Here is a 288,358-nt window from a genome sequence, read left to right as displayed (position 1 = left end):
CCGACAGGAACAACATGCTATTACACTCCAGCTTTCATGAACCCAACTTGATACGAAATTTACCATACTCCCAGATGGCAAGAGTCAAAAGAATCACCTCAGATAAAACCACTCTTAATCAATGACTCAATGAGATGTCCAACATATTTTTGAACAGAGGTTACCCAAAAGCTCTAGTGGAAGAAACCAAAACGAGGTTTGAGAACGTGGATAGACCTAAACTTTTAACACCCACCATAAAGTCTGTGCAATCACGGACAGTAGTGGTCTCGAAATATTCTACTAACAGCAAAAAATTCAAACAAATAATCATGAAACACTGGACAATCCTCAACTTAGAACCCGACTTCAGAAATGCATTCAGCCAACCACCGCTATTTGCATACACTAGGGCGAAGAATCTGGGAGAAATCCTACAAGATAAACCCAATGAAACCATCACATATACTGGAACCAAACCTTGTCTAAATTGCGGTAATTGCAATAACATTATCAGGGGAAATATTGTGAATCATCCAAGCCAAGGCAATCCCATCAAACTTAGAGTGAATGCAACCTGTGACACCAGTAACCTGATATACGGGATAAAATGCCCTTGTGGGAAGATGTATGTCGGTAAAACCGAGCGACGTATCAAGGTGCGCCTCACCGAACATAAGTCCAACATCAGACTCAAAAACTTGAAGTCAGCACTTTCTGCACACTTTGTAGAAAAGCAACACAACGTCTCTCAAATAAAGTTTATCATCCTTGAGACTGTACTTAAACAAGAAGGGAGAGACAACAACAAATTCCTCTTAAGACGAGAGAACTATTGGATTCATAAACTATCAACCCAAAAACCGATGGGTTTAAATGAGAGAATTGAATTTTCTTGTTATCTGTGAATTATTTGCTCTGTACACGGACCTTGTTGTCACTGTGTATGTTCCTATTACTGTTGACACCTCACACCCTATTTTACCACATGTTTTAGTTCCATTCTACAATAGCTACATGATTAGCTCACTGTGCACATCATACCACCATATACCCTAGTTCCATCCCAGGGTTCACGTTTCATTTTTTTTTTTTCCCACACTCAGTTTTTCCTACTCATATTTTCACATCCTCTAAACGGGCTGTTGAATCCCACAAAACCCCAACTGAAAACTCGCTCATAGCCCGCAATTTATAGGACCTTGATCCGCTAACATTATTTTGCCGAGGATACCCATAGTCTTTCTATTATTTTCATTACACGTGACAAATCACGTGATACCCTATTTTTGAACTAAACAAACGCGGGAAGCCACCGCTTCCACCGGCGTTTCACGGAGATCAGTACCGGACAGTTTCCTTTTACTCGTAACCTTTCAGGTCAGTTTCCACCGTTTACTGAATTCAAACCGGAGTGCACTACGGAGCACTTTTGCCAACAGGCATTGGCGGATCTTTTGCGTTTATCTGCTTTTTTGTAGATTTCATAAGAACTACCCAACGAAAAGGCATGTAAGTGAGCTACTGACCCCTTTTTCACCCCGGCACGCATAACGCACGGTGTTAATCTCTCCACACTTTGGTTAATCATTCTTCACAATTCATTTCGAAAGTAACGCTTGACTTTGCATTATATTTCGCATCATATGTTGTCATGTTATTATGTTGCTTTGTATTGTTATGTTACAAAAGTCATTATTTACATTAATGTTTGCCCATATCATTGTTCCTAGTGTCAATTCCCTGATGAAGGGCATGCCATCAATGCCCGAAATGCATTGGACACGTTAAAAAGACAGTGCCTGATTTTCATGTTGACAATGATTATGAAGAAACTTGAAATGATTCTTTAAAAAAAATCATCACCAAACTATGAAATAAACAAAATGAATAACAATGAACATTGAGGAGGAGCCTAGCTCGCAACCGCGATGGCCGCCTGATTCCTCGGCTCCGCTGACCCTGTTGCCATCCTCCCGGTTTCCGCGCTATCCTGCCTTCTACTGGAGCACTGAGCTACGACAGCGGAACCGGGAGGCTGCTGGGACGCTGATGGACTGCCGGGGATTTGAATATTGGTATTGTACTGGTCTTGGGGTCGGGGTCAGGGCGGCCAGGGAACCTTATGCTAATCGAATTGGATAAACTTAATTGGCCCTCCTCCGGTCTTATGTGAATTGTATTTCTTTTTCTCTTCCTTTCTCTTTTCTTTCTTCTTCTCATTTTCTCTTCTCTTACTACATTTCGGGTTTTTTGGGGAGACGAAACACTCTGCTAGGGGGGGGGTAGGCCGTAGCCTCTGCATGTGTGTAGGGTGGGGGGGTACATTTTAGTTTGTGTTTTTTTCTATGGTGCCTTTTGTTATTATATACTTTCTCTTTTCTAGGCCGTGTTAGGCAGACTGGGGGATGGGTGGTAGCGCGGTGTTAGTTGGGATGCTGCGTCCTCTCTTGGGGTTTGCATGCTGTGTGGCCATCCTCTGGCTGGAACTTGCATGTTGCGAGCCGCACTGATTGATAAGGGTGTCTGTTGTTGAGTCCCACCTACATGGACCTAGCTTCTTTTTCTAACTTGTATACGTGCGGAGTAGTACGACCTGATCTTAATTGTTGCGATGAAAACCTTAAAATTAACCTTTACTGATTCTGTGACATGGTGATACGGTAATTACAGTGTAACCCCTTTAATGCTTGCCTATAACGAGAGATATCACTGTGTCGCCGTAAAGTTGCATTGATGCTCAACTGTTATCGTGGCCGGCCGGAAGGTTGTAGGCCGTATTTGTTCTGATTTGATGCACAATAAAGGTTTTCAAAAAAAAAAAAAAAACAATGAACATTGAATGGAAGTTGTTTTCTTGAACCAAGGAAACACAAACAAGTGTGTGCCAATTAAGGGATGAGACTAGAGTCCCTCTAGCCTCACATCAGTAAGTGTTTTAGGTGATCACAGGCCCTGGCCTTTTTATTCTATAAGCCATTTCTAGCTGAGTGCCATTGGAGACCGGTTTAAAAACCTGGCCTGCAAACTTATGGCTCTGTTCCTTTCCCCAGCTCCCCTGAGTTAATTGTATCAGGCACAGACTTTGAGAAGATGCGATGGAGGAAAGAGAGAGAAACAGAGAGAGAGATGAGAGAGTGAGAAAGAAGAAGTAGAGAGAGCAAAGACATAATGCGTGGATGGAAAGAGAGATGGAGAAGAGTAAGGTGGCTGGGCTAGTTAAACAGTTTAGTTAAATCTGCTTGTCGTTCCCAGTCCTTGGTTCCTTCAAAATCCCTGCATTGGTTTTTTGTTAAAATCATGCACTGAATTGTGGTCTTGCCTTATATGCATCAGCAATCTCTGCTCCATCATCTACTCCTGGACAGTTTACTACTTGGGGCAAAATCAGGTCAGTTCAGTGCAGTATTTTGCTAAATGTTTGTCTCTGGCAGGTACCACTACATTTTTTTCCAGTTTATTTGTTTGTAGTTGCTGGACATCCCTGAATTGGGAGTGAGAGTGCAGACAGGCACTCGGAGAATTAAGGAATAAGAAAACAATGTAAGAGCAATGGACAATCTGGGATGGTGGAGACCTGCGATTATATTTATATCCACCTTCCCTGTATGGTTATAAATTTTACTCGGGTTTGTCATTATGCTATGGCGCTTACTGTGTGGGGCTTACCATCCTGTAGGAGGTACAAGCATTTTTTAATGTATTTTTCACGTTCTGACTGCTAGAGATGTTTTTATTTTTATAAAGGCGTGTTGATAGCTTTGAATTCATGCTCAATTTAAGTTCTTTTTTTTGTTTGAAATGTTATACGTTATGTTATTGTTTCTTATCAAGCACAACAGGTGACTCTAAAAGATCGCTAAGCACTGCTCCCTTCAAGAGGTTAAAAACAGCAGAATATGGACAAATAAAAATGTAAAGCTAGAACAACCATGTTTCAAGATCTTTTTTGAAATGTCTAAAATTAATTCTTCTACTTAAGTGTAGTGGTTGACTCCAGAGCAAAGGAGTCAAACATGAAAATGATCTGCCCCCTTATCTGGCAGTACGGATGGTGCAAGGATGTAGCTAACCTTTCCAACCACACTAAAGACTCCTATTAGGGCATACCATTTTAGTTTTTTTTGTAGATATTGTGGTGCGTTGCCATGAAGAGATTTATGTACTAAACAAAGAACTTTGAACAATGATCACTTTCTAATGAGCAGCCAGTGCAGACCTCTAAAAGTGGGTTCAGATGGAAATCGAGGTGGAAGATGACAAACTAACCGTGCAACAGTATTGTGAACCGCCAGAAGTTTAGCAAACAATCCTTCATTCATTGAAGCCATTAGTACATTCCCATTGTCAAGGTGACTAATTATCAGAGCTTGGACGAGGGGTTTTCTTGATTGGAGTGGTAGCCACGAAAATAATTTTCTGAGCAGATGCAAAATTCTAAAGCATGAACAAGTGATGACATTAACATGCTCTTTCATGGAAAGATCCTCACCCACAATGATGACCAGGTTTCTGGCCAGAACTTTTGGAATTGTGACTACATCCAACAGTGATCAGATCATACCGAGTGGGCCTTACCAAACAGAACAAACTCTGTCTTGCTTGTATTAAGCTGCAGACAGTTTGGAAGCATCCATGTGGCAATGTTACTCATACAGTTTTTGAAATCTTACCTGATAGTGGTAAGGGTTTGGGGTGGCTCCAGAATTTCAAGCGTATGCAGCCTGATACTTTTTTTTGTTCTCAGCAACCTTCTTCCCCATGTGCTTGCCCTCCATTTTCTGTGATTGAGATGGTTGATTAATGTACATTCTATTCAACATTTAACAGTCTTTGGCTGGGGTAACTTGTGCCTAGCGTTATTTGTGTTTGGGGCATTTTTAAAGTATGTTTAAATATTTTTGGGCTGTTTCAATGTCGCTGTGCTAGTAATGTATTTATTACATTTATTTTAAATTATCTTTCCTGCAGTACATATGGTGAGCAAAGACTCAAACATGGGCCTATTTATATTTTGATTACATATATTTGTGTAATCCTATCCATGCAATGCTGCAATTTTATTAGGGCTGGAAAGGTTTCTTGCTATGATTGGGCAGCCATGTTCACCTTGGTCTACATGCCTTCTTCTTTGCTTACCAGGTGGTCAACCACAATTTTGTAGAGCAAATCTGTATGTCTCTTGTGGCCATTTTTTCTTTGATCTCAATGTCTCCTTATTTGTGTTCCATGCAGGAAACCACTGTTTTGTGGAGGGAGTGTCTTGGAAGGATACCAGGCATTTTTGATCAATTTAACAGATTTATAAAATATTATTTTGGATATGATGGTTGCTGATGACTTGTATAACATTGACTGCTATTGCCAAGTCTTATTTTTAGAACATGAAATGAAAGGCAACAACACTCCTCAGTGTAACAGGCATCAATTAAGCACAGTAATATAGGAAGTAAGATGAGCCAATCACTGCTTGTGATTTCTCTTTTTTATGTCATTTCTTTTCCACAAGCTAAATCACCGAGTTTTGCCTAAACAAAGGCTTCCTCAGGGCTACCAACATGTAGAAAACATATAACAAACCTAAATATATATATAAACCAATCATATAAAAACATAATAAGCATAAAACACAAATAAATATCACATTATATCTCAAATATTAACATCGATGCAAAACTTTAGGCACATTAAATAAAACAAACAAACATTTATGAAAAACAACTAGGGACTTAAAGGCACATAATCACAAATACCTGGTCATGACAACCATGTTATTGAAGAATCCATCTAAAATCTTTTTCATCAAAAGAGCAGTTAAAAGATTTACTTGACACTTAATCCAAAAGAATAAAAAGTCAACATACATATCCACACACCCTCACTTGGGATTACATCCTGAGCCAAAGCTCGTGGCCCTGTGCTCAAGCCCCAAGCAGCCAGACTACTGCACACCACACACAGCCTTTGCCACATGCAGAATAAGGGTGGCTTTGGGCCCCAGGGACAGCATCACCTGGGACCAAAACATATATATATCAAGGGGAGGGGGACCTGCAGCCCCATACCGTTCTTTAGTTGGGTCCAGGCATCTAATCCCCTGGGTCAAATGCAATTAAACAGGGGAGGAGGGCATTCAGCCTCCCTTCCCAAACCTGAAGAGGCCCTGGGGAACCCATCTCCCTGGGCCAAATATAATAGGATAATAAAGAGGGCCACTCAGCCTCTGTCACTGGGCCTTTTTATTAGGCCCCCAGACTGAGCCATATTAGGCCCTGGGGACCCCATGCCCTAGGGCCTTATGTATTCCAAATGAGAGGGGTCATGTGCCCCCTTCCCTGAGCCTCAATAGGCCCTGGCGACCCTATGCCAAGGGCCTTAAGTATTTTAAATGGGGGGGGCGCGGAGCTAGCCGCGAAAAGCAATGGCCGCACTTTGAGTGAGCTCCTCCGTTGGCACACCAACAACATCCTGATCCTGCACTGACGGAGTGAACACCGCACCATTGATAGCATGAACTCGGAAGCCTGACAAGATATCAGCACTCGGTGGAGAGTTGCAGCGAAACCTGAAGGTGCGCAACGAGAGGATTTCAAGGGCGCAATCGTGAAGGAACCAGAGAAGGTGGCCAACCTGACACAGTAGCGACACTCGACAGGCAACGCAGTGGTGGGAAGCAGAGGCACCTAAAGAGGCGAGACAGCAGGGTGCCACGATGGGCAAACCGGACAAAACCAACCAAAAATAAACTTTGAACACTCAAAAAACATACAAGAACAAAATGGCGACGGTCTACAGCCAACCTCACAATCTGCACAGGCAGCAGGAGACCTCGCGACAGATAACATACAATCAATGTTCCATACGATCCAAACAACACTGTCAAACATCGATGGCAAAATCGACAACCTTAGGCACAGAGTCGACCGAATGTCTGAAAGATTGGACAGACATACTGAGAGGATCGGCATGGCCGAGCGCAGGATATCGGACGTGGAAGACGCAAATACCCAAATCACTGCGAAACAATCGGGGGTGGATAAACAGCTGGCAGCACTGACAGCCAAAGCAGAAGATTTGGAGGCCAGGTCTAGAAGAAGTAATATCCGGGTTATGGGAATTGCGGAAACCACCAACACAGGCCCAATGGAGAAGTATGTGGAGCAACTATTGATAACTCTACTGGGTAGAGAGACATTCTCGGAAGTCTTCCTGATCGAATGGGCTCATAGATCCTTAGCCCCGAAGCCACCAGTGGGCACTAGACCGCGGCCCATCATCGCGAAGGTACTGAATTATCATGACTGTGATGCAGCACTGCGCAAAGCGCGCAAACTGGGGACTCTTAAACATGAGGGAATGGACATAGCACTCTACCCCGACTTTATCCAATCTGTCCAGGAAGAGCGAAAGAGGTACATACAAGTAAAACAAAAACTTAGAGGTCTGCAGATCCCATATGCCATGTTGTACCCGGCCAGACTGAAGATTACGGACAACGGCACTATAAAGATATTCAATGACCCTAAAGATGTCTCAAAATACCTGCAACAGAGGAAACCAAAAGGAGAACGCAGAAGATCGCCAAGAGACAGACAGCAAGAACAGGCACATGTCAGACGTGGAATAAAATAGCCAGCTATATGGGAAAATCTACAAAGAGGATTGCAACCGCCTTTGCCTAATATGACCCCGCTAAGGGGTACTGGCGCATGTATATATTGCTAGTATCTGGTGAACGTGTCCACAGTAGGCGGGGAAGGATTGCGAATCCTGATGCATCGAGCTCTACACATCCCGAGTACTCCGAGATGAAGACGGAAGGCTCAGATAAGTTGAATGCAAGACACATTGAACTATATGAGGCAGTTAAATGTTGGTTTTTGAATGTTTGTTTGGTACAATACACCTAGAGTTAGGCATTACTAAGCTAAGTTGAGTTAAAATGAGGAGCGGGGTCCACAGACGCAGTGCACTCCCATGATGATAGAAGGGCCCCCCACCCTAGCACTTCCAGTGGTGGGGGGGTTACGGCCAGGCAGTTTCCGCCCACTCGTGTGCACCACTACTGTTCGTTTTCTGGGGGAAAAGGAGACCGAGGGGAATTTATGGGAGATGTCTTTGTCAAGGGCTTCGCAACAAAGTGGGTGGGTGAAGGACTGGGCTATTCTAAGGCCCAGCGGTGCCAGGGGACAACACCTGAAACCTTCGTGGGTTACCTGTTCCGGCGTACAAATCACAGAGACACGGGACACTTCCTTCGGCGTCAAAGATCAAGGTTTATTTACTGCAGGGAATACAGAGATCGCAAGAAGTACACCATGTGTAGGTTCTAGGAGACTGCTTCAAATTGCAACAGTGGATCGCTCCTTTTATACATATTTTAGTCATAGCACAACATGGCGAACAAAAGGTTACAACTCAGTTCCCACAGTAAACTTCAGAAGGGTTGCTTTCATGTATTCAGGAGCCCGGAACATAATTACAGTAGCATCGCCGGTTCCCAACTGTAAAAGTACGTTATCCCACCATTAAGTACATTCCATTCCGGCTGTAAACGAGTTTAAGAAAAGAGGCAGAAACAGGTGCAAGGAAGACAAAGATAGACAACAGATTGAAAAAGAGTGTAGGGGGCAATATCGGAAGCATGGTTGCAGGATCAAAGGATTCGTGCCTAATGCATGCACGGCTGAAACAATAGACCGGCACGGCAAGATGAGCCTCGAGCGGAGCCATCTGCCTTTGCAGTGTCATTCCCCTCGTCATAAAGACACCCACAAAGGAACACGTGTCTTCCGTAAGAGCTTGGGAATCCCAGGGTCACGAAGCGGACAGTGTCTGTTCGCTGGCTACTTGAGGGCAAGAGACAAAATGGATGCCGTATCTAAAATGGAACCCGTGGGTTCAGATGGAGAAACCCACGAATAAGACGAACGGTTCAAGCCAGCGTAGCGAAAACGCGTACACCCACTAAACTCGTCATTTGCGGTTCATAGATACTAAGCATGGACGGAAAATCCGTTCTGCTCGCGGATTTTGTGGATTTTCGGTAAATTCGCAATCCGCGAGATTCGCAAATTTCCCGCAAAATCCGCAAATTCGCACGCAGCGGATTTTTTTTTCTTGGTGATACAATTTTGCGGCGTGCGGCGTAAGTTCGCAATTGCGAACATGTAGGTGCGGCGGGCAGCAACAATCTCGCACTAGCGAAATTACAAAATTTGCAATTCTGCACAAGAAATCCACTAGCAAGCAGCATAGACCTTCTGAAAATGATGATTTTTATCAGAATAACTCCTCAGGTTGACATTTGCCTGCACTTTTTTGGATTTGAGGCCTTTTGACTTTCTTTGGATCACTTTTGGATTAGAAATCAACGTTAACAAGTAAGTTTGTTTGGGGCATTACAGTTGCTGTAATGCTGTTCTGCAGAAAAACGAGTTTTGCAAAAGTGAAAGCATTCAGCAGGTGCAAAAGTTCAAACTAATCATTAGTAACCATTCCCTGTAGTGCTTCCTGACTGGGGCCCCTCCAGAGTTCAGTTGCTAGTTGCAACAATTGTATGACCCTGCTCTGACCCTCACAGCAGGCTCATAGAATAGCTACAAGTAGGCCACAAAGGTCCTGGAAAAAAAAATTGCACTGCAACAGAAAGCAAATTACAGATAAGGAAGCAGGTGCCAGACTGGAATTTTAAAACAGTGACACATTAATAAATCAACCCCAAATTAATTCATGTCAGTTGAAGCAGGGCAGGTGTGCTTGCTTTTTTTCCCCATAATCTACAGTGATGATGAACCAGAGGGTGGCATTGATGTACCAGAGGGTGGCATGGGTGAAACAGAGGGTGGCAGTGGTGAAACAGAGGGTGCTGGGAACCTGTGATGATGAACCAGACGTAGAAACAACATAATCACGACCGTTGCGAGCCGACATGTAAGTTCGCAATTGCGAACTGGTACAAAACCCTCGAGAACTGGCAGAAATCCTTGCGAACATAAAAAAAAAATCCGCAAATTCACGAGAATTCGCGGATTTTGCGGATTACGAGTTCGCAAATTCGCAAAATTCGCGAACGCCAGATTCGCAAAATTCGCCCATGCTTAATAGATACCAAACTCGTCCATATTTGGACGAGTCAAAAACACCATTATGATTGTCACGGAACCTCAGACGCTCCTTTTGCCCTCATGTAGGCAAGCACTAGTCGATATCAGAATCGATCTCGATATTCATCAGATCATTCAGATGTTCCTGCAACATTATTCTATCCATCAATGCTTCCTTGGTAACAGATGGCCGTCTTATACACGTCGTAGAACAAAGGCCACATAAGGCAGGACCACACTGCACACAAAGACAACACGTGAGCAGAAATGCTACAACAACTCCGATGATCATCAGAATCTTCCAACCCCACGTCGACATTAGGCCCCAAAACCATCCTAATAGCGTCCAATCACCTACGTCCACGTGTATGGACTCGGAGATCTTATGCAACTTTGAGATGGCTTGATAGACAGTTGGAGCGTTATCAGGGATGAAAATGCAGCAACTCGAATGGATCACCTTGCACACATCACCTCTATCTGCAAGAACAACGTCTAAAACCATACGGTTCTGCAACGTCATAAGCCTATCCGCCTGAAGCTCTGCTGTCAGATTACCAAGAGCACTTGCAGTTATATTAGCAGTTGATTCGACCACACGAGTCAACTGTCTCAGATTCCTACTATTGATCATAGGTCCCCAAAACGGCAGGAAACCCTTAAAGAAGTATCCTGCTTCTTGACCGGCAGTGTCCTCTTTGCTAATAACGCCTCTCACAACACTAGTCTTGTGATAGTCCGAGGCAACTGTGAAGGTCGGTGGCAACAGATTCGCAATACAACAGGTGCCCGAGAAGTCACGGGGCAACCATGTATATGCGCGATCGTAACAAACAAAGTATGTACCCTTGGCAGTCAGGAAAACAGGGGAAGAGAGCATTGGTAAAACATACGTTTCAGTGCAAGCACTCCTCCCAAGTTGAGCTCGCGAACTTCGGCCAAGGCCTTGCAAGCAGAAATTACCGAGATGGGGTACGATCCAGATCGGAGACGAGCTTTTAAGCTGTCTATCACCCACTGATATACTATACTCAGCCTCACTCAGATCCTTGTATGCTCGCACCTCTTCCTCTGGGATAAGCGATGCATCAAAAATATCTCTATCTAAGTCAGCAATCGCTCTTGCCAAAGGCTTGTGGTACGGGCCGGGACCAGAATCTGAAGAGCGTGGCTCTCGATGGGGGTAGGAATCTAGTGCGCTACGAAACATAGTTTGGAATGCCCGAGCTGACCCCTGGGAGCTGTAAGGAAGAACCAAATACGGAATACCCCTATCCATGGTATGTGGCATTAACCCACACACCCAACAGTTAGTAGTATTCATCACCAACTGATGCTGATGAAGAAGCTGGACAAAGGAGTTGTTCATGAATTCCGCACGTCTAACCTGTTCGTGTTGGGGCAGAGGATGAAAGGAATGTGGAGAAACAGTGGTAATAGATTTCGGTTCAGAAGAAGAAGTAGGTGAAACAGAAGGCAATAATGACTGTATTCCGAAATACACTCCACCCGCCAATAACATGGAAACAGTCAGAAACAGCAGGCATACCTGAAACAGAAAGCATTTTGTTCGCACAACCCTATGCAATTTCGATCTTTGAGCTGACATCTTCTCTACTTCCGACAACTTAGAGAAATCCATCCTCTAAAAACCGTCCGTAACGTTCTTGACGCACTTCGTTCTGAGTAGCGATTATCAATTCCCAGGAGTTCCCAGGAATCGACAAAAGTAACCGACCTAGTGTCAGGAACCTGCTAAACAGAAGGAAGTACCCGCACGGCCCTACGGTCAACCCGGATGTAAGGTTTTCTTTAATCAAACATTCAATTTTAATGCAAATCTCCTAGCTGTGGAAAAACATACGTAGAAAAAGGCTCAAGAATTAATAGAGGATGCAATTGTTCATAATGTTCATGGCAACAGATAGGGGTAATATGAATTCAAAAAGGGGAAAAAAAAAGGGATTTCCTTTATTAGTCTTTGTTATGAGTACGAAGAAAATATCTGCTTCTTCCAGGACGAGTCTGTTCTTCAAATAATTGTTCAGATTGTGAAACAACGTCCAATCGATCAGATGACAGTTCAAACCTCGAATTCTCCAATGCTGATGGTTCAACAAATGTATCTGGCTGCAATGAAGTGTCTCCTACAGGTTGAGCATCACTAAACGGCACAAAACTTGCTGGGGTCTCTGTTTCCGTTGCGGCAATCCCGGTCCTCACCCAAGAATCTGTTGGCAGAGGGATCGGAACTTTTTTGGTGTGGGTGGCATGCACCCAATTCTTTCTGCCTTCCAACCAAACTGCAGTCCTTGTAGCCAGCAGGACTTGGAATGGACCCACAAATCTCGGCTCCAAGTTGCGCTTTCTGCCAAAGTTATAGGTGACGACCCAGTCACCCGGTTGGAGCCGATGTCCAGGACCCTCAGTCTGTGCCGGTAGAGCTTCAAAGACCTGTTGATGAATTAACCTCAGTTTAGCAGTCAGATCATGAAGATAATCAATTAACATTGGATACTCAAGACTATCAAAGGCCTTAGGCCTCGGGACTCCCCAAATGTTCGCAGGACGGCCGAACACAATCTCATATGGGCTAAGCCCTACTCGAGAGTGTACAGTCGCCCTGGTCGACAAGAGAGCCAGAGGCAAGGCATCAGGTCATGACAGACCAGTCGTAGCTTGAATCTTAGCAAGTTTCAGTTTCAGAGTGCCATTGTACCCTTCAACTAAACCCGCTGACTGGGGATGATTGGCGCTATGGAATTTTTGTCGAATTCCAAGGCCCTTACACACACTCTTCATCACACTCCTCACAAACCCACTTCCGTTATCTGACCATACAATCCGTGGCATTCCATACCGAGGAAAGTATTCCTTCAGTAGGACTTTCGCTGTTGACAGTGCAGTATTATCTTTAAGAGGATAGGCCTCAATCCATCTGGAGAACGCGCAAACCACAACTAAAACGTACTTCAGGTTATTGCATCTCTCCATATGGATGAAGTCCAGTTGGATAACCTCAAAGGGACATGTAGGAGGAGCAAAATGGCCAGGTGGAGTGGGAGTGCCCTTGCCAGGATTGTACATCATACATACCATACAATTCTTAACCACTCTCTCAGCACACTTAGCAATACCATCATTCTTCCATACAGGGGACAACAACTTACATATACCTTTCGCGCTAATATGTGACAAGCCGTGAGCCATAGTCACAACGGCTAGCACATATGCATCCGGTAACATCCACCTCTGACATTCCGACAAATCAATCCAACATCCATGGGCTTCTAACTTTCCCGTGCTTTCTTTCCACTTAGTCTTTTCAGTTTCAGTGGCCTCATTCTGAATTGCTTTCACGCTCTCAACAGTGTCCTCACACATACCAGTCTCCGGCCACCTTACTGAACTCGTAACGTACATTCGGGTTGCAAGATTCTTAGCTGTCTCTTTAGCAATCTCATCCGCAAACGCGTTACCACGACCAACATCATCCGTAACCTTTCGGTGCGCGCTGCATTTAATGATTGCCACCTGCTTAGGCAATGTAAGTGCGTCCAAAAGATCGTTCACGAGCTGTCCGTGTTGGATCTTCGTGCCATGCGATGTCATAAATCCTCTTTCTCTCCACAGACGACCAAAGCTATGTGCAACGCCAAATGCATATTGACTATCTGTAAACACATTCACTCGCTTTCCCTTAGACAAAACACACGCTCTCGTCAACGCAATCAACTCTGCCGCCTGCGCGGAATTCTGGCTCAATCTCGCAGTTTCCACAACCGTACTCAATGTCACCACAGCATACGCAGTCGTCACATCACCATTCGGCAACTTAAAACATGAACCATCAACATACAAGGTACCATCGGGATCTGCCAATGGAGTGTTTTTTAGGTCAACACGACCCTTCGTTTCTTCCTCAGTTCGTAAATAGCAATCATGTGGTGGTACATCATCTGATTCCATATTAGTCGGCAACAACGTCGCCGGGTTCAGTACATTACAGCGCTTTATTTGTATATGACTTGCCAAGAGCATCAACTCATAACCGGACAACCTTGCGCTCGTCAAGTGTTGAGTTTTTGTACGATTTAAGAGAGTGTCAACTGCATGCGGAACCATCACCGTAAGCATATTATCCATGACCAATCCTGCAGATTGCCGGATGGACACCGCAGCTGCCGCTGTCGCTCTTAGACAACTCGGCAATGCTCTAGCTACTGGGTCCAAGGTCGAGGAAAAATATGCACATGGATGCTGCTTACCACCAAATTGTTGCGTCAAGACACTCAACGCACAACCCTCTCTCTCGTGAACGTATAGTGTAAACGGCTTACTGTAGTCGGGAGTACCTAACACAGGGGCCGAACACAACGCATCATGCAATTCAGAAAAACTTTTCTAACACTCTTCAGTCCATGGCAAAGGAGTCGGAACATCCTTGCACGTGAGGGCTACCAATGGCTTCACTAACAATGAAAAATTTGGAATCCATTGCCTGCAGTATGACGTGATACCTAGAAAGGCACGCACATCTCTCTGAGTTGTTGGCACAGTCATTCGAGCGATCGCTGCAATTCTCTCTGGGGTCAACCTTCTTCCCTCCTTTGACAATAAGTGACCTAGATAGGTTACTTCTTGACAACAATATTGCAGTTTAGAAGGCGACACCTTGTGATGTAAGTCACAGAGATGCTGTAACAGCGATACTGTAGCAGTTTTGCAGATCTCTTTAGTGTCAGCCGCCACTAACAAGTCATCAACGTACTGAATCAAGGCTGCACCAGCCGGTAACACAAACGCATCAAGTTGACTCTTTAGGGCTTGGCTGTAGATCGATGGACTCTCACAGTAGCCCTGAGGAGCGCGTTTAAACCTGAAGCTGCGACCACCTAATGAGAAGCCGAATAGATCTCTGCTTTCCTCAGCAATCGGAATGCTAAAGAAAGTATTCTTCAGATCGATCACTGAGAACCAAGAGGCAGAGGCTGGAATCAGAGTCAGTAAAGCCGTAATGTCAGGCACCACAGGAAATTGTGGAATCACAATTTTATTTACCTCCCTTAAATCAATGACAAAACGGTACACAGGAGGCTTGGATGGATCAGTTTGTTTCAAAATAGGTAACACAGGACTATTAAACACATTTCCCCAAATCTCCTCGATGACATCCTTCTTGATCAAGTCATAGATGATCGCTAACAGCGCTCGTTCACCATCAAGAGAGATACGATACTGGGGAATACGTGGTAATCGCACATTCGATTTCAATTGGACAACATAAGGTGAGATATCCAGCAGGCCCACATCATTGGGACCTGTTGCCCACAAAGACTTAGGAAGAGAACTCAATTCCGGTGGGAGCTTATCAGTTGACAAGTACATAGGAGAGATCACTCTCTGACCCAATGTAAGCTCCACTCCCGCAGGAGAACAGTACAGGGTCGCATATAACCGTTTCAGCAAATCCAGACCCAAAAGATTCTCACCACAACCAGTGGTCAAAATCAAAGGAGCTTCCAGCTCACAAGGCCCAATTGTAAGGGGCAAAGGGCTAGAAACCGGATTGCTAACGGGGGCGCCAGAGAATCCAACGGAAACATTTGTTAAGCCAGACAAAGGTGCGCCAGGGAGTTTCGAATGCATGATGGAACTTTTCGCTGCACCAGTGTCCAACAGAAAAGGCTCAACTACGCCCGATGTGGCAACTGCGACGTAAGGCCCTCTCTGATCAACCGGAACTGATACTACTCCCTCTCTTTGTCTGTGGCTGTCCTAGTAATTACCGTCAGCATCGATATCATGCTCGACGTAACAGTCGTCCACATGATACTGTGCGGATCTACCTGACGATGAACCGCGCTGATCAAAGCAATTATTCGAAGTGGTAGAACGCTCATTCTGATCTTGAGTGACACCACGTCCTCTACCACGTGAAGCCTGTTGAGGACCACTACGACCTCCTCGAGCCGAAACACCATTGTTTCGATCACGCAAAACTGGACAATTAAACTTCAAATGGCCCTCACCCCTACAATATGCGCATTGATTGTACCCAAGCATAGATCTCGGTGTAGAGGAGTCAGTACGCGACTGCGACCTAGAAGACTGTGATTGCGATCTATTTTGCTGCTGTGCATCGTTTTGATTCGAGCGCGGAGGATACGCTTGCTGCAACAGAACTTTAGTTTTAAGATCCTTTGTTTTCTTATCCGCACGATCATTTTCCTCCTTCTCCCTATTTTCGTAATATTGAGCCGTGGCTAATATTTGAGCAGAAGTAGAAACAGCCCACGAACTTTCGGAATTTTTCAATTTGTTGCTGAGGTCAGGCAACAAATTCGATACAAATTTATCTACAAATAATCGCTGACCTCCCTCAGTGCTCATGTCCTGACCACTGTGATCAATGAATGACTCCTCAAATCTCGTAAAGAAATCGGAGACACTCTCGTCCTTCTTTTGCTTGCGCGCTGACAGTTTATCCCAATTAACTCTCATTGCTGGCATAAGCGTCTTCATAAGTGTAATTATCCTCTGGGGCAGATTCTCAATGATCTGTTCAGGCTTAGCCCCACCAACTTGTCGTCCGTCGGCCGCCGCAAGAGCAGCCCAATCACCGCCTAACTCGGCTACGTGATTCTCTTGACGGATTTTTGCCCAAATTGGTTGAGGTACTACGTTACCACACAGCATGTCGATATTGGCAAGGTTCATAACAGTAGCATCCACTAATTGGGATAACTCCTTATAATAACCTGCTGGATTTTTGCGGGGGTCAGGCAAAGTTTGCTTCACCTGCAAAACTTCCGACCGCTTCCATGGGAGGTGTATCAAACTCTCTGGAAGTGTGGTGGAATAGCAGGATTAGTATTCGCATCACCTGGCATCCACACTGGGGGGACTTCTCGCATGGGATACTGACCAGGTGTTGCCATCCACTCCTTAGTTTCATCCTTAAACAATGCTCGAGGTAGTACTGTAGAACGAAAGGATAGGAGACGCTCTAAAGCACGTCGAACATTACTACCCACAATCATACCGTTCGAAAACTGATTCTGGAGTTCAGTCATTTCTGGCGGCACATTGTCTACCTCATCAGTATCCCATACCTCTCGTAAGGATTTACACATTTCCTCAAACACAAATCTCTGCGTGGGCTCATTAAATTGAGAGAACGTCTCAAAAACCATGCGCGGGGTGTATTTAATGGGATACCTCATCCATTTGCGTGTCATTTTTATTAACATATCACTCTCCCTACCACCAGGAATTTGGCTTCGTCTTTGAGGGACATCAGAAACATCGGACCCAAGGATCGGTCCAAATGGAGAGTAAAGATTAGCAACAGCATTAGGTATGCGACTACGGACAGACGGAGAAGAGGAGAGAAGTACAGGGGCAACAACATGAGGGCTGAACGTAGGAACAGTAGGAGCAGTAGGAGTAGCCAAGAGAGCAGAAGTAGCGGAAACAGCAGACTGAGAAGGTATAGGCAGTGGAGCAGTAGGAAGAGGGGCAGGTAAGGGAACAGGGACAACTTGAGGAACAAGTGGATTCGGAAGAACAGGACCAGCGACAGGCTGACCAGCAGCTGCCGGAACAACAGGTTGAGGAACAGGAGGAACAACAGGGGCAGTAGTATCCTGTGCGTATGGAGGTGGCGATTTCAGTAGATAGGACAACAAAGGGTCCTCTACCGCTTCCTCTCCCTTCTTATCAGAACTCGACGGTAAAACAGGATAACACTTATCCACCGCCATATGTTGCAATCTAGCAAAAACTTCCTTTTCCTTCTCTTCTTTGTCTCGCTGGAACTGCTCTGCATTTTTCATCACCGTAACGATACCTTCCCTCTTATTTTTCTTAAGCTGTTTAATTTCTTTCTGCTTGGCCTCTTTTCGCCATAACCGATAGGAATCAAACATGGCCGGCCTAGATTTCTTTTTAAACAATTTTGCTTCAAGATTATCCAAAATTGCAGTTTCGAAACTACCATGAGGTGGCCAACTAAGGACATCATCGTCTTTAGTGTAGCGGATCCAATAATCATTATATACGATAGGACCCACTCCATGGCGACTATAGAGCTCATAGATCGGAGTTCCAACTGGAGGTATCGGGCATGAGTCCTCCAATCGGGAATCCGCACCGCAACTTTTAAAGCAACTAAACAAAGTACTGCGGCCAGGCATCGCGCACACTAACCGAGTTTACAAACTTCAAGGGTTATCGAATTACGATGTCCTCGCAAAAATGCAAGACCCTCGGTTTTTGGCAATTGCAATCGTCAAATAAAACCCAACAACTAAGAACCAATAACTAAGAACCACAAATGTAATGGAACCATGCAAACAACCAAGTTTCAATAACAACCAAGGACTCTGGGAGCGACCTACAAATACTTAACTGAAAGAGCAATGGCGTCACCAGGAAGGCCCGTCGATCGTCTCGCTGTACAAAGGACTACGCCAGGCGCCAAAACAGGTCGACAGTCAGGGCATCAGTCCGTCGCAGCCGTCAGGAGGCGGGGATCTTCGTGGGAAAAGTCTTCGGACAGCAGCCTAATGCATGCACGGCTGAAACAATAGACCGGCACGGCAAGATGAGCCTCGAGCGGAGCCATCTGCCTTTGCAGTGTCATCCCCCTCGTCATAAACACACCCTCAAAGGAACACGTGTCTTCCGTAAGAGCTTGGGAATCCCAGGGTCACGAAGCGGACAGTGTCCGTTCGCTGGCTACTTGAGGGCAAGAGACAAAATGGATGCCGTATCTAAAATGGAACCCGTGGGTTCAGATGGAGAAACCCACGAATAAGACGAACGGTTCAAGCCAGCGTAGCGAAAACGCGTACACCCACTAAACTCGTCATTTGCGGTTCATAGATACCAAACTCGTCCATATTTGAACGAGTCAAAAACACCATTCTGATTGTCACTGAACCTCATGGGGGAGGGATAGGGGGGGGGAAATGTTGAAAATCACCAAGCGGTATCTGACACCACCACTACCAGTTCACATGACAACATTGACTCACGACCAGACTCTAATAAACGATCAGCTCAATACGAATGCAGAACAAGAGATGGCCAGGACACACCAGGTTAGGACACTGACTCTCATGTCCTGGAACGTGAGAGGTCTACAAGACCCACGCAAAATTAGGAAAGTATTTGCGTACTTAGACAGACACAAGGTAAATGTTGCATGCATTCAGGAGACACACACTGCTCCCCATAGGGAAAGCAGGATAGGGTTTAGATGGGCTCAATACCGGGTGGCATCATCGTACTCAAACTATGCCAGGGGAGTACTAATCTTGGTTAAACGCAACATCCCGTTTACACTCATTAACATGACCACGGACGATCAGAGGAGATACATAATACTTAGGGGAGATTTTGGAGGTACTAATCATACAATAGTCATGTCTTACGGCCCCAACACGGACAACCCATTGTTTTCTGATAATGTCTGGTCCAAGCTCCGTGAGACATACCCGAAAGCTTATATGGGGTGGAGACTTTAACACATGCTTAGAGCCACTGGAGCCGGCAGACATGGGAGAAGGGCGGCGCGATCTATCCTTGAGGGAATGCAAGAATGGTCTATGGTAGACGTGTGGCGACTGAGACACCAGGGGAGGAAGGAGGGTACATGTACATCACTGACTCACAATACCTGGTCAAGGCTAGACTACTGGCTGACCACACAAGAGGTTGGCACGTGGATCATGGAAGTAGAACACCTGCCTAAGACCATGTCAGATCACTCACCCGTGAAGATGGTGTTGGAGATGCCCACCCATACCCCAAGACAGTTCACGTGGCGACTCTGAAGGATCAGGTATTCTGTGAGGAATTGAAACAGGCCATTGAGGTATTTTTCCAGACTAACACAGGTACAGTTGACAGCTATAGGACATTGTGGGAGGCCTTTAAGGTGACCATAAGGGGACATTGCATAAGTAAACATGCCGGAATACTCAGGCATATCAGGCAACAGCTGCAGATGGTAGAAAAGGACATCCAGACACTAGAGTTGGAATATGCTGACACTTTGCAAGACTCCATCCTAGCGGATATACGAAATAAGATGAACACATATCATGATTACGTGGACACTGAGATAAAATATCTATCCAAACAGCACAGAGCTAGAGCATATGGGGAGGGAGGGCGACCAGGCAGGGCACTGGCGCAAAAAGTCAAGCCGTCAGGCACTTCCATGATAACACAAATTGCTGACGAGCAAAATGAATGGATATATGATACCCCCTCTATACTGGAACAGTTCCGCACATATTATTCAGCATTATACACCACTCAAACAATGCATACACCACCAGACATACACGAATACCTAGATGATGTGGGGCTAGCCTGGCTGTCGGACACTCACAGGGAGTATCTGGGAGATCACATTACAGAAGAGGAATTTAAAGAAGCGATCAACTCACTGCCAAATAACAAATCCCCGGGGCTGGATGGGTTGCCGGGGGAATTTTACAAGGAATTTAAGGACCTGCTGATACCAAAGCTGGCTCAGATGTTAGAGGAAGCTTATGAGGAAGGAGCCCTCCCACCAATGCTACGAGAGGCGCTATTGATAGCCCTTCCAAAGCCGGGTAAGGATCCCACGCTCTGTGAATCTTACCGCCATCTATCCCTTATAACATTGACGTCAAAATACTTGCCAAATTACTAGCTACCAGATTACAACCGCTATTGAAGAAGCTGATACTCCCAGACCAGGCGGGATTTATACCCACGCGATCCACAACCCAAAACATACGAACTATATTTACAATGTACCATAGTCTGAATCCTGAGCTGCCAGCAGTGGCCGCACTGCTTGATGCGGCAAAAGCCTTTGATTCAGTGGAATGGGACTCCATGATGACTGTACTGACCAGGATGGGTTTTCCACAAGCCTTTCTAAAATGGATCGCGCTCCTTTATGTAGAACCTAGAGCCAGAGTACACATTAACGGGCATACCTCACAGCAATTCACGATAAGCCGTGGAACTAGGCAAGGATGCCCACTGTCACTGGTCCTATTTGCGCTCATACTAGAGCCACTGGCCTGTAAAATCAGGCAGAACCATCCAGAAACGGCACTCCAGTTTGGCCTTCGCCCTGTGAGCATATCGCTTTATGCGGATGACATGGTCCTATATGTCAGACACCCAGACACAAACCTGAACCCGCTGATTAGGGAATATATTATTTTCGAACAATATTCAGGTCTCAGCATCAATTGGGATAAATCTGTAGTGATCCCCCTGACGCCGGAGACATCGGAACCGCATATGGACTATCCACTGAAATGGAGCTCGGAACCGGTGAAGTACCTGGGAGTCTGGGTACACCGAGACCCGGAGACAGTCATCAATGCAAATTACGGAGTGGCAGTGAGCAAACTGGAGGACCAAATTGAAAGGTGGATTAAACTGCCATTGTCAATGGCGGATCGCATAGCACTTCAGAAAATGGTGGTCTTACCCCGATTCCTGTACCTGTTTTGGAACATTCCGATATGGCTCACACTAAGCATGGGCGAATTTTGCGAAGCTCGCGTTCGCAAATTTTGCGGACTTGCGAACTCGCAGTCCGCAAAATCCGCGAATTCCCGCGAATTTGCAGATTTTTTTTTTATGTTCGCACAGGTTTCTGCAAGTTCGCAAGGGTTTTGTACAATTTCGCAAATTGCGAAATTGTACAAAACGCGTGCGAACTTGCAGAAACCCGTGCAAACACAATGTGCCCAGTAAGGTATGTGCCTCGTCTTGTGTGAATAGAAGGTCAGAGAAAGATCAGTTCAGCAGATGAAGAGAAAGAAGCTCCTGGTCACAGGAACAGCACGGGTATTGCGCTCGTGAAAGTCAAGGATGCAAAGCCTATCCAGCATCACAGCTGATTTTCCACAGTAGATTTGGGAAGAAGGCACACCTGTCCAGCCTCGACGACGCACACGATTGTTTTTGGGCTAATGAATGAGTCACTGAATTTGAGCATCAACTAGTTCGAGCGTCCATGTGTGTGTCACTATGCAATCGTCCCGAAGGGCGCAGGGGTCCCTTGAGTGAGCTGTGAGCTGTAACTATTTTACAATGGCGCCAGCAAGCTGCCAGCGCCGTTGTAAAATAGTTACAAAGTTAGCTTGCCCAGGAAGCACTTAGATAAAATAAAGCAGCCCCTGCTTCGTTTTATCTAGTGGTTCCTGTGCAAGCTAACTTTGTAACTATTTTACAACGGCGCTGGCAGCTTGCTGGCGCCATTGTAAAATAGTTGCATGAGTGGGGGTTCAACTTTTGAACCCGTTACACTCGCGGATTTTTTTTTGCGGATTTTGCGGGAAATCCGCAAAATTCATGGATTGCGGATTTCCCAAAAATCCGCAAAATCCGCGAGCGTAACGGATTTCCCGCTCACACTTAGCATTCTTCACAAGACTGCGCACAGCGCTGCAGTGACTTACATGGGCTGGGAAACAGCCAAGGGTGAGCTGGAAGACCCTCACTAAACCTTATCGTCAAGTGGGCTTTGCCGCCCCCGACCTCCAGCTGTACTATTATTGTGCACAAGCACATCATGAGCACTACTGGACGCAACCGCACTCTCACATTCCGCACATAGCGGTGGAAACGGACAGCGTTCACCCAAACAAATTGATACAATACATACCAGACCCGGTAGGGAACTATGATGCCGACACAATACACCCTGTCAAGTGCAGCGCTAAGGCGTGGCATACACTGGCATCACGAGCGCAGAAATTACCAATTTACGAACCGGCACTACCACTGGCAGATCCTCCTAAACTAACAGTCACACTAGAACAGAACATGAGGGGGATTCTGGGCTAGATGGGACTAACAACACTAGGCATGATATTCCCGCACAAAACTTTCATCTCCCTCCGGGACCCGTCCATGTGTTCACATCAAACACCACTAAAAACGTTTGCATACTTCAGATTGAGGGCGGCGGTGAGAGATCTATACGACGAATTTCCGGCCGAACCCATGCAATTGCAAGCTCTCCAAAGACTACTCACTGCACCAACACAAGTAGCGCTGGTAACTAAACTATACAATGCATCCCAGAATGAGCAAAAAAAAGTCCAGGACCGGGCACGGGTAAGGTGGGAGGAGACGACGGGTCCGCTATATCTGAGGAAGAGTGGCAATATAGTTGCGCACAGCTACACCTACCGAATTGCAATCTACGCATTATTCATTTCAGATATCTCTACCAGACATATTATACGCCGGCGAAACTATACAGATATGGACTTCGAACAGATGATAAGTGTAAAAAATGCTCCGCCCCGGGAGCTGACTTCCTCCATACAGCATGGGCGTGCCCTGCACTAGAGGGATATTGGCGGGAGGTGACGGACGCGCTAACTCAAATGCTGGCTGAGCCAATCCCAAGCACACCCACAAACTGTCTATTAGGAACCTATAAGCTTAAGCAGAATAGGCGGCGTAAACTTTTGGCAGTGGCGCTACTGATGGCGAAAAGACGCATAGCCATGAAGTGGGGTAGCAAGCGACCGCCCCGGTTCAAGGACTGGCTATCTGATTTAGCATATTGCAGAGAGACACTGAATACATATGAGGAAGAATTGCCACAGGCATCTAGGCCAAAAGACTTCTGGCAGCCCTTTTATGGACTATTTGCTGCGTCAATCGGACGCCCCCTCAATGGAACATGGCGGGGAAACGGGTGACACCACCTCGGGTATTGAACTGGGGGAGTGGAGTACAACCCACGGACACATATAACTGGCCCGAATGTAATGTTGCCCTAGGTTGTTAGCATATATCTGTGGGGACGGGAATGGCAGGGATGTCTGTGAACAGGATGGATTACTCAACTGACGACATGGACGAGATGATGTACTGTTATCATACGATGTTGCATTGTATACAGATAAAATGTGTTGTGAGCTGTGCACATATCCCAACATGATACTAAATGGTGTAACTGTATTACTGCCTGGTGAACCAAAAATAAAATAACATTTTTTTTTTAAGTATTTCAAATGGGATTGGCGCATGTGCCCTTCTTCACTGACTCTCTTTATAGGCCCTGGGGACTTCACCCCCAGTGCCTGTATTTTCTTAAAGGGGAGGGGGCCTCGTGCCCCCTTGGACAACCTTCATGCACAATGTCAGGGGCCCATGGGCCCAGCCAGCTCCACGCATGCTATGGCAGCTGACAGTGCTCCTGTTCAGAGAGAGCCACTATTTATGCTGCTCTCTGCGGGCAGGAGCAATATCTTGATCTATTTCCCTGCCCACCAACTGAGGTAGTCCATTGGGATTTCCAGCACTGGCCACTACAATTAGTCTCTGGATGAAAGTGAAACAGATGTGTCTACACCCTGATGTAAATTAGATCAGCTGTCAAAAATGTTCCATATATCTATTACCTGATCACAGATGGCTCACTCTAATTCTGGAAGGCAAGGCGATATGGGTTAATGGCATCCTGTGGTCTTAATTTAAAGACATGCTACCTGAAAACTACAATAACCTTATAATGAATAGAGCTGAACTCAGAGATTAAGAGCTGGCCTTCTAGACCACTAGTGCATAAGATGTAATAAAGTTCAAAGACATTCATTTGAATCATTCAACTGCCTTCCAACAGCATGCATTCCAAGAACTTTTACTTCTTTCTTCTGTGAAATACTTTATTTGCTCCTCAATAAAAAAAAAACAGGAGCTTCAACACCTCTCCATCTGGCCTCTTCAGTTTGGAAAACACCTCCTGACCATCTTGAAGTAGCCTCATAAATTAGGAGATACGCCAACTACCTTAATTATTGCCACCTAATCCACGCACCCATTTGCAACTGTCATCCCTGTAGATTACAAAACTCTGGAACCAGCAGAGAGTGACCAACAAACAATAACAGAAGGCTGAACATATTACATATAATGCCCTACCCAATACCTTACCCAATTACCTACACTCACACACACATTACCAACAGCATACCTTCTATCAAAATATTCTTTCTTCTCACTCTTTTAATTATTTCTCATTTTCTCCAATTGTCCTCTAACCAGTGCTTAATTTGTGCCGGCACTTATTTTACCGGGCCGGGTCTTTCCGATTTTTCTCCTCCAGCAGATCGATGGCAGGCCCGTTAATTATTAAAATATTTCATCTTCTGTTGCTGATGCCTTGTATGCTTCAGAGGAAGTCCCACCCTTGTCCAGGCATACTTGAAGAGCGTCGTCAATCATCACTTTAGTGATGTCAAGTCGTGAGCGGATCATGCCTACTTTCACAGAATAAATTTTCATTTAAGAATGGCTGAGGGCGGGCTTTTGGCTGAGCTGGGGCCCGTCAGGCTGGAAGTATGCAGGACGGCCAAAGTGCCAATAAATGTTTTAGAAATGCTGAATATGAGCATCGGCACCCGCATTCAATACAGGTATGATTTTCGTATACTAAATGTACTTACTTCATAAAAGCAACAAAAGCTGCCCGCTCGACCCGCTCGATCTAGCCAGGCCCCACAGTCTGTTGCCAATGCCGTACACACCCAGGACTGCTTCTTGGTTTAAACATCTACATACCATACTCACAAATACCAACCCTAGTCTTGTGTGTGTGCAGATTATGGAGAAGCATCAGACCCAAGACCTGGGCTAGTGTGTTCTGGTTGTGGAGGTAACGTACCAGGGTTGGTAGAGTTTCAGAGGCACTGCGATGGTGGGATAGTTAGATGGCTCTCACTGTGCTCATTCATTGGCTCAGGCTGAGGTACTCCCCATTTCCGACAAAGTAGGCTGCACCTGCACCCACCAAAAATAAATAACTTTACGGCATTTAGGCTGTTTGTTTTAATCTCTTGTCTCCTGTGCTGTTTTAGTATTCAGGACTTGGGTTGTTGCCCAGGGAACTGGCGAACAGAGAAATAGTAACTTGTCGAAGAAGGCACCGTGGGGCATATTACCAACGTTAAGCGATATTTAACGCTAACGATGCTTAGCAACGATTTTTTATACGCTAAGCATCGCCGGAAATTATCGCAGAGATAACTTGCTATTAGCAAGGTTTATCTCAGAAGTGATAAAAATCCTCACGCTAACTGCCAATTGAGAGATTATCGCTGGAAAACCAACGATAATCTCTCAAAGTTTGGCGTTAGATTGATGATAGGGGCTCACAAACTTAGCCATGATATCCACCTTCCATAGGATATCATGGCTAAGTCAGGAAAATACCAGGTGTAAAAAAAGCAGTGCTAACCGCGGTTAGCGCTGCTTTTTTATCACTAACAGGGTTAGCGAAATCCTTGATAATAGGAGAAATGTCGCTTAACAACATTTCTCCTATTATTTTTCTCTGGAACGCCCCCTTTGCATCTCATAGAGATGCAAGGGGAAGCGTAGAGAAAAAGGGTGCTAGCATGCGAATTTGCGTGTTAGCACCCTGTTGCTGATAGGGAGATAATTTTATCTCCCCTTTCTTGGCTTTTAAAGCCAAAAAAGCGGAGATAAATCCCTTGATAATATGCCCCCATGTTTTAGAGGGAAAATGGGCTTATAACTGGTTTCTTTGTTTCATAGTCTGCAGTTTACTGAGTCAGTCACTGGGCCATATTTCTTTTCTATGAAGCTAATCTTGATATTCTTCTTTGACCACAACCCAACTTTTTGCGCCTATTTCAACAGGTCTTTTTATTGCTTAATTCAGTGGTGCTCGTTAATATTCCAGAAAGGTGCATACATGGGGTCATTCTAGCCAGGATTTGCATTAATCTGCAGTTGTTACTCAGATATCTGAAGTTTGCGCACAGCCCACCGAGCTGTCCTCACAGAATGTTCTTACTATCAAATTCTAAAGGTGAAGGAGTCCCTTTTAATGATTTACATTGTTGTGGAACGTTCTTATCAGTGAACAATGAAGATTCCCTGCTCACTACGAGACAACTTCTTCAAAAGAATATATTAAATGTAGCGCGTCTATGTGGCTGGTGTGAGTAACACTAGAGCTTTGCTATCATCACAATGTGTGTAAACAACTTGCAGGCTTTGAGTTCCACTTCCTGTTATCTCATAGTCCTCATGGAAGCATCTGCTGAGGCCAGTGGGTAAATACAGCTTGGTTAAAACGTCTACATACCATATTCACAAACACCAACCCTAGTCTTGTTGTGGAAAGTGAGCCCATAATTCTAACGATGCCCAGGCTGCTGGCGCAAACCGCCTCTCAGTTCCCATTCTGAATAATTATCAAATAAAGAGACGGGTGCTGGGAGCAGGAATCAAGAACAGAGTTTATTTCTCATGAGGAGAGCATGTCATTTCGGACACGAAACACAGTGTCTTTCGGGAGGTGCTCTAACAAGTGAGCTTGAGACTCGTACTTTTATACCTCTACAAAAACAGTTGATGATACAATCAGGACGGTATGACGCACGAGAAGGTCATCCCTATAATCCTCGTGGTGATCCTACTCCACATATGCTCACAATGGGGACCTTTGACCTGCTGATAAGTGGGGAGGGCAATCACGCAGCTGAGTGCTTTGGTAGGATGTACGCCTGATCATGGCCCAGGGGGTGGGGTGGCCAGGCATACAATAAGGGCAGTAAATGGTATCTCCTGGCTTGGGCGATGGCCTCGGACATGTGTGGTCAGCCGGACTCGGGGGAAGGGGGTTTATCAAAGGAGGGGTATTCATGTCTGCGTGGACAATCGAGCGCAGAGGGAAGGCTTGTCAACAGAGGGACATTCATGGAGGGGAAGGAGGTGCTGGTCAGGCGCGGCCGTGACCCTCAAAGACAGGGCTTTGCGTAAGAAGAGGGTTTATGACTTGTTCATGTGAGGAGAAGGAGGGGGGACGGGGTGCGTGCAGGACCAGAGCCGCGCTGAGAGGGAGAGAGAGAGTGAGATCTTACGACCTGTACATGGGGGAACAGGGGCAGCCAGATACAACTGGGGGGGGGGGGCCATGTCAGCTGAGGCGAAGGATGCTTCTTCGAGAGGGAAATGGAGAAGGCCTGGGTCAAGCAGGAGGGTTACTTTTCACATCAGGGTCGCGCAAAGGGAAAGGGTGTGGTGGTCTATACATGAGAGAGGGGGTGCAAGATACGCACAGGAGGGAGGCTAGGGATTCTAATGGGTAAAAAGGTCATGGTGCCTAGAATGGCTGTACATATGCATAGGGGTACGGGTTCTTACTGGCAGGGTGATATAGTCAATAATCTACAGTATCCATGGTGCTCACAAGGAGAGGAGTGGGAGAAGAAGGGGAATGAATGCTGTCTATGTACATCGAATTTGTCAGATTTCACAGTCGCCCCTTTTTACATAGCAGCAATCATTTTTACAGCTGATGACATTACAGGCAGGCAAGCATCGATGACGAATTAGCACTTTGTCGATACTAACATGTGGCGTACAATCATAGACAGTTAAGGTGAAGGGAAGAATGCAGTACATACGAAATTACATTTTCGGTGTGTTCCTGACAGTTAAACGTGAAAACGTAAAAAAAAAAAAATGTGACCAATGGACAGTTTGACCAGGTAGTTGAGAGCGGAATTCAGCTCAATACACAAGATCTCTTCGTCCCAGTGTCTTTTTATCAGCGAGCCATCACTGGTAGGCTCTAATCCGAGTATTTTCGTTGGCGCTGTTGAGCACCGGCGGTGGAGCTATAGGTCCAGCTCAGTTCCATCCTTACGCGTCGCAGGGTGCGGTCAGTCCTCTGCTGTTAGACCACAGTCCTGTTCCCTAAACAGTCCGTTTGGTGGCGCCTTATGCTCGGCACCTATAGTTCTGTTGCAACACCCTCTTCCCACATAATTGCAGCTCTTTCCTTTGGCAAAAAGTCACGTGGGAAGGTGGGTGGATGTCGTTCAAACAGTCAATGGGAGAAAGAGTGAGCGGAGTTGGGTCAGAGTTCCTGGGACACACAAAAGGGACCAAGGGAGCAAAGGATAACAAGCAGGCAGGCCCATCAATCAGGCCCAGAGAAGGGGGACGGAGACTCCAGGCACACGTGGGTTAGCAGACGGAGGGCTTCAGGTCGGCCCGTCATTTTTCATTTTCCACGTTGAAAGTGCTGTCTCGTCCGTATCTTGTTGCTCTGCAGCTCCACCTTTGGTCGAGGTCACACGTGTCCCAGGATCTGTAGCCAGGCTGTACGTCACATCCGACCCATCTCCTTCGGTGATCGTGCATCTTTGAATGAGTACAAGACAGTGTTTTAGAGAAATGGCAGAAGAAGATATCTACGCATGTGAATTCCTCCCTCAATTTTTCGCATTTGAGTCCTTATGGTCATTGGTCACAGTCAGAGGTCTATTACCAAGCAGTGCATGTGTCAGCATTCCTACTGAGTTTATGGCAGGTATATTCATTGGCCCATTTATGATTCAAGTAAGGACAAGATAATATTTCCATCAACTGTGCATTACATCATTTTCAACATTAGCGCAGCATTTCCCTTCAGAACCGGCTAACATTTTCAGACAGGGCGGGGGTGCTATCGTCGAGTGTCGGGCAAAACAAGATATCCTCAAGGGTCAGCAGCTACCCATGGTCATTATGTTTATACCGGGGACAACGGAAGCGGTTCTATCAAAAATGGGGCGGGGATGCTTCAGGCGCTTGCGCTTGGGTGCAAAGGGGTGGGGCAATCTGGGTATTGGGTGTCAATCTAGACGTTGGCGTTCGTCTCTGAAGAACAGACATAGGATGCCATTGACATACAGTTCCCCTAGAAATGGCCTGATTTGGGGGACTTTAGTCGTCTTACCTGTCCTTTCCTTCTTAGCCAATTCAAGTTCATTCATTTTGCAGAAAGGAGAGGCAGTAACATGGCAAGATACAGTCATTTTAGTTTTGGTCAATTTCGCTGAACACCTTCGTGTTCAAATACGTATCAAATCGGAGTGGTGCCGGTGGGGCACAATTTTACCAAAAAGATGGACAGAAAATAGGGAGGCTCTCAAAGAGAGTGAGAGTCGTCCGCAGTCTAAACGAGCCATTCGGTACACGTATGACATGTAAGGAGAGAGAGAGGAAGAAGGGTGGAGAGAGAGACGTGTACGAAAATAGGTCATTTAGTGCGTTCACAACACGGAACAGCAAAGGTCAGGTAACATGCAGATATAGACAAAGGGGAGACATATATTCGTACGTTACACACACACAAACTCAGACAGGGAAGACGGCACATGTATTACACATAGACAAGACATTCACAACAAGACGGGAAACAATTGTTAGTCTACAACATCTGTTTTTTATATATATATCCTACATATCTTTACTATCCTATTTATCTACGTGCTTAGCTCTTTCTGCCTTTCCCCCCTTTTTCTTCTCGTTTGTCACGCCTGTGAGCGTTCCCAATTACCAATACTCACACCTCCGTTGGCTGATCGGAAATTAACCTGGTCATGCTAGTTACCCATGGTTGGATCTTAAACCATTTTTCTGTTCCCTCCTGTGGTGGGAAGTTCTCCAGGCTGAGGCAACGGCAAGTATTGATCGGGAAAACAGTCGGACAGCTTGGCTATATCTGCAAGAGTGTGAGAAAGGGAGTAGTGCATTTTGAACATCGGCGACATTTCTAACTTCCTAGGCGGATGGTGCCGTGGCAACCCTTACCCGTACAATTTTTCTTTTTGTCCTTTCCCTACCTAGTCAAAACGTCCAGTCATTTCATCTAACGCATCTTTTCTAGTCGATTTTATTTTTGTCACTCAGTACCTGTCCAGTCTCTATGTCAGTCCATCCTCCCATTGCTATGCTCTAAGGAGGAACAGTCATGTTTAAGTCTACGTCCTTTAAAAAAAAAAAAAACTTTTATTTGTCCTAAGGACCATGCTCACATTCCCCTTCTCCCCCTCTCGTCGGCGGTTCGGTCGTCGTCCATCCATACATCAGCCAGTGTTCCGACGTGACCTGCAGAAGGGAGGAAAAAGAAGGGGTGGGGGCAACATTCAAAACCTCATCAACGTGCAGTAATCCGGAAACGCTTTACCTACCACATACTCGACCTATTTTCACGTAGTGCATTTCCCTACCATCACGGCGTTTAAGCCCAGATGGACCAGAAAGGTCAGACAGATAATCATTGACGATCTGTGCGACATGAGCTACTTGGTCGTAACCTCTTTTCATCGGGTACAAGGGTGGCGGTCAGGTGGCATTTCTGTGATGTCGTTTTTAGGGCTTCTAGAGCACCTTTCCGGCTGCCTGTCACACATAGTGTGGTTGCCAAATATCGGGTCCTTTTTAACCTTTAGCCTTCATCATACTTTCTCGTTGCTCATAGTAGTAATTCATTCAAAACTCATTAATGCAATCCGCTACAATGATGCTTTCGTTTCCAAAATACCTTTAATAAAGAGGGTTGACACATAAATACAGGCCTACAACCCGGTGGGCTAGCCACGGAGCAGATTGGGACTGTGCATGGGAAGAACGAAGCTGGTGGCAGTTCATTGTATAAAGTGCGGCAGTGCAATAAAATCATATTAAACTCTCCTACAGAGCAAGTATGATGCATGTCAGTAATTCATCTTAAATACGTTCATAAATACATTGTCCAATGATCATTCATTTATACCAATTCATTTCCCAACTCATAAACAGTACCCACCCTTAAGTCAATTCATCGTTCAAGCACATACTCAATACCCTTCATATTTACTTTCATTATCCAAACGTTATATATATCTCGGTGCAAAAAGCTTGCGCGATCAGGGTGCAACAAAGTTCATAAAAAACGTCACATTTTGCGTCGGCGCCATTTTGGGTGGGGTCAGGCGAGTTCTAGCACAGTCAGAGTGTCTCTAGTCTCGCAAGGTTGGCCCAGAACTTTCCATTGGCAGTTCAGAAAGTCTCGTGCAGTGTGGTTAACAGTCTAACAATATGGACCATGAGTCAAAGAGTGGGAAGGGCGGCAACAATTTTCCTACCGGGTCATTCTGGTGTTCCTCCGGAACTGAACAAGCCTGTGCCGTGGCGGCATCTTAGCCATTTCCGATCCAAGTCTGGTGCCGGCAGGAGCAGCACCGCTGTCGTGGTTCCCGGCGAAGGGGACGGGGGCACCCATGTAGAGGGTCGGGGGTCCCCCGGCTCTTATAGAATCTTCAAGGTCGAGGAGAGGCGATATGGAGCGTGTGCCCGTCCTGGGCAGAGGACCTCTTTTTGATGTTGACCCTTAAGCGAAGAGTGTTGGGGTGTCGCTGGAAGCCTCCACCTGGAGGGAGGTGGGGGAGGGTCGTTCGCGGCACCTCCCCCTTCCAGCGACCCCGCGCCGTTCCCCGGCTCCATAGTTTTCGACATCGGCCGTGCCAGCCATTGATGATGGGGGGGGGGGTGGTCGGCGGCTGAGGCAAGACAGCCCCCCCCCTTCCCTCGGCGACATGTGGCGGGACTACCTTCGACTCTCCAGGGAGCGTGGAATGTGGCAGGACTGCCTATACCTATGAAGGCAGGCGGTGAATTTGGCATGTGGCGGGACTATCCGATTTGCCGCCGTTCTTGCCTTGGCTTCGGCTCTGGACCAGCAGATGATGGCATGCGGCGAATTTGAAATGTGGCGGGACTACTTGATTCGCCGCCGTTGTCGCCTTGGCGTTGGCCTTTGGCAAAGGCCGGATCGGGTGAGAGAGAGAGGTGGTCGGTGGCCGAGGCAAGACAGCCCCCTCTTTCCCCGCGGCCTGCAGGGCGGCAGAAGGGAGAAGACGGAGAGGTCCTTGTCATCCTTTTTGGACCGCCTGCCCAACATCGTCTCCCTCTGAACGTGGGCAGGCGAGTCCCTCGTGCCTCCAGGCCTCGCCTTCCGGATGGGCGTAACCGCGGGCCTGTTGCACTTCGGGAGCTTCCGGAGTGGGGGTAGGTACCTATTGAGTTGTTTCTATTTCATGTGACCGTTATTTGGGCGGGGCGGGCAATGAGGCAGACATGTTGGGAACAGGAACAGGCAGTGAAGCCTAGCTACCTCGTGGCTATGTTCTGATATCGAATCTTTTCGCCATTTTACATTTCTTATTACGAACTACTTCTAATGTTTCTTATTTTTGGTGAAGTCAAAAGCTCATCAGGGGGTTACTGACTTAGCCTGATTTCCTTTTATTTTTCTTTCTCTTCCTTAGCGTGTTTCGAGCTAAAGCTTTTTGTTAGTAGGGAACGGTGATCACTTCATATTTTTATGTGTCCTTTTCACTAGGGGGGTACATCTGGACGGACCAGACGAGTCCCCTCCAATAAATGGTCCGGGGTGGAACGAGATTATCGATCAAAAGGGGAACATATATTCCTTCATTAGGGTATCATCCTGGACAGACCGAGCGATGTACTTCCACTTACTAGGGTAGCCTCCTGGACGGACCAGTCGGTCTATTTCTATTAAATGGCCCATGAGTAGAGAGCATATGTCCTCCATAAGAGTAGTCTCCTGGGCGGACCATGCGAGCTACCCCACAATAACCAACCAGTGGGGAGTGGGTAGGACTGACGAATTCACAAAGGGGCATAACCTACCCTTTTCTACTTGCAAAGACTAGATAGAATGTCCCTATTCCACGTTGTTTGCAGGCAGAAAATACCTCAAACGAAACAATGCCTGGAACAACAATGTCCAGGTTTTCAATCAATCAGTGGGGAGAAAAACAGGCATGACGGATTACAACGGGGACAAATGTCTAAATTACCTGCCCTTCGCTATCCAGAAAGGAAGACAGAATATTTCTACTCGTCTCAGTTTGTAGACAGGGAAGATCTCAAAGAGCAACCATCGACTATCAACCGACTTCAACAATTCTTAAAGAATAACATCGGTTATCAATCGACTTCAAACAGTGGGGAGAAAAGTAGGCATGACGGATCAATACCGGGGACAAAAGTCTGTATTACCTACCCTTCTCTATCTGCAAAGAGGGGCGACGTTCCTTTTCGCCGCTGTTTGAAAACAGAGAATGTCTCGTTCTCAGAAGAGAACCAATATGTCAAGTAGCCCTCAAAGCTAAATGAACCAATACCAACAATGCCAGTATACAAATACCGGTTTTCAATACAAACAATCAATCAATCAGGTGGACAGAGCCACCCTACCAATCAGGCGTAAAAACACCCTACCAATCAGGCGTAAAAACACCCTACTTAATCTTACCCGGACCGGACCATACGGACAGTTCTTGGACTCCTTCCTCCAGCGCCCGATCGTTCTCTTACTCCATGTGGCATTCCTGTGGGTTTCCAGTCAGGACAATAGGTCACTCAAGAGAGGTCCGTTCAGAATTGGTGAAGTTCTGTCGATCGGCAGCCGGGCTAGGGCCCTCTCAAGGCAGGCATACCCCGATCATTTTAGACGTTCACTTTTTCGTCTGGGTCTCTCTTACCGAACCCCATGTCACTGATGGGCGCCGCGTTGGGACGCCAATTGTGGAAAGTGAGCCCATAATTCTAACGATGCCCAGGCTGCTGGCGCAAACCGCCTCTCAGTTCCCATTCTGAATAATTATCAAATAAAGAGACGGGTGCTGGGAGCAGGAATCAAGAACAGAGTTTATTTCTCATGAGGAGAGCATGTCATTTCGGACACGAAACACAGTGTCTTTCGGGAGGTGCTCTAACAAGTGAGCTTGAGACTCGTACTTTTATACCTCTACAAAAACAGTTGATGATACAATCAGGACGGTATGACGCACGAGAAGGTCATCCCTATAATCCTCGTGGTGATCCTACTCCACATATGCTCACAATGGGGACCTTTGACCTGCTGATAAGTGGGGAGGGCAATCACGCAGCTGAGTGCTTTGGTAGGATGTACGCCTGATCATGGCCCAGGGGGTGGGGTGGCCAGGCATACAATAAGGGCAGTAAATGGTATCTCCTGGCTTGGGCGATGGCCTCGGACATGTGTGGTCAGCCGGACTCGGGGGAAGGGGGTTTATCAAAGGAGGGGTATTCATGTCTGCGTGGACAATCGAGCGCAGAGGGAAGGCTTGTCAACAGAGGGACATTCATGGAGGGGAAGGAGGTGCTGGTCAGGCCGTGACCCTCAAAGACAGGGCTTTGCGTAAGAAGAGGGTTTATGACTTGTTCATGTGAGGAGAAGGAGGGGGGACGGGGTGCGTGCAGGACCAGAGCCGCGCTGAGAGGGAGAGAGAGAGTGAGATCTTACGACCTGTACATGGGGGAACAGGGGCAGCCAGATACAACTGGGGGGGGGGGGCCATGTCAGCTGAGGCGAAGGATGCTTCTTCGAGAGGGAAATGGAGAAGGCCTGGGTCAAGCAGGAGGGTTACTTTTCACATCAGGGTCGCGCAAAGGGAAAGGGTGTGGTGGTCTATACATGAGAGAGGGGGTGCAAGATACGCACAGGAGGGAGGCTAGGGATTCTAATGGGTAAAAAGGTCATGGTGCCTAGAATGGCTGTACATATGCATAGGGGTACGGGTTCTTACTGGCAGGGTGATATAGTCAATAATCTACAGTATCCATGGTGCTCACAAGGAGAGGAGTGGGAGAAGAAGGGGAATGAATGCTGTCTATGTACATCGAATTTGTCAGATTTCACATTGTGTGTGTGTAGATCACGGAGAAGCATCAGACTCAAGACCTGGCAAGTGTGTTCTGGTTGTGGGGGTGACGTACCCGGGTTGGAAGAGTTTCAGAGGCACTGCGATGGTGGGATAGTTAGATGGCTCTCACCGTGCTCATTCATTGGCTCAGGGTGATGGACTCCCCGTTTCCCACAAAGTAGGCTGCACCTGCACGCACCAAAAAAAAATAACTTTCCGGAATTTAGGCACATTTGTTTTATTCTCCTGTCTCCTGTGCTGAGGGCCCAGCCTGCGCTTCAGATTTATTGCCTTGTAAAATCGGACGATGGTTGCCAGAGGGCAGGTTGCGCTTGACTTGAGTCTAATAGTGCACGTGCTGCTCTACACTCAGTCTAGGTCAGTTTGTTTTTTTAGTGAAATAACATGTTAAAGCAGATTGCATCCTGCTCTCACTAAGCCTGCCAAAATCTTTGACCACACAAAATGATAATTCTGTCTGGCATGGTTCTGTAATAGTGTAGTGACAAACTGAAGAGTTTGGAGGAGGTAGGAGCAAAAAACTAGAATTCTCACCTAAATACACTGCAGGTTTTCCCATTTGCTTTTTTTTTTACTTTAGCATCTTTGCGAATTTCTGGCTCCACTTGCATAGGTAGAGTGTGCAGGAGTATTGCTTTACTTGTACGGAATAAATTGTATGACCCTTGGAAACTAAAAGACATCATAAGTAGATAATCTTTCATTTGAGATAAGGGGGAAACATCAATGCAAAACCTGCATAGAAACAATGTGATTAGGAAATATCACAAACATTAAATTACTACTAAGAACCTGGTAAGATATATATAGCGAAACTCTAACAAAGGGATTTTTCTGTGTAAAGATTTAGAAAACCAAGCAAGCAAGAAACCATTTTTAGAAAAGTCACCCGTACTGACCGCATATACTTATCACTGCTGGAATATTGTACTAAGCGTTGTTCCTGGTCAGAGACTGATGTTGGACTCAGCCCAGTCACTTGGGTACTAAATCCCCATAAAAATGGTGGCTGCAAAACGTTGGATTACAGAATCATTTTTCAACATACTTATTTACAGAAGCTTCATTTTAGGATTTTCACACCCTAATCCTACGAATGACCAGGAAAAAATCCACCACATGGGTGGATTTTCCCCTGTTGCTTTGCATTGGAGTGCAAATAAGAGTGTTTTCACAAAAATGGGCTGTCATTTTGGAATGGGGTAAATAAAGGCTAAGCTAAAATGTTTTCAATTTCTGTGATCATTTCTAATTTATGTATTTACTGATATAAAAAGAATGCTGACATAGTTTGCAAATTGGGTTTGTAAACTAATCAATCCCTTTCCTATTTTCAGAATGTATCGAAGAAGCCTTTAATCTACATGGGAGAATATTTTGCAAACAAAGAAAAAGCAGAAACAAGTGAAATTTGCAAAAGATGCAGACTTCTGCCAGACTTTGGCTTTTATTGCCTTGTTACTCTTGTTTTTTTTTTCTTTCACTTTTAAAAACTTTTTATTTGAATAACCAGCTCCATAACATTGCACATCAGTTAGCAACGGAAGTTCATTGACAATCACTAATTAAATCAACCACAGCTTCACTAAAAATGATTAAACCCACCTATCACGACAGACCCTCCCAACAAACATTGACATAGCCCCAGTGGACCCCCAATTTTGACCCATCAATGCAAACATATTGTAATCACCACCCCAACCCACCCCCCCTCTCCCCGTCAGTACTACACAGCGCCCTTCCTTAGTACAGTCACAACCCAAGGAATCCAATGCAGGACAGGTGCCACAGGACCGCATTGTGAAGTGCACCGACATAGAGTAAAAAATTCCACACTGATCCCCCCTCAGGTCGTCGCTTCATTCGTCTATGAATTCATCCACTCTCCTGGATACCGCCTCCAAGCCGCCCATATTTTCTCCCATTTCTTAGGGCAGCCTCGACTTTTGTAAATAACCTTTTCAGCCCGCTGGCACCAATCCAAATCTCGCTCCCACTCCTTCACCGTAGGCAAAAGATCACTTCCCCACAACCTCGCGATATTTCTCTTGGCCACCATACTCGCCAGAACTAACCACACTTTGTCCCATTTCGGCCAGTTGATGTCACTGGTGACCCCTAAGACATGCCATCTGGCCTCCAGCCGAACGTCCGCTCCCACGACCTCCGACATGATGCCCACCAATCTGGACCAATATGCCCTGATTCTGGCACTATCCCACAATATTTGGAAGAAGGTCCCTTCCTCACCAAACCCCTGTAAGTAAAAGCGTGAGTCTACATAACCTATCAGGTATTGCGTAATTCGTGGGGTATATGGCCTTTGCAGGATGCGTAGTTGGACAAGCCTGAACCTGGCACAAATCGCCACTTCTCTGGGACATTGCAAGGCCTCCCCCCAATCATCATCCTCCAACAGCCCCAGATCTGACTTCCACTTTTCCCGCAGGGGCCCCAACGTGTCTGCGATGGTATTAATAAGCTTCCTGTATGTGAGGGAGATAGCTTTGTCAATCATAGGGTCCAGTAGTAGTCTATCCTCCAGCGGAGCATACTCAGGCAGCTCCTCCCCTTGAGTCAGGTGTCGGTGTAGGGAATACCTAAGTTGTTGGTAATGTAGGAATTCCCCATTCCTCATCTGGAATTCAGCCTGCAAGTCTGCAAATCCCACCATCACCCCCCATTTCCAAATGTCCCCCAGCACATCAATACCAATTAGACTCCACTGACGCAGATCCTGCAATTTCGCCACTGCCGGTAAGAAGGTTACAGCCCATAGAGGCGTCTGTTCCGTAAGCTTTGCCTCCCATCCTAGCAATTTTGTCGCCCGTTTCCACACTCCAACCACCGCTGCTGTTTGGGGAGGTAGAGGTTGGCCGCGCCTACCCCTAGTATATAGGCCTTCTAAGTACGTACCACTGCCAAAGGCTAATCTATCGACCCTGTAGGCTGGCTCCTCCAACAGGGCAAAGACCCATCTATTCACATTAATTAACTGCGTCGCCCAGTAATATAGGCGGACATCCGGCACAGCCAATCCTCCCTCATATGGCCCCTTCTGCAGCTTTTTAAGAGCTATTCTTGGACACCCTCCACTCCAAAGCAGGGAGCGTTGTTAAGATTCAATTGTCCTAAAAATCTGGTCCAGGATCGGGAAGGGTGTACTCTGTAGAGCATAGAGCAGGCGCGAGAGGGCCATCATTTTAAATAAAATGGCACGCCCCATCTAGGAGAGCGGGAGGGACCTCCAATGCTCTACATCTCAGTGAAGTCGATCGAGTTGCGCTGACACTTTCAGGCGCAAGAACTCCGAGTCTGACTGCGTGATCCAGATTCCTAAGTATTTGAAGACTTCCTTCCAGGTCAGTCCACAACAGTCTGCCGACAGCTGTGGCTGCGGCCCCACTAGGACATGTCCCAGGGACTTATCCCAATTTATATCCGGAGTAGGTACAAAGCTCGTGTAGAATTTCCATTAGTCTCTGAATGGAAGCAGCCGGCGTCTAAACATACAGGAGGATGTTGTCAGCGTATAAGGAGATACGTTCCTCCTAGTCCCCTCCCAGGTCTATGCCCCATACCAAGGGGTCTGCCCGAACCCAGTGCGCCAGCCGCTCCAGTGCTAATGTGAACAAGGTGGCGAAAGGGGGTAACCTTGGCTCGTGCTCCGGCTCAGGTGGAACTCCCTCAACAGCACTCCATTGACCGGAACTCTTGCGAGTGGTTCAGTATATAGCAGCCGTACCCATGCTTGAAAATGTTCTCCGAAGCCCATTTTTTCCAAGACTGCATAGATATAGTGCCATTCTATGCTGTCAAAAGCCATATGGGCATCAAGGGACAATAGTGCCGCCGGCACCTCGGGCGGCACAGACACCTCCTGTAAAACCCCGAACAAACGCCTTAGATTTAAGCGTGTTCTCCTGTGTGGCATGAAGCCTGACTAGTCCGGATGGATCAATGACTGGATAACTGCCCCCAGTCTTGTGGCCAGGATCTTACCAGGTACCTTTGTTTCAAAATTAAGTAGGGATATGGGTCTGTAGGAACTGCACAGCTTTTGCGGTTTGCCCGCTTTATGGATTACAACGATCGTTGCCGATCGTAGATCCTTGGGGAGTTTCCCTATCTGTTTGGCTTTGTTAAACATACTCAGCATATGGGGCGCGAGTCGACTCAATACGCACCCGAACGCTTCCGCAGGAAACCCGTTGGGCCCTGGCGCCTTCCCTGCCTGCATGTCTCCCATGGCGTCTTCCACTTCATTAACCGTTATCTGTGACTCTAGGATGTCTCTATCTGCTTGTTCCAGAGCAGGTAGTTGCAAGGGGGACAGAAAATCTGGGCACTCCTGCTCTCGCCTGGTAGTGTGCGACCTATAAACTGTCTCATAATACCGTGAAAATTCCACCGCCAGCTCCTTGCCCGTGGCTTGCACAGACCCGTCCGACCGTTTAATCCCCGGTACCCAGTTATGCTCCTGATCTCGTTTCTCCAAACAGGCTATCATTTTGTTGGCCTTATCCCCCAAGTCATACACACGTCTCTGGATTGCCAGGGCGCGAGATCGCGCCTGGTCAGTAAGCACATCTCGTATCTCTTTTTCCAGGAGCTGCTGCCTATGCTGCCTGTCCTCATCCTGCTCAGGAGACCCATCTCCCACGTTCTCCAGGACCTGTAGGTCCCGTTCCAGTATGTGAAATTGCACGAGATTGTCCTTACGATGTTTTCCCACCTCCGCCTGCAAAAAATCTCTGGCCACGGTCTTGTACGCCTCCCACACTATACCATGCGAGCTGACAGAGCCTACGTTATCAGTCTACTCGCTCCCTGAACCCTTCCTGGAATTCCTGATCCTTAAATAAAAACTTATCTAGTCGGGAGGTTAGTCAGTTCCCGTTCTGGACCCCGGAGAAGTACTCCAACTGGGGAATGGTCAGATATCCCTCTGGCCCTATGACACCCACCCTGGAACAGACCCATTCACCGCACCTGTGTGAATAAATAATCAATCCTATACCCTGAGCAGTGAGCTGCCCATATGTGTGTGTATTGCCGAAACAGGGGATTGTGTGCCCTCCAAAGATAAACCAGGCCCATAGTATGGACAAAGTCCCAAAAGTGACAAGTCCCTCCCTTGGCAGGCGGCGCCTGTGAACTATCCACGTCCCTCTCCATTATTGCATTCATGTCTCCCCCTAGGATCAGGATCCCTGATGTCATTTCCAGTAGTAATTTCCCAATGTTGAGGAGAGAGGTGCTGTGTAGCTTAGGCGTGATGTAGAGCGAGCAGAGATTAATAGTCTTACCCTCCCCCTGAGCCGTCAGTGCCGCGTAGCGCCCTAAGGGGTCCAACCATTGTCTCCCTATTATCAGTGGCATGGAGTTCTTAATGAATATCCCAACCCCCCCTCGAGCCTGTGGTAAAACCGGCATGTGCCTGCAGCGTATTGCCAAATCTATTAAGGGTCTTACAATGGTTTACAAGTAGGTACGTTTTCTGGAGTAGGACAATGTCTGGTGCGTGTCTATGTAAGTATTGGAGCACCATGGTACGCTTTACCTTGTTCTGTTGGCCGTTAACATTCCATAATAAAATACTAATGTGGCGGGCGAGTGGTATGTGCATTATAGATAACTAACACGAACATACGAGGAGACGAGTGCCTCCCCTCCCCTCTCCCCACTTCCCGCTTGCCCACCAATAGTGCCTTTGGAGCCAAAATGAATACATCACAGAAGAAGAAAAAGGAGAAAAACACATATACAACATCCTCCCCCAAACCCCTAGAACTATCCCCCCTCCCTGCTACCCTGATACGTCGGCCAACATGGCCAGACAACCCCCAACAAGCAGAACGCCTGTAGCCCTTCAAACAAAAACCTAGGGGGTAAGTACTGCTACCCAATCCCGCAACTTGAGGGCTCCCGTTGGCCCCATACTTCAGCCTGTTAACCGCGACATCCTGTCCAATTACCTCTGAATAGTGCAATTACTAAAAAATATATATATATTTTTTCCCAGGGCTCCAATCCACAGACTTTGAGCCTCCTCCCCTCCTCCCAAACAGTACCAGTTGGCCCATTATTCACTTCCCCACCTCGTAAGGACCCTCCTCCAGTGGTCCAACCTCCTAGACAGTGTCCAACGCCACCTCTGGCGCACAGTCAATGCCTACATAGAAGAGTCAATATACATCACATGCACTCCAGCCATCTTCTGCACTTCGAATTTGCCTTGGCCACCTCACCCCATGTCTGGCAAGGCCGAAAGACTCCGAGGTTCTCTTCCCGGTGAGCCAACCGAAGAAGTCGGAGATTGCCGCGCCGTGTTCCTCCAGCCGCCCCCCGATCTGGGGCCCCCCGATGCGTCCATGTGTTCCTCCAGCCAAGAATGTACATCCTCCGGGGAGGTGAAGAAAAAGGATTTTCCATCTATTAATAGCTTGAGTTTTCCCGGAAAAAAGATCATGTGTTTATGCCCTTCTCTCAAAGCACTTTTTTCACTCCATCAAAGGATCGGCGCTCCTGTTGCACCTTCAGCGTGAAATCCGGAAAGAGCCTGATGGTGGCATTGTCCAGTCGCTGATCTCCATGTTGGCGGGCTTCCTGCAGGATGGCATCACGATCTCTATAAATAAGGATCCATGCAATAATTGTCTGCGGTGGGGCCCAGGGAGCGGCGGGGGGACCGGTGCCCTATGAGCTCGCTCATTAGTGAAAAATTGAGAGGCATTTGGGTTGTAAGTGCTTGAGGATGAGGTCGTTGAGAGACAGGTCCACGCTCGGCCCCTCCATCTTCTCCGGCACACCCACCACACGTATATTATTTCTGCGGGCCCTTCCTTCCTGGTCCTCCAAGCGGGCCGTCACCACCTTCTGCTGATGCGAGAGGCACTGAACCTGCTGCTGCAATTGTTTGGTGGTACTTTGGAGTTCTGCAATATCTGCTGCATTTTAAGTGACTTTCTCCGATGTTTTATTTAAGTCCGCCCTCTGCAGCGCCATTTTGATGGATACCTTGTCTATCTTTGATTCCAGCGTGGTTCCCAGCGTTTGTATGGCCTGCATGATCGATGTTAAGGATGGCTTTTGTGCTTCTGCCAGGGCAATTGCCTGCGCCTTACCCCCCAGTAGTTGCCGTGTAGTTATCCATGGTGTTGGTCTGGGTCATCGTGCATTTCTTGGGCCTCATGACCGTGCCTGTAAGCGCTGGATCCACAAACGGGGAGGGGAGGGGTACTCACGAGGTCACGTTGGTACCACTCTGTCTGAACTCCAAACGGTAGCTCTGCGCTCTCTTAGGGTCTCACATGGGTCCAAAGACCTATTCCACGGTCAGGCCTCTGGTCAATGCCACCCCTACTCACGACGACTGCTCCTCCAGGCTATACTCCACGAGGGTGCACCTTGCTGGGCCCTTCCGTCCGAAAGTCTCTCACCGACACTCAGTGGACATGAGGCACTGCTTCCGAGCCCATCACCCTTGGTGTTACACCATGTCTATGACTCTCTCCCGTCTACCATGCGCCTCCTGTGTAGCCGGGGCTCCTTCCACACCCTTCCGAGCATCCTCTCGCCCTCAGTCTTGCTCTCTGCCTCCCGGCCTCCGCACCCGTCGCCCGCTGGACTTCACCACGTCTAAGGGCCCTCTCTCTGCCCTGGTCCAATGCCCATTCAAAGCGCCAACTGCCACATCCGCGCAGCAAGGATCCAAGAGGTCTGTTGATATGGCCCTACCTCCTTCAGCATTCAGGGGGCATCACCGCTATGCCCGAGTGCACAACAGTCTTTGGCCCGAGTTTCAATACCCCCGGCTATTTTGGGTGCTCCACTATTGTGTCCGCCAGTGCCCCCGGGTCTCCGCTTCCTTCCCCTTCCCAGAGGGGGCACCCCCACACCGGCACAACCCGCGCTATCTTGGGCGTCCGCAGTTCGCCGCAGGACCAGCTGCTCACCTGGCGCCCGCCGCCGGCACAACTCCTTCGCTGCCGGCCTCAGGATCACGCGAGGCCGGTGCCTGGAGTGCTCCCTCCCACAATGTAGGCCTCAGGAGGCCCCAGCCTCCAGGCAGTCGCCGAGGCACTTCCGTGTGGCCAGGAGGGAAAGATCTTTCGGCACCGGGGCCTTTCAAGCATACACATTGGGCCTCTAGGACAGTGAGGCTGCAGGAGAAATAACGGATATTTGGGGGATTCGGGAGTTCCTCACTGGAGCTGCGTTAGAGTGCGACCATCTTAGGTCCCGCTAGGCCACGCCCCCTATGGCTACTCTTGTTAATGATAATGAGTAAACTTGCCAGAAAGGTTTGTCTGTAATTTTGTAACTCTAAAAATATGGAATTGTAGATAAATTGTATGTGCAAAGCTAGAATTCATACATTTATGTGACTCTAGTGGCAGGGGAAGCAGAGGTTTGCAAAGACAGATAAGTATTGTGGATATTAGGAGTTCTGCAAATGCAATGTATTAGTAAAAATGTGCACTACTAGAAATTGAGGGACTTACTGCCCTAATCAGTAACCACAACCAATTGCCAGGCTAATTCCTTATTTTTCAGCAGCTTCCCAATTGAACATTTCACCAGATTTAAACCGGTGAGATACCAGAGTAGAAGGCATTGGGAATTCAGGACCAGGGTTCAATTCCCGACGCGGCAGGGTCGTGGACCAGGGTCAACGGATTTGATAATTCTCGCCTCAGTGCCTACTCTAACCAGGGATAACACTCGGCAACTCTGGGCATTAAGCATGCCTCATCTCTACAACGGCCCCCCACAGACGCCGGGGATGCCTGGTTTCACCTTGGAGATGCCCAGAAGGGACCATCTCACAGGGAAACCCAGGACGGGTTCCCCAGCGGTCTTCAGCGCCAGGACGCTCACGGGCAACAGTGCGCTTTACAAGTCCCACACATTTACATTTACATTTACTTGTCATCCCCTATTCGACTGCTATATTTGTTATCAGCAAAAATGGATATCACCTAGCCCCCAGAACGAGGGCCATTGGGTTTTGAAATTTTTAAAAGAGCAATTTGGCAGGTATTAAAGAGATGTAGTGAATTATTGAGGCCATATGCAAACATGAATATGGTTCTTTATCACTATATATTCTGATAACAAAATGGTAACTAGCCTTCAGTGTTAACCAGAAGTCCAGATCACACACCGAAAGGAACAATGTATAACTGTGCCAATGATTCCCCCATGCTTGCAGACCATAACGTTCTGGCCCATTTCTTTGCTTGTGATACATTTCTGCTAGCTAAAATCAGGGCTGGCTTACAAAAACTTGTTTACAGATTTGAATCTGTTTTGTACGTTATATGGTCTTAAAATTAATGCATCAAAAGCCAAGCATATAACTTCTTTCAGGGGGTCGAGGGGTACCGTAAGCTTGGGAAGGGATGGTTTGGAAAGGGTCAAGGAATTAACTATTTAGGGATTTATCTGTCTGTTTCCTGATCATGGGCCCCACAGATTTCTGAAAGCTCACTTTTGTTATCCAATAGAGCAGGGGATGTTCGTAGATTTGCTAAAAAGGCACCCTGGTATCGGATTCTTCCAGCAGTGTAGATAGAGAAGGCCTAACCAAGAGGTGCTGTATTATATGGCACAGAACTATGGTCCACTGTCCCGAAGGTCAACTGGGAACTAGTGAGAACAACTTCATAAGAGCTCTAACAGTAATGGAGAGAGGCACCCCCTTAGTTCCCTTTACATTTGACCTTGAACTTAAGCCTATATCTGCGTATATATACCACCCTCACGTCTAGTACTTTATTGGGTTCCTTTAAAGAGGGCTTTTGTTGATATTCTCAGTATAAACAGCTCCAAGAAGATCAAGTGGTTGATCTATGTAAAAAAAATATTGAACAACGTGGGCCTAGGTAATTTTTGGAAAGAGCCCTCCTCTTTCACACCTACTGTGGTTACTGTTGTCAAATCAAAATACTGGGAGAGGGTTGCTGCTCAGAATGAATTGCCCAGTTCCATCAGCAGCTGAGCAAGGCTTTTCGTATTGCAGAAGACTGGGCCTAAGGCAGAGAAATTCCTAAATTGTATCCAACTGGTGTGTACACACTCACCTTTTTTGCAGAGGTACAGGACTTTGCAAATTGTTGTGTTTATATCAACATGGGATCCTGCACAGTGAGGGTCTACATTGTGTCTGTCATGTATGTTGTTCTATAAGACCGAGGAACAGTTGCTACTCTTTTGCCCAAAATATTCTAGCACTAGCTGGAATGTGCCCTTGTGTCATCTTTTGGGAATGACAAATCACACAAATGCTTTCAGAATTCTTAAAATTTATTCTACAAGTATGAAAGTGCCTTCCTATATGTTACATTATGGTATGATAAATTGATTTATGTATCACAATAATCACCCGAGGGGGTATCCAGGCACTTAAGCAGCTGTGTAGGAGTGAGGTCGCGGAGGTGCTTATGTGAAGAGCCAGCATTCGGCTTCTTGCGGATCTCAGGATGTGAGGAGGTGGCTATGATGTATTGAGGCATGTGGATGTAGGTGGGACCAGTAAAAGAAGTGGGCAGAGCCAGGGAACATGGTGAGGCCTTTGAAAAAAATTTGAGCACCTGCACCTAATATTTTTCAAATTAAGCACTGCCTCTAACAACACATGCCTTCAAAAACAGTGCTGCAAGACATCCAACCAGGAACCAATTTAGACATAGACTTCCTCCCCATGAAAAACTCAAATGGAAACTGACCTATGTCGAATGTGGAGGCAATCTATAAGCAACCATACAAAATGGTGTCTTTTTCTTCTAATCCAAAGCATAGAATCTGGCCAATTGGTTGCCTTCTTTAAAGTTCTCTTAAATCTATTCATCATTTCATTAATGGGTGATATAACTGAGGTTTTTTTTATGAACAATTTTATAGACTTAAGGAAAATCTCGGTGATCAAAAATTAACTCAATTATCTGTCAATATAGACTTAAGTAAATGTTTACTTTCAAACACATTTTCTGACAACCACACAGAAGCTCCTGAAGATGTGTCAGCAATGCAGAAAATCTCAGGCCATCTTGAAAACAAATCAACTACCACAAACATATATGAGGTAGTATTGTCACCTCTTAACGGACCAAATGTATCCATTGCTATATCCTGCCATGATCCTTCAGCCATATTCCTACACTAAATGGGAACTGTCCTTACTTTCAAAATGTTGTAATTTTTTTTTGGACACTTAAAAGAGTCACAAATTTTCATCAATCTCCAAGTCAAAATCCAGCCGCCCAACATTTCCACAAATCCTCGCCTTAGTTTTCCTGTCTGAAAATGTTCCTCATGAGCAATATCAAACACCCTTTTACCCAAACTCTTGGGTGTGACCAGTCTATCTCCTCTACATAATTGACCTTCATAAAGTGATAATTCATCTTTTTTCAACTGATAAGGTTTGCCCCATTCCATGGCTTCAATTTTCACCTGCCAAACTTCCCTCAAGAATTTATAGTACTGCACAAGAATCACATCCTGCTCCAACTCCATTTGCCATTCTTCCTGCACCATAATACCACCCAATATGACACAAAGACTCTCATAATTGCAAACATCATCCTTTAGACTTCCTTCATCACTTTCAACAATTTTCACTTACCTGGATAAATAATCAGCCACACAATTATCCAGTTCTGGCTGTTTGCGGGGTTGCGGGCCAGCTACCGTGTCGGGAAGACTCATAAAACAGTACCTGTCAGAGATGCAGGATGATGGGGCCCTTAAAGTCACTCACATTTGCAGGTCGAGCTCCTCTCTGGTGGAATCAGGAGCGCTGGCACTGTCAGGTGTCGGGTGCTGCGGTGCGCAGCAGTGCAGCATGCGGTGCACCCAGGTTGCGGTGCGAGCAGTGGCTCAGTGGTGGTGTAGGAGGACATTGTCAGTGAGACCAGGATCATTGCGGTGCGAGATGGAGGCGGTTCTCGTCACGGTGCTAGAAGGTCACGGTGCAAGCAGCGGCATTGTCATTGCTGAAGCCCTGTCGTCGGCTGACAAAATGGAGTCGATGGCGCCGGCATCAGTAAGCCAAGGCTGCGGTGTAGGATGAGGGAGGTGCATCTTGTAACTTACGAGTGGTGCCCTCGAACCACGGTGCAAGCAGTGGTATTGATTTTGGCAGGAGGTGGTGGTGCCAGGCCATTGAAGGCGTCCTCATGAAGCCAGGCGGCGCGGAATGTGGTGCCCACAGGTCGCGGGGCGAGCAGCGGCTCGGTGGTGACATCAACAGGCATCGAGGGTGAGAGTCTGGACCAGGGCTGCGGTGCGGAGTTGCGGGCGGTGCGGGATTCCGGCGGTGCTCTCTGCGGGGCAAAAGCTTCGGCGTGAAGCGAGGGGGTGTGGGGTGTGGTGCCCACAGGTCGCGGTGCAAGCAGCGACTCAGTGGCAGCGTCAACAGGCATCATCAGGGAGACCAGGGTTATGGGGCGGGATTGCGGCAGTGCTGTCTGCATTGCCAAGCTTCTGCGTGAAGCAAGTTGGTGCGGAGTGCAGTGCCTACAGGTCGCGGTGCAAGCAGCAGCTCAGTGGCAACTTCAACAGGCGTCGTCAGTGAGAGCAGGGCTGCGGTGAGGAGTTGCGGCGGTGCCCTCTGCGGTGCCAAAGATTCAGCATGAAGCGAGGCGGTGCAGAGTGAGGTACATACAGGTCACGGTGCAAGCAGCGGCTCGGTGGCGGCATCATCAGGAGTTGTCAGTGAGATCAGGGTTGCGTTGTGGCGTTGTAGACGTCATTGAGTTGGTGTTCTTCGAGTTGCAGCACAAAACACACAGGGGCATATTATCAAGGGGGTTTATCTCCGCTTTTTTGGCTTTTAAAGCCAAGAAAGCGGAGATAAAATTATCTCCCTATTACCTAGCTGTCGCTAACACCAGTTAGCGACAGCTAGTAGGAGATAGCGACCATCTTGGACCCCACTTTGCATGTCAGTGATATTTATCACTAATGACATGCAAAGTGGGCGTGCCAAGATGTTAGCGACTGGAAACAATCGCTAACATCGCTATCTCCTAGTACCAACTTTTGGAGATATTCGCGCTAAGCGCAAATATCTCCAAAAGCTAACACCTGCCCTGAGCAGTTCTTAGCCATGTTATCCAATGGGAGGTGGATAACATGGCTAAGAGCATTAGCTCGGTAATGCATGAATATCGATGACTTTTCAGCGATATTCATGCATTGCGGGCGATTTTTATCGCATTTGCGATAAACCTTGGTAACACCAAGGTTTATTTGCGATAAAAATTGCCGCAACTCATCGGTAAATTTTTGTCTCTAACCAAGCAATAGCGATAATTATCGCTATTGCTGGTAATATGCCCCACAGTCCCCAGTGCTGCAGGTTGAAGAACTTGAAGTCTTTGCTGTTCCTGAGACTCTGTGAACAGGGGGTAAGCTCTACCTCAAGCCCTTGGAGAGACTCACAAATTAGGTTGCAGAAAGTCCAGGCCTTTCACTGCTCATGACAGAAGCAGCCACTGCAGGTCAGCACAGCAAAGCACCCAGCAAAGCAGTCCTTTCTTTAGCAGCTTCTCCGGCGCTACTTCTTTGCAGTCTTCTTGTTCCAGATGAGTTCTAAAGTTCAGGGGTCTGGGACCCAGCATTTGTATCCAAAAATCCTTTGATAGTTTAGGCAAAGGGTGTCTGTGACCAGCCAGAACCAGTTGGATCGTCTCTGGCGTGAATTCCTGGCAGGAGGTGGAGACGGCTTTGTCAGAGGCAGACCAGGCCCTTTCAGGTGCAAGGAGATCCCCTCCCTCTTCCCCCATTGTAATCCAAGTCTGTTGATCCCTTTCCTGACCTACCTAGACTATCAGGAGCCACCCCGCTCCCCAGTTATCTGTCATCCCAAAAACCAGACAGGCAATCCACATTCCAGCAGAAGCACACAGGATGACCGAGCAAAATAATACCCACTTTCTAAAAGTGGCCTTTTCAAACACAGAATGTAAAAAGCACCTTCACTAAAAGATGCATCTTTAGATTCTGAGTTTAGGCATACTAAATTCTATTTTCTTACGGAATTCCTGGGGCCCGTTATGTTAATAAGATGTTATATAAAAACCTCACATTCTACCATATGGGGAACCGGTAGCCTTGCAATAGTGAAAAACGAAATTGGCTGTAATTCACTATTAGGACATGCCACACACACGCATGTCCTATCTTTCACATATACTGCACATGGGCCCACAGGGGTACCTTAGGCCTACCCGAGGGATGTCTGACATGTAAGAAAAGGGAAGGGTAGGGACCAGCCAGTGTGTTCACTGGCCTAGTCGACATGGCAGTTACATACTGCGAGCAGACTCTACAATGGCAGGTCTGGGTTACCGTTTTCAGGGCTACTCATGTGGGTGACACAACCAGTGCTGCAGGCCCCTGGGTAGCATTTAATTTACCGGACCTGGCACATGCAGTGCACTGTACTAGGTGCTAACAGGTAAATTAAATATCCAATCATGGAAACACCAATCCATAACACAATTTACACAGAGAGCATATGCACTTTAGCACTGATTAGAAGTGGTAAAGTTCCCAGAGTCCTAAAACCAACACACACAGGTTAGGAAAAATAGTAGGAAACAGCAAAAAGTTTGGGGATAACCTTGCAAAAAGGGCCATTTCCAACAGTACCACTGGATAATGTTTGCATAAAATGGGCGTAAAAATCAACCATACCCACAAATGTTTGAACTTCATATTAGATGGAGCAAAAAGATTGCAAACAGAATCAACCAACTCTTACTTTAGGTATATCTAGGCTGTCCTGTTTTCAGTTTCTATTTTTGGTAAATTCTGGTGGGGTTTTTTCAGTGTTTTCAATATCTTAAAAAACAGTTGTTATCAGTGGTTACACATTTTCACGCCACTAAAAACAACAGAAAAAGTGTTTTTCCGGTTTTTATGGAACGTTTTGCTTTTATCATTTCTTGCTTTCTGCACTGAAACAACATGTTATATAGACAGTGTACGTATAGTGTATATGAGGTCCAAAGAGATTTTTGCAAATTAATCTTATTGTAGTACACCATACAATACTTCTTCAGTGAGTCTTTGGTCATGTGCGCTTGCACTTTCCTACCCATGTAAACTTCTGTGAAAAGGCCCTCTCAGCATTCATAGCCCCTTGGGCTGAGAACCATCAGCTAAGGAGCACAGTTTGGATGACTCTTTCTTTGATGCCACATAAAGCACAAAATTATAAATATTTGCGTTTTAGTTCCTGGGCATCAGAAAACAGTGCACCAGAATGGACTAAAAAGTTAATAGCATCCCTCATTAACTCTGAAGTTTGTAAAGATGCTTCCAGCATACCATGTTACAAGTGGCAAGGATCTCCTACAGGGAATCACTACATCTCGGGTATCAATTTTCACAGGTCATCACACAATTTTTTTATATACGTAGCTGAATCATTAAAATACAAACAATATCACTCCAATCTTTGTTGAACTTGGAAATAACCTTTTTTGCAGAGCATAACAAGTGACACTGCGTTCCATATTTTTTCAAAAGTCTGGTGTCACGTTTTCACCACTATTCCAGATGCTTGGTGATATTTATACTTGTCACTATAGCTTAGATTTAATGTTTAAAGCTTGAGGTGTTGGCAATTCACCTACTATCAATACAGACCCACTAGAAACTATGGTGTGATGTATTAAGGGTTTTTACCCATTCTCTGTGTGATGACACATATTATGAAAGATTTTTATGAAACTAGCCATTTTACCTATCAGTGCAAGAATCAAATGCTGCCAAAATATCAAATGTTAGTTTGATATGTCCTGATTCTCTACAGTTTATAAAATAATTAAACTAAACCTAAAATGTGAAACTAAACCCTGCATCTTTAGACCAAACACCATAAAACTGAAAAAGTAAAAGGAAGAAGAAACAATATTTTTGTGGCATCCCTAAAGAACAAAACTCAAGCAGAATAATGTTAGCCAGTCTTTCTTACTGCTAGCTTGTATAACAAAGATACATTTTATTGACCCCTTCAGTAAGAACAAAATGGCTTTCACTTTTTTTTTCCTTTCTTTGAATGGCATTTCATTTGTGGTTGTGCAGGTGTTTTTTCAGTGTTTATATGTTTTCACTGATGAGGGCTATTTTTCTTTCAGTGGGGTTTTATCAGTTATTATAGGTTTAAACCTAAAACCCCACAGCCTAGGTATATCACATACTTTGTAATACAATGACCAGAAATGTTATCTCAGTTTTTTCCAAAAGCACATTTTTTAGCATTCAAAATGAAACTAGCTTCCTTAAATTTGTTTAACACTGCACAGACTTTTTTATTGTGATGATTACAATCCGAGCCATAGATTAGAACATCATCTTGAAACAATAGACCAGATTGCATCACCCTTTGAAATACTGATTAAACTAAACCTAAACCAAAGAGCATTCCCAGAAATGTAAAAGAACTCATGGGTGTAACAAAACTAGTGAGTTCTTGAGAATCTGGATGTAACTCAATATTGGTGGTGCGATGGCCGTAGGTATAATGTGGTGAAAATTGCATTAAATATAGTAGGCTGCATTTTTGTGATTTTAGGAAGATGAAACCTATCTAGCACAGTTTCTTTATTAAGCACTCTTAAATCAGTCTGATGAACCCATGAGCTTTCCTAGCTATCACAATGAGAGACAAACACTTAGTTACCCCCCCAGGAGCAATGCTGCCTAATTATTTCGACTAATCTAGTTCATCTCGCACAGCATCTTGAAGATGAAAGGTATTCTCCTACCTTTAGTTACAACCAGAATGGCTCTCAGTTTCAACTTAGTATTATGGGAACACAGTTTAACACACCTAAAGTTCTTGCTAAACACTTCTGTAAATAACCTTTCGAAATCCAAACATTGTTCAGAAACCTGATTTATGCACACCTGTGGTTCTTCATTGAATCTCAATAAACCCACGGCTCTTTTTGATGACACCACCCCAGAATATTGTCCCCTTTTATAGTGACATACATTTTTCCTGGAATGAGACATACTTTGAATTCTATGGGACTTTCAAAGTATCCTTTCATTTTATTTTCCTGACACCATACACCCCAGTCTTGATATCCATTTTGTACAGTTTAACATTGTTTTTAAGTTTGAATTTAATACCTCCTGAGAAATAATGCTCAGTCCGAAACATGAATCAAACATCTTGGAAATCACTGAGTCATTGACCATTGCCTTCTCTGTGGGGTTCCAGAATTTCATTTCCACATATGTAACACAACTTTATCATTAGTTTCTTTCACATCAACAATCTCCTAAGCTTTAGTCGAACATTTGCAACATTTCATAAAATTACCTTTATGATCACACTTCCTGCGTGTGGCTCACAATGCTAGCTATTCTTTATCATTGAACCAACAGGAGAGGTAGCTTCCAAGACCAATGAGAAGGAGAAAGTTTGGGGAGAAACCCTGTTCTTTTTTACTAAACTCTCAGCCACTTAATTATATGTAGCATGCTTCTTCATCAAGTCCACGCACTGTAGTTTAGCTGTGTAGTGTGTGGGCTCAACCCAACTTTTAGAGAAAGCACATTGAGTTTCTGAGGGGAATTGTTTCTGTGACCCAAAGAGAAGTGATAGAATTAAAAGGCCTCTGAGTGTCCCATTTATCAAGCAATATTATTAATGGGCACCCAGGGGTAGATTAAAAATACAAAACATTGGATGTGTGGGGAGAGTTAATGATTTCCACATCTATAGGTCAACAAGTTTCAACTGATAGTTAATGACTAAACAGATAAATCATCTTTCATCAGGACCTTCTAGGTCCCCAATACTATGCTCAAATTTCCATGTGAGCCTCACAACAATCATTTCATACACTCACTCATGCATCTACAGCACCAGGTATTTGTGTTATTGTTAGGTATTTTCTTTATTAATTGTTAATAGAAAAGGAATAAATAGACAGAGAAAACCTTATATTAGTTATGACAGTTGGATTATCCCGTATCCGTATAGCACACATGATTCGCTTCACATTGCATGATTCCACCATGGTTCATTATCAGTGTTGTGTAACAGTGATAATTTTTCACATTCAAAGTATGCATGATCATGCAAAGGCACACCCACTCAAATGGCACCTGAACCAGCATACACCAACATTCGGGAATTGTGGGGGTCTAAACAGGTGGACTGCCACACTGGATCCTTAACGATGTGAGTAGAACTTGTGTCCATAGAGACTATAGTTAGACATTTTGACATATTGTATGTGAGAAGCCTTTCCTATTTCTAACGTATCAGCGCTGATTATTTTTCAGTGTGTGACATGCGAAGTAAGTACTATTAGGACTCTAAGGACCCACTAAGGTAATTTTTTAAGTCCGACATATGCTACACAATTGCCTGCGTCTAGCACTGGTATTGGTGCAGTTGCGAGCAGAAAAAGGACTATTGCAGCACGCACATATAATTTGAGATGATAATGATGTGAAGATCAAAGTTTGTGTATCTTCACATCATTATGCATGTTTAAGGGAATCCTGACCTTTTTAGGCTTGGTTGGAAAGGGGAAGAAAGCAAAAGAGAAAAGATCCCAAAATACTGTGGGAAGATCATGAATCCAGAATGAACAGAAAGGAGCATGACTCTTTGTCCAGAATGAACACAAGGAAAGAGACATGGGACTAATAGCCAGGGATGAGAATGTTAACGTATTCATAAATCTTCCGGACAAAAAACTCGGAGAAGACCAAGTATTAGTACTGACCAAAAGACTGAGATTTGTCCCCACTACGTCAGAGGCCAATTTTAATTTGTGGTGTGAGCTGGAAGATATTTTTGAAAAATTAAATGGAGGGCATTGTTTCTCAAAAAACAGGAGCAGAAGACTCAAGCCTGAAGATTGACTCTCACACCTAGTGTTTGGTAGCAATTGAGATCCTAATATTTGAACATGCTGTCATAAAGGATTTTATATCCATTGGTACTTCCAAGATGCTTATCTTACAGAATATATCAAACTCTGAAAAGACGCATTGGTCTCTCTAAAAACTGATAATGATGATAAAACCAGCTGACAAAGTTGGTGCTTTATTTACACAAAACAGATACGACTACACAGACGAATGTCTCAGCCTCATAACTGACCAAAGAAACTATGGAAAAGCCAGGAAACAACAAAAGGGTTTGACTAAAGCGCAGTAAGGCTGCACCAGATATCAGTTTAAACAGAACAAAATGCCAGTACTGCTATGTGAGTCAACAAATTTCAGATGCGCAATGACTTCAAACTATTGCCGCATACACAAAACAAACATATGTTGGTCTTAATCTTTTTTCTTTTTTGACAAGATTTATCAAATTGATCAGGGCAAAGGGAGAGGGGCATATATTAAAATCTATTCTCAAAAAAGGTGCTTTGTAAGAATTAGAAAATAAACCCAAAATGTCAGAAAGAGATATATATCAAGCAAAGAGAGAGAGAGAAAGAATGGACATCAATCATCCGAACTCATTTGTCATCCAGCATTCATTCCGTGAAAAAAGTCATACGCAAACTTCTTTCTCACCAAATCAGACATAGAAATAGAATAAGAGGAATAGAGATGCGAGGTCTATTGTTGGACGTTCGGAGGAAGTCCAGTAAATAGGTTGACCTTCATGTAGGTCAGTCACATTAATATTGTTTGTTGTTTTGGCCAGAAAACGTTTTCTAAGATTGTTCATTAGACATGTATGGAACTAAGGATTGACACATAAAAGCTAATAGCGGAGGGATTTTGATACAACAACTCAAACACGTTTTGGACTCTCCCACAAAATTATGACGGAAAAGGACACTCTTGCTTATTCTGAGGAACACATAAAAAAACTCCTGAGCAACCCTCCTTTATTCAGATCGGCATCACTTAGTAATTCAGCTAAAGTTAATAACGAATCAGAGAAGCTTACTCGACTGAGAAAGAAACAACTTTGCACTAACCTCCATGGACACTTTCTACTGCAACATCTGAGAGCGGGTACTATCCCTGGAGGACTGATCATTAGGAACATTCCAGTAGTGTTCACTGAGGACCCTATCTATAAAAAAGGATACAGCCTGATAGAGACTAAATGTAGCAGAGACTTCATGGTATTAACCGTCGAAACAGCACAACGAAAGTACAACTGGAAGAGATAGAGGCTTTGGAAATGGAAATAACAAACAATCAACTAATTACTGATTCAAAAACTCTGTTAGACAAGGTAGAAAAAGATATCATTGAGTTCAAAGACTACACAATTACTCAAAAAGAAAGCAATTTTGAAAGAGATAAAAGGATTTTTTCTTTGGAGAAAGCATATCCATATCTACAGCAAGATTTTTACACCAGACCAGAACCAAGACGGTATCTCTCTGACAGCCAAGGGAGATCCCGTAATAACTTTGTAACGTTTTCAGATACATCCTCTTCGGTTAGCAGTGAAGGGGATAATTCAAACTATAGACCTGGGTACGCGAGAAGAGGTTAATTTCAACTGAACTTCCAACAACAGAATTACCAACAAGGGGGACAACAACCTTTTTTAGGATGTTGCCAACAAAAACCACGCGCGAAAACCAGATTTGTCCAACCATGGGAAATGTCCACAAGGAGGCAGAATTACAGCAACTACAAGAATTGAAATCTCCAATTTACAATCTTTCTAACAAAACTTTGACAAGAGTTGAGATAAGCCTATTGGAAAAAGGACTATCACTCGTTCCCATTAGGAGTACAGATTTCATCAGACAAGTCGGAATTCATTGAATTCTGCCGAAAAATAAGGTTGATGACATTCTTTACAGACCAGATACAACCATTCAATTCTGAAACCACAGGTCTCAAGAAAAAATCAAAATTCTGCCCGCCAACTAGTAAGATACCTAAGGAGGTCCTTACTTTTGAGAAAGCAATGCTGTCTGCTATTTCATCAGAAGAAAAGAAAAATCAGGTTTTATCAAACAAAATATTTCAAAAGGACAAAAAGATGCTCTACAAACTCTTGCAAACAATAGAGATATAATAATCAAGCAAGCCAATAAGGCCGGCTCCATTGTCATCTGGGGAGTCAATGCCTACACATTTGAGATCAATAAACAATTATCGGACAAAGGCTGTTACAGAAAATTAGAGAAGGACCCTACTCAGGAACTACAGAGAGAACTATTCGCTATTGTAGATCAAGCGTCTGAACAAGGATTCCTTGGTAAAAAGGAAACAGAGTACTTAAAAAATAAACATCCGAGCGTACCTCTATTCTACGCATTACCCAAGATACACAGAGACGAAAAACAACCGCCTGGGAGACCTATTGTCTCCGGATGTGATTCACTCTTTGAGCCTGTTTCCAAATTTATTTATTTTTTCCTAAAGCCATTTATGACGGAAGTTAAATCTTTCTTACAAGACACCACCGACTTTATCAATAAGCTGACTGATTTACCCTTTGAAGAAAACAAAGATTACTTAGTAAGTATGGACATTACATCTCTATACACCCAGATCCCCCAGGAAGAGGGACTGGAAGCATAAGGCTTTTCGTAAACATGAGAGAAAGACCGATGAAGGTGCCAACTGAATTCATCCTTGACTTGGCCAAACTTGCCCTTAAAAAGAATTTCTTTACATTTTCAGGACGGTTTCTACTTCCAGACCCGTGGAGTGGCGATGGGCTGTCCCTTCGCCCAGAACTGGCAGTGCTATTTATGAGCAAATTTGAGGACAAATTCATCTATGAAAATAACCCTTTTATGCAATGGATCAGAGGTTGGCTCCGATAGATAGATGATATTTTTTTCACTTGGTCACCTGGCGTTCCATCAATGGCTCAATAATCGGACGGAAAACATAAAATTTAGTGTCCAGCATTCCAAATACCGATTACCTTTTTTGGACATGGAAGTATATTGCACAGATGGGGTTCTGGTTACAACTTTGTACAAAAAAGAAACGGACCGTAACAAAGCGTTACACTTCTCAAGCTACCATCCGAGAAGTCTCAAAGAAAACCTACCACTGGGGCAATTGCTGCGTATACGCAGAAATTGCACGTTCAAAGATGAATACATGTTTCACGCCAATGCTCTAAGAGAAAGACTATTACTCCAAGGGTATCCAGCAAAATTACTGAAACGCTCGCTCAAAAGAGCGTGGTGGACTCTAGAGAGACCCTTCTGACAAAAAAAGCTAAAAATGAGCAGAACAGAATAGTATGCGTGTCTACATTTTGCCCAACATCTAACTGGCTAAAAAAAAGAAATCTGCAAAAACTGGCACCTAATCAAGGATTTGGATGGACAATTAGCAGAAACACCGCTCTTTGCTTTCAAAAAGGATAAAAGTGTGGCAAACCACGTAGTTAGAGCAGCATTGCCAAAACATAAGCCCCAATCACTCAGAGAATACATGAATCATCCACTCATTACAGGCCACCATCAATGTGGAACATGTGTATCCTGTTCTCTGACGATAGAAGGGGATCTGTTCCATCATAATGGCATTAGTTGGAGACATTCTAGATTTACGAATTGTAAAACAAAGTACGTCATTCATGGCATCCTATGCCCATGCAATTGGCTCTATATAGGAAAAACAAGCCAAGAAGTCAGACAGCGAATAAACCAACATAGATCGCAAATCAAAAAAACCATCCTCACTGCACCACTTGTGCAACACTGGATTGACCATTCACATACTGAAAATGATCTGAAATGGACAGTCATTTCCAAGGTGGAACCCGACCCAAGAGGAGGTGACCTAGAGGCAAGATTATCTTCTCGAGAAGCGACCCTGATTCTGAAATATAACTCTGCAGTCACAGGACTGAATGAGATGTCTGAATTATACCATATTTAAAGTTTCACTACCTTATGCCATATTAAAATGTCATTAATGACATACCCCCGACATATGGTCTTCTTTGAAGTTACCACGACTTCCGGGACTACATCGTCCAGCATGCTCCTTAACGTGCACTAAATTACGAAGTGTTGCCATTGAAATACACATATCCTGTTAAATGACTTTCCAATACGAATTTTTCAAAATAAGGTTCAGCGCAAGCAAGAGATTTTGCCTGCTTATGTAGTTGTTTTCGTTCAAACTCACAAAGGAACTACAATTCCCGAAACACCGAGGGTATGGAAATACGTCATATGCTATGTGCCGGCACGACAAATCTCGAAGGGTGACAGCCGATTGACAGACGCCGCGCTTTGGAGAGGAGACCCGCTTCTTGATCAAGGTACGTTTTCACCTACGCCGAGACATTGCGCAAGGAAAATGATTCTTGTACAAAAATGGCATGATCCATCCCGCTTTCCAACTATGGTTTTTTGGTCATAAGGGACTATGTCGAAAACACGCAATGTGTGCAAACTGAATGCAATCCGCCTGTGCTTAAATGACGGTAGTTAGTGATCCGTTTTTCCTTTTCATCATACAGGAACCGGGTTCTAAAAATTTACCAGCAAGCCGAGTCAGGCACAACGGAAAAAGATTTTCGGAACAAGGTAATCGCCCGATTATATCATATCTAGTGCCCAAAGAGTATTTTTTGTGCTTAACACCATCCTGCACTTTCTAACAATAAATTCCAACATAGCTTTTCTCTTACCAACAGCACATGATCGTTGCCACAGTCCACAGGATATTGCTAATTTCGATTTGTCGAACTTTGGAAATAGGAGCTCTTCTTCTTTTGAATGTAAAGAAGACAAGGTAACTATTTTAGGTTGTGCCTCTCTGTTCGAAGTTGAAGGTTTACCCCAGGAGTTAGGATAGTAAGGACTGTTGTTTTTTATCTTTTACAGGAGTGAACCCCCCTAGGTCCTGAGGAGAATTCCCGCTACTAAGGGGTTTCGAAACGCGTCGACCCTTTCTTTCCTTTCAAGGCCAATCAAATGAGAATGTCATTTGTGAATTTCATGGATTGTTAAAAAATTCTAATGGCCTGCCTTTTTTGATTTATGTGTTGTCTTTTATAAAAATGTTGTGAAACAATTCCACTAATACCCCACCACCCATAATAATAATAGATGCCTTTGAATCTAGGTGAGGGTATTCACGTTTTTCTTCTTCCAATTTTGCATTCATCTCTATTCCTCTTATTCTATTTGTATGTCTGATTTGGTGAGAAAGAAGTTTGCGTGTGAATTTTTTCACGGAGTGAATGCTGGATGACAAATGAGTTCGGATGATTGATATCCATTCTTTCTCTCTCTCTTTGCTTAATATATATCTCTTTCTGACATTTTGGGTTTATTTTCTAATTCTTACACACCACCTTTTTTGAGAATAGATTTTAATATATGTCCCTCTCCCTTTGCCCTGATCAATTTGATAAATCTTGTCTAAAAAGAAAAACTATTTGTGATTTTCAAAAAAATAAAAAAAGATTAAGACCGACTTATGTTTGTCTTGTGTATGCGGTAATAGTTTGAAGTCATTGCGCATCTGAAATTTGTTGACTCACTTAGCAGTACTGGCATTTTGTTTTGTTTAAATTGTAAAAGCAGCATCATGGACTCCTTGCAGAGAGAAATAAGATCCCTTGTTGAAGAAGGTAAAGCCAGTAGGTGGATATCAAGCGTAACACTAACCCTTGAGGGTTTTAAGGCATGGGGAGAGGCGAATCAGCAGTTCTGACCAGTCAAAGAGCAAAGTCTTGAGAGCCTTCCTGAAGGTGTTCAGGAAGGGAGTGCATCTGATGTTCATTGGGAGCTCGTTCCAGGTCTTTGCTGCGATGTAAGAGAAGGCTCTTCCTCCTGTTCTGGCCCTTCGGATGCACGGGGTACGTGGAAGGTGATTCTCTTGTTGAGGTATTGGGGTCCTATATTGTGGAGGCATTTTTATGTCTGGGTGAGTAGCTTGAAAGTGACTCTTTTGTCAATGGGAGCCAGTGGATGTTCCGTAGGTGTTGGCTGGTGTTCTCGTGGCGGGGATGCCAAGGACGAGTCTGGCTGCAATGTTCGGTATCGTCTGGAGCTTGTGGAGTAGAGACTTGTTGATGTCGGCATAGAGGACGTTTCCGTAGTCCAGTTTGCGGATTATGAGTGGTGGGTGACTGTCTTTCTTGACTCGGGGGGAATCCATTTGAAGTTTTTTCGAAGGATGCGGATTGGGGTTGAAGTAGCTGGACGCGAAAGCGTTTACCTGCTTCTTCATGGAGAGGGCGGAGTTGAGTACGATGCGGAGGTTTCTTGCATTGTCCGTGGGGGTTGGGGGACTTCCAAGGGCAGAGGGCCACCAGGTGTTGTTCCATGCTGATGGGGTGGTTCCGAGTACGAGGACTTTTGTTTTCTCCATATAGAGGTTCAGGCAGCTGCTGCTCATCCAAGATGCCACGTCCTGCATTCCTTCCTGAAAGTTGAGTCTGGTGGTGGTGGGGTCCTTGGTGAGGGAGAGGATGAGCTGAGTGTCATCGGCGTAGGATACTATGATGAGGCCGTGTGTCTGACGGTGGCAGCGAGGGGGACCATGTAGATGTTGAAGAAGGTTGGACTGAGCAATAATCCCTGGGGTACTCCGCAGTTAATTTCCGTGGGTTCAGAGAGAAAAGGTGGCAGTTTGATTCTTTGGCTTCTGCCTGTGAGGAACGAGTGGGTCCATTCGAGGGTAGTACCTTGTATGCTAGTGTTGCGTAGTCTAGTGGCGAGTGCGCAAGGGGCGACAGTGTTAAATGCTGTTGACAGGCCGAGCAGGACCAGGGCTGCAGTGTGGCCGGGGTCGAGGAGGGTGCGGATGTCGTCTGTGGTGGCGAGTAGGGCGGTCTCTGTGCTGTAGTTGCTACGGAATTCAGATTGGGAGATGTCGAGGATGGAGTGATCTTCGATGAACCTTGTTAGCTGTGTGTTGACAGTCTTCTCAGCGACTTTTGCCGTGTAATCTGCTTGGTCTGGCATGAACCCTGGAGCTTTTCCTGGTACCATCCCCTCCTGAAACATTTTTGTCAATCTCCACATTTTTAGGAAAAAAACAAGGATCCTTAGCCACACGTGAGGTGCTCCACAAATTACCATTCGCCAATTTCACAGCATTCTTGCGAATCTCTACAACCTGCTGAGAATTAAAAAATTTAGAAAGGCCTTTTCTAACTGAGAAGGTTATTTTTTCTCTAACCCAGTCTCCAATTTGAATATTGTGAATTTATTTCTCAACAGCAGGGTCAATGTTTTTAAATCAAATTTCAGACCATTTTTTATTGGCTGATTTCCACATGTCCCTCATGTCTCCACCATGGTGAAAATACTTCACCATCCAAAATGGAGGAAGCTTTTCTCCCTCTCATAAGTTCGAAAGGACTGAAATTGATGGCAACATGAGGTGATGTGCGGTATTAACAAACCAGTTCTTTCACAACTTGAAAACTACAGGACTTAGATCTGGAAGCTGCCTGGACACACTCTACAACCACTCTGTTAAATCTCCCAGCATTGCCATTGCTTTGTGGATGATAAAGAGGGGTTCTGATGTGTTCAATGCCACAAGATCGCAAGAAGGAATTCATCTCTTGCAAGACAAATTGGACACCATTGTCTGTAAGAATTTGCTCAGGATAACATTCCCTGTGAAAAATGGTGTTCAAACAGTTAATGACAGTCTTAGAATTAGAGACATTGATGGGTTCAACCTCAACCCACCTGGATAGATGATCAATAAGAACCAACAAATATCTTGAATTGGTAGGAAGAACATGGAAAGGTCCTATAAAGTCCATGCCTAACTTCTTTCAGGCTCTACCGGGAGGGGGTACAGGAGATTCAACACTACCCTCTAAGACAAGAACATTCTCAGTAGCATTACATTGTGTACATTTTTTAACTAACTCATCAACCTGAGTGTCCATCCTAGGCCACCAAAAATCAGACCTGACTTTCCTATTAGTAATAGTAGCACCAAGGTGACCTGAATAAGCGGCTACAACTATATTCTCTCAGTAGCACATGGGAGGCACAAGTTTCTTACCTCTGACTACTTTTCCACCCTCAACCGAAAGCTCATTACTGACTTTCCAGAACATTTGAAGATCAGAGGAAAGACACTTCTCTTTCGGCCAACCTTTCTTGATCAGTAAAGCAACTTCTTTGAGCACAACAACCTTCTCAACTTCAGTTACCCAGTCATCTTCTACAAAAGACAAACAGTCTTGATTAACATTTGCCACAAAAATACTCTTCAATTTCATTCTCTCAATCTTGCCCATCGATATCAGAAATGGGAAGCCTGGATAGGCAATCTGCCCTGCTATTACTTCTTCCAGGAATGTATTCTACACTGAAAGAATACTCAAGTAATTTGGTAGACAACCTTTCGTTCAACAGGGCGAAGAGTCCCAGAGGCAAATCTCACTGTGTGCTCCTTTCCCTCATCATATTGCGATAGCACAGCTCCTAGACGATACTCATAGGCATCAACTGTGACCACAGTTTTCCTACCTTCAATAAAGGCTTGTAGAGCTGGAGCTTCGACAATATAGTTTTTGATGGATTGAAAACCTTACTGACACTCCTCTGACCATTTGTAATCAGTGCCCTTCTTACGTAGCGTTCGGAAACATTCGGTTGTTTTGGCAAAATCCTTCATAAACTTTGCATAAAATTCACAAAGGCCAAGAAAGGACATGAGCTGTTCTTTGTTTTGAGGAGCAGGTGCCTCAACAATACTTGTGACTGCCAATCCCAAAAGTCTCTGCATCCCACCCTTGTCGCCACTGAAGAGAAGTATGTGAGGACGCAATTGTAGGTTTCCAGTCTATGTATTTATTATGGAGGTACAGAGAGCTGTCCCAGCTGACACAGCCCAGGCATAAGAAATAACTGCCACTCCAAGAACATTCAGGGCAGAATACTCACACACGCTCCAAATGACATCACAGAGTCCATGCTGATCGCTGTCAGCAACACATCACCACAAATACTTGCTGGGCATTCTGTAGGTCTAGCTTAGCTTTATCTGGAGCCCACTGGCTGTTTCTTGTGCATGGCCAAATGCTCTGTTCTCTGTTCCCTCTATACAGCGCTTGCTGGGCGCCATTGAAGTAAGTATGTACTGTGGCAGCCTTCTGGGGGCACGGGCTACTCCAGGTAGTGCCCTGTGCAATTTTTCCACTGAACATAGCCATAGTCTGTGGAGTCAAGAACCAGGAGGAAGACGCACAGTGTGATCAAATGTTTTGCGCAGAACCCGTAAGATGGCCAATGGGGCCTTTAGTGCAGGAGGGTCTCTTTAAAAGGCATACCAAGCATCACACTGAAAGACCGCCAGCAGAACACCATGCTCAGCTGTCTCTGAAGTCATGTGGGCTTGCATATGCACTTGCTGGGAGTTCCGTGCAATGGTACTGACAAATTATAAGCACTTGATCACGTATATTATAACAAAATAGCACAGGATAAACTGGCAGCAGTGAACATTTTGGCTAAGTACTAATTTCAGTAACTTAATAGAATGTCAAACTAAAGCATTCTCACATGAAAACTTTCATTAAAGAGATCATATTATTACAATCCAAATGCAATACTAAATAGCTCTGGGGTCCAATGTGAGGTTTTGTTAGCTATGATCCATTTTGTATACATACAAAGCAAATAAATTGTTTTTTGGAGTTTAGTGTGACAAACTTAGTGGTTGATCATTAATTGATGAATTTCATTTTCAGGTTGACACTGCCAAGCCAAATCACCCAGTTTACCATTTGGACCGGATTTGTAATTAATTGCACAATTGCTATTAAAAAACAACAAGGCACGGCTAAGCTGCTTTGCTGTAAAGGTTCAAGTGGGTTTTAAAAACTAAAAATTCCTATAAATTCCTTGATCAGTACATTTATCTTCAGTGTGTTTAACTCATAATATGTAATGTTTCCCTGCCTCAAAGGATATTTTTTTATTGAGAAATGTTCTTTGCCATTGTTGATATCAAATAAATAGCTGTGCTGGAGAACCCCTTTGAGAACCAGTCCAGCATCTGAATTTCTCTTCTTTAACCAAGGCTATTTGAAGCCTTGGTAGGGGAAGGAAAGAACTTTCCAGGCCCAGATGTGAGGGTAGCCAGTATTTCACCCCCACTTCAAAGGCTGGCACCAGGTATATATATATTGGACCTCCAGAGCCACTCCTCTGTACTATCCTAGATCTATGAACACTACAAAGGAAGGACTGCCTTGTTCCCCAGAGGACTGCCCTGCTGCTTGAGACTTGCCTTCTTACCCAGAGGACTGCCCTGATCCTACCAAAGGACTGCCCTTCTTCTTGAGGTTTACCCTGTTTCTTGAGAAGGAGAACTGGACCCACCACAGCCCTGTTGGCCTCTGCTACATTGAGTCCCTAAACCCCAAAACACACCTCACAAGGTCCTGGAATCTTGGCTGGCATCAGAGTGCACTCTCTGTGAAGAAAGGAGAAATGCTTATGTTTTGGGCTCTTCGTCAACATGAACGAGCCCATTCGCACAGAGATTCTGTTGCCCACGATGACCACCAACGCAAAGTTAAAGTGAACCTGACTTTTTGTGCTACAGCCACAGTGAGACACCACCAGGGATGACTGGCAGTGGGAGATCTGCACTTTGTACTTCAGCAACTACAGCCTGCTGTGACCTCCAACACAGAGTTCCAGCAATGACCGTTCATGATGCCAGGCCTGCTCCTGAGTCTACAGTGATAACCATCTGCGATGCTCTGACTGCTCCTCAAGGCCTCCTATGCTTTGTGCTTCCATACTCTATATTTATCTAAAACTTTGAAATTCAATATCTATGGTTCTACTGTCACTAAATACTAAACTAACCTGTACTTGACCTTCTGATAATCTGCCACAAAGTTGTCAGGCTTAACTGAAGAGCAATGTGTACAATATTTATATAGTATTCAAACAGTAATAAAATAAAAATACTGCATAAGAAAAATTCCAAACCAAGGAGGAGGAGGTTGTTGGAGGGAAGAGCAGGTCGAGCGTTGCTGTTGCACGAAAAGCCAGTTGTCATTGAGGCTTGGCGGATAGTCAACCTGGTTCAGGTCAGTTCTTCCCCTGGGTTTGGCACCAAACTGTCTAGGATGACAAAGGCAAGGTCAGGCCTGGTGTCAGGTTCCTTTGTGAGCTGCCTGCAGAGGCCTCTGAAGTGTATTCAGGGCAGGGTATAGCTCCTTCCCAGGCACCCAGTCAGGAAGACTCTCTCCTCCAAACCAAGACCTCTATGATACTGTGTCATGAATCAATACCCAAAACACTATAGTATGGATATTCACAGTCATGTGACCCATGTCACTAGCAGAAAAATGCCACCTTTCTAAAAGTAAAATGTTTAAAAACTTTAAATCTAACTTTACTATTAAAGAGGATCTAATATTTCAATTAATTTAAGTTCTATTCACAAACTCTGATTTAATAATAAGTTTACAGTTGTGGAGACTCTGCAGTCAGGGTGGCAAACTCCCCAAATAAAAAGATAGGCCTTTCCTATCTTTTTATGCATGGAGTTCTCAGCTCCCTACTGCGAAGTCTCGGCAGGCGTAATGTTAGTGTTAACTCAAAGTTTGTGAAAAGCATAAAGTAGTAAATGTACACAAAAGTGTGAATCAGGCTCTTTGTCTCTATCTGGTCCCAAACTGATATTAGCACATATTAAGTGTAATAAGGTAAGTCAGCATTAGTCTATGGGAAAGATAGGCCTTACAATAGCGAAAAGCGACATTATGTGTTTATCACGGTCAGAACATGTCAAACTTAAATATACATCCTACATTTTAAATACCATCGACCCTGCTCAATGAGCTTTTAGGGTGTATCTTAGGGGTGACTTATAGGTATTAAAAAGGAAGGTTTAGGCCTTGAACAAAATAAAGTTTGCCAGGTCAAAATGGTAGTCTAATACTGCATTGCAGGCCGCAAAGGCATGTCTGAGGTATGTTTTATATGGGAACTTTATGTTATGTTATGTTACACTGCATTTCTAAAGCACACAGCTACTCAGAGTATCCCGGCGCTGCTACCCTGAGCCCCCACCACCAGCTGAACAGGAAGAGCCTCTAAAAGAATGGGCTCAGAACAGAAGTGTTTTAGGTTCTTTTTGAAGATAACCGGATCCGAAATCCTCCTGAGGGCAAGAGGAAGCTCATTCCAGGCTATGCCAGCCTTACGGGTGAAAGAGCAGCCACCTAGCCTATGGCGTGAAAAGCGCGGGTTCTGGATAAGGAGTTTGTCCGAGGACCGCAAAGTCCTGGAAGGAATATAGAAAGAAAAGCGCTTCTGCAGTTAGAGTGGGCCCAATCCATACAAGGCCCGATGGACAATGGCCAGCATTTTGAATTTCAAGCGGGCCTCAACTGGGAGCCAGTGAAGGTGGCGGAGATGGACTTGCACACTCTGCCTGGAAGAAAGACCCAGAAGGAGGCGAGCAGCTGCATTTTGGACTACCTGTAATTTTTTTATCAGATAGCCTGGACATCCCACTAAGAGCGTGTTGGAGTAATCCAGCCGAGAAAGAATCAATGCCCGGACTACTGTTTCTTTAACCTCCACAGGCAGAAGGGGGAGGAATTTACACAGGGTTTTAAGTATGCCAAAAAAGGTCCTTGTAAGTTTTTTGACATGTGTCACAAAATTCAAATTTTCCTCAAACCAGACCCCCAAGATTTTTGCAAGGCCCTTGTCTGATTGGGGGGTGGAAAGTCCAGGGGCCACAGTCGGGTTCTGAAGCCCGCAGGAAACGCTCCAAACACGAGCACCTCCGACTTCTCGTCATTGCACTTGCGTTGTGCATTGGCCAACCAGCGAAACACCGCGGAAAGACAGCGCTGAGCCGTGTTGACCGAGTCCTCACCCCTTCTCCAGGTAAACAATAACTGCGTGTCATCCGCATAGGCCATCACCCTAGCCCCCAGTGACTTCGCCAGGTAAACCAGGGGAGTCACAAAGATGTTAAACAAAAGGGGGCTAAGGGAAGAGCCCTGCGGGACACCAGTGGAGAGAGGGGAGGGGGACGAGGCAAAAGGGGGGAGCAAGACTTGTTGTGACCTATCCTCCAAAAAAGATTGCAGCCAGCTCCACGCCGTACCTGCAATGCCGATGTCAGTAAGTCGATCAAGGAGGAGAGAGTGGGGAACCGTGTTGAATGCCACCGAGAGATCCAGCATCACCAGAACTGCTCTCCCGCCGGCATCCAAACAGTCCCTAATAGCCTCAGCCCCCTCCAGCAGTGCCGACTCTGTGCTATGGGCGGCCCAGAACCCCGATTGCACAGGATGTAGCGTGCCCGACATCGTCACATAGTTGGTTAACTGCAAAGTGACCACCTTTTCGCAAACCTTGGCCAAACTAGGCAAAAGAGAGATGGGTCTGTAATTACCGGGAAGCGAGGGGTCAAGGGTGGGTTTCTTAAGTAATGGAAGTAAGAGGGCCTGCTTCCAAGCGAGCGGAACATGTGCCTCGCGAAGCGACTGGTTGATCAGAATATTGACTTCCGAATTAACCGTGTCGGCTAGATCAGCCAGCAGCCGAGCCACGCAAGGATCGTTGAGAGAACCAGATTTCAACGCCCCAAGGATTTTGCGAAAGGCCAAGAGGTCAATGGGGCAGAAGGCCGAGAAGGAGTAATCTGGGTCCTTCGCCACACTAAGCCCCCGCTGGGGCCTGGGAGGCGTCAGGTTTTTTGGAAAAGAGTCTTGGATATCCCTGATTTTCTCCCTAAATTGATTGGACAGAGTGTTTGCCCAGATGACTGAGGGCGTAGCGACTATCTCCTGTGCTCGGGGCGCCACAAAACTCTGCACAATGGCAAAGATTTCCTTCGCATTATTGTTAGCCCTATCAATGCGCGCGGCAAAATGGGTGCTTTTTGCCAAGGAGATGGCTGAATAGTACAATTTCTGTTTGTCCCAAAGAGCCTGTTTGGCCATAGGACAATAGCCACTGGCCCTCCATGTTCTCTCCAAGACCTTACAAGAGTGTTTGAGATCCCTCAAATCTACAGTGAACCAAGACTTGGAGGGGGTTTCTCTCCCCAACTTACGGGGGCCAGAGGCCACAGCATCACTAATCCAATTCGAAAACATAGTAACATTCTCCGATAGGGTGCTCCCAAGGGGCGGGCGCGAAGCCACCAACTTAGCACTCAATAGCACAGTATCAGTCTTTCTGGCCTTCGGGGCGCGGTAGCGGGGTGGTGGTTGGCGTTCTTGCAAGGCCGTCCACGAAAAGAATACTGGGAAGTGGTCTGACCATGTAACCGGGAGGGGTTTTTGGACCAAAACCGGAAATTTGGAGCAAATAAGATCCAGAGTATGGCCCCCCTTATGGGTAGGAGCACTCAAACACTGGGAGAGCATGGCTAAGTGGATGGCACAATGAGTGCTGCTGCCCACTAGTTGCATTTAATTGACAGGCCCTGGGTATATGAAGAACCTTATACTGGGGACTTACAAGTTAATTAAATGTACCAATCAGATGTAGCCCAATTTTACCATGTTTTCAAGGGAGAGGACAAGGGCTTTACCAATGGCTAACAGGGAAAACGGCACAGAGTTCTAACAGCCAATATAAATGAGTTCAGCAAGGGGGTGACCTTGTAGAATGTGCCAGGTCCAACACCTACTTTCAGGTTTGGTCAGATTCCCCTTTTAAAGAACTCAATGTGACAAAAGCAAGGTCAGGCCTGGTGTCAATCCTGAATTTGGTGACACATTTGGATTTATTTTCGTGTTTATCCCACAGCACCAAATACAATTTGTTTAGTGCCTAGTAATCAAGATGTACTAGACGGACAATACCAAGTTTGCGGGAAATGGGATGGTTAAAGTTAGACATTTCAACTTCACAAATATCTTGGTTGCATGTTGCCCTAAGATCAAACATATTCATATGAGTTGAGTCAGTCCAACATATTTTGCATTATTGAATACATCTGTGCTTTATTTCTATGGAGGTGGAGATCTTCACATATTTCTATGTATGGAGCATCTTCACTTATTTTACTTGTACTAATCCTAATCTGTCTTTCAAGGGTCATCTTCATCTGTTCATCTGTTTATTCAATTGAACTCTGTAAGGCAGGAATTCTGTGATGTCCTATTCCCCCTGGTAATTTTGAGGCCTGCACCTATTTTTATTCTTTCTCATTCTGGGTGTTGTTTACCACAACATTCTTCCATTCAGGGGAAAAAGACACCAAAGGGCTTTCTTGAGATCACACTAAGTCTGTAAGAGATGAGTGTACTCACTGTCGTGGATGCACCATCAAGAGCATAACATATCTGAGTAGAATTATTCCAAGGTAACTCATGCAGATGGTTGGGCTAACCGTAGTGACTGAAAACTCAAGAGCATGGACACACAAGTTTCAAGTTAACTCATGTTCCGATCAGCGCACTGACGGTAGAGACTGCAACATGAAGTAGTCTACTAATCCCAGGCAGAGGCATATTCCTCTATCCATGTGTGCTGCATTCTGCAGCAAATAGAGAAACAGGAAGCAACGAGGAGAAATAAAGCAATTTCTCCTTGTTACATCTCTACTGGGAAGGTGTATCTTTATGTAGCATTCTCGGGTTTACCAGTTCTGGTGAATCTGGGAATTAGTCAAAAATCGTGGGAGTTGCATGGGAACACCCACGCGATGACCATAGAATGCCTCCCTCATGAAGAGTAAGGCAATGCAGCGATTTGCACTGTGTTGCTTTGCTCAAGAATCAAGAAGCCATTCAGGGCCACACAAAGGGGCATATTATCAAGGGGGTTTATCTCCGCTTTTTTGGCTTTAAAAGCCAAGAAAGCTGAGATAAAATTATCTCCCTATTACCAAGCTGTCGCTAACACCAGTTAGTGACAGCTAATAGGAGATAGCGACCATCTTGGGCCCCGCTTTGCATGTCAGTGATATTTATCACTAATGACATGCAAAGTGGGCGTGCCAAGATGTTATCGACTGGAAACAGTCCCTAACATCGCTATCTCCTATTACCAACTTTTGGAGATATTCGCGCTAAGCGCGAATATCTCCAAAAGCTAACACCTGCCCTGAGCAGTTCTTAGCCATGTTATCCAATGGGAGGTGGATAACATGGCTAAGAGCATTTGCTCGATAATGCATGAATATCGCTGACTTTTCAGGGATATTCATGCATTGCGGCCGTTTTTTATCGCATTTGCGATAAACCTTGCTAATAGCAAGGTTTATCTGCGATAAAAATCGCCAATGTGCGGCGATAATTTTTGTCTCTAAACAAGTTAGAGACAAAAATTATCGCTAGTTGTTGGTAATATGCCCCAAAGTGCCTTGCGTGGCTTCATAAATCCCAGACTTCAGATGCATCGCCCATGTACCACGTTGTGTGGTGCAAGCACGATGCAACTGGGGTCATAAATGCGGCACTTGTTTTTTATGCGTGTTACGATTGTGAGATATGTGTAGTGCAATTCACACAGTTGCATGATGGGAGGACAGTACATGGAATTGTTTAGATTAGGGTGTATGCTTCACAACCATTTCGAAACGAAAAGGAGGAATATAATGCAATACAAAGGGGAGGTTAAAGAGGACAAAGCCAGTAAAAAAACAAGCCACCAGTATGCGAGATCTCAAAGGTTTTAACGCCTCAAATGTATATCAATGGTAACCACGATCTTGCTTTGAAGGTGAGATGGTTCAACACTAAGGGCCGACATTTGACTCAGATAGCAAATAACAAACATGTATAATAAGCCACGAAGCATCAGTTTTATTTGTTGTTTCTTCCTTTAGCATGGGTGACCTCCGTGTACTAAAAGCACTGAAATAATTACCAACTTGATATAGCCCTTCGATCTGGACACCCCTTTCTCCCAACCTCGTTCTTTGTTCCGTATATGTCTCTCAGCTTTTTATTCTTTTCAGAATTTTGAGAAATCCCCTCATGAGAATTCCAACTTGTGCCTAACCCATGAGGCTGTTAAATGTGTTAGTCTCTCATAAAATACTTCCATTCATGAGAACTCATCTCCAGAACATTGAATATTTTGAAAAACCTTGGGAGAGACCTCGAATGCCGAGAAGCATGGCTCGTGGGGGGCTGGTGCCCCTTAGCGCGAGGAGTCCTTTCAGGCTAGATGCTGACTGGAAGCCACCATTGGTCCATTCAAGGAAGAACATCCTTTGCTTCAACCATCTTGAGGTAAGCTTTGATTGGTACGGGCTTGTGTGCTTCACAATGACATCTAGAATTATCGTGCAACAGCACAAAGCATGATTCATTTTTGGTCATTCTTGCAATCACTGACAATTGTTGTCCATAGGATTTGGCATCATGCCTTTTAAGCAATGCATCCCCTTTCCTGACACGAGGCAGGCAGACGTCTGTTGTTTTATCATCCACTTGCAAGTGTCTTGATACAAACATATAACAAACTGCACAGCAAGGCTATTTCACCATGTGAGGAATTCCAAGATGACACAGAGCATTACAACACTCGCTGAATGGATCTTCGATATACGGATACTGCTATGGTGTTCTGACATAGAATACTTAGGACTGATAATCTGGTACATAGGGTAAACCCAATCTGCAGGTTCGAATCCTGGAAAGTTCAAATCCCTGTTCCAAGCTTAAGAAATGTATTTCCATGGGGGGCGTGGCTTGCGCGCCGCTGTGATATGGCGTGTTGCGCTTGAGCTCCGGGGGGAGTTGTTCCCGTTGAGCGTTTTTCTCCGTTTCTTCGTGCCCTTTCCAGCGGAAAAACCACACACCTACGGCGGAATATGCGCTGATCTCCACGACGCTGTTTTTCCGCGATTTCAACTACCGGAATTATGCGTTCTGCTTCCATCCTCGCAGGCGCTCGCATTCCTGAGGAGCGGCCGCCATTTTGCCGTGTATGACGTTCCTGTCATCTGCTCTCTGAGGCGCCGCCGCGGATACATTCTAACAGTATTTCGTGTCTATCTAAGGATTTCTTCACACGATGGCTACATTGGTAACATTTATGCTTTCTTTCTACTGTTACTTTTTGCTGCTTGGCTGGGTTTGAAAGTGCTCGCAGTTTTTTTCTTTCTACATGATTCATTGAGGTGCTCATGTCGATATCCTGAGGTGTTTTCCTGTTTATTTTTGCTCCTTTTTCAACCGCTAGATTAGCATAGCGTGTTTGGAGCGTGAATTGCCTCGTTTCTCACTGTTTCTGGATATTCTGCGCAACTCTGGTGCTATACTTTATCCCTGTGACATTTTTGCTAGTCTCCTGCTACAACACTGTCATTATGAGTCGCTCCTTGAACGGCAAAGACTCTAAAGATCCAGGCACTTCTTTGAAGCGACTTAAGTCAGTCTCTCCGACTCCTGAATCACCTCAGGCGGACAATACTTCCACATTGGACACCATTTTGGCGCGTCTGAATGAGGTTCATGATATTGCGCAGTCAACTAAAACTAACACTGACTTATTACAAGTGGAAGTATCTGCCATCAGGAATGATTTTAAAGCCCTATCTCTACGTGTATCAGCAACAGAAACACGGATAAGTTCCGCAGAGGATGGTATGCAAAAGCAATCCAGGTCGCTTTCTCAGATGGAGCGGTCTATGGCGGCGATGCGCAGAGACCTCACGGAGCAGGAGGACCGTAATAGGAGATCTAATCTGCGTATTTTTGGCCTGCCGGAGGACTCAGAGAAATCTTCCTCCTCCATGATTGAATTCTTATCTCATTGGATTCCTGATACACTTCAACTATCTTTTCACAGAGACTTTGAGATTGAAAGAGCACACCGTGTTCCAACGTTCCGTTCTAAGGCAGCCACCCAGCCAAGAGCAATCATTTTTAAGCCCTTACGACATCAACACACTGAGCTGATTTTGTCACATATGCGCAAGATTAGACAACTCAACTGGGAGGGTCATCGCATATCCATTTCCCAAGATTTTGCCAGAGACACGGTCATAAGACGGAAAGGTTTCTTGAATCTTCGAAAACGTCTCACAGACTTGGGCATCTCTTTTTCCTTTTCTGGCCCATCCAAGTTTCGCATTACTTATAAAGGGCGTTCCAGAATCTTCGATGAACCGGCAGACTTGACAACGTTCTTGGACAACCAGGAGGAGATAGAGATGGAGATTCAACGTGCAACGACGCAGACTCCTGGGGCCTCCGGGACCTGATTTATTGTTCTCTTTACTTCTGGTTATGTCTTTTTCTGCATGGTTACCTTCTCTTTTTTCTCCAGCCAGGTTTTCTTGTTGATCTTCTCCTCTGCTATCGTATGTCCTATCTCTGTTCTTCTTTCTATACTACTCTGATAGTTCTCCTTTCTTTCTAGTATCCGTCTTCTCCTTCTTTTTTCTCTTCATTATTTTTCGAGAAACTTCTTGTAGATCCTTTCAATTTTTTCTTCTTCTTTCTTTCACCCGTCTTCTCTGATTTCGTGTGTACCTCTGTTTCAACTCCTTTTTCTTTTTCTTGCTCCTCTCTATTTTTATTACGGAGTGTTTCACTTATATTGTTGCTGTTTATACTTACTAGTTACCTGCACTTTTTAGAGTTCTTAGTTGCAGATTTATTATCTTTTAATTAAGTGCTATTACTCCTTTCGATAGCATTGTTTATTATATTTGCATTATACTATGTAGCATTGTAGTATCGTGGGGTAGACTTCTCCTTTTTCTTTATGCTCGTTTTCATCTTCCCTCTCGGTTTCTTCCTAGTATCTCCATGCTGTTCTCATACACCTTCTATCTTTCCTCTTATGTCACTCCATTTTATAGTATAGTTAGAATTAGGTGTTTTGTTTTGATTCATATGCGATTTCAGCACTTCTTTGTTCCTCTATTCACAAAATGATATATGCTATTTACGATGTTTCATACATAATACAGCTTTTCCTACATTTTATGATATTGTTATTTATGCCATGCTCTTGCGCTTGATGGGGTAATATTAATCTATTCTGAGTGGTATTTTTCTTCTAATAGCAATGTAATATCTCATTATAAAATGTATTTCTATGTGTATGAATTTTCTATTGCTTTTTTAGTTCACTATCAGTCGTTTTTTGCATAATGGGCTATTCTTCTTTACCAACTTTTGCTCCTATAACGGGTCTTCGACTCGCCTTTTCCACGTTCTCCCTTGCATGTTATGGGTCTCTTTTAGACCTCCCCCTCTGCCTCGTTTCTCTATCCTTTCTAATCTTTCTTCTCTCCTTCTGGCTTTTCTTTTTTCATGGTTTTCCCACATGATTGCTCCCGTAACATCTATTTTGTTTTGTGGTTGGTCTACCATATTCCTCTACTTCGTCTTTTCTCTGTTATCATTGTTGTCTTCGAGTGTATCCCCTTCAGGTAGATGCCAGGTTTAAATGTTTTATCCCTTAATGTTAAGGGCTTAAACCATCCGGTCAAACGATCTAAAATCTTAGATTATTGTAAATCTCTCTCAGCGGACTTAGTCCTATTTCAAGAATCTAAGATCACTAGTAGAGAAGCGCTATTTTTGAAGAAAGAATGGGTATCGGATGTGTCTTGTTCGGATGCTTCTGGTAAACGCAATGGTGTGGTTACGTTGGTTTCGAGAAATTCGGGTTTATCGATTATCTCTTCTGAGCATGACTCTGATGGTCGATGGCTCCTTTCTAAATTATCAGATGGACAGCATGATTTGTTTGTTATGAATATATATGCTCCGAATATTGATGACCCTGCTTTTTGGAAATCCATTTCTAAAAAACTGCATGATACCCCACATGCGGGTAATCTTATTGTGGGTGGGGATTTTAACTTACCTATGGACCCTTTATTGGACAGGAATTCCGCTTTTCAGTTTCGTCCGCCTAAAGCACACAAACAGATGCTTAACATGTGCTCCATTGCTAATTTGCATGATATTTGGCGTCTCCATAATCCCACTGGTAGTGACTTTTCTTTCTTTTCCTCCCCTCATTCCTCATTTTCTCGCATTGACTATCTCCTAGTTCACTCTTCTCTTGTCGCAGCCTCTTCCTCCCCGCTTATACATCCCATTGTCATCTCCGACCATGCTGCGGTTACTTTTACGCTTTCGTCCTTTGCTCCGAAACCACGTGGTCGTTCCTGGAGACTTAATACGGAGGTGTTATATGACTCTACCCAAGTGGAAGAATTTTCCAAGGATATCAACACTTTTTTCCGTGAAAATGAGGTGTCTGTATCTTCTCCAATAATTCTTTGGGACTCTTTTAAATGTACTTTCCGTGGCCAAGTTATTGCATGCATGTCCAAACGCAATCTAGCGATTAAAAAAGAACTTACTGATTTATCATCTGAAATCAAGACTTTGGAGGCTTCCTTTAGACATACTAAAGATCCGACTATCCTACAACAAATTAAGCTTCTAAAATACAAATATAATACAATTGTCACTAAAAGAGCTCATATTGGTTTCCAAGCACAAAAGTCCAAAAAATTACTCTTAAAGAATCGGGCTGGCAAACTTTTGGCTGCTACATTAAAATTCCAAGACTCCTCCTCTAGATCCTCTCAGATCTCTTCTATTAAGGACCATAATGGCTCTAAAAAATTCCAAACTGAGGAAATTCTTGAAGTTTTTCGTGATTTTTATAACAAATTGTATACCCCCTCTAACCAAGCCTCTTTTGACAAATGTCAAGATTTTTTAAAATCAATTCCGATTCAATCAGTATCAGAGGAAGATCGATCCACTCTAAATGAACCTATCTCACCTGAGGAAATAGTTTCTGCTATCAAGGCCACCCGTTCGGGGAAAGCTCCAGGCCCTGATGGTTATCCGATCTTATTTTATAAAACCTTTCTCCCGTTGCTTGTTCCTAAGTTGCAGGCTGTCTTTGACGCTTTTGTTCGTAATGGATCTGTCTCTGGTACGGCTGCCGAAGCCACCATAGTTGTGATCCCAAAAGAAGGGAAGGACCATTCGGACCCTAAGAATTTCCGCCCTATTTCGCTTCTCAATATGGAAGCGAAGATTTTTGCTAAAATCCTGGCGAAACGTCTAGAATCCTTTATTCCCCATTTAGTCCATCCCTCCCAAACTGGTTTTGTTAAAGGTAGGTTAGCAAGAGATAATATTCGCACTTTCTGCCATATTATTGGGGCGGCCAAGCGATCCCAATTACCGGCCGCGGCCTTGGCCCTCGATGCGGAGAAGGCCTTCGATAAGGTTTCTTGGCCTTTTCTTCGAGCTGTTTTACATGCACATAACCTCGGGGACTCCTTTATTAACATGGTAATGTCTTTGTATTCCCAACCTAAAGCTAATATTAGAATTAATGGCTCCACATCCTCTTTTTTTAATCTCTGCCAAGGAACGAGACAAGGTTGTCCTTTATCCCCTCTCTTGTTTTTGTTATCTATCGATCCTCTCCTTCGGCTGATTGATTTACACCCCGATATCAAAGGGTTCTCTTTTGGCCCTCATTGTCTAAAAACTGCAGCCTACGCAGACGATGTTCTTATTTTCTCGGACGATATCGCATTAGCCATTCCTGCTATCTCTGACACCATTTCTTTATTTTCTAAAGTTTCGGGATATACCCTAAATAAAGACAAGACAGAAATGTTCCCTTTAAATGCCTACTGCTTTCCTGCGCATATGGGCTCGGCTGGCTTTAAATGGCAAGCTACCCATCTGAAATATCTAGGCATTTATTTTTGTTCGACACTACATACCACGGTTACGTATAATGAGTCTCAAACTCTGGCTAAAGTTCGTCGTCTTCTGGATACTTGGTCTCCAAAACATATTTCATGGTGGGGGCGCTTACAAACCCTTAAAATGATGATCACGCCGATCATCAATTTTGTTTCTTCCATGATTCCGATTAAATTATCTGACTCTTTCTTTCGGGAAATCGATGGTATCACCTCCAAATTTTTATGGAGCGGAAAACGTGCTCGGTTGGCATACAAATATTTACGTAGATCCTGCGATATGGGTGGTTGTAACTTCCCAGATTGGGAAAAATACCAGACTGCTTTTTTGGCCTCTCAAGGTGCCCTTTGGTTTTCTCCCCCAACCCGTCATATCCCTCTATGGATACTCATAGAGCAGGATTTAGCTGCTCCCTTACCACTTGCCTCTTTGTGTACTACTTCCACTCTACATATTCTATTCTCCCGATCTATCATAATTGATACAATCATCGCAATTAAGAAAGTGGACAAGAAAATGGCATTTCCTCTGCACAAGACTAGATGGTCTTCCATTTGGCGTAATTCCAAAATTAAAATCAATATCACTCCCGCACTCATGGCGTATTGGGCAATGAAGGGTGTCTCTCTTGTACAACATCTGTATAATGAGTCTGGTGAGCCCTTACCTTTCTCTACTTTAGCGCTCAAACACTCTCTAACAAATCTAGACTTCTATACTTTTCTTAAAATCAAGGTTGCAATCTCGAAAACTCGTCTTCACCCCTCCTCGTCCACCATCTCTCTGTTTTCTATCTGGCTCAAAGCGGGTCATGTTGCTTCCCACATTTATAGGTTTCTATCCTCTTCTTCGCTTCCAGATCAGACGGTTGCACAGCAAAAATGGTCGCGTCATTTTGATCACAATATTACGGACCATATCTCCTCCGAAGCTTGGCAATCCATTGGCAAATTAGCGTTACGTAACAAAATTGCTCCTTCCTTAATACAGTCCAAGTTTTTCTCGATCAATCTACTCCACTGGACTCCGGTGCGTCTTCATTCTCTCAACCTTAAAGAGGATGACCTCTGTTGGAGTTGTGGCGTTGAGACAGGTGATTTTCCTCATATGTTCTATAACTGTCCCTTACTTAAATCTTTCTGGGACCTTATTCAGCGACATTTGTCTCTTATCTTTGAAATTGAGCTCCAGCTCTCTTTTCCTTTAGTTATTTTGGGCCCCTGGGCGGCTCCTACGCCTCTTCCCCTTGAGCCATTACAATTACAACTGTTAGACCTTCTTTTATCTGTAGCGATCAAAGTTATTCTTATGGAGTGGAAGTCTTTCTCGTCTGTCTCCTATCACACTTGGTGGGCATGGGTTTCCTTCTTACGCAGTGCTCACACTTCAGTAGATCTAGCACATCTGTCACCTTCCATCTCTAGTGGGGTCTGGGCAACTCTGGATGAATATATGGAACTCTCTGCGAATGGTGTTGTCCCTCAATTTCCTGCTGTTATGTCTACCTAATTTTTTGTTTGGTAAGTTGCATTACATTGGGTTGTTCCTGTGGGATTCCTTCTTTCTTTCTTCCTCTTTCCTGTCCTCTCTTCCCGTTCCTTCTTTCTGCTGCTTTTTTCCTTGCTCTCCTTCCTTCTTCCTGTTGTTCCTCTTACATCCCCCTGCCCCTGTCCTCATCTTACGGACTGATACGTTCTACGTTCTGAACAATGTATTCCTATTTTGGCTCAATTCATTACCCTCATTTTAGGTGCCTGTTCTCCAATTTTATTTACATTGAGCTTGTTATTGTTCAAATATTGCCCATGTTTTCACATTTCTGCTCATATTGGAATGTATCGCATCTTTGTATTTTGATTTGGATATTATTTGGATCATTATTTCTCTCAATAAAATCCTCTTGAAATGAAAAAAGAAATGTATTTCCATGAATCTGGGTAACAGTGAGACTCAATAATTAACAGGATTTAAATTGGTAGTTATCCTGGCTTCACGTACCCTATTACTTCTATTACCTACAATTAATACATTCTCTTAACCCTATGCCATTCTTATGAAAACTGTGAACCACTAGTGCAGACTGTGGCACATGCCCTTCATGTGGACTGTGGCACCTTCTCTTGAGAAGACTGTGCAACCTACCAGAAATAAAGATACTGTGCCACCTTTACCTGATAATACTGTGCCACCTTTCCCCGTTAAAGATGCAGTGCCATATATGCATAGTGGAGTAGTTATCCCATCTGCCTGCCTTTGCTTTCCCTCTGCTCTGCTGTTCTCGTTCCTCCTGCACACCACACACAGGCTCTGCATACCTCTGCATCCTTATCCTGACCCCATGGCCCATGCTTCCATGCTACTTTTCTATGTGTCCCTCCTCCCCCTGAAGGGGGGCTACTCTCAGGCTCATAGAGGTGTCTTGATTAATGCCTTGTAGCCTGGTTACAGCCTTCCTGCTCTCTGCACTCACCACCGTGGCAATCATGCAGCAAATGTTAAGCCTTTCTTATTAAAATATGACTCTGAATCGATTTTATAATACGTGACGCTGACCCTCATTCGGCCCAAGGCCTATATGTACCTAAGTGATGTATTCATGCACAGATTGATCTGGCTGTTAGACATATTGTTCATTCATTCTGTACCCCACAACGTTTTTAGTTATATAACTGTGACCTCTTGTACTACTCGGTGTTTCTTCCAATTAACGTATTCGTTATTTTATTTGCCCCTGCGCGGTTTTCTTAGGTAGTTAGGCATGTTTATATATTTTGTAACACATTTTGTGATATCCAATTTCGACACTGCTTGATGTTCATTTTTCACACACCTTAGAATGGGGCATGGAGGTTGGAGTTTGCTAATCTTCCACCCTGGCTGCACCTGTCCGGACTGCCATGATGCAGAGTGGACTGCCGTACCAGGTTATACTTCTTGGTGATTGCTCAGCGCAGGGCTGTGAGTTTTGGTGTTTTTTTTGTTATTGTACACGTTTCTGGGGCACAGGTCGGATAAGATTGATGAGTGAGTCACTATCCAATAACGGGCCACCTCACTGCCAAAATGACCTTCATGCTTTGTGCTCCTAGGCTTAAACCCTCTATTTGAGAGTATAACTAAAATATCTGTGCATCACAACAACCTACCAGGTGTTGATCTCATAATTTCTAAGACTCCTTCGGTTGCACCTTAATCAGTTCTTCTTCGCCCCCACCCCACAGATCCACTGCTGCAGTGCCTGTGTCACTCCTGAGTGGACAATCTATGATATTTACTGGTAGCCGAGCAGTACTTCCAAGGTCGGTGCTTCTGTCCTCAGGGTGACTTAATTCTCGCTGAAGGGAGTGGGTTTGTGCAGCCCCTGGGTGGTCTCTATACAGTGTCACCTGGTACATTAACAGCGCCCCCACTGGATGTGCTTCTGCTGTTCCTGACGGCACCGCTGTCAACCCGGCATTGGTGGGAGATCCTTCTTGTCAAGAATCTTCACTTCCTGTACAAAATATGGTCAGGATTTCAAAGTATACACCCAGTAGGCAGACTCACTGCCCAGAGTGGGACAATATAAACAATGCTATGCTGTGGAGCGGCTCTTATTTATGACAAAAATGAGGAATGTAGACCCAATTTCGTGTGGGCCAGAAATGGAGTAGAGTTTATACGGCAACACTAAATACAAACATCCATTGCTATTTATCCCATATTGAATATTCCCTCCTAAAAAAAAAGTCTTTACAGGCATAATTCGAATGTTTCACACCAAATTTCGCCTACATCAGAATTTCCCAGGCATTTTTGCAAACGTAAACTTTGCACCGCAGGGTAATCGTGCGAATCGCACGATTACCCTGCTGATGTTTACGTTGGTAAAAATATGGGGATGCGGTGTTTGCCGCATCATAATTACCAATCCTGGAGAAACAGAGATTTGTGCGGTGAGTTATAGGCCCACTCCTAATTAGAGCCCAAAAATAAAAATAGCATGTTTCTGTCAGGAGTTAGTGCACAGCAGTTATTGTTTCTTTGGACTTCAGCTCCTAAACGTTTGTGTTCTAGTGCATTCCAGCGCAGTGACGACAACCCGACCCCGTCACACGCGAAGTGTAATGGATTGTTCCTGCACTACAGTTGCTGCCTGTTATTTGAACTTGCATCTCCAGGAAACTTTGTATTCTCACGCCCTGAACATTTCCTCTCAGGAAAGGGAACATAATCTATTCTCTGCAAAAAGATCCCTAACACTCCTTGTTCAGTGCAAAGGGAAACTGTGTCACCTCTTTGTTTTGAAAACTATGTACTAAGTTCAAAGCTTAATTGACAAAGCTGGCAAACATAAATCTTCATCTTTTTTGGTTGTCACTTTACAGCAATATTAACAAATGGGACGACAGTGTTATCAACATGTGAGGGCTCCAGGGGTGCTCTCATCTGTTTAATTTATGTAAAATATTTGTACAAGACAAACTGTAGGTAAGGGCAACGCTTATGATATAATTTTTGCAAAAGCATCCATGGAGTTCAAGCTATAATAACTTGTATTCAGATGAACATAAACCAGAGTCAATTTCTGTTGTAAATTTTTTTTTTCCCCTAGCACATGAAGAAGTCCTAATGAGTATAAATATATTGGAATTGAGGACATGCAGAATGACGAAACTGTATATGAGATAAAGCTTTGCCCTGATAAAATCTCTTCATTGGGACAAAACGCGTTGGCTGGGTCTATCCTAAATTGAAAATCTGGTTTGAAAAAAAGTTCTACAATTTGATTAGTCTTGTGTGCGGTCAAAAGACCATGGGAGTGCGCACAAAGGTATGAACATTGTGAATACAGATCAGTGCAGTTTTTTGAGAATCACTACTACTATTGGTTTGTGTGCAATGTAAAATATGTGTTTCATGACATAAATGTCGACGAGAGCACCGAAGAGTGGAGCTGTTAGCAATCGAGATACAAACTGCAATAGAATGTAATATTTTTCTTAGAAAACTATTTCACAAGGTCTGACTTCTGAGGGGCTTTCAAACGATATACTTTCTCATTCAGCTTGATGTGCAGGATAACTGAATTTGGATACCAAGTTTAGACTTTTAGAAATAACAGAAACATCAAAAGTGGCGCTCCACCCTTTACATATGTCCTTGTTAAAGATTGGCATTTTCTGTGTAGATGAAAACTGTAATTCTCTGTGGTTTAGTACAAACAAAAGCAATATAACAGACAAAAATGTTACCTGAAACCCGAGGATATCATGAAAAGCGAGACAACTGACAATGAAAAGTTGAAAGACGAAGCCCATAACTGTTTTCATTAGGATATGTTTGATGAGAAATAAGTTCTTCCGATTGTTTTTAAAAAAACACTAATTTTCCCAGATTGATTTATCCAATTGTTAGTCTTGTCTTTTTTACAGGCTTTAAAAGAGGTGGGAGAAAATGAATGTGATTAGTTGAGCGCCCAAGATGGCAGCAAAGGCAAGAAGAGCATGGAAAGGGAGGTTTAGCACTCCAAAATGCCCTTCAGCTAGAGACAGCATCAGCCACCTGCTACTCACAGAGTGTCTACGGAGCCCACACTGGTCTACGGGTTACAAAACAGGACCTTCTGTACCTCCTGAGGGGCGGTCATTCATTGGGGCAGACTCTGTAGCCCGTTGGGAGTCTCAGTACTAACAACCCAGAGCTTCCTTCTTCCCAGCCAGGCTCCTCGCACTGAGATCTTGAGGGCCGACAGCCATGGTCATGCCATGTGGGTTTCGGTTTCAAGAGGGGGTGGGGTGAGTCTTTCTCATCTGGTCGACTGTTTGTGAAGTTCACCATTCAAGAAGTGAAGGCCAGGCGCGGCATTCCTCTCTGGGCCCAGCCCAAAGCATTTTACAAGCGTAGTTCCTCTGCTCCCTTGAGGTAACTCTCTGGGGCTACAAAGCCAGGCTTCCTTTACCACTGTGGTGTCTCTCTCCGGCTAGAGAGGCAGCACTGAGGGGACAGGAATGTGTGAGAATGACTCATGGGTCCCTGCAGTACAAAGTGCTCCACTTGAACTTCTCCACAAAAAGCGCTCTGGACACACTGTTACAGAAAACAAAGCACTCAGTGTTAAGTTGCACCTCAGAGTCAAGCAGAACCAAAAGCGCTCAACACGTGCTAAGGAAACCACAGGGAGCAGTACACAGCTCTCCCCGTGCGCTGTTTCCTTGCAGAACAATTGAGGGGCACACGGGGGGGCAGGCAACAGGTCAGCACATAACTTTAATTGCAGAGTGGCAGTCCCTCCAGCAGCCCAGTAGACAGCAAGTTCCACATGGCAGCACAGAAGTCCTCTGGTCCAGCATGTAGAGCCAGCAGCATCTGGTTACAAGTCCCACACAGTCTCTAAAATCATAGGGTCAGAGCCTATGCACTTATACTCAAAATTGTCTTTGTTCAAGGGGAAACTTCAAAGGGAATCTTTAGAACAGTGCAACAGTCCCTTTCAACCCAATCCTGGGGTTGGTTTCTTCTCTGTGCCATAGCTACCAGGTGATTGAACACTTTAATTTAGTGACGGGGTTATATGATTGTGGTTATAATTTGAGGTGACTACTCACCACCCTCAACTAATACCCTAATTTCTTACACAGCCCTACCCCTCCCCCATTTTATTCTCATTCTCATTTTCTCTTTCTTTATCTCTCTCGAGCTATATCTTTCTCTCGCATTATCTCTCTCTCGCTTAAACACACACACACACACACAAAATGGTCTCCAATGGGCCCACCCCACCTGGAGAAATTACCACGCCTCTACTTGAAAATCTCTTCCGTTTCAGACAGCTAGCACCTCAGACACTGCCTGTACATCATTCAGATGTGGATGTCCAGTGCCTATCTGAAGCTCAACCCAGCCCAAGAGAAAGTCCTGCTATTTGCCAAGAGCAAAAAACAAGATACAGTACAAACATGGCTCATGATCATAAACCTTGATGGCTTTGAACCACAACTTTCAGTGAATGACAGTTCACCTGGATTCACCCTGCACACAAACCACAACCTCAAGGAACATATTGCCAAAAAAATTCAACACAGCCCAGTACCAGCTCTCTTCTCTAACAAAACGTTATGCTCCTTCCAGAAAGCATCTTCACAACTGCTGACAAAGCCCTCCAATTGCCTCATCTGCGTAGTGTAAATGCCCTACGCAATAGCTTCCCACAATCTACTCTGACACCAGTTTGAGCATCCTACACACCACAGCCCATCTTATCCAGGCCCTGAATAAATATGATCACATCACCCCCAATGTGATGGAACTCCATTAGCTCCCCTTGCTAGCCTGCACCATTTCCAAAACCAGTGGAATCATTTACAAAGCTATCATGACCATACAGACCTGCTCATCATCTGTTGTGGTTCTTGGCTCACAGGCAGCCAGAACACCATCAGGCTGCAGACTAAGTAGTGTACAAAAAAACAAGACAGCTGCCCTTTCCATCTGAGCACACAGGATATAGAATTACATCCTTGTATCCATCAGGACTATCCCAACGCTGCTCCAATTTAGGAAAGAGGTAAAGACTCACCTCTTTAAAGATTACTACACCACAGTGCTTTAGATGTCCACAACCCAGCTTTCTCTCCTATTACTTGTTAACTTGTCTATGACTGTGTACAGTGCTTCACTGCTAATTGGCTAGGTGTGCGCTATAGAAATAACGTTTGCACGCATACATGGAAATCCCATATAGATATAATGGATCTGAAAGGCTCATTTGAAATCCTGATTAAATGCAGAACCAAAAAGTGATGAATTTTTCCTGCAACTCCTATATATGGCAAAATCGAGACCTAGGGGAGTCCAGAGTTCAAGATACAGCAAAGTTTTAAAAATCGTAAAAGCAGACATCCTAAATTGAAGCCAAAAGATCTGCTTTAATGTGCTAGCACATGCATGCACACATGCTATTGTGGTGTGTTAGCACATTAAAGGTATTACATAGAGCACAAAGAGAGTTCTTTGGTGCTGTGCCCCAGAATGAAGATTCCAGGTTATTTTAATTCCATGGCATACAGATCTACGAATGGCTTTGTGTTTTAGAAGGTGTGCTACTATCTTGAGCTCCTGATCATTACTTCAATATTGCCATGGCCTTTAAGACATCATAGATTGGCCTTCCAGTGGCAATCCCCTCAGACGTTTGTGCTGCAACATTATGATGGAACATCCACCTTAGATATGGACATTACCTTTCATCCTAATGAACTTTTCCAGCCAGAAAAGCACACATGGCAAAGTAGATCATTATGTTAGGGTGGTAATTGTGCTGAACTCACAGCAACAAGATACAGAAAATCTTGGGTTGAGGGATCGCTTGCCGCTATTCAGCAAGTAATTAAGCTGCATCAGTACTTGTAGGTTAAAAAGAGAAGAGAATGTGCAGTACTTGACAAAACTAAGTATTGATGAATTTCCTATAGGTGCATACACAGTGCTCGTCCCTCAAATGCTGTATACAGTTATTATCAAACCATAACCTACATCAGAAAAGTTTAACATCCACAAATTGCCATAGTTGAACCAATATGTGAAAGACACAACAGAAAACGAATAGAAGATGGCCCACCCAAATAACCAAATGGCTGGAGGAGATGACTCAATCTTCACTCAGTATATTGTTGTTGTTATTCTATTGTTGTAAATTGAGCTCCGGCATTCAGGTAAAATAGCCAGTTGTAAGATCTAAAAAGAACCCCATGTAATGCACACAGACGTTGAGGGCAAGAGATGTGGGAAAACGCCATGCTACAAACCTAAAATTGAGAACACTTATGCAATTGTGAAAAATGTCCTTTCTACAAAATAGAAAGAAATCTTACAATAATGTGCTAAACAGTTTTGCATTATGAAAAACTAAGTAAAGTTCCGAAATCATGGTAAAAAATGATGCCTCTGAGCGCAACTTTTCTATTTCTGGATCTCAAGTCACTCATCCATCGTGAGCCTCCATCCATCTTTTACCCACAACATCTATTACTTGCCACCTTCTTTCATCTTTTTCATCTGAGCCACAGCTCCCTGTCACTTCTTATTTTTCCCCATGCTTTTCAATGGTGAAATCACTGCATGATTTCAGGTGTCACTATGTGTTGGATTGCCACTCGGAATTTCTCCATCCACCTTCTCAGTGCCTACCCCACTTTACCAGCCGACTTGTAATGGGACACCTAATGTCCTCTCGTTCAAGCCCAATTTGTTTGATTTACTGATATTATTCTATATATATAAATCGCAAAATGAAATAATGGTCTACCTTACTCACAATCAGCACATAAATATTCATAAAAGAGTGGAGTACTATGGCAGATCAAATCTACTGCATATATAAATAAAGAGGCCGGTAGACAAATGCTTGAACACTATCTGAAAGGTGGAAACCAAGGAGCCCCCCTCTCTCAACAACTTTCTCCCCCTCCCCCTTCTTCCTCCTCCGGCATAGCACTATTGAAATCTTCCATACAGGTCAAGTGAATAGTCTATAAGGGAAGGTGTCATATGTCCCTGTCCCATGTCAACGTAGTGAGGCTAAGTTGTACACACGACCTGGCGGACTGTGGTAAGCGATTGTGTGGGTCATAGCACCCATAGACTTAGGGCAAGGTTCCCTAAACACCTGTGATGCTAAAGTAATGAACGGCCCCAGCTCCTCTACAATTGCACTTCTCTTGCCTCCAAGGTAATGGACATCCTCTCCATTTCTAAGGTTTCGCAGTCTGGGCTGCGTCCTTTTCCGAAAGTGCTGTAATAGTCTATTTGGCTGCACACAGGGCAAGCATAATGGCGTTCCCTTGTGGAGAGTGTAGCTGTTATGTGACTGCGATGGGGAGGCACATAAGGATATCATTTCGAAATAGAGGTATGTCAGTGACAAATATCTCATTCATGCTGTAGGGGGAGCATCTGTCCAGTATCTTTGTAGCTTAGGACAGTACCACAAAAGATGTATAAGCGACCTGTCAGTCCACATCTCCTGCAGCATGCAGAGTATTTATTAGGGGACCATGAGTGAATACGAACTGTGGTGTAGTACCAATATACTCTGTAATTTGACCATTGCCTTCTTGCCCGCTACGCTGGTCGCGGATGAACGGGATGTATTCACTCTTGTCTGAAAATGTGTGTTCCAATTCCACCTCCCACCTCTTTTGTGCTGCAGTCGATGGTAAGGGAGTGGCTTCCTGGAGAATTTTATAGAGATCTAGCGAATTGCTCCTTTCTGGAGACCAACAATTGACTACACAGCAAAGTACAGCAACATCCTGGTTTATACACCGCCTCACCAAACCGCCTAAGTAGCTCTTCCAGTGCCAGGGCCTTTCAGCCGGTACCCCAACACAGGAGGACAGTTCCCGGGGGGAAGCTGGGACTGTTATAACTATATCCTTCTTTAGCATTAGAGATGAGGTGCAAGAAGACATTTCATCAGGCCCATGCCACCAATCCCCTGCACACGTTCCATCTAGCCACCGTATTCCCATTCAAAATGATGTACATGGCCTTATAAACCACCAACAGCTGAGGATAGTGGATGGGTTAAGCAGTAAAATGTCATCCCCCCTCTGGAACGAACAAATCGAGGGTGTTGACATCTGCATGTTTCAGGAGACTTGGAGCCTGGTCTCCCTACACAAATCAGGTTATGTCTGGTTTTGCTCAACAGCGACAACCATAGGAAGAGGGCGCCTGTCGGAGGGATTGAGCATCGCTTTGTGCTGTCAAACTACCAGTCTCACTAGTTCCACATCCAATATTTTGGGGATTAGCATCAGAGGCATCAGGGGGGGAGACACAGTCAATCTGTTCCATGTCTATGTGTGGGGAACCAAAGGGGGTAGACTCTCACCCATCATCCCAACACTGAAAGAGAGTTTATCTACCTGCCCTCCCCATGCCAGAGTAGTTGTAGTTGGAGATTTTAACTGCACCTTCGAACCCCTGGACAAACTTGATTTGCTAGCAATCAAGGAGGATGATACCAAATGGGCAGTTCCTCCATTAAATCTTCCACCAGTCAAAAGATGGAGGCAGTTGGTGCTCCAACCCAATGCTCTCTCTATTGAGTGTGTTCTGAGGGCTGCCAACGGTAGAACACCATCAGATAGGCAGGGTGCGAACATATATAACAGAGTCAGTAGCCCATCCCTTATTGATTATATCTTCCTTGATGTGCGGCTCTGGAGAGAGATAGCGAACATGAGCGTGGGCACCACCACAGAAAGTGACCACAATCCCCTCTGCTTAACTATAAAAACCTCTGTGGGGAGCCCCCCACCATTTAGTGAGTACCCTACCACCAATCACCATCAGAGAGATCATCCCCTTGAACTGTCACAGATTCTTAAAATGCGGGACGTTAACCCTTCAGGAATCTAAGATTGTGGGCATATGAAATGATCTGGCTTTAGGCACACTCTAGCTTCAAGCTGCCGCTTTTAGCCCAAGTGGACTGGTCAGCACACCTGTTGTCCACTCTCGTATGATTGATAGGCTTAACGTACTCTTCTTAGCTCCTAATTTGGGCATCAAACCTTGTACGCCGGCAAAAAGGCCGCACTCGTGGTACACTAAAGACTGCAGATGCAAACAACTACTCTTAGCCACAGCAATCAAGGATAAGAATTGTCCCTTGATTAAAACTGCAAGGAAGTCCTATAGAGCTACTCTGCAGCAGGCGAAGATAGCTTGGGAGGAATCCCGATGGCAGCAACCTAAAGAAGCAAGCTCGTCCAAGGATGTTAAGTCATTCTGGACTCTAGCGACTTGGGGCAGTAAGTCAGGTGCATGACCGCACCCAAATTATATCACAGGGCAGTAATGGTATGATCACTTTTAGTGCCTTTACTCAACACCAGATGCCATGCCCCCATGGAGCTTGCTGCTCCTTATGGACTCTATAGCGATGACAAGCTTTTTGACCAGGCTGAGATAGAGGAAGCAAAAGACAGAGTAGTGCTTTCCAAAGCAGCAGGACCAGATGGCCTGCTGGGTAATTTATTTCTTGCAGATACCCCAAACTAGGCACTTTAAATCCTCCTTTTGGCAAGTGCCATAGCCAGGGGGGCTCCTGTACCTGGGTCCTTGAAGGGCGCAGAGGTGGTTCCAATCTATAAAAAGGCCCTAGAGAGGACCCCTCAAACTACAAGCCCATTAGTCTGATTGATGCTCTGCAGAAGGTCTTTTGCAGAGTCCTCCTGTAGAGGATCCAGCTACGGACAAATGATAATGCCATGCTTTCACTGTACCAGGTTGGCTTTAAGCCAAGGACAGCAACTATCGACCAGGTGCTCTGTTTTTACTTATCTATTGGAAAGTAGTAGTGATCGGCAAGGGCAGTCTCTACCTGGCATTCATCGATCTAAAGACTGCCTTTGACCTGGTCCCCAGAAGTAAACTGTGGCTGACACTCAAAGACATGGGCATCCCCTATTTATTCTCAATCTGCTGGTACAGCTACATGAAGGAAATTATCCCCAGGTTAGATGGGGCGCAGGGACATCTGACAGAGCACATCCCAGTCAACAGAGGAGTCCAGCGGGTGTGTTTGGCCCCCACCCTAGTCTCTCTTTATATAAATGGTTGGTAAGCTTCCTGCAAGCAGCTCCAGCAGATGCTACATCTTTGGAGGGCGATAAGGTACAGACGCTCCTATTAGCTGACAACGCCTTGCTGGTGTCTAAGATACCACCAAGGCTGCAGTGACTACTCAATAGGTTCCATCTTTACTGTGATGAGCGGGGGTTGGTAATTACTATTCTAAAAACCGAATTTATGGCCTTTAACCCCCCTAAGTCCCACAGAAGCAGCCCTTTGCTAGGTGGGATATCTTTGGAAAGGGTGTACACCTTTGACTATCTTGGTGTCTGTCTCTCTGACAAACTGTCATTGTGGCCCCACCTAGCAAAGATGTTGCTGGGGCACAAAAGAGTATTGGGAGCTCTTTGGATGGAGCATTGCCTCTCACACAGCAGACCAGTAGCCCCAGCCATCCAGGTCTATGATGCTAAAGCGGTTGGTTCAACATTGTATGGAGCAGAGTTATGGGGACTTGAAAAGGCCCATGATCTCTGTAGGTTTGAGCACAAGTTTCTCAGAGATCTGGTTATGCTGCCCCAATCCATCCTCCTCACCTCATGAATGCTTGACATGGGCAGGTGTACTTTTGGTGAAATAGCAAGGCTGCCCCCACTCCTCTTTTGGGCCCGCATCAGGCGAATCCAGGAGCTTCTTCCCTACACCGAGGCCCTTGGCAAGGTGATATGACTATATACTGGTTGTAAAATAAGCTGGATCTCTTATGTCAAGAAAATGATGACAGCTTTTGGGCTGCAAGCACACTGTCATAGGCAAGAGCCACCTATAAAAATAGAGAGGTAACATATCGTTATTGGTAATGGGCGGACCACCAAGAAACCTGCAACCCAAATTTAGGCAGGTTAACAGCTGAATTCCATCTCCACAATTAGAATAAATACCTTGAGCTATTTTTAGATATTATCACGGCCCCACACGATTGGATGTTTTACATCCACTTCAGGTTCAGCACACTTCCTGTCTGTGAGACCTCAGCAAATTGGCACTCGAGCAATCAAATGTTAAAGGTCTGTCCTTGCTGCAGGGCCCCGCTAGAAAGTGTTGCCCATGTTCTTATAAGCTATATCAAAGCTGCACCACTTCACAAATGTATAGAATCAAAACATATGTTGACCAGTCCGTTTTGAGAAAATATAAGGTTCCTGCTTTATTCTTAAAAGAGCCACAGCCAATGCGTTGTGTTCTGCAAACAGAACTTCTTCAGGGCGTTCCTCTATTTCACAAAACCATTAGGTAATTGATACCTGAGGTAGTAGACTCCTACTTCAAAATTTCCTTTGGAGATTATACTCTTATATTTCGAAGTCGCTTCTAAGTAGGACATTACGTGATGACCTTTTTAGTATTCTCACAAAGACCAAATCAGAACCGGGTGAGGTGTTGTGATATGATAGTCACTCTGATTTCTCAAATGAGTATGTGCATTGAGCACAGCACACACCGTACCTTACAAAGGGGCCGATGCGCCCAACTTGACTTCTAGGCATTCCAATTCCCGCCCATGTTCTGTTTGCTTGCACGGCTTATAACATCCCTATGGCCAAGTGGCTAAAACTTCCGTGCTAGCAACTGGGAACGCTGAACTATCGGGTCACCCTGCATATTCTTAGGACTGTTCCCAGACCCTTTTTCGCATGTTGTGTGGCAACGTTTTTAAGTCAGGCGTGGCTCATTAGACAGACGCTTTGGACAGGAACAGTTCAGCACTTTGCAGAAACCGCTGACACTTAATTATTGTAGGGCTCTGTGGCTGACCTTCTATTCTCTTAAATCATGTTACGCACATGCACTTTCTTTTTTCTCTTCTTAATTTCAGGGCAGCTACCCCAAAGAGGGTTGGATCATTTTTTATAAGGTCTATGGGGAGTCGTATCCTGTCACCCGAATTCACCTAAAATGAAATGTCACGTTGTTTTCCCCTCCCTAATTTTGGGTCGAGAATTCCTGGCCTCTTGTAAATAATTTATTATATAATTTATATACTTATATGTGTATGTACTTTGTGGGCTCTGGAGATCTTCCCTAGGACGTGTCTGCTTCAGCTGAAGGACTTTTTTTCTGTTCAACTGTCTCTATTTAGCTGTCTTAATAGAAAACGACCAGCAGAGGTCAAAAAAATGCCAGAATTGCTTTCTGCTTATGGATTTTCTTTTTTTTCTTTTTCTGGCAACTGCCTCTATTTAACTTTCTTGATAGAAAACGACTAGCAGAGGTCCAGAATCACTTTAGCATTATCTAGATTCCAGTCCATAGAAATGTTCTTCCATGACAATAATATTTTTTTCAAATCTTGTATTTTCAGTGATATGACCACCGAAGGCCCTGATTATATATCAAAAACAGAGCTTTGGACTATATCATTTCCCACTGAAAGGCAATATTTCTCTCCATGTTTTCCCATACCAGGCGTGTCATGTAGTTTGGTGCTTATTTTCCCTGCATGTTAAAGAACAGTAGATGTTTCAGCACCCAGGCTAATGTGCTGCATAGCTAAATACATATAAGGTCTCAAAGCCGAAATCAATTGCATTGCAAATGCTGGTTATTGTAGTAATTGCATGTATTTATTAATATGATGCATACTAACTTTTTAAAGGTGGAACCTGGTAATTGAATTTTATACCGAGGGCGCAGCAGAGCACTTGGGGATGGACTACAGATTACATTACCTTTTAGTGTAGTGTTGCATGACAAGTTTATTTTGTATCTGTTTTTAAAAATGGGTTTTATTGCTTTTATAACAATAAAGCTTCATGATGATAGAGATCTGATCATCCAATTGTTAAGGAGCATAAAAGTAATACAATGGGTATACAATAACTTCAATTCACATTAACAATTCTGCAAAAAACGTCTTCTGTATTGTTCCAATGTTCTTTTATTCTTATTGGCTCAAAAATTCTCAAGAAAAGTCACAGTACAATTCAACAGCCAACGCGTTTCATGCCTCGTTGGGACGTCCTCAGGGCTTGAATGACTTTAGTTCCACTCAATATGTAAACTTGACAGAGTATCCTATCTCTGCGTGGCATTCAGAAGGCGACTCAAAATATGAGTTATGTTTAGAATTTAAAAAAAATTTCTCTTGGCTCTTCTTATTTTCTAATCATTGTCACAAACTGAATCGGGTTTGTGCACGGTATGATGGGAGAGGCGACGGTCGAGTAAATGAGAGTGCTTATTAAAGAAGAAGAAACATGGGACATATGATGTTATGAGAGAAACTAGAAAGCAGTGCGTTATTTATGACAGAGATTTTGGAAGAAGGGAACAGTGTTATGTTCAAGAAGTAACAAACGGATGGTTTTGATGCAATGATTAGAAAATAGGAAGAGAAACACCAAGAGAAAAATAAAAATTTAATTCGAAACTTAACTCAGAATTTGAGTCGTCCTGCTCATTAAATGATGCAGGGACATTTACATGTTGACATCAGTTCTGCTGCCTTACTACTGCAAGTGAAAAGTGTATTCATAATTAATGTTTGTGAGTCCAACTGGAGCCACATTATTATCAATGCAGATATAGCAGCAATAGCTATTATCAATAATGATACTGTCCCCTTTAAAATGTTTCGCAGTAAGGATGAGTAGGGTCCCAAGCATACTTTGCCTCGGCCCAGGCGACAGTGGGACGAGTTGGTATTCTTTTATCTTCGGATTTGGATTGGGAGGTGGGTAAGGTGATTCAGGACGAGGGAGCAAGGTGGTTGTGGACAGAAGTCGTAGTTAATGGAATACAAGATCTACGTTTTGATACCTTCAACAAGGGAAAAAGCAATTAAAACCTAAAACAGAAAGGCTCTTAAAAAGTATGAAAGAGGATCTCGCTTTATTGGACCCATGTAGGGTAGACCATCCAGGTGCCACTGAAGTTACATGCTACTCAGCGAGATTTAAAACAGCATCCCGTTTGGATTTCTTTTTGATTAGTAATCTATTCACAAGGGGGGAATCCTTGATTCTCTCTATTCAATTTTCAGATAACTCTTTAGTATCCTTAATATTACACATGTCTCCCCATAGGAGAAAGGGTAATGGTGGCGTTTTGACAAAGCACTGTTATCAGATCAAAAATGGATAGATGAAACCTGTGATTTTATAAGGTGGTTTTTCAAAGAGAAGGTGAATTCGGAACCAGGTTTTATGCTATGGGAGGCTTTTAAGGCCACGTTTAGGGGATGGGTGGTGGCATACAGAGCTAATCTTTATATGTTAAGGGAACCTAAGATTGCTGGACTCCAAGATGCGGTGGAGCGGGTTAAGAGAGAACTTTCAGGAAGGTCAACAGTGAAACTGGAGGAAGAGGCACTTCAGCAGCAACTATTAAGTGCTAAGGAGGAGCTGAAAAGTTTTTTCTGCTTGCGGAAATTGCAGGGAAGTAAAGCTGCTTGGCAAAAGGTGTACGAGAAAAGCCAGCATATCAGGATTTTTTTTGCTTGGTCCACAAAATCGCAACAGAGAAAACAGTCCATTCCACAAATTAGAAGTACTAGGTGCCTGGTAAATTATAAGGATGGAATTGCCGACATTTTTATATCACATTTCTGCAAGATATATGCGGAAGTCCAGACGGTTGACCCTCAAGCTCTTGCAGATTATTTTATGACAGTCCACCTGCCTAAAGTCAGCGAGGACGACTGTATGTTTTTTGAGTGAACCAATTACAATCACAGAATTAAGTGACATTGTTAAAAAAAATGGCAAATGGGAAGGCGAGTGGTAATGATGGGATCCCTATTAAAGTATATAAACTGTTTTTAAATGTATGTACTCACCCCTTTCTTAGTATCACTATACAACCAAGTTTTGGCTGGAATGGGAGTTTCAGACAGATTCAAGGAATTAGTGATGATCTCAAATCTAAAGAAGGATAAGGGCCCTAAAGATCCAAGGTTCCTATTGCCCAATAAGTCTACTAAATGTAGACTATAAGCTTCTTATGAAAATCTGAGCATATAGAATTGCGGGCTGTGCGCATTATTTGGTGCATGCAGATCAAACTGGGTTTTTGCCTGGGAGATCTATGGCTGCAAATACTTTTTGTCTGATTCAAGCTAGGGTGAGGCCATTTTAATGATGGACGCAGAAAAAGCATTTGACCTGGTGGACTGGCAGGCCCTCTTCTTTATTTTGGGGGAGTTTGGCTTTCCAAGCCATCTGATTGAGATGCTGGAGTGAATCTATAAGTGAGCCAGCGCACAAATTATTATAAATTCAGAGGAGGTGGGAGAGGTAATAATATGGCGGGGTACTAGGCAGGGATGCCCCCTCTTCCCCTTCTGTTCTCACTTTTTATTGAGCCATTAGCAATAAAAATCTATTCTAACATAATAATCCTAGACCCCCTATTAGAAATTGCCAAAATAAAGCTGTTCGCTGATGATCTGATCCTGTACCTAAATCCAGAGTAATCAAACATTCAAAGAGCATTTTGGAGAAATCCAGGCATTTACAGAATTAGGGGGTTCCAGGGTCAACCAATCCAAAATGGAGCTTATTTATTTAATGCACCAGCAATAGAGTTGCCGGAAGGACTGAAATTCTAACCTCTCAAACCCATTAGATATCTGGCCCTGTATGTAACAGTGGACTTCCTTCAACTTTTTCACCTACATTATGGTAAAACACTTGACAAAATAAAAGTCTGCTAGAAAGATGGGCATTATTGCCCTTGTCAATAACAGGTTGAGTCTCTCTGATAAAAATGTTGATTCTTCCTTTGTTGTTATTCTTATTTTTAAATCTTCCTTTAACGATTCCAGTCTTGTACTTTTATGAAATCGATAAGGTGTTTTGGGAGTTTATTTGGGCTAAGAAAAAATCTCGCATTAATTTATCTATTTCACAATTGGATGTAGTTCAGGGAGGTCTTGCAGTACCTTATTTAGCTACTTATTACCAAGTTGCATTACTTAGCTTAACAACTCAGCTTCTGTCCCCTTCTATGAAGTTTGATAATTGTTTATTTAATCATATGCTTAGGGAGAGTGCTATTAAGTTACCAGCATTCTTGCGCACTGCAAAGTTACCAAAAAAAACAAGATATAATGTGGTGAATATAATATTAAACCGCATTCAGCAATTCAACAAAAATTATAATATTCCATCATGCCATGCATAGTCCTCTCTTTATGACTGTGAGATATGGGGCCTCAAACTCTTACAAAAGAGGGGTTACAGCCTTCTATTCTGTTTTTTTTTATATTGGGCGACTTTTATAATGGAACTAATCAGATGACGTGGGAGGCTTTTGTGACACAATTTGAAATACAGAGCCGGGACCTCTGGCTAATCTTTAGGCAGATTTCATGTTTCCTCTGGACTAACTTCAGAGGAATCAGTGAGAGTACTAGAGTAATTTTAGAAGCTGCCTTTGAGTCAAACTTATCGGGTATTGGCAACTGGTACAAGTTATTACGCCAGGAGAAGAACAAGAACCTCATTGAAGTAATGCTCCCAAAAATAGCTCAGGAAACGAACTGCAGGTTTGGTAGACATGAATGGCTACGAGTCTGTGAGCTTGGCCACAGGGCATTGAGAGTGGCCAATTTTCAAAGAATGTCATTCCTCTCTAGATGGGTGGCCTACTACACTCCCTCCAGGCTCCATAAATGGTTCCCCATGCTACTGAACTATTGTTTCAGATGCAATCTGCCAAAGGCAGGGGACTGGACACATATTTTTTTCCCTTGTCTGTTTAGGTTTATCAGTAAATGTATTTCATTAGATATATTTCCATGTGCATCGCTGGCGCTATTTGGCTTCTCCTATGTAATTGATCAGCTCTCATTATATAACAAATTTTTCATTTCCCTAGCCATAGCAATAGCCAGATCTTTATTTCTACAAAATTGGAGATCTCAGAAATTACCTACAATAGCCCGGTGGCTACACAAAATGGAGAGGACCTACAAATTTGAGGAGGCCTAAGCAAAGAGGATAGGGATGGTGCAGAGATTTGGGATGACATGGAAGGGCTATGCTGCAATCACACACATAAATGATACTATGTGACTTATCTACTGGGAATTTTCAGGCGAAGAGTGTAATCATATAGATTAATAAGCTAGAGGTCATATGTTATCACAGATTTGATTTTTAGAAATTTAGAATGCTGATTTTGTACATCATGTCAAATGGAGCACAAATCTATGTCTTCTTTTACTGTATATGTTAAATGTGAGACTTAATATGCAATAAGTTTTATCTTCTTTGCCTATTAGTATATTTTGTGTATCATATTTATCATATACTAATGGATTCTGAAATTTGTTAAAATTATTGTCAATTTATTATATGTGATTGGAGAGTCTGAAAATGTGCCTGTTCTACGTTTTGTCTTCTACTCTCAATATAAAAAAATGATGAGTAAGGTGTGCAGCTACAAGCGTCTTTCATGTGCATATGCCTAATCTGAAGACATCAAGACGTTCACAATGGTATTGCAGTCATTCACTGCTTTTAAAATCTGTAAACGTATTGATATGTTGCAAGTGCAACTGCATCAGCCTTCCTCCTCTGTACAGCTCACAAACAAGGTCACTTGGATGATGAACGTGGTATTGCAGCCTTGTAACTGGCTTTAACATCTGTTAAGATATACATTGTCAAACCTGTTGTGGGAGAGGCAGGGCAAAGGGGTCCATTTACTTGAGCATGCTAGGCGGCACATGGGATGTCTGTTGTGTGGCATATGCTTACCATGAACAAAGAAGGACTTAGAGCCCATCCATTGCTTACCTTTGGTTGGCTTTCTATAGCACTCCCATGGAGCATTGCCTCTTTACCATTTGTGTGTTTACCTGATGTCTGTGTTTGATATATAGGAACTACTTTTTTCTTTTTGTGTAAGCTCTGTCAGAGAGTGCATGTGTTTTTCAGACCATTTCCCTTGTGTACTCTTCTCCCCCATGTTCTGCTGCCTATTCCAGGGTGCTTCTCCCAGCCCCCTTCCCATTGCACTTGTAAATGTGCTTTTCTCTGTTGGATTCTCTGGCATTCCCTCCACAGTGTTCCTTCTGTGCCTCTTGCTGTCCCCTGTACTGCTTGCTTTTCAACACCCTCCACCATGTTGCTTCCATATTACCCCGACTTCTCTGTGTTCACAAACCCCTCTTGAAAAAGCCTACCCTAGACCCGGAGGTTCTCAAAAACGTTCGCCCCATTCGTTGCTCCCAGCTCCAGCAAAGATGCTGGAAACCCACCTTTACCAGCATCTTGCATCCTTTCTGGAAACCTCTGGTCTATTGGATCATTCGCAGCACAGATTTCGGAAGGGCCACAGCACGGAATCGGCCCTTACTGTGGTGCTTGATAACATCCGCACCACAGTTGATAAGGGCACGAGCACTCTGCTGATCCTGTTAGATCTCACGGCTGCGTTTGATACCCTGTCTCCCTTCGTTTTTAACATCTCGACTGAGGGAGATAGGGGTGGAGGGGCCTGCCCTTAGTCTTTTGGCCTCCTTCCTGGACCAGAGGGAACAGAGAGTGAAGCTGGGGGAGTTTCTATCTCCATCCCTGCCGGTGAAGTGTGGGGTTCCACAGGGGTCGGCGTTAAGTCTGACCCTGTTCAACATCTATGTGACCCCACTGGCCAGGCTTATTAGATCGTTCGGGATGGAGGTAGTCTCCTACGCCGATGACACCCAGATCTTGTTGTCTCTCGCCCAGTCTGTCAGCTCTTCTGCCTCCAATTTTAGACACTGTATGGAGGCAGTTGCTCAATGGATGATTGACAATTCATTGAGGCTGAATGGCGAGAAGACGGAGATCCTCGTGTTCGGCGGAAAGGATGACATCTGGTCGACGGAATGGTGGCCCTTATCTCTGGCGACTTGCCCTGTACCTACCCTCTTAACACAAAACTTGGGGGTCATGATCGATCAGGCCCTTGCGATGGGTCATCAAGTCAATAGGACAATCTCCACTTGCTGGGGCATTATTAAGATCCTGCGGAAGATCAAGCACTATCTGTCCGTACAAGCCCGGAAGCAAATTGTGGTTGCATTAATAGCCTCTCGGCTTGATTATTGCAATGCCCTATATGCTGGAATAAATAAGTGCTTGCTACAGCGACTACAAACTGTGCAGAACGCCGCGGCTAAGTTTGTACTGGACTTGCCTAGGAGGTCATCAGCTACTGTCGCTAGGAAATCCTTGCACTGGCTTCCAATTGAAGCCAGGATCTCTTTTAAGGTTCTCTGTTTGGTTTATAGGGCTTTGACCAGAAAAGAGATAGGAGGAATAAAAGATCTGTTGATTCCCTATGCTCCTTCCAGAAACCTCCGTTCTTCAAAGAAGCGTCTTCTATCAGTTCCCCGAGTTCGAAGAGCCAAGTGGGGTGGCAGAGCCTTTTCCAGCCTTGCTCCTAGATGGTGAAATACTGTACCCTGCGAAATGACTCTGAAGACATGGCTTTTTGCCAAAGCTAACCCTTAGTCTCCTGGATTTGCCTTTTATGATTCTTTTATAGGCGCCTTGATGCCTCCGGGCAAAGTCGCGTGATACAAGTTCTTATTGAATTGAATTCAATTCAATTCAATTGCTTTCAATTCCCACATCGCTTCACCCCAATTCCTTTTGTCCCCATTGCTCCCACTCACGCCAGCCTGCTTTAGAAAAGTTTTTAAAAAATACACTTTTGCCTGTTGTTTTGTTTTTAGTGACCGATCCAACCTCAATCAGTAGCTAACAACGACAACAAAAGTGGTTGCGTTACTTTATTGGCACGTGCATGTGCGGTCAGCTGTGTAAAAACTTTTTTTTTCTACTTTAGCCATGCTGCACAGCATCAAGAATGCTGTGCAACATTTTATTTAGCGCGAACTAGGCCCGAGAAATCTGGTATCAGAGCGCTTTACATGAGCACCAGTTTCGTTTGCCTTTCGTTTGACTGGTTGAGGAAAACCCATTTCCAGTGAGTCTGCAGTCAAGTTTGGAAACAGTTGTTTGCAGTGTAATGGTTTTTAGCTTCAGAGACTTCTTGCAGTGATGTGACATATCATCTTGCATGCCAACCGTGATCGACAATTCAATATATAGCTAATAGCATTGAAAACATGTACCAAATGTCAATGTTCGCATCACTATTACAACAAATGTAAGCAAATCATCAATGAGAACTGCTTGAAATCAACAACATCTTGCCAGAGGATATTTCAAGCTGTGATCCAGTCAAATTTAAATGAAAAATAAATATTTACCAACTAAAGCATTTATACATTTTATGAATAATTGATGATTAGACAGCTAACATGGATAATCTCCCTGCAGAGCACCAGATTTTATATGTGCTATGTTTTTTTCTTTCCCTACAGGCAGGGCCACTGGAATGTTGCAAATCTGCAGTTGTGATTTTTTCCCCATAGTTATGGATTTGCTGCATTTTTTACACAATCCATCATTTGCTGCATAATCTGCAGATTTTAGCTAAAATTCGTTCCTGGATCAAACAGTTGAAGGTTACTAAATTGCAACAAGCTGTGTTGCCGTGCAATGGAAGACCCAATGCAAATGTTAACTGGTCATCTTTCAGTTGCTTATTACTGTATTTGATTGTTAAGTTGGGACTGATGAGGTAAAACTTTTACTCAAGCAATGTAAACGTGGGAAAATGGAAAATTATGAAATAAGGCTACCACAAAATGTGCCACATTAGGTCGCATAATTTTCTTTTTCATGCTGCATAATTTAGTGAACCCCTGTCACATAATTTGGTCCTACCCTGCCGCATAATTCCAGTGGCCCTGCCTACAAGACCTTTTTTTATAAAATTCTGAAACAGGTCCTCCTCCTTCAAGGAAGCTTCATTGGGTCGACCAGGACCCCACAACAACTTCTAAAATGCTAGTTTATTCCTTCTGAGAGAAATGACTGCTTAATTTCATATCCAGGCAATGTCAAGTCAAGTCAAGTCAAGAAATTGATATAGCGCGCTACATACCCATAGGGTCTCAAGGCGCTTGAGGAAGGGTGGGGAATTACTTGTCGAATATCCAAGTTTATGTAAAATGTTTCTACTAAATCAGTGATGTCAGAGGTCGTGTCATTTGTGATTTCCTCTGTAATGCTGCGTGTGCTGAATGAGTCAATTAATCAATTAGGTGTCTTATAAAGCGCGACTACTAACCTGTGAGAGTCTCAAGGCGCTAAGTAGTGCAGCAGTGAATATTATGGTTACTGTTCATCATGCTATCAGAGGTCTTGTGTTTTTACCCTGAGTGTGGCAAATGGACTACCAAGAATTTTCATATAAGCACGAGGCCTGCTTGTATCTGTGTAAGGTGTACTGCACAACAAAGGAAACTACAACGCAAACTGACATCCCTATGTAGGTGAAAGGGAGATGCCTGGACTCGCTACACCCCTCACAAAGCATCAAGCAAGAACACACAATGCGTGCTGACTTCACCATGAATAATAGTATTCGTGGTTTAAACATGATATTATTGAGATAACGCTTTACATAAAAGCAGCCAGGGATTTATGCGCCAACCGCTGTGTTTCTGTAATAGACCGTGATTTCCATAACACATGCTGGCATGACTGATTGCTGTGAAATTGGAACCCATTGTTCTCCTACACATCTGCGACAGAGTGAAGCTGAAACACATCACGCATCTGCAGAGAAGTCAAAAGACTACAATGCTTTCTTCTGGAAATAAACATCAGCAGGGGGAGCGTGCGTGTGCTGCCATTGAAGGGATGCAGCAAGGGGAAAGGTTTACTCTACGCAGCCAAAAGCCACCCTGGCGCCTGCCCAACCTGAGGGTGTTTTGTTTCCCCCTGGCCGGAGTGAAGTCATGATGGAAACACGGCATGCCAAAAGAGACATAACCTTCGCAGGACCCTTGGAGGGAGGATGCAGGAGTGGTCGCGCTGCACTTTCCACGGGTGGGTGAGGTTTGTGACCTGGGAGTTCTCTTCACCCTACTCCCCCCGGTGGGTGGGGCGTGAGCACAAGGCCGCGTGCAGAGGCGCTCTGGAGCGTCCCTCCGCCCGCCCACCAGAAAGTGGGCGGCTGCTCGGCGTCAAAGCCGGGGCGTGGTTTTTATCGTGTGCGAAGCAAAGTTTGAGAGTCACTACAGAGCGGAGCCGGGACCGCTGACAGCCAGCAGAGGGTGGCTTCGATTTCCTCGAAAACCCCAAAGTCGTTGGACGCGCAACAAACTATTGGGTGGAAAAACTGGACAGGCGCTGGGGGAGATTCTTTCTAAAGTTTCGATTAGAAAAAAGTGCAGTAAGACGCATCAGAAGGTGCAGGAAGAGAGAGGCATCAGAGGGCGCAGTGAAAGGTCCTAGAGGGCGCAGTGAAAGGCTTCGGAGGGCGCAGTGAAAGGCTTCAGAGGGCACAGTGAAAGGCTTCAGAGGGCACAGTGAAAGGCTTCGGAGGGAGCAGTGAAAGGCTTCGGAGAACGCAGTGAAAGGCTTCAGAGGGCACAGTGAAAGTCTTCAGAGGGCGCAGTGAAAGGCTTCGGAGAGCGCAGTGAAAGGCTTCAGAGGGCACAGTGAAAGGATTCAGAGGGCGCAGTGAAAGGCTTCAGAGGGCGCAGTGAAAGGCTGCGGAGGGCGCAGTGAAAGGCTTCAGAGGGCGCAGTGAAAGGCTTCAGAGGGCGCAGTGAAAGGCTTCAGAGGGAGCAGTGAAAGGCTTCGGAGGGCGCAGTGAAAGGCTTCAGAGGGCGCAGTGAAAGGCTTCAGAGGGGACAGTAAAAGGCTTCAGAGGGAGCAGTGAAAGGCTTCAGAGGGTACAGTGAAAGGCTTCAGAGGGCTCAGTGACACCAGGAGCTGTTGTGAGAGACCCCTGTGAAGGTGCAGTGACAAGTATTAGAAAGTCTGCGGTGCCAGCCTTCAGCAGGTGCTGGTGAAGGTAGTTATGGGGGAAGGGGCCATGCAGGCAGAGAGGGTGAGTAGTGGAAATCTGCAACACCCCAGCTCGGAGCCTGAGAGCCAGGAGCTGCAGGTCCCCAGCCCGGCTGAGTCTCCCCGGTCCAGCCCCAGCCCAGGGGCAGCAGACACCATCCAGGATGGGACACACGTGAACGCCATCACTGTGCTCACCCTGCTTGATAAGCTGCTGGTCATGCTGGACTCTGTGCAGGAGAACCAGCTCAAGATGGAGAAGCGGCAGATAGAGCTGGAAGGCTCTGTGAAGGGGATTCAGGGTGATCTGACCAAACTGACCAAGAGCCACACCTCAACCAGCAACGCGGTCAGCAAGCTGCTTGACAAGTCGCGCAAAGTGAGTGCCAACATGCGCGATGTGCGCGAACGCATGGACCGGCAATACAGCCAGGTGAAGAAGCTGGAGAGCAACCACAGTATGCTGCTGAGGAGGAACAACTTCAAGGTGCTCATCTTCCAGGTCAGTGCTAAGCTCATGGTCCCTAATGCATTCGCCCATCCTGCCCAGGAGGGACACGTTCATGGTCTTATCTTCATAAATAGAGCCAAACGCCTGGGGCCAGGTTCATCAATCTTACATGCAACGCAGCAAGTCAACTTGCTTTGTGAGAGGGAGAGGGTAGGAATGTGCTATATTTACCAATAAATGGCACATTCCTGCTCTATGCTTGTGCTGGGGCACAATCTGCTGTCTAGCATCAACACAGGCAGCCTGCCTGGCCCCACGGTGCAAAGGTGCCTGCATTGAAGGCAGGATTGTTATTGTGCAAGGCACACCTTCCTGCACAAAACCAATCCTCCAATGCTTTTTCTTCTTTCTATAGTGTGCTGCATTCTACAGCAAACCTAGAGAGAGGATGCAATGAGGAGAAATAAAGATATTTCTCCTAGATCTACCTCCCCTGGAAAGGCGTAGCATTTTAGTGCATTCCTAGGTTTCAGTCTTGGTAACTCTGGGACTGAGCCAAAATCCTTGGAACAATGTGTGTGAACACCCACGCTCCACCGATCAAATATGTTCCCAGGGGAGAGTAACGTTAGGCAGTGACTTGGTCTGCCTTGCTTACTGCAGATCTACCGTGCAACACAGGGCAATGCGAGGTGGCCTGGCATTGTTTGGTAAATCTGACTCTAATGTTTTGTTGTCCTTGGGACACGAGATGTGATGCTGCGGCAGCTCAATACTATGATAAATCTGCCCCCCCCTGGTGCTTAATATATACACTCAACCTTCATACAATCCCCCGTTCTACGCAGGAGGACCGACTTAATGGTCTGTTCTTCATGGAGCAAAGCTCCTGGTGCTTAATACAAACACCCAACATGTTCAGTAAAAGTAACCTCAGCGAGCTCATCTTCCAAAAGAACACTCGGCCCATGGTCCTCCACCCTCCTGAAAGGTGCTCATTTTCCTAGTAACACTCATTCCATGTAGCAGCCCTACCTGCTGAGGAGGAACAACTTCAGTGTGCAATGCCGGAAGTTCAGCTCATTCTTTTAACAGTGACATGCCCCTTGTCCAGGTGGGGCAAAGCCAGTCCTGAACCCCTACTGCATGGATTCCCCGTTGTATGTACTGTCCATTAGGATAATCTTGAGCGGGTTTTGGTAGCGCCCTGCCGAACCCCTGTTTCAGTGCTCGATGCAAATCCTCCATGTTGTTCGCCCACAAGCGATAAGTACACAGGAGCAGGTTTAAAAGCCCCGTTCGCCACGTTTGCGCTGCCGTTGTGTCACTTTTGTGACGCAGCGGCGCCGCAAAGCCAGCGCCATGCTGCGGGGTATTTACAACGTGACACATCTAGAGAGATGCGTCACGTTGTAAAGCCCTGCGCCACATGTGGCCGTTCCGGCACCAGGGGGGTCGTTCTAAAAGTGGCTGAGTGAAATCTGCAAGATTTCACTCAGTCACTTTTATGGCCATGCTGCGTCAAAACTGTAAGGATTGACACTGCATGTTAGGCATAGGGGCTCCCCGAGCCTTGCTGGAGCTGCGTCGCGCTTGCAACGCAACTCCAGCAATGCGTCACCTTTATGGCATCAGATGCGTCATGCATCTGTCTATTCTTGCCTCATGGTGCCCCGCATTGTAAATGCGGCTCATCCATGTTGGTGCAAGAGATGTCTGCCGTGATGCAGGGATGCGCCAGTTGTTGTAAATCTGCCTCGCAGTGCTCATTTGTCATGTCAGTGCTGGTCCCTCCCTACTGCTCACCTAGAGTAAAACTCTCTCCCCAACCTCAAGAGAAAAAGATTAAAGATTTACATCCCAGCTAAAAAGAAAGATATTCTTTTCAAGTACCCTCCTGCTACTGAGACCTTGATCCATAAAGATTTGGGGCATATTATCAAGGGGGTTTATCTCCGCTTTAAAAGCCAAGAAAGCGGAGATAAAATTATCTCCCTATTACCTAGCTGTTGCTAACACCAGTTAGCGACAGCTAGTAGGAGATAGCTACTATCTTGGGCCCCACTTTGCATGTCAGTGATATTTATCACTAATGATATGCAAAGTGGGCGTGCCAAGATGTTAGCGACTGAAAACAGTCACTAACATTGCTATCTCCTATTACTAACTTTTGGAGATATTTGCACTAAGCGCGAATATCTCCAAAACCTAACACCTGCCCTGAGCAGTTCTTAGCCATGTTATCCAATGGGAGGTGGATAACATGGCTAAGAGCATTAGCTCGGTAATGCATGAATATCGCTGACTTTTCAGCGATATTCATGCATTGCGGCGATTTTTATCGCATTTGCGATAAACCTTGGTAATACCAAGGTTTATTTGCGGTAAAAATCGCCGCAGCGCAGCGGTAAATTTTTGTCTCTAACCAAGCAATAGCGATAATTATCGCTATTGATTGGTAATATGCCCCTTTGTTTTTGCTCTACCTCTTTGCTGCGCGTTTATTTCTTCGTTGGTGTGTTTTTTAAGGTCTCGGGCATATCCTGTCGTTGCCACTTCTGTTACGCACACCTCCCACCTCAAAGTGAGGACATGCCCACATACCCCGTTGTACTAAGATATCGCCACCAAGGGAGCTGCTGACCCCTTCACAGTAACTTAAAATGAAATAGTTTAATTCGACAAATTGTTAGCCACAATCATTCTTGATAGCTCTCGCGCTGGGTGTGCGATGCCGGCCACCCAGCCAGGTTGAAAGGCTGCCAGCTCTGAGAGGCAGCAGCAGGGGCGCTAGGGGTCCAAATAAGGCCTGCGCTCCGGCTCGCACTGGAAGCAGAGGAGACAAAAGAAAGGACACACGTAAACATGTGTTCTCAAAGAAGAACTGTTCCCCTGAAAAAAAGTAACGCCTAATCTCCCTCATACAATTATTATCTCCAGCAATTGGAGGTCTTCTCCTCTTTCCTCAGACAGCTCCCCAGAGCCTCCCATAACATCTTCATTTCGTGTGTTAAACCGAAACCACTTAGGCACCTCGCATGTGGGTATGAATTGTCTTTAAAGTTTCAAAGTCAGTGTGCATTCTAATGTCGGTGAACTCCCACTGCCTCCCCCAAACTCCTGCTGTGCTGCATTATTCTAAATGTCGCGTCGCAATCTTTGATACGTTGTAAATGAAAATACACAATTAACGTAACTCTGTTCCTTGCTATTTTGATGCATGTTTCCAGGGCCGGCTCTAGGCTCATGGTGGCCCTGGGCAGGGAGCATAGGTAGGGGGCCTGGATGAGGGGGTCCGGGTGGGGCGGAGCGCGCAGGCCAGTAAAGAGGGGAGGGGGTCAGGGAGTTTAGAAGTGGAACAGAGCCAGAGGCCGCCAAATCCCTGCCAGGGGCCACCACGCAAATATGTATCCATCCTCAGAGGATTAATATATTAAGGATATATATTGGCGTGGTGGCCCCTGGGGTTTGGTGGCCCTGTGCAGGTGCACAGCTTGCACATGCCTAGAGCCGGCCCTGCATGTTTCATATAAAGTTCATAGCATATCCATTGAAAGTGCTTCAAATGATCATTTTTGCCTTGAAGAGTCGTTGTACACATTCCTCGCATTCCACGTGAAATGTATCTGGAGTTGAACAGGGTTAAAGCTAGAGACAATAAAATCGTTTATGTTTGTGCTTGCCATACCACGTGCTCCCCACCTAGGTTCCTCGCCATTTCTTGTTCTGCCCCCATGGCTTCTGCACACAACCCCCTCCCCTTCACCCCCATGCCCCCCAGGTGATCTTTGTCTGGAAGGTTTCCTATTTATTCTGCCTCGTGTACACAGGATAAACCAAGCTCCATGGCAGTCTTCTCAACTTTGGAATTTCTTACTTATTCTACCTCAGATTCACAGCATAAACCATGTATTATGACCCCTTTCCAGGCTTGGAATTTCCTCTTTTTTCTTCCTCACATACACAGGATTAACCAAGTATCATGACAACTCTCCCAGGTATGGAAAATAGTTGGCTATTACTATGATACAAATTCTAATAGGATTACCCAGCACCCAACATACACCATACAAGCACCCAATCAGTGCGCAATAGAAGGACCTTACCATACACGCTTAGCAGACCTCTGAAATGTTGTAATCAGATCAGCTTTTATTAGATACCTAATTGTACTATATGTCCAGCAACATCCACTGATGTACACCTTTCCAATTGCATCCATACATTTGATTTCCAAATAGAACATGATAGACAGATCTTTGTCATTCATGTGCAGAACATGGGGCCAAAGCCATATTGGGCCCCATTTAGAGGTTTGTGAAAAAGCTTGGTTTCCAGCTGTGGAGCTACAAGTGGCTTCGCCATCAAACATTTTTATTCGCCTGTCCACCACAGGTAGGCTGGCCAAGGCCCTAAAATCGACTTGGCCACCATTGTAGCTACATTTCAGGGTAGGAGGGGCATTTAAGGTATGAATTCACACAGTCTAACACCTCTCAGAGACAACCTGTGTGTATGTGATTAGGGCACGGATTGGGTTAGATTACCCTCCCCCCACACAGCATCATGTTGGGAACACCCTTCACCCTCCAAACCACTTTAGCAACTCCCACATGGGCTAAAGGATAACTTTATGAACTTTCCTCACTGACTGCCACTCTATGCTGCAAAAAATAACAACTGCAGACGTAATACAGACTTTCTAAAGTGCTAAGAGACCAAGTACTAGGCTCTGAGGAATATAAAAGCATGTCATATCAAAAAGAAAAAGGCCAGCTAAAAATCTCGAGCCTGCAGTAGAGCAATTTGAGAGCTCTTTGCAAGCTGGAGTTGCATCTGAACGGGGTTTATACCTTATACATGTTTTAAAAGTTTTTAAAGTGCAACGTACCTAATATAAGCCAAAGGCCAACCTCCTTTTCGCCTCCGAAGTTGCCATACTTTTTTGGGTGTGGAAAGTAAAAGAAAAGTAACCGAAACGTGTAATTGAAACAGGACATATCTCTCTTCCAAACTCCTATTTTGTATGCTAAGACATATATTTAACTCGCTTTGCAGCTAATTATAAAATCGTCATTGTCTGACAGTTGTCTGTGTGGGTGGTTAATGAGTTCTAACCCCACCATGCTAGAAGATTATGTTGTACTCTCAGACAGGACTATACAAAGTTGTCTGGGGCTCATTAGCTGTAGTATTTGCCCCTAAAACATCCCATTGTTTCACCTGAGACTGTCTCAAAATCTGCATTGCCAGTGTTCTTCCCCCACCCACTCAGGGACCTTGGTTCATTTTGCTCTTTGAGCAGTTTGCCATAGATCTGTTGGTGATACCTCAGCATTTAACAGGTAGGTGGTACCTGAGAGCTATACATGAACATTTCTTTTTCATCTATTATCACCTTCGTCAAATACAAAAAAAAAACACAATCTGACAAGTTCATTTGCATGGATAGTTGACTTATTCTCATCTTTTTTTAAATACAAAGCTATTCTATATATTTTTTTAATGACGGTAAGAATGGAAACATATTGGTAAATGTTGAAGAAAAATATTATCGCAGGTCGTACTGACTACAGTTGTCATTTAAAGTAAATTAAATAAAACAGACCCACTTTTTCGTTGTCACCTCTCAAAATACATCACCGGGGCTGCCTATGTGATGTCTGAAGTTTGAAGGGGAAAATACCCGGCCAATTCCAGACACTATTTCCCCACCAAACTCCAGGTGTAGCGGCTTAAATCCCTGGAGCTGGGAATGCTACACATTTGGCTTTGCTGAAGCAGACAGATTCACTTCTTCAGTTTGCTGAAAGCAAAGATCCTTTTGAAATTCTTTTCTGTCAGAGCACAGGCAGTCTGTGGAAACTCCGAGAACAAGTCTCATAAACCAGGTCATTAACTCTTAAATGGAAGGTAGCTCGGGAAATGTTTCCATGACAGGATTTAGCTGGTGCCCTTATCAGAGCTTGTGGATCAGCAGAGAGGAGACATAAAACACTGCCTTTAGAACAACAGGGAAGACATCTTTATGCATCTGAATACTCAACTTGCCAAGAAGTTTAGTTGTGTATTCTCAGTAAACTAAGGGTTCAAATTGAAATGTTTTGACTTGCAAAAGATGTGTTTGTCTTTTAGGTGTAGACGCTCTGACGATCTTAAACAAACACAATGAAAAGTATGTTAATATAAACGAATAGTAATAGGGAGTTTTACTGAAATATTAATACATTATGATAGTTGAGGATATCCCTGTTTCTGTTCAGATCTGAACTCTGTGAGAGTACTAACTAAAGTTGCCCTCCCAAGTGGCCTACTGTCTTTAACATACAGCTTTTATTTAAGGAGGCATACATGTTATCCATGCCATAATGTGCATTTTTCACTTCGAGGGGCATATTTATAAAGAAATGACGCTGCGCAGGGCTGGAAGCAATTAAGCTGCGCCGCGTTATTTAAAAAAATGCAGGGATGCACAGTATTCACAAGAATACGGCACACCTCTGTGTTTTCCCTTGTGCCGGAGTCAAAAAAGCTGCCTAGCGCCAACGAAGACACGCTTGCGCCATGGTGCCTACATTGCAGAGATGATTATTTATGTGCAGGAAGGGACATCTTCCTGCAAACAATCAATCATTAAAGGCGAGTTGCTCCTTCAATGTGTGCTGCAGAATGCAGCACACATAGAAAGAGCAAAAAAAAAGAAATAAAAGTATTTTTCCTTGTTGTGCCACTCTAACGCCTGCTTTTCAAAGGCGTTAGTTTTTGCAGCTACCTCAGATTTACAGATTCTTGCCAGTCTGGGGCAGTGTCAAAAAGCAGGGAGTTTTGCGGTGGAACGCCCACAGCAACACTGAGTGCACTCCCCAATGACACAGAAAACTGCACCAAGGGGTTTGATATTTACAATGCGGTGTTAAGCCTCACAAAGTGGCTGAGGCCTGCATTGTAAATATGGAGTGGGGCTTTGCACCACCGAAGTGACTCAGGGGGCGCAATGCCCTTGTAAATATGCCCCTTTGCATCTAAAACATAAGTTTAGGTAATGGAAAAGTTACCACATTTTTTATCAACTTTTGGAGCCCTTTTCATATTTCATTTCAATATAGGGGGTATAGTTACAAAAAAAATACGCAGCGCGGCACTGCAAGCAAATTATCAGTACTGTGCTGTGTCATCGGGCTGTACCATATTCACAAGGATACTGTGCACCCCTGTGTTTTTGCTTGTGCCAGCATTAGAAAAACTGCGTAGCGCCAAAACAGACATCCTTGCGCATGGTGCAAGGGTGCCTGCGTTGAAGGGATGATTGTTTATGTGCAGTAAGGGACTTTCCTGAACATAAACAATCATTAAAGGCAATTTGCTCCTCCTATGTATGCTGCAGAGTGCAGCACGCGTAGAAAGAGCAAAAAAACGAGGAGGAATACAAGTATTTCTCCCCGTTGGGCCACTCTAATGCCTGCTTTTCAATGGCATTAGTTTTTGGCGCTGCCTCAGACTTACAGATCCTTGCACATCTGGGGCAGTATCACAAAGCAATGGGTTTTGCAGTGGAACACCACAGCAACACTCATTGCACGCCCCTTTGATACTAAAAGCTACATGAAGGGGTACGGTGTTTACCATCCGGTGTTAAGCCACAAAAAATGACTTAGAGTCGCACTGTAAATATGGAGCAGGGCATTTCGCCACCGGAGCGTCATAAAAAGTGGTGCTCTAGTGGTGCAATCCCCTTGTACATATACCCCTATATTTCTCTAACATTTCCTATCTTCCGCAACCTCTCTTGGAAAACAGGGGTGCTCCTGCGCAAGAGGTACATTTGGACTTTTCGTTTGTAATTTAACTGTGCACAGAAGTGTGTGAATTGAATTTACAAACGTCCCCAAACACCCACAATGTTAGATTGATCAAAAGGTGTAAAAAGTCGCATATCTGGAAAGCAGAATTGTAACTCAGTTCTTATATCTTTTCAGAAGTGTGTGACCACCTTATTTCTACTTGTGAACTACATCACTTGGTGAACCTGTTTCCGCAAATGTGGGTGAAAGATTTTGATGAACTACGTTTTTCGCTGAAAAAAACTATTTTTTTTGTGAGAAAAATCATTGTAGAAAAAATGGCTCCAGTCCTGTGACAAAGCTGGGTAAAGTAGACAAACTTCGCAACTTCACGTTCAAAAGTTGTTTTTGTTTGTATAATATATAATTGTGTGCTCCCAGGCAGTAGCCTAAACTTATTCTGCCAACAAACTACTCTCTGGGCATATGTCCAGCCACAGGATGACCCAGTTACTAAGACTGGGACACTCTGTGTCGGGAAACCATCACCTGAAGTGCCAACAGGAACAGTGCAGGGTGGAGGTGCAGCTCAAAAATGAAAGTTCTATTGCCGTGGTAGGACAAAGTCTCACCGAGCAGGGGCTGTGTAAAGAAAAGGGATGCAGCAGGGGATGATGGTGGTGACGGAGGCCATGCCGGGGGACAGGTGCCAAGCTGCTACATTCCGCTGGCTGCCACTTGCCGCCTTAGATGCAGCAGGAACAGCTTCCCGATGCTGCAAGTGGCTGCTGAAGATGGCCTTATTTCAATGCTTCACAAGCATCACATTTTGCGAAGCTTGTGCATTTTAAAGCAGACGCGTTGCCCAACTTGGGAACTTCGCGCACCTCTGATCTTAATTCAGTAAACATGTTTCCTAACATTAAGTAAGGAAAGGGCATGCAGTTCAAAGCTCAGTGTGTGTGGTGGCATTGAAAGGTTTACTTTAATGTGTATGTACAGACGGTATATTTAAGGAAAATGTGCGAAAACCCACACTCAGTGAGAAATCTTGTACAACACAACTCCATGACTTCGGCTTTACCTGGGCTGACAAGTAAAATGGTGCCCCCCAAGCACTTCCATTGATGGCAACTTAGAGAGCAATGCCATGTTTAGTAGCTGAAAATTCAATTCCATTCTTAGGTGTGCTGGAATAAAAAAAAGGGGGGGGGGGAAGGGCATTGCTCTCTAGGAATGGAATTGAATTTTCAGCTACTAAAGATGATCTCTGAGTCAGAGAGAAGAAATACATATAAATGCCAACAAAGATGGGTTCAGTAGAAAGCCCAGCGGTTTACCAGAGAGTCATCGTGCGCGGGCTCCTGCCACACTACCACCTCGAACTCCGCTGCCATGCTGCGGTTAGATGACGGACAACAAGGCCCGGGGAGGCGGCCCTCTCTCCCTAGGGTAGGCTGGCTGACGCCTTTTGCATTAGCATGCCTGCTTCCGTGATCCGGTTCTGAGTGTGCCCTGCCCATGGGCTGTGTTCACCTCAGAACAGGAGTGTTATTGTAACATGGCGAGCAATCGGATACACTGGCATCTTAATGTTCAATAACAACCCGATACCCGAGTCCCCTCCCTGACAATAGGGGAGAGCTGGAGGCCCTTTTCCGTTTCTGAGACTCAATCCTGCTGCCGCTCGTCTTTGAACCTCATTGTGTTGTGTCAATGCCGGACAATAACCTTGTAAAAAAGTGACAGAAAGGAGCTCTTTCTATCACCACAGCGGCGCTCCTTCACACAAGGCCTGCCATTATTTGAAACATTTCCTAGATTACTGGAGTCAGATGTACCAACAATCGCATAGCAACATACGAATCAATTTGCATTACCTTCTCTTTTAGCATTTGAATGAAGTTTGCTTTTCAGAAGTTGTAGCAAGAAGGGTGTGGTTGAACATCACAAAACCCTGCATTTGGCGCCTGTGTAATCCCATACTCAACACTTGATATCTCCCAGACAATTTCAAATTACACATTTTTGTTTAGAAAAAAGTCTCAAAAACAACCCTAGAGCAAGCTTAAGTCGAACAATTCAGTGTTTTTCTTCACTCCCTCAACATCCATGTGTTTACATATACACGTATGCATTAAAATGAGCAGCTACATGCACAAACCACACACCATGTTCAATGTGTCACACTTCACGCAGACACATGCAAGCATGGATGTTCAAACTACACATAACTGGACAGAAAAATAGCATATAGACATGCATACATAAAAATAAACACAAAACACAGCGAAAAACAGAAAAAACAAAAGCTGCCCCGACCAAAATGCTCAAACCAGCCCTGCTACACTCCTCACCTTGCACTTACTGTCTTTTCTTTCTTTCTTTCTTTCTTTCTTTCTTTCTTTCTTTCTTTCTTTCTTTCTTTCTTTCTTTCTTTCTTCCTCCCCTCTGTCTCCTCCGCCTCTCTAGTAGCTTTCTTTCTACGTTCCCCTCCCTAGCTCTCTTTCTCTCTCCCTGAAGGCCTCCCCATGCCTGCTGCAATTAACACCAGACCTGGAGAAAGTGACAGAAGCACCAGGAGCACGCGGGGCTTTCAAAACTGGGCCCAAGGACTGGAGCCCACTAAGGAATTGCCTGGTGGATGAAAGGCCGGGCTGACCCTAACAACCATCATACATAACATACACATTACGACCAACATGTGCAGCCTAAATCACAAGCACTCTACTCGATAGACTCTGATCACCGTCCACATGATACACAAATATGCACCATAAAAACCACAAATTCACACCACTCCTACATATACGTGCACCGCGTTCGCTGTCACCCACACATAATTTTTGAGTTTCCAAGAACCTGGTTTAATTTGTGTTCAAGAATTTTAGTAAACTATCATATATAAAGAAGGTCCTTTGGCAGCATTGCTTTGTATGACCTGGGCTCGCACAGCCAGGCCTGCTGATGTAATCGACAGGATGGTGTGAAATTGCACACACAATAGTTTGAATGCCAGGATGAGCAGGATCCCTGAGTCAGAGCTTTGCACTGGGCTCTGTTGTGCCAGCTTGCATTGCCTTTCATGGCAGCACTCTGTCTCCCTGCTTCATAGTGTGACTCGCGCTACAGTTCAGTGTGGGGAATGAATATACACAGCGAAGCAAGGCTGAAGTAGGGTGTACTGTGTTTTTACTTAAAGCATGATTTTTGTCTGAGAGTCATAATGTATGTGGACTCCACAGTAATATGTCGGATCCGAGTTCCACAGTTGTCTTCCATGAGTAGGTAGGTGTGATGCTTCCTTCTGGGAATTCAGGTGTAAGTAAACAATCTTTGAGAGCCAGGTCATATTATTTAGATGTAACACTGACTTACAGTCTAGGTAAAACAAAGGTTTTACTAATGCTACTTGGTATTGTAAACATATCACAGATGAGTGAGATAAGGAACTATTCCATTGTGTAAGAACTTTGTTCCTATTTCAAGCACTCTACTGAAGAAACAGCATAACAGAAGAACAGGAGACATTGCAAGTTACCACCTCTTTAGTATAGCACTCTTTCCAATGGGAACAGCGGTAGGTATTCAAACAGTGGTCTGGAGGTAGACGCGCATGTACTGCTCAATCAGAATGCAGTGGGAAGTGAAAGCTGTAAAGATGTTCTAAATTAAGTGGGTTGTTATACGTAAAGCACCCCTCTGCCCCTATCAATAAAATTGTATCTATAAATCCCATAAATAACTGATAAATAAATAGGCCACATGGGGCATGCTATTTGTACAGTATGGCTTTTTCCACCCAGAGATCCTTCAAGACTTTACTGGATACAGCACGAGAAGTGTGAATTACCTGGAAATATTGAATTCATAGCTCGTTTTATTGGTTGTTGTAATGTTTCTAAGCTCTCTTGGGGCCCTGCTGAATCCTGACTAATCTTTTCGAAGTTACTTAATCAGGTTAATTCAGGATTCTGTGATGCTCCCATGAGGTGAGTGTGTCCCACCTGCTCGTACTTTATGTATGTGTTGCAGGGGCGGCGAGTGACATTTGAAAGTTGTGGGCGTAAATACTGCACTGTGGTGAGCGAGCAAGGCCCAACCACCTATGGGGGGTTCGGGGGGTTCTCCCACGAGAAGATTTTGAAAAAAGAGTGGGCAAATGGTGCATTCTCAAGCACATTTGAGAAAGAGGTGGCTTGGCCAATACATCTCTGGGAGTAGCCAGACAAGTCTCTTTGCACTTGCACAGATACATCTCTCTCCCTGCATTCACATATGCACAGTCACCCTGCACTCATAGACTCATTACTCACCCTTCCCTGACACATCACTAAGCCAGCATTCACCCACCCACATCACTCACTCTGGACTCACACAGCCACACTGCTCACCCTGCACTGACACAGACATCACTCACCCAGGACTCACACAGACATCACTCACCCTGGACTCACACAGTCACACTGCTCACCCTGCACTCACACAGACATCACTCACCCTGGACTCACACAGACATCGCCCACCCTGCACTCACACAGGCACACTGCTCACCCTGCACTCACACAAACATCACTCACCTGGACTCACACAGGCACACTGCTCACCCTACACTCACACATACATCACTCACCCTTCACTGCACTGCACTCAATAGGTTTCATTTGTTACAGCCTGTCTAGGCCTGACATTGCCTCGTGACAGACTACAGTTCATAGCACCACGTCTGCTGGGGCCGAAATTGGGCCGAGCTTCAAGTCCATACTCTCATACAGCATGCCTGCAGAGCAGCGCATCCCCAGCCCAAGCTTGACCTAAAATTCCTAAATAAACAGGTCCACTGACCACTAAATGACACATACGTGCCAAAAGGAGGGCCATCTCTAGATTTTGGTGCGTCTCCTATTACTACCGCTTTTAAAATGTATACAAAACCTGATTCTGTGATATGTAATTTACATTCACATATTACATTTTCTTCTGCACACCTAAACTGAACTTGGGCGCGTCAAACGTGAGTTGTATAAGGTCCTTAGACCAAAAAACCTTCCACAAAAGAATAATAAAAATCATGTTGATAGTGTCGATAGTAGTTTCATGGTCCCTGGGGGAGCACCGAATCACCACGGCCCCATCCTATAACTATCTGGGTACATGGGTATCAGAGAGGGCCACTGCAGTCAAACACCTGAAGGAGCTTAGACCAAAAATTGACAAAATAATTTCGTCTTTAAGACGTTTAAGCCACGGCTTGGCCAGTCCCTCTGCAGATCCGATGCTGCCAGTACTCAGGACTAAATTGATCCCCGCCATCACGTACGGCCATATAGCCTACCCAGGGGCTTTTGAGAAAGTGGTCCAAGCGGCCCAGGTGAAAGCATATAAGATGGTGCTACGGGCCCCTAGACAGGCACGGAACAACAGGCTCAGACTAGAAATAGGCCTGAAACGTCCTGAGTTGGCACTACTGGGGGACTTGCTAAAATATTACATTAGAGTCCTGAAAGCGCCCGAAAACACCTTAAAGCACTCGCTAAAATCCATCTTTGGCGAAGCAGGCTCCCCATGGCACTCCAAGGTGGAATTAGCCATTGAAGTTCTGAAGATCGAGGGAAGGAGCCTGCATCTTCATGAAATTCCATATTCTGCTTGGGCCCAAGCCATTAAGCGCCAAGTCCAGTCCATTTCCTTTGAGTTTGACCTTTCCTCGCTCCGACATAATCCACTAACGCTGGCCCTGGACAAGTCCTACATCCCCGGTAAACCTCAACCATATCTACAAGATTCACTAACAATTAAAGCAAGACAGAAAATTCTGTTTATGCGCCTTTTGGCCCTCAGGATTGCAGACTTCAACCCAAGTTGGGCACGCACGGACGGAGCCACTGCCGGCCGGCTTTGCAACTATCGCAGAGAATCCTGGCTACATCTGCTATGTTGCTGCACAAAGTTGGCCAGTGACCGACAGCGATTGCTGCGTCCGGCACTACGGATTCTGGGCCATAGAACATGCAGAGAGGCCTCGGACTGGTCTTTCGCTGAATCCACGACCTGCTTGTTAGCCAGGGTAGGCAAGTTCATCCATCAAGTTAAAATGGCACTAGACCCCAAACTAAAGGCTACTACTCCGATGGGCCACGATTGTGGGCTTAGCGCTTTCCCCGTCGCCCCAAAGTTGGCAGCCCATAGGTAACTCAGGAAGATGCCGTAAAGAAACTGGTACCATCGGACTGAGGTATTCAACCCGGGTCGACTAAGGGTCTGACGAAGATCGCAGTGCGACTGATGCTGTCGAACTTTTATACGTCTCTCAGACTCTAGTAAGCGTGGTCTCATGGTGAATTCAAAACCCTTACTCTTTTAATAATGTATAATAGTAGTGAACACAGTTAGTCTTGGGACAATATAGCTGTGCCAATGGTTTTACCTGGTTTTGGCCGAGAAGGGGGCGAGGGGTACTTTTACTGTATTTTATTGAAGTTCATTGTATTTTATACTGTAATGATTTTAGGTAATCGCACAGTTTACTAATAAAACAGACTGAAGATAATGCGGACCTTTCTCCACCTTGAGAATCATCTTTAGCTCTCCTGGCCTGTGACGCACTCGACAGCTCCACTGAAAAATTGAGAAATAACAGTATGCATTGGGTGTTCTTTCTCTTCTCATGCCCACAGCCTAATACGAGTAAGCTGATATTTCCTCCCCTTCTCACACCGCCCAGTTGATTGTACATGCTGTGATCTTACATAAGGGCAGCCAGCATACAGTTTGCTCAAATACAAACATCTCATAAAGTGTAATTCGTCTGTGGTGGTAATTCACTCTTTGTCTCTGGAGTGCTGTTTATACAGAAGGGCCCAGTTTCAAGTCATTGCTAGCAATTGTTTTATGAGCACTTCATCTGAGGAATACCGGGATCGGAGACTGCCTGTTTTGATCTGTGAGAACGTTTCTTTCTTCCTGGCCTCTAAAAGCGTTTATCTTTATTGGAACACTCTCAGAGAGTGCTCCAGATAGCAGGGATCACGGGGCCCGCTCACGCTCCCTCCATAAAAGAGAGGGCTGAGAGTCGGTATAGGGAAACATTAACAATATAGGTGAGCGTGTTGTGACAAGCAGTCACAGCTCGCAGTACTCGCCCGGGGTGGGGCTTGCAGATTGGGTTGCGGGAGGTCGGGGGGGTCGGTCGCGGACGTAGGTGTCGAGGGAGAATAAAATTTAGGAAACTTACCTGACCTCCCCTGCTCCTGGTCCGCGTTGGCGCCTCGTCTTAAAACAGAAACAGGAACAGCAGCACTGGAGTGGCAACCCCATAGTCAATCCTGGTGCTGCAGGAGTGGTTTAGGGCATGCTTACTTCTCGCACGCTGCCTGCCCATTAGGAGACCAAGGGACTCCTAATGGGCATGCGCTAACAAGTAAAAACACAAGTGCGCATGAGTGAGCACGGTGCGAAAATTCGCCCTCCGTCCCCACTCATGCGCACTTGTGTTGTGCTGCTGCCTGCTGCCCCATGTCATGTCAGTCAACATGACGCCAGACTGCCCACCCCTTCAGACTCTGAAGGGGGTGGGCGGTCTGACGTCATGCTGACTGGCATGCATTGTCAGTTCTCCCTCGGTGTCTCCTGTGGGCGGCTGCGGGCGGGGGGGGTTACGCCCCCACGCCCCAATGGACGCACCGCACCTGATGTGTTGTAGCTAATTAACCAGAATGGCCGCACCTTGAGTGGGCTGAGCCGGCCAAGCCTAACATCCATCACTAACCTGCAGGCATGCCTCCCATCACTGCATGGAACTTGCACCATCGCCATTCACCTGCTCCTGTGGCGTGTTTTGAGCCCTTTCCTGTCTTCCTGGGTCGCCGCTGGGCCGCGTTTTGCCGCTATGCGGGCCCCGGGCCTGGGCCCTGCGGCGTGTGCTGCCTTCCCAGCCCTACTGGAGCCGAACGTGAGATTCTGACCTGGGACTGGACTTCTTCCCAATGCAGCACTTCCGCTCCACGACCATCGGAGCCAGTAGTTGCCACTGCTGCGAGGGCGCACTGTGGTGGGGCTGGGGGCATGCTTGTTGTACCGCCCGGCCCGGTCTATGCACTCCTGGGCGGCATTTTCCTCCCTCAGGCACCCGCGGCTCAGGCTTTTTCCATCGGGCCTGGCGAGGCGGGCGGTGCCCTCACCTTGATTCCTCCGCTGTATGCAGCCCTCTCCCGCTGTGGCCTCCGGCTCCCCCATGTCGGCGATCAGCGGCTACTTTATAGGCCCTTTTGGCATCTGGGCCCCCCTGCTGCGGCGGTCTCTGCCAGGGCCGGACTGGGAACAAAAACAGGCCCTGGCAAAGTGCTCGGCTCCCCCCCCCACCCGCCCCAGCGGGGGGTTGTGGGTACCGCCGAGCTCTTTGCCAGGGCCGGTTTTCTGCCATTTTCGTTACAGGGACGATTTTGCAGCTATGCTGCAAAAACGGCCCTGTAACAAAATTGGCCCCTGAAGGCCAAAACCGGCCCCCACCCGTGTGGCGCACCGGGGTATTGCCCGGTGCCCGCTACGGCCAGTCCAGGCCTGGTCTCTGCTCGCCAGATGAGGTGTTTCCCCGGAGGCGGCCGAGCTTTGTGCTCCCGCTCGCCACCTCCCAGCTACATGCTGGCCCCTCCTCCAGAGCCTTCGCTGGTCAGAACGCAATTCCTTCTACATCGGGCCGCCCTACCTCTGTACCTGGCCGAGGCACGGCCTGCTGCATTGCTTTTGTTGGTTGCCCCTGCTAGCTGCATCTTTACGCTACCTGCGGATTCTGAACACTGCTGTCCCTTGATTTGTCTTCGGTACAGTGCCTGACTCACCTGGCTTATTCTCCTCCCGTGGGCCCTGCCGCCTATGCTCCGCCTGCTGCCTTCTTCTTCCACTGTACTCTGGTTCTCACTGGCCTGTGTTCCTTTGTCCACACTTACGCTCGAGCTGGCGCTGTCTTTACTTCATATTCTTGCTGCAGGGCCCTGCTACTTCTCCCTTAATTGGGATGATCGGCTGGCTGCCTGTAGCAGCCACCTGGTGCCAGACTGATCACCTCCAGGAGTTCTGCCTCTCCCACAACCAGCCCACCTGTGTTCTAGCTCCAGGTGTCGCCGCAGCTGTCCCCTGGACCTGTCCCTACTACTCTCCTCTGTTGGCCGGCCGCACTTTGAGTACATTGGTCTCCTCCTCCTACCTGTGACCTCTCCCCTGCTGCCCAGCGGCTCCACTCACCTGCGACCTCCGGCCATGGGAAGAACCGACCCCAAGCATCTCAAGATCACCTTTGATCAGCGCCGCCAGACACGCCAAGAGGGTGCCGGTGCAGATGGAAGTGACTCCTTGGTTCCATCTGAAATGGCGCAATCACACAAGGATGATCTGAAGGCCATCATGCTGGATGTTAAATCAACGGTCACCAACATAGCGGCGCAGCTGGATCAGCTTTCGGCATGCCTGGACACAGTGAAACCCCGGGTTGATTTCCCACGATGCCCGTCTCCTTCATGTTGAGACCAGGATGTCTGACGCAGAGGACGCCGCTACCCAACACTGCCAGAAATTCCTAAAGATGGACAAGATATTAGCTATTATCCGGCATAAGAACAAAGATTTGGAAGCACGCTCCCTTAGGAGCAACCTTCGTATCACTGGAGTGCCCGAGTCCACCAATATCGCTCGCCTGGAGGACTATGTGGAGCAACTGGCTCTGGAGCTTTTTGGCGACGTCCTGACATCGGTTTTTATTGTTGCAAGGGCCCAGCGCTTCCTTGGCCCCCGTCCGGGCCCTGGCCTGCTGGCCCGCTCCATCCGCTTCAGGGACCACCGAGTCATCCTCCGGGTGGCCAGGGAAAAAGGGGACATTTGCCACAGGATAACTCTCTCTCGTACTACCCGGACTGCACCACTGCAGTTCAGGCGGCACGCTGCGAGTTCCTTCCGGTCAAACGGATACTCCAGAAGCACGAGATCTCCTACTCACTGGCGTACCAGGCCAAACTGTGTGTTAAACAAGACACTAAGACCCTCACCATCCCAGATCCAAGAGAGGCACTGGCGTTTGCTAAAATACTTGACAAGTCCCACCGTTCTTCGCATGCCAACTCCCAAGCCGCTGCTGAAGATAATCTCAGTGGCAATGACTGACCTGTTCTTCGAGTCATGATTTTGTTTCCTTCGCACAGTATGTTCTCCAGGCCTGTAATTCTTATTGAGTCCTTTGGGTTCTTGTTGCCCCCTGAGGCATCTTCGCTAGCCTCTTTGTTTTTGACGTGAAGTTCCTTCACTCCTTGATGTTTATTCCTGTTGTTTGCTGATGCTAACGGCCTGGCAAACCTGTCTCTCTGGCAGGGGTGTATGCTGGGCGTTGCCATGCCCCACAGCATAATTCCCATCACGGACACAGATTCTTCCCTTCCAAGTTGTGAGTCCCTAGGGTGGGTTTGGATGGTACCTCAGGCTGATTGGGGGGTTGGTGTGGGTGCGGGGTTGGGGGTCTCCTAGGGTTTTTTGTTTTGGGGAGGGCTCTGGGGGATGGTTGTTTGGGGTTTGGGGTCTGCAGCCTCCTTCTGAGGCCTTGCTGTTTGTTCTTGCACAGTCTTTTGTCCATGGCCTCTCTGTGAGTAGGTCTCTTCCCCATGCTAGTCATATTCCAGTCAAGGGGTTTGCTTTGCTTGTCCTGTTGGCCTATTCTGGAGATTTTGTGGTATGCCTGATTGTATTATGCCAAGATGTTCCCTTGATTATTGCACTGTTCATTGTTCCCACATTCCATTACACCGCTTATTACAGATGCATGCAGCTCCTGCCCTCTATGCCACTGCTTCCGGATGTCCCTTCCCTGATTGTAGCACCATGACTGACACTACACTTTGGACTTGGAATGTCAGTGGGCTTAATGACTGCTGCAAGTCACTTTTGGTTCACGCCCATCTCATTCGCCACAAGGTGGATAACTATTTTCTACAAGAGACCCATCTTATGCAATCCACTGCTTCTAGACTCATTTCCAAACATTTGTGCAAAATCCATTCTTCTGTTTATTCCAAAAACTCTCGGGGGTGTCCATACTGCTGCACAGGGGGATCCCATGGCAGACTTCTCAAGTGTTCACTGACCCTGACGGGTGATTCGTAATACTCCACGGCACCCTGCGGGGCCCAGCCTCTGACACTTTCTGCGGTACATAGTCCTAATTGCGACAACCCGGACTTCTGCGCTCAAGTTTGGCACCGCATCTCATCCTTTGGCCCTGCTGCTCTCCTCTGAGGGGGGGGGGGGGGTGGATTTTAATGTGACCCTGTCCGCCGCCTTGGACCAGTCTGGTTCCCATGCCTCCCACCCGTGTGCGGCCTCACTCCTTAACTCCATCATCCTGGACAACTCACTGTATGATGCTTGGCGTCATGCTCACCTTGTTGCACATGACGGCACGTGTGCCACTGGTTCTCGTGGCTGTTGGTCCAGACTGGACTTATGGATCACCACTCCCAATGCACTAGTCTGGCTAACCTCCATTGACCATATGGCGTGCACTCTTTCTTACCACGCTCCCCCGTCTTCCTCAGTCTCCATGCCACGCCTTCTCATGGCGGCTCCCCCAGAATGCACTATGTGACTCTGTCTTCTGCACCGAGATACAGACTGAAATCATAAATTATTTTGAGCTCATAGAGGGATCTGTGTACTCCCCATCCACGCTTTGGGAGGTTTTCAAGACTGTAACCGTGGGGAATGCATCTCCAAGCAATCCGGTGTCCTGTGCTCCTTCCATGACACTTTAGATAAGATTGAAAGGGAGATCAAATTGCTGGATGCTTCTCATGCCCAGCACTCGAATGCTGACACACTCGATAAGATTCGCGAGAAACTGACCGAATTTTCCGACGAGGCGAATCGCCCCTCTTTTGATTCCACACTTAGCTGCTATGTATAACGAGTCCTTTGAATCGGGCCAGTTCCACCTGTCGCTGCGTGAGGCACTCTTAACCCTACTTCTCAAGCCGGTCAAGCCCCCCGAGCAGAGAGATTCCTCCCGCCCCCTTTCCCTTATCAATACAGACAACAAAATATTTGCCAAGCTGCTTGCCTCCCATCCATTCCGCTCATGCCACTCATTGCCCTCCCAGAGCAGTCCGGTTATATCCCAGGTTGCGCCACCTCTCACAACCTCCGGACCATTTTCTCCATCCTTCATCAAATCAACCTGTCACTTCCAGCAGTGGCAGCTTTACACAATGCCACCAAAGCCTTCAACACCTAGGAATGGCCCTTCTTGTTTTATCTCCTCCCCCACCTGGGCTTCAGTCAGGTCTTCATACGCAAGGTGTTACTTCTGTATACTCGTCCCAATGCTTGTCTCTGTATCAAAGGACAGATTTCCGAACTCATTCCTATCGGGCGTGGTATTCGACAGGGCTGCCTGCTCTCTCCCATGCTCTTACCTGTCGCTATGGAACCTCTAGCAGCTAGTCTCCAGCAGCATCATACTCAGAGAGGCATTGGTTTCGCGGCTCGGGCTATGCTGGTTTTCATGTACGTGGACGACATTACTCTTTATGTTCATCACCCCCAGGAGAATCTCAGTCCTTTAGTCCGTGAGGTGATACGTTTCTGTGGCTATTCTGTCATTCAAGTTATTTGGAGCAAATCTGTATTATTTCCTCTCACGGACGCCACAAATCCCTTTGATTCTGATTACCCTTTCCTGTGGGCTTCAGAGCCTACTAGGTATCTGGGTGTTTGGTTAAGCAAAGATGTGAATGAACTCTGGAGAGCTACCTTTGGCCGCGCAGTAGATTGGTTAGAGTCCAAGATCCGTCTTTGGAACCGGCTGGCGCTCTCTTTGGCCGGGCTCATAGTGATTGCCAAAATGGTGGTGCTCCCAAAGTTCTTATATCTCTTCGTTAACATCCCCATTCCTCTCACTGCTCATTTGTTTTGCAAGGTTCGCTCATTGAATATTATCCTGGTTTGGGCCGGATGGCATCCCAGGATCGCTTACAACACCCTCACTCTTCAGATGTCTCGGGCGGGCTGGGAGCCCCGGACTTTAAGCTTTATGCTCCTAGCGCTCAGGCCAGCTTTTTCCATTTCTGGCTCCACCCTACTACGTTCCAACCCCATGTGGTGGTGGAGGCCCATCTGGCCGCTCCATGGCTGCTCATAACTGCACTGTTCGCCCCAGCAAAACTCCAACGCATTGAAATTGACAGTCGAGACCTTGCGCTGGGCGTGGGACGGAATTTGCAAGGTCTCCGGCTTTGATATACTATCTGCAAACACTATGCCCATTGCTCATCACCGTGCCTTCCCTCCACCCCAGTCGTCTAGGCCTCTCCACAATATCTGATCTGTATCCCGGGGATACTTTTTTTTCGCTCGCCGCCGGCTCTCGCCCCATGGACACCCTGGTATTTTATCAACTCCGAGCTGTCTACAGGAAGCTCCACTCCACCTTTCCCCAACCTCCTCCCACGTTGGCTACTCTTGATCTGCTCTATGCCTCTTCCTCTCCCAAGAAATTGGTTACTAAAATTTACACTTACACGCTTGCCGCGTCCTCCATTTCTACCGACCAGGCGCCTTGCATGGAGCGAGGACCTGGGAATTGAGATTTCTCAAGTGGATTGGTTGTATTGTTGTACCCAGATCAAACGCCTCTCTCCCAACTATGGTTTGCGCCTTATACACTGCAAATACATACACAGGCTGTATCGTACCCCCGCCCAACTTCATAGATTAGGTCTTGTAGCAAGTGACAGATGCTTGCGCTGCCCCATGCTCGTCGCTGATTTCGGTCATCTTGCCTGGCTGTGTCCCCGGGTCTCGGCATGCTGGCGGGAGGTTTGTGCAATTATCTCCGAAATCACCTCATCTCCACTTCAACCTGACCCCGTCATCTGCCCGAATGCCTCTCGTCGTTTGACTGCCATGCTGTTGCTCCTCGCATGGCGTAGGGTCTCGATGTGTTGGGGTCGCAGGCCTGCGCCTAAGGCGGCCCCTGGCTCGAAGATGCGTCCTGCTGCCAAACCCTCCTGTCTGAGTTCTGGGACCTCTTGCCAGCCAAGTCTCATCCACTGGACATATGGGGCCTACTTGTCACTTACCTTTCAAGCCTTGACCCCCAGCAACCTGCGACTTCTCCCGCACTCACCGCCGGCACCCCACCCGCGGCGGCAGCCGATGTTGGTCCATGAGCTGCTCCCTTTACGTTCCTGGCCCCTTCACTCTCCCAGCCTTTCTACTCTAAGCTTGGTGCCTTCTCTGGTCATCTGCTTTCACCTTACACAGGAATTTAAGACAGCTATCCATAGCATTGTCTCCAATGTGACACAAGTTTGTGACTATCTCTGCTGTGCTGCAATGTATTGATTTACTTAATCTTCTGCTATTATGGAACTATGCAATTATGCTGTGCTATTTTTTCCGAAAAAAGGTTTTTGAAAAATACATTTAAAAAAAAACTAAAACTATCAGCCACCTCACTGTACCAATTATATTTGTAAATAAATCTAGTTTAGCATCCACAATACATCGTTTCCATTAGGAATCTCAAGAAGCCTGTCTTTCAGTACTCCTTAAACTGGCTTTTTTCATTTTTATCATTATAGATAGATGTACTTGTAAGAAACTGATGTTAAGGTTTTAATCTCCTTGTAAGAAACTGCTGTTCAGGTTTTAACGGAAGGAAAGATCTTATCACCATACCTAACTATAACATCACTTTGTTCATTGTTTTTTCAGTAACCACAGCGTAGTTACGGGTTAGACAAGCCTTCCATTGGAAAAACTAGTTTTGATTTGATTTGAGAATTTTCATAGCACACAGATGCACTAGGGCGTCTAGGCGCTGAGCGGTAAGATGCCAAAAGAAGTGGAGTGGAGATTTAGTTATCCAAGAGGCAATTTTTTATTGCCATTCTGAAGGAGCGCAGTGTTGGACTATTTTTTATGTCAGTAGGGAGTGAATCCCAAGAATTCAATGTCCCCAGGATAAAACATCTTCCAGCCAAATGAGCTTTGATGAATTTGGGGGTTTGTAGGAGTTTGCTCTGTAATGATCTTAGCATTCTGACAGGTAAATACCAGGTTAGATGTAGTTTCAGGTCCTCCTTGCAATGCTTTGAATGCTAGGCACAAGGATTTACATTTTATCTTTTTTTCCACTGGGAGTCAGTGCAGCTTTCTCAGTCCATGGGAGATTTATTGAAATTTAGGAATATTCAGCAGCAATCTGGCTGCTGCATTTTGCAGACATTGCAGCTTGAGTAAACGCTGCTTTTGCAAGCCCATATAAAGTGCATTTCCATAATTGAGTCTGGACAGGGCTAATACTGTCAAAAGTGTTTTCACAGAATTTGGCTGTACGAAAGTGCAAACTTTCCTAATCATCTTTAGAATAAAGAAGATAGTAGAGGAAAGATTGCTGATCTGGTGTTTAAAGGTTAGATTGTCCTCAATATGATGACCTGATTTTTCACCTTCTTTACTGGGACCGGAAGTTCTCCCAAACCAGCTGGCCACCACCACCCGTGGAACCAAAAGGAAGTGTCTGAACCCAGCAGAAGTGCCTAACAGCTTTTGGCAGTTTGAGCTCATCCACTGGTTCACCTGGGCCATACAGCAGTAGAACCACTCTTCTGTTTCCTCCATATTGCTAGAGATTGGCAACACTAACTTGGTGTCATCAGTGTAGGATATAACTGAGAAGCCAAACTGCCTAATTATTCCAATCAAGGGGGTCACATAAGGGTGATCTGCCTATATCTTTTATCCCAGTGGATAAAAGACAAAAGTGGTAAAGAGGGGGTGTCAGACAATGGGAAAGAGCCAAAGGCGAGGGGGTTCTACGCAGCAGTGGTTGGACTCCAGGGGAGGTTGGGTGCAGGTCTCAGCAGAGGGTCAGGTAACTCTGCCAAATTCTGCAGTGCAAAGCTGAAGGCCATAAGCAACCACTGCTGTGGGTTGGTAGCAGTCCCTGTAAGGTAATTTTGCAACAGCTAAACACGTTGGGGATCTGAGTGTAGGACTATACCCAGAAACCACATATTATTTTGATTTGATTTAAATTCCTTAAATAGGTTTTGAGATACATGCATTTCAAAAAGGTGCTATGTGGGTTTGAAAGAGCAACACTTTTGTATAGCTTGTAAATTGAAAAGCCATTTATTAATTTGCCTTAAACCTATGTTATCGGGATTTTTATAGTGCCCTATCACCCGTGAGGGTAAGCAGATGCTTTGCTAGTATGTGGAACTTTCCTTGAGGAACCTTACTTGAAGAGCCAGGTCTTCAGCTTCATGCTGAAGACCTGGGCATACCTGGCCCACTTAGGAAGAGAAAGCAAAAGACACACAATTGATGGACAGAATGCAGAACAAATCTAAACATTCAACCCCAGTCAAGAGAACTGGGGTGGCATGGTGAGCAAAAGAATGATGGATTTAACCTGATCTCTTGACTGGGGGTGAATGTTTTGATTTGTTCTGCATTCCGTCCATCAATTGTGTGTCTTTTCTTTCTCACCCTAAGTGTGCCAGGTATGCCCGACGTGTGTCCAGGGCTCACTGTGCCACTGGAATCAAGCTATCCTGGCCGAAGAGGGATGAAACGCCAAAACCGGTCCTTTGATGCTTGCTTCCGGTCCAGGGAGGACCTGGCTTGGCAGTTCGGGCTGGACTGTTCCCATGAGGCACAGGGTCAATCTTGATTTGCATATGGCCAGGTCTAAATTGGGATGGCATGATGATCAAAAGAATGATGGATTTCACCCAGATCTCTTGACTGGCGGTGAATGTTTTGATTTGTTCCTCATCGATTGTGTGTCTTTTGTGGTATGTTTGAGGCAGTTGGACTTCATTCAGTTGTGTACAAGTTGATTTTGTTTCTGGTGTTGTATGTTTTGTCCAAAAGAGACAGTAGGAGTTGTGTGTCATTCGTGCAGGTCAGTAAGTAGATGTTGTGTGCTCGGATGATGGCAGCCAGCAGCATCATGTTGATATTGAAAAGGAATGGGCTGAATGAGGAACCCTCCAGGACTCTGCAAATGAGTTTCTGGGCTTTTAAGGAGTAAGCTGACATGTTGACTGTTTATTTTTTTGCGGGTAAGAAAGGAGCATATCCATTAAAGGGGGGGCCTTGAGTGCCAGCTGCATGAAGTCATCTGATCATGATGGGATGGAAGACTGTTGAAAGCTACAGAGAGGTCAAGTAGGATTAGGGCTGCGGTTTCTCCTTTGTCAAGGATCATTCCGTTGTCTTTTGATGCTGCATAAGGGCCATCTCTGTACTTTGTTATTGTTTGATGCATAAGCTTGAAATTTGGCAGGCACCTAGTATATTCAGATTGCTATTGATACTTTTTAATTTTGTTCATATCCAAATTGGGAAAGTGGTCCGGGTAAATAAGGGAGCAAAAAAGTATTCCAATGCTAATACGTTTCACACTGTGTGATTAATCTGGCCAACATTTGGCAGAAGCTAGGAAGGATTAGGTTTCTTTTGTAATGTCACGTTTTCAGTTAAACTATAAATAGGGGCATAATTAGAGGGAGAAATCAGAAAACTTTGTATTAGCTTATAATGTTTTCACTGCTCGATCAATCTGTGTCAGTTCGGGTAAGTAGATGTCAAGTGATATCCAGTGCAAGTATATTAAGTTTCACGAAGAACCAATGCATGACTTTGATAGGAACTTAGCACATTTAACCTTTTTTTAGTATATACCGATACAGGGCAAGTTAAATGAGTGGGAGCAAAGCATTTAATTTGCTAATTACATAGCATAGGCAGTGTGTGATTAATTTGCATGTCATGTGGCAGAAGCTTGAAAGGTCTGTTTTTTGTTTAGTATGTCAAGTTGTGTGCCAATTCAATTTTGGGGGGGGAAAGCAAAGAAAAATGGGGGCAATAACATTTTCAATTGTTTATAACTTTAGCAATGTTTGAATAATCTGCATAAAATGTGGCAAGCAGTTAGCAAGTTTCATCAAGTGCAGGTATTTCAGGTTTTGAGCAGATTGAATTGGGGGTGAGTTAAAGGAGAGGGGAGTCAAACCATTTTTTGTTCAACTAATAACTTTGGTACAGTCAGATGAATATGCACAATATTTGGCTGACACTTATCCTACTCATGGACTTCTTTATATCATACATGTTCCACAAAGAGGATTTAATGTGGAGGGTTGTGAGAGAAGTGTTCATCTGCTAATTAATGTGTGACTGTTTGATGAATCCACACAAAATGAGCAGGTTTAGCTTACTGTTAGACCTGACATCCTTAGAGTGTGTTTTCCCCAATATTTTGCCTCTCATTTTTGCTGATCTTATTTTGGGCTTAGGACTCTGGGCACTTTATCACTGCTACCCAGTGCTAAAGTGCATGTGCTTCTCCCCTAAACACGATGACACTGGTGTTCACCTGATTGGCATATTTGTTATACTGGTATGTCCCTTGTAAAGTGGTATTTGTTATACTGGTATGTCCCTTGTAAAGTGGTATACCATATACCCAGGGGATGTATTTCAACTGCTGCTAGTGGCCTGCATCACCGGTTGTGCCACCCACAGAATAAGCATTTCAAACCTGCCTCAGGTTTGCCACTGCAGGACCTGTGTGTGTAGTTTACTGCCACTTCAACTTGGCTTTTAAAACTGCTTGCCAAGCCTTAAACTCCCCTTATATTACTTAAAAGTCACCCCTAAGGTAGTCCCTAAGCAACCTTAAGGGCAGGGTGTCATGTAAGTAAAAGTTAAGACATGTACCTTTATGTTTTGCATGTCCTGGTAGTTACAAACAGACTATTTTATTTTTTACTACTTCGAGGCCTACCACACTCATGAGCCAGCACTAGGAAATCCTTAATTCACTTTTAAGCTGTAATTCCTGATGAGAGAGGAGTAGCTTTTTATGTTTGATATGTTTGGAATGATAAAAATGTTTGATATGTTTGGAATGGTAAATATAAATCCTCCTTACTGGTCAAGTTGGATTTAATATTACTGTTTTAGAAATATATCTTTTAGAAAGTGAATATTTCTTTATACTTACTGCGCTTGGAGCCTGACAGCATATCTCCAATTCACGTCTGGTTTGGGTGACAGCTACACTTTTTGCATTCCATATAGATAGCTACAAACACAGCGAGATGAGGCTCATCTGCATTCTGAGCACTCATCTGCATTTTTCTGCATTCTGATGGGTCTTCCTGGGCAGGTAGGAATCGGAGGGGCTGACACTTACACTTCAGTAGGTAGTGTCCTGTCCACACACAAAGTAGTGATTACCCACCAAAGGTAGCCTGGCAGACAGGACTGGGTTGAAAGCGATCCTTGTACATTTTAGAGAGTTACTTCAAACTCACCCACTACATCAAAGGCATTTTTGGGTATAAATACAGGGTTTTTGACCCCTACAAATCAGAGAATTCTGGATCTTGAACTGAACCTCTGTCAGATAGACTGCTGTGCTGCTTAAAGGACTCAGTTGGACTGCTTTTCTGGAAGGACTGGTTTCCTGTGTGTTGACCTGCTGCCCGCTGCTCCCTGACTCTGCTGGAAGAACTCTTCCTTCCCTCCAAGTGATCTCCAAGAGCTTGCTGGATTGCCTCCTGTTTTCTGTTGTCTCGGGGACACAAACGACTTCCTACAATTCTGCTGGTGCTCCTGGACTCCGCTTTCTGAGAGTCCAACCTTTGCCTGAGGTGCCCCCTCCAAGCTCTGGCTTTTAAAGTGGGTTCTGCAGTTATTTCATAAAAAAACGATGCATTTCATCAACTGTGTGAGAAATTTTGTTGCATCGCTGTCCAATGCCAATGCAGAGGCTGACCACTGACAGCAGTTCCACAGGCTTAGCAGCTCAATGACGACGCATTGCATTCCCTTCAATGGAGCTTGATGATGATGCGGGAGCCCCTTTGTGTGGCTTGACGACGACGCAGTAGAAACTCAATGCCCCTCGGGATCTGGTTCCCGCTATATAAAACTTTATAAAATAAAAATAAACAAAAGCTTCATCCAATGTATTTCTTCATTAGGACCTGTCTTTGTCCTGTAGCCAGTCTGCCATTGATTGCTGTCAGCCTGAACTTCAGATTTGTGTCAGCTCCTCACAACCTCAGGTGACCTTACAACCACTAGTGACTTCTAAGTACTATTTGTGCATTTAATCTTTAAAAATTCATATCTCAACTTCTACTGATTTCCTTTATTTGTTTGGTCTTATTTTCCTCAGAGAAGTATTCTCAAGTTTTCTAAAACTATGTGGAGTGTTTTTGTGGTGTATTAATTGTGTTAGTGTGTGTGTGTGTGTGTGTGTGTGTGTGTTACACAAATACTTTACACATTGCCTCTTTAGATGAGCCTGGCTGCTCTGTTCCAAGCTATCAGAGGGTGAGCACAGGTTATCTTTTAGTGTGTCAAAAAATTGATAAGCTAACCAACTCTTTTTAACAAATAATATCTTCAGCTGTGTTGCCAGGTTTCACATTAAATCTTTTTTCAGACTTAAGGCACTGACTCCATATAATTTTTCTTGAAAACATTCTTTTTATTCATTCTTCTTTTTCTTCTTGTGATAAAAACGTTTCTTCTGAAGTAGTCAAAAATAGCCAACGCTTTTCATCTCCTACATGAGATGCTACAGAAATACAGACAATATATGTACATTAAAACATTTATGACACAAGATATTTTTCTTCCTGCGTATTATGTCATAAATCCATTGATCCTACTAAATAACATGTTACAATAAGACCTTTCTAATATATATCCTCTGTGCACTATATATCTGATATTTCTTATAAAAAACAACTCATTACAGATCGGGATAGACTATATTGTGACTGTTCGATTCAATCTTATATCACATCATCCATAAGCAGTTAATACGCAGTTCAATAATCCATACCATAATATATTCATACCATTTTTATCTCTATACAAATATCTTTCACACAGCAACATTAGTATGTACCTTATTGATTAGACTCCTCCTATGGATTTACACACCCAAGAACCGGTCTGGTCTGTTAGTATATCCTAAAACTGGCTTTCCCCTTGATTCGGTAAACATTATCTGATTGAACACTGTGTTCCCTCGTACATCTGGTCCATGTAATGTGATCTATCTTTCCTCCTGATTTGGTAATCATGTTTATATCACAAACCTTACCTAGTTGAGTCCTGTGTTTGCCCATAAATCTTAATTATCAATCATTTTTAGTTTGTCCATTTCCACAATAGTTTTGGCATAACACTTGACTCTTCCTTACATTCCTATCTATTTACACTCCCTATCTGTTATGGGGTTCCATGATCCCTCCGTTACTACAACAAAAATGGACTCGTTAGTATGTACAAATGTGTGATTCCCAAGTACTCCTAACCTTAGTTTCCCACATGTGGTATACTACACACCAATATATTGCAGCAAGCTACCTAATCTAATTACCCAAAAAAATGCCATTCATGCTTCACCTCATGTTGGCAACATTGAGTTGTTGACTACCTGTCAGAGTGAAAGATTATCTGTAAGGACTACGCATACCAGAGTGCATTTCGGACTATCACAGAGTCAATATGAAACATGACTGGCCAATAACAATAGACTACACTGCATTAGTTATTCCCAACATTGGTAGATTTAAACTATTACTGGTCAGTAAAAGAAGACCACATCACCCATATACTTTTACCATTGGTCAATTCACCTTTCATTGTGTATGTAATCCAAACCATGATTTGCATTTAGTGCTGCATGTCGCAAGACCCACAATACATTATAATCGGTTAAAAAAAAAGATGTATTATTTAGCACTGATATTGGAACCCCGTGACATCAATGCATTAGTGTCTTTCGATATAGTCATGGCACCCAGATGCTGATGGACTCCCCACAATTAAATTACTTAATCCCAAGTTCTCAACATGTCTTACCCATGTGCGACATGTTCTGATCAACAGCGTCTGTGCCGTTGAGTGGCAAATAGACCCTCAAGGTTTCCTTGTTAATTTATGCGGATCCACTCAATCAGTCCCACCTGTGGGTATGTATCAACTCCATTCAATAGCCTCATATTGTACATAATGACATTTGGGTCACACCATCTTACGTGTATTATGTGTCAGGCAACCCAGACTCAGATGCAGCAAATTTTAACAGCTGGCTATCTTCAGCGCAAGACACTGTTACCCCTCTCAGGTCTGTCTTCTCCTCTAAGCAGAGACCATCAGCCCCATGGTTCTCCCCTGAGCTTCGTGCTGAGAAAAGCCACTGCAAAAAATTGGAACGCTCCTGGAGATCTTCCTATGACCCCGAGGCGAGGATGGCATATAAAAAAGCCTTGAAAAATGTTCACAAACTCAAGCGCTCCTCCATGAGAGACTATTTCTCCAAGAAGATCCAACTAGCAGGGAATTCAGAAAACACTCCCTTTAAAATTGTTCAAGAGTTCACTAAGCCTCCCGCCACTGCCTGCACTGTGTGCCAGGGTGACCAACTATCCGTTAATTTCATGGACAGTCCGTAATTTCGTCTGTCTGTCCGTTGTCCATGAAGGATTCTTTAACGGACGCTATTTGTCCGTAATTTTAACCGGGCACCGGTCGCACCGCCCTAAAGCTGGCACAGCTTCCACCCACCTCCCTTCTTGACTCCGATGCTGTTGAGGTCGAGTGTAACAGACTCTGATGCAGTACAAAAGCTCAGATACCCAGCAGCATTGGAGAGGCACAGCGGGATGGCAACCCTCACACCTTCAGCCCTTGATAACCCGTTAAGAGGTGCTTGAAGGCCTCTGCAATTTATACGAGCCTCACACATTCCCTTTCTGCCCAGGGCCCCAAACATCCTAGAACCAGCCCTGATTACAGCAAGGCAGCACATGGTTCTCTTCACAGAGCTTAATTGCTGTCACTAAATTGTAAACAAACCTCGGTTTTTCAAACATGCAGTCGATAATGTAATAAAATAAAGAAATGACACAATCGCACCCACACTGATTAACAAAGGATGGAGGACAATCATTTAAATCAGTTCTCTTGGAGTATCTCCTTTAAGTACTGTACATCACAGTGGGGGATGGCAAAACTAACACTTTGGAAAGCCTGTCTTCTCGTTGGCTTGTCCAGGAGTAGGCGAGAAGCCCTACCCCACCCTGGAAGAGACCAAGATGATACTAGAATACTGCATGCCCACCCCTGTGCTCACCCTGGTGGATCCTGTTCCTCCTGCTGTGATGGCTTCTGCCCCCCCCCCCCCCCAGTGATGGCTCCTGTCCTCCCATGTGGTGGCTCCTGCCCCCTGTCCCCCGGCCTGGGATGGCTCCTGCCCCCCCTGTGGTGGATCCTGTCTCTGCCCTGGGTGGCTTCTGTCCCAGTCCTGGAACGGCACCTGCAGTGAGGGTGAAGTTCTTGACGGGCCTCTTCTCAAAAAGGCTTAGCTCAAAATTATTATGAAAAGGTGGGCGAGTGAGTAAGTGAAGGGATGGGTGGATGGCTGGATGGCTGGATGAATTAGTGAAATGGTGAATGGATGAATGACAGATTGAATAGATGGATAATGAGAGAGGATGGATAGATTGATGAGTGAGTGGAAGGATGGAAGAGAGAAAAGGTAAATAGCTGGATGTATGGGTGGAAGGGTAGCTGGATGGGTAAAAGGGTGGATGAATGAGTGAAAGGATGGATGAGTGAAAAGGTGGATGATGAGTGAGTGAGTGGGTGGGTGGATGAGTGAAATGATGGATGGATTGATGAATTGATAAGTGCAAGGGTGAATGGATGGACGGATGAGTGAAAGGGTGGATGTAAGGATTGATGAGTGAGTTAAAGGGAGGTTAGATGGACAAAATGATGAATAGATGAGTGAAGGAGTGAAAGGATAAATGGATGAGTGATAGGGTCAATGGATGAATTCCTGAGTGGATGAGTAGATGGATGGATGGGTTGTTGGAAGGAAGGATTGCTAAGTGAAAGGGTAGATGGAGAGAGAAAGGGAGGATGGATGGATGACTGAAAGGGTGGATGGGTGGAAGGATGAGTTCCTGGGTGGATGGATGAGTAAGTGAAAGGATGGCTGGATGGGTGAAAGGGTAAATGACTGGATGGATGAGTGAATGGATGGATGGGTAAAAGAGTGGATAAATGAGTGTACAGATGGATTGGGTGAAAGGGTGGATAGATGTATAATGGAAGGATGAGTGAAAGGATGGATGAAGGGATGGAGGAGTGAAATGATAGATGCAAGGATACATGATGGATAGGTTTGCAAAGGGTTGAATATGTTTGGATATGGCTGGGCTTACTTATATACTATTGCGCGACCTCTGACCTCTGTCTTTAAAACTTATCCAATTGTCCTGAAGTTTTGTCCTGAATTTTGAACTCCTGTCCTGAATTTGTGTCCTGAATTTTGACCCTTTGTCCTGAATTTTTACACTCACCGTCCTGAATTTGCACCAATGCCAGTTGGTCACCCTACTGTGCGTCCTGCCGCCGCACTGTGCTCAGGACTGTCAGACTTTTTCAGGAAAAATCCACACTATATTTACCTCCTTTCCCCCTCTCAGTCCACCTCAGAGTCCTCGACTGCACTGGCCAGCAATTCTAACATGACCACTTTCCGCCCTCTCCAGCTTGAGGCTTCACTGCAAAAACTCTTAACCTGCAAATCAGGCTCTCCCGGTGATCCCTGCCCAGCTCCGTTTTTCAAACTCCTGGCACCCAGTATCAACACTTTCTGCCGATCCTCCAAAAAACAGATGCTGATCCTGCTGCTCTTAAAAATTTAGACCCATTTCTCTACTCCCAGCAGCAGCAAAAATTCTCGAACAAACAGTCCAGGAGCAACTCTCCTACCATCTTGAATCTAGTGATCATTTTCATGACTCCCAATCCAGCTTTAGAGCCGGTTACAACACGGAGACTAATCTCCTTTAAGTATCTGGGAGTATTCGCGAGAGCATGGATCTGGGCAAAGCAACTATGCTTGTGCTACTCGATGTATCCATTAGGTACCCAGTAAGTAAATCAGACAATAAACAATAAAATTCACAAAAAATATAGAACAACTGAGTTATGTTTGAGGCTCAAATGCATAAAACCACTGATATTCACCAGTTATGTTTAAGAATATAAACAACACATAACTCACAGTCTTCTGCCTTGTTTCTCTATAGAAATTTATTTTATACATGTCAGTCTACCAGCAACTATGGCTAGCAGTGGGCAGGGACATTTTAAAGTGAAGGGGCAAGTAAAGCGAATATTTTAGCTCATTGACTGCCACTGTGAGAAACCAACAATGTACTTAGGGTCAATGCCTAAGCTCTAACTCATGACTTGTTAACAGTGTTTTGTGTATTAGGATCCATAATTCAGAGCTCTGGAGTTGAGGCTGAAGGCAATGCAAGTTTCTCTCAATGCCTGTCCGTGGGTCAAAAATATAAACATAAAGGCAGCGGTGGCCGGTGCAGGTAAGCAAAGTGTGGCGGTAGGGCGGGTGGGATATGGAAGTCGATGGAATAGGAAAATTAAATAAATAAATAAATCCTGTCCATCATCTTTCAACATCCACTGCCTCGCCACGCCTCACCGTGCTTACCTGCACCGACTGTCACTGCATAAAGGGGAAAAGTTTGTTACTGCTTATCCACACATCCTCTGAGTTCTTCTGTTCTGCAGTCCAAGCCCAAGAGCCAGTGCCAGCTCCCCTGTACCAATCCTTACACTGCTCTCATTCTGCTTATTAAGTTAGACAGGATGAGAGAGGTATCAGGATTGGTTGGAGGGGGTTGGCTTGACGATCCAAGACAAGCCAGCCAAAAATGGAATGCACACTTTGAACTGGAGTCGGCACCACTCCCTCCTGCTGCCAATCATCAGCAATGGCCCCGCCCAGCCCTCCAACTCGGCTCAGGCTGATAGCAGTGAAAAATGAAATAGTAATCCATTCATTTTATTGCTATTTTATTTTTTCACGTTTGTTGCACTCACAGTGAAGAGGAAGGTGACGCTCCTCCACTCTAATGGAGGAACCGCTGCTGCCTATGTCATGTGTTGCGTGCTTTCTTAATCAAAACTGACAATTCGAAAGTGAATTAAGGAACTGCCACCCCTTATGGACGTTCTTTGGTCCCTCTTTTAAAGGCAGAGTGATTTTTTATTAGAGCAATATTTGTGCATGATGCTTTAAGTTCCTATGCAAGCAGGCACAATCTTACATACACCTGTCGTGTCTGATGTGTGGTTGCCATGGGTGCAATGTAAGTAATGCTATTCCGTGTGGATTTTTATTTTAAGTGCAACGCATTTCGTTTTTTTTTCTTCCTGTGAAACATTACCCAAATGGGTAATCAGTGCTAGCAGTATTTCAGGTTACCCTGAGTAGAACATGTGCTTTTCTGAGAAATGAGCTTCTGTTCCCTGGGTAAGAAGCTGGAAGAAATGCACAGATCAAATCTTGCATTTCAAGATCGTCTGGTGTGGGCAGCTTTCTGTGGCTGCCGGGATTATCATTCCAGGAAACATCACATTTTACCCAAAGCTACAGTTACAGCATACCCCTATCAAAAGCTGCTCTAGGAACGAGTTTGTGCTTCTGTGAGGTGAGGAAGTATGGGATGGAGTGACATTTACAGCTTACTTTTGAAAACAATCGTGTTTTGAAGCATGCAGCAGCTTCTTGTGGTTGGGGAAACGTGCCTGGCAAAAGATATCGGCCCTTCGCTTTGTATTGTAGGGCTTTTAATTTACTGAAATCTATTTCAAGTGGAGTTGTATGTGCGTATGTGAAGGATCCTAGGGTTGTATCGGTACAAGAAATGTGCAGAACAAATATAAGAGATTCCTCCTTGAATTTCTTAGAGCAGGGGAGCTGCAGAAATAAATGTAAGGTTTTTTCCTTTCTCTGGATACTTCGGTGCAGCATTCCGGGGATGTTACGATTTGTGGTTGCCACTAATACAATTGTGGCTTTCACCTAGCTCAATCTCACATAAATAGAGAGCATGATTTTTGCAATAATAATTGCAGTATTGTGCAGGGATGTAACTTTTATTAGATATCAGTTGTGTGTATGGTACACAAACTCTTAAGAAGTGTTTTAATGACTTATTAGGAAATTTGGAAAATAAATGTCCCATGTATGCCTTTTGAAAGCTATTTACCCTTTTGACGTCTACAGTCTTCTCGACTATTATATATATTTTACTTAACCTAATGTGGACATATTAATAAGCTCAGGGTTCAAGTGATTGACCACTAGTTCAATCATCATGTGGAGAAGTGTGTCTCACTGGTTTGAGGAGGCAGACCTGAAAGCAGAGGTCAGCCCGGGACCAGGGTTCGATTCCCGGCTCGGCGGGGTCTTGAGTCCTAAAAATGTCCATGGGCTCGACAATTCTCGCTCCGGTGCCTACGTGATTCATGGGTTCACACTCTGTGACTCTGGGCAATAGCTTGCTTAATCTCCACAATGGCCCCTCGCGGCGGGATGCCTGGCTTTCACCTTGTGGATACCCTGCCGGGGTTATCTCACAGGGGAATACCAGGACGGGTTCCCTAAGCAAGGCTTAGAAACCGCTCGGTGATTTGCTCTATATAAATTCCTGTACATTTACATTTACATCATACAAAGGAGTGTAGTGGCATGGAAAAGCTTTGGTATGTCAATTTTACACATGCAAAACCATAGTTGTTACCATTTATAGAAACAAAAATACCCTTGCATCAATTGCTATCTAGTTGATTTCTGGTGGGCCAAATGAAAACTAAAAACGCTCTCTATTTATTTTTTAAACCTTGTTAAAGCTGTGAAAGGCACAAATAGTTGCTTCAGCATTTAGACAAAAAAAAAATGCCACCAGTTTCAAGCAGGAGAGCAAAACTAGTCAATGCTGCCTTAAAATCGAAAAAATGTGAGCAGGTATAGTTTGTATTTGTTGTTCCTCATTTTTAGCTAAATTGTAAATCAGATGCAAACACTTTGAAGGTACTTGGTGCAGATACAATCTGTACAGGTGAGCCTTTCTACCTGACCTTTGCACAAGTAATGGAACACCCATCACATTTATGAATATTCATTCCATTCGATCTCTGCCAACTGCAGATGATTTCCTTCTCAAGTTACCAGGAATTATTCACCCATCCATAGTTAATATTGTTTCAGTGTGCCAGCATCATAATTGTAAAGTAGCGTAGTCCAGCACTGAAAAAAGGGAAAAAGGGCAACACTTGTGTTAAACACCTGCACTTGTTTGGTATCCAACAAAGTGCCTTGAAACATGAAAACAGCATTCTATGCAATACAGCTTTACAATATACTTATTGATGCTACTACCATTGCCAAGTAGCACACACACAGCACACATTCTGCCATTATGTTGCATCACAGTGCTTTTGAGAAGTAAAGAGTCTGATTCCGTTTTTGGGTTGTGTGGTAAGTAGAGTGGGTTGTCAATTTTTATAAGTCCCTGTTGGACTTTAATAAGTGCCTTTGGGTCCCACACTCAATTTCCAATATTGTTTATCGTTAAACTTTTTTCCAGCTCTTGCCCTGATCTCTTAAGCGGGCTTGAGATTACTGCATTCAGTTAGAACGGGAAGGCTAAACGACCGGATTATTCTCCTTTCCCACCCCACCTTTTTACATTGAATCTCCTTTGATGCAGACTACACTCATGCATGCAATAACGTCAAACGTTGGACATCAAACTGACCCTTCCAATGGTTTATGTGGGCATTTTCTATGGGCATCTTTCTGTGCCGTCTACATCACTTTTTGCCCATGTACAGAGAATGGTTAGAGTGCAACACGCTTGCCTCTGGTACTAAGATCACATTTATGTTTTCTCGCTTTCTGAGTGTCCATTTGTAACAACATATTATTATCCTCCTGCTTGCGTCATCTCTAGGCACTTCGAAACATAATACATCCTGTTCAGTGCTTTACAAACATGCTATTAAGCAGAATGAGCACCGATAAAAAGGTTTTTCTTTCCTGATCCTTGAGCTCTGGGTAGCAGAAACACTGTGTTCACGCTAAGTGTTACAATGTCTGGCTTGTCACTTATCTGTCTAGTACCGTGTATGGCTTCGTGGAATTCGCCAAGTGCCCAACTTTTCAAGAAATATAATCTAATATCTCTTTTTAAGCATTGGCCGCCTTGTTTTTTTCTGGACATGAGTTGGCACCTAGGCACCTTTTGTTCATTCCAATTGTGTTATCGTTTTTTGAAGTACAGCAGTTGTTTAATCTCCAGTTTTTCTTTTTAATCTGTCTCCGGTGGGTTACAAGGACAAGTATACATATTGCAGAATTGTATCTTGCGACATAGCGTTTGATACAAGGCGTCGATAAGGAACAGAATGGGCTTCTTGCAATTGTGTTACACTCTAAGCATTTAAAGCCGAAATTAAGTAGGTTGATCCCGCCAGAGACATCTGAAGAAGAGGGTCAGCTGCAGGGCACACTACGTTAGGAACGACTGGCATTCCTCGTTAATATAAAATGGCATATGTCATAGAACTACTCCTATTAGAAGGGATGTAGACATTTTCTTTAAAAAAAAAAGGGAAAATGATTGGGACAATCGGGTTGCCCAGAGGCAATATTTGTTGACTAATTTCAGGAGAAATATGTAGGAGTAAAATACCTCCAACTCATGTGGCAACTAACCAGATTTTAACAGTAGGGTGCTACAATGGAGGAGTGAATCTCAGTTTACACGCCTACAGACTACCAGGCGAAAATTATTCAGGACTCTGTGCACCAGGCCTTAAGCGATATTAATGCCTGGTATTACAAAAGAAGAGTGAAATCTGCCCCAGAGCAGCAGGAGGGGTAAAACTAAACAGTTTCCAATGTCACGTGCTAGATTTACAAACTGTACAAAGACTTTGAAGACCAACGCTTACGCCAACACAGGATACCATAGGTCTATATGTTTTAGTTTAAGGTAACACACTGAAGACCATCCCCTGAGGGACAACACCACCAAGCAAAAAATGTATAGGCTCATGGGAGAAATATTCATTACTGATATGATGAAAAGATCAGGGTTAAAAGCATTATGGTTCAAAGCAACAGAATTAAGCGCACATTTCGGAGTATTTCTCATTGTAGATGAAGCATTAAACAGGATAGGAGTTTTAAGGATATTGAGGACGGAAGGTGTCCCGCTCCCAGTTTCTTGTTGTCCTACCTTCCTTCTTCTAATGTGTATGATTCAACTCCGCTTCTGGTAACATACAGCTCAGAGCTCCTTTCGTGATCAATATCTGCAGATCACTTTGTATGTATTTTTCAGACATTTAAACTTGTGCGATGTTGCTGGAGGCAAGTCAGTGCTTTTTCATATTCCCTGCTGACAATGAAGGCTTTCCAGAGGCTAGTTTGATATATTTCTGTAAACAATAGCAACCCTGCATAAAGAATAGGTGTGTGAAGTTGTATAGACTCACAGCTTGCAATTTCTTGTAATTCTTTCACAAAGATTGTGTCTCCGGCAGTTTAAAAAGAATTGGAGTCAGCTCAAGGCAAAGACAGACAGGTGCTACTTGGAAGCCATCCATCCGTTCCTCTGGTGAAAGCCCCGGAATCCCCAGAAGGAGTGGGCTCCCACGCACACATTTAATACAAGAAGAATCCCAGTCAGCCCACTCGGGCCCTGACACACCCGGCCCATTCACCTGCAAACTCATCCAACCATGGTCCCTGGCCACCTACCCAAGGATTTTTGTCCTCTAAACGACACTAATCCCAGCATGGCTGAGCAGCTCAACACGCAACTTAATACTAGTCTTCTGCTCAGTGTCGGCTGGTGACCTTTGAAAGTGGTGGACATAAAGGTTGGGGATGACTTTTATGTAGTGAGCGAGCAAGCTTAATGGACAAATGTGAGGTCCAAGGTGGGCCCTCCCCCCAAGAAAAAAATAGAAAAGTATTGACAAATGGTGCATTTTAAAGGAAATAAATTTAGCAAGAAAGCAAGGTTTATAAAGCATTGGGAACGCATAGTCTTGAAACAGTAAACACATTAAAAATTGCTCCATATCTTATTGCATTTTTATGTTCAACATTTACTGTAATTGACAAATTGTGCAGTTCAACAAATTCAGCCCATTTAAAGGGTGTGCCGACCGCAGTAACATGTCTATCCAGACTGGCTGCAGCAGCAGCGTTTGCTATAAATACCACTGCAATAGTTCCTACTCCCAAGCTGATAGAATAGAAAAGACTTTCTCTCCCAGGTCTTGCAGGAAATGTAATGTTAAAAGCTAATTTAGTTACAAGCATGTGTCCACTGCCACTTCAGTTTGGTATGAGGTATTTAAAAGAACACAATGACAGCTAAAACAAGGCAGACAAAATAAAAACTAAAGATTACTGTTTAATTGTGCAATAGCTACCCTGGAAGTTTATTAAAAGAACCAGGAAGCTATTCATTTGAGCTGTGTACTATGAACTACATTGTACTATGAACTACATAGCACTATTGCTCGCCTGGAAATACATCTTTCTTTCTGTGCAACTGTGTGCAAAGGTGAATAGCTGATGACAACACTTTCTCTCATCTAGATTTAAGTGCAGACTGCAGAGCTCAGCTCCTGCTGGAATACACACGTGCAGGTAGAGGCCTGAAACTGAATACAATGCACAGATCCGATCAGGTCCCTTCTTTCGATGCAGGCCCGAAGCAGCCCTCCTTTGTGCAGCCAGTATCACACATTACGTCAGTGCCTCAACGAGTGCTGCTCAGTGGCAGGATCACATACCCCTTGTTCCCCAACCCTAATCCTGGCACTCCATGCCGCAATCCTATATGAATATTAATCAAAGGCCCTATTTAGCTAGCCTAGGGCTGCCGTCTCTCAAAAGCCAGCAGGACTGGGACAAAGTCAACTGCCTCTTGATGCAGCTGTCTCTGCAGCAGCCCTGCTTCAGATACATGTGACTGCCCTGCCCCATTACTTTGGCGCTAGCACTTGACCTCTATCATTAACTTATAAGTCAAAGTGTAGCGGTCAAGGTCATTTTTTGTCTAATTTGTGAAAGTGAAGTAAAGGATTCCGAATAACGGGGGCACATCTACATTAAATGTAAAGATAAACATTACATTTAATGTAGGCAACACCGCCTCCCTCCTAGAAAACCTTTCCATGATAGGACTGAAACAACTAGTCCCTGCCCCCATGTACACAGTTGGACACACATTCAACCCCTTCTTCACCAGAGGAAATAGCGCCTCCTACAGCCACACCACGGAACGTCTCCGGACAGATCACCACTGCATCCACTTCTCCTTAAAAAAAAACACGTACACAAGCACGTTCATGGCTACCCTTGCAGAAGTGGAACAAAGTCACCAAAGACCAGCTCACCTCTGCCCTCATCAGCATCCCACCACCGACTAATTCAGACGCAAACACCGCAGCACGTAACCTCCACCGCTGCATCATGAACTGCACTCACACACTCGCCCCCTCAAGAAAGCCACCGGAAGACACATCAAGTAAGCAAGCTGGTTCTCCCCTGCACTCCAAGAATCCAGAGGCTCCTGCAGATGACTCGAAAAGATATGGAAGAACAACAAAACCCCAGAAACACGTGCTGCCCTCAAAGCAGCCACCACCGCACACCACCAACTCATCAAATCCACAAGGAAGTAATCCCTCAAATACAGAATCCTCTTCAACGCACTCAACACTAAAGAACTCTTCTCCATCAGCACGAAACTTCTGCATCATACTAGACTCATCCCTCATAATGAACCTCCAGATCAATGCGTATCCTCGACCTGCTTCAACACCTTTTGCATGCTTTGAAAGACTTTCAGATGAATCCCAATCAAATCCAGAAAAACTGTCATGCACGACTGTACAACAGCAAGGCTCTCTACACTGGAATCAACTAGAAGCTCTTTTCCAAACTCCAGACTGTCCAAAATGCCACAGCCAGACTGATCCTCGACATCCCTCATCGCAGTAACATGACCCAAAACCTCTGGGATCTCCACTGTCTTCCAGTCAAAAGAAGAATGACCTTTAAACTCCTCACCCACGCATACAAGGCCTTTCACAACACCAGACCCAAATACCTTAACCGCTTCACCGTGGTGCACATTCCGCTGCTGTGTGTGCGAATTTGAAGCGTGCACAGATTGGACGGCCCCCGGATGTCCGACGCACACGCCCACCATGATGTTAGACGGCCCAAGGCCGTCCAACGCATGGAAGCGGTAACAGCCTCCTTTCCTTCCACAGACCCAAAAGACACCTCCGATCAGTTCAGCTTTCTCCATCCACCATCCCACATATCAACAAGACCAGACCTGGAGGAAAGTCCTTCTCCCACCTCACAGCCAAAGCCTGAAAAACTGTCCCCCTCAGCAATCTCCCACATTGCCCCAGTTCAGGAAGGACCTCAAGCTCTGGCTCTTTGGATGACCCCAGCAGTCAACGGAGCCACCGCTCCCCCCTCCCCCCAGTGCTTTGAGACCCTCACTGGTGAGTAGTTGCACTTTACCAACCCTGATTGATTTATTGAAACACTGCCCCTCTCCTGCCCTCAGAACAGTAGGACCTGCCTAGAAGCCCAGAAGGGAGTTAGTCTAGGTTACATCCGTTATTTTAAAGTCTGTCAAGGACCCTAAGGAAATGGGGGTTATATAGTTTTGATCCCTGCCGAATGGGGGCAGTAAGATTTTAGGTATATAGATTAAACCTTCTATTCTTTTTCTGTGCCAGAGCCAAGCGGGTTTTTGCTTTTAGTCCAGTGGCTGGCTGGTTTAATCTATTATGCCTCCCCATATTGACCTCTACCTCTAACAAGAAGTGAACAAAGCAAGAAGGAAAAAAGAAGAAAAAAGAAAAAAATAATATTTGCTGCTTCAATCCGAGCTTTCTTACTTGTCTACAAAAAGACAGTGCACAATGTCCTTATTGAAGCTCCCTTAGTTAAATTCCTAATTCCTTGTTTAGATTCAAGTCCTTAACACGGACTGCCTCTGCCTCTGCCTCTCCTTTCCTCGCAGCACACCACCTCTCCTGCCCTTCCTGACCTCCTCACCTCTCACTTTTCACTCGACTTGACAGATCGTTTTCAGAGTGTTCCGAGCATTTCAAAGCAGCCGGAGCTCTGTTTTAGATGAAAAAAATCGCTCCTCTGCTCCACCGTTTCGTTTATAGAATAGAATACAAAGCAGGCAAATGGACTCCCGCACAGCAGTGGCAGCCTGGGCTCTTCTCCGCGGCTTTTCCCGATGTTTTCTCGCAATATCTGCAGCGCCTGCACACGCTGCTATCCGAGCACGCCAGATCAGCAGCAAACCGTCGCCATAACCATTGGGGGGCGTGGTCACCTATCGGCTATCCGGAGGTGTGGTTCACCGGCATAGCCTCCTACACAGATGGAATGTATCTGTGGGAGGAGGCAAGACAGGATTGCTGGGGAATCATCAGGGATTGAATTCCAGCTTTGAGAGCTCTGAAGAAGAATCTGTGCCAGAACCTACGGCAGAGTCCTCTGGTGCACTCCAGGGAACCAGTACCTCCCCAGCAGTACCTCTGTCTGGTTCACCTAGCCAGGCAGGGACACCTGAGAGTGCCAAATTTGAGAAAAAACAGAAAAAAAGTATGAAGAAATTTCCTCTTTTTGAGAAAAAATTAGCACCATCCACCCCGACCCAGCTTAATACATCCCAGAATGTGGCTTCAGATCTGGCCCCCCCTGGACAGCTACCCCTGGATTTAAGCGCTTCATCATCACCGGTTAATCTCATGGAGATCCCAGCTCTCTCTACCACCCAAAAACTGCCAGCCTCTCTCCCAACCTCTCTGTCTCCTGAATTGGAATCTAATGAGTTAAACTTGGTCCTGCCTTCTGGTTCAGACTCTTCGGGTTCAGACTCTGTGCAACAGCAATCTGCTCGGTCATTAGACCAGACAAATAACATAGACCGAGATCAGGATTCTAATGGGAGCGGTCCAACACCTCCTATGGGGCCACAAAGCCAGGAAAATCAACAAGTGACACTCCCAGAGCTGGAGCTAGTATCTCTTAATACCCTAATGGGAGATTCAGCTGTCGCTGCTACTACTAAACAGATGGAAGTCAAAACATTACTTAACCTTATTTTGGAAGAGATTAGGGACATGAAGAGATCACAGGAGAACAAAATCGCCGCTCTTCATTCTAGATTAGATAAAATAGAAGAGGCAGTTGCATGTTTTCCCAGAAAAATCCAGGAAGCAGAGACAAGGATCTCCCAGTTGGAGGACCAGATGTCTGGACTGCTCATTAAAGTGTGTGATGCAGCAAAGGATAAAGTTTCATTAGAGAACAAGCTCGAGGAGTTGGAAAACCACTCACGTCGTTCAAATTTACGTATAGTGGGTGTTCCCGAGAGAATCGAGGGGGCTCAAGCGCCACAATGGGTGGAGTCCTTTATCAAGGAAAAAGTCCTCCCGGAGTTTAGTGGAGATTTGACAATTACCAGAGCCCATAGAGTCCCTTTTCACCCTTTGCCAAGCTCAAGTGGCCCACGGACAATCTTAGTCAATTTCTCAGACTATCGGATCAAGGAGAAGATCCTCGCCAAGGCCATACAGCAAAAACAGTTCCCAGTGAACGAGACTTCTAACTGTAGATTCTTTCCAGACATGTCCGCAGCTGCTGCCCGGAGGCGAAAGGAATTCGTCAAACTACTTTTTTTGTTTAAGGCACAAGGGGCACAGGCATCGATTGCCCAACAGTCAAAACTACGTGTCCTTGTGAAGGGGAAGTTCCATATGTTTACTAACATAGAAGATGCTCAGGAGCTTCTCAAGGAGATGACAGGGCCTCAATAATTTGGCGACGGGTGTGGGGTCAACGACTGGCTCCGGTCAAATGGTTTGGTGGAGGGTCTTTTTTTTCTTTTTTTTTTTTTCTCTTCTCCAGAATTCTAGTTGGAGATGAAAATGTTTGTATGATTTAACGGTCTAGCCAGATTGTTTATAATATATTTACCATGGGGGGGGGGGTCAACCTGGGTGCAGATCCATGGCACCCCGCAAAGCAATTGGGGAGGGCAAGAGGTGGAGTGTGTGGGAAATTTGGGGGTCCACTTCTAGGGGGTGGAGGCCGGGGAGGACAGGGGTAGGGTTAAGGGGGGTAAAAAAATGTAGCAGTAAAAAGAGCAGTAACAGAGGCATTGAACTAAAAGAATGTGAGAATTGGTGTAGTGAGATATTTGAAAAACCTAGATAAAAATGAATAATAAGTGTCATATCCTATCTATTAATGTTAATGGTATGCTGAATAAGTCCAAATACGGCGCTTTAATAAGGTGGTTGGCTTTCTGTTCACCACAGGTTTTATTTTTTCAAGAAACCCATCTGAAATCAAATTGTCCAAAACTATATCTTCCCAGGTGTTTCTCCCATGCTTTCTTTGCCTCGGCAGGGTTAGCTAAAAGAGGAGTTGCCATATATTTCTGTCGAAGTCTTCCATGGGAGTTTGGACAAATTAAGAGAGATCCAATGGGGCGATGGATTTGGGTAGAGGCCAAGTTAAATGGGATGTGTTTAAATTTTGTTAACTATTATGGCCCAATAAGTGACGATACCACGCCACTAATGAGGATTACTGAGCTACTTAGAGGGGTCCCGGGAAAATTAGTATTGGGTGGGGACTTTAATTTTATCCAAGATTTAAAAAAGGATACCTCTAATAAAAACAAAAAAGAGTTGAAACCACAAACTAGGAGAGTTTTGGAAGCCCTAATGCAGGAACATCAGTTAGTGGACCAATGGAGAAATGGTAATCCGTTAGCGGCAGAATTTACGTGCCATTCTAACCAATTCCATACGGCCTCGAGGATTGATTTCTTTCTTAATTCACGATCATTGTTGGTGTCAGATACTTCTATAAGGATAAACCCCTTCTCAGATCACTCTTTAATATCACTTGAGTGTGTGATTGAAGGGGGAGGAGAGGCCTATTCCAGGTGGCAGATGGATCGTCTACTCCTCCAAGACAATAATTGGGTGACCTTAACAAAAGATTGGATATTAGAGTTTTTTAACCTAAATGAAGGCACTGCAGAAATCTTCTCAGTCTGGGGCGGGTTTAAAGCAGCTATCCGAGGTCAGATGATCGCACGCACAGCCGCTCAGAGGAAAGAAAGGCGGGACAAGGTCAACAACCTCCACCAGAATGTGGCTAATGCTATGAATAATAGTAATTTGGGAAGGGAAGATGCGACATTACAATTGGCAAGGGCGAAGGCTGCCTTAAAAGAATTTTTTGTAATTGAAGAAATAAATAGCTCTAGAACGTACCAACAGAGAGTTTATGAGGAGAGCCAATGGTGGGAAAGATGTTAGCAGGGCAAACTAAAACCAAACAGGAGAAAGCCACTATAATTGAGCTCATTGATCCAATAACGCAAAATATTGTTAGAGAAAAAAATGACATAGCTCGGGTATTTCTGGACCATTATTCTAAGTTATACTCTACAACGTACGCGGTTGGACCTGATTGTATCTATAAGTATTTTGACGAAGTAAATCTCCCCATTCTACCTGGTCCATCATCCGTACAATTAAAGAGCGAAATTTTAGCTTCGGAAGTTTCAGAAATAGTGAGATTAATTGCTGGGGCAAAAGCGTGTGGCTCAGATGGGCTCCCAATCGAATTTTACAAAACTTTTGTTAAAGAATTGACCCCTTTTCTGTTTAAGTTATTTAATTTTGTTCGATTGGGAGGTGCGGTTCCTTCGAGTTTTAAAGAGTCCATTATTGTTAGTTTTGTTAAAAAGGGAAAAAACGAGAAGGATGTCAATTCATATAGACCGATCAGTCTTCTTAATGCCGATTTTAAGATTCTTATAAAAATATGGGCACAGCGGTTTACACCAATTGCTCAGGCGTTAATTCATTCTGACCAGTCAGGTTTCGTTTCAGGAAGGTCCATGTCAACAAACACCGGGTTTTTAATTCAGGCGTTAGATTTTGTTTCGGTTAATAGACCATTAGAGATATAATAAAAAGATTACAGTCCGTCCTTAATCAGGAAGTGGGGGGTGGTTTGCGCTATTTGAGAATAGAGGAGTGCAAGAGCCTCGGTCTTCAAATCCACTCAAGTAAAATTCAAAAATGGATGGAGACAGGCTTTGGGGATTTGGGGGCCTTCTTTGTTTCAGGGAGACTCATTACTTGGCAGGAGGTTCTGGCCAGGTCCGATAATAAACTAAAAACGGGGTTTTTGGAATTTTTTCAAATCATAAATTTTATACATAAATATAATGTGCCCACAGGGGAAATGTCACTGGCTATTGCCCTATACAAAGTAAAATTAACAGGATTAGGGAATTGGTATAAATTCCTTAGGAAGGGGGAAGCTTCTCCTTTAGTCGACGGAATCCTGGCCAAAATATCCCTGGAAACCAACTGTTCCTTCTCGTGGCAGGAGTGGGAAAGGATCTCAGAAGTGGGTCGTAAGTCTCTCAGAGCGGACAATTTTAAAAGAATGTCGTTCCTATCCTGTTGGCTGGCGTACCTCACTCCTAAAGCATTAAGCAAACGCTTTTTGGGAGTAGAAAACAAATGCTTTAGATGTCAGCTTCATGAGGGGGGTGATTGGTTGCACATTTTTTACACATGCCCAAAGCTGTTCGATTTTTGGTGTAAGATATTTTCTTCAATCAGCAGGGCCATAAATAAAGTAATTGAACCCGAAGCCGAAATAGCCTTGTTTGGCATTTCAACAAAGAGAAGGGATTTGCTCAGTGCAGAAGTAACTTTCACTGCAATCTGCACTTTAGTCGCCCGTTCTCTAATCCTTCAAAACTGGAGGTCAGAGGAGGTACCATCTTATTTTAAATGGGTAAATAAAATGCGACGGACGAAAAGATTTGAAGAGGCGTATGCTAAAAGATTAGGGTCCACGAGAAAATTTATGAAAATTTGGAAATATTTTCCTATTTGTGCATCTACCACCACCTCATAGCATTTCACACGAGAATATACTAAGAACACACAGGGTCTGAGGTATAGAAACGAATACTATTTACCGGAAAAAAAAAATAGCACTTTAATAAAAAATTATACGGCACGATTGCACTTTAAAGATTTTTAGCACTTATGCACTTTAGCACTTGAGCACTTTAGCACTTTAGGTTAAAGGTTCAATTGGAGGAGAGTATTCAGTTTTTTGCACTAGCCGTGTGTCAATTATTGAAGCTGCTAAACTGTTTAAGTGTAACTGAAATTGAATGTTCTTGGTTCTTTGGTTTTAGCTGTGTTTCTTCTCATGTGCTTGATTTTATTCTGATTTTATTCTGATGATGTGTATAATAATCCCTGCTGAAGTATGTTTGTTAAATAGGTATTTTTTTTGTATTTCTTGCACTGACCTCTGCTCTGCTCAATAAAAAAAAAAAAATAAAAAAAAAATAGATTAAACCTTCTAATGCAGGTACTACCTGACTCAATCATCTCTTTTCTTCATCAAAAACCCCAGTGTTACCTTACCCGCCATCACACAGGATGGTGTCCACTTTGGATGCTATACAGGCTATGCATCAGTTGTAGAAAATCTGACATTTTTCCCCAGCCCCTGTGGACCCTTATATTTGTAATGGGCTTCCTGCTCGTCTGGCCAGAGGGATCAGGATGAATTCTAGGACAACTAGTGGTAGAGATTGGGAGCAGATGGTGCGAGATAATTATGGACCCTCTCACTTCATGGATCTGGATCACTCTCCCACTGTCGCTGTCAGGTAGCCTTGTGTTAATATAAATGTTAATTCTCCCAAAATTGCTAGACAAGACTGGGGCAACTGTTTATATTGGGCAAGTTTATGACACTACGAAGGTGCAGAGAACAGGGTGTGCAGTTTGGAGAGAGGTAGAGAGTCTAGGCAGATGGAATAATAATTAAAGATTACTTACCTGCTGCAACCCACCCCTCTGTACTCTTCTGCTCCTGTCCCAAGTTTCAACTGTCAGCAGTCCATGGGGGTGAACTGACAATAGGCTCCCAGACTCCCCAAGGGCAATCCAGGCGCTGCTCTCATGCTGGTAATACTATTCCCTGCATGAGAGAAGAGCCAAGACTGGTTTGAGTGGGCTGGTTGTGCGCTCAGAAAGAGACTGGGAGCCTGTGCATCTTTTCCACCCAGCAGTGCAACACAGCTTGGGTTGGAGAGATGTAAGTGTGCATGTCGGTTTGGATGTCCTAAGACAGCTGGCCAAACCGACATGCCTACAGTCCCCACCACGCCTCCTCCCTGCTGCAGCTGCTGTCGTCGGAATGGATGGCCCTGCCCCGCCCTAAAGGCAGGCGCTGAAGCTCAGTGGGCTCGCCGTGCAGCCTGCCGAACTAAGAATACAATTATAATAAAATTGTTTATTAACATTTTATTTTTCAAACTTGGCCTAGGAAGAGCAGCAGCTGCTTCTGCAGCACCAGAGATTTCCTCTTTCCCGTTCCTGTTCCAGAATTTCCTGCGCAGGGTCACCCTGGATCATAAAATGTATTTTCTTGCCATGCATGGACAGACTAGCATTGAAAAATGGGTTATATTGTGTGCACTAGTCATAGCTGAAACTGGACCCGTGTTTTAGAAAAAACTTTGCATATACTGCAAATACTCACAACCATATGCATTTCACTGAATAGTGTTTCCTCCAATGTGCCTGAAATTGGGGGATGTCATATGGTGTCATACTGTGATACGGCAATGGGTGAAAGAGATCGTGGATATGTATTTAACTATTAACTAGTGATTGAAATCATATAAACAGCACTATGCCTGTGCCAGCTTTACAATGGAGAAGGAGAATGTAAATAAAGGTCAAGATGTGGTACAGTCCAAAAGAAATTATGTTTCTGTGCTTAACATTTCAGAAAAAAGCTGTTAAAGCTGGAAATCCCCTTCAGCTCGTTAGAAAATAACCTAAAATTGAGTAATCTCTCAAAAAATTGAAATAAATATGTCTCGAGTTACGACTACAATCATTTTATAGAAAAACTACGACCCCGAGACACCCTCGTGTCAGAGAATCCGTCATTGATACTGGAAAGGAACGGAGATAAAATGAAGACAAAACAAAAGAATGCACATTTCAAAACAACACAAGAGCCGGAGAGCAAGGTGGTGCCCGAGGTCTGAATAACTAAGCAACAGCTCAACGCTCAGAAGCAGCCAGCAGTTAAATGGGAAAGATGGGCCGCGGAGCACCCACACGAGGGCACAGCCAGGAAGAAACTGGCTGCATTACACGGGCAGCTGTTATTTTCAAGTGGCAGGACGACGTCAGAAATACCCTATGCGAAACACATTTGGGTTAGGCTGGGTGTCAAGGGGAGGAGTTAAGTAATCGAGGGAGCACGGTGCACTTTTCTGCCGGATTCATTTTTTTTATTTATAAACTTTTATATAGCGCGAACAAGATCCCGAAGGATATCAGAGCGCTTTACATTAGGATTGAAGGATTGACATGAAATGCAAAATCGGCATCAAGTAGGAGTAAAAAAGCAGGATTGATCCCAGATTCCAGGACAATTGCACCATGGAGGGTAATACAATAAACAGGGCAATGAAGGGGTGTTGAATGTGCTGTCATGGAGGCTCTGCCAGGGGTCAGTTAGGGCAGATAAGAAGCGATGAATCCCCACATGCCCGTATGGAATTCTAGACCTCAGTGTGTCTGTGTTGGAATGCAGCAGGTGCAGGGCAGCACCCACAGTTGGCGTTAAGTTGCAGTAGGAGTATGAGCCCTTAACCAGGCTCGGAAGCAAGGGGCGCCTGGGATGAAAGAGAGCTTGCAGTGATGCCCGAGGTTCCAGTTAGGCAACACAAGGTGCCATGTTTTCCATCCGAGAGGGCCATAATAAATAGAAATCAATAAAGATGGCCAGGGCACCAGGCTGAGAAGAAAGAGAGAATTAGGGAACAGGTGTGGCTTGTTAAAGTTTGAACTTTAATGTTAACACATGAAAAGTTGGCATGTGATGAGCCAATGGGCATTGGCTGTGAGGTTGTTTTCATTAGTGATTGAAATGAATCAAGATGGTAGATGAACTGTTTTCTTTTTTTTAAAGTGTGATATTCAAAATGCTAAGAGAGGGTTCTCTGCCAAGCTCTTGTCTCTTAAGGCGTGATGACTTCTTATGATAGTAAAGGCATTCAGTACCTGCGGCGTCAGAACAGAGCCATTCCTGGAGTTTGGCAGAGGCGCGCGCATCCTGTCCTGAACCACGAACACCTTGGATTCTGGGTGACTTTCTAGAAGAAAACTGTTTCCCAGCATAGATCTACACACACCAGGAAGCACTTCGTGCATGTTAGCTTATCCTGATGTCTAATGTGCAGACAGGAGAGAGCAATCCCCCATTGTGCCACCTGGTGCGACAAAATCTGTGTGACATAAATAAGAGATGATGCACAAACACGACAATCACCAAAGGGAGGCAGTCGGATAATGTACAGAAGAGAGAAGCTGAGCAGCGCCCTTTTGTCCTCAGTTCTCAGGGGACCGAAGCAGCCGCCACACGTTGCTGGAACTTCCCAATTACTGATGCACTACTCTCTAGGTTCCTAAGAGGAGAACAGTTTTACTATTACTCAAGTCCAGTGAGTAAAGTTTGAAAGTAGAGGATAATTGTGAACATTTCCTGCTGCTTTAAATCATCTTCTTGTTGAGCCTGCAGAGGAAACACAATGCACTTCTCCAATTTAAACCATTTGTCTGCAGAAGGGAAGCCACCAATTTGCTTATTCTACAGGGGAGGTGGAAGGCTGGAACATTATGCAAACTATGAAAGTCATATTTGAATGTGCACTCCAGTGGATCAGCAGTGATGACTTTCTGGTGTGTTCCCTGGCTTTCCTAGCCATTCCTCTCTTTTTTTTCTGTGTTCCCATTGCATAGCAAGGGCCATGAAACCTAAAACCCACTGAACAGCATTAATGCTGACGCGTCCACAATATGGGCATCCACATTATGTGCTGTGAAGTTCCGTTGCGGCATCCAGTGGGTTGGTGGCATGGCAGTGTATGGAGAGGGCTCTTTGCAGTAAAAGCTGAGCTGAACGGGCGATGAGGCATTCTGTAGTGAAAATATAACTGCTTACAAACACCACTGCAGCATCCTCTGATGAGCTCATCAAGAAATTCACCCGGAGCTGCTTCGAACCTACAACTGAGCTCTTGGATTAGCTCGTCAAAAATTAAGCTAGCAACAGCAGTTCATCGCAGAAAATTGTCACAGACTAAGTCGCACACGTATAACTACAACAACTAAGATGCACTGAGACTAGAGAATCAGGCTGAGGAACCCAAGGCAGGATGTAAATGAGATATACCGGATGAGCGATATATATGTATAGAAGATATTCAGTGCACTAGAAGACCAGGAAGTGACTCAGGGGTATTAAACCCATCAGGCAACACTGCAAGTTGGCAATGCTAGTTTGTTGGAGGGGGGCCGTAGTTAATGTTTTGGACCTAACGGCTAACGCCAAAGGGCCATATGTATCAAGCCTTTTTTGATTCGCAAAGGCCGGAATTCGCCAAATTTCGGCCTTTGCGAATCGCAAAAGGCTGTTTTGCATTTTTTGATATGTATTAAAAAATCGCATCTTAAGGAATCGCAAACATTTGCGATTCCTTATTTTGCTATAGCATTTAAGGAATCGCAATTTTACTATAGCGAATGTAGCTTAAGAAATCGCAATTTACCACCAACTTTCAGTTGGTGGTAAATTGCGATTTCTTTTAAAAATGCACTAATTGGCATTTTTTAATGTGGCATGTGACACACATACATGCCCAGAGGGCATGTATGTGCGCCATATGCACACACATGCTGATTTCAAGGGTGCAGCAAGTTGTCCTTGAGACACCCCTGTGTAAAAGGGTGCAAAGACAACCAGTGACCAAAGACCCTTTAGTGTTGCCCGGCGGTGTCGCCTCAATGACCCACCAATATTAATCAATGAAGAAGCAGGCGCTGGAGACTGAAAGGCAGGAAACGAGGGTTTATTCTCTCCGGAGGAGAACACATCAATTCGGACAGCAAGTATCGTCACGAGGTGCTCTAACTGCATCTCTGAGGCCTGGCCTCTTATACACAGGTTTATGATCTTTATTGCACGTAACACATTCTTGCAACACTTTGATATGTGAAAGAACATCCTCGGAATCTCCCCTTCAGGCCCGTTCCCACATACATTTACAGTTGAATTCCCCACCCCGGTCACAACAGGTGATGATTATCGCGCAGCTGGACATTCCGCCGATTCACGGAATGTGTGGAGTTTGATCGGATCTCATAGAGTGGGGGGCTTTTGATCGGCTTGAGGGTTTTTTGATGGGGAGGGGAGGTTTCCTACTGTACGGGGTAATAAACAGTATCCGCAGGGCCAGGTGGTGGCTTGGGAACAAGGAAGACAGACGGGCACACAGGAAAAGGGGGGGTTTGCATCAAAGGGCCTGAGACTATGAAAGGAATGAAGGGAGGTGTCGCGCTGGGAACAGGATGGGATTCTGAGGTAGATCTGCGCTGAAGAGGGGTTTATGACCCAAGGCATGTGAGAGCGAGGGGGTTTGTCAGCGTGCGGGGGATGCCTGTGAGGTTAAGAGAGAGTGAGACGCGCTGGCTATCAGCGAGGGACAGGGAGGCCATGGTGCTTAAAATGGCTGCCGCTTATGCGCAAGGTATGTGAGGGCGGGGGTGACTAGTACATGGGGGCGCTGGCGAGGGTGAAGAACCGGGTTGGGGGTCAGGGACGTGCAGAGAGCGGTTCTGATCAAAAACAGCTAAAATGGTGGGAACGTATGACAAAAAGTGTGGCATCGGGAAAAAAGGCAAGATGGCGCAGACGATGTTCACCAAACCGTAACGATTTTCCACAGTCCTCCCTTTAACATTTCCAAGACATCTTGCTGGCCTATTTCCTATCTATCTCTACTGCGGTGGTCATAAGTAAGGGGATGGAGACCTAGGCAAAGGAACTGTACATAAATATCACATTATAAAAATCACATTTGAAAATCTTGTCATCTAGTAGGCGGGTTCATCGTTAAGCTTGTTGCAGAAAAAGTCATAGTAATGCAATATCAGACTAGAATTATGTAGCGAGGGCGTTGGGTACAGATCATAGATGCTTATAGTCATTCGGAATAGGAACTGGTAAGTTATCATATAAGTAAGCCCTTTTTGTACTCGGTGGGAGCATATTCTAATTCAATGGTGGTTGGGAGAGAAATGAGATATAATAAAAATAATAATCAGAGTTCTCAGTGTCTTATGGTCATGGACCAGCATTAGTGAGTTCTCAGCATTCTTTGTCGTCTTCTGTTGGCACTGTTAAGCACCTGTATTACAATTCGTTCTGTCAACAGGAATGTTCATGTGGATTGAGTCGTTGGAGGTCTGCGGGCGGGAGTACATTTTTGTTTCGCCAGACCTCATGGGAGAAATGCGTTATGGTTTCGGAGCACGTACATTTTCTTCCATAACTCAGAGCATAGTTATTAGGAGGCAGAAAAGGATTGCGATGGAAAGTGCAATTGTCTTTGAGTTGTGGAGTCTGTTTGTTTCTTGGGTCTCTGTGGTGGGTATTTCCTGTTGCTTCCATCATCGTCGAGGCGCTCAGCAGCGGGTAGAACCACATACTTCGTTCATCTTCTCTTTGGAGCGACCCTTGGTGGAGTTTAGGTCACCGTTCTGAGATTAACATAGTTTGTGGTCTACTTAGTCGGAGCTCCCTCCCTTTAGTCGCAGGAAATACCCTTCTCTGGATGGTTCAGTAGGATTTAGAGGATTTTGAAAGTTCAGGTGGAAGGGGGGTGTGTGTGAGTAGTCCTTATGGTAGGTCGGAGGAGGCGGGGATGGAGCAGGGCCAAGTCGGGAACAGATCAGGGGGACGGAAAATTTTGACAGGCGGGTCCATAACCAGGTTCAGAGAGCGGGGACTTTTCGGCACACGTCGATCATAGAGCAGGGGCCTCAGGTCAGCCCTTTCCTTTAGTTTTGTCGGAAACAGTGCCTCGTCCTGCGACTCCTTACTGTTGTGGTCTCGCCTTGGCCTCCGTCGCTGAGGTTCCACGATCTGCAGTCAGGCCGCGTGCTCCCACATCCGGTCTCTTTCTCCTCCGACAGTGGTATCCTTAAATGAGTTTGAAAAGACAGTCTTTAGAGATTTTGCAGAGGAAGGTAATTACGTAAATCTATTTCTCTCCCAACACCAAGCAACTGGGGTAAACATCCGCTACATTGAGGTTTGCAGCCAACGTATAAACAATTGATGATGGGTTTGCTGGATCCCCAACAACTTCCCTTTGTGGCTATTTCTTTGGCGTTTTGTTGGTTATTACATTCATTTGTCGTGGTACGAGGTCTGATACCCATTCATTGCATTCGTTTATTACAGTCATGTCAGTTCTCCTGGTAGAGACCCATTTCCCTAGTACGAGTCTTGCAAGGCTAGACCGGACTTCAGGGCTTTGTATTTTACGGAAAAGTGCAACGTGTTATTCACCATAGTCTGATAGGCATCCTTCTGAGGAATGAACATAGGCTAAACGATTCTCCATTACATCAATGCGTCCTATCTTTTAGCTAAACATCTTATTTTCAACAAGGTTTACTGCAACAAGTTCTTTCATTTTTCGATCTAATTTTAACTTTGTAAACATCATTCTAATTTCTACATCGTTTCTTACAACCTGGCTACTTCATTAAAAACTCAGGGGGCTTGCGATAACCATTAAACTCATCTTTGGGGTGAGTGGGGTCTTATGGAAAACAACTAGGAACACAGCGAATTGGAGCAAGGGGCATTTTTCAAATTCTCGTCTGGGGCAGCCGATACAAAACTGATGGTGTCCTGGGTAGGCGGGTATGTCTCGATCGCTTTTACTGATTGGGGCATTGAGACAATTTGGGACGGGGAAGGTCGCGTTACCAGAGACATTTTATCATAGAAGCCACTGACAAGTAGTCCCTCATTACGGGTCAGATTAGGGAACCGTAGTTGTCTTACCTATCCCTTTCTTTTCGGCCAATCTAGTTTTCATCAATATTTAGTAGAAAAGGAGAGGTATTAACATGGCATCAATGCAATTTTATTAAAAACGAATTTTGTGCAAATACTTGTGGTATTTGGAGCCAATTGGGTGGTACACCAGGTTCGCCAATTAGGTGCCAGTCGTTAGGGAGAGACAGAGAGAGAGTGAGAGAGAGAAAGATAGAGAGATAGAGGGAGAGAGAGAGAGAGAGAGAGAGAGAGAGAGAGAGAGAGAGATGTGCAACGATAGGCTAAATGATACACATGTGTCCTGGAGAGTGACTGTGTACTATTTAGGCTATTCAGTGCATTACCCAATATGAGACGTTTCGGGTCTGTGTTAGGATGTAGAAAGCATGCAGTTTTGGGACGGAAAAGCATTAGGTCAGGTACAAGAAGGACGTGCATTGAGTTGGGCGCCTTTTGGTGTCATCTTGCAGCGTTAGTCCGTTTCATGTATCGGACGTGACGTGGCTCCAGATCTGTTACGATACCCTAATCGTGATTCCATTTTAACCTGCAGAGGGAGAAAAAGAGGGAAAGGGAGGGGGTACAACATTCGAGCATATCAAATGTACGGGCACGAAAGTCCTTTACTTACCACATACTCGTCTTATCCCCTCAGGATATAATCCCTGGGGTCTCGGTTTCCGAAGTCAAAGGGGTGGGCAGTGTGGTAAGGGTGGCGAGCGATAGGTTGTTCATGGGGGAGACGGTCCGAGCGTGGTATTTTAGATCGTGTGTAGGGAAACGCTAAGAAGAAACCAGGGGCGCCTGGCGCAAGGTATTTGGTTTTTGGAGGTGTATCTGGCTATCGGGACCCTTAAATCATCCTCAATGCTGTGATGTTTTAAGGCATATCAGTTCTTCGGCCGACTCTGTTCCTTAGCACCTTCGAGTATCATACCTTTATAACATTCTGTCATTCGTACCGCTTCACTTTACCCGTTCTCAGAAGTCGTGGTCCCTCTTCCTGTGTTAGTTCCTGAGCCTAGTCGCACATTTGGAGGCAGCGTATCATACCTTAGATTCAATCATCCATCCGGGGCCGACCAACCATTTTCTAATAACCTTAAATAGAGAGCAAAACGGTTGTGCACAGAAAAGTCCTCCCACCAATTCCCACATTTACAAAAGTATGTGATACCCATTCATAGTTTGGAAAACCTTTATTTGCATAATCGTTCAGTACGTAAAATGTGAGAGTGCAATCATATTTTGGCCGGACATGGCGACGGTGGAAGCACATACAGTAGGGGGGTTATTTTGCAGCATAAGAACATGTTAAAAAGGCCTAATTAATTATTTGCAAGTAACTAAAAACGTCTCATTAAGTGATGAGGGATCAGGGGCATTTTAGTTCATAAATGGAAACACAGTCAAGCTCATTGTAATCACATTTCCTAGATGTATACCGTGGGTGTGCATCATAAGCGACGTTATGTACCAGTTACAATAAATATCAAAATAAATCGTTCATTGAAATCAACATTTTGACGGGACCCCTTTCAAATGTTCGCCAAGTGAACCCTCCTCCCTTTTTCGTCAAGTGTGCAAAGGTTCACATATATATCTTAGTACATCAAGTCTCATTAGCTAAAGAACACCACGAGGTGTCCGTTAGTTCCTATTGATACCGGCGCCATTTTGGGCGAGGCCGGTTTAGTCCGGAAGTAGTATCAGGGGCAAAATGTCTCCGACGATTGGCGGTTGGACCAGAGTCCCTTTCGGCAGTTCAAAAACCTGTGCTAACAGAGGGGCTGGTGGTGTGGACCGTCAATCAAAAAGGGGGAGGGAGGTAGAATCTTTCTTACCGGGTCACGTTGATGTTCAGCCGGAACTTACTCAAGTTCGTTAGCCCATAATGTTCCTGGGTGGTTCAGACTGAAGCTGGCGCTGTCACGAGAGCACCACCATCTTGTGGCTGTGTAGTGGTTATTTCATTAGTGATTAATGCAGCTGTTCCCCTCCGGAAACCTGTAGGGGCCGAGGGCTCCCGGGACTTTGGTAGAATCTTCAAAGCTGTGGGGATGTTGTCGAAGGTGGGGGCTTGTGCCCAGGTGGGCAAGTGCCCGAGTTGCAATTCCGGACAAAGTTACTCCAGCGGCCTAGACCCGCCTTCCAGAGGGCCCAGACGCCATTTTGAGACCCTGCAGCCGCCGCCCTTCGTCGTGTCTTTCAGGAGTGGAAGAAACTTCTTGTGGCGACAAAGACAGAACACCATGCTGTTGGAGCAGGACATTTGGTTCGGGGCGCCAGGGTGCAGCTGTGGAGCCTCCACCTGGGGAGGTGAGGGAGGCTCGTTCGCGCCGCCTCCCTCTCCCAGCGCATCCCACGCCGTCCCTTCGAATCAGGGGTGCACATGAGGACCACCCTACACCCCTGACTCCGACTCTTGGGGGACCATTGTATGTTCGGTGCTGCGCAGGTATATGCCCGTTGGACACTGCACGTTCTGTGCTGCGGAACTATGCCCGCCGGACATTGCATGTTCTGTGCTGCGTAAATATGGGTCCATCGCCCGGCTGGAGGACTTCGGCGCCGGGCCAGGGCTGGGAGACCTCCTACCTGTGGAGGTGGGAGAGGCTCGTCCGCGTCGCCTCTCCCTCCCAGCCCACCCTGCATCAGTTCGATGGAGGAATTCGTGATGGCCGGACCAGGAGATACGAGGGTGGGGGTCACCTGCATCCGCCCCCTCCCTACTCGTGGCCCGGGGGACGTCACCCCAGGAAGGAGAGTATGGGAAGACCATTTCATGTCGGCCCATGGAGCCTCCTGTACCTTTTCGTCGGCGATTTCTTTTGGTCTATGGCTGATGGCTGGCCCCGCCCCACACGTGCTGTGTGTTTCACCTTCCGGATGGGCGGGACCGTTGACTTGTTACATTTTGAGAACTTCCGGAGTGAGCGTAATATGTTTTGTATTGTTCCTAATAGTACAGTTTACTTTAAAGAATGTTTTACTAGTTTTTCTATTTATCGTTGGTTGTGTGTTATCTTTATCGTAATTAAATCCTAAATTATATAACAGATGCTTGGCTTCCTTGAGTCCTTTTTCTCACGGGGGGTTGTCTACGCAGGCCTGTAATTGCTTTTGTTTTTCAGAGTGGGGGGGGGGCAACAGGGAGCAATCAGTCCCAGAACTCAAACATGTCGTTGAAATTGGTCTGACGAAATCTGTGCCATCGAGCATAATCAAACGTGGTGGTTCTATCCGTCCTGTCCGTGTTAGTCTGATTTGTTTTTATCTCGCGCCTTTTCCCTTTCTGCCGGCCTGTTATTTCTGTCGACCCTCCGCTCTTACCTATGTTCTGTAGAGTCGGGCATTGGGCTTTCCAGTGCCCGAGACATTTACAAAAAGCACATTGGTTTTGCCTTAAATCTGTTCGTCCTGTGCATAGTGTCGGGGGATTACTTTTGGGTCGTTGTGTCTCGGGGTTGTCCTGTCGGCACATCCCTTTACACCGTTCTCTTTTTGTGTCTAATCCTCGGAACTGTGTCGTCGCTGGCCCTTCCTTTTGCCTACCAGACGTTTGGAGGGTTGTCTGCCGCGTTTCTTTACCTACTCTGACTTCGTCTCTTTCCTTTCGTTGCGTAGCTTCTTTGCGCCACATACCGAGACTATCGAGCATAATAGGCGTTGTCTTATTATTACGAAGGGCTATTTCTACCGTTTCTATTTTGTCTAAATCGAAGGATCCTATCAGTGGCCACTGTTTCTCTTGGTTTGCTTTGGTATACTTGTGCCATAGCTTACTATAGGCTATGGTAATTAATCCATACTTTGTGAACATGTCTTTATTAGGGGTGCCTTCCAGCGGGGCTAGATGGTCCACCTCTAATAAACGGTCCGGGCTGAACCAGCTATCCATCAGTGGGGAGAAGACAGGCATGACGGATCACAATGGGGATAATAGTCAGCACTACCTATCTTATCACTGCGTGCAAAGACTAGACAGAATATTTCTATTCTACGTTGTTTGCAGGCAGTGAATACCTCAAGAACCAATATCGGGCAATCAGTGTTTGGTCAATAAATAAAAAATAAAAAATGGTCAATGGGGAGAATAAGTAGGCCCGCAAAGGTCTGCGTCACCTACCCTTTCACTATCTGCAAAGAGGGGGACCTATTCTTTCCTTTTTGCAGACAGAGAATCTCCAGAAAAATGATCCGTAACAGTTAATCAATGGGGAGGGGCAATTGATCAGTGGGGGAGAAAGATAGGCACGACGGGTGTGTTACCTATCCTTCACTGCTTGCAAAGAGAGAGCCGGTTGTTTCTCCGTTTGCCGACAGCGAAACTCCAAATAAATTAACAAAGAATAATACTAGTATTTTTCCATCAATCATCAATCATTCCGCAATTCGTCGTGTTTACACGACCTTACCCGGACCATATGGACAGTTTCTTGTCTTCCGAATCCAGCGCCCGATCGTCCTCTTCTCTTCGTACTCCTCGTGGCACTCCTGATGGTTCCCAGTCAGGACCGTAGATCACTCGAGAGAGGTCTGTTCGGAACCAGTGAAGTTCGGATGATCGGCTGTCAGACGAGGGTCTATCGGACAGGGTACCTTCCGATCATTGCAGTCGTTCACTCTGTCGTCAGGACCTCTCCCACTGGATCCACGAGTCGCGGATGGGCCCCACGCTTGGGACGCCAATTGTTAAAGGGTGCAAAGACAACCAGTGACCAAAGACCCTTTAGTGTTGCCCGGCGGTGTCGCCTCAATGACCCACCAATATTAATCAATGAAGAAGCAGGCGCTGGAGACTGAAAGGCAGGAAACGAGGGTTTATTCTCTCCGGAGGAGAACACATCAATTCGGAAAGCAAGTATCGTCACGAGGTGCTCTAACTGCATCTCTGAGGCCTGACCTCTTATACACAGGTTTATGATCTTTATTGCACGTAACACATTCTTGCAACACTTTGATATGTGAAAGAACATCCTCGGAATCTCCCCTTCAGGTCCGTTCCCACATACATTTACAGTTGAATTCCCCACCCCGGTCACAACAGGTGATGATTATCGCGCAGCTGGACATTCCGCCGATTCACGGAATGTGTGGAGTTTGATCGGATCTCATAGAGTGGGGGGCTTTTGATGGGGAGGGGAGGTTTCCTACTGTACGGGGTAATAAACAGTATCCGCAGGGCCAGGTGGTGGCTTGGGAACAAGGAAGACAGACGGGCACACAGGAAAAGGGGGGGTTTGCATCAAAGGGCCTGAGACTATGAAAGGAATGAAGGGAGGTGTCGCGCTGGGAACAGGATGGGATTCTGAGGCAGATCTGCGCTGAAGAGGGGTTTATGACCCAAGGCATGTGAGAGCGAGGGGGTTTGTCAGCGTGCGGGGGATGCCTGTGAGGTTAAGAGAGAGTGAGACGCGCTGGCTATCAGCGAGGGACAGGGAGGCCATGGTGCTTAAAATGGCTGCCGCTTATGCGCAAGGTATGTGAGGGCGGGGGTGACTAGTACATGGGGGCGCTGGCGAGGGTGAAGAACCGGGTTGGGGGTCAGGGACGTGCAGAGAGCGGTTCTGATCAAAAACAGCTAAAATGGTGGGAACGTATGACAAAAAGTGTGGCATCGGGAAAAAAGGCAAGATGGCGCAGACGATGTTCACCAAACCGTAACGATTTTCCACACCTGCACCCTTGAAATCAATCTCATTTTGCGATTAGCAAATTGCGAATCGCAAAATGAAATGCATTTCACAATCATTCCTATGGGCCTCTTTTATTTGCAAATTCGCAATTTGCGAATTCGCAAATAAAGTAGATTAAGAAATCGCAAAAAAAATGCGATTTTTTTACATACATCCCGTTTTGCGATTTCTAAATAGCGATTCCTTAAAAATCGCTATTTAGAATTCGCAAAACGGAACTTTGATACATATAGCCCAAAGTAATTCCCTTTTTAGTAACGTTTGGTGCTGTCTTCTTGGGCCCAGAAAAAGATTACCATTTCACTACAAGGCGATCAGCGTCACTTATCCCTTTGCTAATCAAAGCTAGATTTCTCCAGTCGACTGTTCCTTTTCTGGTAGAGATTAAAATGACAGAGGAGCGGAATGTATGTGCTTTTTATGGGACATTTACAAGGGCCTGCTATTGGGGCACATTTTGATCGATTGGCACCCTACTAAAACAGCTAATTTGGTTATTTTTAAAAAGCCAATCTGGCAATGGTCATTTAATGATGATCAGAATTAATTGTATAGTAAAAAAAATCGCACTTTAATTGTTGGCGACCATGTTTTAAGGTATTGCTCCATTATAGAAAGTTGTCTGTAGGTTTTGCACGCAGCCCAACATTCATGACGTTTTGCTTGAATGATTTGTCAACTATATAATTGTTTAGCTCTTTCTGATATATTTCTTTAAAACAAACGTTGTGCGGACCTTGTTATGAACAATTTGAAAGATCAAAACATATTTCTGAAATTGTAAAGAGCTTACCGAAGAAAGAAAATAGAGTATAGTAGCATTCGGTGGGAGAAAACAGCCTGGCATGGGGCTGGAGATGGCATAATATATTTTTTGAGGTAATTGGAAACACCGTACACATTTTGCAACATTTCTAGGAATGACATTCTTACAAATGTGGGCAGTATTTTTGTACAATACGAAAGTCCAAAACGTTTAGCTTAAATAAACGTTATATATGATCCAGATGTACAATGTGCTTTATGTTTTATGGAAACTAATAATTATTGACTTGAAAATTACCTTTTCATAGATGATTCAAATACTTTCAAAATGAAATAGAATATGTGAAGCATGAATTTGAAAATCAAGAACAGAGATCCAGGAGGTGGAAATTCGGTTCAACACAGGCCTGTTAAAAGGCTTGGGATTAGGCCTCTTGAATCAAATGCTGAAGTACAAGGTAGGCGATGAGGCTTTACCCACAGAAGATGAGGTGCCCAGAGGTTATGCTGTAATGGACATAGAAGGCTGGAACTTGATGCAAAGAGTTAAAGACCTGCTGTAAGTGCGCTCCAGCAAACCAACATTAAAAGCTTTCAGGTGTGTTTCATGGCTTTCCTCTCTTGCTGTTTATCTGCTCTCCCACCGCATTACCGAATAGCCACGAAAGCCAAGAAACACTGCTGAAAAGTGTTTATGCTGGTGTGTTAAAGTGCCCTCATTGTGATTTGGATTTAAATTGTTCCATCTCCTATGCTGGTTGTGTCACAGCTGTGACTGAACTGGGACGGATGCACTATGCTGTGAAAAATTAGCAGTTTACTAACCAGCACTGAAACAATCTTGTGACGACCTTCAAAAACATGTAGTAGTAAGCCCCAGCCAGGCCTACTAGTGCAAGGGATTTGCCCTTCTCTGCTTAGAGTTCTTAGACCAATGGTAAGAAGTTGGCACAGAAACTGGATTAGAAAATTCAGAATTTATTAAACCTCTTGAGGTGGAACTACAATCACACAACACCCTTCGGTATAGTATGAGGTAGCACACTGGCTGGAAGGAGCTTGGTCCTTTTATACCCACACAGGGGCTGAAATGAAGGCGGTACAAGGCACAGAGTATTGGTTTCAAATACATATAAGGTCATACAGAGAGTGTGCTAGCAACAAGTGGGAAGGGTTGACAGTAACCTAATTCTGGTGGACATCTCTTGACAGTTACAAGTTAGGGACAGCTGTAAGCTTTACTGGGCATGTGCAAAGCAAAGGAGACTAAACATATCTTGTCTCTAGGCAGATTTCAAGAGCAGTTGACAGGAAGGTAGGACAGAGAACATGGCATACAAAATGGCTGATAGAAATACAAAATTGATTCAGTAAAACAGGCAAGATAGTCTCGAAATACCGAATGTCTTCTGCTAATGCTTAATCTAATCACTGTTAATTTACTACAGACGACCCTTTCAGCATTTGCTGAAGACATTCGTCTGTCTGGGGTAATCTGGCATCCTGTACATTGATATTCATCATATCAGAAATCTCTTTACTTAGTATTTGCTGTTCTGTTGCACCACTTCTCTTGGCAGGTGTACAAGCAGTAATGCACATAGAGCAAATCATGGGACCACATTGTATACAAGTGCAGCATGTAAACAGTGTCACAAGTAGTATACATAGAATAGTCAGTAGCCTTCAGCCCCAAGTAGCAAAAAGTGTCCATATCCAGTTTGAAAATGTCCATGTACCAGTCTCAGGGTGAATATCTGCAGCAATCTTATGCAGTTTAGAGATTGCGTCATAAACTGAAGGCGAATGGTCTGGGATGAAGACACAGCTGCTACTGATGATGCGGCATGCACCACCACGATCAGCCAAGATCATATCGAGCACCATCCAATTTTGGAGTGCTACAATTCTTGCAATTTACAGTTCTTCTGTAATGTTCCCAAGTGCCATAGCTGTCTCATTGGTGACAGCTTCCACTACACGAGTCAATCGTCTGATCTTTCTACTATTTATGCAGCACTCACGAAGAAAAACAAACCCAAATTGAAATCAACATATTGTTGCAGAGTGGTGTCTGTCTGATCAATCTCATCAGTACTTGTTGTCTGTTTATATCTATTTTTGGAAATGTCATTATACAATTTCAAGTTAAAATGATATGATGCAGTTGCTAAAAACACAGGGGGTAACAAAAATTATATGTAGCATATTCCTGACCATCCAATAGTTAATTGGTAATATCCTTTATTACCACACACAAAGTAGGTATTGTGAGACACTACAAAACTACTGTTGTTAACATCCTCAATGTTTAATATAGTAGTACATTTGCTTCGTCCTACAGGAATTCTCCCAATACTGCCAATACATAAATCTGCTTTTGCTCTGATTACAGAAATCACAAAGGGTCCAATGTTCTTCATATTCCTCACATTTGTGAAGACATATGGTGTTGAAATATTGTCCAGTTGGTATTCCTCCCATTCCCATTTAGTCCCTTTGGCTTGAGGATAACCGTTTTCATCTTGGTAACATTCTTTATTCAACTGAAAAATGATTTCACCTACTGAAGGCTTTACATAAACAAACAAAAGGGCATACCAAGCTTGACATGAACCATTATGGGAAAACAGTAGAGGAATAAAAGGTGTTCCTCCTTTCTTCTGGTGCGCAGGTATCATCCCACACACCCAACAATTGGTAGCATTTATAGCATTATGGGTATGATGCAAAATCTGAATGTATGTGTTATTCAGATAGGACTGTCTATGTTTCTGCTCATGATAAGGAAAAGTGTAGTAATGATGCTCCAGAGGAGCTGGAGTGGTTGCATCAAAAAGCTGTCGAGCAGGAACTACTTTCTCAATGAACCAAGTGGTTATTGCCAAAACCACCAGGGCAACAACAAACCCTACAGCACAAATCAATTTGCTATTCATTTTGATGACAGTAATACTCAATCCTCCTAGGAACCTATTGAAAAACAATTGTTGGAGCTCTTATCCCTTGGGCAGCCGCTGATTTCTTCACCACGGGCCAACACGGGGCTGATCCCCCCCCCTTGCCTCATTGGCTCTCCGTTTCACAAACCCAGGGTGGTAGCTCAACCAGTCTCGTTTACAACTGCAGATTCTTTCCTCGGTCTCAAATTATATCGCTCTGTTCCAGGAATCGTGTGGTCCGGGAAGACTTCCGTAGACTCGCCAGATGAGATAGCTTGACCCTTCTCCGTTTCCAGAATCTCTCGATGGTCGGTCAGCACAGCAGGTTCCACTAAGGCGGGCAATACACGCTTGCAGTGCGTGGTATGGAGCTAGTTCTTTCTGTTCGTTACTCGAACCGCTGTCCTTGTGGCCAACAGCACCTGCTCCGGACCTCACCACCTCAGCTCCAAGCTGTTCGATCTGTCAAAGACCTTGACCAGCACCTGGTCACCGGGACGGAGATCATGGGCTTCACCTGTAGATCTATCAGGAAGGGCTTCTCGAACCTGTTGATGAATAGAAGTCAAACTGTGCCAAATAATCATTCAACAGAACACAAGGTACATCATGTATAGGGCGTGGCTTAGGAACTTCCCAAATGTTCATTGGTTGTATAAATACCACCTCATACGGTGTGAGACCTGATCGTGAGTGTGGTACTGATCTTATGGACAGCAGTGCCATAGGCAATGCATCCGGCCACTTTAGGGATGTGGAAGCCACTATTTTCGCCAGCTTCAATTTCAAGGTAGCATTATACCTTTCCACCAACCCTGCTGATTTTGGGTGGAAGACTGCATGGAATTTCTGTTTTATCCCTAATCCTTTCATGGCATAAGCAACAACTTGCATGATAAAATGAGGTCCGTTGTCACTCCACAAAATTTTACAAACACCATACCGTGGGAAAAACTCCTTTAAAAGCACCTTGGCTGTAGTGAGCGCTGTGTTATCCTTTGCAGGGTATACTTCTATGCATTTACTGAAGGCACAAACCACCATTAGGACATATTTTAAATTATTACAGCGTTCAAGCTGGATGTAATTCATCTGCAAAACTTCAAAAGGTGCGGTTGGTGTAGCAAACCCTTCAGTAGGGGTTTGCTACCCCTTTTCCAGGATTGTACTGACAACAGATCAAACAGGACTGTACTACTCTCTTTGCTGTGCTGGCAATCTCAGGATGCTCCCAAACTTGTGTAAGTCGTTTTGTTATCGCTAGAGCTCCAACATGTGCCAGCCCATGTGCCATTTGAACCATAGGTCTTAAATAGGCTGCAGGTAACTTCCACTTATCCATATCTTTGTTGCGCCAACAACCCTCATCGTCCAATATTCCTTCTTTGGACCATTGCTCAAGTTCTTCTACAGAGGCAGATCTCTGTACATCTAATACCTCTTCTCTAACATCATGCCATCGTTCAGCTTGAGATTTCACTACATACATGGAAGTAGTGCTTCGTTGCGTCGCAGTTTCACGAGCTACACAATCTGCAAAAGCATTTCCTTGTCCTATTTTGTCAGTGATCTTCTTGTGTGCACTACACTTGACAATCGCTATCTTTTTTGGATTTGTCAGTGCAGTCAAAATGTAATGTACCAGTTCTCCATGCATTATCTGCATTCCGTGGGATGTAAGAAAGCCTCTTTCCTTCCAAAGTAGGCCAAAATCATGGGCCACGCCAAAAGCATAGCGATGTCCGTGTAAATGTTCACACATAAGTCAGTGCTAAGTTTACACACTCGTGTAAAAGCTATTAGTTCAGCTGCTTGAGCCAACTTCTGAGGTATGCGAGCTGTTTCCACTACTGTTTCAAGCGTGGTGATTGCATGTGCGGCTGAGGTCGTGCCATCTGGTAACTTCAAACAAGACCCATCAACCCTCAGTTCCCCATCTACATCTGAAAGGGGCGTATCTTGCAAGTCGATGCAACCCTTTGTCTGTTCCTCAGTAAGGAATATACAATCATGAGGTTCCTTCGACTGGGACTGAGTCACTGGATATGGCAACAAAGTGGCTGGGTTTAGTGTAGCACATCTCTTCAATGTAATATGAGGAGCTAACAATGTCAATTTGTATCCTGTCAAGCGAGCACTAGTTAAGTGTTGAGTCTTGGTCTGATTCAAAAGGGCAGCTACTGCATGGGGTACTAGCACCAACAGTTTGTGTGACAAAACTATCCCTTCACTCTGACGTAAAGGCACAGCTGTTGCTGCAACTGAAGGGAAACATCCAGGCAAAGCATGGGTAACAGGATCAAGAACTGCAGAAAAATATGCACAGGGATGCTGCTTGTCACTGTGTGTCTGTACTAAAACCGACAATGCACATCCATCTTTCTCGTGTACATAGAGTGTAAAAGTTTTCGTGTAGTCTGGTGTGCCTAACACTGGTGCACGGCAAAGAGCTTATCTTAACTCCCAAAAAGCATTTTGGAATTCTTCTGTCCACGGAAGGGGGATCGGGGTGTTCTTAGTCAAAAGCGCTAGCAAATGTTTAACATTGTGTGAAAACCCTAATATCCATTGCCAACAAAACGAAGTGAAACAAATAAATGCACGGACATCTTTCTGTGTGGAAGGTACTGGAGTGTCTAAAATTGCTTGAATGCGATCTGGTGTCAATGCACGTCCCTCCTTAGACAGAAGATGACCTAAGTAGGTCACCTTCGGTCTACAATATTGCAATTTCTTCCGTGATACTTTATGATTGTGTATAGCAAGGAAAGAAAGTAAAGACAAAGTACACTTTTCACACTGCTCAGGCGTATCGGCTGCCAACAAGATGTCATCGACATATTGTATGAGAGCCACTCCTTCAGACAAAGTAAAAGAAATCGAGTTGTCTTTTTAAGGCTTGGCTATAGATACTCAGGATCTCAGTGTACCCTCGAGGAACTCTGCAAAATCTGTATGATCTGTTATTTAAGGCGAAACCGAACAAATATCTGCAATCAGGATGAATAGGAATCGAGAAGAAAGCGTTCTTCAAATCCACTACTGAAAATGTAGTTGCTGTTGGAGGGACCAGGGTAAGCAGTGTCGTTATGTCAGATACTACAGGGTACTGTGGTACTACAATCTTGTTGACTTCTCTCAAATCTATGATAAATCTATAAATCTTAGTGTCAGTATCTTTTTTCAAAATGGGGATAATCGGACTATTGCAGACATTATAAGGAACTTCTTCCACCACCCCCACTTCAATCAGGTCTTGTACAATATGTGTAAGTGCTTCTTCTCCTTCTCGAGAAATTTTATACTGAGGCAGTCTGGGCAATATAGCACCCTCCTTGACGCTAATATGTACTGGTGAAATAACCATTTGTCCTACATCTGTATCTGAAGTAGCCCACAAAGTACTAGGGAGTGAAGCTAGGGCAATGTCCTCTTTAACAATACAGGATCTCTCAATCATGAGGTGGTTGTCATTTAAAATAACCTGTACTCCTTCCGGAGAACATCGTATCGTGGCCCTGAAAAATTTGAGCATGTCAAGACCCACAATGTTGTCTGGTGAATTTGGAAAAAGCAAAAATGGACATAGAGCGATAAACTTATCAACATGGAGTCCAAGTGGTTGTGACAATGGGCTAAGGGAAGGTGTTCCATCGAAACCTATCGATGTAATAGTTAAGCCAGACAGGGGAGCTCTTGGAATCAAGTGTTTAGACAAGGCGCTACGAGTTTATCCTGTATCAACCAGAAACTGATCAGTAGAACCCAAAACGTGTGCTGTCACATAGGGACCCTTCCGATCTACTGGAGCTTCAACTGATTCCTTACCCCCTTCTAGGCAATCCTATGCTTAAGCAGAATCTTGCAAATCCGACGGCTCATAATCGGACATTTGATATTGATTCCGTCTGTCAAAAGTATTAGCCCCCTCTTGTCTACGTGTATTAACGTCAAACCAAGCACGATCATTTGTATTTCCACTAGGCCCTGAATATCCTGAGCGATTTCTCATTTGTCCCCGACCACGTGAACCCTGCTGGGCACGTATCACTGGACAATTAGAAATCCAATGGCCAAATAGTCTGCAATACGCACACTGATTAATAGACAAATCTACACGAGGGGAGGGAGGAAAAGACAAACCATAAGATCCATGTCCTCCTCTATTATCACCTCTAAAAGCTGAGCCATAAGCTTGAGCCATCATAACCTTTGTTTTTAAGTCTTTAGATTTTTTATCCTCCTTACTTTTCGATTCTAATTCCTGTCATTCATAATTCTGATCAACAAAAGTGATGCATAGTTTCCCTGGGTAAAAATCATGAACAGGACAGAAGACAACAGAAAAAAGTGAGTGAAGACACACTGGTGGGGGATCCTCCTATTCGGAATTTAAGGGTCTCACACACCCAGCAAGCTAGGTGTCATGCTTCATCATATGGCTCTGCCCCTCGCTGAGTCGGTGGTGCAACACCCAGCGGGCACCCTTTGCAGGGGCTCTTTGTCGGGGATCTTTTATTCCTGCTGTATGGTGTAGTGGGGGGATGGTAAACAGATGCTTAAAGCAAGGTCTAAAGGATTAAACTGCCATATAGATAAACACAATAAATATAGGGGCATATTCACAAGGAGCTATCGCAGAATTAACTGCACTTTATCGCAGCCAAAGTCATGATAAATTTACCTCACCATTCACAAGGTGGTGCTAACAGCCCACAGCACCACTTTTTTTGTGATAGCAGCCGCAAAAAACATCACCACAGAGGACACCCGCAACTATTGCTAATGAGATGCAGAGTAGACATTCCTGTGACAAAAGCCGTGACAACACCACACGTCAACATTCAAAACGACCAAACAAATCGGCGATAAGAACACAAAGTATGCGATAAGGTGCGTTAGCTGAAGGAATTTTACACCTGCTCCGACCTGGTGTAAAATCGGACGGCAGCCTGCACCACAATAGGGAGCCCTGCCCAGGGCATCATCGGAAGAACAACAGATGCCATTGAGCTACTGATTATGCCCACCAGACACCCAAGAAGGCCACAACACCCACTGCCATCACACCCAGGACCACCCCCCGGGCCTCCCCAGGCTAAGACATGCTACTCCAGCTACACCTAAATAGGTACCAAATACTCCGCCTGATGGCGCACAACTCGTGACATGCATGTGTCAGAACAAAAATGACCATCATACATTCACTATTGAAGCAAACAACTAAACATTATTGAAACACAGAAATCACATTAAGACACATGGCGGCTCCCTTCAACACATTCTGTAGGTAACAGCCTGCAAGACAAAAAAAATTATGAGAAGTAGTGTCCTGCACACATCAAAGGACAGAGACAGAGTGAAGGGGAGAGAGAGAAAGAGAAGAAGAGAGAGAGAGGGAAGAAGAGAGAGAGAGAAGAAGAGAGGGGGAGAGAGAGAGAGAGAAGAAGAAAGAGAGAGAGAGAGAGAAGAAAAGGGGGAGAGGGAGAGAAGAAGAGAGGGGGAGTAAGAGCGAGAGAGAAGAAGAAAAGAGAGAGAGAAAGAAAGAGAGGGAGAGAGAGAGAAGAGAGGGGAAGAGAGAGAGAAGGGGAGAGAGAGAGGGAGGGAGAGAGAGAGAGAGATAGAGAGAGAGATAAGAAGAGAGGGGGAGAGAGAGCCGACCCTGCACACCCAGGCCCCAATGCTCACCTGCTGCCACTGGTGTGTCTCCAACCACTTCGATTTTGGAAAAGGTGATGGACAGAGTTTCTGAATGATGCAGAATACTCCTACCCAGTCAAGAGATCAGGGCTTGATCCATCACCGTTTTTTAGCTCACTGCACCATCCCAGCTCAGAACCTGGCTACATGCAAATTAGTCTGTTCCTGTCCCAGTGCATGATGGGAACAGGGCAAACCAAAACTACCAAGCCAATTCTTATACTGGGAAGGAGACAAGCTTCCGGGGACCGGTTTCTGGCATTTCAGCCATCGTCGGCCCGGCTTGCTTGAATCCTGATGGTGCAATGAGCAAGGGACTCACGTCTGAGTATACCCTCCCACACTTAGTGTGGACAAAATCGATTTTGGAAAAGGTGATGGACCCTAAGTCACCGTCACGTGGCAGGGTGCCTGTGCAGGCCGTATTGCAGCGTCTGCCACAAACCCTGTCCAACCCCAGTCAGCGTCCTGTGGCATGGTGCCTGTGCAGTCCACAACCCAGCGTCTGCCACAAACCCTGTTCAACCCCAGTCAGCGTACCGTGGCGGGGTGCCTGTGAAGTCCGCTCCGAAGCGACTGCCACAAACCCTGTGCAAACCCAGTTTGCGCCACATGGTGGTAGGCCCGTGTAGGCTGCAATGCGGCAACTGCCACAAACCCTGTGCAAACCCAGTCAGCGCCACGTGGTGGTCACAAGGCCTAGGGTCCGTCATCCAGTCAACACCGGTAGAGTAGATAGTTACATTATCGGCCCCTTATATTTGCAGGGTTAAATGGTCTGTGACACCTGTGTCGGGTGGGTGTGGGGTGTGTGCAAACCTGCCCTCAGGGAGTGGCTGTGACATGCTGACAACTAGACCAGTGACCAGCACAACACCAGCGAGTATGCTTGCAACAGGTAGCAACGAGCCCCCTCCCCCACCCCCCCCCCCCTCCTCCCGGGAGCGTGAGCAGAGTGGTCTGGCCTGCCATATGCCGAAACAGGACTGAGTATGAGAAAATGACTTGTGGGCACTGGGCATGTTTCAGTCCATGTCTGGACTAGAAAGTGGCTGTTGCGTGTGTCCCTGTTGTGGTGTCCACGGGACCCCTGACACAAATTGCCATGTTACCCCCTCTGACTGGATGTGCATCATTGGCACAAGGGAAATTACTGTCCCTACATTCATCCACACATACATACATGATTGAGGAAAGACATGACACACCACTGTGTCACTGGATGTTTATTGCATATCCAGTGCTTTACCGCAGCTGGAGCGGTACAGGGCAATGCTGAATACACCACACTGTGCCGGTGGAGGGAAAGCCAGAGTCCATTGGTGAAAGACAAGTACTGCGGAAGAGGAGGGGTGCAGTCCGCAGTTTGGTCGCTGTGTCATTGGTCATCAAACAGGATGTGGCGGTCCATGTCACTGTCCAAGGTGAGTGCATCTGAGTGAGTCTGGGGTCACTGAAAGGTCATGAGGCCATGTGCGGGATCAACCAGGAACAGGCCAGGTGGCAGAAATGTATGCTACTGAGCCCTTCTGATCACAATCCCATCCATGTCCTCATCCCCAGATATGTGCCCTGCCCCACCTAGGGGGGGTGCTGTACTGGCTGAGGTACTGTATGGCACTGTCACCTCAGGTGCAGAGGTGGTTTTCCTGCTGCACTGTGTGGCACAGACACCTCAGGTGCCAGAGGTTGAATGTCTGTCACACTGTGTGGCACAGACACCTCAGGTGCCAGAGTGGTTAGGCCTGCCACACAGGGAGGCATAGTCACACCAGTGGGTGGAGATGTGGATGGTGTGGGGGCAGCTGCATTCAACATCGCCATGCCTTGTAGCAGCAATGCCATGACGAGAATCTGCAGGGCATGGTAGATCCCTGCTATATTCCGCTGATGTGCAGTGGTGGCTGCCAACCTTTCCGCCTCCAGCCGCACCCTGTCCTCCATGAGCCTCTTCATGTGTGCCAGCTTACGGCTGGTATCGCTGGAGCCACTCTGAGCAGACAGGTGTTCTTATCTCTGCATCATGACTCCAGGGATGTCAGTCAGGGCTCGTTGGAGACCATGGAGCGGGGCTACACACCCAAGGATAGCTCCAAGTTTGGTTGCCATGTTGCCGAAGCCAAACCGCACCTGCTCTGCAGTGTTCCTCTGGCCCTCCAGCACATGGCGTTGGAAGGCCATGTGTTGTTCCCGAGGGTCTTGGGAGAGGGCGGGGGCTGTTGGTGCCTCCTGTTGGGTGGTTTGGGTATTGGGTGGGGTCTCATTGATGCAGCTGGCCTGCCCTGATCCTGGAGGTGAGTTGCCGATGAGGTCCATGATGTCTTGGATGGCTTGGGTGTCGATGGTGGTGTTGTCCTCCTCGTCATCAGTGAAGAGTGTCTGGGACTGCTTTGCAGGAGGTGTTTACGGTGCCTCTGCGATGTGAAGGGGAGATGGTGTATTATGAAGTGTCTACATGTATGTAGTCGCATGGTACCTGTTGACATTCAGACAGCATGGCATTGTACATTGTGACAGTCTGTAGATCTGGGCGATGACCCAGAGTCATTGTGGGTGTGCACTGTGCTGTGCTTTATTGTGCATGTGTGCCATTGTGCCCTTCTCCTCCCATCCCCCCAGTACCCTGTTACGGTTGTGTTGTGTCCTGTCGAGCAGTGTCCGATCCCCCGACTCTGGCCACAGTCTCCACACTGATGGCTGTCGACACCAGCTCCTCCATGTCATCCAGCTCGAGCTGTGGCGCTGGGCCCCCACCTCAAGTCTGCGTTGCTGCCTTCCAGTTGGCAGAGAGTTTCTCCTTGGTCCACCGCTTGATGTCATTCCATCGCCTCTTGACCTCGTCCATTGTCCTCTTGTGTTTCCCGACGGCATTCACCTTGTCCACAGTGTCCCACCATATTCCATTTTTGGTGCCCAATGACACTTTGGAGGTGACAAACAGTTGTTGATGGTGTCCCATCACCTCCTTGACGATGATCCTGTTCGCCTGTGGACTGAAGTACGTCTTCCACTTCTTCTTGTTCTTGCCCTTCCCTGTCCCAGAGGTCCCGGGCTGGTCGCCCGGCGTGCTTGGGGGGTTGCGCTCCTCCTCTGCGCCTGCTCCGTCATCCTCCATGGTGCTAGGGTGTTGGTCAGTTTGTGTTTGTGTGTTTTTCCTACTTTTATTGTGATTTTTCCCGCCTCCCTGGTGTGTGTTGTAGGCCTGATGCTGCTTATCGCTGGTTTCCTCATTGTGCTTGGGCCTATCACAGGTTTATTGGTGTTGTGGTTTGTGTTATTTTCACAATCGCGGTGGTTGTATAGCAAACATTGGCCACGGTTTCGGCAGACTATTGCATGCTATTGCCTGTTGTGAATTCCACGTTGTCAAAGGGTTATTTTCCCGCGATGGACTACTATGTTGAAAGTTGCGTTACTCTCCTCTTGCGGTAGTTATCACACGTTCTTGTGAATATACCCCATAGTGCACTGAGATTTCGGAACTTAGGCTGTCTAACTAAAGGCAAGATGCAATTGTGAGTAGTAGATGAACTGAAAATGTTATAAACATACGGCCACAGTGATATAGTAAGTTAGACCAATTAACTCCGGAGCACATCTGAAAATGACTGTTTTGTTGGACTGTGAACAAAATCTATATTTAGTATCTAATACAAAGCATGCCTCAGTACAGATGATTGGAGACTTCTTTTTGAAAGCTGCTTTCCACAATGAAATATTATGTTCGAGGCATGAAATAGACAATCTGGCAGAGTCGCCCAGGAGATGATGACTTAGTTCAGTGCAGATGTGGACGGGCATGCACGTGAGTGGCATGAGTGACTTAGGTGCAACTGAGAGATGTACAAAGCCATGCACTTTCATATTAAAAGAGAGTTGCAGTACAAGATGAAGGGTGAGGATCTGTAGGTCACTTAAAGGAAAGTGGTCTTGCTGTTGTCTTATCACAAATGGGAACGGAATATGACAATTCATGAGAGAGAGCTAGAGAAAAGATAGTACAAAAAGTCAAAGGTATAGAGAGCGGATAAAGGTAGGGTTCGCACCCTCCTCGGCTGACTGGCACCTTGAAGCCTAAAGACATTGGCCTTGGGGAAAGCCTGCCATCTTGTTCTGTGTTGGGGCAGTGTCTGTGAAGAGGCAGGGTGCTTGCTTGGGTCCTAGGGTATAGAGCTGTGACATGAGCAATGCAAGCAGCAAACATGACCCACCGTTTTGAAGGTGAGAATTTTTCCTTGGCATTAGGATCCAGAAGCAGCGGCCCCCACGCTTCAGTACCAAGCACCACACCAGCACCCAATTACATGCTGTAGAGGTTAGCATTGCCGGCAGGCTGAAGGGAGAGTGTGAGTGGCCATGAGCTCAACCAATGAGCTCTGCTCATGGAAGAGGCAGGCTGGGGTGATTCAGCCATCATTGAGGAGCCAACCCAGCAGTGAACACAGTCCCCTCCCCGGGGAATACACATATGACTGGCTGACTCCCAGTACTAAATACATATTGACTTACATTTACAGAGAAAGAATTGGAAGCTCAGTAGGGTTGGGATTTTTTAACAGGAAAGAATATGGCACAAACCATATACATATGTGTCTTGTCTTTTTCGGGCTGAATGGCACTTTACCCATTCTACAGCGCCCTTACCCCACCCCGAAAGCCCTAAAGGGAAATCACTTACCTGGTTCCACTACCACCAGTAACTGTTTTGCACCAACATAAATCCTTCTCTTTAAAGCCACTTTAAGCGGTGGCCGTCATTGGCAGGCGGATGGATGCTCTCTGTAACTGGCATCAACTAGAGGATCAAAGAAGCGATTTTTTCTGTGAGTGGCTTCACCTTTGAGGCAAAAGCAGGGAAGTTAAGTTCTTTCCACGAAAGATGACATGTTAAAAACAAGAATTATCCTGTCATTGATAATAAACACCTTCAAAGGGCACTGGTTGTTTGATGTACCCGATTTCACAGGTGTTCCATCAGTCAGAAGGACCACCCCCGCCCCCCCATGGACCCTGCTCACTGGGGCACCCACATTCCTTCTAACAACACCCCTGCTTATGTTTAATCGAATAATCCATCGACCCTTCTCTATGTCGAAACCTATGTGATTGCATCAATACATAACTCTAACCTTTCTCTACTTACTTCTAGGCTTCCTTTCTACCTAATTTAGGTTAAACAAAGGTTATAATGTAGAAGAGCAGTAGCAAAATCAATCTTCTGTACAGTGAGCTGAATAAAAGGTTACAGCTTGCTAGAATTTACGAAATCCGGCAAACTGACAGTTTTTATACAGATGCCTTCCAGGTCTGCTTACATTTCACAGCTATATAAACTTTCAACCAATAACTGTTGTTGTATACCATATATAAACTGAGCAGAGCAGCGAAACATATCTGCAGAATAAGACGGCTGTTTAGAGTGGAGTTTGCAGTGCGAAGGAAAATGGCCTACAACCAATAACCCAAGGCTGCAACAGTCCTGGGAAGTGAGCCAGCAAACACATGGCACTCTGCAGATCTCTCAGAGGTGTGAAGGAATATTCTCAAGAAGCACACAAAACATTACGGCTGAAGTGTCTGGGAAAAACACTCTCTTTATGCATCCAAGTGTTAGGTGTGACATATTGATGCTTAAGTACAAGGGTTTATTATTTGATGCTCTTTTCTTACTAGGTTCCTATAAAGTATATGTTGTTGTTGTTCTGTAAATATTGTTGTGCCTCTTTACCACAATATTATTTTAAATAAACCACAATGAATCCAATAGTTTAGCAGAAAATGGTATTAGAACTGATGACTATTTCCTCCTACCACATGCCAGCAAAGAATATAACTGAAAGCGCAGTACAAGGTTTGCCATACCTATTTCTTAAGGTTCTACATTCCACGTGAGATAATACTTTTTGAAGAGTACACACACACACACATATATGTATATATGTGTGTGTATATATACATATATTACCTACTGGCGGTCACCAGTAGGTAGTTATAGTTAGGACCTATTATCCAAAGGAAATCCGCAACATTCAATTTGGAATAACTTTAGCGCCGGTTGACGAATCTTCGCAAAATTTTCAAAACTGGTTGGGCACTCCGGTCTGCTTCTATCCTGAAAGTCTCGGGGTGATTTGCCAAGCGGGAGCTGAGAAAAAAGGGGAGTCCCAAAACGTTTTTTCCCCATGCAATTTCCCATAGGAACCGTTAGTCTCAGCTATAGCCCGAACTACCAAACGGAATTACACCAAATTTGGCAAAAAAGTAGACCTTGGTTCAGAGTCGTGCCTTTTGGTTAAATGGTGTAAATCCATTCAGTAGTTCCTGAGAAAATCAAAAGTAAAATCATAGTGATATCTATGGCCGCGCAGGATCCGCGCACCCTGCCGAGCACGAGCTGTATGCTAATTGGCTCTCAACACTCCAAATCAGGAAGTGTTGGCAGCCATCTTGTGCCTCAGTAGAACCGAGGCACAAGAAAACAGTAGAAACAAGCATTTACAATGCAATGGTTTCGCCTTTGGAAAAGTTTGAGCTATTGGCATTGTAAATGACAACATTTGTATTTATGTGTTGGTTTTGAAAACAGATAAATAAATGGCATTGTCATTTACATTGCCATTAGCTTAATCTCTCGCAAATGTGAGACCTTATGCATTTCATTTCGCTGCCTGTGCAAGAAAAGTGTGGGGTGCAGGACGAGATACAACAGGATGCATGAATCCAGTGGGGTGGTGAGCACTGGTCAGGGCTGAGGTGCATTGACGGAGCTGTGTGCAGTGGTGAGCACTGGTCAGGGCTGAGGTGCATTGACTGAGCTGTGTGCAGTGGTGAGCACTGGTCAGGGCTGAGGTGCACTGACTGAGCTGTGTGCAGTGGTGAGCGCTTGATGCTGGTGGTCAGGTCTGAGGTGCACTGACAGCTGTGTGCAGTGGTGAGCACTGGTCAGGGCTAAGGTGCATTGACGGAGCTGTGTGCAGTGGTGAGCACTGGTCAAGGCTGAGGTGCACTGACTGAGCTGTGTGCAGTGGTGAGCGCTTGATGCTGGTGGTCAGGTCTGAGGTGCACTGACAGCTGTGTGCAGTGGTGAACACTGGTCAGGGCTAAGGTGCATTGACGGAGCTGTGTGCAGTGGTGAGCACTGGTCAAGGCTGAGGTGCACTGACAGAGCTGTGTGCAATGGTGAGCGCTTGATGCTGGTGGTCAGGGTAGATGTGCACGGACGCAGCTGTGTGCAGTGGTGAGCACTAATCAGGGCTGAGGTGCATTGACGGAGCTGTGTGCAGTGGTGAGCGCTTGATGCACTATGAAAACTATATCATCCTAGACGGTGAAAGATGCATTTTTGGTATGACAAAAACTTTGGATCTGCAAGAAATTAATATAACATAGCTGTTTAGTTACTTTGTTGTTACCGGGTGTGACATGTTTGGTTGTTTTTCTGCTTCTAAACCTGATGTTTTGAGTAATGTCTACTGATAACCATTGCTACGAGCAATAGCATTATTGCATGTAAACGAACGTGTTTGGTATGCTAACCAACTTTCTTTCACAAGTGTCATTGCAAAGTGAATAGGAAGAACGTGCAGGACTTCATAATAATGACCTCTGTACATTAGAGTTGGAGAAAACAGCGCGAGTCTCGCTTACCTTCTGCAGGAGCATGTTGGTCACCATGGACTCCCGCACTGTCCCTACTCTCCAGTCCATCTCTACTGGGAGGAGACCGGGTCCTCTGGATCTCCGTGGTTGTGAGGTGAGAGCCTCTGTTGCTGTGGAGGTGGAGTCCTCTGGGGTTCTGCTGGTGTGGATGTGGGGGTCCCCTGTCTCTGCTGGTGTGGATGTGGGGTCCCTTGTCTCTGCTGGTGTGAGGGTGGGGTCTTCTGGGTCTCTGCTGGTGTGAGGGTGGGGTCTTCTGGGTCTCTACGGGTGTGAGGGTGGGATCTTCTGTGTCTCTACGGGTGTGAGGGTGGGGTCCTCTTTCTCTGCTGGTGTGGATGTGGGGTCCTCTTTCTCTGCTGGTGTGGATGTGGGGTCTTCTGTCTCTGCTGGTGTGTGGGTGTGGTCGATGGTCCTCTGCTGGAGGACGGTGGGGAGGAGGATGGGAGCGTCAGACAGGAGGTTGTGTGTCAAAGTGAACAGGAAAAAGTGAGGGCCTAACTTTCAGACTGGGAGAATATCAGCTGCTTGTGGTATCGACAGTGATATGGGAGTGATGTAGGGCTGTTGGGTCAGTGCGCCAGGCTGAGGTGGGCCAGGCGTAGGTCAGGGATCATGTCACGTTCGAATGGGTATAAAGACGGACATGGGTATAAAGTTGGGTCCCCTGCGCTCCCTCTACCGGGTACTCCCCTTCCCTAATGCATCAGTGTCCACCGACCGTAGCCACCTGCTCCGAGCGGACTTTTTTACGCCCCCGTACCCCGTCTCAGGTTATTGGTAGAATGGTACCGTCCGTCTCCATGGGAACGCTCCAAACAGGAACGAAGAAAACGGACCTTTGAAATAAAAGGAGGACAATAGCGGTGGCAAACACAAACGGACCAATGAGGATCTCTCTTTGAACGTAACGCAGCGGCCATCTTGGAACGGGACTTGTTCCTGTACACGGCTATCGGAGAACGAAGAAAAATCAAATGTGAAACCAGGCCTCGCAGATGTCAAAGGCCATTTTGGGAGGATTAGTAACAAGCACCTACGAGGACACGGGGGGGCGGGAGAGGACACGGACGGCGGGAGGGGGCGGGAGAGGACACGGACGGCGGGAGGGGGGCGGGGGAGGACACGGGGGTGGGAGAGGACACGGACGGCAGGAGGGGGGCAGGAGAGGACACGAACGGCGGGAGGGGGGCGGGAGAGGACACGAACGGCGGGAGGGGGGCGGGAGAGGACACGGACGGCGGGAGGGAGGCGGGAAAGGAACGACAGCGGGAGGGGGGGAACGTGCACAGGACAGCGAGGGGGGGGCGGGAACGGCGCACGGACAGCGGGAGGGGGGGAAGGATCACGGCGCCCGCATATTTCGAAACAAAATGCTCCTTACCTGATCGCCTCGTGGGAACTCGAATCTTGCAGCCAACTCCAACAACAAACACTTAGCAAAAGAAGAAAACAGACGGACTAAAAAAAAAAAAAATAACACCCACCCACCACCGTGATGACGAACAGAAGTGGGTGGAGAGGGAAAAAATGTCGGGAACGCCCCCGAATCTGGTCCGTGAATGACGGACAGATCTCTGTTCCAATGGCTAGCCTCCATTTATGGAGCTAGCCAATGGGACAGGGGGGCGTATTCAAGAGTCCCTAACTGAAGACTAGAGATTTCTCTGGGGGCGGAGCTTATGCTCCGTGCCCCAGGCGAAACCTAAAAAAGTGCAGAACGCAGAAAGAGGGCAGGGTAGAAACACCTTGACCCCCTAGGCCTTCTCAGGGGGTACCACAAGGACCCCCAAGGGCCAAATCTTTTTTTTTTTTAACTGGCCAAATCAACGCAGGGTGCGCAGATCCTGGCGATAAAAAAAACCGAAGTGAGGGCTCCTACGCTTCATTGCTAATTAGCCCCGGGGGTATGGTAAAAAAAAAAGTATGGGGGGCCCAATCCCCCCCACACTGCCCTGGGGACTGCCACCCCCCGGGGAAAATCAATTATTATTAATAATAGTTGTGGGGTGCACATGGCCCACCCCGCAGCCCCGGGGACCACCAACCTGGGGCTTGTTATTGAAACATTGGGGGGCTCTAATGACCCCCAAGCCCCGGGGACCGCCACCCCGGGGCTCGAATTAACTTTGAATCAGGGGCAGCACACTGCCCCCCGCAGCCCGGGGGACCACCAGGGGCTTTTAAAAAAAATACCTTGTGTGGGGGGCTCAAGCCCCCCTCACGCTCCGGGGACCACCACCCCCGGGGCTTTGAACATGTGAGGAGGGGGGTCGCACGGCTCCCCTCCTGGAGCCATTGATGGCCCTGGGGACCACCACCCCCCAGTGCCAGCTCCTGCAGTGTCCCGGGGTGCCTACCACGGGACACTGTAGTTTGCTATGGCTGGGCGGGAGCCACGCTGCTCCCGCCCTGCCATAGAAAACTTGGTTTGAATTTTGAACTAGAGAGCAGGGAAACTTGCTCTCTCTTTCAACATTCAAACCAAATTGTTTTTCCACACGGGGAGCTGCATCTTAGCAGCCCCCTTGTGGAAAAGCAATGCTGGCTCCCGAAGGACGCGGGGAGCCGGCGGTACCATGGGATTGGATACCCCCCCACGGTCCCCAACGGTAGGGCCAGCCCTGGGGGATTGGGTCCCTGGGCTACAAGTGTCCCAGGAGCGGGGCCATGCGGCACCCCTTCCTCAAAAGTTTTTTTTTTTTAAATAAGAAAAAAAAGGCCGGCCCGGGGGATGGGCCGATTAAGGCCCCTTCCACATTTTTACAATAAAATAAAAATTAGGGGGCAGGCCCTGGGGGATGGGGTCCCCAGGGCCAAAAAAATAGAAAAAGAAGGGGGGCTACACAGCCCCCCTTCTTAAAATAAAAAAGAAAAAGACCGGCATCGCGCCGGAGGCCATGCCCCTCCTTTCATTACTCTGCAAACGCGCCCCTGGCGCGTTTGCAGTTGGGGAACGAATTCCCCTTCAATACTGGGTGTCCCTAGGGGCTAATTAGCCCACCAGGAACTTCCAGTATGCGCCAGGGGGCTGCGTTGCAGAAAGGTATTCTGAGACCAGGCCCCTTTTTCACCTCTGTCTACCGCAGCTCTGTGATGCTTAGTGGAGGTAGCTTGTGGGCTAGTTTTAACCCAGGGACCCTCAGGATTAATGGGGAGTTAATCTCCCAACTTAAAATGCACCACAGGGTGCATTTGCACAGTGGTGAAAGAAGGAGGCGTGGCCTGAGGTGACATGTCTGTAAACACACCCTGTGGCGCATTTTAAGTTGGGGAATTAATTCCTCGTCAATCCTGAGGGTCCCTGGGGGGCAACTAGCCCACCAGGTACCTCCAGTAAGCGTTGCAGAGTGTTGTAAAAAGGGGCATGGCCTCTGAACACCTCTCTGCAATGCAACCCCCTGGCGCATATTGGAGGTACCTGGTGGGCTTGTTGGCCCCCAGGGAGCCTCAGGATTGAGGAGGAATTAATTCTCTAACTTAAAATGCGCCGCAGGGTGTGTTTGCAGACATGTCACCTCAGGCCATGTCTCCTTCCTTCACCACTCTGCAAACATGTCCTGTGGCGCATTTTAAGTTGGGGAATTAATTCTGTTTAAATACTGAGGGTCCCTGAGGGCCAAATAGCCCAACAGGCTGTATGCGCCAGGCAACTGAGTTGCAGACAGGTGTTCAGAGGCCACGCCACTTTTTACACCTCTCTGGAACGCAGCTCTGTGTTGCTTACTGGAGGTACCTAGTGGGCTAGTTTGACCCTAGGGACCCTTAGGTTTAATCTCTCAACTTAGAACGGCCACAGGGCGCGTTTACACAGTGGGGAAGGGGCATCAGTGATGTCATTTGCAATGTCATCAGTGCTGTCATGAGTGATGTCACTGACCATGTCATGAGTGATGTAATATGTGATGTCATCAGCGGTGTGCATTGTGGGCATGCAAGTTATAGTTATCTGAAGTAACTATAACGGGGGACTTTCAATGGTTTTGTACGAGTGAAATGCCCATCTAGCTATAACGCCCCTGAAACGTATGTTTTTTTCTGTGAATATATATATATATATATATTTGTGACTTTCCTTGTGGATTTATATTGCCTGTGCGCTCCGCTGGCATGTGCGCCCCCATCCACGGTGGTCCACTGTCCAGATGGAGCAATGTTCAGTGATATATATATATATATATATATATATATATATATATATATATATATATATATATATATATATATATATATATATATATATATATATATATATATCACTGAACATTGCTCCATCTGGACAGTGGACCACCGTGGATGGGGGCGCACATGCCAGCGGAGCGCACAGGCAATATAAATCCACAAGGAAAGTCACAAATCTGTGCGCGCTCAGGATCAAAAACCACAATCCAAGTTAGTTTGCAACTAGGTTTATTCCACCGCAACGCACTTCAACTGCATCCGCAGCCTTGATCATGTGTACAACATGCACAAAACAAAAACGTCTTTTAACACCAGGCACGAAATCAGCAACAAAAAAAGAGGATTTTGCATTGTACATTTAGCAGCCATATTGGAAAGGGGAAATAGTCAAGCCATAGTCATGGTAATACATCAACTGACCCATCTACAAATACACAAGTATATTGGACTTTCCAAATAATGTCAAGATCAAATTAATGTAAAGCAAAAACATAGGAAGACAAGTGTAGGTACATTGAAGCGCTCGGCTACTGTTATCACGCAAAAATAAACAGTAAATGTCTAGCTGGTCTGAGACACTCGAGAAATTTGAGCACGCATTGCTCTAGTCAAATGCATAATTCACAAGGTGCTTATACAATATAATCAAGTGAATGTGTGGCTGAGTGTGGTAACTCAATTGATTAGCGCAACATTCAGTAAAACGTGTATACCACTGCTGCAAGCTTTGCAAGGTCCATATTTACCACTCAATTGTGATGGACACAGTTCAAGTATTGCTCTGCAATGGTGGGGACAAAGAATGTAAATGTCCCGGCGCCGCGATACAAGTAATTCTGCAAAGGGCTCAAAAGTGAAACATTAATGGCATAGTGCTATACACTAAATATGTTGCAAATAGTGCCTACATGCTTATATGCTCTTATAAGCTTATATGCTTATTAGCTTATAAGCTTCACTCATGGTTCTGTTCTGGAGTTCAGCGCCGGGACGCCCCTTTGCTGGGGAAGCTGTGCGCTTTATAACATTTTATAACATAACATAACATGGTCCAGTGTGCTTAATCGCATCGGAAACGCTGTTACACTGTAAGAATATCAGAGCCAGAGTACGTCCCATGGTGTGCGTTGAGTAAATGCATGTCTCTTAATGTATCAGATACAAATACAAAGACATAGACCAGTCATGCCGTCGTACTACCACAAAGTGATCCCACTTTGGTACTCACAAAACCAAAAGGTGTGATCCCATAAGTGATAATAAAGAGAAGGTTAGGCGAACCGTGTAAGTGAGTAGGTCCCTTCCTTCCCTCCTGCAAAAGAAACAGAACAAAGAAAAAGTTAAAATACTGCGCAACAGTGTCACTCCATCATACAAAAGTTTATAATGCACAATTTCAAATTGGAGAAGGAATTTGCCAGAATCCATAAGTAACGAAGGTGATGTGTTACGTACAAACAAATGAATCAATACAAGAGGCAACCTAGGGAAGTCTGCGTAACCCTGACACAATAAAGAGGGAGGATGCCACCTGTGAGAGACTAGAAATGACACACAGGTGCCTGGAACAAACACAGCCAGTCCCTGAAGAAGTCTATTCTTTTCTTAGATGTGTAGCAAGTTCCTCATCCTGATTAAGACCCCATGGCGTCCTTGTCTGTAAATCCACAATATATTTGGATTCTCTCTGCCTGAGTCTGAGAACCCTGTTCCCTCCTCTATGATCCAATCGGATCTGCTCGAGTATGAAATACTTTACCAATGAGGAGTCAGGAAAATGTTTGTCCTGATAGTAACGTGTCACTAGGAATTTGGGGTCTTTGTTAGTGATGGCCTGTTTGTGTTCTAAAATTCTTTTCTTAGCCATCAGTGTTGTGCTCCCTATGTAATAGAACTTACAGGGGCACTCAATAACATAGACCACAAAAGTGGGGCTGCACGTCAAGAACTTGTTTATGGTCTTTTTACCGGTTCCAAATGTAAATTCTTTGCCGAAACTGCTGGTTAAACAGGCCTTTCAGTGTCCACAAGGAAAGAACCTCTTCAGATCATGTACTCCCACATTTGGCTTCAGGATAATGTCACAGTGCACCAACTTATCACGTATGTTCCTGCCCCGTCTAAATGTAATAGTGGGTCTTTCAGAGATGGTGTGGCAAGCAAGACCTGTGGGCAGTATTTAAGTGAGTTGTAGTAATCGTGCACTTTCAGGTTGGAAAAGGCTGCAAGGACAGCCGAAATGCGTTCCTGTTATTTTGGGCATATGCTGCCAAATAAAATATTTTTTTCCACATTTGAGTGCAGGCCCCTTCTGGGTTGGGAGTGGTGTAGATGTGATATTAGTGAGGCATGCGTGGCATCCGCCTCCGACCTGCACCACCGGCGGTTTGGAAGCACGCCAACAAAGCCACACCTTGTATATATAAATATATATGTTACTTGTAAAGAAATTCTGGGTCAGTTGGTGTGCATTGCAGTGGGTGCCTCGCGAAAGGCTGGATTCAGGCCGTAAATTTCAATTTTATGTACAAAGGGCGCAGCACTCCGGAGCTTTTAAGGTTTAACGACTTTTATCCGGCAACACACCACCAACGCGTTTCAGCCTCAACTCGGACTTGATCACGGTTAATGAATCCTTCCCTTAATGCACCATATATACCCACTCAGCCTTAATGTGGCATTGTAGGATATGTAGTGCTATTAAATTTAAACTTTATTTACAAATATATTCAACAAGGAATTTTATCTATTGTCATTCCCTAGGCGTCAGTACATTATGCAACTTGCATAATTATAAAAATAGAAATAGCACGGCATCAATTTCTTACAGTTAGTTGGCATTGTGCCATCAGTTTGTTCCAGGATTTTAACCTCTCAACATCATATTTCCATGGGGTACAGTACCCATTCGATTTATATTACATAAGCGTCCAATCTACAGTCATTTATCCATGTTCTTATTGGCGTTCAAGGTGTGGTACTTTATTCATTCCATGATAAGCATTCAAGGTCTTATTCCAGGTGTACAAAAAAGTCCCTCATCATTATGCATTCATTTTGGTGTCTTCGTTCTGAGCTTTACGATGTATTGTGATTCCAATTGCTGCTGTTGTTTCACTCTGTTGCCTCAGCGCTCTTTATGGGATATTGTGTCAATGTCATAATAGCACATTGATTTCCATTTTCCATTTTGGCATTGTGCAAGATGTTTGGCGGTGGCATATGTCATATCCTTATTTTTTAGGGCTCTCATGTGCTCAAGGATGCATATTTTCAATGTGTAAATCGTGCTACCAATATAGCTCAGCCCGCAGTCGCATTCAATGATATAGGTGACATATTGAGTGGTAGAGGTGATTCTGTGATTGATTTTGATAATTTTGCCATTGTACTCCGTTATGTTTGTCATGTTTTTAACAATTTTGCAAGCTTTGCATGCGTTACATTTTTTGAAGCCTTTTTGTTGTTCGTTTAACCAGTTTATTTTCTTTGATTCTTGAAAATGGCTTTTCACTAGTAGATCTTTTTTGAGATTTTGTTTTCTTATATGTTACTACTGGTTGTGATCCTACATCTGTGTCACTTCCAATTAAATGCCAGTATTTCTTGATCTTGTTGATTATTATTCCCCTTTCCATGTTGTAGGTTGTGACAAATCTGGGTCTTTCCTGTTGATCTGATTTCTCTGCTTTCTATTTTGGGATCAATGTATTCTCTCTTGTTTTCATGTCAACTCTTTGTTTGCATTTATTCAACACTATGTCTCTGTACCCTCTCTTTCTGAGTCTATTAGTTGTTTCCGGGAATTTTTCTTCAGCATCTTAAGATTTGGAACTGTTCCGTTTCATTCAAACAAAATCACCATATGGAAAACTCCTTATTAACGATTTGGGATGAAAACTTGTACCATGCAGAACACTGTTTGTTGCAGTCTTTTTCTTGAAAGAGAGTAGAATGAATTTGATCATTCTGAATGTAGATTAGCGTTTCTAAAAAGGCATTTTCTGGTTGGCTTGTTGCGCATGTGAATGACAATCCAAGATTGGTTGCATTCAGTTTCTAGAAGTATTCTTCAAACTCATGTTCGGTGCCATTCCAAATTATAAAAAGATCATCAATATAGCGGACCCATAAGATGATTTTGTCCAACTCTGTTTGATGATCCGCGCTCCAAGCTAGTGTTTTCTCCCACCAGCCCATCGTAATATTAGCATAATTGGAAGAAAAATAAATGCCCATGACAGTTCCGTATTTTTGTAAATACAATTCCTTGTTGAAGATAAAAACATTCTTTCTTAGACACATTTCAATCATTGATAGCTACATGCTTGTATGTTTTAGCTCAGTTACCTTTCTTTGTATTAGAAAGTAGCAGCATGGGGCGTGGCTTGGACGTCGATGCAGACGGGTGTCTGAGTCCAGGACCTCCTCCACCCTGAAACAAATAACGGCGAAACTTGCACGACAAGGGCCCCGAGCGGACCAACAAAGTACAGAAATGGTTGTCTAAACATCCAGAGAACAGAACGGTGTGAAAACAGCAGGAAAACCTGCACTTCAAGCGTCGGAAAACCGAATGAAGCAAATTGGCGCTGTGGTAGAAGGAGAAACAAGATGACCGCTAACCAGAAGACCGGAACGGAGGCAGCAACTGTCTCGACAAGCGCGAAGGCGTGAAGGTGAGAGCGAAACACTAAGCGAGCAAAGCGCACGACCTGACATCCACCCTTATCCCCCATTATGGAGCGGAATTTAATCCGCCAACAACAAGTCTGGAGGCAACAAAAGGGGGGGAGAGATAAAAACAGAAAGCGAAACCAAACGCTGGGAGCCGCCATATTCAGCCTGAGCGTGAGCCACCTTAAAAACACCACAATAGACAACAACACGCACGGACGGAGGCAAGACGTACAGAGCCTCAAGCGGAAGATCTAGGGAAGCGCCGACGTATTGCGCTAATCTAGGCACAAGACCACATACGGCACACTCCCTCGTAAGCGAGCGAAAGACTAAGACCTGTAAACGGAAGCACCGCGCATCCAGTGGGGGCGGCCATTTTGCGACCAATGAAGGGAACAACAACAACAATTCCCTGGCAGGCACGCAAAACCAACCGAACAACGAAAAAAAGGAAAACAGAGCGCGAAGATCTAGGGAAGCGCCGACGTATTGTGCTAATCTACATGCGAAGATTCTTGTTCACAACAAAAACAGAATTACCTGGTCAGAGGATACCCAGAGAAATTAATAGATAAACAAATACAGAAAGCACGTTTGATTCCCAGACAAAAACCTTTAGAGAAGAAATCAAGATCAACCAATGAGAGAATTGTTTTTGTCTCCAAATACTCTACAGCATCTTGGGATATCAAAAGAATAATATTGAAACGCTGAGAAATACTAGAGACAGAAGAATATTTTCACAAACTATTTGAAAGTAAACCATTGTTCGCATATACCAGGGCAAAAAACCTGAAAGAACTACTCACAAATAAGGAAAGTGAAAAATTGGAAAAAGCAGGAACATTCAAATGTTGGAATTGCATTCATTGCAATAATGCCATACTGGGAGATATACTTTTACATCCACAGTCAGGTGAAAGTATCACTTTACAGAATCAGAGTACTTGTGATTCAGAGAACGTCATATAAACCATCAAATGCCCCTGCGGGCTGTTGTATGTCGGAAAGACTGAACGGAAAATGAAAACAAGGCTTTCGGAACATAAAAGTAGGATACGAACAGGAAATGTCACATCTCCACTGGCTACACACTGGAAAGAAAACAGACACACGATTGCACAACTTAAATTTCAAATAATTGAACAAGTGGCCTAAACATCTGGTTATGACAATTCCAAGAAGCTCCTTCAACGTGAAGTATACTGGATAAAATGTTTGAGAACTCTACACCCGACAGGACTCGATGACAAATTAGAGATGTCGTGTTTCCTCTGACACATGTTCTTTTCACTCCAACAGATCATTAGTGTATACAACTTTTCACACATGAACACAACACCTAAAATCAAATATGTAACTTTTATGTTGATTATTTATTAGATTTTCTATTTAATGTAATGTAGATGGATGTAATTGAATTTGTAAAAATATATTGATCATGGTTACACATCGATATTCTGATTGTAAATCTGAATTCAAGCTGTTGCTTTGTCCACAATATTTTGTTTATGTTTATGCTCAACTGATTAAGCACGAGTTGTGTTGGTCAGGAACAAAAGGGAACCATTAGAATGGTGAATTAGTCCTTCATTGATTGGCTGCGTATGGCATCGACCGATTGTTATTATTAGAGAGGTGTTTTTTATGTGGTATAATACCCATAGAGGACAGATCTCTCATTGGACAGTTGCACAGATTTAGATTGTCTTGATCAATATTCTCCATATCTGTTTATAAATTGTCAGGTATTTATTTTAAATACCTTAGAGGTACGTTACTGGATGGAATGAGTTTCCTATTTTATTTTTTCGAACGAGCATGATATATGTTACATTGAGGTTCGTGTACCTCTATGACTAGTACGGAGCTCCGTAGTCTGTAAGAAGTCCATTTTTCTCAACGCGGGATCACGTGACACGGAAGTATTCTTCGTATAGTAAAACGCGCACACTGTCATGGCGAGTCGGGATAGCCGTTTGGATGAAGGTTTACCGAGACATTAGCCTTATTTTAGGTAAGATATGCACGGGAGCACGGAGAGGCATCATTTCAATTACGCGGCATTTAAACAGCGAGATAGAGTCCTGACAGGCTGCTTTATTTACTTTTCAGATCGTCCTGGTACATACAAGCAGTTACTTTATGACCAACCACTGAGTACGATCTTAGGTGAGAGTTGAGTGAGATGTTCTTTTGGATAAGAATTATTTGGGATTCCGTGTTACTTACTATGGTTTATAAAATATTGCAGCATCATCTACCTGTGGAGGAACTAAGTGGCTGTTCTATTCTAATTTGATAAGAAATTGGCCTTTGTGAAACTAAGGTAATTTGAAGGCAGAACATAAATTCTATGTCACAATTTGAGAAGAGATGAATTTACCTTTTTTATTCAGATTGATCTCGTTTTTTTCACAGTTGTTTCATTTAGAGAATAACATAGGACTTCAAGTAAGTTGTGGTTTTATTAAGTGTGATACACAGGTGTTGGTGATTGGGTCACGACACTGATTGGTTGGAGTAGTTCAATATTATTTTACATCTACAACGGTATTTGAGTGATTTAGTCTCATAATATATTTTCTTTTACAGCTGTACCCCTGAAGAAGAGATTTTTGGTCTCGAAATGCATTGGGTGTGAAGTCTAAATGTATATATTTTTATGTATGGAAAACATTGAAATTGTATTGTGGGGCTAGGCCTCTTAAAATTCACTGTTTCACATGCTCAGTAGGCATGAATTACAACATAGCACACATACCGAAAAAAACAGACACTAACTAGAATCTGAGTGCGCTAGGTACACTCTCATTTTCTAATCTAGGCACAAGGCCACATATGGCACACTCCCTCGTAAGCGAGCGACAGACTAAGACCTGTAAGCGGTAGCACCGCACACTGACTGGGGGCGGCCATTTTGCGACCAACGAAGGGAACAACAACAACAAGTCCCTGGCAGACACGGTATACCAACCGAACAGCGAGAAGAAGGCAAATCGAGCGGGAATCTGCTGGAAGGGCCACAAGTCTGAGGTGCCTAAGAGAATCCATAACCGCATGAGAGCAGGTCCAACGACGCATAGAAGGCGGCCGCCATCTTGCAGAGAACATCAAAACTGAAAACGTTAACAAGAAGGCAAGGACAGTTAGAACCACACAACGGCACAAGCACGAGCGGAACAGCGGGGAGGCACTCAAGAAAGGAGCACAGGCTAAGGCAACTGACCACATAGCCGAGACACTGCTTCAACCCAACCCCACTATCGCAACTCTACCTGCGCTGGAGGGTACATGAACACGGCTGCACCGCACTACCTGGAAACTCTCAAGGCACAAACTGAGAGGGTGATCCCTACCCCTGAGCACCGCAAACCCAACATAGGGGCGCATAAGTAGGAGGAACTGGCGGGAGCAAAGACTAGAACAAGGTGCATTCGCGAGCCCAGCAGGTTTCGCCTTGAAGCTCTGGGACCCACAAGGAAGAGAGTGGAAAAATCCAATTTGCACCAAAAGAGCCGCCTTCACGCCTATCTGGTCAGTAGAAGAGTCCAAGGAATGGCAAGCCAAGAAGGTAGAGCCAGCAATGAGCCCAAGAAGAGGAAAGACTCGCCAGACTCACCTGCAAAAACCAAGACAGTCCTCAAAAATGAAGTCACGCTAGAGACGCTGCTAAAAAAGATAAATGAAGGGAACGACCTTGCCAAAGCGACTAAGCAGCCCATAGACAACATGCAATTGGAACTAGCCGGGATCAGAGCAGATCAAAGCAAGACAAACAGCAGGATTGATGCGGCGGAGAAAAGGATCAGCAACATTGAAGATGCTTGCACCCAGGCCCACAGACACCTGGCAGGCGTCTCCAAAAAATCAACCATCATGGAAAAACAACTAGCGGTGCAGGAGGATCGCCTCAGAAGAAACAACATAAGACTCCTGGGAGTCCCAGAAGGTGCGGAGGACAAACCTGGATCCTGCACGGCACTAGTAGAGGAGCTGATACCTGAGATCAGGGGAATCCAGTTCAATAGACAGTTCGAAGTAGACAAAGCCTACAGGGTACCGGCTTTCAAACCTAAACAAGGCCAGGGTCCAAGGCCCATTATACTCAAACCATTAAGATCCAACCACACTGAGGCAATCTTCGCAACGCCAAGGAAAGGCCAGAACCTCACATGGAATGGGAATAAGCTTATAATAACGCAAGACTACTCCAAACACACAGTTGACATCAGGAAAGGATTCCTAGCCCTCAGAGACAGGCTTCGCAAAAGCAGCATATCATTCACCTTCGCAGGGCCTGCTAAATTGAAGATCACAGACAGATGGCGCACACAAACATTTGACGACCCGAACAAACTGAAGAAATACCTACAAGGATCACCAACGGAAGAAATGGACGCTCAAAACACCAGCCCGGGGAAGGGAGGAGCCTCCACAGGAAGCAATGAGGGAGCCAACAGAACAAACAACTAAAAAAACCACAAGACCGACCTTTAAGCTCACGAACTAGACAATCGATCTACCTCAGGAAGACAACAACTACCTCGAACACTTCTACCTCAACCGCTGCGCGGAACTGAACTTGATGACGCTGCTACAGCCCATATCCTTTTTACAATGCTTTTCTCTTTTGATTTAGACAACATAGTTCAATGCAATCGATGCAATTTCAGGATGGAGGGGGGAGGAACTTCGATGTCGCACGTTCGACAGACGGACATGGGGGGCGGGGGGAGGTGTGGGAGGGGGGCAGGGCAGGGGGGGGGCTCTAGGCAAGTACAGTTTCTCAACTTTTCTATCTTTCCTACTATCTCTCTTTCAGTCTCAATCTACGAGGCAACACACTACACCCTAGGCAGAGAGGGCAGGGAACAGAGTCGGGGGGAAGGTCCAACCAGGCAGTCGCAAAATCAAACACAGAGAAGGCAAAACGCAAGACATGGAACTGAGTCACACGACACCACAAACCACCGAAATATAGGCGCAACTGACGGGTTAGGGTAACGGCATTAGGGCACCCACAAGCCTCTGCAGAACTAAAAATGTTATCACTTAATGTCAAGGGCCTCAACCACCCAGTCAAACGCAGAAAAGTGATCGACTATCTAACAAAACTCAAGAGTGACATATGCGTCCTCCAGGAGACGAAACTCTCAGCGGAGGATGCATTACGACTGAGAGCGAACTGGATAGCGGACCAGGCATGCTCTCCCGCTATACACAAAAAGAGGGGGGTGATCACCATAGTAAACAAGAAATCTAGACTAGGGAGGGGGTGGAAAAGAAACTAGTGAACGTCCCACAACATGAACTCGTAGTGGTCGCAGGGGATTTTACTCATGTTATGGATGACACTATCGACAGACACTCAACCAAACCACGCCCAAGTACTCAAACACTGAACACGCTAAAAAATCTGTGCGGCAAACTCCAACTTAGAGACCCCTGGAGACTACAACATCCAGACACAAGGGACTACACCTTCTACTCCCACCCACACAACTCATACAGCAGGATAGATTACATTCTTGTGTCAGCAGACCACACACACCTTACAGATCAAACAGAAATATCAGCGAAAACTATCTCAGATCATGCACACATAAGCCTAACACTAAGAGGGAGACACAACGAGAAATTCAGTGGCAGATGGAGAATGAATAGTGATATTCTTAAGCACCCCGACAATGTGAAGGAATCGAAGGGGCCATTACAGAGTACCTCGGATTCAATGACACCCCAGACACAAACAGAGGAGTGATGTGGGACGCGCTAAAGGCTACACTGAGAGGGAGGTTCATAAGCATCAAGGCCAGAATGAACAAAGAAAGAAACAAAAAAATAGCTGAACTTGAAAAGCAGATAACTGAACTTGAGAGAGGTCACATAGCAAATCTCAAAGATGGCAAAACAATGACAGAATTCTCTAAAAAGAAGTACGAACTGAATAGAATCCTTAGCGAAAGGGCCGGGGCATGGATCAACAAATATAAAGCCATCAACTTATGCTCGGCAAGCAAAGCAGGGAAGGCACTAGTCGCCTACCTCAAAAGCAAACAGAGACAGCACGCAGTCGCCGCGATAACTAACACTAACTCTAAATCACGAACAGCTAATAGAGAGATCCTCGAGGTCTTTAGAAAATTTTACGAGGAACTCTATAAGACAGACACCAACCTCAAGCAAGACGGGGGCCTGTCTCCTAGATAAACTAGAGTTGCCATGCCTCACAGCTGACCAGAGGAAGGCGCTAGAAAGCGAAATCACAGGGCCAGAAATAGAGAAGGCAGTAGCATCACTAAGAGAAAACAAAGCACCAGGACCAGACGGCTACACAACCACCTTCTACAAGCGCTTCCTACATCTCCTAAAATCCACGCTGGTTAAGGTTTTCACACACTGCAGCCAAACCGGCAGCTTGACCCAGTCAATGTCTGAGGCAAATATAATAGTAATTCCCAAGGACGGAAAGGACACCCAATACCCTGCCAACTACCGGCCCATTTTACTAATAAATATCGACTGTAAGATCTACGCAAAGGTATTAGCAATGAGACTAAACACATACCTACCAAGCCTAATCCACACCTCACAGGTTGGATACATAAAGAATAGGTTATCCAACGACAACACTAGACTACTATGCCACCTAATTGAAAGCACATCCAAAACAACCAACCCGGCAGTAATGATAGCCTTGGACGCCGAGAAGGCTTTTGATAGAGTATCCTGGCCCTTCCTAGACAACTGCATGAAGAAATTTGGCCTAGGCGATCAATATATGAAGATGGTATTGGCACTATACAACGAACCGAAAGCCAGAGTAGTAGTAAACGAAACCACGTCGGACCTACTCACACTAGGTAGAGGTACAAGACAAGGGTGCCCACTTTCACCAGCCCTCTTCCTTTTGGCCATAGAGCCGCTACTAACCATGATTAGGGCTAACACACGCATAAGGGGAATCCCAGTACATGAGTCCGCGGTCAAGCTGGCCGCTTACGCGGACGACGTATTGATCATAACAGAAGAACCAGACACATCCATAGCAGCACTAATGCCCACCATTGAGGAATATGCACAAGTCTCAGGTTACAAAGCTAAACAAAGACAAGTCAGAATGCAAGCCATTGAACATCCACACCGCAAAAACATCCCTAGGTAATTCAGGTCTGACGTGGCAAACAAAATATCTAAAATACCTTGGTCTGAATTTCGGAAGGGACCTAAAGTCTACCCTAGACCACAATGAGAGCAGACTCCTTAAGAAAGTGAAAGATCGCATAGATACTTGGTCTCCCAAGTTCATTAGCTGGTGGGGAAGAATAGAATCAGTGAAAATTATGTTAACACCCAGAGTCAACTACACGCTCAGCATGCTGTCACTCACACCGACGAACGACTTCCACAAACAACTAGACAAGTTGCTCAACAACTTCATATGGAGGGACAAAAGGCCAAGAATAAGCCTCCAGAAGCTCAGACTAAGCAAGAACTTGGGCGGTCTGAATCTCACTAATTTTAAAATATTCCACACCGCATGCCTAGCCAGACAGGGTATCCACTGGGTGGCCCCGAGCCAAGAATACCAGCCAGCATGGCTGTCCGTGGAGAGAGCACTAATAGGAGGCCTGGACCCAATAGCAATGATGACTGCGAACAAACACCCCCAAGCCTATAACACTATCCTGAAGAACACAAAGACTGCACTACTCAGGGTAGATAAAAAGGTAGAACATAGTATCAGAAACACTGAATGGATCTCCCTATGGCATAACACGAAGCTCAAATACAGAGACAGAACACTAGACATGAAGGAATGGTATGAACAAGGGGTCTCTACACCGCAACAACTAATGAAACAAGGTCACCCCCTCACTTTCGACTCACTCAAAAACCAGTATAACCTCCCAGGCCTAAAATTCTACGCATTCCTAAAACTAAAATCCGCAATTACTAGAGCAAACCTCAGCAGAACACCCCCATCCATCCTAGAGTACATGTCAAATCTAAACAAGCTAGGACACCAAACAGTCCACCTCTACAAGCTACTTAGTCCCAACACATCAAGTCTGAACAGTAAAGCCCTTGAACCCCTGGGAAGGGACATGGGTAGAGGCCTCACAGAAAGGGAAAAGTCAACCATATGGCAATCCGCAACTAGAAATAGGATAACTCCACAGCTAGCCCAGACGAAATACTGGCTGCTGCACAGGGTGTTCTGGACTCCAGCTCGCCTCGCCGCTCCCAGTATCAGGGAAGATGACAAATGCTGGAACTGCCACAAGGAGAAAGGTGACCTAGAACACCTAATCCTACACTGCTCCTAAGTCAGAGTGTTCTGGAGCAGAATCAGGCTATTCATATACGACGTGACGGGCCAACCACTGCAAGACAGCATCAATGAAATCACCGTGTCAGCAATAGCCCCAAGCCCCAAAGCAAAAAACAAGGACCTGATAGACCTCCTCCTAACAACAGCAGTGAAAATTATCCTCACGAACACGAAGAACACCATGAAAGCCACCTTCAAAGGCTGGATAAACTGGATCACCTTCTTAAGAGGAGCAGACAACATAGCCTCACACCACTCACCATGCCACCACTCCGGGGGGGAAATGTGGAATGCACTGGATGAGCACTTGATCACCCTCAAACCCCGTAAGGCCCCAGGCTCAATAGCGGGAACCAGCGAACTACCTCACCCATATAATTGCCAACCACCCCCCCCCCCCCCGGGTCTCTTTTCTCTCTCTCTCTTTTCTTCATTTCTACACAAAAATCTGCGAATGAGGGGACGGAAATGTTGTATTCGTTTGTACCACACAGCCCAGCGCGCAGGTGCGATATCAATGCTGGACACCATGCTGAATTACCCTCGATGTACTGTAATGAGACACAGAAACTGTACTGTATGTATATAAACATCTGTTTAATAAAAAATTGTGAAATAAAAAAAAAGAAAGTAGCAGCATGCCTCCAATCCGATTTCATGTTTAATTGACGTATAGAATGAAATTACATCAATAGTTACCAGTAAATATTGATTACTCCTACTGATATCTGTTAGTATTCTCAAAAAATCTCCTGTGTTCCTGATGCAGGAGCTGAGGCTTTGGGCAATCGGCGCAAGACACTGGTCAACATACTCAGAAACATTTTCAAAAAGAGAATTGCATGAGGAGACAATTGTTCTCCCTGGGGGATGATGAAGTGACTTATGGATCTTCAGTAAAAGTGTATATTGTGGGGATTACCGGAAAATCATTCATCAAAAATGTGTGCTCTTATCGCTGATAAGATTCGACATGTGCTACTCCTGTAACTTTTTACTCAAATCTAGTATCATTGTATTCATTGGATTTGACTGAATTTTGCAATAATTAGCGGTATCATTTAACTGCCTTAGAGCTTCATTCAGGTAATCCTCTTTATCCAAGGCAGATTGTATTATGATTGTTTCATTTTCCACTAGTTTTTTTAATAGCTTCTCTTTCCTTTTGATTTAGATTTTCTCTTTGATTAGAGTTCCTTCTGTTTGGTAATTTTTTCCAGCTCTCCAATCACAGCCTCTTCAAATATGTCAATTCTATTTCTAGGAGATAATGTTGGATAATATCTCGATTTTCTCTTCTGAACTCTTTCCAATCGTTTATCAGTTTCAATGGATAGTTCTTAAAATACTTGTTTATCTGTCAATTCTTCATCTTCTAAATTGAACATGAGTTCAAACATTGTTTTCCAATTTGGGATTTGATCAATGCTTATTTTGGTAATTTCTTGACAGCATTGTTTTGACTCTTCTGTTTTGTCTTTTTGATTCTTGTTTGTGTATATTTTCGCTAGTTTGAGTTTGCATATATACTTGTAAAAGTCAATCCTGACCTGGGTGTAGTTATAGTGATTCTCAGGGCAGAATGAAAGTCCCTTATTTAATAGAGATGTCTCCTCTTCAGTTAGTATATATTTAGACAGGTTCACTATCAGGTTGGAATTTTTTATTTCCGATTGCGCAGCAGGTATTGCTTTCTTGCGTTTGGCACGTCTGGTTTTTCTTGTGCTTGTGAAGGGTTTCCTCCACCTTTCCCTTGGCCTCTGTTTGTGCTCCCTCCAAGTCCTCTGCCTCTTGTTAGTGATTGATCCATATACATCAGACGCATTTCCTCTAAAAAAAGGACTTTTGTAGTTGCATTCATTCCACTGGTTAATTCCCCTTCACTTATGTCGGATTCACTAGTACTCTCAGCAATTGTACGAGGGGGCTTTGTAGAATAGTTCTTTCTCATGATTTCAAAACGTTTAGTGAAGGTCAGAATTCTCCCATGTTTTTAATCACGTTCATTCCTATTGAATGTTCTGTTTTCTCTCTTGTATTTCGATTTCATAGTTTTCAGGTCTTGTTTCTGTTTTCGGAGATCTCTTCTTTGTTGGTGTGGGCATTTACTAATGCTTCCATTTCCTCTAATTTGGTCATTATTTCGGTGACCTAGGACACATCTTCTCTCTCTCTCTCTCTCTCTCTCTCTCTCTCTCTCTCTCTCTCTCTCTATATATATATATATATATATATATATATATATATATATATATATATATATATATATATATATATATATATATATATATATATATATATATATATTACCTACTGGCGGTTATAATTGGGATTATTTTGAATAGGGAAATCGCAACATTCTATTGTGAATAACTTTGACGCAGGTTGAGGAATCTGCCTGAAAATGTCCTCAAATTTGCCTGGCGGTGCTCCGGTTTTTCCCTGAAAGTTTGGGGGGGATTTGTCAAGCGGGGGCCGAGAAAAAAGGGGGGTCCCAAAACGTGTTTTCCCCATGTTAATTTCCATAGGGCGGTCGACCTCACTTTTAGCCCGAACGGCTGAATGGATTTCCACCAAACTTGGCAAAATTGTAGGGACTGGTAGCCCGATGTGCCTTTGCTATGCATCAAGATATGTGCTCCAGTGGATTTTGAGTAATTTAGGTATAAATAAATATATATATCTATAAGCGCGCCCCGGTACGCGAGTTCGTGCGCGGAAACCTGAACGGCTCTCGGGTGTCTGTCAACATTCCAAACAGTCCGTAGCGGCCGCCATCTTGTGTCTCGGTAGGATTGAGACACAAGAGGTGGCAAAAACAAAGGGGGAAATGACCAAAAGGGGGCAGAGTAGACCCCCCTGACCCCTAGATTTGATGTGGGGGCCATAAAAGGGCCCAGCGGGACAAACCATTTTTTTTTTCGATTTGCGCGGGGGGCGCGCCAGGTACGCGCGCCGGGGAGCGTACCGGGGAGCGTACCATGGGGGAAAAAGAATGACAGAGTTTTTAAAAAATTTATTGGAGGTAGTTCTAAAAAGAACTGTTTTTTTTCTTCTTTTTGTTGTTTTATATATTTTTTTTAATGTTTTTTGAACATTTTGTACTTTTTTGGCTTTTATGAACAATTTTATATTTTTTTTGTTATTTTTATGGGGAGAAACAAAAAACTGGGAATTGTAAACGGATCAACTAGAGCAAAAAAAAATCTGGAAAAAAATATTGTTTTTTGGGGCAATTGTGGTTGTCACCAGCACGGTTGATGAGCTTTATGCTTTGCTCACCATAGGTGATGGTCTTACCACAAAAATACAACTGATTTTGTATTCCCCAAACTGGGGTGGTATGTTTGGGACCATCTCCCTTGTCTCTGGTCCCGATGGAGTGGGTTGCTTTCTTTTGGAGGTGCTGGGTGAAGATTGGGGAGGGTTTGTGGCCAGTTCTCGGACCTCTGCCGCAGCATAGTTGTTGGGATGCCTGCGCTGCATGTGGCGAATCATGGTGTTATTGCCAAATGAGTATTTTTTGTTAGGATTCTCCCTTGAAAGTTCCATGTTACAGATTAGGCAAGTCACCTTTGGCGCATTCACCTTTTTGAGGCCATTTGGGATTGAAAAAACTCCCATACAATGTGCGGCTTTGGCCTATATGGGGTATTATCTTCTGGCAGGAATGTCCTCCTCCCTTCCTCCTCCTCCTCCTCCTCCTCTTCCTCTTCTTCATCTCCACCAGTGTGGTGTTGTTGTGGTCCTCTTGGTGGTGGTGGTGGTGGTGGTGGCTGAGATGCTCCTGCTGCTGCTGCTACTGAAGCCATTTTTCAGTCCAAAAAAGTACAGAGAGGTTTTTTAACAGGTCTTCTTCACTCAAAATACAAAGTGAGAATGAGGAAAAAAGGTGGGGGCTTTCATCATTAGGAAAAAAAAACTGTCCTGAACCAATGAAAAGTGTTAATTTCAGGTCACATGACCAGGGCTTTCATCATTTGGAAACCAAAACTGTCCTGCACTAATAAAAAGTGTTATTTTTAGGTCACATGACCCGATGCTACGCCCCCCCGGGACGTGCCCAGGGGCGCATCGCGTAAGCGCGTTGGATGCTTATGTTGCGCAATCGTATGCGCTCGAGTGCTTCCGGGTGCGTTTACGCCGTGCGTATCACGCGGACGCGGCTATGCGATACGTCACGATGATGTTTTCGTTCGCGGCAAAAGCGGTAACGGGACGCTCACCGGTACGCGCACCGGGAGCCGCAAGACTGCGCTTTCCGGTGCGCTCACCGGGACGCACACCGGGAGCACTCCAGGGCAAAAAAGAAAAAAGAAAAAAAAACATGACCAATATACATAAAAAAAATAGTAATACATAAATATACATTATAGGATTCATTATAAAAAAAATTACATTTCATAGCTATAGGAATTTGCTATTAAAAAACCTTTGAAATTCACTGAAAAAACCAAAGGTTTCACACCAGTTATAGTTAGGAATTAGCATTTAAAAAACCTATGAAATTCACTGAAAAAAACATAAGTTTCACACCAGTTATAGTTAGGAATTAGCATTTAAAAAACCTTTGAAATCCACTGAAAAAAACCATAGGTTTCACACCAGTTATAGTTAGGAATTAGCATTTTAAAAACCTTTTAAATTCACTGAAAAAACCCTAGGTTTCACACCAGTTATAGTTAGCTGGAAATTTTACTGACATAAAACCATTGAAATTCCCACGTTATAGTTAGTTGGACTCACTTTAACTTGCGCGCCTGCAATGCACTGCTGATGACGTCACATATTACATCACTCATGACATGGTCAGTGACATCACTCATGACATCACTGATAACACCATCCAAAACATTGCTGCACCTACACTTAGTTTTTTTCTAATGTTATTACATGAAGCTCAGGCCTTCCACGTTCTTCTGTATGAAATTGTAACACATCAGGGGGCGGGGGGGTTGGTTTTCCATGTACATTTTCTACAGCATACGTTTGGTGAACGTGCTAAGATTTTTCCAAATCAAATTCTACAAATAAAAATGATTAGTTTGCGCTCTATGCTATCAGTCCATGCCCCTCGTATGGCTAGAAGTGTGAGATAACGGAAGAGCTGCTCTTTAAAAATGGAATCCACGGGCAGCCTGTGCTGCGCTTCTCAGCTAGTCCTTTCACTCTCGCAATGCTGTTCCTGCAGAGCAGCATATTTTCAAGTGAATCTCTTATGCACTTTTCTTATCCTCTGAAGGCAATGAAAGCAAAGGGTTTATTCAGCCCCCACCGCTTACAGTATCTCCTCTGCTCAAAATAAACATGCAGTGTGGAAGGGACCTTGGCCCAGTATTGTAACAATGGTCCTCTTTGTTTCTGCTGCGTTTCTATTGGCATGCAGCTGGCACAGCGAGGGGATTAGCATTTTACATGAATTCAGGCATAGGATGGAATATTCATATCCTGTCAAATAATTGTGTTGTCAAGTGCTGCATGTTGTACACTTGGCTGTAAAGTGTACAGCACACTTCATGCTTATGTCTGTCCTAGGAAGAGTTTGACTTCTCTCTAGCATATTGTAATCATGTAAATGAATACATCATGTTGTGAGTACTGGTACATAGATGCAGGAGTCCTCGTGTCCTCGTCCTTCAGCCATTGCTCTGTCAGTGTGTGGCTGCTCGCGCTCTGACGGGACAGCATACATAGAGTGGAGAGATGGGTTAACGCCCTTCAACGAGGGCTTATTTGGCAATACCAGTCATATTGTGGGTCCTTTTCCACAACAGCCAGGGCCGGCGCTAGGCATGGGCAGTGTGGGCAACTGCCCAGGGCCTCGCGCTCAGGGGGCCCCCTGCTTCACTGTGAAAGGGCACGCTTTCACAGTTAACCTCCAGGGCCCCCAGCCCCACGCAATCAAATTACAAATGCGAGGTGTCTTGACCTTGCTGTCAGAGTGTGATGGCCTTCCTGGGTGCACAGGGGTGGGGGGGAAGGGACAAACAAAGTAGGGACTGCACCGCAACTGGGCGAGCAATTATGTGTGCTCACAGTGTCAGGGGGAGGCAACACCTCTGCTAAGTACCGGCCATTGCCTTTCTGCATTTTGTTGCTAGCTGACAGAAGGCCCCCTTTGTTAGCAGAACCAGCCATACACAGGTAAGGAGAGGTGGGTGAGGGGAGGAGGGAGCAGCCAGATCAACTGGCTTGTGTTTACTTTTGTATACCCTATTTTTTTTATGGGAATGTGCATTTAAAATGTATGTAGAACTGTCACAGTAGTGTTTTACGAAATGCTTCTTTACTGCTTGGAGGCCCAGGGGAGGGGGCTCCCTTTCCCAGGGCCTCTAGGCACTAGAGCAAGATCCAGGTGTGGGGCCCCCTCCTTGTGCCCTGTAGCTATTACTCCCTCTTTCCTTTCTTTGTCCCCCCACCAAAAAAAACATGCTTGCTGGAAAGGTTGTCTTTTTCTGACATTTTTCACTTTAAATGTGATCCCTCAGGACGGACAGAAATAAAAGGTTAAAATTGAAAAATAACTAAAGCAAGACAGTGTGGCTCGAAAAATGTGGCAACATTGATTTTATTCAAACCCAAAGCACATTAGCGCCACTTTAATGAGTTTGCCAGTGAAGCGCTACTTTTGTTTTTATGAGATGGGGCAGAGGCAGGGTGACAGAGGGAGAGAGACAGAGAGAGAGAGACAGAGGGAGAGAGACAGAGGGAGAGAGACAGAGGGAAGGAGAGAGATAAGGAGGGAGAAAGACAGAGGGAGCAAGACAGAGGGAGAGAGACAGAGGGAGAGAGACAGAGGGAGAGAGACAAGGAGGGAGAGAGACAGGGAGGGAGGGAGATAGAGGGAGGGAGACAGAGGGAGAGAGAGAAAGAGATGTGGATATGCTGGTGTGGTGGCTCAGTGGACAAAGGCATCTGCTGTAGGGACCTGTGTGAAACCTCATGGTCACAATTTTATTTTGCTTTCCCCCTCTGACCCCACCCCCACCGGTGCGGCCCTCGGCCAAAAACCACACTGTAAATTTGCGCACCCCCCCCAGAGAAAGTTTGTGAGTTCCCATGCCCTAGATGGTCAGTGACCCGGTCATTGAGGTCACAGGACCCTTGAGCAGGGAGGCTCTAGGGCGGTGGGACCGGTGACATCGCACTGAGCGCTCACTTCGGGTGAGGGCGTCATCTTTGCAAGTATATTATGTTTTTAAAAGCACTTGCTGCCTCCTTCCTGGCCTCCAGCAATTCTCGGCAACAATAAAAATGTCATGATAACTCCAGTGATTAATGTTCCTCCTTGAGAAAGATTGAAGTTTAGTCTATTGGAAGTTTTGACTCGTGGAAAGGTAGAGCAGATGATTAATGTGCCTGCTGCAAAGAACATGTACCATGCAGATCACAAAGTGCACATATTGTAAATAAGTCAGCTAATAAGTCAAAATCCTAACATTGAACAGTGAGCTATTAACTGTCATCTAAGAGCTGCATGCAAACTTCAAGGTATAAATTGGAGGATTATGTTTTTCCCCAGTCTTTGGTTATCTTAATGTTGCAAAAAGGGTTCATTGGGATAAAATTCAATTCTGGCTAGTAAAGAGAACCTTCAACCATGGTATTACGTTCTAAATTCAGAGTTTGTTTTTAGCCAGACCAATAACTAATAAACTACAATGCCTAGTAACATGATTGCCTGATGACTCCTACAACTTGTAGTACTTTGTCTTATGTAACATTTCCTATACAGTGATTTAGACATTTATGAGAAATTGTCTCTGTATAATGTGTGTGATATACATTTCTCTGACACCCTACACTGGTATCAGTAGCGCTGTAAATCAAATTAAATGCATCTCAGTGAGAATGTGGTTATGGAGACTCGAGGGGCACTGTTAAAGGGTGGTAGTGAGGGAATCCGTGGCAGAGGAAGTAATTAGGGGCACTAACAAACATTGTTGCATAGGGCTCCACCAGCGCTAAAGCCGGCCACTTGCATTTCTAACACCAAATCAAAAACGTTGATTTAAAAAAAAAACTTACATCTGCAGCATACCTTCAAGTCAATGTATGATTTAGTAGTGGTCTCGGTTGTTCTAGGTCTTTTTTTTATTTATGTACAATCTTAATTTGTTCGCAACAGTGTCTTGTAATTTTGTATTATATGTGTTGTGTTTTTGCACTCAACATAATTCTGGCAAGTAAAGAGCCCACACAAAAAAAAGATTGTCCTACGACTCTTAGCCTGTGCATGTGGTATACTGGTGAGAAGATTTACGTTAAAAGAAATTACTTAGTATTAATGTCATCCTAAGGTGGCAGCATAATGACACAAAATGGTAAGGGAGACTTTTGAAATGTGCGAGGGTTGCTTTTATGTAATTTTATATATTGAATGATCCCGCCCCTCATTACCTCAACAGTATCTCGCCCCATTATGAACTGGAATTTCTATCAAGCACTCATCTGGAAACGATCAGTTAACATTGAGTGAAAAAAGATCCATCTTTCTAAGACCTGGAACTAGCTTTTCCATCCAATGTGACAAATGTATTCCATTTAATACAGGTTGAAAATATATGGACTTATTTCATTTGTATATTTATCTTTTTGTCATTGTTACTGATATCCACGTTAGGTCTCTTCAGTGATGCCATATAAGATCAATAGTCCCGCAATGTCACTTTCTGTGGTCACTTCTTGTGATGTTACATGCAAATTAGAAGGGCCTCACATCTTCCCTTTCGCCCGGGGCTCCAAAAGTTCTAGGACCGGCCCTGACAACAGCCGTTGTACAATTGCAGTGGCGGCTCCTCTGCTCGCTGAAGGCTGGGGAGCATCGCCCCACTGCTCGTTCAGCAGTGCACACAAGAAAAATAAAATGATAATAAAACAAGTTTATCATTGTTTTTTTGTTGTTGTTGCTGTCACTGAGCCGTTGATTGGGGGCGGGGTCATCCTGACTGAGAGTCAGCAACATGGTAGGCACTAATTGCGCATGTGGGTTTGTGTGTCTGTCGAAGCACGGCCAAACCGACAATTGGCCCAGCAGTACTCCTCACATACGTTTATCACTTTATTTATGCATTAGTAACTAGAAAGTCAAAGAAGCAGATCTGGCTCAGGTACACCAGTCCCCATTGAGCTATTGCGTGCCCTATGCACAGCCCTATGAAATGGAGGTTGAAGGGAGCAGCACACACGGGGATTACTTGCAATAGCTGCAGGTGTGACTCTCGATGGAGGAGCAGCGTCTGAGGTGCACTCCAGTACAGAGCGCCATCCTGGCAGTACTTCTTTCCCTGCTGACACATGGTGGGGAGAAGCAGCACCAGAGGAGCGCTTCACATCCGTGTGCCATGCAGCTTTCATCTCCAGTTTTCTGGGGACTGGCCGAATAAGTTTCAAAGCTGGGTGTTAAATTCTGAACCAAAATTGAAGAGTGCAATCTATGGCCACCTGCTCGTTCCTAAGATGGGTGAGGAGGATGTCATTATTGTGTGCACCTGCAACTTCCATTTAATTAAGTGTTGGTACTAATTGGCCCCTCCTAAAAATTGCATTGGTGTAATAGAAACTGATTTAAAGAAAATGTTTTGTAGTGTACTTTTTACTTTTAGGTTTATATATTTTGTGAAATGTAAAAAGCAAAATCTTCGAATATGAAAGAGGACAATACTTTTCGATCATTGACGAGTGAGTCTATTTTTGTTCAAGACTGCTGTAGCATACGTTTGTATCAAAAACATCTGGTAATGGTGCAGTCAGATATAAATTATAAATATTACCTCCTATGTCCAACTTTTATTTCACTGCTTCCACCTTAATTGCCACCAATCATCACTAAACAGAGCACATGGCCTCTGCTTACACCTCTGAGACTTGGGCACTGTTCTTGCGGGCATTGGTCACGGGGATTCGTATGCGTGCTTTGTAGAATGAGTACACATAGAGGCATATTTACAAGCTCCAGCACGGCGCTCTTTCACCATGCAACATGGTGCAAGAGTGACACAACTCAAAAATCAGCTTTATATAGCCCAGCAAGACCACCTTGTGCTGCCCTGCGATGCTTCATACAACTTGAGCTATGTAACGCAGCTCAAATCCCTGCATTGCATTACTCTGCATCAGGGAGACATTTACATGGGTGTTGTGTGGGTCTTTACACGCAACATCCATGGCTTTTGAGGCATTCCCAGATTTACAAGAATAGGTGGGATCATGCCAAAAAGATACGCTTCCCCAGGAGAGGTGTAACTAGGAGAAATATCTTTATTTCTCTCCGATTTTTCCTCTTTCTATGTGTGCTGCAAACTGCAGCACACATAGAAAGAGGAAAACGCCTCTCAGGATTATTTTTGTGGAAGAAGGTCTTCCTTCCTGCACAAATGCACTCCTGCATGGAACTGAGACACCCTTGCACCATGGTGCAAGGGTTCCTGTGTTGGCGCTAGGCAGCCCATTGTGGGCCAGTGCAGGGTAAAGGACAGGAATGCACCATATTATTTCTAATACACCGTATTGCTGCCCTTTCTCTGAAACGCAGCGCAGCAAGGTTACTCGCTCGCTGCGCTGCGATGCATGACATTTGTGTAGATATATTCAATAGCACACAGTTGCCTTAAATTTCACTTACATGCATCATGAGGATTGACATCGCCCCAACACTTCACCACCTCATGGAAGTTGTAGTTTTATACAAATTAATTGTATAGTTCCCCTGCCAGCATAGTTATTTGAAACCGGTCCCAGGATGCTTGTTTCCGCTCCCGGGAAGACATGGCTTGGCAGTTCGGGCTGGACTGTTCCCATGAGGCACAGGGTCAGACTCATTTGCATATGGCCATGTCTGAACTGGGGTGGCTGAGTGAGCTAAAGAATGGTGATGGATTAAACCCAGATCTGTTGACTGGGGGTGAGTGTTTGATTTGCTCAAACGCTCCGTCCATCATCCCCTTTTGTTTCGCTTTATTCGCCCTAAGTTGGCAGGGTATGCTCAGACGGGAGTCCCTTGCTCACTTGGCCACTGGATTCAAGATAGCCTGGCTGATGAGGATTATGAATCCGAAACCGGTCCCAGGATGCTTGTTTCCGGTCCAGGGAAGACATGGCTTGGCAGTTCGGGCTGGACTGTTCCCATGAGGCACAGGGTCAGACTGATTTGCATATGGGCATGTCTGAACTGGGGTGGCTGAGTGAGCTAAAGAATGGTGATGGATTAAACCCAGATCTGTTGACTGGGGGTGAGTGTTTGATTTGCTCAAACGCTCCGTCCATCATCCCCTTTTGTTCCGCTTTAGATCAGAAATATGCCAATTCCTCTAAGATATGATGCATCTCTGCTCTCTCCCCGTGCTGGCACACTGAGGGTCTCATGTAAGGCATTTTGGTGTAGGGCAGTGCAGCAAGGCATCTGTCAAAATCCATGGGTGGCCACACGGGAACGCCGATCCTCCAACCATGGAACACTTTCCCAGCACAGAGCAATGCAAGGCAGAAATTTGCACTACTTTGTGTAACTCTGGATTCCCAAAGCCATGCAAAACCATGCAAGGGGGCTTTGTGTGGCTTAGAAATCACACTAAAAAGGGCTTTTGTTGCTTGCGTGACTTTGCATGTAAATGTGGGCCATAGTGTATATATCCTGACAATACAAAATCCGGCCATTATCAGCAATATTTTTAAGAGTGTTTCAAGGATTACAGTTCATAGTGAGCCAGTACATAACCCTTTGCCGCGGGGCTAATTCCCCCGCAACGCGAAGGGGAGGGGGGCCACGCGCTGCGCCGTGGTGCTTGTGACGAGCTCAGCTCGTCATGCAGCACAGTGGAGCTATGCTCATGATGAGCTGAGCTCATCACGACTCGGCCTACTTAATTGAACGCCCCGCACAGGAGAGGAATTATCCCAGCATGGGCGTTCCGCGGCAGTTATGGCAAGCTCAGCTTGTCATGAGCACAGCTCCACTGTGCATCATGACGAGCTGACATCATGAGCGCTGAAGGAGTTAAAGGAAAGTAGTGCAATGCTTTTTTCAGACTGTTGATGTTTTGACCCAAACAGATAGTTAGAGAAACTTGAATGTAACATCCTAGACAAATAGAAATTAAAAGATGCGTGAATAATCTCATAGGACTGGAAATTAGATTGGAGGCGCACATTTAATGTGCGAAAAACTAACCTTGAAATATACTGTACAGCAAGTCACCTTTTCTGAATTAATTAAAAAGATTAGGGTAATAAATCAGTGACTGAGGTAATTTCGCTCAAATAAGTTAGTTACACATTAACGTCCGTGAAATGTGGAAAAGCAAGCACGTGGAATGTGTAGGCTATTCTGAAAGGCAAAAAATGCAGAGTAAAATTAAAAGGTGTCAGAAAAGTGACAAAAGGCATGAGACAAGGCAAGCGGAAGCAACCTTGTGAATGGCCCTTGCCGACGAGCTCTAAACAGCAAAAGCTTTCGAAAAGAGTTGTCCTGTCAAGAAAACCTAAGAAGCTCTTGGTTGATTTTGCCTTCAAAACTGAGAACTTTTGCCAGTCTTCAGAAAATAATGATGTTAGTTTCAAGGTAAGGTCGAGATGCTGAAGGCAAAAATCATTCCGTGACTTCCAGCCATATCACCTACTGACCAGCTTGTCCCTTGACACCACAGCAGCCTGTAATAATCTGTAGAAAAAAGCACAATCATGAACTTCACCTGGTCTCCCTTCAGGCATTTCTGCTGCTTCTGAGCCACATCACTTATTGGAACCACCCACAACCAGTAGCTGGTGGTGGCTCCATCCATGACATCCTGTTGAGCTTGTCTGTATTGGAAACTGTCACAACTGTCACACCCTCTAGTGAAATCACTGGGATGAAGCCCTGTTCAATTCTAAATGTATGCACACTATGGTAAACGTTTTAGGGAGACCAGGCAGCGAACCATGGGCCAATGCCAATCTCAGTGAACCTTTTAAACAATTTTTTAAAGCCTATTTCCTTTAAAGAAGGCTTTAATTTTTTTTTCTTTTTTTCTAAAAACAATAATGCACTTTATTTTAAAATTATTTCTTGCAGGCCACTATCCTTTTGATTTACAACTAATCTGGTTGTTTGGACTGTGACCCACTCTGATTCCTTATTATGCAAACTGACCTTTTAGTGTAAAAGTCAGTCCTTAATATAGGTATCTGGTCACATAAAATGTGGGCACAAATTGGGACTGCTTTTTATGTCCAGAACAATAGTACATCTTGGTTTAATTAGCATTCTCTTTTAAGAGGGAGATGTGGACTAGGCGTTAAATGGCCTAGCACAAAACACATGAGATCTTTGACTTGAGCACATATTGACCAAATAGTGGATTCACTCCCAATGTAAAAGTAAAAGTAGTGTCTGCCTGAACAGGGTTTCCTTTGCATATATTGGTGATTGTTGGGTAGAGAGAGATTGCAGCAAGCAATCCGTCTTTACCAGATGGGAAACGTACCAATGTAAGATTTTCCCTCCTGCCTGCCTTTTCTGCCCTGAAGGCCACTTGATTCCTGCCCAAAAGTATCATGCCCCAAAGGGGAAAAGCGATATCTTGCCCTCTTTCCTTAGGTGATTACCGATCACTTGGTTTATTATATGCAAGCAGGCTACGAGGATAACAATTGTACCCCTTTCTCCACTGCCCCAAAAAAGACAGCAGGATCGTCTTTATTTTGGACAGAGTATGTTCAATGCTCAGCAGGAATATAATGCCTAGTCATTATTTTCACCTAGTGGTAATGTGTGTCATCTCTGTGCAAATTAGGTTCGGTCTATACATCCACCTGTTCGGGGGATTTTTTTAACAGGTGTCCCCATCTGCTACAGTCTACCACGGGAAAATGGTCAAGGCTGTTTCTGTAGTGAAGCCTTTTATCTCTGTATCCATTAGATTGTGTCTCTACTAAGCATACAAGTGATTAAACATGGGCTGACATGTGGTAGCTACGAGTCAGCAGTATGTGAAAAGTTGGATGTCCACCGGTTTTCGAAAATTCGAGACATGGGGGCAGATTTACAAGTGCCTTGCTACACTTTTGCTCCGCTGTTGTGTCACTTTTGTGATGCAGCAGCGGCATAAAAAAACGCGGTCAATTTACAAAGTGAAGCATCTAGGGAGATGTGTTACATTGTAAAGCCCGGCATCACATTATACCTGCGTCATGTATAATGTATGCAGGGTGGGCGTTCCCACGCAGGAAAGCCTTGTAAATGTGACACAGTGAAATATACAAGATTTCACGGCGTCTATTCTAGGACCCCACTGCGTCAAACCCTTACGCCTGCTTGAAGGAGGCGTTAGGCGTGATGCAGTGTTGTTGGAATAGGCCTCAAAATGCATTGCTGGAGTTGTGTCGTGCTTGCGGCACGACCCAGCAACTTGTGACTATTGCTCCAACAGATGCGTCAGAATTTCCGACAGATGCTGACTCATCTGTCATTCCTTGTGCTATGGTGCGCTGTATTGTAAACATGGCGCATCCATGGTGGCGCAAGGGTTTCTCAGGGAGGCGTAGGGAAAGTGACACATCTATACAGATGCATCACTTTCTTGTATATCTGGCCCTGAATATATACTAATCAAGGATTCCTGACTTCTGCCTGCATGTGATATAAACACACCTCTCCCATTGCTAGTCCACAAAACATACCTCTGTGACCCCCTGGGCAATGAAAATCATGAGCCAACTCTTTGTCGCCGTTTTGAAAATGATTCCTTTCGTGTTAATATCAAAGCTAAAGTTTTAATTAATATAAAAACATAATTTTCTTAAACATCATATTCGCCTGTCCTAACTTGAACCTGGCTGGTGTAATGGAATACAAAGCCAATCTGGTTTTCTTGGTTGCAACATAGAGCTCATAGTAATATTTTGTAGGTACAGATTATTTCTCTTGCATTTTGTCACACAATTAGTAGGTAGCTCTCATGTAGCAAGGGTGCCTGCCAACTGCGAACAAATGAAGGTAACTACACGTTGATGACTATAATAAGACTTGAAAATTGACACTATTCCATTTAATTCAACTTTATTTTAAACAAAAAAGGGTTTTATGTTATAAAAATAGATAAGCTAGAGATTGGCCCACTGGAGGTGAGAATTGTACACTGGAGTAGAAGGATTCTAAACTAATTTGTTTACAGGAGCATTTTGGGTCAGACGTACTAATTGTGCACTACATTTTTACGAATGAAAACTAATTTTGCAAATCAACCTAATTACTAAATGGTCAGTTAGCAAATACCCCATTTGGAGTCATTTGAATTATGACTGTTAGGTTTGTGGGTCTCTAGTTGGCAGAGGTAGGTACCTTTGACCAAATAGGGACCCTTGCGTCAAGTCAGGGTAAGGGGGTTCACTCCTAAAATAACCCCTGCTCACCACCTGAAATGAAATGAAATGAAATGAAAACAAATTTATATAGCGCTACTAAGCCCAATGGGCGTCAAGGCGCCTAACCAAAAAAAGAAACTAGCTGTAACAAATATGCTCTCATTGTGGGTAGGCCTTGATAAAGCACCAAGTTTTGAGCGCTTTTTTAAAAAGGGACAAAGATGGTTGGGCCTTAATCTCGAGAGGGAGAGAGTTCCACAGCCTAGGAGCAACAATGGAAAATGCTCTACTGCCCCAACGGACCTTCCTAGCACGGGGAACCACAAGCAGATTCATCTCTGATGATCTGAGGGTTCTACTAGGCATATAGCGAGTTAACAGGGCACCTAGAGGGTCCAAAGGACCATCTGCAAGAGCTCTATAGGCCAAGCACAAGATCTTAAAAGAGATCCTCAGTTGTATAGGGAGCCAGTGCAGGCTCATTCTGGCCATTGTGGCAGAGGATGCATTAGGAAGAGCCAAAACAAATCGCACAGCCGCGTTCTGTACGACCTGAAGGCACTGAATGAGTCCCTTGTTGGAGTCTGCATAAAGTGTGTTACAGTAATCCAACCTGGAACCCACTAATGCAACCACCGTCTGCTTACGTGCTAGGGGAGAAAGATAGTGCAAGATTCTTTTGAGGATTTTAATGACCCCCCAACAAGTGTCCACTGTTCGATTGACCTGTAGAGTCATGGACAATGATGTGTCAAATATTACGCCGTGGTTTCTGGCTGATTGGGAAGGAGATGGACAAGTTCCCAAAGATGAAGGCCACCACTCACTGGACCAGATATCCTGGTCCTTGCCAAAGACCAGAATCTCTGTTTTATCGCCATTCAAATGTAGGGAGTTCTGGATCATCCAGTCCGAGACTGTCTGCATACAAGTCCTAAAGTTGACGGCAGAGGTGGTAACAGAGTGAGCCAGAGACACCATGATTTGGGTGTCATCGGCGTATGACACAACCTCCATCCCCTGCGATTTTACTAACCTAGCGAGGGGGGCCACATAGATGTTAAATAGGGTCGGACTCAAGGCAGACCCCTGTGGCACCCCATACTGCAAGGATTTAGCAGGGGAGAGGAACTCTCCAAGCATGACTCTCTGCTCTCTTAGGTGTAAAAAAGATTGCAGAAGGTTCAGGGCTGGACCCGCAATCCCTGCCTCCCTCAAACGCGATGTTAACGTGGAGGGAGACAGGGTGTCAAATGCTGCTGTGAGGTCAAGTAGTACCAACACAGTGGTTTGACCCGCATCCACCTTCATGCGAATATTATTCACCACCATAGTAAGTGCTGACTCCGTACTATGGGCCTTTCTGAATCCATCTGGGAGCTATCTAAGGACCCAGAGGAATCCAGAAAGGTAAAGAGATGTAAATTCAGGTGTGATTCGAGCATTTTTGCGGGAGACGGTAACAGGGAAATGGGTCTAAAGTTCTTAAGCTGTTCTGGGTCTAGCGTGGGTTTCTTCAGAAGAGGCTTCACTATCGCCCTTTTCCAAACTGAAGGGAAGGTGCCTTGAGTTATGGCACCATTCATCACTTCAAGGAGGGGCGGAAGAAGCGTGAGCCTACAATCCTTCAGAATCTTCAAAGGACATGGGTCCAGAGGCGAGGACGATTTAGTCCGATCCAGCAGGATCTCAAGCCTGTCAAGGGAAAGTGGCGGGAAATGAGTAAGACTCTTGGAGGAGTCTCTCGACCAAGACTCTAAATTAGATAGAGCTTGGAGAGAGAGATCCCCCAAGGTGGTCCTCTGAGTTTCCAAAGCAAGATATATATCTTGAATTTTATTATGGAAAAACTCTGAGATATTGTTACACAGCTCCTGTGAACCCACAACTGGATCCGGCACTTGAAGGGAGCAAAGGGAGTCCACGATCTTGAAAAGTTCCCTAGAAGAGGTAAGGGAGGTAGTGAGATTTGATAAAAACTCCTGTTTTTCCCTGATTACACTAGCCTTGTATTCTCTTAACAAACACTTGTGTGCATCCCTTTCTGTAGGATCCCAAGCCTTCCTCCATCTTCTCTCCTGTCTTCTGCAACTTTGTCTCAACAGTCTTAGTGATTCTGTGAACCAGGGGGCAGGAGGTTTAAGACATGCCGAGTATCGATAAGATGCAGGGGCTAATTCATCAACAGCTTTGGTGATGGAATTAGCAAGCTCATCGGCTGCCTCGTCAACGTCTCTCAAAAGAGAGTACTTGCTGGTCTCTATATAGGGAGCAAGGGCTTCATTGGTAATGTTCCTGTAGCTCCTTTTAGGACCTCTAGTGCTGGTAGTCAGAACAGACAGCTCTGCCGGGCCAGATACTAGTTCAAGAGGTACGGCCAGATGATCTGACCAAACTAGAGGCACCGGAGTACCGACTGAAAGTCTAGGGTCATTAGTGAATAGGCCATTTAAGATGTGACTCGCCCGATGGGTCGGGCTATTCACCAATTGAATACACTCACAAGTTCCGAGTGAGTCCACCAGCATAGCAGTGTCAGTATCCCTTGATTTTTCCAAATGGAAATTAAGGTCCCCTAGTATGGTGAAATGGGGTTTACCAAAATAAGGTTCAAGAATCCTCAGCAAGTCCCCGCTAAAAGCAGCTCTAGGGCCCGGAGGTCTATAAATAAGGATGCCAGTAAAAGAGACCGAGGGGGCACATAGAATGGAAAAATACAATGCCTCAAAAGGATCCGAGGCCACTGACAGAGATTTTATCGTACAGGGCAGAGAGGATTTACAGAGACCGGCAAGTCCCCCCTCTACGTTAAGATCTATCCTGTCTGAGCAATTTGAAGCCTTCAGGAATTGCCAACAATAGATCATGGTCCGATGACTCAGAAGCCCACGTTTCCGTAACAAACACCCAGTCAGGTTGTCTGTCCGACACGAACTCATGAAACGCGATATTGTTTTTAATGAGAGACCTAGTGTTAACCAGGAATCCTTTTCTAGACGAAGTGGCCCCAGATGGCATTGAAGCATTCAAAGAACTGCTCTCCAGAGAAACGGGTGGCAGAAGAGCCGATTTACAAGTGTGACAAAAGGGAGAGTGTATTACACCCTCTGGAGAGAATCTATGAGTACAAGGCAGATGAGATGGTTTAAGAGCCAATATCTCCAGGAAGGTGTAATAGTAGGTTACCTGCGGCAGTTTACGGGAGAGTCCAGCGTCCAGCCCGTCCTCAGCGCGGACGGGCGCAGACGGGCTGAACTCAGGCATAACTCCGGCAGAAATCTGGCGTCCCCGCGTCAGCATGACCTCTTTTTAAAGCCGTCTAGCGTCCTTATGACGACTAGAACGTGAGAGGTCCCAAATGGCGCTGGCAGGTGTCCCAAGGTTCACCCAATATGGCCGCCACGGAAACGATCCGAAACCAGGAAGAGGGCCCGCCCAACAGCGGTGGGTTTCAATCAATTATGGTGCAAGTGGGGGGCTGAAGATTAAAAACAAGGGATAATGCCCAAAAATAAAAAGTTAAATCAAATACTGAATTAGGAGCATTAAAATATCGCAGATGGGCGCTTTCCAATCAGGGACCACCCGCAACGCGCAGATAACGCTCTGTGTAAGCTAGTAAGAGTGAGCGCCTAATTTTCCCTCCTTTTAAAGCCGTCTAGCGTCCTTATGACGACTAGAACGTGACTAGAACCTTGGTAGCTTGGTACGAGCAGGCAGGCTTATCTCAGGGGCAGTGTGAACACAATACAGATGGACACCACACAAGTTGTAGTATAAAAATAAGTATTTTTATATAGACGTAACACAAACGACAAAAATCCACAATACTGTACTTCAAATCTACTAGAATTAGCTTAGTTCTCTTAAGATGTAAAATGCGACACTTTGAGTTCAATGTACCTTTGGATGCGTAACGCTGTACAACGCAAGTGTTGCAGAGAAGGTGATGCTTTGGTTCCTTACATTCAAGAATGGTGATGCATCGGGCCCCTACTGATGCGTAGGGGATGCGTCGGTTCTTCTTGGCGTGGGGAGGTGATGCATCAGTTTCTCACTGCGCTTCTGTGGCTATGCGACCAGCAGCACCATGATGCGATGAAGATCCGGTGCAATGAAACAAAAATGGCGTCCTCTCCTTGATACGACACAATGGGTGCGCGCCCGACGGCCATGCGGCGACTCAGAGATTTTTCTGAGCCGGGACCTGCTTCCCGGTGATGCGGCGGCGAATGATGCAACGTCGATCCTCTTCTCTGGCGATGTGAGGCGCTGTGGCGATGCAATGCGACAGATATAGCGGCGACACCCTTCCTCAGTGATGCAACGACAGCGGCTGCGGCGGTGACACGCTTCCCGATGATGCAACGGCGTTTGATGCAATGGCGCCACTCTTCTCCGGTGATGCGAGGCGTTTCTACGATGCAAATCGGCAGCGGTGACACCCTTCTTCAGTGATGCGATGACAGCGGCTGAGACAGCGACACGCTTCTTCTTCGTAAGTCGCGCGTCCAGCTCCTTGCAACACGGAGTCCCTCAGAAAGCTCAACACAACAGCAGGCACTTCCAAAGAACTCTTGGGGAGCTGGTGTGGGAAGTCTGTTGTCCCTGAGACTTCATCAGGAGGCTAGCTCTATCTCAAGCCCTTGGAAATCCTTCACAAGTTGAATGAAAGTAGCACAACGTCTTTCTCCTTTCTTTAGCAGTCAGGCAACCACTGCAGGCCATTCCCCCAGACAGCACTCAGCTTAGGGATAGTCTCTTCCTCAGTTCCTCTGGTTCCTCTCCTCAGCAAAGGTTTATTCTTGTTTCCCAAAAGTGATCTAAAGTTCTGCGGTCCAGTCCCCCCTTCTATCCTCATTTCTCTTTGTTCTCTGAAGGCAGAGAGGCCTTTGCCTAGTCCAAACCGGTTCTGGTTAGTCCTGGAGCACTTTGTTGACAAGACTCCTTCTTTCCTTTAACAGTGTAGGCCCGGGGCATCAGACACATCACAGGAGGTGGAGTCAGCATTGTGAAGGAAAGGCACAGCCCTATTCAGGTCCCAGGCGCAACTCCTCCTAGCCATCTACATGCAGATCTATCTATTCAGCCCTGCACTGACTCACCCTGTCTCCTGGAATCCCCCAGCCCCTGTCACGCAAACTCCAGACAAGAAATACACAACCTAGCAGGGGCAGGCATCGATGGTTAGACAAGAAAATACCTACCTTCTAAAAGTGGTATTTTCAAACACAGGATGTTAAAACCAATTTCACAAAAAGATGTATTTTATCATTCTGAGTTCAGGCATACTAAACTCGAATTTCTACTTAGTTCCCTGAGTCAGACAGGATTGTAAGATGTTATAATCAAACTGCCCATTCTGGCTTATGGGGAACAGATAGCCTTGCAATAGTGAAAAACAAAAATAACTGTAATTCACTATTAGGACATGCCACACACATCAGGGCTTGCCCTTCCTTTTACCCATGATGCACCCTGCCCTTGGGCCTACCATAAGAGTGACTAATATGTAGAAAAGGGAAGGTTGAGGGACTGGCAAGGTGGTGCACTTGCCCAGTCAACATGGCAGTACCAGACTGCACACACGCTCTGCAATGGCAGACCTGACACACACTTTTACAGGCTCCTTCTGTGGGTGGCACAACCAGTGCTGCAAGCCCACCAGCAGCATTTGGTTTACAAGCCCTGGGTACACTCAGGGCACTGTACTAGGGTCTGACAAGTAAACCAAACCAGCCAATCATGGAGTCACTAATCCATACATCAATTTACAATAGCACTGATCAGCAGTGGTAACGTGCCCAGAGTCATAAAACAGCCAACAACAGGTCAAAATAAAAAAATACAGGCGGAAGGCAAAAATTTAGGGATGACCCTGCAAAAAGAGCCGAGTCCAACAAAGACCTACTGCATCAGTATCCAAGAGATAGGTCGCAAATTGAGACTCACTCTGATAGGGTGCTATCATCAAGATGGTATATATCTTTTTTTTTAATGCAGCCCATTATCACTAAAGGAAACAGGTCTGCATTTTAGAAAAACAGAGTACTATTTTAAAATGTTTGCTTATGAGCTACCAGTGATCCATGAAACTACTGCCAACTTCCAAACAGTTTTTTTTCTCCATTTGCACCCCTTCCCATATATGAATGGACTACTACCTCCTTCGAGGTTGGTTACCTATCAATGGATTGTGACCAAAATAGGACTATGAATCGGAATGTGGAAGGGACGCCCTAATCTCCCTGCCAAACTGTGATCCATAGTCCATTGGGTTTCGAATATTTTGATATGCCATATAGCAGTCGCAAACCCAGTGATTTAGAACGTCACTCGGCTTGCAACCACTAAATGGCTTTGTTCATCTGGCCTCAACTGATGCCACGATTAAAAATAGGTAATGCTCATCCATGTTCACTGTAATACACATTTAAATAGTAATGCAAGGAAATGGGCTATAAAATGTCAAACAGGAACTTTACTGTCATTCTCACTTCATCATACGGATGTATATGTTTACATTTTGTATATACATTAGACTACTTACAAGTGTACACGTTTTAACTTATTTCTTGCTGTCGTTTAAATTAGGGTCTGATTTACTACATTTTTGTCTGGCTTTGGGTAGATTGAAGACTTGCCTAATTTCGTTGTATATTTATCTGACTGTCTTAATGTTGTAGTCAGGTTTATATTTCTTTTCTTCAGAAAGTTTTAAGACTTTCACAGGGTAAGGAAAAACATATCCCAATTATCTAGATCCTTGAGGTAACCGCTCCCCCTCTGCGGTGGTACTAGAGATATCATCAAAAAAAATAATATATAAAGTCGGAAAACTTCAATCTGATTTATTTTTAAAGCTTGTATTGCTTGACCGGTATGGAAAATATCACGTGACACTTATCAGTCAACACATGGCAATTCCGTCCAACATTAGGAAGGTTCTGAACACGATGCACCTTTGTGCAATCTAATACCGAGAGGAATCTTCAGCCTCACTGGCGTCCCTTGTACTGAGTGAGGAGCACGGATACTGGTGAACATGTGCCAGTTCATCGGATACATTCTCAGGCACGGACTGTGATCACTCGTGCATAAGAAAGTCTGGAGTCACAAACAATTCGCCTCATAAACTTCAATAAATCGAATATAAAGTTGTCTGAGCTCCAATACCCAAATCATTCACCGAAGTGCCGAACTCTTTTACAGTCCAGCAATGTAGGTATTAACCTTCAGTGTTGTATCTCTCTGTAGAAGAGAAGTGAAGGCTGCTAGCATACATCTACCTCCCTTTATGACCAGCCGAAGCCTGACTGGGCATCCATCTTTTGAAGCCAGTCTCCATCCTAATCTCTTCCACTTCTCCCATTCCTCTGCCATGGATAGGTTGGAAGGCCTACCCATAATCATCAGGCGTCTTTGGAACAGGTCCTGTTTCCACCCCTTGCAATCACCGTTTCCCTACTGCAAGATCTCCTGAGTTCCTCTCCTCTGTACTTTACCCTCAGGTAAAAGGAACGTGCTTGTAAAAAAAGTCAGGTCAGTGTTGAGACCTCATTAGGAGTACAGGTGTCAGAAATATGCACAAACTGTGATAATGGCGACCCAATGCTATGCAGGTACATGGCTGCCGCAGCTTGGCCAGGGCTAGTGCACAAACCCACAAGAAGCACAATCTGAGGTAAAGCAGGGAGGTGTCGTTTGTGATTTGGACCGGTATCCTAACCCTCTGACTAATGGGTGCATAAAACAGGGCTGACATGGCATTCCTTAAAAACAAAAAAACATGTTCGTCTCCACAGCACACAAAAAACAAAGTATTCTGTTTTGAAACACCAAGGTTTTAACCCCTTCGATGCTGATGACGAGCTCAGCTCGTCATCAGCCACGGGGGGCGTGTGGGGATGACGAGCTGAGCTCGTCATCTAACGCGGCTTTTCGAAAAAAGCCGCGTAGCGCAAAAATCACCGCAGCAGCGATGCAGTTAAGGATTGGACAAAAAAACAATATAACATTTCAATTTGGAATTAAATAGTTTGACAATCTTTAAATTTACAGCCTGTACATTCACAATAAAAAATAAAATATCAAGATGTACTAATGTAAAATATATGTTTTACCAAAATGTAGTAGTCTGCTATGTGTCAAAGTAGAGTTTTTCTATATGATCCCTGCTGGACCTGTTGTTTATTGGTTTTAGAACTCATGTTTTACTGAAGGCCTTTAAAGTAAACGCTTCTAATGGGCTGCAGCACCCCTTGTGCCCCTCACTACAGTAGGTCATTAAAATAGCTCTCATACCTGCAACTACAGCATGTAATGCAATTTTAAACTGCCATTTGGATGTGACAAAATAAACCTTTTGCCAGACAAAAACCTTCCTTTCCAAGTTCACTGGGGGCTGTGCCTACATCCATATGACTTCTGTAGATGCCTGCCCGTCACCGCAAATGCAGACCACCCCATGGTCTGCCTTCCCTTTTGGTACCCTAGACATGGAGGTGTCAAACCCAAGGGAATGGGAAGAACTGACTACAACCAGCTTAGGGTAAGCCAAAGAGTGCAGTGGCATAGCAAGTGGGAGGGGGCAGTCCGCCCTGGGCATCCTGAGTTTTGGGGGAGACTGCCTCTAACCAATGTTACCTGCAGTCTTGTGGCAGGCACCCCATTCCCCCGCTCTTCAAACAGTCACTGCGGGTTCAGCATAGGAACCGGGGATCTCGCCAGCACCCCCCCAGCAAAATCAGGAACCTCCACGTGCCACGAGAGGAATAGCTATGCCACTGAAAGAGGGTGACCCCACACAGACTGGCACTGGGTATAAATGTAGCACCCTCAAAGCCTCTCATCAGATCACTCCTAGACTTGAGAAGATAGAGAAGAATTATTGGCCTGTTGGATGAAAAAGGAAGACTTGCGTGCCTTGAGCCCAGGATCCCAGAAGTGACCTCCTGTTTTAGCTACAGTGGCACAACAAGCTTCCAGAGGCCTTCTCTGCAACTGGCCAGCTGACCAGCACCGACTGGACCTGCTTGAACCCTGCTACTGGCATATGCTGAATTGAGTTCTGATCCTGAGAGCTGCATCCCCAGTAACTAGACCCGTGGCTGGTGTCACAGTGTCCTCCTCCAATCTGCAAACTGACCAAGAACTTGACTCCAGGTTTTGGGCTCTTTCTGTCAAAGAAGAACTGTCCCCAATCTACTCACGAATGCAAGTGGACTTCACCAACACTAACATGGGACTTGCATCTGACTGTCCGTGCAACCTCACAGGCAGGAGACTCTAGACTTCACTCACACAGTTCTCTTTGAGACAGCAACAACTATCTGCATATTCCTGCTGATGGGAAAGTCCGACGGGCGCTAAGCTCTTCGTGCCAACAACATTCTCCTCACGGTCCCCTTCCAACGTGAAGCTCCGACTGAGGGTCATTGGGTGGAACTGGACTGAGTTAGAAGGTACCACTACGACCGAGGCAAACCTGGTCTTTGTATCTGCCCCGCGCTTTATCACAGTCTGCCTGAACTTTTGACTTTGACCTGGCCCAGCACGATCAGATAACCAAGATTGGTGATTTGTGCTTCTCTGTGCTCTTTTTACTTAAAACTCTACAAGTTCATAACTCCGGTTTTACTTATTGGCCTTTTGTAATTTCTGTGTCATTTTTTAAAATTAAAATTTACTCTGTTTTTTAAATTGCTTTAGGTTTTCCGATGTTGTGTTTTCACTCTATTACTGCTTGAGGGCTGCATAAAACTTTACACATTGTCTGTAAGTTAAGCCTGCCTGCTTTTGTGCCAAGCTACCAGAGGGTTAAGCACAGTTTTATATAATAAAATATGCCGATTTAAAGGGGGTGTCAGATAAACTGTAGATAGGTGTATCAGATCTATAAAAAAGCCAATATTGAAGGCGCTCTCTAAAGCATGCAATATTAGTAATTTAGATGTGTTGCCAGTCATTTAACAATGTTTCCACTGAGAAGTTTTTTTGCCTCTAAAGGATATTTTGTAAAGGGACATTTCATTCCCAAATAGGGCTAAAAGGAAAAAAGAAAAAATGGAAGAATGAACGAATGAAAAAATCAAAGGAAGATAGAAACAACGAAAGAAACAAAAAAACAAAGAAAGAAAGAAAGGAAGGAAGAAAGAAAGAAAGAAAGATTTGTTTTAAAGTGTTACAAGTGCTGCAAATTAAACAAGATTACCATTGGTTTTCTTTCGGGGCAAACCATTGATGAAATGGAACCCAGAATAAATGTGTTCTGAAGAATTATCTGCTTATGAATTCACATGTTTAATACTGAAGCTTTCAACAACTAAATACAGAATAGTTTCAAATGGAGACAATCTGTTATGCTGTGAAATACCACCAGTCAGATAGACACTCCAAATGGAAGCCAGCATTGACCAGAGACAGGAATTTACAAAGTGTGGAATGTGGCCGGTGCCATCATCTGGCTCACTGGTATAAAGCATCCTGCTATCATATCAGAGTATGAACACAAAGGGAACATCAAAGTAATAAATAAGAAACAAAGGGGCATATTATCAAGAAAACTCTATACATTATCGCCGGTTTTATCGGCAGGAAACTGCTGATAAAGCGGCGATAATGGGCTTGATAATATACTCTATGGAATTTCAATCGAAGCCCATGTTAGATATGAAGACATCTAACATGGGCTTCGATTGGAATTCCATAGAGCATATTATCAAGCCCATTATCACCATTTTATCGGCAGTTTCCTGCCAATAAAAGCGGCGATAATGTATTGAGCTTTCTTGATAATGTGCCCCATTAACCTTGGCAAAGAAAGGAACCAGCTTGTATATGGATGTGCTCCTTGTGAAAGAGTACATGCAAACACACATAGTGAAGCTATCCAATGGATGAGGTGGGCAGAAGAGCCCTGCCCCACGCTCTATGCTGGCCCTGGTGAAAGCAAAATGCGAATGACACAAAAACAGACCAGTGGATGAAGAAAGCTGTAAAACTGTCTGGGGCTTTAAAATGTTGATGTCATCCGCAATACTCGTAGGGATGTCACAGTGACAAAAGAGCAAACTAGCTGGGAAATTTAAGAAGCCAAAATGGATACTTTATCTGAGTCTCAAACCGAAGAATGTTTTTCTGTGTTCCTGCTGTTTTTGGTGTGCTTATATTTATACTTAATAAAACTTTCAAGGAAGCCCTACATGGGAATGGAGTCACTATTTTCTATTATGAGTCAATCATTATGGTATAAGCTTCCATTTTCTACTTGTAAGTCTTCTGCCTTTTTGCAGTTCAGAAGAGGTTTGTTGTTTCAGAAGGTTTTCAGGTGCTTGCCTTGTCCCACTTGCTTGTGTTCAATATGTGTCATATTGTGTCTGCTTTAAGACTTTGGCAAGTAGACACCATGTAAATCAGTTACGCATATCGTTTTCAGTGGCAGCTTACCGAGAATTTTTCAAAAGCCTCAAAATGGTTATCTAGGTTTTAATTGTGAAGATTCATTTAAAAATGAAAATAAGCCATACTTTTGTTCTAGTGCTTTATGATTAAAATAAAGAATGTGCACCATTTTCTTTGTCTGTCCTTTTAGGATGCATTAAAATTATAACACTCAACACTTTAAATGTTTCTTTCAGGAGGAAAATGAAATCCCTGCCAATGTGTTTGTGAAGGAGCCGCCATCGACTCCGAGTATTACCGAAGGGCAGGAAGAGCCAAACAACGAGAACAAAACTGTGGAAGAAACATTGCATACTGTGGAACTGTCCTCCGATGAAGAAATCACCCATGATGTTGACGGTCTAGAAGACATGGATGAGAAATTTGAAGAATCCAGAGCAGATAAAATCAAATGGTCTAGTCTCAAGAAGGTGGACAGCCTCAAAAAGGCTTTTTCCCGTGAAAATATTGAAAAGAAGATGAATAAGATTAGCACAAAGATTGTGTCTCCTGAAAGAAGGGAGAAAATTAAGAAATCTTTCACTCATACTCACCACAAAGCATCCTCTTCTTTCAAAGTGCCACCACTCACGTTCAGTGTCAAGAAGGTTCGTGAAGGAGAGAATTCCAGTGAACACGAGAAGCCCAAAAAAGCAGAAGTAGAAGTTCAGCTTTCCAACGAGAATGAAAAAATATCAGTGAATGAATTGCTCTCAGAAATGGCATCAACCCAAAAGGAAGAGGTCAAAGCTATTGTAGATGCAATGGAAAAAGAAACAGAGGAAAATAAAGGAACAAGCAAGAACAATGAGCTCCCAATCACTGAAGACAACGAAGAATTTGAGGAGGCACAAGAAACATCTGACTTGAAAGAGTCCAAGCCTGAGCCTAAGGCAGATATTGAAGATGAGGAAGAGCTGCATGAAGAGCAAACCCCCAAAACAGCAGTGCTCCAGATAAACCTAACTGCCTAACTACACAGTGATATCTTTTTTTTGTAAATGCAGATTTTGAGTTGAGGCCATTTTGTATTCTTAAAGCATACATTACATGTCCATGTTTCTTTAACTTCTTCTACACGTTGTGTTTTACTACAATGATGCTCAAAACAAACTGACATTCAGCTTTCGGTGATGCCCTTTAGAAAATTATCGCAAGCACTTGCTTCATGTTGTTTTAATCCTTTATTGAGGGTTCACAGTAATTCATGGGACATTCTGCATCTCAGGAGAATCAGCCAGCTTAAAGTATAGGGGCCTACGAAAGTTAAGGTCAGGTTGACTATAATAAATGGTATGGTATGGTATTTTAGGGCTAAATCATGAAAGAATCTGAATAGGGAAGTCAACATATTTCACACGATGCGGTTATACAAGAGTATTTAAGAGCATCTGGACCTGTTTTTATGTTTTCCCTAGTGTATCACCTCTGGAAAGCTGTCTGCAACATAGGTTTTGTTGTCACATAGCCGACAGCGGATACATGAAAACAGTTTTCAGTGCAATTCGTTGACACCAAAACAATGAGAAGTTGACTTGGGCCGTAACAGCAAGGACATAAGGCAGGGACAGCACCACCGGTCTTTTGCAAAACAAGGCCTTGAACACCACCCAACGTACCAAGTTGTGGGAAGAATTTCCGATACCATTGTTGTTGTACCATTGTTGCAGTGGTATTATTCAAATTCTTATATCACCTTTCATTTTTTGGTAGAACATTTTGATTCATTGGAGGCAAAGTGCATGTTATTAAACATTGACTGGCGGAACTATTTCTGCACAAACAGCAAGTAAGAGATATGATATTGAATCTGTTGAAGGAGAGGCTAATGATTTGATCAAGAGGGAGAGTTTAAATGTTCAGAAATGTGGCATGCCCAGTAATAGCCGTCTCCAGACTGATCTTCCTTTTGGTGATCTGTTGTACACATATTAGTCAGAGTGTATTATCAGTGATGTGGACAGCTTGCAAGGTCTACGATCACTAGCAGAGACAGGCTAGTCAATTTGAAAGTATCCTGATTTCCTGAAGGGCCCATTCGTCTGCAAACAAACCATTGAAGGAAGCAAAGTTGGGATTGCTGGAAGCCTGAGGGACCAGATATTTTTCACATTTGTGTGGCAGAACTAAAGTTAGCATTTTTTCTCTTTGATCAACCGAATGGACCACGTATTGTAGCTGTGAAAATCAGACTGTGAGGATATTTCTACTTTTCTTGCCATCTTGAAATTTCTCTGTGAAACTTTTTGAAAAAATCAATTTAATGAGGGTTGATAATTTTTAATGACAAACTTAACACGTCCTCATCACTTCTGATCATATATTCTTCGTGTGGTCTTACCTTTGATCTATCCAAGCATGAAGCTATTATCATAGATTTGCAAACATCTTCATGAGGTTTTTCAAAATATGTAGAAATGTTGTGAAAACAACTAAGTGTATGTTGCATTTTATATGCCCAGCAATAGTAATTATGTATATTTCCACGAAGTAGAGCTTAATGTATGTTTTACGTTCTTATTGATATATTTCTTCAATTAGTAGTATAGTCTCACTATTTTAGTCATAGCATATAATAATTCTTTGCTATACTTTTGCAATAATTCCATGACATTGCGTGCTTCATTGCAGGGCTAGGTGCAAAATATATGCATTGCTAATGACTCATGTTTGTTTAACGCCAGGGTCTGTTTTTGCTAGTTGTACTCGAGCACTGATACAAAATGTATAGACTGAGTGCAGAGCATATCACCCTGCCATTTATGCTACATATAGAACATGCACTAATGTAAAAGTGTATTTCCTGCTGAGAACGCATTGCGTGTATGGCAGTGACTTGTGATACAAATGTGTAAAATGCCACCAAACCCTAAGGGCTGCGTAAAATCTGCCAGGTCGGAAAAAAATAAAACAAAAATAAAAAGAAATCACAAGAATTAAAAGCTGCTCGAGGATGAAACTGAACAATGGTTGCTCATTAAGTAACCGAATCTTCTTTCGCCATGAATAATTCACTCTTGAATTAAGGCATGAACCTATTTCAATTTCTATTTTAGTAATTTATATTCATTGCACCTTCACTGGAGTAAAGAAATTCAAATGGTATAACCTTTATTTTTTACATTTTATTTTTAGTCCCAATCCTGATATCTCCAAAGACATTTAGATATATTTCACATTTAAAGTTATGTGCATAGATAATGAGTTAGGAAGTTCTGCAGTTCTTAAGTTCTACGTGATTGAGCTTCTACGAGGGAGTTAGGAAGCAGTATCATGTAGGTAACATGTTGTAATGGAGGCATGTGATGGATACATAGATCTGCCCTAGTGTTGATGAAGAGTGGTCAAGTGGGGTTCGGTCCACTAATTAATTCATATTGGACCGGTCTGCTGTGTTTTCCTGAACGATCAGCAGATCACCGGCCAATCCAAAAACATTTCAGTTGAAAATGCCTCTGCTATTCAGGCTGTTCACACCTTGGCTTATTTCTAAATGGTAAATTGCCTTTACCCAGAGGTGCCAGTTTTTTCAATGTTTAGTTATTCAATATATAGAAAATAAATGTCTGTCGTGTTCCAGTCCTATAAAGGATTACCATTCCTCTGGCTTCATAAAAGTGAGCATCATTCCTATTTGCAGTCTCTTTATATATTGTATCACACAACCATAAGTTCCAGACACTCAGTCATAGGTCTGTGCTTACTGCTCCTGCTGTGTTTGTTGCTCTAAGGTATTTACAGTTGCTGATCAAATACCTCCTTTCTTCCATTGTCCACATAGTTAATACTTGGGTCATTCCACTTACTACTCTGGGCACACATTCCTGCAGCAGTGTTGTTCACATGAGGTCGTCACACAATACCTGGTAAGGGAGAAGCTTCAGTAGCTCGAGACTGTCACAGAAAGTGTGTACCTATATCCCACAAGTAATAGTAATGAGAAGTTTTTCAAATCGGATGGAGAATTTTCTTAGATAACAGCAGTGACAGAACTAGAAACTAAAGGCCTCATAACAAATGGCCACTAAGTCAGTTTTGAGTACAAAGTTTGTTCCTGAAACGGGATTTAAACCATGTGCAAATGTGTTCCTCTCACTGATGCTCGCCCACTTGACTACCAAAGGATTATCCCAGAGAGGGAATAGGAGCGAGGGATTGGGGGCAGCACAAAATGCTACTTTGAGTACCAAGGAACAAACTCGTTTTAAAGCATTAGTAAAAAAATCTCGCAGTATGTTCTGTATTCTCAAAACTGTTATTTGTGGCTCATGAGTTATTTATTTATAACCAATAACTTCTTTGTGCATGTTTGGCAATGGTTCTGACAGTTCATTTTTCCATTTTGGACCGGGGCAAAATTCTTTGTGTAGTCTGGAGCGGTGCAAATTCTGTTTCTTTGTGTCCGTTTTACCCAAACACTAAAATAGTGTAAACTGTATTTGTCTGTTTTTCGAACAAGTTCTGAGTTCCTGTATTATAGCCCCTGTTACTCTCTTGTTTGATAGTTATGGTAAAATATAGCCTTTTCTACAGTTCCTCGTAAATCCCCTTAGATCATTTTCTGTAAAATGTGCTCACGAGAAAGCCACTGTGTAGCCTAAAAATATACTGTTTCACCATGCACCTATGAAAACACTGAAGGCAAGTTACTACTACCGTAGTCATGTTTTAGTACCACTAATGTGAATGACGTATTCCATGTATGCAACTAACCTCATCATGTAAATAAAATGTCATTAAAATTAATTCAATGTATAATTCATTGGAAAGATCAAATATCGGAAAAGGCAGCAAGAAACCGTCATTTTGTCCACTAAGTTCGTCATTGCTTCTTCCCTCCATGTTCAGTTTGTGACACATTTTTAACGGTTGCAACTATGTTTACAAATGTAAATTATTCTATTAAAAGCAGGACCTGAAACAGGATGCGTCAGTCATAAGATCAGCCGCACCTCCAACTCCTTTACCACAAGTCCTGGTTTTGTCTACATATAGCGCTGAAGGCAAAAAGAAAAAACACAGCGTCATAGTTTCAACATTTAAAAAACAACCTGTGACACAGGCAAGACAATACCAATCTCAAATCCCACCACAAACTGTCTTAAAGTTTCAAACAGTCACAAGGTACCAAGCATAAACAGTTTACCTAGGTCGGATTATTTGTACAAATATTCCCTTTTTGTCAATGTTCTAAGACTTGATAGTCATAAGATCAACATACAAGTATGAACAATCTTTATTGTTCAGTTACTTAAAACTCATCATTTTATGAACAAAAAAATCCCTAATTTAAAACAGCATCCAACAAAATCCATCATATTCAGAAATGTATACTGTCTTTATTCCCATTTCCTATTATTATTTTTTTGGGTGGTACTCCTGGACACTCCAACCAGGAACCGATTAAAAGAAAAATATATTTATGGCATGAATCATCAGTGCTAACATTTCAAATTCAAGTACTCAGGTAAACCAAGATCAACGTGAAGTAAAACGTATTTTAAAAGAATATAACATTTAAACGTCACATGGTAGGATCGCAATAGGAATATTCTTAAAAGGCCAGATGGTGCCTTGGCTTCATTTCAACATGTCAAACAATACAAGTATATTTGCAAAGTTCTGCGATGGAGCGCACACTTTCACCTGTCTTCGTAGAGTAAGACAGTGAGGGTATTTACATTCGAGTGCTGTATCATAAAATTGATCATGAGTGCTAAAACTGCACAATTCCATCTCTCTCAGTTACCATCTTCAGCTTCCAGGTGATAGTTCTAAATGACCACATTATGTATATTTCGGTACCAATTACGAGTGGGAGAGATGTAGGTGTGAGGATACTCTCTTACCAGAAGCAACAAGTGTGGACAGTATCCCTGTACTTAAACCTGGCTCTTATGAGTTTCTTTCCCAGAAATGATGAATAATGTTGGAAAGGTGTGGTGCCACAGCCAGGGTGACTGATGCTGGAAGCGGGGGATCACGGTTCGATTCTTGGCTCCAGCAGCAGATTAACCCAGCACCGTGTGACTCTGGGCAATAGCTTGCTTAATCTTCCCGATGGCCCCCAGCGCCTGGAGACCCTTATGGGTGATTGTTCGCGCTTTACAAATATGGATTATTAATATTATATTTACAGGTGCACCTGGAATTATCCTGTTCAAAATAGCACGTGTAGTCCCCATTTTGAGGAGAAGTTCACTGTCATTTAAAAGCTGCCCAGAGCAAGTGGTAAATGGAACAAGAGGCCTGTGTGTGGAGGATATGAGAGATGGTGCAGACGGTGTAAAATACTGAAATGCTGTGGGATAGCAAGGTAGGGCTATCCCAAGTACAATGGTAGGGGGCCGGGGTAGGGGTCAGGATGATCTTGTAGCCCAATGCACACATTATTTTGCTGGCTGGATTTTCCAGTTGTAACACTGGTCCGAGCGATTCTGAACCCTGAAAATCCAAGTGTGGCAACCCCAAGACTATGGAAATCAGGGGGAGTGGGCTTCCCTCCGGGAATACCACTCTAGTGAGAGATTGTTGGATATTTAGTATTCGGGCTTCCCTCCGGGAATACCACTCTAGTGAGAGATTGTTGGATATTTAGTATTCGGGGTTCCCTCCGGGAATACCACTCTAGTGAGAGATTGTTGAATATTTAGTATTCGGGCTTCCCTCCGGGAATACCACTCTAGGGTGAGATTGTTGGATATTTAGTATTTGGGCTTCCCTCCGGGAATACCACTCTAGGGAGAGATTGTCAGATATTTAGTATTCAATTAGGTTCCTCCAGGAAGGTTAGCAAGAGACGAGTTGCACAGGATACAATGGGTCATATTATCAAATTTGCTCTAATGTTAGGCACTCGTCTTCGATTGTCATTTGTACTGACTTACTAATATAGAATATAAAAATGCAGTTTTTTAACTTTGGAGATGCAAATATCACAGTAATATTGCCCAGAGCAAGTGAAAATGTGACCTGCGTAGGACCAAATTACAAAGCTTTGGCACGTGTCCCGCTGTTTCCACTGGAAAGGGAAAAAACTGAGGGAGTCATGAAAGTACAGCTAACGGCTCCGGAAAACTTGCAGCAGTATTTCTTCTCACTGCCAGTGACTGCCTGTAACTGCTTTTATGACTTAAAGGGAGTCATGTATCTGGTAATCCTTGAATGCACACTACACCTCAAAGGGGCAGAAAAGAGCAAAATCCAAGCTGGCACTTCGCGTGCACCCAGACAACAGTCTCTCAGTACTCCCACATGTATGCGGCGGCCTATCCAGCCGTTTTACAGATTGCCACACACACAGAGGTTGGATGGAAAAATGTACAAGATCAAGGACTTCGTTATACCCAGCCCCACTCTATGTTTGTCTTGAGACGGTCAGTTCATAATCATTATATCATGAGTCCCAATAGTCAATGCAGTCCATCCTGCTTTACTTAGTCACCAATCCACGGTAAACATCATCCCCTCACAGGGTTTAGAATTCTCACTGCATGACTGTGTCAGGGCTGACATGGATCAAATGATGCAATGGCCTCTGAACGTGGATTCTTGGTGCATCCTGGATAGCTACCTAAATCGGCCCAGGGGGCGTATAGAAAATCCCTTCTATGTATTGACTGTCAATAAGACAGCCAAAATGCCACAAATGTTTGATATTGGATGACTGAGATTCGAAGTCTGATCCACAGTCAAGATCTCACACTAAGATCTCAATTTTGCAGGGGCCCAGTGACTTCCCACACCCTTCAGCACTAAGAAAAACTATACTTCCTAATGAACAGGAAGCACAAAAAATTGGCAGTGGACCAAACACAAACACTTGCGGCACCAATCACAAAAAGTCACCAATGAAATCAAAGTATTGTACTATCTTGTATGCAGACTTTCAAAGGTGCTCCCTGTCCAAGAGCACCCCCCTTTCACAGGGGAAATTAAACAAACACTAGATCAGAGCGGCACCACTACGAAAAGAACATGCCCATATAAATAGTCATACCTCAGTGAAGCGCGGAACAAGACATTTTTCTTCTTTCTTTTTTCTTTCAAATCAAGCAACAGCCAACGCATTTCGTCCTATAACATAGGAATTCTTCTGGGAATTTATCAGCCTGAGGCAACCGGAAGATAAGTAGATTGGTTTTCGCCTTGTAGATAGATTGTTCTGAACAGAAGTAGAAATCTATCATCTGATCTGTATGTCGAATGAGTGATCCAAATAAAGATCAAGACGTTATTTGAAGTGGTACAATTTCCGATAGTTGTAAGTTGATCAATCACTACTGTGGTATGATAGCCACGACTTGATGTCGACTATCCTGGTAAGATTAGAACCTGCATGTCTTTTAGGGGGACTCTTTGCACTAGCTGCCAAACTTCGTGGTGGAAGTCTTAACTTGCATGGTTTTAGGTACGCCAAAAACCATGCCCGTTTAGACTTCCACCACGAAGTTTGGCAGCGAGTGCAAAGAGTCCCCCTTGTCGGCTCATTGTATGTAGGAACTGTCTACATTTGATTGTGTGAGGGAAAATGGGAGTTTTGTATGTGAGAATGGATTTTTTTGTTTTGTAGGAAGCCATATTTCTTTCGTGAGCTAGTGGGTATCATCTCATGAGCAAAATTGCTTTAAGCTGAGAAGTGACTGGAGCTCATCAAGTTTCTCGAACGCTTTCCCCATAATATGGGTGCTCCTACTGCAAATTATGTATGTTTGACCTCGGCTGGGTAGTTCCCACTCCCACTGTCCCTGTTGACAAAGAGAACATATGATTAGGGTTGTTTCCACTCTCACTGTCCCTGTTGACAAAGAGAACGTATGATTAAATGTCCTCTAGAACCTTGGATGGAGACAGGGCATGAAAGACAGCACACACCCCTAAAGGGATATGCTCCAAATCTCCCCCTGGCCACAGGTTCTACCCTCGTCAGCACTACTTAAGTTTTTGCCTCCTCTTGTACTGAATCGCATGACTCCACCTCTTGCTCCCTCCTATCCCCTACCACTTTCATCTTAGATATACCAGACACACTTGTGGAGATGTATACATTTTACATATATTTTTGTGTGCCTTTCTCAAGACTAACACCTTCCCCATACATTGACTCTTCACCGTTACCCCACACTCTCTGGTTATGGCCGACAGCTAATGCCCTTCTATGAATTTTGTTGATAGCATCCATAAGTGTTACATTCATATATAATCAATCAATCAGGGGAATTCTTAGCACCCTACTCACCCATGAGGGTCTCACGGTGCTGAGGGGGAAGGGTCCGCAGATCTGGTTTAGCTGAAGAGCCAGGTCTTGAGGGTCTTTCTGAAGGTGTTCAGGGAGGGGGTGTGTCTGATGTCTGCCAGTAGCTCATTCCAGGTCTTGTATACAACATGCAATTGTCAATTACTTTATTTAACCTTTTCTTGTCACATGATGTTTCCTTCTGTATTGTTTTTTTCTTATTAAAATACCAATGAAAACTTTCTGAACAAAAAAAAAGAACGTAGGACAAACTTTTGGACACTGAGTATCTGTGGTGTTCCATAAATAGTTGGTCTTAGCATTTTTTGTGTTTACCACATCGCCGAATGTCCTTATATAATCATGCGGGCAAACACCATAGCATGACCATGAGGTTTCCATCCATAGGGTGATTGCTCTACTAATGTTTTTAAAAAGTGCAGCATACTCCACCATTGCCAGGTCGTCTTTGCCACAAGGACTCTGATTTGAAGCCCAGACACAAAACAAAGATATGCTGCCTCATAGAGGCATGTTTGACTGTATAACGGCATTACTCTCCATCAATGCTTCATTTGATACTCTTAATTACAGGGGCTTCTGAGCACGTTTGAGGTGTGCAGCAGGAGTTCCTCAATTCTTCAAGATCACTGTCGAAATCAAATCAAAATTATCTTTATTTAGATATAAAACAAATATCTTTAAAAGAGAATTTCAGGTTCACAATATTCATAACAATAAACGGTACAAGCAATCAATTGTTAAAACTGCTCCCCTGAGCTGCGAGTCCATATATAAAACAACTCCATGCACGTTAATTACTATTTAAACCATTGTTAGCATTGCTTGCCCAGTACTTTGGGGTTATTTAAAATACATTGATTAATATAAAACAGGTAAGGGTAAAGCTGTGGCAGGCTGTTTTTGTTTAAAATTACGATAAGCATGCAGGATCAGATTTGCCAGTCTTATGTTTAAGTCTGTATTATCTGGGATCAGTGCTGCAATAATGGCTTGCCTACAGGTCCGAACACCCAGCCGATTCCATTCCCCCCTCAGCTTAACCCTGCGTTGGAGGTCGAAGGCGGGACAGATGCAGACCACATGCAGTAGCGTTTCTGCTACTTCGCCACACGCTCTGCAAGTTGTGTCCTCCTCCACCCGACGCCAGGGGGGTAAATTTTGCAAGAATCGCCAGTCACCCATTCTAATAGTGAATAAACTGCGTTTTACGTACAGTGAGTAAGGACTGGAAAAGTAAGTGGCAGGAGTTATCCGATTGTAGGAATTAATAACTGCCCACGCATGGCTTAGTTTTGAAAACAATGCTCTGTCAGTAATGAGTGATAGCGATCTTACACATTTTTTGATAGCAAGCTTAAATGCAGACTGACTAGGATTGAGGGCCCAGAGGCCGTCTGCTGAAATTTGTTGGGTATAGTCCTTAAAAAGTCGACCAAATGATCCTCCTGGGTTTTTCTCAGTTATTTCTTGCCAAACTAGGGACTCTAGTGTGCCTGGGTTGGATTGTCGTAATTTGTGGCAGATATTAAGAAATACCCCAATACAGGAAATGTCATAATTCAATAACCCCATCTCTAATCTCATCTGTGGAGGAGATGCGGAGTATGGCAAGTGGAGAACCTTTTTATAAATTTTAATAGTGTGCTGATTTAGAGCACTGTTCAGTTTTCCCTTAAAGATCCCTATGCCATATGACAGGGTGGGGCCAATTTTCGCTTTCAAGACTTCCAAGAGTGGAGACAGCGTGGGACCTGAAAGGTTTCTTGAAAGCTTAGCCAATAACACCGCAAGTGTCGCTGCTTTAACCGCAATCTCTTTGCGCTGCTTTATAAGGTTGCCCCTGGAGTCCAGATGGACCCCCAGGTATTTGTACGACTTGCCAATGGCGAGGCTGTTGTTATTAAAGGACCATCCACCACTGGTGTATCGCTTATTCCCGAATGGGACAACCTGAGTCTTCTTCAGATTGACTTCTAATTGGTTCTTGATCGTGTATTACAGCAGTGTGTCAAGCAGCCTTTGCAACCCCACCCTGGTGAGGCTAAACAAAGCCAGATCATTGGCATATAAAAGATTGCTCAAGGCCGTACCTCCTACTTTTGGCGAGTGGCTATTTATGCCGACCAGGGTGCTAGACAAATCAGCAATGAAGAGGTTGAATAGGAGGGGGGCCAGCATGCATCCCTGCTTGACCCCTCTTGTTGTGAAGATTTTTCGCGAGAGATGCGTGCCGGACCCCAACTTCACTCGAACCCAAGTGCGTGAGTGCAGTTGGATAATTGCCTTCAGTAATTTGTCAGGGATTCCCCACTTCCTCAGCTTTTCCCATAGGGCCTCCCTGGGGACCCTGTCAAAAGCGGCTTTAAAGTCGACAAAGCAGCAAAACGCAAACCTAGATGTTAAAAGGGCTTTGTCGACGATGGATGACACCACTAATAAGTTGGTCATGGTCCCCGAGTTGGCAATGAACCCGGTTTGGTACATTGGCACCCTATTGTGATCATTTGCCCATTGCCTCAGGTGGTCCAGGAGGAGCCCTGCGTAATGTTTCGCCTCAATGTCCAACAGGGCTATAAGTCTATAGTTGTTAGGAACAGCTTGCGAGCCTGACTTATAAATCGGATGAATAATTGCACCCCGCCACTAGTCTGGGATTGTTGCGGTTCTCAATGCATAATTAAAAAGATTAGTTAACAATCCAGACCAAAAGGTTAGGTCCGATTTAAACAAGTTTTGTGGCAGGCCATTAGGACCTGGTGCTCCATCTTGTCTAGCCTTTGTCACGGCTGTGATAACCCTGTCTTCGGTCACCTGATGAGCCTCGTCAGAGAGTGGTGTTGGGTCGATGGGAGTGCGCCCTGTAATTCCAAGACCGGGACCCGCTTCTAAAGTCAATCCCTGTCCTGCTGAAACTTGGTGGACTTGTGACTTGAAATGATCCGTAAGATAGATTGCGCATTCTGCTTCTTGAATATTAGCAGTTCCAAAACTTGAGGAACTCGAGGTTGATTGGTTGATTAGGGCCCAAAATTTCCTAGCGTTTTTCCTCTTACTCTCCCTCACCAATTTTCACCAGAACTGACAAGATCAATGTCAACATATTGCCTTAACATTCCCTGAATCTCCGTGCACTGCTCTAATCACTATGGAGAACACCACTCAAGTACCATGTTGATGTCACTAAACCACATAAAGTACTCCAACTGACCGTGCGATGGTCTATCTGAAATGCACTTAGGTGGGGGGACCTGAAGCTTATAGTGTGTGGAGGAATGTGTAACTTCACCACTCGGTGAGCAAGGAAAGGATTCATTTTTGTTTAGTTACCCTCACACACCCTAGTGGTGTCATGCTTCATCATCGGGTCACCCCGACGCCTAAAAGTCGTGGTGGGCTCAACCACAGTGTTGGGAGCTCTTTGAAGTGTGTAGAATACCAGGTGGGCTAAAGAAGTAAAAACCTCTGACAGTACCCCAGTTTCCCTTTATTATTGGTTCTGACAGGGTTATTAAAATAAAGTAAAAGGTTGGGTCGGTGTAGGAGTATTATGGTCCTAAGACCCTAGTGTCAACATGTTTCAGTCTATATGTGGCCGTAAAGGTCCTCTACATTCTTCAGGGCTCTGGTTGGCCTCCCTGGGGTGCAGAACGGGGAATTCCCTATCCTTTCACTGAAAACAAGGGCAGAGTAGCTGCTCCTTATGTGTGTGATAAGAGATTGTCTACCACATGTGGGTCTCCATCTGGAAGAGATCGAAAAAAAAGAAGGAAAAACATAGAGCAATGTGTGAGTATACATGTAACAGAGCTACCCCACGTGGCCACACGGTCCCCTGAGACACAGAGACTTCATAGCATCCAGGTAAGACTATGTGTGTGATGTAGGGCATAGAACGTTAGAAGTATGAGTATCTTAACTGTTGTAAATGTACAGGAAGAATTAGAATGGATGCTGGAAGAATGATGGAAAAGGTTTTATAGTGTTCTGATTCATTTGTAATATGCACTGCCTGGCATGTTATTACTGTCAGTTTGTGGGCAAGCTCGCCACTCCACTATATTCTGTCACAAATCCTGAGAGTGTACAGACCTTGATGAGAGTGGCACAGGATTGAAAGAGTTTGAATACTACTGAGTTGCACATCACTTGGCACTGGTGGGCTCGCTCTTTCAACTATGCACGTATAGGGGAAACACAAAAGTGTAAAAACTGCATGTATACTCACACATTGCTGTATGTTTTTCCTTCTTTTTTTCGATCTCTTCCAGATGGAGACCCACATGTGGTAGACTATCTCTTATCACACACATACGGAGCAGCTACTCTGCCCTTGTTTTCACTGACAGGATAGGGAATTCCCCGTTCTGCAGCCCTGGGAGGCCAACCCGAGCCCTGAAGAAAGTCCAGGACCTTTATGGCCACATGTGGACTGAAACATGTTGGCACTGGGGTCTTAGGACCATAATACTCCTACACCGACCCGATTTTTACTTTATTTTAATAACCCTGATAGACCCAATAATAAAGGGAAACTGGGGTTCTGTCAGAGGTTTTTACTTCTTTAGCCCCCCTGGTCTTCTACAAACTTCAAAGAGCTCCCAACACTGTGGTTGAGCCCACCTCGACTTTTAGGCGTTGGGGTGACCCGATGATGAAGCATGACACCACTAGTGTGTGTGTGGGTAACTAAACAAAAAGGACTCCTTTCCTTCCTCACCGAGTGGTGAAGTTACACATTCCTCCACACACTAAAAGCTTCAGGTCCCCCACCTAAGTGCTTTTCAGCTTGACCATCGCACGGTCAGTTGGAGTAATTTTTGTGGTTTAGTGATTTTGTGTGGGAGGAGTTACTCCAACCCAATTTCCTCTCTACCCTCCAGGCTTTGAAAAAGTTTTTCAAAAGCCTTCCTTGTGTACATACCGTGTTGATGTCACCAAGTCTCAACCACCAAGAACTACAGCCAGGACCATCTACCACCTAGAAACGCAGATCAAAACCTGCCAAGTCAATGTCAAGGTTTCTTTCAAATTAACTGCAAAAACCTGTGAAATAATAGCTACATTCTACATACTCCTGACCAATAAAGTACTAATATAGATAATGGAAACACCATATTGCATCCTCTTCTTCACCGTATACCTTACCAACCATATCAGCTCATTAATCAGAGTTTAGTGCTGATAGACCTATAAGACAAAATGTTACATCATGAAGGGATTAAACAATTCCAATCCTTGAAAAGAGTTTGCTGGCCATATACAGTTTCAAGATAGATATTTGTGAAGGCTATGGCTTCTACTGAGAAATACAGCTATCCTGTGAACAACAATCTGATTGTATCCTCATGTTAAAAAATGCACTCCCAGCTTGTATTACCCAACCCATTTCTTACTAACCCAGATTTTTCCTTCAATAGTTTCTGAATCAAGATCACAGCTGTATACACCCCTTTTGCAGAACATGGTGTACTTTTACGCCATGACTATTCACAAATCAGTAGTCAGAAAATATTTGCAGTATGTTCAGAGTTCTCTGATACATCAGCTCCCGACAGAAAGAAATATCTGAATTACCTAGATGAAGATTGTGTGAAATGGTAGGCTCAAACACAAGTTGACTTTTGCTTATTTTTATCACTTAACAAAGTTTAGTGGTAAAGTTACCTTTTCTTTTTATTAAAGAATCCAATTTGACCATGCCCAGTGATGCTCATTTATTTGAACAATTTGCATCATTCAGAGGCAGGGCCGTAGCCAGCAGTGTATATTTTGCGGTGCACAGCCCCCCAGCAGTGTCAAGGGAGTGTTCAGGGGAGATGGGGCAGGTTGGATGTGGTAGCTATTGAAGAAGTTCTGCACTAACAGTGACAACTGGTGTGTTTTACTGCATCATATAAGTCAAAATTGAACTAAACTTAAATACATCTTTGCAAGAGGGGTATTAGGTTCCCCTAATGAACAGATGGAAACATTAATGTCCAGTGTTGTGCATATACCATGATGGGCCAGTAAACTTGAAGAAGATAAAGGCAGATTTCAGAGTGTTTGAATTTTTTTGTCGGGCTATATGGAACATTATAAACCACACTGGAATACTCAAGTTAATTAAAATGTGGTACAATTTAAATAAAACTTTACAGAGGATTTTGAGATTCTTTCCCAAGGGCTTGTTTGAAAAGATTGTTGCCAATCTCACATTTCAAGATACTGTGGGTCAGTAACATTGATGAAAGCCAGATAAATTAAAAGATAACTTTATAGATCAGAACCTGAGTTAGCACATCAAGGAGTACAAAAAATAAATACTTGCCATAAGTTGTGTTGTAAAGCATTTTTAGGCCAAAAGTCTCAGTGCATCTAGCTATGGTTTAATATCGGTTCTGTAGGTGGCGTGAACTTAACAAACACAAGAAAATGTTGCAGCGCGAAGATTAGACAAAATTGGCAGCGTTGTTCTCCAACGTTTCAAAACGCAGTGATTCTCCATATTTACAACAATACAGTGCTCCCCTTTGTTTCCCTAGTGCCGGCACTAAAGCAGGCACATAAACAATTAATAATGGTGATGTGTTACTTCTATGTGTGCTGCATTCTGCATCACACATAGAAGCAGTAAATCACAATTATTTAGTGATTGTTTAAGTGCATGAAGAGACACCTTCTTGAACATAAACAATAATTGAAGGCCTTTTGCTCTTATCATGTGTGCTGCAGAATGCAGCACCCACAGATTAAGCAAAAACTAGGAGAAATAAAAGTATTTCTCCTTGCTGTGCCATTCTAACACCTGCTATTGCATGCCATAAGTTTTTGGCGCTGCATCAGATTTCCACCTTCTTGTAAATCTGGGGCATCGCAAAAAGGAATTGGGGTTGTGGTGGAACGCCCACAGAAACAACCATTGCACACCCCTTTAATGCAGATACCTTGATACCATATTTGCAAAGCGGCTTTAACCCCCAAAAAGTGGCTTAACGCCACTTTGTAAATATAGTTCAGGGCATAGCGCCACTGGAACGTCACAAAAAGTGAAATTCTGGTACCGTAATCCCCTTGTTAATATGCCCCAATGTTTGGAACTGCTAGACATTATTGCCAGCTCCCTGCTGAGGCCACTAGTGTATGTGGTAGTCAATGACCACTAATAGGCTCAGCACCATAGCAAGTTTTCCTGGGCCTTAGTGCAAGGCAGGAAATGTCCCTTCTAGATGCTGCTTCAGGTATTAAATACAGCAATACTAGGGTTCAGTTGAACACCAGGACCTCTGGGGCCTAATGCCACTGCACCTGCTGCACCAATAGAAGCTGCACCCCTGGATAGATCTGTGAAATCCCTGCACTGACCATTCTTTGGATGTCCATAATATATCATGTCCACAATGTTATCCCTGATAGTATTATCACTGTGTCATGCAATGGATCTTCATATTATATCTAATGTCCAGTATTATCCTTGTAGTTGCTATCCTTGTGGGCCCATAGTATGGAAAGATTTATCACCAGTTTACCATGGCTGCAATATACTTAGGGAAGGCACCATCAAGTCATGGATGCTCAGAATAGGACATGAATTACCATCATTATGTTAAGGTCAACATTATAACAGGAGTGGGCATCAACAGGCCAAGGAAAGGTGGACACATCACATGATCTCCCTCATGCATGCAAGCACACACATATGTACTTGTCTGCACACACACAACAGCAGTATCCAGTCTTATTTATATAATTACCCAACTATCCAGTCCAGCTTCAGCTGCCATTTGATTTGCGATCCCTCACTTATCTTCTGCTGCCTGGCAGACCTTGTGTCGACTGACATCTCAGTGCCAGTAATACAGCCTATCACCATGTGGCTTGAACCACATGATGACTGATTGCTGTTACAGGTCCTCCACTTCTAGTCACACTGAAACTATGACACAAGTCCTGTCATTGGCTTTGCAGCATCGTGGAAAGTTGACTGATATGTTTTCTGCCCCGTTTGTCTTTTGCAGATCACTGGGGCATCAATGCTCCAAAAATCAATAACTGCGCATGCGTGATAGTCAGACGTTTCCTTGTCACTCTGAAGGTGCAGACGTCTTTACTACAGGAGCAGTTCTTCACTATTTCACAGTTTTGGAGTGATGGGGAAAATTCAAGAAGGGCACAAATGAATGGCTAGCCACTATGTTATAGGTGGAGGCTCCGATAACTTAAGTCCTTCAAGAAAATCAGGATCTATTTTGAAACGTGCATTATCTCTGCTAAAGGGGTGGCGGGTGTCAAATGTATACTGTTACCTATCTCAGTGGTGTTCCTTTTATCAAAGGAAGGATACATGGAACACGTCATGATCTGAACCTGTGACTGAATGGCTAAATAAATGTTCTTCCAGTGGACACAGCAGGGTACTGAATTCCCAGACCGACAATCCTCTTCAATGTTTAGAAATTTAGCCAGGAGGGTGATTCCATCTGTATATTTTACGCACTTGTAAAAAATAAAATGCTTTTATATAGCTGTTAATTCCACACTTGGCACTTTGTAGTGGCTGTAAATTACATGTATAACTGACTCAATTTGATTCAGTTTATCGACCTGGGAAGTTAAAAAAAGACTCAGTTGGCCTAGCCAGGCAGTTAATCTCATGACAAATCTTTAAAAAATTGAAGTACCCCAAGATATACCTTTTTACAGAATGAGGCATTAAGACACAAGATTGTTTTCCTGAGGTGTTGTCTGCACATATATAGCAGTCCCTAAAAACAAAGGTACATTGATATGTGTATATTTACTCATGTGTAAAATTACTCTTAGGCTAAGGTGTAACGCATCACTTTTTTGCTATTCACTATCTCCGGCTGTAAATTTACGCCTGAGTGTGGACTTACATGTCTCCACTCCCTAAAAAGTGAATGAAAGGATGAAATTTACAAGTATAAACTTACTTTCAGTAACTTTTCACTCATAGGTAGAGGCCTTCACCACCAGGAAGGAGATCTTCCGATGATAAAGTATTGAGGATTTAATAGACGTTATTAAGTCTTAAAAATAATAATAAACTATTTTAATCATAAAATTGTAAACTTGTATTGCACATCAAATTAAATGTTTATTAAACAGTTTAAAAATTTAAATATGTGCATTTAATGTATAAATATTATTTTTTAAACAAAAGTCAAACAAATCCTACACTCATTAGCATTTTAATATTCTACTAATAATTCATACATTGCAGTAATAGTTGTTTTTAAAAAGTATTTACATTTTTGTTAAAAGTTGTTATATTAAATTGTTATTTTTCTCTAAATTAGAATATATTTAAATGTAAATGTTTTTTATGCAAAATAATTATATGCAAATATATATATTTTCTCTTTTTAATGTTGAAATATTTTAATTATGTCAACATTTAACACTCTCTGCCATTAATTTCTCGCAGTACCTGTGAATGGTCATATGAGGTGCTAGATCTATTCCAAGGCTGGGTTGGAGTACATTAATAATTGTATTGTGACATTTTGGGCTGTAGAAGTGCAGTTTGTGAATAGCAATGTTCTTACTCTTTTTGGTGGGTGTTTGTATTAAAATGTCCCACCAAAATCCCCACCTTACCGCTCCACAAGCTGCTCCTATTTGGTCCTCAGTATTAACCATTTTCCAGCCATTCCACTGGTCCCACCAATATTTACTACCCAGTAGTAAATGTTTATGTGTGGAGATCTCCCATAGAAAAGAGAGGAGAGATGGAGATTTCAAACCGTAGGTTTGTGAGTAGTGGTGTGTAGTGAGTGAGTAATGCTACTGTAGACCTTCTTTATGTACTGCAAAAAGAAGTTTGCGAATCAGTCCCAATGTGAGTAATTAATACAACTGGAACAACCTTTGTCCCCGTTGAATTTAGTGCCTCTCTATTCCTGTTTCCCTACATCCATCTCCCCATCATGTTTCTTCCTTTTTTCTCTGTTCTTCGACAAGGAGCTCTTTCGATTTCAAATTGTCGCTCTCTCTCAGAGGCGTTTCAACTTATTTGTCACACTTTTCTTACTTATTTGACTAAACTTGTTTCAGTGCACCTCTCTCTCATCAGTATTAAAAAGTACATCTTTAACCCCTGACACTTCACAGGCCCTACTTGGAATTGAGCACCTGCTCTGCTTTGCAGATAAAAAAACCAGGGACCCTTCCAAGTTCCAAAAGCAGAAGGGTCCTTTTAAGGCAGGAGAGGTTATAACAGCAAAGCGCAGAGGAAACCCTTAAGGTGGGTGACAATAAAAAACACTGAAGGGAATAGTGTGCTGCTTTAACACGTTTTCATGGCTTTGATGGTAATAGTGAGTAAGCTCAGAACCTCGGGGGAGTGAGAGTTTTTATGGAGTACCTTACATGAAACGGATGTTGATAAATGGTGAATTTTCAAGAATTATTCTCCAAACATATTGCCGTTATTGGTCCACAGCACCAAGGTGTGCACAGCAAGCTGTATGAATACCAGCACTACAAGGCCATCCTAATGAGAGTCTGAGCACTAAACAGATGCTGCTAACCAAACACATTAAGTATGTGCTAATCAGGAAAATTGTGCACGCAATAGAAACACCAAGAGGAATGAGTATTGAATTGAGAATTTACTAATACAAGGCAATGTTTTCTATACTTTACTGTAATCCAGGAAAAAATCAGAAAACATAAGTCTTAGGGGCTTATTATTATGCCGCACGATCACCACTGCTGAGCCGGAGGTAGCGACCGTTACGCCATTGTAACAAGTTATACCCCCCACCATATTATAATAGTGGGGGGTATAGCGGCAGACGCAAAGTGCGTCCACCGCTTTTCTGACGGTCGGCAATCTTTCCGATTGCCGGCAGGGTGGACTTGAGCCACAATATGGTTGCGGTTCCCTTCAGGCATCTCCATCAATATTATGTTGTGAGCACTGTGGCCTTTCCATGGTGGCGATGCCGCCATGGAAAGGCTGGTGGGGATTTGCTTTGGGGGCCCATTGTGGGCCCCTGGGGAGGGTGGGGTGGTGCACTTGGGGGTACCTATGGCACCCCCTGCAGTTCCCTGCACCAAGTGTCAGGCACCGCATGGTGCCTGCCATGTGGTGCAGGGAAATGCCAGGCATGCCCATTTACCATTGCGGACAGCAGCCTACAGCATCGTCCGCAATTGAAAGACCAGGATGCCCCACCAGTATGGTGGGCACATCCTAATTGGGCCAGTGGAACCGCCGCACGTCTGGCGGTTGGTCTCTTCCCTGTTATGGTGGCGGGCGGACTGATGTTCTCCTGCCATCATAATGAGCCCCTTAGTGTGTGTTCATAGCAAAGTGGCTTGTGGCTGGGAGGGGTTAGAGGGGTAAGAAGTTCTCTTTTTTCATTAATCCATGACAGCAGTTCATAGGTGCAGACTAATGCTGCCCTACCATGATGTCCAACGATGGCACTAAACCCCTAAACAGGTTAATTTAAAACATGGTTTCCAAACCCAAGATTGGAATCATATTTTATTAAATGAGTTTAAGATGGCTTAGAATCACCTATCAGCGGTGTTTAATTTGTTTAAAAAAAATATTAGAAGACCGCCGTCAGAGCTGCTGAATGCTGGGGTTACCTGATATACTTTATATTAGGTAGCCCCAGCATTCAGCAGCTCTGACGGCCCAACTTGATTCATTTTCATGCATTGTTCTTTCACTATTCTACACTTCCTCTCACACACTTGCAGTTTCATTTTGCATCCTTGTTTTCTCTCTTTGTCACCTTTTTCGCATCTTTCTCTTCCTGTTTTATCTCACTTTTCTACCTTTCTCTCTGACACTGGATTACATTTTTAGGATGAAAAATAAGCCTCACTCCCCAAAATGAACGCCGGTTCTGTCCACTGGTGTAAATTAATCGCTGCCTACCTCAGGTGTCTTTACAGTATTTGCCGGTTTAAAAATGCAGTTTTACAAAAAGACAAACAATGAAATCATTTTCATTGCCTAACTTGCAATGCATGCTAGTAGGTTACATCAACTCTAACTTAAAGAAAGGGATAAGGTGGGGGATGAAACAGGTCAGAGCCAGACTTGGAGAATCACACACAGGCCAAAAGGAGTAGTAAACCAGTGAAGTATTGCTTCAGGACTTTAACTCTTAGCTTCACTTGTGTTGGTGTAAGCAGCAGTAACTGGGATGTATTACTCACTATAAAGTTGTCCTCAGTTCAGTCTAGATGTATTGGTCAATGACAGTCCTTGCAGCTATAGTCTCAGATGTGTAGACTCAGCTGAAAGAAGGTAGGGCATGTCTTGGGAGCAATTGACCCACTGCTGGAGAGGTTGTGGACAATATCTGTGAGCAGCTTGACTGCATGCCAATGGGTATCTCCTGCCTGCCGTTCACCTGGACAGCTGACAAGCACAGCAAGTTAGCCGCTCACTAGTGACATGGACTTGCCACAGAATTGATGCAGATCCTGCTCTGGGATGATCGTAACTATCAGAACCAGGTCCCAAGTGTGGGTCACACTGGCACAATCAAGCTTCATTATTACTCCATGAAGCACTAGTAGTAGGCAGTGGAGCATGCTGCAACGATGTAGCTGCAAGAGTATAATATAAACTGCAGCAGCACCATTCTGCATTGCGCAAGACACTGTCAAGGAACTATGGGAGCAGAACAGATTTTATTTTGACGGTTTTGTATAGAGCGAACAAGACCCTTGCGGGTATCGGAGCGCTTTGCAGGGTAAAATATAGGTAGATGACATATGCATATAAATACACAGAATTATGTGAATACAGTACTGGTAACTATTAGAGATTAGCACATATTTACAAGAGTGTATAAGATAAAGTTCAAGTGAATTTAGACCTGAGAATCGATTTCACTTCTTTTTTTTAAAAAGCGGCAGACGGATTAAGTCTTGTTTCTGTGGGAAGGCGTCTAAAATCCTGGAAGCCATTTCTGAGAAGGTACGATTATATGTTTTCATCTTGGAGAAATGTTGTGGTTTAAGTAGAAGATTATCAGAACTCCTGGTAGATCTGTTACCACCCGTTAACACTAGTTTCTCCGCCAGGTACCTTGGAGTTTTGTGATGCAATGCCTTATGTGTTATACAGGTGATTTTTAAATGGACTCTGGCTTAAAAATGTAACCAGTTGAGGGCAAATAGGTCAGGGGAAATGTGGCAATTTTTTTGTTGCCAGTGATGAGTCTTGCGGCTGTATTGATTGAGGCTCTTAGGGGAGCGGTCGTTGATTTAGGAAGGCCACAAAGAGCGACACTCCCATAATCAACTCTGGGAATTACTAGAGTTTGGACTGCCTGTTTAAAGTCATTTGCGGGAATGAAGAGTTTCAATTTTCTCAGGGTGTTTAACTAAAACTGTGCTCCATTAGCTGCAGCGCTGATTTGCTTCAGCATATTTAGTTTATTATCCATCGAATACAGTTAGGTGCTTCATCCACTCGCGGATGCTGGCTGTTTGGTCGGGGGGAGCGATTAAGAGGAATTCTGTCTTTAGTGTGTTTACTTTTAAATGGTTCCTAGCCAGCCAGGTCTGTGTGTTTTGGAGCATTGAGTTAAGGGACTTGATGTCTTCAAGAGAATGGACCTTAATGTAGAGCTATGTGTCATCGGCATACATGTGATATTGGATATTTGTGGAGTTGAGAAGCTCAGTGAGTGGTTCCATAAACAAATTGAAGAGTGTTGAGGAGAGGGAAGCTCACTGGGGTACTCCCAAAGTGACTGGGGTGGGGTTAGATAAGGATTGGTTGATCTTGAATCTTTGTGTTCTATTTTTGAGGAAAGAGGTGAACCAGTTTAACACCGTTCCAGATAGTCCCATTCTATGCTTCAAGAAGTCCAGTAGGTTGTCGGTATCGAAGGCTGAGGATAAGTCCAGTAAGATTAGCAAACAGGCTTTGTTTTGATCCAGTATTTGTAATGCGTCATCCATAATGTGGGTCATGGCTGATTCCGTACTGTGCCCTGAGCGAAAGCCTGATTGGAATTGGTCTAACAGGTTGAAATGGTCTATGTGGTTACTAAGCTGCATGTGGACACATTTTTCGAGCAGATTGGCCAGGGTCGAGATGTTAGATATTGGGCGATAGTTATTCAGGTCTGAATGATCTGCTGTTACTTTCTTTAGGATGGGGGATACCTGACCAGCTTTGAGGATGTCTGGGATGGTTCCTTGCAGAAGAGAGGCATTTATAATCTTAGTCCATAGGGGCACTAGCAGTGGAAGGAAGGTCTTCAAGTGGGATGCTGGGAGAGGGTCCATGAAATGATTGGAGGGATTCAAATTAGTGAGCGTGTTTAGGATAGTTTCTTCGCGGTAGAAGTTTAAGGCGGTCCAGGAGGCGTTGTTCTTCAGGTTGAGCTTTGCAGAGCAGTTAGGTGGGGTCCCTGGTGTGGTCAGTGAGGAGATTGAGAGTGGGTCAGTCAGGGATAATTGATCATTAAGTTGGTCTGTTTTTAAGTTTTTAGTTTTAGTTGTGAAAAAGGAGGCAATAAACTCGCTATTGGGGAGTTTATCCGGATTGACTTGGGGGGAGTAGGAGACACCCTTATATTGAGCTTTGATTATTTTGAACAGTTTTTTGGGGCAATTCTTAGCTTGGTCTAATTGTTTGCTCATGAAATAAGCCTTTGAGCATCTAATCCTTCTCTAATAGGCATTACTGCTGCTTTTTAGTAATTTGAGGTGGGTAGCGGTCAATTACTCTCAATGATCTGCCGTCCTCATTTAGTCTACCATCATACCAGGGGTTTGTGATTTTGGTGGTGACTCTTTTTAGTTGCAGGGGAGCTATGGTGTCAAGTACCCTGTTCATAGAGTGGAAGTAGTGAGTGGTCATATCCTGTACATCCTTTGATCCATCCGGTGGGGGTGTGAGGATGTGACTAGCGGATGCGAGATCGGCAGGATTGATGTTTTCTAGGTTCCTCTTCCAGATTTTCATTCTTGATGGCTGGACAGAGAGTAGTTTAACTACTGTCCCTGATATGAAAAATGATTATATAACGGTCAGACCAATCGCAAGGAAGAATTGATTCCAGCTGGGTAGAGTCTGCTTTGGAAATTACTAAATCAAGGATTAAGCCTTTTTCGTGTGTAGTGCTTTCACAGATTTGGGATAAGCTAAGGTCGGACAGGAACGCTTCGAAGCTATTGACCTCTGGGCCGTTAGGATTGTTCCAGTGGAGTTTGGAATCCCCCAGGAAGATCTGTATATTCTAATGTCTGACATTTTTGACTAGGATATCCATCATGTGTTCGATGAAGGGAAGGTTGTTACCAGGAGGATGGAAGAAAGAGTGTAGTGAGCATATTGGCTTGTTATTGCTAGTGATGTGTAGGCAAAGGTATTCACATGAGGAGTACACCGGGTGTTGGAGCGGTTCACAGAGAGGTTGTTCCTATGGATGCAGGCAATACCACCACCAAGCCTATCGGGCCTGTCCAGTCTTGTGATGTGATAGTTTGGGGGAACTAGTATGTCTAAGACGGGTGTGGATGATTCGTTTAGCCAAGTTTCAGTTAAAATTATACGGTCGGGTTCATTGGTTATAATGAGATCAGTTATATCGGCAGCATGACATGCTGCTGATCTACAGTTTAGTAGGATACATTTTATCTGGGCCTTGATCGGGGTGGTGTTCTGGTCATGGGAGATGGGAACTATTTTGAGGTTGTTTTCAACAATACCTCTGGGAGTGTGCCTTGTAATTCTGGAGGCAATGGAATGGATGGGTTGGATTAAGGACAGTTTCTGTATATTCTCCGTATGCGCAGGTCTAGAGGGTATGGAAGGGGGTTCGAAAGAATAAAGTAGGGAAATAAGACCATTTGGTGATGGGGTTTTCTTTTCCCTGACTGGACGGAATGAGGCATTGGGGTAAGGTACTGTTTTCCATATGGGTAGCAACTGAGGCAAGGGGCTAGTACATGACCACTGAATGGGTTTCGCTTGTGGTTTATGATTGTTGCTAGATCAGGACATGAAGTGTTTCGATGTCCTCTTTTATTTGTTGTAAGGATAGTAGTTTCTCATCTAAACTGGGGTCAGATGAAAAAGCCTGGCCTGTGGGTAAATGAGGAGGGGTTGTTGCTGGTGTGGTGTCCCGGGGCGTGACGTGAACTGGTTAGAAGAAGGTGTTTTTTTAGTGTGGTAGTCAGTGGGGATAGGAGGGGTGGAGAGGGGACATGAAGGGGTATTGATGTGTGCTTTAGGGGTGTCTGATTTGTTATGTGGCATTGATGCAGAGTGGGAGTCACTGGAAACGGAGGGAGTAGAGAGGGGAGGTGAGGGGTTATTGGTGTGGGCTGTAGGAGGAGGGACGGTGAGAATCGTAGTGTAGGGAGGGGGAGAGGGTGGGACTGTGGACTTATCAGGAGATGTTGTGTAAGGAGAGATTGGAGTAGAATCTGGAATGGAGTTAATGGGGGAGGTGACGAATATGTTGTTGTGAAGATGGGGAGTGGTAGTGGGGGGCGAGGGGACGTGTGGGAAGGCTGGGTGCGAGATGATGCGAGTGGTAGGTGAGGTGGGTGTAGTCGAAATTGTAGAAATTGTAGTTGTGCTGGGGGGAGTAGGGATAATAGATATGTATGTCTTATAGTGGGGTGTTGGTTAGGCCTGGGGTGGGTGTATTTGAGCTATGAGATACCTAGGGACATTGCCTAGTTGGGAGTCAGGTAGGGAGTCAGTCGGAGGGTTAGGAGAGTGGTTTGGTGGGTAGGTGGAAGAGGGTCTTGCAACCTTCGCTTTAATGATCGGGAAAATGTGGTCCAGTATATTAAGAATAATGGTCTGATGCCTGCATGAGGATTATCCCATTATGATAAATGGAAATTCTAGCAGTCGCTTTGTAGAACGGGGAGGAAATAATAGATAGTGGAAGAACATGTGCAGTTTTGTTAGTGGAAGCAAATTGAGAATAGGGTGAGGAAGGCTTTCCGCCATTGTGCTCTTCTTTTGGTGTAGAAGATAGTGTCATTCGTTATGTATCCTGTGTCATTTGAGAAGTAGGGGTCAAAGTGTTTCTGGGTGTGATTTTAGTAGCCTATGTTTGAAGCCTTTGGCCACCTTTTTTGAGAAGCTAGGGGAGTATTTGATGGAGTTGGTGTGTAGGCCATTGGTCTGTGTTTGACTTGTTAGGGAGGTGGGGTTAGAGGGTCAAATCGTGGGAGAGGTAGAATGGGAGGAGATCTATTTGGAGAGTATGAGGAGTAGTAGGCCACTCTGTTTGTTACAGATGATGGCACCTTGGGATGAGTCCTCTTACCATTACTCTTGGTGGATCCCCTAGTGGTAGGAGGTCCTTGTTATTTATACCTAGGGTCCTGGGGCGAGGCACTCCTGCAGTCAGATGAAATCAGGCGCAGTCTGCGATTTAGTTAGCAGACTTTGGAGCCATTCCAAGATGGCGGCTTGATTACCAGGTGATCTGGGTGTAGTCCTATCTCTCTTTCCATGTAATGAGCCTTTTCTGGGAATAGTCCTCAATCCCTTTCCATGGGGATAATTTGCAGTATTCGGTCCTTTATTTCTGTTTAGTAATATGTAAAGAATCGTAGTCCTATGTTTATTTCCGTGAATTGATGAGGAGTAGGCCTTTCTCCACTTAAGTACTTATGAAGGCCATTTTTGAGGGTGGGACTGCTGGTGTTTTCAGTGTGAGCACAAAAATATGAGGGGGTTGCCCAAATCACTGGCTCCCCGGAATGCAGTTCAGCACTCTAGTGTGCAGCGTCATGTGAGCTCTGTACAAAGTGTTTTAAGCAATTAATAACCGCCCTTGCATGGGCTCATCTGCACTCTGTCTCCAGCGCCCATCATTGTGCTAGTGAGGCAACCGGAGGTGAAACAGCCTAGGAACCCTTTTCCAAATTAGAATATAGTGCACCTCTTTCCAAGGGTGCTCGCGTCTAAGGGAGGAAGGGAGGGTTACCTGTGGTGGCAAAGTCCCTGCCACAGGGATCAGCCGCTGGGGATCTGCGACCGGCCCCAGGCGATGTGGCAAAAACCTGGACTTTGGGCAGGTCGTCACCCCCAATGGTCCGGTCTCCAGCCCGATGCATTCAAGCAGTCGGCCCTCTGCACGCTGCTCTCCCAGGTTGTCACCTCCAGAGCTCTGGGACCCGAGGCAATGCCAGTGGCGCTGTGGACCCCATGCAAAGGGCGGGTCGTCACCTCCTGAGTCCCAGCTCCTGCCCCGATTGAGTCCTGGTTTATGAGGCGATGCCACTGGCAATGTGAACCTGGCCAGAGTGCAGTTCGTCCGCTCATGAGTCCCGGTTCCTGCAGCAGAGTCTCAGAAGATGTGGATCACGCTTGAAGGACGGGTTGTCAGCTCTCGAGTCTTGGTTCCCGCAGCATTGCCTTTGGCAGAGCAGAAGATCGTGTCCAGAGGACGGGTCCTCAGCCCCCAGAGTTCGGACCCAGCTGCAAAGCACTCCCTCGGTCCAGCCCTGCAGCGGGGCTGCCACGAGGATGCTCCATCTGGCCTCGATCCGGCTCCGGTGATACGGAGGAGCCTAGGCAGCAGGCGGATTGTCCTCTTCAAAGTCCTGGTTCCGGCAGCAGTGAACCCCTGTGATCCGTCTCCGGTGAGTGTGAGATCGATGGTGTATCCTCCGACAAGGAAAAAGCTTCCTTACTGATGTTTCCTTTGTTCCTTAGTTCCTTTGTTGCAGTGTTCTGACGCGGCGGAGCTAGCACGGGCTAACAGGGATATTAAAGCAATTTTGATCCCTAGCCAACAGCTCAAGCATGGCACACACATTCATAAATTATATGCACAAACTTCACATTGCTGTGCTGCAGCATGCAGGGGTTGCCTCTCTGAGGATGATTACAACAGTCTGAAATGCAGAGACAAACCTATGCGCATATGGCTACTTACCTTAGCATTCAGCCTGTGCCTCTCTCCCATGTCAGTTTATTTCTGCCTAAAGGGTGCCCTCCACACCCAGCCCTTGGTTAAATCGATGTGCATGAAATCATAGCATGGCAGTGAGCTAGGCCCAATACTTTTTTTCCAGCACTAAATTCACATACATTTGCAAAAATGTTACAGGTTTGAAGGTGGACTCCTGAAATATTCCTGCACTTTTACGTGTGAAAAGCAAAGGCGACCAACCCAGTTTTATTCAGGGTTCATCAATCTCTAAACCTGTTAAGGAAATGTTCGTAAATTGGTCAATTAATTAAGCAGTTTTTATAAGAAGGTCTAAAATATCTTATAAATTAATGCAATGCAGGAAACACATTTTAACATGGCTTATCATTTCACTTCTACATTTTTACTTTTTGACACTTTGCCATCCAGTCACTTCTTGGTAGATTGTCAGTGAGAAGTTATAAATGAAAATTTCTCTTGAAGGTACAAAGTAGAAGAAAAAAGCAAGCATTGGAAAATTCAATATGTCTCGCCTTTGGGATGTATTGACTTTGCCAATGTTTTTTCGTGATGCTGTACAAGCACTACGCCTGTGCAGTATTGTTAAAGAAAAAAACAAAATGGCACTGCAGCCCCATCTTTTGTAGGTGAGCACACGTGCGCGCTTGCAAAATTTCACAGTCACCTACTTTCATTTTTATTTACCTATCTGAGACGGATTAATAACAAGCATTGGCATAGCCAATAGGTCTCGCTTTTGGGACCTTATAAGTATTTAGTATTGCTTGGGCGCTAGAGGGCGCACAAGCAGTGTGGCCACGCATATGTGAGGCTCCTGCTGCCTAAACTATTAATCCTGGTATTTATGCTGACAACTGGTATGGCGGCTACCTGTGACTTCAGCAACTCGAAGTACCAGTCATGAGACACCCTCGGTGACAGTTTGAGCCCGATCAGTTGCTGCCTCAAAATATGCTGTGCACTTGAAGTTTGAACCGGTGAGTGCCCTGCAGGCTGGTGGACACTGGGAGTGGAGTGCAAATCTACGCGAGGCCGGGGCTGGATTAACAGCGCGCAGGCCGCAGGGTGTGCAGAAGGAGGCTGCGGGAGCACGAACTGCGGCGGTTCTGTGAAGCCGCGGGATCAGTGGGAGGCCTTGCGGACAATTGAATTGGCAGGTAAGCGGTGTCATGCAGGACTGTGGAGCGGAGAAGGAGGGGCCCCTCCATTCGACCGTCCAGGGGGAGTTGACTAATAGCGGACCGCTGCAGTCGGAAGAATCGAGAGTGTGCCACTGCGATACGGCAGGAACCGGGAGGAAAGTACTCTGCGGGGCGATTCAACTGCCAGAGAGGGGTCTGCCCGGTGTCAGCGTCCAGCGTGAAGGGACCCTCGAGGGCGACGTGAACAGCGCATTATTCTATCTTTAAAGCGGGCGCATGTCCCGCAGTGCGTTGTATGCAGCTGAGAAGTGGGTGGCAGTTCACTGAGATTGACCGCAGAGGTGCATGGTGCGATTGTGACAGGAACTGAGGGCGCCCCTGCCCCCTTGGGGGCTCTGAATTGAGAAGCAAAGCCACAGGAGGCAGCACTAGTAGCACTGGCCACGACTTGGAAGTGGCAATGAGGAGTAGTACTCTGATTAGCACTATTGCGAGGATACAGAGACTGCAGGCGCAAAACACTCCTAACTGGAGCACTGTGTTGATGCTTACCGGTGCCTAGTGGTCAGTGGCACAATTATAGTTTGGGAGTCCAGGTGATCTAGTGTGTTGCGCATAGCACTGCGCAGAGGAAAAGTCAGGCAACTGGGCAGGGAAACGTGGCAGGCATACCCCTAGGTGCGCCAAAAGACTGAACAGCGGAGCCACCAGGCCTGAGGGTGGACTACTGTACTTGGACAGATTGGCCCGGGGAGCAGTAGTTTTGATATACCTTATATATGCGAGGGGCTTGAGACGCTATGGGGAAACCCGACACCAGGCAACCGAAAAATCACTTTCGAAACAGCCAAGAAAGCGACCCGTTCCAAGCAAGATGAACAAGAGATGGAATAGGAGGGCAGAAGTACTGGGGGCACAGCGCCCCAGAACTCAGATATGCACAATATCCTGCAAGAAATGAGACAAGGATTTGCGACAGTGGTGGGCAAGGTGATCTCATGTCCTCTATAATGGATGCCATAGCGCACAAGTTAGATGCCCATGAGGAACGTATTAAGGAAACAGAGAGGAGGAACTCTGACAAAATTGACACTACGGCAGGGCACACCGCACAACTTGCACGCATGGATTAAATCCTTAGGACAATAGCGGCCAAGAATGAGGATTTGGAGGCCCGCAGCCGCCGGAACAACATACGGGTGATAGGAATTCTGGAATCCACCAACACTGGCAAAATGGAGGAGTACTTGGAGAAGTTATTGGTAACGACAATCGGAGCAGAGTCGTTTTCGTCACAATTTATAGTCGAACGTGCCCACAGATCCCTCGGACCAAGACCGGCGCCGGACACCCACCTGCGGCCCATAATAGCGCGACTGCTAAATTATCAAGATCGGGGTGTGGCCCTTCGTGTAGCCCGGCACAAACAAACCATGAACTATGGTGGCAATGCGTTTTCAATCTATCCAGACTTTACACCAATGGTGCAAGAGGAACGACGTAAATTTCTTGATGTAAAGAAAAAATTACATGAAGCACAAATAGACTATGCCCTACTCTATCCAGCCACATTAAGGATCATGCACCAAGGGAAACAGTGTTTCTTTACTAATCCTCATCAAGTGGAAGAGTTCCGCCGGTCTGTGAAGCGACGGCGCCGCGAGGGCGGCAGCCCTGGTACTTCTCGGCAGTCATCCCTTGAGAGAGCTGACGATGGGAGACAGTGATTGCAGCAGAGGCACGTGGCAGTGACTATGACAGGAAAGTGGAGTATGAGCTCATGTGGCTGAGACTCACGTGAGGAACACTGCAGGTTGTACCAGTTGTTTAATGAAGTTGTGATTCAGGCTCTTCTCCCCCTGTGATGGGCCCCTGTTGTAACACCAGGGGAGGGACGAAGAGGGGAGAAGTCACGGTGTGGCCCTCTGGAGATGTCCCCAGTGGGAGTACCCCCATGACCGTACACAGCATGCAAGATGCTGGAGAATTGGAGACTTGTTTTGTTTTTTTGGGGAGGGTGAGGGGGAGGGTGTTGGATACTGGCAAGATTAGGTTGCTTCAGTGGGAGGTGGGGAGGGGGGAAGTAGGGTGGGCGGTTAGATGTTTGAGCTGGGGTGCGATTATGATGTATACTAATGAACATACCTGGGTCCTGTTGCAATATAGCATGCAGTATCAATATAGCATGGCAAATACGAAGGAGAATAGGGCACCATTACAGCAATGTGGCCTCAGATCACCACTACAAGTAGAGCACATAATAGGAGAATATGGCTGAGGCAGCAGTAGGCACGTTGAACATCATCTCATGGAATGTACGAGGCCTGGGGGATCCTAAAAGAAGAGGCAAATTCTTTCGTATTTAGATAGGCATAAAGTACATATTGCAATGTTACAGGAGACGCACTGTCTGCGAAATACTCCAAACCTTTTGCTAGTAGATGGGCTGGGGATAGAATCTTTTCTTCTTATTCCACTTACACCAGATGCACTGCGATATTGATTAAGAAACATGCTCCATTTCCATACCCTGCCACACTTATGGCGCCATCTTTTGACTGGATGTGAGTGTTTGATTGATTCAGATGCTCCGCCCATCACCACCCCCTTTTGTACTGCTTTTGGTGGCCATAAGTGTGGCAGGGTATGCTCAGACGTGAGTCCCTTGCTCACTTTGCCACAGGATTCAAGCAAGCCGGGCTGAAGACGGCTGGAATGCCAGAAACCGGTCCTCGGAAACTTGTTTCCGGTCCAGGGAAGACATGGCTTGGCAGTTTGGGCTGGACTGATCCCATGAGGCACAGGGTCAGACTGATTTGCATATGGCCATGTCTGAACTGGGGTGGTAGAGTGGGCTAAAGAACGGTGATAGATTAAACCCAGATCTTTTGACTGGGTGTGAGTGTTTGATTGATTCAGATGCTCCGTCCATCACCCCCCCCCCCTTTTGTACCACTTTTGGCTGCCATAAGTGTGGCAGGGTATGCTCAGAGGTGAGTCCCTTGCTCACTTTGCCACTGGGTTCAAGCAAGCCGGGCTGAAGACGACTGGAATGCCAGAAACCGGTCCTCAGAAGCTTGTTTCCGGTCCAGGGAAGACATGGCTTGGCACTTCGGGCTGGACTGATCCCATGAGGCACAGGGTCAGACTGATTTGCATATGGCCATGTCTGAACTGGGGTGGCAGAGTAGGCTAAAGAACGGTGATGGATTAAACCCAGATCTTTTGACTGGGTGTGAGTGTTTGATTGATTCAGATGCTCGTCCATCACCACCCCCTTTTGTACCGCTCATGGGAACAGTCCAGCCTGATCTGCCAAGCCATGTCTTCCCTGGACCAGAAACAAGCATCCTGGGACAGGTTTCTGGCTAAGCTAGCTTGAATCCAGTGGCAAAGTGAGCAAGGGACCCACGTCTGGGCATACCCTGCCAACTTAGGTAGAACAAAGCGATACCAAAGGGGATGATGGACGGAGCGCTGGAGCAAATTAAACACTCACCCCCAGTCTACTGATCTGGGTTTAATCCATCATCATTCTATAGCTCACTCCACCACCCCAGTTCAGACATGGCCATATGCAAATCAGTCTGACCCAGTGCCTCATGGGAATAGTCCCTGGACTGGAAAAAGCATCCTGGGACCGGTATCTGGCAAATCAGCCATCATCAGCCAGGCTAGCTTCAATCCAGTGAAAAGTGAGCAAGGGACGCACGTCTGGTATCGCTTTGTTCTCCCTAAGTTGGCAGGAATCCTAACGTATCTGTCTGCGTTACAGTCACGCATTGCTTCAGTCGTGTCACTACCATAACGCAATAACATCAATGCATGGGACCAGCCTATCCCTGGGGCACTGCGTCACCCTCACGCCTGCCTTTAGGCAGACGGAAGGTACTGACGTAGTGCCGTTTATGAGGGGTGCCCGAAGGTTGGCGCTGTTGGAGATTCATCGGTGGTGGTTGCGCGCTGCGGTGTCATCGTTTGGAAGCATTGGTGGAATGTTGGTGCAGAGAGAGTTGACAAGAGGTTCTTCGGTGGCCTTGATCCAGCTGCACGGGGGTGCGATGATAGCAGTGACATCCGGTGGACAAGGTGAAGACGTGATGTTACCAATGATGGTCGGTCCAGGAGAGTACTGTGTTGTGGCTGTAGTTGAAGTTTCCACGGGCGGAGGTGACGTGCTTGACCGTGTGTCCTGCTATGTAGCTTGTTGAGGTGACTTGCTGCTTGCATCTGATGTAAGGGACTTTCCCCAGGAGTGGGTGGTGTCCTGGTCACTGGGGTTGTCCAGGTGGAACTTGAGTTCACCGAGTAGGATGTCGTCGGTGGATGGAACACCCTGGGGTGCAATGAGGTCTACAATGGTATTGGAGAATGGGGGGCACTGGCCCGGGGGGGGGCGCTGCACATGAGGGTGCCACAGAGGATGTGCTTGGGCTTGGTCTGGATCTGGGAGTTGAGGTGGTCCACGGTCACCCTTGGGTCATTAGAGTGCAAGGTAAGTCGGAATGTGCTTCTGTAGTGATGGCAATGCCTCTTCCTTGATGGTCGGGGTGCTTCTTGCGGGTGATACTGCAGCCGTCAGTGATGTAGATGGCGATGTCTGGAACAGAGGTTGGTCTTGGCAGGCGAGGTGATGTCCAGGGTTGATGGCGTTATAGTGGTGGAGTGTCCAAGAGGAAAGCTCCTTGGTGCTGACAGACCCAAACGGCATAGCCTATGGGTTGCCTTTGGCATGGGAGATGACCATTACAATGCAGTCAGAACATTGTTAACAACGCCACTCCAATAACGCAGGTGCCTTTACATCGAATTTGATTACAACGCATTGTGAGATCAGTAAAGGGGTAATTTAAAGTTTTTGGGTTGGGTATGGGGTTTGGATGTAAAATATTAAAATTGAGGTGTGTTTTGGGGTAATATATGAAAATTGGGGTGTGCGTAATGGGGTAAAATATGTAAATTGGGGTGTGCATGTGGGTCAAATGAGATTTTTGGGTGTGTTATGGGGGCTCAAAAAGAAATTCCAGGATTCACATTGGGTTTGGGATGCAAAGGTTAGTCTTGGATTGCACTCACTGAAGTGGGAATAGTGATATTAATGTCTCTGCTATGCAACACCTACTTTAAGGTTGCAATGGGCCTAGTATTAGTATGCAATGAGAATGGAATGCAATGTTATGGCATTGGCCTTTGGCACACAAGTGGTACGCCCGCCATGCATGGGTGACAGCGGCCGCCATTGAGAAGTCCTGGGGGGGCTGGACAGCTGTGAGGCGGTGAACGCTGGAAAGAACATTGGCTGTGGCGTGGATGCGGGGATAGGTGTGCGAGCAGGTGTTGTAAATATTTTAATAAGGGAAGTATTACCTCGGAGCCGGGCCCGTGTCTTCGTTGCTCCTGCTCTCCTGCATCTGCTTAAAGGAACAGGAAGTAGGCAGCCAGGCTCCCTCCCCAGAGCCAATCACAATGCTGCGATGTGGTGGTGGGATTGGTAATTAGCAATGGGACAAGGCATGCAGCCAGGGGCTGGAAGGGTGGACATTTTCTCCATGTAGGATGTAATGCAGTCTGCATTACAAACAGGGAAGTGTGCATGACTGCTTTGGGCAGCCTGAGTGGGCCGATCAAACAGTCATTGTGCACTTGAGTGGGCATGCCAATCCGTCATACCTTGCCCCGTCGTTCGAGCAGTCCTACCGACCCTCCCATCCACAAAGGAAACATAGCAAGGTTCCATCAGAAAGTATATTCATGTGATGATTGTTCCTCCTCTGCACTGCTTGAAAGCAGTGGGGCAACTCTCTTCTGCCATAGCGGATGAGCCGCCACTGGGGGTGCGTTATTTACATGTGCTAGGCCTGGGCGATTCAACCGCCAGGCATCCTGCGCTACACATCCCACCTTCTCCTTACCTGGACATTGACACCATGGCGCAATCCGCTGCACTCTCTCCAAATCTGTGACTCAGCCAGCAGGAGCCTCAGCCAGGTGGGATTTCACAAGCCTGGGTACAGCAGTTGCCGTCAAGTCCGCTGGTGAACCTCCCAATGCAATTGATGCAGCAGGGCCCCCTTAGTCGTGAAGTTGCAGCGCTCCCACCACACAATTATGGCACAGCTCATGGGCCTCACCCTCCACAGTGTCTGGCCAGCCCAACATCATCCGTCTTGTGATGCAGAGAGGTGGCACCCCCCATCGGTAATCCCTCTGTGCACCCTGGTGTAGAGATGGATCGTAGTATGCGATGCAGCCCTCCCTACTTTGGGGCGCAGGTGTGCCTCTAATATTAACAGCTCCAAGGTGCACATGGCTGTCTTCTCACACAGCAAATGTAACAAAAGAGGGTCCCTGAAAACAGATACTATGAGAGGAAGGCAGGGAAACAAGGCAAGTACAGAAACAAACACCTCTCACTGAGCTCTGGTTTAAATTAGGTAATATATCCTTCATTAATAAGAATAATAACATTGTCCCACAAACAGGAATTATTGAAAAGATATTTTCATATTTTTACTTACACAGTTTTCTGATGCATTAGAACATTCTAACAAAAAAGATATCATACTTGTGACACCAATTTTTTACATATGTTCTACATATATATTTATAATATATACACACACACCCCCAGAAGAGGAGCAATCAAACATACCAAACCAGTCACAACCACTCATCCAACTCATCCGGACACACAGTCTCACCAGTATCACAGTCTTAGAACAAAAGTTCAAAAGATATACAACATAAAAACTGCACAAACCAAATGATATATATATATATACACAACAGAAACAAAGGAGAAAAAGAAAAGCGCCGATGTGCGTTTCGGAAAGGAACTCGTGATCCTAAATTCCTTCATCAAGCCGCATATACATCGTTGTTTCCATTTATAACCTTCTTTTTCCTGAATTAGAAATATAATACTTTCCATCCAATAGTAGGGTCATATGGGGGCACAATCAGTAATCAGAATAATAATCTGAAACCAAATCATATCTTCTCAGTTAGATGACACGAGTCTGGCAGCCAGATATGATCATTAAATCTCTCGGCATATCAAATAGCTGGTCCCACACTAACGCAGAATAGGGACTACCCAGCTATAACTCTATACTACGTAGGAACTCATCGTCGGTCCCATTTAAGCTGGATAAATTAAAATAGGCAGCGTCTCCAGTCGATGACGCAGGGGTGGAGAAGTCGAATCCACAAGTATAACACCCACTCTGTGATTCTTACAACTGTGGCAATCCGTCCGCAGGTAATCCAAAGTGCCGGGATGACAGAGCACAGAGTTTCTGTACTTGCCTTGTCTCTACTCACACAGGTCAGCAATGTGTCTCCATGCGACCTGCCAGACTTCAGCACCAGATACGGGCGTTCGTTGGACCTCAATGTCTACCGCCACGGCTCATCGACTCCACAGCTCCTCTGCATCGCCTTCCAGGCTCCAGACACAGGTCCAGTGAGGCATCCAGGTTCCAGGCGCAGGTCCAGCTAGTCATCCAGGTTTCAGACACAGGTCCAGCAAGGCACCTAGGCTCCAGACGCAGGTCCAGCAAGGCATCCAGGCTCCAGACCCAGGTCCAGTGAGGCATCCAGGCCCCAGATGCAGGTCCAGCAAGGCATCCAGGCTCAAGACACAGGTCCAGCGAGGCATCCTTTCTCTCATCCTGGTCATCTTAGATGTTGGGTGGCTTGCAGGGGTTGTTGATGTGTGCTGCACTTGACCCAGGCAGATCCATTCTGCATTTATTTGTTTTTTATATCTGTTTTCTATTGGATGGTGACTGATAGGCTATTTTTTGCATTAGAGACACGTTGGGCTGGCTAACGTGTTTTTTGCCACTAATGGGCCTATCAGTAGTTTTCGCCCGCTAACAGCAGTTTAGAAGAGCTTTGTGAATACGCCGCTAACACAGCGAGAATTTCACGTGGTACACAGTGATAAAAAATGCACACTAACTGAGGTTAGCTATAGTTTCTGCCGATGGTTGAGAATATCCCCCTGAGTGGGTTGGAGGCAGAGAAGCATGTGAGTGAGAGAAGATCACAAGCACGGGAATGGAGAGAAACACACAAGCGAGAGAGAGTAGCTTAGAGTATGGGGGTGGAGAGAAGCACGCAAGAGGGACAGCTAGACAATACACACACCTTGAGTGCTCAGGCTAAACAAAAAAAAGTTCACAAATAGTCAGAAGTGGAAGGTATACATGCCAGCTAATTAGACAGATGGTGAAGAGACTATTCTGCAGGGAGCAATCTTAATTTTCGTAAATGTAAATAAATCCCCCACAGTTCTTCTCTTACCTGATTAGATGAAGTGATGGCTGCCTGGATTCCCAAGGTGCCAGGGGGGTGGTAGTAGTAGCAGCATGCTAGCGCATTAGTCGAACAGTGAAAGCACCAGATCCAGAAGCCAGGTCCCACTCACTCCTAGCCGAACTCAAACTGTAGGATAAGGAATATTCATTGCAGGGAACTAATTAAATTGAAGTAAAAACTGAGGTAATACCGTTATTATATGCAAGCTTTACAAAAGTAAGTAGAAAGTCACCAGAGTCTAGACTACTAGCACATAAGAAGAAGAGAGACAATAAAGAAAACATGATAAGCAATGCTAAATTAAAAATATTCATAATGGTGAGCTATTAGACAATACAAAAGGAAGTTGACTCGAGATAAGAAATGGATAAGCATAATCTTTGATGCAATACTGTGCCTGCAGGATGATGCTGGCAATTATGTTCCTCTGTAAATAAATTTAATTGTAAATATTGTATGTGGGTGGATAATCATTTTAAATATAATATTGCCAGTGTGGAATATACTTAGAGCCAAAGAAGATCCTTGCACCGCACTGAGTTTGTGTTGCTTTCACCACATCTTCCCCACCAAGTGTGTGATAAATTAATGGTGTAAATTTTATTTAGTCACACCTAAATAAATCACTCAACTCAGGGGAAGAGGGTTAGGGATTCGAAGAATAGATGGAAAGGTGGTTTGAGGTAAAGTTTTGACAATGACAAACACTACACAAGGACAACTTTCATATTGGTATCAGACTATCATCAATCTTTTATGGGAGGAAAAGGAAATGGAGGAATGATGTTGAGTAGTACTGGTAAACCAAATCAAATTGGCCGTCTGCCCCCAGAGAGACCTAAGTTATTTACTTATTCATTTGAATAGTTAGATAGTGCTCGAACATGACCCGAACAGGGTATCAGAGCACTGTACATGTAAGCAAACCATAAAAGAAGTAGACATAGGGTGATCAACATCAACATAGACATAACATAGATATATGGAGATTCTTCTTCTTGAATTTATGCAGTTTCAGTAAAAGAGTGTTTGAGCTTCTTAGGGCCTGATTCCGATGTCGTTTGGTAAAGCCAAATTGGATTTGGCTTTACCAGATCCGATTCGTAGCCCTTGTTTATGACCGAATCATACATAGGTCCGAACGACCAAGTACAATGCAAAGTTTGCATACGCGCCAACCAAATTGTTTCCGGGACCCAAACCTGTCCGTACGTCTCGTACACAGATTAAACATGCCGCGCAATGGAGCCAGATTCCCACTGAGCGAGTACGATGCACGATCCAGACAGCTGCCTTGGTCTTAGCGAGATGAAAAGGTAGTAGGAAGCGAACTTCGGGGGGGCCGTAGCAGGCCCCCCTTCACCCGGGGCCCTCCGAATCTGTCACGGGGGGTGCCCATGGGTCCTCCTGATCCAAGAATGCACAGTGTGGTGGTAACAATGGAGTGTCCGCCACAGGGTGTACGCTTTTCCCCAGCCACCCATTGATTGCTATGGGAGCCTGTGTACGCATCTGCACGCAGGCTCCCATTGAGTTAAATGGAAGTCTGAGCTAATCCTGCTCTCTCGGACCCCCGTAGCATGTTTTGTCTAGAAAGCCCTCCGGATCCGAGCCATATGGAGGGCTTTTTGGATGGAATCGGAATCGGGCGTTTAGTATCCAGTTCAGAGCAGCTAGTACAACGTTTTTTCCAGGTTAATTGGAGTGTTTAATGGAGCACTTTGTACGTTAGACAGGCTATCTTGAACTGGATCCATGCTTCAATAGTGAGCCAATTAGGGGCCTGATTCTGATGCGGTTAGCAAGGCTTCCTAATGGCATTTGCTCCGTCCACATCGAATCGGGAACGTGTCTTTCCAACCGACGTGCAAAGGTTTCCAACTGCCCGAGTGCGATGGGAGTTAGGCATTAGGAATATCCCAATCCGAACCCAACAGCATTTGGAATGACCGAGCCGTACGGAGCAGAATTGTACGTCTCTACGGGCTGCGTTTCCAAACAACTGAGTACGATGCTGGATTTGGACTACCTTTCCAAATCGTGCCATCCGACTCGAATTGGCAGTCGGAATGAGACTTTGGGGGCCTGTAGTGGGCCACCCTGCACATGGAACCTTGCCAATCGGGACCGTGGGGGTACACATGGGTCTTCCCTTACCAGCAATGCACAGTGTGGCAAGCACCAGGGGGTGCCCGCCACAGGGTGCCCAATTTTCCCAAGCCACCCTTTTCTTCAATGGAAGCCTAAGCATTTGGTCGGAACAAAGGCTCCCATTGAAGTCAATGAGAGTCCAACCAAATCGCATCAAGAAGCATCTGGATGCATCATACTCGGTCAGTTGGACTCTCCCCATCTGATTCTGTTGGAAACCTTTCCCAAACCCATTTGGTTAGGAAGCTTTCCAATCCACATTAGAATCATGCCCTAAGGCGGTGGTTCCCAAAGTGTGCACCAGGGCACACCGGTGCACCTTGATGAGAGGCCAGGGGCGCCGCGCTGTCGCCCAGGATGTGGGTAGTGAAAATTGCAGCAGCAATTCCTCCCCTTACTTTGTGCTGAACGTGATCCCAGCCCTCGCCCTCTGCATTTAAATGGCTCAATTAGGAGCTCGGTGAGGTTACGGAGAGTGCTGTGGACATCTTGATAGTGCACCCGAGTAATACTGTAGCAGCGGGGGAAATGGCTAAAACTGCAGCTGCCTAATGGAAGAGATAGATAAAATGCTGTATCCCATAAAATGTTAAGACTTTGTCTCCTCGACTTCCGAAGCACGATTAATTGAACATGTGCGTTCCCAAGATTGCACATCTGACTCGTCGCGAACAGATAAGTTTTCCTTGGGCACAGGTGTTTGTCTCTGAAATGAAAAGTTACATGAATTCGTAAGACATGACCATTGTGTTTTTGTGTGTGCAATTTTACAAAACGGGACAAGACGCAAAAGAGTATTGCTTTGCATATATCACATGGTTCCTAGGGTTTAAGTGTGCTAAGTGTGCTTCATGAGAGACAGTGGAACATAATTGCAATTAAAACCCAGCAGAAAAATCACTACTATAAGATACATATAGGAATGTACACCCTTTGGTTTAATTTTTGTTTTTATTTAATGCGATTTTATATAGCGCGACCATTACCCTTAGGTGTCAGAGCGCTTTACATAAGAACCAGTTGCGATACATAGAGACTTAGGATTACATGCGTTACAAAAAAGATACAAGCAGAAATCATTTGCAAATGTACAAGTAGTAAAGTCACACAGGGAAGAAACAAATATAAAAAATTGCAGATGTACAGGTTGTAAAGTCACTCAAGGAAGAGATACAAATGAATAAACTCCAAGAGTCACATAGGAATGGTAGAGAGTACAAAGGTCTACTGCGGTGGTTCCCAAAGTGTGCACCGTAGCACCCCGGTGCGCCGTGATGAGAAGCCAGGGGCGCAGCGCCGCCGCCCAGGATGTGGGACATGGAAATTGCAGCCACAATTCTTCCCCCTCCTTTGTGCTGAACGTGATCTTAGTGCTCGCCCTCTGCATTTAAATGGCTCATTTAAGAGCTGCGCTCATCAGCCCCACCACCATACCTGCTCCTGCAGTGGCGAGCTGCTCATTACTGGACTCCCATTGTCCTTGCAAATAAGGCCGGCCAGGGCTGGCCTCCTGTGCAGGGACCTGGGAGTCCGGAACCACCCGCGCGACAAGCACCAAGGACTGGGAAATCTGAGGTGAAGGATTGTGCGGAGGAGCCGAGGCGAAAGTCAGGAGGCCAACGACCCGGTGAAGCACCCAGCTGCACTACAGGAGGAGCGTGGATCATACAGGTGCATGCTCTGTTTCGGGGCCGAGGGTGGAGGGTAGGAGAGAGGTCAGGAATGTCACAAGGAGCAGAGGCTCATGCTTGCTTACTCACATGGCCGACCTAAGCCCTGGGTCCTCTATGCTTCCTTACTGGCGATAGTCCTCTCCACACCCTTTCCGCCTGACAGGTGTATGTATTCCCTCACACCCTGTCCTGTGTATATAGAAGGGAAGCCGCCATAGACCTGATACCCAGTTTTTTTTGTTTATTTGAGCAAACGACGGTTCCTATCCTAGGCCTTCTTTGGATTTTATATCCCCTTTTGAATTAAATGTTGGTCTCTTTGTACCAAGCTGTAACAGTAAAAAAAAAAAAAGTTAATGTAGTCAAGTTATTTTAATTCATGATGTCATGTTTAACATGTCATGGGTGTTGTACTATCTGAAGTCATGAACAGTACATGAATGGGCACAAGGTATACAATTCAAGCGCCAACTGCCAATTAGGTCAAGGGAGCCGCGGGTCAAAAAAGTTTGGGAACCACTGCCCTAAGGGGTTCATTGGCATGGTGGGCGGAGGCAGTGCTGGTGGTGTCCGATAATGTCATTTTACGCCCTCCAGCAGCAGTCCTCGTGGCTGCCATATTACAATGGACAAACATAGCCCATTTCCCATCCGCTGCAGTGCGACGTACACCGCCATGAAAATGCGTCCGCCACTGCAGCGGTGGGAGCCGTACAAATCAGGATGCCCCAAACAGCCCGTCACACCGCAGCGGAGAAGCCACCCTACCGGAGACGGCGGAAGCATGACAGCGGAGTGCGAAACCAGACTCCCGGTCCCCTACACCCGGTCTGGACCGCAAAAGATCCAGCTCTACAAGCCTTTTTGGTGCTGTACCTGACCCACTACCAGCAAATAATGGACCGTCGCGGACAACACCGCAGGTACGCAATCGCACTCTGGTCAGGACAGGATTACATCCCCAAGTGTACCCACCCATGTCCTACCTATCACAAAATCACCCCTCCGCGTCCTGGTCACCCATCAACCGCAAAATGACAGCAATGTCCCGGTCACGTCACCGCAGCTGTGCAGACGTGGGAAAACCTGCGCAAAATGTAGTAGGCAGGGCAAGCGCCAGGCATGGGCAGTCCACAAAGATTCACAGGGCCCCACCTCCACCCTTCAAACACAGCCATTTGAGGACATGCTGTGTGCTCCTCCAGTGCCCCCCCTGCACAATTAACCAGCCAGGTGTACCCAGACCCTGCACCACACACATCAGACAATCAGGGAGCCTGTCTTAGAAGTTGAGGGTGAGAGGAACAAACTGCACAGAAGCTCAGGGGCAGGGCATTCCTCCGCCTCCCACTTACCCTCCACTCATGCCAAGCAAACTGAGTCCAATCATAAAATGAAGACTCTCACTACATGTGAACAACCACTGAACTGTCCACACTGCCTGTCAAATCACATACAAACACCCAACACTGACACGCAGACACATACTCATACCATAGGGCAGCAACAAAGGAGGTCAATAAATGGGCTAGCCAAAAGTGAAGTGGACAGTAATGGAAAGCCGTTGAGCAAGCCCAAAAGCATGTGTACATAACATGCAAGAGAAGGAACATATCACACCAGTCTTAGGCCCTCAAATCAGACATGGGTGGCACAGTGAGCAGAATCTAACCAAAGTGACCTCTGTGCAACAACTCAAGGAGACATAAGGGCAGAGCCATGTATAGGCACAACAATGATAGGAAGTGTCTGAAGTCAAACAGTGATCAGCCACACATCTATCTCAACTTACTTGACATGTGTATGTCATCAGCACAACACACATGGCTCATTGTCACACTCCCTGACTGTTAAACACAAGTCCCTTCACACTATCAATCAATCAACCACAGAACTTGTAAAGTGCACTACTTACCCGTGAGGGTCTCAGGGTGCTGCGGGGGGGGGGGGTGGCTGGTGCTACTGCTCGAAGAGCCAGGCCTTGAGGAGCTTCCTGAAGGTGAGCAGGTCCTGGGTCTGCCGAAAGTGGTCTTGGCAGCGAGGAAGGAGAAGGATCTGCCTCCGGAGGTGGTACGCTAGATTCATGGGACGTCGGCGAGGCTGGCGGAGCGGAGCTGGCAGGCGGGGGTGTAGAAGTTGAGTCTGTTGTTCTGGTAGGCTGGTCCAGAGTTGTGGAGTGCTTTGTGGGCGTGGGTGAGGAGCTTGAAGGTGATCCTCTTGTTGATAGGAAGCCAGTTAAGGTCTCCGAGGTGGGGGGTGATGTGGCTGCAGGTCCGGCTTCAGCACCGAGACCGCCCTTATCGAGGTAGCTGAGTCGATTAGGTGGTCCTTAGATTCAGGAGCATCAGCTATGCTGCTGCTCCTGGATATATCAGCCGCATTTGATACGGTGGATCATGGCAGACTGCTGCTACGGCTGAAGGATATAGGTCTCAAAGATAAGGCACTGAGCTGGCTCCAGTCCTATCTTACAGATCGCTCCCAGAAAGTGGCATTGGGCACCTTCTCCTCTAAACCCAAACGCTTCTGGTGTGGCGTCCCTCAGGGGTCGGCACTCAGCCCTCTACTTTTTAATGTTTATTTAGCCCCACTTTTCACCCTGATTGCCAAATGGGGGGTCAAGGCGATTTCGTATGCAGATGATACACAATTAGTCTTCCCCTATTTGGAGGCATCGGAGGCGGCCTTCAGCCGAATGAGGGGTTGCCTTCGAGATGTGGCCAGCTGGATGAATGCAAACAAATTAAAACTGAATGCTAGCAAAACGGAGGTAATATTCTTCGGTAAAAACACACATCCTCCTTCGGATCTGTGGTGGCCTCCTGAAATGGGTCCACCACCATCCCCCGGAACCAATGCGAAGAATTTGGGAGTAAGATGGGACGAGAATCTCTCTTTTTCCTCTCCCATACAGCAGGTCACTACTGGATGTCTGCACAAACTCAGAAACCTCCGCAAGTTCCTTTCTTTTCTACCAGAAGAGTGTCGCAAAATGGTAGTCCATGCGACAGTTACATCCAGATTGGACTACGCAAACGGCCTTTATCTTGGCCTGCCTAAATATCTAGTGCAATGCCTGCAGATCGTGCAGAATGCGGCTGCGAGACTGATAAAGCACATTCCTTTCAGACATCATGTCTCTCCGCATCTGCGCGAACTGCACTGGCTTCCAGTGACAAGTAGAATTAAATTCAAAGTTCTTACCCTGGCGTTCAGAGCACTAAGAGGGACCTGCCCTAATTACTTGAAACTCAGACTCCCCCGCTACCATCAGGAGAGGCACCTGCGTTCTAATTCCCTGCTTCAGCTACTCGTCCCACGAGCTAGAAAAGTCAGACTTGGGGGCAGGTCGTTTTCTGCCGGCACGGCGAAACTCTGGAACGCCTTACCTCCTGCCATCCAATTTGCTATGACAGAATCTAGCTTTAAGAAGCTTCGAAAGACCTGGCTCTTTATGCAGAAAACCTAAGCAACCCCCGTGCCTCCTGCTTTGCTGATGTATTCTTCCAGCGCCGGGACAACTCCTCGCGAGGTAGCTGTTCACGCTATACAAGTATCAGTATTAATATTATTATTCGGTGGAATTTAGAGAGTAGTCTGCGAGGGTGTGGACCTGGAGTGTGACCTTGTTGACGATGGCTATTCCTCCTCCGATTCCGATTGCGCGATCCCTGCGGGTGATCTTGTAGCCATTCGGGATGGCTATAGCGATGTCCGGTGCCGAGGATTCGTTCCACCAGGTCCTGGTCAGGAATGCTACTTCTGGGGCTGTTGTGTCGAGTAGGTCCCAAATCTCGACGGCGTGTTTGCGTGCGGAGCAGGTGTTAAGGAGTATGCAGCGGAGGTGGTAGGATCCGGTCCTTGGAGGTTTGGTGGTTCTGTCACGGGAGAAGTTGCAGATGTGGCAGGAGAAGGGTCCGTGGGTGCGTTTCGGGGCGGCCTGGAAGCAGCGGCGGTCCCAGCCGGTGTTGAGAGCGAGGAGGGCGTTGGCGTTGTATCGTAGTCTGGCGTTTACGGGGGCACGGTGTCCAGGGGTTCTGGCGCTGGGGGCGGTCCAGGCACGGACGGGCGCAGACGGGCTGCCTTTGGTGCGCCAGCGGTGCACCCCCTGCACGCGTCCACTGCGCTTCCGTGCGGCGTCCTCCATAAGAGGCGAAGTGGGAGGGAGGAGCAACTGGGAGTAGGGAGCGGGGCGGCCAATGGGCGTCGGGGGGCACGACGGGACACAGAAGGCAGAGGGGGCGGGGCCGCAGGGGAGCAGCAGCAGGAAGCGGGGAGCGGGGGCTACAGAGGGTAAGGGGCGCTAAGGGTGCCTACAGAAACAACTGTCTATAATACAATACAAATAAAATAAAATACAATATAATGACAGACAAAAAAAGGCACAAAGCAGTCACCAGGCCACAGGGGCACACAGGACCACGGGAGCACACCGGCGGCGACCTCTAAGCAGCGGCAGCATGGGGGCAGGAGTTACCAGTGCACAGGGGGAGCCGTGCGGCGTGAGGGGCGAACGGACCTCCTAGCAGGGTCAAGGGTCACACTCACTGCCACGCGGCATCCTCCATAAGAGGCCAAGTGGGAGGGAGGAGCAGCTGGGAGGCGGGAGCGGGACGGCCAATGGGCGTCGGGGGATGGGGACGGGACGGGACAAAGAAGGCAGAGGGGGCGAGGCTGCAGGGGAGCAATGGCGGGAAGCAGGGAGCGGGGGTTACAGAGGGCAAGGGGTGCTAAGGGAGCCTACAGAAACAACTGTCTATAATACAATACAAATAAAATAAAATACAATACAATGACAGATGAAAAAAGGCACAAAGCAGTCACCAGGCCACAGGGGCACACAGGTTCACAGGAGCACACTGGCGGCGATCTATCAGCAGTGGCAGCAGGGGGCAGGAGTTACCAGTGCACAGGGGGAGCTGAGCGGCGTGAGGGGCGACCGGACCTGCAAGCAGGGTCATGGGTCACACTCACTGCCACGCGGCGTCCTCCATAAGAGGCCAAGTGGGAGGGAGGAGCAGCTGGGAGGCGGGAGCGGGACAGCCAATGGGCGTCGAGGGACGGGACACAGAAGGAAGAGGGGGCGGGGCCGCAGGGGAGCAGCAGCGGGAAGCGGAGAGCGGGGGCTACAGAGGGCAAGGGGCGCTAAGGGCGCCTACAGATACAACTGTCTATAATACAATACAAATAAAACAAAATACAATACAATGACAGACGAAAAAAGGCACAAAGCAGTCACCAGGCCACGGGGGCACACAGGACCATGGGAGCACACCAGCGGCGATCTCTCGGCAGCGGCAGCAGGGGGCAGGAGTCCCCGGCGCACAGGGGGAGCTGTGCGGCATGGGAGGGCGGCCTGACCTGCAAGCAGGGTCAAGGGTCACACATACCCCTCCTCTACTTAACTCACACCTGCAGCACTCAACACCAGTGCTAAGCACACAGAATGGTGCAAATGATGTCCTGTCAGTCCACTGACAACCAATCACACTCCCTGGGGTGCATCCACAAACATCACACACACACTCAGGGATGCCTGAATCAAAGCTGACACAAATAGACAATAGCCAAACACAGACATCACAAACAACAAACAACATACACAGAAGTACAACAAACCCACATATTTGTCACATCAATGTCAGCCAGGACCAAAGCTCAGACACCATACCCCAACACAAACAAGAATTGCATCGTCTCAAAACAATCATGAACACTAACTGGGACCAATGGGACAATAGGCTAACACAGACAGAGACACAACATCACCCATTAAGTCAACATGGTGTCATAGTGTACCACAAGCATACACATGCACAACCCTGACAAGTAACAGTTCAAAGATAGGAGGACATAGCACTAGTGTGCACTCAAAACAACCCCAGTAACAAGAATACACCTTGATGCATGTGACAGACACACAAGAAATGCACACTACACTTGCAACACACATCAGAATGTATCACAATGCACAAACTACTCACGCACAATGCCATGCAAATAGAACATCACACACAGAGCATCTGTCAACAGAAAAAGTCAACACAGGCCAAACACTGCATACATCCAAATGTCAATCCATCACATTGCATACTCAGCTGGACATCAGGGGGTGCACACCATTCAAGTACAAGGCAACATACATTCACAGCACTGCATGCACAACAAGCAGTGTGTGTGTAGAAGAGTAGGATCTGCTTACTATGGTTACCCCCACTTTTTGCTGGTGTTTCACTGTTTCTCAACTTTAGTCTGGCTGTGCCCCTGCTAACCAGGACCCCAGCCTAGCTGCTTTCTCCCTAAAATGATTGCATGTACTTTAGGTACACTCCAGATTGGTTTCTGGGTTACACTTGTGAGTCCCTAGTATATGGTACCCCAGAGGCCTACCAGGGGCAGAAGCATGTATTATTACACCCCTGGGAAGCCTTCCAAAATGGCACCACAGGTCTGCTACAGCAGCCTGGGTAAGGTGGTGCATGCACCCCTTACTACGATACAGGCTACCTATATCTACCTTTAATCACTGGCATATATAAACCTATAAGTCACTCCTAAGGCAGGCCTTATCAATCCTGAAGGCAGAATGCTTGGTTTTGTGTGAGAGGGTGCCCATGCATGAGCAGGACCCCTCTGCAGCTTTTGGAATCAATTCTCTGTAGCTGTTCTGAGATGCAGCCAGACCATATACTCTTAAGTGCATTATTACCTGGTGGTAAATGCTAACTTTGGAATGGCTGCCTGGAAACATGTTGTGTTTGTTGTCAAACACTTAGGAATCCTATCCCCCCGCCAGTCTTGGTGGCGGGGATAGAATTCTACCCTTCTAGAGGGAGAAGACATGTACACTCTTACCTAACCGGTAATAGTTTAAAAATGCCCCAGCATCACAAAATGGATGCTGCAGCCACAGACACTAGTCTGACCTCCTGCTGCTGGACGAAACTCCGGCAGGGGAGGCCTGGACAATAGGTTTCCTGTCACAGGGAGGTGTAACCACCTCCCAGATAGGGTTTAGTGCATTGGGGCTGGGTGGGTGCATTCAGAAAGTGCTTTTCAGACAGTGCTGGGGGCATAATTGGTGTTCCTGTGCATATCCCAGTTCAAACCGGTTGCAGGGGCACTCAGCCCCTGCTCTGGTGTGAAACTGGACAAAGGGAAAGGGGTGTAACCACCCCCCTCCCTAGATCCTCCCATAGGTGGGTCCCCCTATCTTAGTATAAGTAGGACTTCAGATTACACCTGGACAAAACTCTGCACATATATCCTGGAACTTCTGCATTCTATTTCGACTAGAAGATGGGGGAATCTCCCTTGGGGTCAAGGAATTACTCCCCTGTTCAAACAGGCACCAACAAAGCAATTGCCGGTCTGCAACTTTGCCGCTTCCGCTGGACTCCGAAGTACCTGCAGCCCAGGAAGATGATTTCTAGACTACAGTAAGGCCGACCCGAGTCCTAGCAAAGCTGAGACCCGCAGCCCGAACGAGTGACGTGGAACCGAACTCCTGACACAGTGCACATTTGCTAAATGCATTGACTTCCCGATCTTTCCTGAAGTTGTGCTTTGAGTTACGTATACCCAATCCCAGAACATCATCTGCACCGAAGATTGTGGGCCTACACTCCGAGAGTGTTCCGTGGGCCTGCTTCTTGCATTTCTGCTTAAGGTTCCTTCGTGATCCCTGGTCAGTTGACTGGTGGATCCCCCTGAAGGTAACTCTTCTGTTTCTTGGTCTTCCCTGGCGTGGGAAAGGGCCATCTTTCTTGCATTGGTATGCCCCCTACTTTTTTTCTGAACTGCTGATGTGCTTTGACTGAGTGTGCCCTGGGTTCCTGCCAACCAGGTACCCAGGGCAGGCGTTCCTTCCCTAAAACCATGCTGAAACAAAAGACCCAATTGGCATCTCTGGCCACCTACAGGCCCCTAGTAAATGGTACCCTAGGTGCCCAGGGCATGGTGACCAGAGAAGACCCCTGAGGGCTGCAGCACTTATTGTGCCACCCTCAGGGGCCGTGTACCCTGGCACCCACACACTGCCTTTGCAGGCTGAGTGCCTAAGTACAGAACTAAAACAAGAGTCGACGTGGCACACACCCCTGTGTGCCATGCCCACAGAACCCACTGCCCTGGCAGACTTCAGTCACCCCTCTAGCTGGTGCCCTATGCCAGAGGTGAGGGCACAGGTGCATGAACCCCGTGGCCCTACAGTACCCAGGGCCATTCCCGGGCACTGTATGTGCAGTGATGCCATTGAGAGTATGTGGTGCTAGGAGGTTGTCATTACAAACTCCCCAGCATCATAATGGCTACACTGAAGACTGACAAGTTTGGTACCAAACTTCTCAGCACATTAAACCCGCACTGATGCCAGTGTGAGATTTAATGTAACATGCACCAGAGGGCATCTTAGAGATGCCCTCCAAAACCTGAACCTGCAATCCACTTCTGGGCTGAGTGGCTGCAGAGGCTGCCACACAGCAGACATGTTGCTGGACCCCTGGGTGGAGAGCCCCTCGCTCTACTGGGCCTGCAACAATGCACATCCTGGTCAAGGTGCTAGGTCTCCTCCCCCAGGATGGGCAGGGGGAAGCTTCAAAGGCATGCCGCCTCTGAGAGCTTCTCCAGACCATTTGCTATACCCAGCATCTGGCCCCCACCAGTTCTAACCCCCACTCAGGTGGGAAGACTGGCGGGAAAAACTACGTCAGGAAGGGGGGGTGCCAACTTTTGCCAACTCCAACCCTCAGGTGGAAGAGGCGAGGTGAAGCACGACATCGGGCTCCGGACATCTTGTAGATGGGGAGCCCTGCCCAATCCCAGCTATGCTCCTGTCCCCCTCCCACAGTAGAGGAGCAGGCTAGGGAGTGTACTCACCCCAGGAGAGGGACCCATGGGTCCCTGTCCTTGCCCTACCTGTAACGCCCCTAAATTTAGTATTTAGGGGTTCCCTGAACCTTCCTTCCTCAGATTCCGATACCAAAAAGAAAAAAGTAGATCAAGAAGAAGAAGACCCGCCATGCAGCTGCTAACAACAGGACAACAACAACTGACTTGGCCCCAGCCCTACTGGCCTGTTGATCCTGGAACCTGCTCCTGCCTAAAACCCGGTGACTCCTGCAGACAGCAACCTTGGGACACCCAGAGGACCTGCCTGCCTTGACCCTCTTGAAGATTGGGACTCCCATCAGCCGAGGCTCTGCTGCAACAACCTCCCCCGGTGCCAGCCAGGAATCTCTGGACCAACCCACTCTGCACCCGCCGAGCCCGGGCCGGGCCCAACCGAACCAAGACCATGAGTAACGTCCCCCTGGTGACTGGGATCCGAAGTACAGTGCCCAAAGACCCTCCTCGACGAACCAGCCGACCCCTGCAGACTCAGAACCAGGGACCACCCCTAACGCGACCAGCTGTTGGTAAGTTTTTTCGACACCCAAAGACACCCATTCACCTGGCGCCCTACAGCCCCCGGTGCCTCCCTTTGGGGTACCTACCTGTGCTCCAACATCCCAACTTACCTCCTGAAGTGCTGGTCGCCCCTGGAGAGTCTCCGTCCCGAGCCTGCAGCCTTTGTTCCTTTTTGACCTTTCCCATTGGATAACATAGAGCACCCGATGGCTCAAAAGCACCCTGAACCCAGCCGCCCGAGTGCCGCTGGCTGTGACCCCTGTGGCCTATCGTACTTCCCCCTTGCCCTGAGCAAGTGTCCAGGAGCCCAGCTCCTATAGCCGCGTGGCCTGCTAGTCAGCAGCCACCAACCGAAGACCCCCCTTCCCTCATTGGATATCATTGGGCCTACCCACCTCTGCACCCGGCCGCACATGTGCTGCTGGGATTGAACTAACTGTACTTACCTGACCCTGGGGGACCCCTGAGTCTATGCCCAGAACCTTAACTTCACCAACCGAGTACTCATCTGGAAACCGGTAATTTACTTACCTGCCATTGGATAACAATGACCCATTTTGACTCGGAAATGTTTTAAATGTGAAGTTTTGAAAACTGAAAATATTCACATAAAATCAGCCAAAGTCCGAATTCCAAAGTTCTCACCTGTGATCAGTGGAAAAGCCAGTACTGTACCTTTCATCCCACTACTGAACCGCAAAAGTAATCCCTAGCGGGGTTACTAGTAATCTGTATTTTCTTCATAGGAACCTATTGTCTGCTTTTCTATGAAAACTGAAAATATTCACATAAAATCAGCCAAAGTCCGAATTCCGAAGTTCTCACCTGTGATCAGGGGAGAAGCCAGTACTGTACCTTTCAGCCCACTACTGAAAGTAATCCCTAGCAAGGTTATTAGTAATCTGTATTTTCTTCATAGGAACCCATTGTCTGCTTTTACTATGAAATTTCTTCTAAGTGTCTACTTTTGAAAACTTGAAATATTCTTTAAAAATTACACGAAATACTGAAATGCAATTACCTACCTGTTTTGAGTTAAGACCCCAGTGCTGGCCCTAGGAGACCAGTGCTGGGTTACAAAAGTAACGCAATCGTACTTTACCTGCAACCTGAATTTTCTCCTATTGAATGACATTGCCAGATTTCCATTGAAAAGTTTCTAAGTGTGAACTTTTAAAACGGCTTTATATTCATGAAAATTCACTACAGTAACTAAACCATTTTTGCTAATCTGGTTTCAGCTTAGACCCCAGGACTGAATCTAGGATCTAGTCCTGGGACTACTAAAGTAATCTATATAGTAATCAACTGTACTTACATGTGGAAAACCCATTGAGCATAATGCTATAGTGTGTATTAGGATTGTGTTGCTTACTGTCAATACTGCATTAATTGTGAGCACAAATTTTATTGCTCCTTTGCAAAGTAATTACATGAGAGAACTCATAAAAAAGAAAAGTATATTTTTATAACTGTTGGTTCTAAAAATAAAACACCTATATCTGTGGATCTAAAAACAATTTGCCTGGAGTTCAGTCCTTGAGTGTGTGAAACCTTATGCTGACTGAGTGTGTACAACAAATGTTTTACACTGTCCTCTGGTACTGCCTTACTGCTCCACCAAGCTACCACTTTGGAGAGTAAGGTCAGTTCTGACTTTAACCTCTGTTAAACCTCTGGGGTTGGTGGACTCTATACACACTGTACTTCATTCTAGTCCAGTATATATAGAGTCACTTTCTCACTCCTGGTTGCTCCAGACGTGCCCTGTCTGCCCTCCAAAGGGTGAGTCCCTCAGTCCCTGCTGGTGTGCACGGAAGCCAATCTCTACTTTCTGCCTGGGTTGCTGTTGCCAAGGCTTGTTAGGTCCCATCTGGAATCCGACAGCGCCATCCTTTGTGGGGCAGCTCAAATCCAGCTCCTGGTTGTCATCGACACCTCCTGGTCCTCGTGGTTGAAGAGGCAAGCTTCACCTTCTTCATCTGCAAGCACCTGACATCGTGGGCATCTGTTCATCGCCTTCCTGGTCATTGGCTGGTGACCCAGACTCTGTCCCCTCTGCTTTCAGGTTCTTCAGATCTTCGATCCACCCTTGGATCCACCCGGACACTTTTGACTTAGTCGCCAGCAGCACTGTGCAGCAGATCGCCATTGAAAACGACGACAAATCCCAACACCAAAATACAACTATGCACCCTGCTTTCCTAGGTTAGGTAACTCGAGTACTCCGGTGCTCCCGTGGGTATTGACTCTAGAACTGCCTACTTGTAAAAGGGTTTGCTCCAAGTCCTCTTCTAAGTGTCCTTTATCGGTCATTTTCCAACCACGACTTTCCCCATAGAAGTTAATGGTGATTTGTGACTGTGTTTAGACACTGCACGCGTCGCCCGTGGGTCCCCTGTGTCCCTACCTTGGGTAGTTCCTGGAGGCCCCAGTGGTTCTAAAGGCTCTAGGCCTTGTATCTATGTAAGTCATGGTTCTTATACTACTTTCTTAGTATATGGTTTGAGATGCCCCTAGGGCTAATCATGTATTGTGCTAATTTACTGTGTGCTAAATAAGGTTACTGAATGTACTTTTGCCTCTAGCCTCATAAAGAGACTAGAGGAATGTGTTTAGAATAAATACATATATTTTCAATATATACCTGGTGTGGTTCTCCTTTCATTTGGTCAGTCACAAGATTATAGACTGGTAAAACAAGCTGCTTTACATTTCTTCAAGACTTAGCCTGAAGGCTGCTCTCCACAGCTACCACTAGCATAACTTTCTATATAGGTTGTCTTTAAACCTACCATCAATAAGGGTTGTTTGGACTGGTGCAAGGTTCCCACTAGAATAGTGGACAGCATATGCTAGGTCAACTTCTCACATTGGTGTGCAGCGTGGGGGATTCCAGCTTGCTATTGTTTTACCAGATAATCTCAAGTGTTTGATCATTTGAAAACCACTAAAGGTACCAGAGGTACATATAAATACAAGCTTAAATACAGTAAGTCCTACTGAAGTTAGAGTTGTGTGTCAACGACTTAGCACACCCTTTCTACAACTCAAGAGAGTTTAGTAGGTAAACAACTAGAGTAGGTAGTGCATACACCACACCTCACTAGTTATGTCTTCAGTGCCAGGATCTAGTGTGTCCTTGCCAGATGTCAGTAAATTACAGACATCTAAGTATGACACATTCTCTTTCTCTGAGTTAAGGGCTATGTGTACAATGAGAAAACTGAAGAATGGCAGACGCCTCAGAGAGGTATTACTGTTAGATGACCTTAGCAAGGCTTTAGGGCCTGAGAGGGTAGGCAGTGGGGTGAGAGCAGCAGATTAGAAAGATCCCAGTGGTCCAATCTCACAGGATTCAGACTCTGATGCTGACCAGGCAGGTGACAATGACCTAGACCTGGACAATCCAGCTCCTACTAGAGACGAGGAAGGAGGCCCAATGAGTCCCCTCTTTGTCCCCCCAGGAAGGGATGGGGGTGTGCCTAGAAGGCCTAGATTACCTTCAGTGGAATCTGACCATTCCGACACATCTGTAGTGACCTCTGTCTCTTTTCATAGGAGGGACACCTCCCAGGAGAAGAGAGAGCATCAGATGAGACTTGAAGAAGCTCAACTGAGAATAAGTAGACAAAGAGTAGCCTTAGAAAGAGAGTCCATAAGCTTGAAAAAGAGCTAGAAAAAAGATGGGGGTAGAGCCCCATGGTGGCTGCATCTTCCCTAGTGGTAGGGAAAGGTATTATGACCATATAAACTTAAACAGCATTGTCCCTCCCTACCAGAGTGGGGATGACATCCACAAATGGATAACTGCACTGGAAAGGGCCTGCAAAGTACAGGAGGTACCCCAGTAGCAATGGGCAACAATCCTGTGGCTCTACTTTACAAACAAAGGTAGAGACATGCTCTTTACTGTCAGAGAAGAGGATACTGATGATTATAAAGTCCTGAAGAGTGCTCTCATAGATGGGTTTGGCCTAACTACTGAGCAGTATAGAATACAGTTCAGAGATACCCAAAAGACACAGACTCAGGACTGGTTTGACTTTGTAGATTGTGCTACTAAGGCTCTGGAAGGCTGGTTACTGGGCAGTAAAGTGTGTGAATATACAGGATTGTATAACTTGATCATGAGGGAGCAGATCCTTAATAACTGTCAGAATCATCTGTTGCATCAGCACCTGGTAGACTCTGAACTGTCCTCTCCCCGAGAATTGGGAGAGCATGTAGACGAATGGGTCAGAACCAGGGTGAAGCAGAAGGTACAGAACCAAAGTGGTGCCCAAAGGAAGCAAGATCATAACAAGGGTGGGGAGAAGGGTAAAGACCAGAAGTCTTCACAAGACCCCCAAAAAGCTTAGAATGGTGGGGATTCCCAATCTTCCAAGAAGAAAGGCCAAAAGAAACCATGGCATAAATTCTTTCAGTAAACAGAATAACCATTGGACTAGTGATTGCACTAAGAAAGATGCAACTCCAGCCATCCTTGCCCCTAAGGCAACTGTTCCCTTTAGTTCAGCTACAAGTGGTGGTACTCAGAAGAAGGGTATAGTAGGGTTAACCCTGGGTGCTGAGATGGACTCTGGCCTAGTCAGAGCACCAACTCAGGCTGTCTTGATCTGTGATGGAGGCATGGATATGTCCTCCTCTGTGAGTCCCAGTAACGTGGGCCAGTAGAGACAACAGCCTTTGATAAATGGAAAATAGGCTTTGGCCTACAGGGACACTGGGGCAAGTGTCACTATGGTGACACAAGACCTTGTGGACCCTGGACAAATCATACTTGGTGAACTTTACCAAGTGACCAATGCTAGCAATGTCAGGACCAACCATGCCCTGGCAGTTGTTAATTTCTCCAGGGGAGGGGTAACTGGCCTTAAGAAAGTTATGATAAGCGCAGACCTCCCTGTTGAATGCTTGCTTGGCAATGATTTACAGACTTCAGCCAGGTCTGAAGTGGAGTTTAGGACCCATGCAGAAATGTTAGGGATCTCCGCACATGTGCTTGCTGTGACTAGGTCACAGGTCAAAAAACCTATCACTGTACATCCCCTGGATTCTGAAATAATGGACAAGGTGCATTCCAGGAAAAGGGGCAGTAGGGTAAAGGCAGTGCCCCTACCCTGACTCAGAGCGATGATCAGTCTCTTGAGAGAGATGATTGTGCTCCTGGAGAAGGAACTGTCCGAGAGAAGCTTGAGGCTAAGCAGGTTGAGTTCTTGGGGACAGTGGGCGCTTCCAGGGCAGATCTGAGTCAGGAGCAGCTGAGCTACCCTTCTCTTGAACCCCCCAGACAGCAGGCTGCTGGGAATGCTAGTGGCACCCATAAGATTTATTAGGATGATGGTCTCCTGAACTCAAAGGGTAGAGACCCCATGCCTGGTGCAACCAGGAGGTTGGTTATACCTTTAAACTTCAGGGGCTTTCTATTGACACTAGCCCATGACATTCCCTTAGCAGGATACCTGGGCTAGGACAAGACTTGGGACAGAATTGTCCCTCACTTTCACTGGCCCCACATGTCTGAAGACACAAAAGAGTTTTGTCGCTCCTGTGTCAACTGTCAAGCCAGTGGTAAGGCAGGTGGCACCATAATGGCCCCACTGATACGACTACCTGTGGTGGGGGTTCCCTTTGAGAGAGTGGGGATTGACATTGTTGGACCAATGGATCCTCAGAGATCATCTGGGCACAGGTTTATCCTAGTGGTTGTGGACATGCCACTAGGTACCCAGAGGCAATTTCCCTTAGGACCACTACAGCATCTGTGGTGGCAAGAGCCCTCTTGGGAGTGTTCTCAAGAGTGGGTTTCCCTAAGGAGTTAGTATCTGACAGAGGTGCAAACCTTATGTCCAGCGACTTGACTGCAATGTGGAAGGAGTGTGGAGTGAATTACAAATTCACCACACCCTATCACCCACAATGCAATGTTTAGTTGAAAGGCTCAACAAAACCTTAAAGGGTATGATCAAGGATCTTCCAGAAAAGCTCAGGTGAAAATGGGAAATTCTGATACCCTGCCTTTTATTTGCATACAGAGAGGTTCCTCAGAAGGTGGTTGGTTACAGCCTATTTGAGCTTCTGTTTGGGCATCCTGTAAGAGGCCCATTGTGTCTGGTAAAGGAGGGCTGGGAGTTACGTCTCAAACATCCTAAACAGGACATAGTGGACTATGTAATTGGTCTCTGCTCCCGGATGGCTGAGTACATGGAAAATGCAAATAAAACTGCGAAGCTAGTCAGGAATTACAGAAAGCCTGGCATGACCAAAAGGCTGTACTAACTGTTTACCATCCAGGACAGAAAGTGTGGGTGTTGGAGCCTGTGGCCCCAGCAGCTCTCAAAGGCAAGTGGCATGGACAGAAGAGAGAGTTTACCTATTTGGTAGACCTAGGAACTCCCAGGAGCCCCCTCAGTGCTTCATGTCAACAGACTGAAACCATATGTTGACAGGGCAGACATGGGCTTGCTCGTGGCTACTGATGAGGGACAGGAAGAGGGGAGTGACCCTCTCCCTGACCTGCTCTCACAGAACCCTGATGATGGGTCAGTGGATGGTGGAGCCTTGGCAGGCAGCCTCACTGCTCAGCAGCAAACTGATTGCAGACAGGTGCTCAGTCAGTTTAGACATATGTTCTCTCTGACTCCAAGTCAGACTACCTGGTGCACTCATGAAGTGGACACTGGAAACAGTCTGCCTGTTAAAAATAAGATTTACAGGCAGCCTGATCATGTCAGGGACTGTATCAGGACTGAAGTCCAGAAAATGTCGGATTTGGGAGTTATTGAACCCTCAGATAGCCCTTGGGCTAGTCCAGTGTTCTTGGTACCAAAGTCTTACACCCAGGGTGGTAAGAGAGAGATTCGGTTTTGTGTTGACTACAGAGGTCTCAATGCAGTCACTGGGACTGATGCCCATCCCATTCCAAGAGCAGATGAGCTCATAGATACGTTGGCCTCGGCTAAGTTTCTGAGCACATTTTATCTTACAACTAGCTACTGGCAGATCAGATTAGCTGATGATGCAAAGCCAAAGACAGCATTTTCAACACCTAGTGGGCACTTTCAATTTGTGGTAATGCCCTTTGGCCTGAAGAATGCACCTGCCACTTTTCAAAGGCTGGTGAACACAGTCCTAACAGGCCTGGAAGACTACTGTGCAGCATATCTAGATGATATTGCTGTCTTTAGCTCCACCTGAGAGGATCACCTGGTCCACCTGAGAAATGTTTTGGAGGTCCTGCAGAAAGTAGGCCTAACTATCAAGGCTACTAAGTGCCAGATAGGGCAGAGTCAGGTTGTGTATTTGGGCTATCTTGTAGGTGGAGGCCAGGTTCTACCATTGCAGAGCAAAATCCAGACCATCATGGACTTGGTTGTTCCCACTACCCAGACTCAGGTCAGAGCTTTCTTGGGCTTGACTGGGTACTACAGAAGATTTGTCAAGGGGTATGGTTCCATTTTGACACCCCTGAATGTCCTAACTTCTAAAAGAATGCCAGAGAAAGTTCAGTGGACAGTTAACTGTCAAAAGGCATTTGATGACCTGAAGCAGGCCATGTACACTGCACCAATTCTGCAAAGTCCTAACTACTCCAGAGAATTCATTGTCCAAACAGATGCATCTGAGTTGGGGGTAGGGGCTGTGCTATCACAATTGAATGATGAAGGTCAGGACCAGCCAGTAGCTTTTATTAGCAGAAGGCTTACCCCTAGAGAGGAACGTTGGTCAGCTATTGAGAGGGAGGCCTTGGTCTGGTTTGGGCTCTGAAGAAGCTGAGGCCATACTTGTTTGGCACTCACTTCACAGTTCAGACTGACCATAAGCCCCTCTTATGGCTGAAAACAGATGAAGGGTGAAAACCCCAAACTTTTGAGGTGGTCCATTTCCCTACCGGGGATGGACTATACATTGGAACACAGACCTGGGTGTAACCATGCCAATGCAGATGGACTCTCCAGGTATTTCCACTTAGAACATGAAGACTCAACTGGTCAAGGTTAGTTTAATGTCCCTGTGTTTGGGGGGTGGGTAGGAGAGCAGGATCTGCCTACTATGGTTAACCCCACATTTTGCTGGTGTTTCACTGTTTCTGGACTTTAGTCTGGTTGTGGCTCTGCTAACCAGGACCCCAGCCTAGCTGCTTCCTCTCTAAATTGATTGCATGCACTCCGGATTGGTTACTGGGTTACCCTGGTGAGTCCCTTGCATATGGTACCTTAGGTACTACGGGCATAGGAACCCCACAGGCCTACCAAGTGCTGAAGCATGTATTATGCCACCCCTGGGAAGCCTTAAAAAATGGCACAACATGTCTGCTGCTGCCTGGGTAAGGATGTGTATACAACCCTTACTAAGATATAGGCTACCTATATATCTACCTTTAGTCACTGACACAGATAAACCTATAAGTTACTCCTATAGACGGCCTTATCAATCCTGAAGGCAGAGTGCTTAGTTTTGTGTGAAAGGGTGCCCATGCATGAGCAGGACCCCTCTGCAGCTTCCGGAATCAATTCTCTGTAGCTGTTCTGTGATGCAGCCATACCATATACTCCTAAGTGCATTATAACCTCGTGGTAAATGCTAACTCTGGAAAGGCTGCATGGAAACATGTCGTGTTTGGTGTCAAACACTTTGGAATCCTACCCCCCCACCAGTCCTGGCCCTTCTAGTGGGAGAAGACATGTACACAATTACCTCACCGGTAATAGTTTAAAAGCATCACAAAATGGAGGCTGCAGCCACAGACACGCGTCTGACCTCCTTCTGCTGGACGACACTCCGGCAGGGGTGGCCTGGACAATAGGTTTCCTATCACAGGGAGGTGTAACCACCTCCCAGACAGTGTTTAGTGTATTGGGGCTGGGAGGTTGCATCCAGAGAATGCTTTTCAGACAGTGCTGGGGACACACTTGGTGTCCCTGTGCATATCCCCGTTCAAACTGGTTGCAGGGGCACTCAGCCCCTGCTCTGGCACGAAACTAAACAAAGGGAAAGGGGTGTAACCACCCCCTCCCTAGATCCTCCCATAGATGGCTCCCCAGAGTATGTCCAACCTTGTATCTTAGTATAAGTATTAGAACCCAGTCCTTAGGACTTCAGATTGCACCAGGACAAAACTCTGCAACATATATCCTGGAACTTCGACATTCTATTTTGACAAGAAGATGGAAGAATCTCCCTTGGAGTCAAGGAGTGACTCCCCTGTTCAAACAGGTACCAATGAAGCAATTGCCGGTCTGCATCGTCGCCACTCCTGCCAGACTCTGAAGTACCTGCAGCCCAGGAAGAGGATTTCCAGACTTCTCTAAAGCCCACCCGAGCCCCAGCAAAGCTGGGACCCGCAGCCTGAACGAGTGATGTGGAACCTGAACTCCCAACTCTGTGCACATTTGCTACGTGCATTGACTTCTTGATCTTTCCTGAAGTTGTGCTTTGGGTTACGTGTAGCCCAAGCCTCGAGCATCATCTGCACCGAAGATTGTGGGCCTACACTCCACAAGTGTTCCGTGGGCCTACTTCTTGCATTTCCGCTTGAGGCTCCTTCACGATCCCTGGTTCATTGACTGGTGAGTCCCCACAAAGGTAACTCTTCTGTTTCTTGGGCTTGCCTGGTATCTCAACATGTGCCCTGACTCCCCTCCAAAGGGTGAGTCCCTCAGACCTTGCCTACACCGAAGCCAATCTCTGCTTTCTGCTTGGGTTGCTGTTGCCAAGGCTTGTTAGGTCCCATCCGGAATCCGACACTGCAGTACTCGACATCCTTTGTGGAACAGCTCGAATCCAGCTCTTGGTTATCGTCAATGCCTCCTGGTCCTCGTTGCTAAAGAGTCAAGCTTTACCTTCTTCACCTGTTAGCACCCGACATTGGTGGGCATCTGTTCATCGCCTTCCTGGACACTGGCTAGTGACCCAGACTCTGTCCCCTCTGCTTTCAGGTTCTTCAGATCTTTGATCCACCCTTGAATCCACCCGGACACTATCGACTTGGTCGCCAGCAGCAATTTGTAGCAGATCGCCATTGAAAACGACGACGAAACCGGACACCAAAAGACACCTATGCACCCGGCTTCCCTGGTGAGGTAACTCGAGTACTCCGGTGCTCCCGTGAGTATTGACTCTAGAACTGCCTAGTTCTAAAGGGGTAGCTCCTAGTCCTAAGTGTCCTTTATCTGTAATTTTTCAACCGCGACTTTCCCCATTGAAGTCAACAGTAATTCGTGGCTGTTTTTAGACACGGCACGCGTCCCCCGTGGGTCCCCTGTGTCACTACCTTGGGTGGTTCCTGGTGGCCCCAGCGGTTCTAAAGGCTCTAGGCCTTGTATCCATTTAAGTCATGGTTCTTATACCACTTTCTTGGTATATGGTTTGTGACGCGCCTAGAGCTAATCATATGTTGTGCTAATTTACTGTGTGCTAAAAAAGGTTACTGAATGTACTTTTGCCTCTAGCCTCATAAAGAGACTAGAGGGATGAGTTTAGAACAAATACATATACTTTCTATACGTACCTGGTGTGGTTCTCCTTTCATGTGGTCATTCACGAGATTATAGACTGGTAAAACAAGCTGCTTTACATTCAATCAAGACTTAGCCTGAAGGCTGCTCTCCACAGCTACCACTAGGATAGCTTTCTATATAGGTTGTCTTTAAACCTACCATCATTAAGGGTCGTTTGGACTGGTGCAAGGTGCCCACTAGAATAGTGGACAGAATATGCCAGGCCAACTTCTCACAGTGCGCACACTAACCAAATCAGTGCCACAACATGTACCCCCACAACACAAATCAGCACCAGCACACAGACAACATCACACTCAGGAAGGGTAGCAGTACCTCAGCAAACACACTTACAGCTAACCCAACACCCACAGATGCACAACTCAGGGACACCCAGGTGCAAACAACATGACATGAGGACCCGTGTATAAACCCCTCCAGTCTATCGGCAGGCAAAAACAAGGAGTACTCGATTTTTCAGAAAATTAAACCCTCTCAACCCTTAACACAGTCTTTACCTTCACTGTTGCAACAGCCTCCCAAGCCGGACACTCAGAGCGTGAGGGCTCCCCAAGTCGACCAACCCCAGCTCCCTCTCCTTTGGTAACCCCTCCTCGTGCACCTCCTCTGCTCTTCCACCGAATGTGGCATTCCTCTCCTCCCGTGTTACCATTAGAGCTGCTTAAAGGTCCTAATCAAGTAGTTTTGGAAACAACAGGGCCCGCATCAGGACCCGTGACTGGATCAGCAATAGGGTCAACAACAGAATCTGGGTTCAGTTTCCAGTGCGCTATAAAAAGCATGCTCAATTTAATTCTTGAGGAGATCAGTGAAATTAAAGTTACCCAGGCAACTGAAATTGCAGCATTGCATGCACGGTTATCGAAAATTGAAAAGGTGGTGGGGGCTATGCCAACTCGACTACAGGAAGCTGAGTCTTGAATTTCTCAGCTAGAAGATCAGATTACCTCAATTCATCAACAGGTCTCAGAGGATAAAAAACTAAAGAACGTTTTGGAACTGAAACTTGAAGAATTGGAAAATCATGCACGTCGGACTAATCTTCACCTGGTTGGTGTTCCGGAGGGATGTGAGGGATCCCAACTAGTTTAATGGGTGCAGGCCTTCATGAAAAATACAGTTCTTCCTGAGTTCACTGGGGACCTTACGATCACCCGTTCTCCCAGAGTTACAGCTCAGCCCTTTCCTAACTCTAAACTTCCTAGAACTATGTTAGTGAATTTCTCAGATTATAGTATAAAAGAACACATCTTGACTAGGGCTATTCAAAAAAAGCAATTTTCATCATCTGAGGTCCCCCTTTGCCGTATTTTTTCAGATATGAGTGCTTCAGCGGCACGTCGGCGAGAGGAGTTTGTTAAACTCCTTTATCTATTCAAGGCACAGGGGGCACAAGCAGCTATCACCCAGCAGTCAAACTGTGAGTCCTGGTTCATGGGAAGTTTAATTTGTTCTCAAATCTGGATGAAGCTCAGGAGATGTTGCAGCGAATCATGAAGGACAAGTAATAGGAATCAAACAGCTTTCTATATTGTTATGAGCTGTCCTCACTGTTTTTTAATGTTCATTCTGGTTGTTCTTTTTTGTGTTTTTTTTTCCTTTCTAGGGCGGGTGCGCAACATATCACTTTAGGGTGCAATATCAGGGCACCCACTATGAATGGCTTTCAAGTGGGGCCAGCAGTGGGGAGGGCGGGCAATTCCCCTACTGCTAAGGGATGGGTTCAGGGGATTTCAGGGGAGGGTTGGTATGGGTTAGGGTGCACAGGAAGGGTGGCGCTTTAAAAAAACTATTCGAGCAGAGTATTTTAAATATGAATAGAAACTGCAATATATTTGGTATTGGAAAAGGAAATAAGTATAGTTATTTGAAAGTATACATTTGAAATAGGGGTATGGTTACTGATGAGTTTTATTGGAATAATTATGCGAAATATGGATACTGATGTTCGTATTATATCGATCAATGTAAATGGTATCGTGAATAAGTAAAAGTATGGCAGCCTGATAAGATGGCTGGCAGCACTCTCCCCTCAAATCTTGTTTTTACAGGAGACCCATCTTAAATCCAATCAACCTAATTTGTTTACTCCAAAGAATTTTTCAAGGGCTT

The 288,358-nt window shown here is 45.3% G+C and overlaps 1 protein-coding gene across 2 annotated transcripts; it reads left to right on the top strand.

Moving 5' to 3' along the window:
• Positions 1 to 102,009: 102,009 nt before the first annotated feature.
• CAVIN2 (caveolae associated protein 2) lies at positions 102,010 to 229,591 on the top strand. Of its 2 annotated transcripts, XM_086955394.1 has the most exons (3): positions 102,014 to 102,638; positions 102,712 to 103,331; positions 225,043 to 229,591. In XM_086955394.1, exons 2-3 carry the CDS (start codon positions 102,843 to 102,845, stop codon positions 225,817 to 225,819), a joined length of 1,266 nt encoding a protein of 421 aa, XP_086811520.1. In that variant the 5' UTR covers positions 102,014 to 102,638; positions 102,712 to 102,842; the 3' UTR covers positions 225,820 to 229,591. The 2 variants fall into 2 exon arrangements, with proteins under 2 accessions (XP_086811519.1, XP_086811520.1); XM_086955393.1 differs by having other exon boundaries at positions 102,010 to 103,331.
• Positions 229,592 to 288,358: the final 58,767 nt, after the last annotated feature.

This window comes from Lissotriton vulgaris, chromosome 2_1 (assembly GCF_964263255.1).
Source record: "Lissotriton vulgaris chromosome 2_1, aLisVul1.2, whole genome shotgun sequence".
NCBI lineage: Eukaryota > Metazoa > Chordata > Amphibia > Caudata > Salamandridae > Lissotriton > Lissotriton vulgaris.
This window is presented reverse-complemented; position numbering and strand designations above follow the sequence as displayed.

Coding starts and splice junctions, on each gene's coding strand:
- CAVIN2 (XM_086955393.1), top strand. CDS start 102,843: ATGGGGGAAGGGGCCATGCAGGCAGAGAGGGTGAGTAGTGGAAATCTG. Junction 103,332..225,042: donor TCAAGGTGCTCATCTTCCAG/GTCAGTGCTAAG, acceptor TGTTTCTTTCAG/GAGGAAAATGAAATCCCTGC.